Source organism: Orcinus orca, chromosome 13 (assembly GCF_937001465.1).
Source record: "Orcinus orca chromosome 13, mOrcOrc1.1, whole genome shotgun sequence".
In the NCBI taxonomy this organism is placed as follows: Eukaryota; Metazoa; Chordata; class Mammalia; order Artiodactyla; family Delphinidae; genus Orcinus; species Orcinus orca.
The window spans coordinates 73,009,015-73,297,372 of NC_064571.1; the positions used below are offsets into that span (position 1 = coordinate 73,009,015).

At 40.3% G+C, this 288,358-nt stretch overlaps 8 protein-coding genes and 2 pseudogenes across 28 annotated transcripts in view; 6 read left to right on the forward strand and 4 right to left on the reverse strand.

Annotated features, from left to right (window-relative positions):
• Positions 1 to 3,899: 3,899 nt before the first annotated feature.
• ITSN2 (intersectin 2) lies at positions 3,900 to 165,913 on the forward strand. Of its 14 annotated transcripts, none has more exons than XM_033425280.2 (40): positions 3,900 to 4,039; positions 30,998 to 31,061; positions 51,885 to 51,977; positions 54,071 to 54,134; positions 55,319 to 55,482; positions 56,829 to 57,035; positions 57,168 to 57,264; positions 58,091 to 58,230; positions 63,061 to 63,124; positions 63,665 to 63,802; positions 64,264 to 64,349; positions 65,045 to 65,307; positions 66,397 to 66,546; positions 68,694 to 68,834; positions 69,270 to 69,357; positions 75,058 to 75,197; positions 76,481 to 76,561; positions 86,998 to 87,134; positions 91,044 to 91,180; positions 92,228 to 92,325; positions 100,193 to 100,362; positions 100,669 to 100,813; positions 103,393 to 103,598; positions 105,784 to 105,848; positions 108,086 to 108,252; positions 121,906 to 121,951; positions 122,032 to 122,153; positions 123,873 to 123,969; positions 124,399 to 124,590; positions 143,331 to 143,452; positions 146,165 to 146,271; positions 147,544 to 147,727; positions 157,149 to 157,247; positions 158,881 to 159,048; positions 159,452 to 159,667; positions 160,251 to 160,372; positions 161,110 to 161,192; positions 163,794 to 163,877; positions 164,321 to 164,494; positions 165,007 to 165,913. In XM_033425280.2, exons 2-40 carry the CDS (start codon positions 31,031 to 31,033, stop codon positions 165,162 to 165,164), a joined length of 5,046 nt encoding a protein of 1,681 aa, XP_033281171.1. In that variant the 5' UTR covers positions 3,900 to 4,039; positions 30,998 to 31,030; the 3' UTR covers positions 165,165 to 165,913. The 14 variants fall into 14 exon arrangements, 13 of the variants coding, with proteins under 13 accessions (XP_033281171.1, XP_033281169.1, XP_033281176.1 ...); XM_033425278.2 differs by lacking the exon at positions 3,900 to 4,039 and adding an exon at positions 4,321 to 4,459; XM_049695685.1 differs by lacking the exon at positions 3,900 to 4,039 and adding an exon at positions 4,557 to 4,574.
• On the forward strand, positions 147,734 to 154,560 carry LOC125960752 (importin subunit alpha-1-like; annotated as a pseudogene).
• Positions 165,914 to 167,781: 1,868 nt separating the features above from the next.
• Positions 167,782 to 180,791, reverse strand: FAM228A (family with sequence similarity 228 member A). The gene is given in 13 exon segments (XM_004268219.3): positions 167,782 to 167,987; positions 169,614 to 169,638; positions 169,640 to 169,761; positions 172,782 to 172,910; positions 172,912 to 172,934; positions 173,052 to 173,139; positions 174,475 to 174,535; positions 174,537 to 174,553; positions 176,507 to 176,552; positions 176,554 to 176,650; positions 176,653 to 176,692; positions 178,247 to 178,315; positions 180,041 to 180,791. Coding segments are annotated over 13 exon segments (939 nt in total). The 5' UTR covers positions 180,131 to 180,791; the 3' UTR covers positions 167,782 to 167,855.
• Positions 180,792 to 186,957: 6,166 nt separating this feature from the next.
• FAM228B (family with sequence similarity 228 member B) lies at positions 186,958 to 215,528 on the reverse strand. Of its 2 annotated transcripts, none has more exons than XM_004268086.3 (8): positions 215,321 to 215,525; positions 214,983 to 215,110; positions 201,783 to 201,851; positions 200,088 to 200,279; positions 199,336 to 199,416; positions 196,071 to 196,158; positions 195,820 to 195,976; positions 186,958 to 187,069 (listed from the first exon to the last, which is right to left on the reverse strand). In XM_004268086.3, the coding sequence occupies exons 1-8, from the start codon at positions 215,406 to 215,408 to the stop codon at positions 186,958 to 186,960; spliced, it is 915 nt and encodes a 304-aa protein (XP_004268134.3). In that variant the 5' UTR covers positions 215,409 to 215,525. The 2 variants fall into 2 exon arrangements, with proteins under 2 accessions (XP_004268134.3, XP_049551648.1); XM_049695691.1 differs by lacking the exon at positions 186,958 to 187,069 and adding an exon at positions 195,263 to 195,341 and having other exon boundaries at positions 215,321 to 215,528.
• A 517-nt stretch (positions 215,529 to 216,045) lies between these two features.
• PFN4 (profilin family member 4) lies at positions 216,046 to 221,505 on the forward strand. 5 transcript variants are annotated; one of them, XM_049695692.1, is made up of 5 exons: positions 216,046 to 216,287; positions 216,878 to 217,006; positions 217,298 to 217,435; positions 218,243 to 218,348; positions 221,299 to 221,505. In XM_049695692.1, the coding sequence occupies exons 2-5, from the start codon at positions 216,890 to 216,892 to the stop codon at positions 221,325 to 221,327; spliced, it is 390 nt and encodes a 129-aa protein (XP_049551649.1). In that variant the 5' UTR covers positions 216,046 to 216,287; positions 216,878 to 216,889; the 3' UTR covers positions 221,328 to 221,505. The 5 variants fall into 5 exon arrangements, with proteins under 5 accessions (XP_049551649.1, XP_049551650.1, XP_049551652.1 ...); XM_049695693.1 differs by having other exon boundaries at positions 216,046 to 216,247; XM_049695694.1 differs by lacking the exon at positions 216,046 to 216,287 and adding an exon at positions 216,381 to 216,437.
• A 1,704-nt stretch (positions 221,506 to 223,209) lies between these two features.
• Positions 223,210 to 228,090, reverse strand: LOC125960753 (chromobox protein homolog 1-like; annotated as a pseudogene).
• Positions 228,091 to 231,975: 3,885 nt separating this feature from the next.
• On the forward strand, positions 231,976 to 249,637 carry TP53I3 (tumor protein p53 inducible protein 3). Its single transcript, XM_049695812.1, is given in 6 exon segments — positions 231,976 to 231,997; positions 243,477 to 243,619; positions 245,737 to 245,998; positions 247,175 to 247,387; positions 248,293 to 248,489; positions 249,276 to 249,637. Coding segments are annotated over 6 exon segments (1,020 nt in total). The 3' UTR covers positions 249,459 to 249,637.
• Positions 249,638 to 250,011: 374 nt separating this feature from the next.
• Positions 250,012 to 258,116, forward strand: SF3B6 (splicing factor 3b subunit 6). The gene is made up of 4 exons (XM_004268084.3): positions 250,012 to 250,310; positions 252,892 to 253,010; positions 257,532 to 257,670; positions 257,845 to 258,116. Exons 1-4 carry the CDS (start codon positions 250,281 to 250,283, stop codon positions 257,932 to 257,934), a joined length of 378 nt encoding a protein of 125 aa, XP_004268132.1. The 5' UTR covers positions 250,012 to 250,280; the 3' UTR covers positions 257,935 to 258,116.
• Positions 258,117 to 261,620: 3,504 nt separating this feature from the next.
• FKBP1B (FKBP prolyl isomerase 1B) lies at positions 261,621 to 272,873 on the reverse strand. 2 transcript variants are annotated; one of them, XM_004268083.3, is made up of 4 exons: positions 272,699 to 272,873; positions 269,097 to 269,144; positions 263,288 to 263,400; positions 261,621 to 262,274 (listed from the first exon to the last, which is right to left on the reverse strand). In XM_004268083.3, the coding sequence occupies exons 1-4, from the start codon at positions 272,733 to 272,735 to the stop codon at positions 262,230 to 262,232; spliced, it is 243 nt and encodes an 80-aa protein (XP_004268131.1). In that variant the 5' UTR covers positions 272,736 to 272,873; the 3' UTR covers positions 261,621 to 262,229. The 2 variants fall into 2 exon arrangements, with proteins under 2 accessions (XP_004268131.1, XP_004268130.1); XM_004268082.3 differs by having other exon boundaries at positions 261,621 to 262,229; positions 272,699 to 272,867.
• Positions 272,874 to 274,434: 1,561 nt separating this feature from the next.
• Positions 274,435 to 288,358, forward strand: part of WDCP (WD repeat and coiled coil containing) — a 17,768-nt gene continuing 3,844 nt past the window's right edge. Inside the window, exons 1-2 of one of the 2 annotated variants that reach the window (XM_004268217.3) lie at positions 274,435 to 274,539; positions 281,818 to 283,630. In XM_004268217.3, the coding sequence (XP_004268265.1) occupies positions 281,837 to 283,630 (1,794 nt within the window). In that variant the 5' untranslated portion in view covers positions 274,435 to 274,539; positions 281,818 to 281,836. The remainder of the gene's footprint in view (positions 274,540 to 281,817; positions 283,631 to 288,358) is intronic. The other variant, XM_033425044.2, reaches the window with a different exon arrangement.

A 288,358-nucleotide genomic window follows, 5' to 3' on the forward strand; every position in this document is an offset into this window, starting at 1 on the left:
CATTACACTGTAGTATATTAAGTGTGCAATAGCATTATGCCTTAAAAAGTACATACCTTAAGTAAAAAATACTTCATTGCTAAAAATCCTAACCATCATCCAAGTCTTTAGCAAGTTGTAGCAGTAACATCGAAGATCATGATCACAGATCACCACAATAAATAATAATGAGGTTTGAAATATTGTGAGAATTACTAAAATGTGACACAGAGACACAAAATGAGCAAATACTTTTGAAAAAACAGCTCCGATAGACTTGTTTGATATGCAGGGTTGCCACAAAACTTCAATTTGTAAAATGGCAGTATCTGTGAAGCACAATAAAGTGCAATAAAACGAGGTACATCTGTAGGTGTCAAATGAAGCCCAAGGCCTTTTCCTGGACGCTGACCTCCCCTATTCCTGGCCTGCTTTCATCTGTTTTTATATTCAGAAACTAGGGCAGCCTCAGCTTGGTTTCCCAGGTTAACTTTGACTTTAGTTCTTTATGCAAAGGACCAGTCAGCACATCTATTCTTTCGTGTGAGCTTTAAGAGGAAAAAGAAACTAAAAAAGGGACAAACCTTACTTTCCATCTATTTCTCAGAAGGGATAGAATCAATGTGACAGTATATAAGTATGTGTGTGTGTGTGTGTGTGTGTGTGTGTGTGTGTGTGTGTTTGGTAGTGGCACGGAAAGACTGTGAGGTTGTGTTATTTTCTACAGGAGAACAGAAGAGACCCCCTAGCTGGAAAGTACAGTTGCTAACAGTAGAGGCAGATTAACTCCTACCAAAGACAGAAGGTAGAGGGGGCACAGCTTTAGAATCATACTGCCCACCACTTCTATCTCCAGATGCCCTGAGGATCAGGAGGGTAGAGCCAGGTTTTTCTGGTGTTCAGTGTGGAACACTGCTCCACTGCTAAAGCACATTTTACATGAACCCCAGATGGTATCAAATAGTCAAATATACATGTAACTGGAATGCCAGAAGGAGATGAGAGAGAATGGGGCAGAAAAAAAGTATTTTAAAAAATAAAGGCTAAGATTTTTCTTAATTTGATGAAAGACAGAAACTTGCAGATACAAGATTACAAATGAACACCATGCAGAATAAACACAAAAAAGTTCACACTGATGTACACCAGAGTCAAATTATTGAAAGCCAAAGCCAAAGAGCAACTCTTGAAAGCAGCAAGAGAAAATAACATATTACACAGAGAAAAAAAATGATCTGCTCAACAGCCAACAGTCATCTGAAACCATGGAGGTCAGAGAGAATGGAAAAACATCATTAAAATGCTGAAACTAAAAAACCCCCCTGGGCTTCCCTGGTGGCGCAGTGGTTAAGAATAAACCTGCCGATGCAGGAGACACGGGTTCAAGCCCTGGTCCAGGAAGATCCCACATGCCACGGAGCAACTAATCCTGTGTGCCATAACTACTAAGCCTGTGCTCTAGAGCCCACAAACCACAACTACTGAGCCTGTGTGCCATAACTACTGAAGCCTGCGTGCCTAGAGCCCGTGCTCTGTAACAAGAGGAGCCACCGCAATGAGAAGCCTGTGCACTGCAACGAAGAGTAGCCCCCACTCCTGGCAACTAGAGAAAGCCTGTGCATAGCAATGAAGACCCAACGCAGCCAAAAATAAATAAATAATTTTTAAATAAATAAATAAATAACTCCCCTGTCAATCCAGAACTCTATATTCAGGGCATATATCATTCAAGAATGAAAGCAAAATAAAAATATTTTCAGATAAAATAAAACTAAAAGGATTTGTAGCCAACACACCTGCACTATAAAAAACACTAAAAGAACTTCTTCAGTTAAAGAGAAATATTATCAGATGGAAACTTGGATCATCAGGAAAGAATGAAGCACATCAAAAATAAGTTTCTGAGTAAATTTAAAAACTATTTTTTGCCCCTTTTCTCTTAATTTCTTTATAAATTGTTTACACCACTGTCTTGGGAGATTTATTACTAGTAGAGGTATTACATATGAGCTCCAAGTTCTTCCTACTCTATATTGATCTTATGAGATGCTTAGAGTCTGGAATTGCTTCTGTACTCTACTCTAGCCTCTTTCCATTACTATGAATTTTTATGTGGGTTGACTGGGTAGGAATGGGGTGAAGGACAGAATCTTTGAAAACTAACAGAAACAGAGATTGCTAGAACATAGGATATATATGGTTGGGAGGGAGGATCAGTGCAGGGAAGGAAAACAGATTGAGATTAAATGCTCCCATGGTAAAAGCTAGGTTACCAGCAACACGCCTTGAATCTATCCTAAATTGTGGCAGAACTTGGGGAAGAGAAATGCAACATACCTAGCCCCCTACCTAACTTCTCACCCTACAATAATTCCTAAACTTCTTTAGACTTGGCCGGTACATCTATATGCCTTAGGTACTACTTAGTTCCTCCAGGTATCTGATTTCCAGTTGGTGCTGGAGATGAAAAAAAGAGATGGTGGGATTTGGGAAATATTAAGGAGAGAAATTATAGATACAGTTCCAAGGTGTGCCCTATGGAGAGAAGAGGAAGTCAAAGAACTGGGATGGTGGAGGTACCACCTAGTGAATCATCAATGCTGAAGGGTAGGATAGGATGGACAAACTGGCCTCAGAGCTCTGAATGGAACCCTGGGATATAATTGTTTTAGTGTTTGGGGTACTATAGGCTCCCAATTGTATTCAGGACCTCAATTTCCATCAGAGGTTCTTAGCTTTTTGGTCTATTTTACGAAGACTTTTAAAATGTTTTTTACTTCTTTATAACCATTCCTTTCTATAAAGTTCATTTCTGTCTTGCCAAGGATTTGGCTCCTCCTTCAGAAAGAAAGAGGACTCAGGGTGAATTGTATCAGGTCCGGTCCAGAACCCAGAAACACAAATGACATTGATCAAATGATGGGAGGGAAATGGAGACTGGCTAACAATCTGCCTATCGGGAATTAAAAACAGGTTTCGGGCTTCCCTGGTGGCACAGTGGTTGAGAGTCCGCCTGCCGACGCAGGGGACACGGGTTCGTGCCCCGGTCCGGGAAGATCCCACATGCCGCAGAGCGGCTGGGCCCGTGAGCCATGGCCTCTGAGCCTATGCGTCCGGAGCCTGTGCTCCGCAACGGGAGAGGCCCCAACAGTGAGAGGCCCGCATACCGCAAAAAACCAAACAAACAGGTTTCACCTTACAAGCCAACTCTCTGGAGCACTATGTTGAGAAGGATTCAGAGGCCTGGACTGAAGTAGGGGCTCTGAAAGGAATCACAATTAACTGGTGATGTCTGTCAAGGGAATGAGACCATGTGCTCAAGAGTGCTACCTCTAGCTTGGGTGGTTTGTTTGCAGACTGATTAGCCCCCAGCAGATACGGGTTAGACTGACTGGTCTCTAGTAGATAAAGGACTTCCTAGGCTAATGCAAAGGAGTCAGGTCTCTCTGTGTCACTGAAGCTCAGGACCTGTCAGGTCTTGGTCAGGTCCAAACCCAAGAGTTAGGAAAAACACTGAGTGTGAGAGCAGGAAAAGCCTGTTTATCATCACTGATGTGTGCTAAGTTCCTCACATGACTTGGTTGACTAGTTCAGATAGGCCTGGGCTTTGGAGTCATGCCTCTCAAGCCAGCCTTGCTACCTTCACATGCCCCAACAGGTAGAATGAAAGCAAGCCACGGGATCATCTGATCTGCACAGATTTCTCCGTTTCCAACAAGTCATGGGGATATGAGTTTTGCACATGGGACCAGCCCCGCCCCTGCCTCTGAAAGCCAACAGAGCTCTTGGGTCTCGTACCCCCACTCTTGTTATGCCCAGAGGAACCACCGACTCCTCTAACCCCAACTAACAAAAAGGCTTTCTCTTGTAGGAGCGCTGTGTCACGGGCAAAACCTCCATAAATGGCGGTGACTTGTGTTATCTAGTCTTTTGCGAAGAAACTAGGAGCTGAAAGGGGAGAAAAAAGAGACACAATTTGAGCTTCACCTGTCAGGCAGCTATCAGGCGGGGAAGAACGTCCAGCATCCGCAGACCCTCAGGTGGTGGAGTTCACGGAGAGGTGACTAATTTCTTACTGCTCGGCCAGAGTATACGGGGCAGTTGCTCTGAGCGTGGATGAGGGTTGGAAGGCCCCTCTCTTGCCCTTTTTTGTTTGTGATGGAGGAGGGTGAGGAACGCTGCATGGACGACCGTTGGGTACAGTGAGTCCTTCTGCGCTACCTGAGGGAAAGGCCTGTAACACACCCATGAGCAAGGGTGGGAACAACCTCCTCCCGCCCCACCCCCCATTCCAGGGGAATCGAGCTCCCAGGTCGGCGAAGATACTGTAGTGAGTTAGAAGGCTCCAGGGAGAGCGCCACGGGAGGTGCAGCAGGCACGCACCATACACCGTTTGCCCCTTTTCCAAAACTGTGGGGTCTGCGGTGGCGGGAAAAGCACCACCCAGCCTCAACATGTCACCTCGCGGAGGAGGAGCCAGGTGGGTAGGCGCCCCTCCAGGAAGGGCTGCCGCGTCCGGGCTTCGGGGCTTCCCCGAGGGGAGAGCGGAACACTAGGACCAGGCCCGCGGGGTCCGCTGCCCTGGGGCTCTGGGGGTGAGAAGCCGCGCCCGGGCCAATTTCGGGTTCCCGAGGGTGGGGGAGTCGGTGCCCGGCAGCGGGCGGGCAGTGAGCCGCCCGGACCGTCGCCTCCCACCCCGCCCCCCGGCTTCCTGCGGAGGCCGCGGCCGCCATGTTGTTGTGGGGCTGAGGCGGCGCCGCGGAGCCCGAGCGGCCGTGACAGGCTGCGCAACAGGTTCGTTGGCGGCAGCCTGACTACGAAGCGGCCGCGGCGGCGGCGGCTGCTGGGCAGGGTCTCCCGGCGTCCGCCCGCGCCCGCGCCGCTGGTGCCGAGGGGCGCGGGACCGCGCTGTGACGTGCGGGAGGCGCGGTGGCGCGCCAGGTGGGTGAAGCTGCTGCCGGGCCTGCCGCAGGGCGCGGGGCAGGTGCGGACGCCGCCGCGTCCGCCGCGGGGAGGCTCGCGGGCCGGGCTGGGCGCCCCGCACGACGCGGACGGGCCCTCGGGAGCCCGGGCGGCCCCCGAGCTAGGCCCCTGGCGGGCTTGGCGGCGCCGGGCGGAAACCTCCGGCGCCGGGTTCCTGCCCCCGCGGCGGGGCCAGGGCGGACGACGAGGGGCCGGGGCCGGGCTGCCTCTTCTCCACGGCCGAGCTCCGGCCCCCGGCCGCGGCCTCTTCTGGCAGGTGCGGACGCCGCGGCGGGCCGAGGGCGGCGTAGCCCCCTCGCTTTCGGGGTGCGGGCAGAAGAGAGACAGCCCTGAGGGGCACCCGCATGCTTCCTCGGAGCCCCATTTTATTTTCACGGAGTTGGTTTTCCTTCCTGGTAAGGGTTGGTGCGGAATGTCAGGTGAGCCGCATCCTGGTGCGTCAAAGTAGCCCGAGTCACGAGAGGCCAGTGGGCGGATGCTCGGCGTCCACCGCTCACCTTAAACCAAAGTTGGGAAATGTTACAATTTGACTTTAGTGTTATTGACTTCCCAGGGTGTACAGGAAGCACGGAGAGATGTAATCTCTTGGACCAGAGTAAAGTTTATTGCTTTTATAATTTTTTTTAAAAGACGCCTGCATATGCATAGTGAATGGGTAAACCGAGGCTGAAACTGCAGATGGCCTTGCATTTTGTAGAAAGATGCTGTATTGGGATTTATTAATCCTGTGCTTTATCGTCGAATGATTGCTGAGGGCAAGTATGCTTCATTTGAAACTTGTATTGTTTAGGAATTAGGAATATTTTTGATGGAGCCAACCGCTTTGTGATAGGAATTAAGGTTAACACAAAAATGTTTGCTTTACTAAATGCTCTAGTTTTTTACTAGTGTTTACTTGCTTAACCAGAAATAGGCAAGGTGTGCCTTGAAATTTTATGTTGTCCCAGTCAGCTTAATTTAGGTAGCCTAGACTCTGTAGGTTAAGCCTCTTAAGCCTCTTAAGAAAATTAATTGCCTCTCTCCCTGTGCTTGTTTGCTATGTTGTTAATCAGTGGTAAAACCTAAACGCAATCTAGAAACATAAAGTAGAACCTTTACATAAATTAATAATGACGTCCCTCAAAATTTAAAGATAGTAGCAGTTCTGATGTGCTAAGTTTCTTTGGCTGTGCCTACGATTTTCTTGTCATTTCTTTATTTCCCCCAGCTTTACTGAGATATGATTGACATATATCCTTTATTATTTCAAAAGTATGTAAGGTGCAAGTTGTTTTTAAAAGCTTCGTTTAAGGACAAACAGAATTTTGTGTTTTTTTTAGAGGACATGGAAAAAATGTGCATGGCTGCTGTTTTAGTGTAGTATTAATGAGCCTCAGAAGAGGTTGCATTTTATACTTTAATGCATGTAATTGTTCCTTTTGTTTACCTTTATAACGAAAGGTAGAATTGTCTGAGAAAACTTGACCTGTACTGAATTATTGAGCAGGGAGGTACTATTGTTAGTTCAGCACATCTCAAGGATAAAATCCTGATCTCTCCTGAATATGAGGAAATGTGTTAGGCATGTGCTGGGATTGGAATTATGGTTTTAAAAATTTTTGTATTTTCACAGAATCAGAATAGTAAAAGGAACCTCTATACATCCGTCACCCAAACTCAGTAGCTTTCAAGATCTTCTTTACCCATTTCTTTCTTTCTTCCTTATCTTTATTTTTTAGTTTTTTCACTCTATATACTTATCATATCTCTTTTTTAAAATGGAAATTTTCTTACATAACCCTAAGATTTTTATTTTATTGTATCTTTAATACAGTTTCACAAATTTCTTTCTAGTAAGACAAAAAGACCATTATTGGTCATCTCCCTTTTCAGCTTCTTTCCTCAGTATTAAAATGTATTTACCATTCTTGTCATTTATTGAGTACTTACTGCCTGCCAGGCCCTGTGCTGTGCCCTATGAGTAGTTCTTTCCCTCCCATCAAATAGATAAATGAAATGTTAACCTGAAGGTTAACTGACTACTCTAGGTTAACTGAGCTGCTCTAGGTCACTGAGCTAGTAAGTACAGGAGCCAGGTTGCAAACCAGGATCCTTCTAACTTCAGCACCTGTTCCCTTATCTGGTACACTCATCTTGGTTCAGAAATTAAAACAAAAACAAAAGGTTATTTGGGCATTCAATAAATATTTGTTGAATAGATGAATGAAAGTACATATTATTCCATCGATAAGTAACTAGCATTTTTATATACTATATTTACTTGTAAAGCATTTATATTAACAAGTTCCAGGAATGATTCAAAATAAACTAATTACATTTCTCAAAATGGGGTATTTTATTACCATACAACAGTGCATTTTCTTGTTTTTCTTTTTTATATTCTGATCTTTTCAATACCTTATTTATGGAAAAATGTATGGAATAACTATTTATGAAGAAAAGCTTAAAAACAGATTTTTTTGTGTGTTAATTGTTAAAGGTGGATTCCAAGTATGAAGTAGAAAAATCATGTTTAGGATTAGTTCTGTAAAAGAATAGTTCTAAAGATGAAGATGCATCAGAAACGCTGTATCTTTTACTTGAGTTCATTCCTGACTTTTTGTCATCCTTTAACTACAGAGCACAGCGACTAATGTTAGAGTCCTATTGAGTAAGAGTGTGCATATAGGTATTGCTGAGAAGGAGGAACTGAACGGGCCTTAAAGGATCTGAAGGCAGAGAGGAAGTGGGGGAGGGGGGAGGAAACAGCAGAAAAAGAAGTAGGGCAGTGAATACATCAAGAGATAATGTATTTTTACAACTCTAAGAGGGCAGCATATTTCATTTGCAAATGTATTATTTTGAGAGATTCACTTAAAAATTAATTTCACAGCTATATCAGGACACTGAATGATTTATTTATTTGTGAAGCTGTTTAGCAGTGATTATGGTAGACATTTAGGGATCTAATACCAGATGGCAGACATTTAACTTGTTTTACTTAAGCAACAGTTTCATGTTTTCTAGATCCTTTTCTTCACTAATACATATTCATGTTATGTGTTTCAATGAAAATTTTATTTATTTTTATCTTAACTGTGGTAGATAAGAGTACAGGCTTTCAAGTTAAGCCTCCTGCTCCCAGCTCCAACACTAAATAGCAACCTTGAGCAACTTATTTTAATTTTCTAAGCTTCTGTTTCCTTATCTGTAAAATGGGGGAAGTAACATTACCAACTCATAGTGCTGTTGTATATAATATAAAGTGCTTACTTAGCACAGTGACTTCTGCTCAGTATGAGTGCTTAATAAATGTTACCTGTTATTATTCCAACTTATGTCGATGAGAAATTTCAAAACTAAACTTAGTCTCCTTTTTATTTTTTATTTATTAAAAAATTTTTTTAACCTAGTAACTGGAAAAGAAATTAGCCTTTTAGGCCTTAATTTTTTTTTTAACATCTTTATTGGAGTATAATTGCTTTACAATGGTGTGTTAGTTTCTGCTTTATAACAAAGTGAATCAGCTATACATATACATATATCCCCATATCTCCTCCCTCTTGCGTCTCCCTCCCACCCTCCCTATCCTAACCCCCTAGGTGGTCACAAAGCACTGAGCTGATCTCCCTGTGCTATGTGGCTGCTTCCCACTAGCTATCTATTTTACATTTGGTAGTGTATATAGTGTATATATGTCCATGCCACTCTCTCACTTTGTCCCAGCTTCCCCTTCCCCTTCCCCTTCCCCGTGTCCTCAAGTCCATTCTCTATGTCTGCATCTTTATTCCTGTTCTGCCCCTAGGTTCTTCAGAACCATTTTTTTGTTTGTTTGTTTGTTTGTTTTTAGATTCCATATATTTGTGTTAGCATAGGGTATTTGTTTTTCTCTTTCTGACTTACTTCACTCTGTATGACAGACTTTAGGTCCATCCACCTCATTACAAATAGCTCAATTTCATTTCTTTTTATGGCTGAGTAATATTCCATTGTATATATGTGCCACATCTTTATCCATTCATCTGTGGATGGACACTTAGGTTGCTTCCATGTCCTGGCTATTGTAAATAGAGCTGCAGTGAACATTGTGGTACATGACTCTTTTTGAATTATGGTTTTCTCAGGGTACATGCCCAGTAGTGGGATTGCTGGGTCGTATGGTAGTTCTATTTTTAGTCTTTTAAGGAATCTCCATACTGTTCTCCATAGTGGCTGTATCAATTTACATTCCCACCAACAGTGCAAGATGGTTCCCTTTTCTCCACACCCTCTCCAGTATTTATTGTTTGTAGATTTTTTGATGATGATTAGCCCTTAATTTATTTATTTATTTTTTTTTTTTGTGGTATACGGGCCTCTCACTGTTGTGGCCTCTCCCGTTGCGGAGCACAGGCTCTGGACGCGCAGGCTCAGCGGCCATGGCTCACGGGCCCAGCCGCTCCGCGGCATGTGGGATCTTCCCAGACCGGGGCACAAACCCATGTCCCCTGCATCGGCAGGCAGACTCTCAACCATTGCGCCACCAGGGAAGCCCTAGCCCTTAATTTTTAATCTTACCATTCCTAAAAGAAGGCTGGAAAATAGAGTAGAATTTAGCCACAATCCCATCTCCCAACAAAGAATCTGCCCTTTTAGTCCCCTTAATTTGGGGCAGTGGGGAGATGGGGAAACATAGCCTGAAAGAAGAAAATGTTGTATATCTGCAAAAGAAACAACAGCTTTGGATTATTACTTCAAAGTCTTTGAATCCATATGCTTAAATAACTTCTACTTTTCAGTGTGAGGAGTGCTTGGCTAGTGTGAGGTTGCTAATGGGAAAGAATGATCAAGGACGGTGGCAGTGTGAAACTGCAGAGCCCATACAGATAAGGACCCAGCAGGGTTTGCTCCGACAGTTAGGAGGACACTGATAACTGTTGCTTTATCGTTTTATTTTTGCTTAAAATATGTATTTGGACACTTTCTTCACCCCCTCACCCCTCCTCCTTCACACTTAAGAATGACTGCTTTTTATAAAGCAGAAACTAACACACCATTGTAAAGCAATTATACCCCAATAAAGATGTTAAAAAAAAAAGAATGACTGCTTAAATATAAGAATTAAGTAGGTCAAGTTAATAATTTCTCAATTTATGTAACATTAGGTGACTTTAATTTTAGTAAGTATGAGATACTTTTTGGTGAATATAAGTGAGAACTTCAGGATTAGTGAAGTTTGCTGAGAATGATGCAGGCTGGGAACACTTGTGTAGCATTCATTCTCTGACTTTGTGGTAAGCCCTAAAAACCGGAATTGTAGAGGAGAAGCCATGGTTAAGACTTGAGATTTAATTTCCCTTACTCTATTCACCTCACGAGAAACATTTTAGGCTTTCCCTCTGCTAAAGTTGCAGTGAAATGCTTAGACAACCTGTATTGGAAGGCTTTCCCTCACCACCTCTCCTTTCTTTTGGTGTCTGGTCTTCATTCCATGATTCTAATTGGAGTTTTTGCCACCTTCTTCCAGCATACTAGCTCCTACCTCCAGGATCCGGGGTTGCACTGGGTCCTAGAAAGCTAAGTCACTTGGATGATGGAGATGGAAAGAGCCATTTAGGTTAGAGACAGATAACCCAAAACTTTCTGAACACTACTTTCCAATACGTGGGTTTTATAGTCTTCATAACCTGGTGGTAATCCCATTTTGAAAAAGTACATGCAGCAGCTCTCTCTTAAATCCATCTTTGCTATTGCTTTCCTCATTAAGTTGACTTTACCCCATCTTTGTCTTTCCAGGGGCTTCAATGAAAAAAAAAATCCCCTCTTCCCACCTTTTCTGCCACCTGCTTTAACTTTCTTTTCTTTTTTCTCAAACACTGTCTTTCCTCTTTAAAAAGTTAAACCCAATAGAAATCACTTGTAATTCTTGGTATTGAATTAATTCTTTTAGCAAATAATGAGTGTCTACGTGCCAGGAACTGGCCCAACCACTGAGAATATAAACAGTGAAAAAAATACACAAAAACCTTGGCCCTTGTGCTACTTTTATTCAAGAAGGGGGAGCAGGGCTTCCCTGGTGACGCAGTCGTTGAGAGTCCGCCTGCCGATGCAGGGGACACAGGTTCGTGCCCCGGTCCGGGAAGATCCCACATGCCACGGAGCGGCTGGGCCCGAGAGCCATAGCCGCTGAGCCTGTGCGTCCGGAGCCTGTGCTCCACAACGGGAGAGGCCACAACAGTGAGAGGCCCGCGTACCGCAAAAAAAAAAAAAGGGGGGGAGCAGAGACAAAATGTCTAGGAGTTAGAATTTGTTAAGTGCCATGGAGAAAAGTAAGGTAGGAAATGAGGCTAGGGAATGTGTGGGTAGGTGGGTGAGGGAAATCGAGAGAAGTAAATTGGCCTCATTCAAAATTATTAAGGAATTCAAGATTGGGGAAGGATTATTGTACACATTTTATGAGTAAATTTAATAGTATTTCAGGTCATTGTATTTAACAGAAATGTTTATCATTTACTGTTTGGTTTGGACCCAGCAGATCTCTTAATATTTCTATTTTCTAGTAACTTAAGCCAGAAAACAAAAAACAAAAAAACCTCAGGCACAACATGAGCCTAGAGCAGAGATTTATCAAATAGTTTAGAATAGATACCTTAATTTGGTTTTTTCTAAAAGTGCTATGTTGTGTTTGTTTTAAAATTCTATAGACTTTTTGTTTGTACCATTTTTATTGTGATGAGTAATATCATGTTCCTTGTGTAAAACTGGAAAGCTACAGGGAAGTTGAAAGAAGAAAATAATAGTCCGTAATTCATATTACCCGGAGAAATGTTCAGTGTTAATATTTTAGTAGATCTCCTTCTAGAAATTTTTCTTTGGGAAAAATGGAATTATATACTCTGCTTATATAATCTGCTTTTTAGCTTACTAGCATTTATCAAAAACCATGGTTCTACTTTATTATATATTTATCTACAATATAATTTTTATTGGCTTGCTACTACGGTATGTTAATAATGTCTAGTATTTATTGTGCATTTACTATATCCTGGTTATCAATACTTTTGAGACACTTTACATATTTTTGCTCATCTAGTCTTCAGACTCTCTATAAGACCTGTTCTTTTATTACTTACTTTACAGCTGAGAAAATTGAGCAAGGACAGGTTTAGTAATTTTCCCAAGATCCCATAGCCAATAAGTGGCAGCCATAGGTTATGAACTTAGTCTGACTGTATATACTGTGCTCATATCATTGTCTCATATTGGTTCTCTAACATTAAGGTAGTTTATAGTTTTTTTGTTGTTGTTATTTTAAATTGTGCCACAGTTAACATCCTTGTAACCATATCTGTGTTTATGTCTATGATTATTTCCTTAGAATAAATTTCTAGTAGTTGCAGTGGTATTGGATCAAAAGGTATGGACACTTCCTAAGGCCCATGTAAATGTATTGCCAAGTTGTCTTCTAGAAGAACTTGTCAGTACCAAAGTGTTCTCTTACCAGATGTAATCAGTCCTATTCCCCACATCCTCAGAAACACTGGCTTTTTTTTCTTTAATCTAATAATTTGATAAAAACCCTTGTTTTAATTTTTCTTTCTCTGAATATTAATAATATTATACTTAAATTTTTTTTTCTTTGAGAAATATTTGTCTTTTTCTCACTTCATTGGCATGTTCATCTCTTGGTTATTTCTAAGAATTCTTTATATATTAAGAATATTAACTCTTGCTTATAGGTGTAAATTTTTTTCCAAGTTTGTTTCTTAGTTTTGTAAATTGATTCTTATCAATGATAATGATAATAGCTAACATTTATGTTGTAATCCCCATGTGTAGCACTATTCTAATTCGTTATATTTATTAACTCATTTAATTTTTACGACACCCCTGTGATGTAGGTGCTATTATTAGCTCCATTTACAAACCTCTGACATTATGTTTTAAATTTTCAGACAGTTTTTTCTTCTGTGTCCTTGACCATTTCTGTTCCCAGTTCCTAAAAATCTGTTTTCCTAGCCTACTGCGTGATACCTATTGTTTAGTTCTTCATTACTCAATTTAGGATTCATTTCCTCTGGGATTACTCATCTAACAACTTTCTAGTCTTAAGGCAAAGTTAGGTGCCCATCTTCTGTCTTTTCTTTATACCTATAGCACTTACATGCAATACTCAGTTTTCGTCTTATTCCTCTTGTGTATTCCCTGCGCTTACACATTTTATACAGGTGCTATACCTCTGATGACTCCGTAAAGATTTGTTGATTTGAATTAAAGGTGCTCATGATGATGTTGGTGATATCAAGAAGGAAATCAACCTTCCCAATATGTAAAATAGAGAAACTTACACTGAGGAAGTAACCTTGGAACTGCGCTTTGAAGGCCCGTGGGGAAGGAGGGAGAGAGGGAGGGCCCAGAGACTAAAACCGAGTGAAAACAGATGTGGAAATTCCCCATTCGGGGAACCGCAAGTTATTTAGAGTGATTTTGAGGATTATCAACCTTGCCTCTGGGAAAGCCTGATGAAATAAGTTCTTCTTTCACCCAGCATACCTGGTCTAGTGTTCAGAATAGTTAAATCTTCCTTCTAGATTTCTTCTGCTGTGAAAGTGTTCAGTTTCTCTTCTGACTTCCCCCGTTTTTCAGTGTGAGGGGACAGGGGAAGTTGGAGGGTCCTGGTGTAAACTTGGTAAGATCTTGAAATGCCCAGGGAAGTTTGGTGACTTGGTGGGGTAGGCCCACTGGCAGCCTTTGCCTGAAGTAGAAGCCTTGGGCTTGGGAAGAGAAGGAACCATGCAGCTTTTGTCCGTGGAGACTTGGGTTCCTGCACACCTTTCCCTGGCTGTCAGCACACTGGATAAGATCTCAACTCCTTTTTTCTCCAGGGTTCATTACGTTTCTGTTCTTCTAGCTTTGATAAGAGACTAAGGGACATTCTGTTGTTCCACTAGCCTAATCTTGAGGTATACTGACTGCTGATCTAGAAGAATAAAAAGTGAGCACTTTATATATTAACAACGTAATTTATTTGTCATTTAATTTGATATTTTTTCAAATTCCTTTCCTCTTTACGTCTCATCATGTAACTGAAACTATTTTTCATTATGAAAATAATGCATGCTGATTGAAGAAACTTTGTAAAATAGAGGGAGAAAAAGTAGGAGAAAAAAGTTATTCCAAGTCCAACAACCAATGACAACCATATTTTGGTGTCTCCCATCCACCCTCTCTTTTCTCTTTGTTTTTGCATATATATTTTTGTACATGTTTTACAATACAACACTGTAGTTAGGAACATGGCTTGTGCTGTCTGGGGTTTTAGTTCCAACTTAGCCTTTCATTAGCTTTGTGAGTGTAACAGTCTCACTAAGCCTCAGTTTTCTTTTCTTTAAAAAGTGGAGATTTCCTAATAATATTTTTTTTTTTTTTTTTTTTTTTTTTTTGCGGTATGCGGGCCTCTCACTGTTGTGGCCTCTCCCGTTGCAGAGCACAGGCTCCGGACACGCAGCCTCAGCGGCCATGGCTCACAAGCCCAGCCGCTCCGCGGCATGTGGGATCCTCCCGGACTGGGGCACGAACCCATGTCCCCTGCATCGGCAGGCGGACTCTCAACCACTGCGCCACCAGGGAAGCCCCCTAATAATATTTATCCCTAGAGTTGTTATGAGGATGAAGAGATAATGTATGTTTAGTGTGACCATCTCATAATGACTTTTCAATAAATGTAACAATAATAATCGGACCTGTCTTTTGGTTAGGTCAGCTGGGGCTGCTCTGGGCTGTGGTTGCAGGGAGGGGGGTGAGTCAGGGGTACTGTACCTTTCTTTTCTGAAATAATTAAATTTTAACTTCAAACTATTTTTTTTAATATTCTCAAGGGGCCTATGAAAATGTTTACACTGAGACCTCCTTTAAAGTGTGATTTATCTTGGGCTAGCCTCACAGTGGGTGAGTGGTCCTGGGCCTCAGACTTCTAGGATGGCCCTGATAATGAGGATATCAGTGATAATGAGATAACAGTGACAACAAGTAAAGACCTGAGTGTCAGGCTTGGTATTTGGTAAGTATTCAGTGATCGTTAGCCGCTGTTATTTTTAATAATGATAAATACACATTTATAGTATATCATAGGTTATAAGAGCATAACCAGTTTCCAGGTTATTATATGGTCTAGCTGAAATTGTTTATTAAAAAGTAGGTTATTGAGATATAATTTACATATCATTATGAATTTAAGTGGCACCATAATACTTGGCTCAGTGTGTCCTCCTATTATTGGATGCTTATATTATTTCCAATTTTTTTGTGTAGTAACTAATAATAACTGCAGTGAATATCATTGTAAGTAAAGTCTTTCCCACATTTATTATTATTTGCTTATGACAGATTTCCAGAAATGAAATTATTGACTTACAGGATAAGAACGTTGTTAGGATTCTTGCTGTATATTTTCACACTGCCTTCTGAAGAGCTCTACCAGTTTGCACCCCCATGAGTATGTCTGTAGTACTCATCTCTTCTCATGTTTGCTAGCCCTGACTACTGTCTAGTGTCTGTTGTTGTGGGGTTTTTTTAATAAGTTTATAAGGAGAAACAAAAGAGAACTTCATTTGTATTTTCTTGATTATTAGTGATGTTAACATTTATTAGCCAGTTTTATTTCCTCTTTGGAAAATTGTCTATTTGTTTTCATTATTTTAGTAGTTCTCTGTATATTAAAAATAATGGCTGTCATATTTGTTGTGATTTTTTTCCAATTGTATATCTTTTAATTTTTTTTCAACAGAAGTTTAAAATACTTATATAAATGAATTTTTACTATTTCCTTTGTGTTTTCTTGCATGGCTTCAAAACTTAGAAAGTTATCTTTATTTCAGAGAGGTGATATTTTACTTGAAGGTGAAGAATCTACCTGAATTTTTTCCCTCTGTACTTCTCATTCAAGTAAATAATTTTGCTTTAATATTTAGTCCTGATAGAAGAGAATAGACCAAATAACCAGCACCCCCAGCCCTCCCCTTACAGCAATGCAGGCTGAGTCACAAGCTATTCTTAGATGTTTTTTCCCCCTTCGTGTGGGTGAATTGTCTTGTTCAGTGTTGTTGACTAATTCTTCTAAAATTGGTTTAATTTAAATCTTTGATATTATTGGAGCGCTAGCTACTTCAGTATTAGTTTACCATTCCAGTTCTTTTTTTGCCCCGTTTATTGGTTGATTCTTCGTGGGCTAAACTTAACATTTATAAAAGTCCAAACTTACAATTTATATTCAGACATCTTAAACTGAAGATGCTAGGTTGAAGAACTAGAACTAAGAACTAAGTTTGTATAGAACAATTCTCTTTTTGAAGTTTTTGAGTCTCAACATGCTTTGTGTATTTGGGGCCCTAAGCCTCTCGGTAGAAATAGTGGTCACCTTTTATTCAAATATAATCAATATTTGTAAGAAAAACATGTCCTTTTTATTAGTAATTGGTACAACTGTGGTTTGTTATACCAGTTCAGCGAAATCAAGCCAACTACAGTAGATCCCCCACATACGAATGAACTCCGTTCTGAGAGCGTGTTCGTAAGTCCAATATGTTCCTAAGTCCAACAAAATTAGCCTAGGTACCAAACTAACACATTGGCTATATAGTACTGTACTGTAATAGGTTTATAATACTTTTCACACAAACAATACATAAAAAACAAACAAAATAAAGAAACATGTTTAATATTACAGTACAGTACCTTGACAAATACAGTAATACAATACAACAGCTGGCATACAGGGGCTGGCATCAAGTGAACAGGCAACGAGAGTTACTGACTGGAGGAGGGAGAGGAGGTGGGAGATGGTAGAGCTGAAGGATCATCAGCAATAGGAGAGGGAGGGCAAGTTGCAATTTCACCCATGCCTGAAGTTGATGGCACAGGTTCTGGTTCCTTGCTGGATTCAGTTCTGTCTACCCTCGTGAAAAAAACGATCCAGTGATGTTTGGGTAGTAGCTCTTTTTTTCTCGTCATAGATGACACGGTAGCACTGGATCGCATTCTGAACTGCTGCTGCAACCTTCATGTATGATTCTACGTTCAGGTCCTGTGCATCAAAAACTAACTGCCTCCTCAAATAAAGAAAATCCCCTTGCCACTTCCTGTGTCATGAATCTCTTCGGTTCTTCAGTCACTACTTCTTCCTCTTGTCGCTCCACTCTCTCAATTGTTTTCACTTCTGTTTCCATCGGTATCGCTTGGCGCTTCTTAGCAGTACCAGCTACGTCAGTGCTGCTTTTACGCTTTCTTCCGGACATGCTGGGCTTGAAATAAAGATACTGTACTAGTGAACTCTATACAGTACTGTACAGTAGAGTACACAAAAGCACAACCACTTGTAGAGGATGCACGCACGTGACAGTGTACACCCGGCATGTGAACTAACGTGATTGGACATGCGAACACATGTTCATATCTGAAAGTTTGCAACTTGAAGGTTCATATGTAGGGGACTGACTGTATTATAGTTGAAAATCATGTTGAAATAATAGTAGTAATAGCCATCATTTAAGATCGCCTTGTGTGTGCCAGTTGCTTTACAGACGTGATAGCTGAGCCTTAAAAAAGCCTGGCATTATCCACATTTATAGGTTAGGAAATTGAAGCTATGTCATGTGGAAGTCTACTAAACTAAGAAGTAACTGCCCTGGGATTAGAGCTCAATTGGTTGATCTGCTTTCAAAGTTCAAGTTCCAGACTGTCAACTTGCTTGTCCTCAGTGCAGTTGAAAGGATGCTAATCTCTGAGTCAAAGCATTTGTGTTTATTAAAGGATATTTTAGTACCTACCATGTGGCTGACTGCTGAGCACTAGGTATATGAAGATGAAGAGACATTCACAGGAACTCACAGTCTAATAGAGGTGGGCAGGAATGAAAACAAAGGTTACATTACTAGTTGGTATGTAGTTTAATGGAGAGATATACAGGATAAAATGAGAATGTGGCAAAGAAAGCTTTTGTAGGTAGAAGTGTCACTGAGAAGGTAGGTAGTTACACAGATTCAGAGAGAGAGGGAATAGGAATAAGATGGGGCAGAGGTGGAAGGGGAAGGTATTCCAAGAGTGGAAAAGTAGGCAGAAGATAAACCCTAAAACACCTTGTATGCCATGTGAAGATTAGATTTTTAAAAAAAAAAAAATCAGATTTATTGAGATACAATTCATAAACCATAAAATTCACCCTTTTTAAGTTTACAGCTCTATGGTTTTTATTAGAGTCACAGAATTGCACAAGCATCATCACAAATTTTAGAACATTTTCATCATCTAAAAGAACCCCCTGTACCTATTAGCAGCCTCTCTCCATTTCCCTCCAATACTCCAAGCTCTAGGGAACCACTAATCTACTTTCTGTCTCTATGAATTTGCCTATTCTGGACACCTCATATAAATGAGAAAATAGAATACGTGGTCTTTTGTGACTAGCTTCTTTCACTTACCATAGTGTTTTTAAAGTGCATCCATGTTGTAGCACGTGTCAGTAATTAGTTCCTTTTTATGGCCAAAGGTTCCATTGTGTGGGTATACCACATCTGTTTATCCATTCATCAGTTGATGGACATTTGGGTTGTTTCCACTTTTAGCTATTATAAATAATGCTGCTGTGAGCATTCGTGTACAAGTTTTTGTATGGACATAGGTTTATGTTTTTATTTCTCCTGAGTTCATACCTAGGGGTGGAATTGCTGAGTTTTATGGTAACCTATGTTTAACATTTTGAGGAACTGCCAAATTGTTTTTGAAAGCAGCTAAATCATTTTACATTCTCACCAGCAAGGTATGAGGGATCCAATTTAGTAGGAGATTAGATTTTATACTATTGGTGAGCAGAATCACAGAATCACAGTGGTTGAAAATTATTGGATTCTGTTGCTGCTTCCCAGATATGCAGCAACATATGCTAGGTCGGAAGGCCTTTTTCTGATGAATGAAAGTAAAATGCAAGTCATTTCCTCAATTCTTGGGGGCTGTTGTTATTCCGTTTACATAGTCTTCGATTTTTATGTATTCCTATGGGCTACTTATAATCTGAGTTATTAAGGATTACTGAAATTTAGTGTTCATAAACTAAAACTAGCCAATTTCTAGAGCTTCCTGAGGTTTCTTAGTTTTCTTCTAAGAAATCTGTTAACTCTACAAAACTTTGGCAGCACTGAATTGAATTGAAAAATTCCTACTATGCACGCCCACACTGATGGATACTATTTTCATTGCATCATTGGATTGTCTTGAGTTTGATTTGATTCCCATTTCTGCTACTCTTGAATTAACTGTAATTAAAGACTTATGTTAGATTTATTTTTGTTGACCATTTTGCTCTTGTGTAACTGTTTCATTGCTATAATTTCTTCATCATGGAGTTATTTTTCTACTGGAAAATAGGAGCAAGTGGCTAGGTTGGATCTCTTGTTCCACTTAGGTGGGCCATGGTTAGAATAGTTTGAGAATGAATGGACTACATAATTGGACAGATTCTTTTTCACTCTATCCCACTCTAATAATTTTTTTAAATGGGTATTAGTGTACATTTAATTAAGGGTCTTAACTATGGACTACATGAATCTCTGAAAGTCCACAGATTGGCTTTGGAAGCCTGAAACCTTTGAAATTGTATGCCACATTTTGTGCATTTGTGTTTTTTTCCAAGAGAAACTGGGTTTGCCGAATTTCTTTAAAAAAAAAAAAAAAAGTCCATGACCCCTCAAAATTAAAGAATTCAGATGGGTGAAGAGAATTTGTAAATTTGTGATTTGAAGTATTTGGGGAAAGTGAGACCTTACTTTGGTTAGGTGTTGCTGTTCAGTGATAGATGTTTTCTGGATACACTTTTTTTTAAAGTGTGACTCATTCCATGTTAGAATATCTCTATTTTATTCTTCCCTGGTAATTTTTGTCCCTGTCAGAACTTGGAGTTTGCCTTTAAAGTCCTCATTGCATATTTATTCATATTCACTTTCTTGAATGATTGGGATGTTCTATTTAAGAGTGTTATTTTTGCTGCAGTGATTGCATGCTTAACTTGAAATGTATTGATATTTTAAAAAAAGAGTTAATTGGCTTGCCAGAGTAAGAAAATGGATGAATGCTTTTGTATCCATTGGCCACTAGTTTTTCTTTCCTTTACTCTCTTGTTCTGTTTGTGTTTTGGTGGAGATTGGAATTTACCAGTAACCAGTAGGAGCTCTCCCATGTGGGCCCTGCTCTGGTGTGGCATCAGTTTGGATTCAGTCTCTTTAGGCCTCTGCAGTATGGTGTGTGTGGAGTATACTTTTCCTGTTTTAGCACTGGATGTAGCATGGTTGGATTTGAGATGAGGTTGGTAATTTCAGATAAATGCTTTTGGTAAAACAGACTTGTTACTTAATATTGTTTAAAATAGACTAAGAAATTGACGAGGGAGAGGCTCTGGGTGATTGATATTGGCTATAGGGTTAAAAGATGATGTAGTGTAGGGCTTCCCTGGTGGTGCAGTGGTTGAAGGTCCACCTGTCGGTGCGGCGGACATGGGTTTGTGCCCCGGTCCGGGAGGATCCCACGTGCCGCAGAGCGGCTGCACCCGTGGGCCATGGCCGCTGAGCCTGCGCGTCCGGAGCCTGTGCTCCACAGCGGGAGAGGCCGCGGCGGTGAGAGGCCCACGTACCGCAAAAAAAAAAAAAGATGATGTAGTGTAATACCAATATATTTGGTCATTGTCCCTGATTCCTGGCACAGAGCTACTAAAACCTTTGGAATTCCCTGAGTGATAGGAAATCTGCTTTCCATCATACATGAGCTTATGTTAATGAGGTGACTGAGAGGGGCACCCCTAGATAGCCTCAGCATAAGGCTGACCAACCAGAGAGACCTAGAGGATTAGAGAGTGGGAATTTTCAGCCCCACTCACCAACCTCCAGGAAGAGGAGGTAGGTGCTAGAGTTTGAACTGTTTATACACACGCACACACACCCATATGTAATTTTTACGTAGTTGTAATCATAGTGTAGATTTTTGTCTACACGTTACATGGAAGAATTTTTTTTATGTGTTGTTTCATAATTTTCATAAGTTTTAATGGTTGTGATGTTTTTATCTAGTAGTAGGCTACGATTTATTAACCATACTCCTGTTCTCAGATGTTTAGGTTGTTTCAAGTTTTTTGCTATTATAAATAAAATTGTTATGAATATTATTATTTAGTGAATGTATAATAAACGTTTATTATACATTTCCCTCAAGAGGTTTTCTTCTAATCCTTGACATGTGCTAACAATTTTGAATATTTGTATCCTATTCTAGAATTTTGTATTTTTTAGAAACACATTGTATCATAAACGTTAGCTATCTACTGTGGCCTTGAAATTATCATTTGTAAATAGACGTATATTATTCTAAGTTAATATAACTTTATTTTCTTGTTCCTTTCTCTGTTAGATAAATTACCTTATTTGTATTTTTTTTTCTACTGTTGATGACACTGTGATATGCATCTTTGCATTCTATTTTCCTCCTTTGGATTATTTTCTTAAGATAAGTTCTTACAAATGGGCCAAGTGGGGTATTTTGTTTTGGATGACTGTTGCCAAAGTTAAAGGCACATATTTTACCTTAAACCTTCTACTTCTGTGGTATTTGCCTTCTTTAAAAAATGGATACACTTTTCTTTTTGGACAGTTTAAAATTTATAGGAAAAATTGAGCAGATAGTACAGAGTTTCCCATATACCCTTTACTCATTATTGGTAAATTAGTACAATACATTTGTTACAATTAATGAACCAATGTTGGTACATTATTATTAACTAAAGTCCATGCTTTATTTACTTTTCCTTAGTTTTTACCTAATGTCCTTTTTGTGTTCCAGGATCCCATACCATAGTACATTTAATTGTCATGGCTCCTTAGGCTCCTCTTGGCTGTGAATGTTACTCAAACTTTACTTGTTTCTGATGACTTTGACAGTTTAGAGGGGTACTGGTTAGGTATATTGTAGTATGCTCTCCTATTGGAATTTGGCTGATGTTTTTGTCATGAGACAAACAACCATGGACCAAGCAGGCAAATGAACCAGACGTATTCATTGCAATATAAATTTACCAAAATGAATATGTTTCTTGTATACCAAAAATATATAAAGTTAGTATGTCATTTTTACTATAACCATAAAGTACCTAGAAATAAAGGAGATAAGAGGCGGGATCTACTGAAGGATGCAAAAATACGCATCTGAGAATAGCCTCAAAAATTATGAAAAAATAGGATAGTGAGTAGAGAGGGATTTGCATATTCGAACACTATGGTAATTAGAACCCTGAGATAGGAGTACACAGGAAGACCCTCAGAACAGAAATATAGGCTGTGAGTAAACTTAGTGTATAAGAAAAGAGATGCATTTTAGATCAATTAGGAAAAGCAAATTATTTCATAAATGGTCTCAGAAAAAGTGACAGACATCACTAGTGCAAGAGTGGAGAAAATAATTTAGACTCATATTTGTCTTTCCACTCTAAAATAAAAATCCAGATAGATCAAATATATAAATTTGGAAAAATATACAGGTACTAGAAGAAAATTTGGGCAATTTTCTGATGTGAGACAGGCCTTTCTTAGCATGATAGCATACTCAGTAGTCATAAAGGAAAAGATTGACAAAAAAGGTATAACAAAGTTGGTACAACAACAAACTGGATGAAAAGTATTTGTAACATGTTACAAGTCTGGGAGACTGAAAGAGCAAAGTGTGAAATAGTCATCTAAGCAAGTGGGAAAGCAAATGGACTAGGGAAATGTGGACTTGTCAGGCAGGACATAGGGTCCACTTGAGTTAGTGCTCAGGAATCTAAAGTGAGACCAGTCAGCAACTTCATTTATATAGTCATGGAATAACTAGAGAGTTGGATTTAGAAAAGACTGAGATTTTGCCAGATCTGTAGTATGTAGGGAGAGAGGAGAGTGAAGTTGAGGGTGTATACAACTAACTCCTTATAATGGTGGACTGTGATATTTAATTTGGGTAAGGAGGGACATTAGGACATCAGGAAGGGTGTGAGGATATAAGGAAGATTGAGGGACAGTGAAAAGTTGATAAGACCAATAGTTTGTAGGTCCAGGTAGGGTTAAAGAATTGTTGGAGTTAGGGAACTGGAGAGATGGGGCTGTTGAGATGGTGCTGGTGAAAGGGGCATGGCAGAATTGAAATGGATTACAGAAGAGTACAGTTACTGGTAATAACAGGCCTAGGTTGTGAGCTGGGAGTAGATGGCTAAGATAAGATGGAGGGTAAGATTTTTGGAACAAAGGAGGTCAAAGACTTAAAGGCCAAGATATGGGCAGGATCATCTGTGTGAATATTGACATCACCAAGAATTTTTTGGGAATAATGCTGGAGAGTAGATAGTGAGCTAGGTGTTAAAGCAGTCAGGGAATTACTCTGGTGAATGTAGGGGACAGCAGTGAAGGAGGAGAGCCAGTGGTCAAGTCAGATACATGAAGGTCAAAAGCTAGTTTTCTTTTTCAACTTTTATTATGAAAAATGTCAAACATATGCAAAAGTGTGAAGTACAGTGATCATTTATTTTCTATATTACTTCATTTAGTAATCTACTTTTTACTTAAATGTGTTTTGTATTTTTGTGGGGGCTTTAATTCTTTTTGTAATAAGGCAGCCTATAAATGTGTTTCCAAATTCCTTTCCAGAAAGGTTGTGCTGATTTACATTTGTTTTAGCTAGGCATTAAGACTATACTTTCAGGCATCATTTCTGTAGTTCGTATTAGCTAAGTATTGATGCAATACTTATTTTTACAGCTGTTCTTACAGTTCCTTGCATTGTTGTTAGCTCTTCAGTGTTTCATATGAATAAGCTGCTGCCTATTTTCCCAGACCACACTCTTCCCTCTGCTTTTGCATGTAGTATTTTACCTCTGCCTAGAAATTTTTTCCCCATATTCATTCATTTAACAAATGTTTTGATGTATAACGCATGAGCTAAGTTGAAATGCACATGTCTGGTTGATTCATGGGAACTGATTTGCATGTGACCCTCTCTTTTTTTAGGCTGTAGAGAAGAGAAATTTGTGTTTAGGCACCTGGGCCCCTGGGACTATTGTCCCTTTGAACTCTTGTCTGAGCCCAAAGAAAAGAGAGAAAGAAGGGTTGCAAAGAAAAGCTTTACTTTCTCATTTTCTCAGCTTCCTTTTCCTCTGTTTCCAAACTTATGTATATTCATCTTTACCACTTTTCCTGTATTTTATTCTGTCCCAGAGTCTAACTTTATACTCTAGAGCTGTCAACTTCAACTTTCTCTGGACCCAGACTTCTTTCTGTTAGGTAACCTCCTTTCCTTTTCCCTTTTCAAAATTAAATCTCTCCCTCTTCCTCTAAAAGTAGTTTTGTTCTCCCATCTAAAAAGTAAACCCTTATAATCTTTCCTCTTTCCTAAAGCCTCTTATCTCTCCCCCCACCCGTTTTTCCCCTTCCCTTAGCAACATACTTCTTGAGTCACTACATTTCACCTCCCGTTTATTGCCTAATCTACTTCAACTTGACTTTTACAGCCAGCTCACCATACTGGAACTGTACTCACAACAGATTGCCAAAACTAATGGCTTAGTCATGACTTCTGTGACTGTTCATGTTTGATGAATAGATATGTGGATGAAAGAAAAAATGAATGGATAGATGGGGAACAGGTATGGAGAATATATGTACTCTGTAAGTTTCATATTACTGCAAGGACTATAAAGAAGTAGGTATTTTGCTTTAATCATTCTCTCGTGGAACTGACCTTGATCTCCTTGGGAATCAGATGGGGAAAGAACATTTTTCCAAACTAATCAGCAAGTTTGGAGAGTTGCCTTTTATGTGTGTAGCACATGAAGTGGAGGAGGCACTGGAGCAAGTTTTATAAGATATGCCTTCAGGAACTTGATTATCTTGCATTTGAATGTCAGATCTTAAGTCAAATTATTTACACTAATCAGCATTCAACCAACATAATTCAAAGTATAATTGAAAAACCCAAGCCTTTCTCCTCATCCCAATAAAAAGCCTTTAGAATTCAATGGGAAATAAACCTTTATCTCTAAAAGTGTACTTACAAGAAAAAAAATAAACAAGTTACAGAAGGCCCATGTTGCAAGGAACAATTTGGTTTAAAATCCACAGCTCTGATGCCTGCAGGGTTTCAAGGAAGTAGTTTGGAGCCTGCTCTGCTTTCTTACCAGTTCCTTTTCTACATACGTATTCAGTTCAGTACTACCTTTCTCCATGCCTCCCTCGCTTTCTTTTTTTTTTCCCCCATATCTCAACCATCTTATTCATTTACCCAGTTCATTTGTTTAGCAAGTAGATCTGGTTTAGGCACTAGGCATAGAGGTAAATAAAAATGGTCCGTGTCCAGAACAAGTGAAACAGGCAAACACGTGAAATTGGGATACAGTATAAGTGAAGTTATTGTGGGATGAACAGTGTTATGGGCATACCTAGGAGATAGTGACTAACTACCTGAGAGGACATAAGTCTTCCAAAGGAGAGGTGACATTTGAGTTAGGAGTTGAAGAATGAGAAGAAAGTATGGTGAACGTGACAGAGGGGACAGCTCTTTACAAAGGAATAGAGGAGTGAAAAAAGCCTCTCTGTTTCAAGGAGAAAGGTTGGTGTACTTAGGACATCTGAATCTAGGGGAAGTGTCTAGAGATGCGTGTGGTAAAGTAGATTGGGGTGGGATTTTGAAGGGTGCCATATTTCATACTAAGAAGTTTGGGCTTTAACTTGTAATCAGTGGGGGAATTTAAGTAGAAGGGCATCAGTGGATGTTGTGGAAAAAACTAGCTCTGTGGAAGGCAGGAAGACCATTTTAGGAGGTTCATGCCCTAATTAATGTAATGACCCATTTACTGAGTCACAAGCTCCCGGTGATGGGCCTGGGAATCTGTAGAACTAGAAAATGTCCCAGGTGATATAATCAGGCAAGTTGGGAAACTTAAAAACAAAGCATTGGACATAAGAAATGTGGTTTCTAGGACCAGTTTTGCTACTGACTAGCTATATGAGCTCATAGAAGTCTTTTAGTTTTCCCATCTTGAAAATTGAGGGTTTTAGACTAAATAATTACTGTAATTGTTTCCTTATAATTCTGTGCTTCTAAACAAATCCAACCTTAATTGAACTACTTTTTATTTATAATGGCTACAATTTTTTTTCCTTCTGGGTCTTACTGACCCTTTGTAGAAGAAGGATTTCCTACTCCTATTCAAGCATTTCTACTTTTCTCTGCCTTAGTATGAATATATTTACCACATTCTCCAAATTGCATTTGGATTATATTAAATTGAAGCAGTGGTCTTTGCCTTATGCCTGCTATCTACCACACATATTTTCTTGGTTTCTAAAAAGGTAACAATGTCAGTTCTCCCCTTATGAGCAGGAAAATCTCCACATAAATATTCTAAAACCATTGATAATTAGCACAGTGTTCAAATTATATGATAACTGCAAACTGCCAAGATTGCCAATCATTACATGTTACCCCCTTTAAGGAGTAGAGAGAGGTGTTTATTGGATGCTGACTTCAATCACACATGCCTGAAACAGACATCAGCCCTGTAACTGGGGAGATGCTGATTATCCTTTTCCTCCTGTCAGAGGGTTATACCAAGAGGTAAGAAATAATTAGCACTCCCTAATTTATGTATGTGATTGCTTGTAGACCTAAGTGTTGGAGGGCGTCTCTGGCTTGTGTTTCTTTTCCATTAGAAATGTAGCAAGAGTAAGTTGATCTGTTGCTTGCAGGAACCTGTGACCCACTCAGCATTAATTATTATCCCCATTTAAGAGAGGAAAAGGCAGATAAAGTCCATGGGAAGTTCATGGGCTTTAGAATTAGACAGGTTTAGGATTGCATCCTGGCTTCATCACTTACTAAATTTTGGCAAGTAATTTAATCGTTCAGTTTCTTCAAGTGTGAAATGAGTACAGTATCTCCGTCCTCCAGGGGTATTGTGAGGATTATTAGTATTATCAAAGGTACCTAGCATTGTCTGGCACCTGTTAGACTAGTCTACAAGCTCCTGTGTGTGAAGCTCCTTGTACAGAACCTGAAATATTTTAGATTCTCAATGACTATTGAACAAGACAGATAATGAAGTGTACTGCATTGACAGTAAGCACTTAGTAAATAGTAACTTTTATGATTACATAATGTAAAAATGTTGATTTTTTTTAAAAACATCAAATGTATCTGTTGTATTTTTCAAAATTTCAATTGATATTATTTCTCTGCAAATATAGATTAGAATTGTTAAGCGTGAAGTAATTATTCTACAATAGGCCAGAGAGAATTGATATAAACATAACAGATATGAAATGGTAGGATTTAAAAGCTTAATGGTCCTACGGATGGACCAAGAGAATATCATACTAAATGAAGTAAGTCAGGCAGAGAAAGACAAATATTATATCACTTATATGTGGAATCTAAAAAAATAATACAAATGAATCTATATACTAAACAGAAACAGACTCACAGACAGAAAACAAACTTATGGCTACCAAAGGGGAAAGGGAGTGGGGAGGGATAAATTAGGAGTATGGGATTAACAGATACAAACTACTATACATAAAATAGATAAGCAACAAGGATTTACTATATAATACAGGGAACTATATTCAATATCTTGTAATAACCTATAATGGAAAATAATCTGATATATATATACACATGCAAACATATATATAAATAAATTTTTTAAAAGTCATCTGAACAATCCAGATATAGTTGGGCAAAGATAATGTAATATTTTGCATTAAAAATTCCTAAATAAATCATATATAAAAGTTTTAAAAAGAAGCTTATTGATTCCAACAAATTATGCTACCATATTCAGATGTTACCACAGTCAATCAGATGTAACCTACGTACATACATGTTATAATGTAGTACCTGCATGCATGGGTGGCTAAATCCCATGTACCAGGTGAAGAATATTCTGTAATACCAGTACCTTCAGCTTCCCTAAGGGGATTTGCCCTCCCTGCCCCTCACATTATTTGATTTATTTTTTTGGTTTTATTTCAGGATTATACCTGTGATTATTGAGCATTTGTTATGTGGCATTCTGTTGTATTCACAGAGTACATGATGACTAGCTAGAGCTTCTAGATAGATGATCTGTAAGTTTTGGACTTAGATCTAACTGATAAAGGCTTTGTGACTGTGGGATCCTATTCCTTATTTGTCTTTTGTAAGCCTGTGCTTTTTCTTTAAGCTATCTTTGGAAATGCACATGCTTTTATGCAGTTATAAAATGCATTGTAGGTAATGCTTTTGGAGGATTTCTCCCACATTTAAAAAAATCTCAGGAGAGGGGTGTGGGATGAATTGGGAGATTGGGATTGACATATATACACTGTTTATACTATGTATATACTATGTATAAAATAGGTAACTAATGAGAACCTACTGTATAGCTCAGGGAACTCTATTCAGTGCTCTGTGGTGACCTAAATGGGAAGGAAATCCAAAAAAGAGGGGACATATGTATACGTATAGCTGATTCACTTTGCTGTACAGTAGAAACTAGCACAACATTGTAAAGCAACTGTACTCCAATAACATTAATTTTTAAAAAGTGGATGCAGTAAACATATTAGAGTGCAAAGTAAATAGTTTGCAATTACAGATTAATCAAGCAGAATGAAGGTTAGAACAAAAAGGAGTCAAGGAAATCTTTTTTTAAAGTTATGGTAGAAATTATTGTTAACTGTATTTTCAGATATATTAAAGTATATTTTGCCTAAAAAAAAAATTAAATCTTGGGGAAAAAAATTCTCTCCTAATAAAATAGGGGTCCTAGCTACTGCATATCTTAAGTCAGTAGTTTCTTTGCAAGATTTGGCTTATTTTGGTTTAACATTACTTGTAATAATTTAAAATTGGGGAGGTAAAAGTGTTATACTTGTTTGTAGAATTTATTTATTTTTTAAAATTTATTTAATTTATTTATTTTTGGCTGCATTGGGTCTTCGTTGCTGTGCGCGGGCTTCTCATTGTGGTGGCTTCTCTTGTTGCGGAGCATGGGCTCTAGAGCGTAGGCTCAGTAGTCATGGCGCACGGGCTTAGTTGCTCCGCAGCATGTGGGATCTTCGCGGACCAGGGATCGAACCCGTGTCCCCTGCATTGGCAGGCGGATTCTTAACCACTGCACCACCAGGGAAGCCCCTGTTTGTAGAATTTCTATATTTGAGGAAGTTGTAATCAAAACTTGATTTATGAAATTTCCTTCTGTGTTCACTTTATTTAGCTGGTGACACCACGCTTCACCCAGTCTCACAGAGTATCATTTTGGGAGTCGTCTCTTTGCTTCCTTTTTCTCCATGATCTCTTATGTCTAAAGAGTCCCTGAGTTCTACCTGCTTTAAACACTTCATTGCTTCTCCAGTTCATCCCTTCTCCTCTCTTCCTGAGGCCACTGTTCTAGATCAGGTGCCAGATAGCATTCTTATCTGTGCCAGATATTCTAACTGATCTCCCCGATGCAGGCTTGGCCTTTTCTTCACAATTGACTGTCTTATTTTAAGTGAAATATGACTGTGTCCCTCCTTAAAACCTTTTAAAACTTGTCAGCCACAGGTTCAAGTACAAGGTTCTTAACATTATAGCTTTAACTAATTCTTACTCACCTGTTGAAGCTCTACACAGTACCTCCTCTAGGAGTTCTTGACCACCCCACCATAGTTTAGGTATTATTTTTCTGTATAGTAAGCAACTCCAAACCTGGAGTTAACATTACCTTTTGAGAAAGAAGTGAAGAAAACTAACTGGTACATGGGTAAAATTTCCTCCTACCTAAGAAGAGTGTAGTGACAGGTGAAGTCTAAGTGTTGTAAAAGGTTTAAAGTTCCATTGCAGTAAAACTTAAAAAAAGAATATGCACTTTGAGAGGGAGGGTGGTTTATCATGGTAACGTACAGAAAAGCTGGGAGTCGGAAGACTGAAACTGGCAGTGCTATTCCAAGCATTATTGGGGGTTTGCTCATCCCTACTGCCCAGTCCTTGCTTATCCCTGTTGTGTAGGTAGATGTGTCAGACTGCTGATGCCTGATACCGTTAAACATTTTAATCACAGTTAAATCCCTTTGCTCACCACACAATGATCTGGCCAAAATTTAGTAGATGATCGTTTGCTTTATAGGAAGAAAAGCTGCTGTTTGTTCTCTTAGCCATTAAATTTATAAATGAACAAACTGGATTTATATACCAGTTTTTTCGTGACTTACACTGCAGTCACTATGATATGGTGCCTTGTAACACTTCTTGGCAGCTACTCAGCCAGCTTCTCTGGTGACACCTTCCACCACGACATGCAACTCTTTATGCCTTCCTTCTTTGTTCAGATGGCTTGTGCAAACATTTTTCCTCAGGCTTCTAAAAATGTTAATATTTAAATGAGAAGCCCGCGCACCGCGGCATGTGGGATCTTCCCAGACCAGGGCTCGAACCCATGTCCCCTGCACTGGTAGGCGGATTCTTAACCACTGCACCACCAGGGAAGCCCAACATACATGTTTTAATAGTTACTTTTAGTCCATTTTTATAAACCTGTAGAACTTAATTACAGCTATGCTACATTTATTTTGGATATTTTTCTTGTTTGGGGAATTTTTTTTGAAGAAAAGTATTGTGGATTTCCATGTTATTGTACAATTAATTTATAAAGTTGATTTCTTTGAAATAAATTCTCGCCTAGCTGTAACAACCCTCCTCTTTCCCAAATTAATTTCTACAAAATTGGTTCATGCCAAAGGTTTCTCTATTAAGTATTTGCTATTAAATATGACTGTTTTTCTTTTAAATAGTTTTATTTTAAAGGCAGTACCATTACTCAACAAAATCTCCTACCCTTCCCCAAATGTAAATTGTTTGTTCGGCTGCTGCCGAAGCCCTGCATTGTTTTTTGTTGGAAGTGTGAGCTGAAGGGGACAGACATTCCTACTCCTTAGCGGAAGCACTAAGCTGCAATCTGCCCTTGTTGTGTTATTAATGGCACAATGTTTTCATGTTGTAGATGGCTGAGTGCTAGCAAGGAAAATTCAGGACCATGATGGCTCAGTTTCCCACAGCTATGAATGGTAAGTGGCTTCATGCTTGTGGCAAGAGAAAGAGGTTATGAGATATTTTTTCTTTGGTAGAGGTTATAAAATTTCCATTTAGATATTTTTCTTAAACTTATAAATGAAAACCTTAAAGTATTCTTGTTGAAAGTATTTAGATAGTTTATTTCAGAACACTGCATGTATCTTCTATTAGAATATTATGCAGTAAATCCCACGGCTCAGTATAAGCATGTTCTGTAGTATCATCTGGAATGTGGTGCTTGCCTTTGAGCAGTTAAAAATAACCTAAACAAACATTGTGTTTAATGCGTAAAACTGGAGGACAAAAAGCTTAGTGCCATAAGTGGAGAATATTAAAGGTGTTTTTGATAGCATGAGATGATTGTAAACTGATTAAACCAGTAAATATTCAACTACTAATATACATATAAAATTGGTTCATTTTCCCTTTTATAAAGGATTATGTATGCCTATACCCAGTTGTTTAATAGGAAACATATTAGAGGAAAATGTTTAGGTAATTTCAATAATAAAAAGTTTTTAAAGTTTTTTTTCCTGATTCTAGCTTTATTTCCCAGATACACATTAATTACCCTTAATAGGTCGTCTTACTGTGTATGTTATTTATAATTGAGAAAATGCATCATTATTATTATTTTTTTGCGGTGCACGGGCCTCTCACTGTTGTGGCCTCTCCCGTTGCGGAGCACAGGCTCCGGACGCGCAGGCTCAACAGCCATGGCTCATGGGCCCAGCTGCTCCGCGGCATGTGGGATCTTCCCGGACCGGGACACGAACCCGTGTCCCCTGCATTGGCAGGCGGACTCTCAACCACTGTGCCACCAGGGAAGCCCGAGAAAATGCATTATATTTTTTAAATCACTAAACAAATCAAAGATGCTGAGTTCTTAATTTTGAGGTAAATTTTATTAGCTAATTAAAAATATAAAGAAATAGAGGGTCCAGTCAATAATTCTTTAACACTTGAATTGAAAACCATAATAGAAAAGAACACTAGAAAGAAAAAAAGAGGAAAAAATCACCAATAATTCCACCACCTTCACAAAGGGATTGTGTTAATGTTACCATCTAGTATTTGATCAATTACATTAAAAAAAAAAATGTTCTCACTCATAGGGCAAGATCAGTACATTGTTTTTTTGTTGCTGTTTTTTAAAATAAATTAATTAATTTGTTTTTGCCATTGCTGGGTCTTCGTTGCGGTGCACAGGAGTCACATTGTGGTGGCTTTTCTTGTTGCGGAGTACGGGCTTTAGGCGAGCAGGCTTCAGTAGTTGTGGCATGTGGGCTCAGTAGTTGTAGCTCGTGGGCTCTAGAACACAGGCTCAGTAGTGTGGCGCACGGGCTTAGTTGCTCTGCAGCATGTGGGATCTTCCTGGACTAGGGCTCGAACCCGTGTCCCCTGCATTGGCAGGCGGATTCGGTTTTTTATTTATTTATTTATCTATTTTTTACATCTTTATTGGAGTATAATTGCTTTACAATGGTGTGTTAGTTTCTGCTTTATAACAAAGTGAATCAGTTATACATATGTTCCCATATCTCTTCCCTCTTGTGTCTCCCTCCCTCCCACCCTCCCTATCCGACCCCTCCAGGCGGTCACAAAGCACCGAGCTGATCTCCCTGTGCTATGCTGCTGCTTCACACTAGCTATCTACCTTACGTTTGGTAGTGTATATATGTCCATGTCTCTCTCGCTTTGTCACAGCTTACCCTTCCCCCTCCCCATATCCTCAAGTCCATTTTCTAGTAGGTCTGTGTCTTTATTCCTGTCTTACCCCTAGGTTCTTCATGACATTTTTTTCCCTTAAATTCCATATATATGTGTTAGCATACGGTATTTGTCTTTCTCTTTCTGACTTACTTCACTCTCTAAGACAGATTCTAGGTCTATCCACCTCATTACAAATAGCTCAATTTCGTTTCTTTTTATGGCTGAGTAATATTCCATTGTATATATGTGCCACATCTTCATTATCCATTCATCTGATGATGGACGCTTAGGTTGTTTCCATCTCCGGGCTATTGTAAATAGAGCTGCAATGAACATTTTGGTACATGACTCTTTTTGAATTATGGTTTTCTCAGGGTATATGCCCAGTAGTGGGATTGCTGGGTCATATGGTAGTTCTATTTGTAGTTTTTTAAGGAACCTCCATACTGTTCTCCATAGTGGCTGTACCAATTCACATTCCCACCAACAGTGCAAGAGTGTTCCCTTTTCTCCACACCCTCTCCAGCATTTATTGTTTCTAGATTTTTGATGATGGCCATTCTGACTGGTGTGAGATGATATCGCATGGTAGTTTTGATTTCCATTTCCCTAATGATTAATGATGTTGAGCATTCTTTCATGTGTTTGTTGGCAGTCTGTATATCTTCTTTGGAGAAATGTCTATTTAGGTCTTCTGCCCATTTTTGGATTGGGTTGTTTGTTTTTTTGTTATTAAGCTGCATGAGCTGCTTGTAAATTTTGGAGATTAATCCTTTGTCAGTTGCTTCATTTGCAAATATTTTCTCCCATTCTGAGGGTTGTCTTTTGGTCTTGTTTATGGTTTCCTTTGCTGTGCAGAAGCTTTGCAGTTTCATTAGGTCCCATTTGTTTATTTTTGTTTTTATTTCCATTTCTCTAGGAGATGGGTCAAAAAGGATCTTGCTGTGATTTATGTCATAGAGAGCTCTGCCTATGTTTTCCTCTAAGAGTTTGATAGTTTCTGGCCTTACATTTAGATCTTTAATCCATTTTGAGCTTATTTTTGTGTATGGTGTTAGGGAGTGATCTAATCTCATACTTTTACATGTAGCTGTCCAGTTTTCCCAGCACCACTTATTGAAGAGGCTGTCCTTTCTCCACTGTACATTCCTGCCTCCTTTATCAAAGATAAGGTGACCATATGTGCGTGGGTTTATCTCTGGGCTTTCTATCCTGTTGCATTGATCTATATTTCTGTTTTTGTGCCAGTATCATACTGTCTTGATTACTGTAGCTTTGTAGTATAGTCTGAAGTCAGGGAGCCTGATTCCTCCAGCTCTGTTTTTCATTCTCAAGATTGCTTTGGCTATTCAGGGTCTTTGGTGTTTCCATACAAATTGTGAAATTTTTTGTTCTGTTTCTGTAAAAAATGCCATTGGAAATTTGATATGGATTGCATTGAATCTGTAGATTGCTTTGGGTAGTATAGTCATTTTCACAATATTGATTCTTATAATCCAAGAACATGGTATATCTCTCCATCTATTTGTATAATCTTTAATTTCTTTCCTCAGTGTCTTATAGTTTTCTGCATACAGGTCTTTTGTCTCCCTAGGTAGGTTTATTCCTAGGTATTTTATTCTTTTTTGTTGCAGTGATAAATGGGAGTGTTTCCTTAATTTCTCTTTCAGATTTTTCATCGTTAGTATATAGGAATGCAGGAGATTTCTGTGCATTAATTTTGTATCCTGTTACTTTACCAAATTCATTGATTAGCTCTAGTAGTTTTCTGGTAGCATCTTTAGGATTCTCTTTGTATAGTGTCATGTCCTCTGCAAACAGTGACAGTTTTACTTCTTCTTTTCCAATTTGTATTCCTTTTATTTCTTTTTCTTCTCTGATTGCTGTGGCTAGGACTTCCAAAACTGTTGAATAATAGTGGCAAGAGTGGACATCCTTGGCTTGTTCCTGATCTTAGAGGAAATGCTTTCAGTTTTTCACCATTAAGAATGATGTTTGCTGTGGGTTTGTCATATATGGCCTTTATTATGTTGAGGTAGGTTCCCTCTATGTCTACTTTCTGGAGAGTTTTTATCATAAATGGGTGTTGAATTTTGTCGGAAGCTTTTTCTGCATCTATTGAGATGATCATAAGGTTTTTCTTCTTCAGTTTGTTAATATGGTGTATCACATTGATTGATTTGTGTATATTGAAGCATCCTTGCATCCCTGGGATAAATCCCACTTTATCGTGGTGTATGATCTTTTTATTGTATTGTTGGATTCTGTTTACTAGTATTTTGTTGAGGATTTTTGCAACTATATTCATGAGTGATCTTGGTCTGTAATTTTCTTTTTTTGTAGTATCTTTATCTGGTTTTGTTATCAGGGTGATGGTGGCCTCACATAATGAGTTTGGGAGTGTTCCTTCCTCCGCAGTTTTTGGAAGAGTTTGAGAAGGACGGGTGTTAGCTCTTCTCTAAATGTTTAATAGAATTCACCTGTGAAGCCATCTGGTCCTGGACTTTTGTTTGTTGGAAGATTTTCAATCACAGTTTCAATTTCATTACATGTGATTGGTCTGTTCATATTTTCTATTTCTTCCTGGTTCAGTCTTGGAAGGTTAGACCTTTCTAAGAATTTGTCTGTTTCTTCCAGGTTGTCCATTTTATTGGCATAGAGTTGCTTGTAGTAGTCTCTTAGGATGCTTTGTATTTCTGCAGTGTCTGTTGTAACTTCTCCTTTTTCATTTCTAATTTTATTGATTTGAGTCCTCTCCCTCTTTTTCTTGATGAGTCTGGCTAATGGTTTATCAATTTTGTTTATCTTCTCAAAGAACCAGCTTTTAGTTTTATTGATCTTTGCTATTTTCTTTGTTTCTATTTCATTTATTTCTGCTCTGATCTTTATGATTTCTTTTCTTCTACTAACTTTGGGTTTTGTTTCTTCTTCTTTCTCTAGTTTGTTTAGGTGTAAGGTTAGATTGTTTATTTGAGATTTTTCTTGTTTCTTGAGGTAGGCTTGTATCGCTTTAAACTTCCCTCTTAGAACTACTTTTGCTGCATCTCATAGGTTTTGGATGGCCATGTTTTCGTTGTAATTTGTCTCTAGGTATTTTTTGATTTCCTCTTTGATTTCTTCAGTGATCTCTTGGTTATTTAGTAACGTATTGTTTAGCCTCCATGTGTTTGTGTTTTTTACGTTTTTTCCTCTGTAATTGATTTCTAATCTCATAGCGTTGTGGTCAGAAAAGATGCTTGATATGATTTCAATTTTCTTAAATTTACTGAGGCTTGAGTTGTGACCCAAGATGTGATCTGTCCTGGAGAATGTTCCATGCGCACTTGAGAAGAGACTGTAATCTGCTGTTTTTGGATGGAATGTCCTATAAATATCAATTACATCTATCTGGTCTATTGTGTCATTTAAAGCTTGTGTTCCCTTATTAATTTTCTGTTTGGATGATCTGTCCATTGGTGTAAGTGAGGTGTTGAAGTCTCCCACTATTGCTGTGTTAACTGTTGATTTCCTCTTTTATAGCTGTTAGCAGTTGCCTTATGTATTGAGGTGCTCCTATGTTGGGTGCATATATATTTATAATTGTTATATCTTCTTCTTGGGTTGATCCCTTCATCATTATGTAGTGTCCTTCCTTGTCTCTTGTAACATTCTTTATTTTAAAGTCTATTTTATCTGATATGAGTATTGCTACTCCAGCTTTCTTTTGATTTCCATTTCCATGGAATATCTTTTTCCATCCCCTCACTTTCAGTCTGTATGTGTCCCTAGGTCTGAAGTGGGTCTCTTGTAGACATCATGTATATGGGTCTTGTTTTTGTATCCATTCAGGAAGCCTGTGTCTTTTGGTTGGAGCATTTAGTCCATTCATGTTTAAGGTAATTATCGATATGTATATTCCTATTACCATTTTCTTAATTGTTACGGATTTGTTTTTGTAGGTCCTTTTCTTCTCTTGTGTTTGCCACTTAGAGCAGCTCCTTTATCATTTGTTGTATAGCTGGTTTGGTGTTGATTTCTCTTAGCTTTTGCTTGTCTGTAAAGCTTTTGATTTCTCTGTTGAATCTGAATGAGATCTTTGCCGCGTAGAGTAATCTTGGTTGTAGTTTCTTCCCTTTCATCACTTTAAATATATTATGTCACTCCCTTCTGGCTTGTAGAGTTTCTGCTGAGAAATCAGCTGTTAACCTTATGGGAGTTCCCTTGTATGTTGTTGTTTTTCCCTTGTTGCTTTCAATAATTTTTTTTTGTCTTTAATTTTTGTCAGTTTGATTACTCTGTCTCTCAGCATGTTTCTCCTTGGGTTTATCCTGCCTGTGACTCTCTGCACTTCCTCGACTTGGGTGGCTATTTCCTTTCCCATGTTAGGGAAGTTTTCGACTCTACTCTCTTCAAGTATTTTGTTGGGTCCTTTCTCTCTCTCTTCTCCTTCTGGGACCCCTATAATGCAAATGTTGTTGCATTTAATGTTGTGCCAGAGGTCTCTTAAGCTGTCTTCATTTCTTTTCATTCTTTTTTCTTTATTTTGTTCTGCAGCAGTGAATTCCAGTATTCTGTCTTCCAGGTCACTTATCTGTTCTTCTGCCTCAGTTTTGCTGCTATTGATTCCTTCTGGTGTATTTTTCATTTCAGTTATTGTATTGTTCATCTCTGTTTGTTTTTCTTTAATTCTTCTAGGCGTTCATTAATTCTTCTAGGTCTTTGTTAAACGTTTCTTGCATCTTCTCGATCTTTGCCTCCATTCTTTTTCCGAGGTCCTGGATCATCTTCACTATCATTATTCTGAAATCTTTTTCTGGAAGGTTGCCTATCTCCACTTCATTTATTTGTTTTTCTGGGGTTTTGTCTTGTTCCTTCATCTGGTACAAAGTCCTCTGCCTTTTCATCTTGTCTATCTTTCTGTGAATGTGGTTTTCCTTCCACAGGCTGCAGAATTGTCAGTTTTTTTAAACTTCTGAAGAATTGACAGCTAATGCAGACTGTAGTACTTAGGAGGTACTTATCCTCCTACTTAGTTTATAAAATAGCTGAAGATTGAAGATAATCTTGTATATATCTAATTTAAGTCCAATTCAAGGTTTAAGATCTTATTGAAATAAGCATCCATGTATAGCACTGAGCCTTCAAAAGCAGTGTTTGCTCCTTTAGTAAATTCTTAGTTATTGATTGGGTTAAAATTTTTTCATGCCCAATACCATTGGAACTTGTCTCTAAGTGCCCTCCCTACACCAGGCTGTTTGTCTAAATACTTCTGACATAGTCTTCAAATTTTGCCATGTCTACTTTATCATCCTGAGACGAACCACAGACATTTTAGACTTTTTTGGTTCTTAGAGCTGTGTTGTCTAATATAGTAGCCATTAGCTACATGTGACTATTTAAATTTATATTTACATTAATAAAAATTAAATTTAAATTAATAAAAGTTAAGTAAAGTAAAAAATTCAGTTGCTCAGTCACACAGCCACATTTCAAGTGCTCAAAACCATGTTTGGCTAGTGACTACTGTGTTGGACAATGCACATACATCTCAGAAAGCTCTGTTGAACAGATATTCTTTTCTTAGTCTGTTTGCTTCACCTCCCATCTCCTTAACAAAACTAAAAAAGATCATTGCATTGTATTTTTAACCATTTGTGATTTTTACTTCTGACGTCTTCTGCACCAGCAGAATCATCCTTGCCAAAGCCTTCCTTAATCATGGTAGGTTTGCTTTCTGCTTTTCAAAAATTTAATGAAATTTTAAATACACAGGGCATGATATATGAGCCATAAGGTGATAGGCAAGAGGCCACTTCAGATACATGCTGCTACCATTTCATATTGTAGTGTGATGTGGGTTGTTTCAGCCTCAAAATTGTGGAGGTACTAAAGACTGGTTATGTGAGTATGAAGTGCTGAAGCCCATGACAGTGGCTCTGTCTAAAATGTGGAAGAGAGAAGGGAGAAGGAGAGAAAAGCAACAGCTAATGGCTTTAGGAGGAAAAAAATACCATTTTTAATTTTAGAGCTTTATTACCTTTTTAGAATTTTAGAGCTTGTTACTGTTTTCAACTGTGTAATTAAGAAATTTTTGTTAAGCATTGGACCTGTAGAATCAGCTGTAGTGTTGTACTGCACATATAACAACCCAAGCATTTATTACTCAGGTCCCTACAGTTGAGACTTCCGTTCTATCTAGACCAGTATTCCAGTTGTGTTTTAGAGATTTAAGTTAGTACTGGGTCAATATATATCATTTGACTCTTACTTTGAATTGGAGAAATGTACCAATGAAGACTATTTCTGATATCATTTAATTTTTATAGCATACAAGTGGGATATAACCTTTCTGAATCATGTATGTTCAGAACTATGTGTTAGAATACTGCTGTGTCACTACCCAGCTATGCAGCTTAACCATGTGGAACTTATTTGTGTGTGTATGAACATATGCATATGTATGTATATCTATATATGTAAAACAGGGATGACACTACTTATTGCATGGGATCTAGCATACTGTGGATGTTCTGTAAACCTGTATTTTTCCTGCTACATAGACAATAAGAACATATTTGACAGAGCCAGTAGATGAGACTAAGCAACAGAAATCTTTATGAAAATACCACATTCTCAATTTAGTGATGAATTGGGGGGCAGTGGATAGAATTGTAATAGATTTCTAAGGTGATCATCAGACAATGTAAAAGATTTTAGATTTTTAAGGAAATATTGAAAACATCAACCCCAAGACTTAGGTTTTCCTGCCTTTCTATAAGACTTATGAATAAATGTAGATTAACCTTAGGATATATTTTACTTGAAGTTCAAAATAATAGACTGTTGGCTCTTTAAAAGGTTCTGTTAGTATATATTCTAAATAAGAAAGCTAGAATTGGATCAACTATTTTAAAATTGGCTTTGAATTACAAATATTTCATAGTTTTCTTATTTCTATATGACTTTTCCTTTCTGTAAAATTCTAGTGCGTTAATAACATGTTTTAATATGGTCATCTTTGGGGAAGTGTTCAGAATTGAAGATTATTTGAATACTACTTAAAAATTATTCTCATATGACTTAGGACATTTTTATTCTGTTAGTAACATTAATCATGATAATATTTAATCATGATTGTTGTGTGTGACTCTCTTGGCTGGTGGTGTCCCTTAAATATTAGAAAGTCTCTGAGCTCATTTAAGGGGGTCGTTTTATTTTTGTACCACTCGTCCTTACACACATTGGTGCCCTATAAATGTTTGTTGAATGAATGTACAATATATGAAGGTGTCAAGGTTGCTGGTTGGAGTCACGAAGAACTAAGCAGTAAGCATTATCAGATAGGGTGAGCTGGCCACTGCAAAAATAGGTACCCAAAGAAAGGTGAGGAGATAGTAGTATATAAGAAAGTGTTATAATGTGATAAGGATTGACACAGATTCCCTTCTGCTGAAACAGACTTCTCTGTAGTCTTAGGATAGCAGTCTGTCACTGCCTGGGGATGATGTATGTTAGAGCAGCTCAAGCTTCCCCAACCAGACTGTTCAGACTTAAAATAGTCGTAAGGTTTCTGACTAAAAGGCCTCACTTTCAGTATTTTCTGGCAAGAGTACCTTTATCACAAGAAAAGCCTGAGAAAGATTTTAGTGCTCTGCCTTCTCCTTAATTATGTTGTTCCCTGGGATTGGGTTGAGTAAGGAAACTGATTTATTTAGCACTCTCCATGTGACAGGCATGTGTTAGATGCTTTACATTTTTGTTTTAAGTTGGGTTTATTGAGATATAATTCACCCCTTTTTAATACAGTTTGATGAGTTTTGACAAATGTATATAGCCATGTAGATTGGGATATGGAACATTTCCATCACCTAAAATTTTCCTTTGTCCCTTCACCTTACCCTTAGCTACTGGCAACCACTGATCAGATTTCTGTCTCTATAGTTTTGTCTTTCCAGAATATTATATAAATGAAATACACAATAGGTAGCCTTTTGTATCTTTGTGGCTTCTTTCACTTAACAGAATACTTTTGTGATTCATCCATGGCATTGCATATATTTCTCTTTCTTGCCAAGTAGTATTCCATTGTATAAATGTATACCACAATTTGTTTACCCATTCATCTGCAAAAGGCATTTGGGTTACTTCCAGGTTTTAGAACTTTAGACATAATGTCTAAACCTGCTATAACCATCAAATGACAGATTTTTATCTGGAAATAGGTCTTTATTTCTCTTGAGTAAATCCCCAAGGGTTATTGTTGGGGTGTTATTATGGTAAATGTATATTTAACTTCATAAGAAGTTGCCAGACTTTTCCAAATTATCTCTTTGCCTTCCCACCAGCAATGTGTGAGAGTTTTGGTTGCCCAGCATCTTTGCCAGCATTTTTTTTTTTTAATTCCAGACATTCTAATAGGCATGTAGTGATATCTTATTGTGGTTTTTGTATTCACTTCCCTGATGATCAGTGTCATTGAACATCTTGTCATATGCTTATTTGCCATCTGTGTATCGTTTGATGTGTCTATTCAGATCTTTTGCGCATTTTTGAAAGCAGGGATTGTCTTCTTATTGAGTCGAATCTGTAGTTCTTTAGATATGCTGTATATGTGTCCTTTATCACATATGTTTTGCAGATATTTCCTCCTAGTCTGTAGCTTGTCTTTTCATTTTCTTAACACTGTCTTTATGAGAGCAGAGGTTTTAGATTTTGATGAAGTTCAATTTATCGAAAAATTTTTAATGGTTTGTGCCATTTGTGTCCTAAAAAGTCTTGCCTTAACCAAAGTCACAGAGAGTTTCTTCTTTGCTTTCTTCAGGAAGTTTCATAATTTAGCCCTTACATATACATTAGATATGATCCATTTAGAGTTAATTTTTGTGTATGGTACAAGTTTGAGATTCTTTTTTTTTTTTTTAAATGGATGTCCAGTTCTTTAAGCACAATTTGTTGAAAAGACTATTCTTTCCCCAGTGAATTATCTTGATATTTTTGTTGAAATCAACTGACAACATTTCCGTAGGTCTATTTCTTTTTAATTATCATCAAGGTGCAGATTAAGACCCTTAATTAAGCCTGCATGGATTCTAATCCCGCCTTTAACATTTGCCGACTTTGTTACCTTGGACAAATTATTTAATCTCGCCATGCCTCTGTTTTCTCCTCTGAAAAACAGTGATAGTGATAATAGTTACCTCATAGAATTCTTGTGAGACTTAATAGAAACAATACATGTAAAACTCTTAAGAAAAGTACCTGACACATGGTAAGTTTTGTTAAATGTTAGCTATTGTTATTTTGTCAGTCTAATAGATAAAAAATGATATTTAGTGTTTTTTAGTGTGGATATGTTACATATTACGTGTAGTATTTACAACAACCCTGAGGAGTTAGGTAATACTCTTGTTTATAGAGGTGGCAATCAAGGTACAGAGAATGTGAGCATCTTATCTATGTACACTGGGAGACAGTGTAGTGTAGAGAGTTCAGGCTACCTAGGTTCTAATCTCAGTTCTGCCACTTGTTAGTTGTGTGACCTTGAGCAAGTTCCTTTACCACGATGAGTTTTGGTTTCCTCATCTGTAAAATGCGGGTAATAGTGTAGTACCTTATATATAAGGTAGTGGTGGCAGTCGGTGAGTTACTGTATTTGAAGTCCCTGACCGATAGGGCTCAATAAAGGTGAGTTGCTTCCATCTTTGTAATCCTTTTTGTTGTGGTCATTATTTTTTTATCATCAGCATCATTTTTCCAAAGTCATACAGTATTAAATCAGTTCTGTAGCCACACTACTTGCCTTCCTAGTCACAGGATTCATGATTGGTTAATTTATTTCATGATAAACTAATAAAGTAGGGGTTTCTTTACCATGTGTATGGTATTTATTTTAAAAGTGTGTAGGTTTAGCTATTTTAGGTCTTTAGTTCTTCAGTACATCTGTTCTTTCCTTCCTCCCCCCCCCCCACTAACCCCACCCCCAATGCAAGGCTTATGGGGATCTTAGTTCCTGGACCAGGGACTAAACCAGGGCCACCGCAGTGAAAGCACCAAGTCCTAACCACTGGACTGCGAGGAAATTCCCTGTTTCTTTATTTTTAACTCTAATCTTAAATCTTGTCTTTAAGAGAGGATGTTTATAGATTTTTTTAAAAAATCCACTCATTTAAGGCTTAGAAATATTAAATCCATCTAGTGTTTAAAATTATAGTGGGCAGGGCTTCCCTGGTGGCGCAGTGGTTGAGAGTCCGCCTGCCGATGCAGGGGACATGGGTCCGTGCCCCGGTCCGGGAAGATCCCACATGCCGTGGAGCGGCTGGATCCGTGAGCCATGGCCGGTGAGCCTGCGCGTCCGGAGCCTGTGCTCCGCAACGGGAGAGGCCACAACAGTGAGAGGCCCACGTAGCACCAAAAAAAAACAAAAAAAATTATAGTGGGCACCTATATTTCAGTGATATGCATTCCTGTAAACAACTTTGTAAGGCAAATTTTTATGGACTATAGTCAGCAAATATGTTTGAGTTTACATACCTAAACATACTTGGTTTCTTGTTGGTAGAAGCTGAGTAAACTGAAAAGGTAATCAGAAATGAAGTATAGGTGATTATTAGCCATGTTGAATATATAGCTTTAAAGACCTCCACAGAAAGCTGATATAACTATATGTGAAGGATGGACAACAGAAAGATTTGTAAATGACTCTTGTCTTTCCCCAAGTCCTGATCTTACCTCTCTGCTTTTTCTCTACTCCAATTTTTCCAGACATTTTTAAGTGTTTGTGCTGGGTACTCTGCCAGTTCTGAGCATAGAAAGATAAACACACAAAGCTCTTGTCCTCCAAGGGCTCATAGTCTGGTAGAACAGATGGATAGCAAACAATTACAGAACCTTTTTAAGTGCTCTATAGAAGCATGGAGAAGTCTCTTGAGAATCTAGGGGAGGAAGCAATTAATTTGACCTGCAGGTGTCAGGGACCTCCTGGAGAAAGTGACACCTGTCCTGGACCTTGAAAGAGAAAGTTTGAAATGGAAGACGCTGATATGAATGGCAGTCCAAGTAAAGGGAACATATGTCATGGGATGAGAAAGAGGATGTTATGTATATGGCGTTTGTAAGAATTTACTTTTCTGAGATAGGGATACACTACCAGCATTCTTGTTGTTCTTGGTTTTTGTTTTGTATAGATTTCTTTCTTGTTAAATAGTAAATAATAGTATCACGATTAACATTTTTCTACATATTTTTTATATAATCAGTGTTCAAAAATTTTTTTATTTTTGGCCATGCTGTGCAGCTTGCAGGATCTTAGTTCCCCCACCAGGGATCAAACCTGGGCCCTCTGTGCTAGAAGCATGGAGTCCTAACCACTGGACCACCAGGGAATTCCCCCCCCCCCCCAATGTTTTAAGATACATTATTCCAAGGGAAAATTTGGTTACTCTGACATGTAAAAGAGACACATATTTTTATATTCAAATGTCAATTTATATGTATCTCCTTTACATTTTGTTGCTGGTCTTTTTTATTTATTTATTTATTTTTTTGCGGTACGCGGACCTTTCACTGTTGTGGCCTCTCCTGTTGCGGAGCACAGGCTCCAGACGCGCAGGCTCAGCAGCCATGGCTCACGGGCCCAGCCGCTCCACGGCATGTGGGATCTTCCTGGACCGGGGCACGAACCCGTGTCCCCTGCATCGGCAGGCGGACTCTCAACCACTGCGCCACCAGGGAAGCCCCTGCTGGTCATTTTTAAATTACAAAAATAATACTGCTAAAGTAAAATAAATATCAAAGTAGTCAGGGAGGCAATGTGGTGTAATAGTTAAGAGCAGAAACTTTGGACTTATACTCTAAAGTACAGGAAGATTCTAGCTAAAAATTGAATCAGCTATATGGTGTTAGGCCAGTTATTTAACTTCCCTAGCTTTGTTTTTTTCGTCTGTAACTTCTGTAAACCTTGTTCACGGAACTGTTGTAAAAATTAAACGTAATATTAATATGCTTAGCATGGTTGCTGGTATAAAGTAATAGTAAATAGTAGTTGCTTCTTCTACTAAGTACTACTATTACTCTGCTAATGTTGTTGGACTTTAAAAGCAAATGATAAGAGAGGGAAGGTTGTTTCTCTGAGATAGTCAAGAGTTGAGAGAACAGTAGCGTAAAGGGGATTAAAAAAAGATCTGCGTATATCTCTATGAGAAAAAGTAAGAAGAGATTAACTCATCTTTTAACAGGATAGAATTGCAAGATGCCTGTGGCATCCTTAGGAGAAAGAGACCACATAATTCACTTTGACAGCCACCAGTTGTTGCCTTTGGACAGCATTATTTGCTAGTTGTCCTGAGTTGGCTGGAAGGGTAGAGGTGGAGCAGAATATTCTGCGGAGTGATAGAAGAGGAGGCAAGGTGCAAACCTGGTTTGTATAGGACAGTGTTTCCCCACCCTGGCTGCACAAAAGAATCACCTGGAGAGCTTTTTAAAAATTGTGAAGCTTGTGCCTCATTCCCCAGAGATTCTGCTTTACTTGGTCTGCTGGAATAGGTTTTGTCTCCTAAAGCTCCCCAGGTGATTCAGCCAGGGGTTGCATATCTCTGGTGTAGGACATTGGCTAGTCAAGTATTGCCTGCTACATACTTTATACTTTTGAAATCACCTTTACATACACCATTCTTACAACAAGTCCTAGGTAAGGAAACAAAGGGTGAGGAAGTTTAAAGGCCTGCTCAAGTCACAAAACTGGTTAGCACACAGGAGCAGAATCTCCACTGTGTTCCTTTATGCTCCACTGCTGCCATTTAGCTATGAAAGGAAGAGGGTGGAGATGTATTTGGGGGTAGTGAGTTGAGACTGGGTCTCATGTTCAGAGCAAATGGAAAGGATCATAAAATCATTGTTTGTTTTTCATGGCTTAAGAGACCCTCAGACATTTTCAGATTTAGTAGACCATTGTCTGTTTTAACACCTCTGGTAACAAAAGAGTAATTTCTGGTGGGGTTGGTTCCCTCTTCATACAGTCCTAACTTTCTTCAAAATGGTGGTTCTTTTCCTAATTCATGTATGGAAGGCAAATAACCACTTCGTATTCTGCATAACAACTTGTAGAAACACTTAGAGTTGCTACCATGTCTTCTTTAATCTTTTTTTTAAACTGAAGTATAGTTGATTTACAATGTTGTGATAGTTTCTGGTGTACAACAAAGTGATTCAGTTATACATATATATATACATATTCTTTTTCATTATGGTTTATTACAGAATATTGAATATAGTTCCCTGTGCTATACAGTAGGACCTTGTTGTTTATTTTATATACAGTAGTTTGTATCTGCTAATCCCAAACTCTTAGTTTATCTCTCTCCCACCCTCTTTCCCCTTTGGTAACCATAAGTTTGTTTCCTGTTTCTGTTTCGTAAATAAGTTCATTTGTGTCATATTTTAGATTCCACATATAAGTGATATCATATGGTATTTGTCTTTCTCTTTCTGACTTACTTCACTTAGTATGATCATCTCTAGGTCCATCCATGTTGCTGCAAATGGCATTATTTCATTCTTTTTAATGGCTGAGTAGTATTCCGCTGTGTATACATACCACATCTTCTTTATCCATTCATCTCTCAGTGGACCTTTAGGTTGCTTCCATGTCTTGGCTGTTGTAAGTAGTGCTGCTATGAACATTGGGGTGCGAGTATCTTTTCGAATTATAGTTTTATCTGGATATATGCCCAGGAGTGGGATTGCTGGATCATATGGCAACTCTATTTTCAATTTTTTAAGGACCCTCCATATTGTTTTCCATAGTGGCTGCACTAATTTACATTCCTATCAAGAGTGTAGAAGGGTTCCCTTTTCTCCACATCCTCTCCAGCATTTATTTGTAGACTTTTTAATGATGGCCATTCTGACCAGTGTGAGGTGGTACCTCATTGTAGGTTTTTGATTTGCATTTCTCTAATAGTTAGCAATGTTGAGCATCTTTTCATGTGCCTATTGGCCATCTGTATGTCTTCTTTGGAGAAATGCCTATTTAGGTCTTCTGACCATTTTTTGATTGGGTTATTTTTTATTACTGTATTGTATAAGCTGTTTGTATACTTTGGAAATGAAGCCCTTGTCATTTGTATCATTTGCAAATATTTTCTCCCAGTCCATAGGTTGTCTTTTCATTTTGTTTATGGTTTCCTTTGCTGTGCAAAAGCTTGTAAGTTTGACGAACTTATGGTTACCAGGGGGGATTGGTGGGAGGGAGGGATGGTTAGGGAGTTTGGGATTGACATGTACACACTACTATATTTAAAATGGGTAACCAACAAGGACCTACTGTATAGCACAGGAAACTCTGCTCAATATTACGTAACAACCTAAATGAGAAAAGAATTTGCAGAAGAATAGATACATGTATTTGTATAACTGAATCTCTGTACTGTACACCTGAAACTAACACAACATTGTTAATCAACTATACTCCAATATAAAATAAAGAGTTTTTAAAAAGCTTATAAGTTTGATTAGGTCCCATTTGTTTATTTTTGCTTTTACTTATATTGCCTTGGGAGACTGACCTAAGAAAATACTGGTACAATTTATTTCAGAAGATGTTTTGCCTATGTTCTCTTCTAGGATTTTTATGGTGTCATCTTATATTTAAGTATTTAAGCAATTTGGAGTTTATTTTTGTGTGTGGTGTGAGGGTGTGTTCTAACTTCATTGATTTACATGCGGCTGTCCAGCTTTCCCAGCACCACTTGCTGGGAAGTGGTGCCTCCTTTGTCGAAGATTAATTGACCATAGGTGTGTGTCTATTTCTGGGCTGTCTATTCTGTTCTGTTGATCCATGTGTCTGTTTTTGTGCCAATACCACACTGTTTTGATTACTGTAGCTTTGTAGTATTGTCTAAAGTCTGGGAGGGTTATGCCTCCAGCTTTGTTCTTTTTCCTCCGGATTGCTTTGGCAATTCTTGGTATTTTATGGTTCCATATAAATTTTAGGATTATTTGTTCTAGTTCTGTGGAAAATATCATGGGTAATTTGATCCCTGTCACCTTAAATCTGTAGATTGCTTTGGGTAGTATGGCCATTTTAACAATGTTAATTCTTCCAATCTAAGAGCATGGCATATCTTTCCATTTCTTTGAATCATCTTCAGTTTCCTTTATCAGTGTTTTAGTTCTCAGCATATAAGTCTTTCACCTCCTTCGTCAGGTTTATCCATAAGTATTTTTGTATTTTAGTGTGATTTTTAAAAGGGATATATATATATATTTTTTTACTTTTTCTTCCTTAACCTTTGATTGATTATTCAGGCTTAATATCTTTAGTTCCTTAATTGCTTCATAGAATATTTCTAGGCCTCTCATACCACCTTCTTCTCTGGAGCTGCTTTGTTGTTCCTATTGAAATATGCACTCATAACTAAGTCTTGTTTCAAGATAGTGATTTAATTCTATGTTATTGGCCTTTCTCTTCCTGGATCCTATTTAAATTATCAAAGAGAACATAAAAAAAAAAATCCAAGGTAGCTTTAGGAAATCACGTCACCGTCGGTGTACCAAAAACTTTGAAAGTTTCTAGAAATTATGAAGCAGATTAGATTGGATTCAACATAGGCATAGGAGAGTCATGTTTGATAAATAAATGGACTGATGTTTTCAGTAGAGCTGTTGAGTAAAGGGGGCTGGAATGCAGGGTGGAACATGGGACTGATGGCAAATTGAAGGATTTCTATGACTCCAATGAAGTTGGAGCAGTTCTCCACAGAATTTAACCTCAAACTTTATGGATGCAAACAGTACTCTAAGTAGGGCATTTGTTACAGAAATAAGATAAAATTTCAATGAACTACCGAAAGACAAGTGAGGGCCAGCATGTTGGTCTGGAATGACTGGGGGCTATAGACACAATGGGAGTTTATACTTAAAAGCTGGTTCCTCTGGGCATTAACTGGGTGCTCATGAGAAAGATGGAGGCTGTGCAAGAGACCAGAAAGAGCCCCCACCTCAGTTGCAGGCAGCTGTAGGCAGACAAACATGAAATACCATGCATTTCCTTGCATCTTTTTTTCCTATTAAGTAAAAACCTTAAGCCACTGAGAGTGGGTCAGTTAAAGACTCACCCCAAAGACACAGGCAGAGACACATTGCTGCTGGGGTAAGAGTAGAAGAAAAACCTGTCTACCCCTGAGCGTGGGGGAAGGAAACCTTGTGTCTAAGATTCTATACCAATACCAAGCAGAGGTATTACTCCTACTACTGGTGGTGGACCAGCAGGAAAGTGCTTCCCAAGACTAATCACAGATACAAGGAGAAGTTTGGATGCCCCAGGGTGGAGGGGCAGGAACAGAGAAATCCATACCCCTGGGACTCAGGTGCACATGGCCTGCCTAAGACTGAGAGTGGATGAGGATCAGATGGTAGTGAAAGCCATCTGGTTGGGGATGGCAGACTCAGAGTCACATAAATTTTAAGGTGCTTCCAGCAGTTTAGGAGAGCCACACCAGCGCATTGTCTTTAGGGAAGAAGGCTCCAGGGCCAGTTCTGAAAGAGAAAAGGTCATGCTTCTCCCACTCCCATACCTCTTGGGGTCTAAGGTATGTCTCTTCAGATGCCTGCTCGTTGCTCTCCACTGCCAAAAGATCTCGGTGTTCCATTTAGCTATAACTTCACTATCTTCTAGTGATCTAGAAGTGTTAGGTGCAAGAGGGACAGGGACATTTTTGTAAACCCTAACCAGAATTAACTTTGACTCCCCTAGGTCCCTTATTAGCTGAGCTGCCACCTGGAGGATGCACCAACCAGCTAAGAGGCGATGATGATCCCTTTCTTAGGGACAGCACATTCAGTGGCCAAACTGTCTTGAGTTTAAGGAGTAAGGTGAACCAGGAGGAGGTTATGGAAGCAGAGTCAGACATCATCAGTGCATTGTTGAACAGCTTTTCTGATAAATGATTCATTAGCGTCAGTGCAAATAGTCTAGAAAGCTAAAAACATGACACAGATTACTTTCAAGGGCCGCAATAGTATGGACATGAGGGGCCGATTGGTAACCTGAAAAAGTGTCGGCAGCTTGAGGAACCACCAGTAGCCCTAGGGGGAGATCAAAAGTTTGATGTAGTCCATCTGCCAAGAGCCAAAAAAGGGCAGTGCCCTGTGCAGTGAGACCTCCCAGACAGGAATCATTAAGTCTGGCATGCAGTGGTATCCTCTGCATCAGAAACACAGGGTCAGACTTAATCAGAAGCTTGATTTCAGTCTAAATTAGAGAATGGACTCTTGCCATGGGTAGCTACATTAAGTGACCCAGACCATTCAATTAGCAATTAAAATTTGTTTTCAGTTTGCAGCCCCAAAGAGGCTACCTTTAATCTGTCAGTTGTAATTTTCCAAGTGGCAAACCAAACAGCTGGGCCACTGGCAACAGCCCAAGAATCTGAGTTCTGCCCACTGAAGAGAATGCTGTGTCTCCTTTTGGTTCTGCATAGCTCTGAGGCTGAACAGTCATGGCAGCCCAGTGGACACTGTCAGCTTCAGCTTCTATAAACCATTAGTGAACCAGGCTGAGGCATTTCAGGGAACCTCATTGATCCAGTAGCTTTGCTTCAGACAGTGGAGTAGGAATAAAGTTTCCCCTCAGAGGATTGCCTGCCACTTTTTCATATAAAGCCAAAATGCTGTTGGGGCAAGGCTGTCCTGTATTCTTGAATATACCATTTCCATTTGGCAAGCAAGGCTTTTGGGGGTCCTTCTCACCTTGTTAGTTGTGGAATTTAAGTTTGACCCACCCCCAAATGGGACTATCAGGCCAGAGAGTCACTAGGCCTGCCTAGATCAAGCAGACCCATCTGGAGGCTGTTTCCCTTTGCCAAAGGCTCCACTTGGCAGAATCCTCAGTAACAAAGATTTGTGCTGTTTCCAGTACCCAGAGTCTAATTGTGTTGGGGTTCACCAGCTAGTCCTGCTGGTGGAGGTATTTAGTTTAGCCAGTAGTAGTATATCAGTGTTAATTTATGTGTTTTGACAAATGTGCTGTGGTTATGTAAATTGTTAACATAGTGGATATTGGATGAAGGATATACAGAAACTCCATACTATCTTTGCAACTTTCCTGTAAATCTAAAAGTATTTCAAATTGAAAAATTACTTTAAAAAGTACCAGATGGGGCTTCCCTGGTGGCGCAGTGGTTGAGAGTCCGCCTGCCAATGCAAGGGACACGAGTTCGTGCCCCGGTCCGGGAAGATCCCACATGCCGCAGAGTGGCTGGGCCCGTGAGCCATGGCCGCTGAGCCTGTGCTCCGCAACGGGAGAGGCCACAACAGTGAGAGGCCCGCGTACTGCAAACTTTCCCACACTCACGTGGTGCTTTAGCTATTAGTCTACTCAGTGCAGTTGCAGTGTCTTGAACATGCCTTGACTTCCCATGCTATGCCCTTTTTATATGAAATGCCCTTATCCCACCTCTTCACATGGCAAAATTAAAGCCAAGCTTCAAGGCTGTGCCTTGGTCTTACCTTTCCTGTTAGCTCATCATTGATGCTTCTGACTCAGTACTAGCACAGCTTTTTTTTTTTTCGGTACACGGGCCTCTCACTGCTGTGGCCTCTCCCGTTGCGGAGCACAGGCTCAGCGGCCATGGCTCACAGGCCCATCCGCTCCGCGGCACGTGGGATTCTCCCAGACCGGGGCACAAACCCGTGTCCCCTGCATTGGCACGCGGACTCTCAACCACTGCGCCACCAGGGAAGCCCTAGCACAGCTTTTTGTATGTATTTCTGCTTAGGATGCTTCACAGGTTAACATTGTAAATGCTAGTAGTCATCTTCTAGAGTAAGAGTTGCTTGAGGATGGGAATAATACTTTATTCATCTTTTCATTTCCAGTATTTAGCTTGTTGCCCACTTCCAGTGAGTTGTACACAGTAATTGTTCAAGTAGATGTTAACTGGGTGAGTGAGTGAAAAGCCTTAGGGCCATGCTATGTATGGTTATGATAGAGCTTTCCTCTTTGTGTCACTTCAGTATTAAGTACTGTCATTAAATGGATATTTGTGATTCTTGTTTACATTTTGGAATTGTATTTAAGTATTCTCGTGTATACATTATAAAATCTTTTTCTTTCATTTATGTTTTAGGAGGGCCAAACATGTGGGCTATTACCTCTGAAGAACGGACTAAGCATGACAAGCAGTTTGATAACCTCAAACCCTCAGGAGGTTACATAACAGGTTTGTGTTTATATTTTATTTGTAAATTATGCTCCTTTTCATGTAGTATCTTATAATTAGTTTTAATTTGACTGCCCTCAATTTGTATTATTTAATGATAAAATTCATATCAATCCGAATTCTAGAATTTTTTTAAAATGTGACTTTCTTATTTTACCCGGAACCATCTTAATTTGTTCTCTTTGGATTTGGCATAATAGAAGATCTTTTCCTGATCCTAAACTTTAATTGTCCAGTTTCACATTTTAACCTTATATCTGGAAAGTTTTCCATTTATTTCTCAAGGTAGTTGAGACTTTTTTCCCTAAGCAAATTTATTAATGTGTTCTTAATATGTTGTGCCAGATACTAGTATAATGATCAGTATTACTAAAACCTAGTAGAAATACATATATCAGATCAGTTTTCTTGAAAATAATCTAGAATTTTTTTTTCTGGAATCTGTTTTCCTAACATTTAGCCCTCTGTCTTTAGGAGGCTTTATAAGCATTGATTGTTGATGCTATAGCCCTTGTTTTGCAAGAAGTCCCCCAGAACCAAAAGAGGATTAATTTAGGTGTGTCTTTCAAATTTTTTTCTATAAGTGAAACTTTCTTTTCTATGCTAAAGCACCTTAGGGCTTTATTTACAGTAGTAGTAAATATAATGACTAATATTTACCAAATTTGTACTGTATTTCAGATACTATACTAAATGTACTATCTCCTTTAACCTTCACAACAAGCCGGTGACGTTGCCCTGTCGTTGTCTGTATTTAAAGATGATAGAACTGAGACTTTGAGGTGTTCTGTAACTTGCCAAGAGATGGTTAGTGGTGATCTGGGCTTGGAAACCTTTCAGTCTGACTTTGGAGTCCATCCTCTTAAACATTATAGTTTAATGTTATTTGCACTTCAGTAATAAAAACTACCTTACCTGGTATCTGGGTTGGGATTTGATTACCCTACTTACAAGGTAATAATTTGGTCTGTTACTGTCTCATGGATGCTGGCAGAAGACCCAGAATTCCTGAGTCAGAGACCAAGGACACTCTTTCTAATGGCACAGCTGGTAGCATGAGCACCGGCATATTTCTGTCCATTTCCCTCGTCCCCTGAGTCACATAGGGGCCAGGCAGAGGGGCCAGAAGGATGCTGCACAAGTGGTGGTTGTGTTATAGAAGAGGAACACTGGGCTTCAGGGAACCCACCATTTTTCAGCAAGCAGTAAGCAAGCTTATTCTTTGTCCCAGAGGGAAACATTACCTCATCCTTCAAGACAGCTCACTGTAAACCCAACTCTGAGACATGATCCAGGTAAAGAGCAGTTAGGATCTTACGTTCTTGGCATACACAGCAGGACATATCAGACACCCATGAGGAGTATCTTTCCCAAACCTTGTATTTTTTTTAATTAGAGCTCTTCTAGGGAATAGTGTTTTTAACTATAAATTTTATTAGATAGGTGTATTATCAAATAAGACCCTAATTATGAGGAAAAACTAAGATGAATAATGTAATCTTTCATCACTGATTAATGCATATATAACTTCAGTTGTGACATTTTTGTTTTAAAACCTCTAAGTCTTATTAAAGTAATATAAATAATTTTTCTTTAATAATTGTAATTAGGGACTTCCTTGGTGGCACAGTGGTTAAGAATCCTCCTGCCAATGCAGGGGATACGGGTTCCAGCCCTGGTCTGGGAAGATCCCCCATGCCACGGAGCAACTAAGCCCGGGCATCACAACTACTGAGCCTCCACTCTAGAGCCCATGCTCTAGAGCCCGCGAGCCACAGTTTCTGAGCCTGTGTGCCACAATTACTGAAGCCCGCACGCCTAGAGCCCGTGTTCCGCAGTAAGAGAAGCCACCGCAATGAGAAGCCCACGCGCCACAAAGAAGAGTAGCCCCTGCTTGCTGCAACTACAGAAAGCCCACGTGCAGCAAAGAAGACCAATGCAGCTAATCAATCAATCAACAATCAATTTATAAAAAATAATAATTGTAATTAAAATAAATAACATTGTTATTATTGGCCATTATTGTTATTCAGAGGCATCAAAGTAATTCCACTTACTAATACGCTGTTTGATTTTTTTTTTATTGTCTTCAGGTGATCAAGCACGTACCTTTTTCTTACAGTCAGGCCTGCCAGCTCCTGTTTTAGCTGAAATATGGTAAAATGTTTTCTTTTGTAGATGAGCTTAACTTTCTGGTAGTCTGACTTTGTTCTGTTTTTAATACTTAGTGTTAACATAAAGTTGTTTTTACTTGTAGTCTGTTGTTAATAAGAGTATTTCTGGGCTTCCCTGGTGGCGCAGTGGTTGAGGGTCCGCCTGCCGATGCAGGGGACACAGGTTCGTGCCCCGGTCTGGGAGGATCCCACGTGCCGCGGAGTGGCTGGGCCCGTGAGCCATGGCTGCTGGGCCTGCACGTCCGGAGCCTGTGCTCCGCAGCAGGAGAGGCCACAACAGTGAGAGGCCCACGTACCGCAAAAAATTAAAATAAGAGTATTTCTTCAGCTTTTTAGAAAATAAATTTTATTGAGTAAATGACTAAAAATCAATTGGGGTTTTGTTCTATAGGATAAATTTCTAATTTCCTTAGAATTTCTAAGGAAAGGAAATTTCTAAGTGCTTTTCTATTAAAAAAAACACTTCTTTACAATTTGGCAAGAGTCTTGATCTTCATTCTGTTATTTTGTAGTTGTTTCATTTATTTCATCATCTATAAACCCCACATTAGCCCTCCCTTCCCTTATTCCTGCCTTAAAGAAATTGTTCTTTATAATATCTAAGGTTTTGGGTTTTTAATGTATTTACAATAAACATCAACCCCTACTCCATCCTTCTTTCCATTCAGAATATCCCCATGCCTGGCAGAGTGCCAGGCACATAGCAAGCATTCAGTAAATACTTGAACAAATGAATAAATTGTTTACAGTGGTTATACTCTTGTATAATTTCTTTCCATCTGCACTGGTGGAATTCATCCCAAAGGTATCTAGATACTATATAGACTGATAGTATTTTATTAGATACTATCTTTGGTCAGTGTATATTAATGTACAGGTTTTAGTGTTTTGTTATACACATACACATATTTAATTAAGTGATGATCTACATGTAAATGCTATGTCGTTGTTTCCATTTTATCATCCTCCTCAAAAGTAATGTTGACCCTGAATAACAATCTGTCACCCTCCAAACTAAGTAGCAGATGCATTAGTTTGATCTGCTGTCAGGTTCTGTGAGGAGGGCCCTGTTCCATCCTGAATAAAAGAGTGACTTTGAGCTCTTAAAATCAGGGGAGCTCAATACATCAAAACAAAACAAATCTACCGCCCTCATTGTCCTTTTAGGGCTTTGTCAGACCTGAACAAGGATGGGAAGATGGATCAGCAAGAGTTCTCCATAGCTATGAAACTCATCAAACTAAAGCTTCAAGGCCAACAGTTGCCCGTGGTTCTTCCCCCTATTATGAAACAACCTCCTATGTTCTCTCCATTAATTTCTGCTCGTTTTGGTATGTGTTTATTAATTTAATTAGATGCATTTGATAGTTAAACTTGATTCCTAGGCATAATATTTGAGAATCAGAAAAGGATTTGTTGGCATAAAATGACAGTCCCCAGACTCCAAGTTAACTTTCATGTCTGAGACTAGAAATGTTAAGTTCGCTGTCATAGCTAGGGAGTCCATGTGTCCCAGTTTTCCAGGGACAGTTGTGATTATGCCTGTTGTCCTGGCATCTAGTCTGGTTAGTGTTCCCTTTCATAATTCCCAGTTGGATGATAAATTATATGATCCTGCTAGTTATAGCTGAGCCTAAATACTATTCTTAATTAGTTTCCTCTATACTCTGTATGCATAACAAAACTGTGAACAATTTAAACTCGAAATGGTTTCATTTGGGGGGTAATTTAAAGTTATACATAAGTAGAAATTTCTTTAATTTAAAGGTTAATTAGCCAGCTAAATTTAGGGCTAAAAGTTGGAGACTTCGTGCTATTTAATTTGCATATTCATCAGAGGTAACTAGTTTTCCATTAATTTTGATTAGCCATTTTCCTATTATTTGTGAGAAGCACTCATTGGAACAGAACATTCAATTAGATATCTCTGTGTATCAGAAACATGTTCTTCCACTCTAGATGTTAGACCTTAAAATACTAAATTCTTTCACTATTGCAGTGAATTCTAGAGATAACATCAAATCCTTGTGTAACCATATTTATGTAGTGTACTTCATATTCTGCAGTTAGTAAACAAATGAGTCATCACTTTGTTCCTTTTAAAGAATTGTCCTTGAATCCATATGTATTGTGTTACATATAAGAAAAGTGAAACGTGGCATGCTTCCTTCTTGCACATAGTGTGTGTGCATAAATGGTTCTCTTAAAGTATGCAGTATTTAGAACATCCTTTACAGGGGAGGGGAGAGTTTGGGGAGTGAGTGTGTGTGTGTGTGTGTGTGTGTGTGTGTGTGTGTGTGTGTGAACTCAACAGCACTGTATTTATTATCCCTACACAAAACCCCACATTTGATCAGGTAATACATTCTCTCATTGAGGATACTAATATTTAGTTGGAAAAGGCTCTTTAGTTTTATTCATGATACTAGAAGAGAATTTTTAACTCCTTAGTAGGCATTCGCTTAGTTCACACAGGTCAGAATATTGATATTAAAAGCAGTAGCTTACCTCCTGCACTGCACTGGGTCCAAGCTGCTTTAGTGAACTTTTTAAAACTAGTTTGCCAACAGTGTTTCTGTAACGTAGCAGTTGCTCACTGTACTGTGAACTTGTTTTCTGTCATGTGTTTTATAATTGGTTTAGCAGCACTGGGGAATGTGTTCTGTTTTGTCCTTAGGAATGGGAAGCATGCCCAATCTGTCCCTTCCTCAGTCATTGCCTCCGGTCGCACACATAGCAACTCCCTTGTCCTCTGCGACTTCAGGGACCACCCGTCCTCCCCTAATGATGCCTGCTCCCCTAGTGCCTTCTGTTAGCACTTCATCATTACCAAATGGAACCGCCAGTCTCATTCAGCCTTTATCCATTCCTTATTCTTCTTCAAGTAAGTGCTTTGTTTCTGATGACTCGGTATTTTATTATGAAGAAACTTACATTTGCATCCCAATAGATAGATTTCCTTCATACTTTGTGAAATTGTTTGGTATGAACCTTTTTCTGTTCTCGTTTTTTTTAGCATTGCCTCATACGTCGTCTTACAGTCTGATGATGGGAGGATTTGGTGGTGCTAGTATACAGAAAGCCCAGTCTCTGATTGATTTAGGATCCAGTAGGTATGAATACTTAAAACTTCCAACTTTTTAGGCTTTCAATAAGGAGTATTTAACAAAAGACTTTTTTTTTTTTAAAGCTCTGAGCTTATCCAGGTTTTACTTTATAGTGGCCAAATGTAAACACTTGGTAAATTTACTATTTGTAATTCACATAAAATAATTTTATTTAAGAATTATTAACTGTCTGTGGTATTTTACTTTTGAAAAATATATCTTATGTAAACTAAAAATATTCTGTATTTTTAATCAATCAATTTTTTGCACAAAGCTACATTTTTCTTTCAAAAATATTTCTCAAAACATCTCATAATCATTGTACATTATTATTTCTCGAGCAAAAGCTGCTGATTGAGTATCTTTAAAATTTCAGAAAGCACAAAAGCATCAATGTTCATTCATCACCACTCGTATAAATCACAATAATACTCTTTAAAGCAATGACCCAGAAGAACAATGTCTGCATCCTTGTTTAAACACTCACTGATTGTGTGACCTTGTTTTTCTCAACATCACTGAGCCATAGTTTGTCCATCTTAAGGATGGAGACAGTAATACTTTTTAAGTTTGTCATGAGGATTAGAAATAATATTTGTGAAAACCCTAGCACAATGTGGGGCCTGGCACATAGTAGGTTCTTGGTATATGGTAGTTTTGTACTTCATATGGTATTTGCTTTCCTAAGAATAACGATAATTGATTAAATTTTTTCAGTATCAAGTATAAAAGTAGTTACTGTTATATTATAGAAGGTATGATTCTTATTGTCTCTGACTTAACTAAACGTATTTTATTTAGTAACAAAAATTTTAAATAAATTTTGTTACAGCTCAACTTCCTCAACTGCTTCCCTCTCAGGGAACTCACCCAAGACTGGGACCTCAGAGTGGGCAGTTCCTCAGCCTTCAAGATTAAAATATCGGCAAAAATTTAATAGTCTTGACAAAAGCATGAGTGGATACCTCTCAGGTAAGTGGCATACGGTGCTTAAGAATGTGAGAGAGTTATGATTTTATATGGACTTTTATTAAAGAAATTTTATTTGAAGTTGTATTTTGTAGCTCATTTAAAATTTTAACATCCAAAAAATTTAGCAGGCATTTGATAAATACAAATAATGTTTAAGTTGTGTAAGAGTTCAAAGTTCTTATAATCAAGTTGAGCACACCCAGCTTTTTGGAAAGAAGACCTCTCCCTTGAGAAGGTCAAACCTCATCCTCCAATGCAGTGAATGGAGAACTTCATGTGATAAGAGAGTATAGCACTAAGCTTCAGCTCAGTTTCCCTGAGAGTCTCCTTCCTCATTGGTTCTTTCTCTGCTTGTCCTTCCGAACACCTCATGTGAGCATTGTTCCCCTTTAAAGCTCCAACCCAAATGTAGCCATAAAACCTGACCTGAGGTCCCCATAGAACATTTGAGTCCATGCTAGAACAAACATCCAAACTTCACTAATTGAGGATAGTGAAGGGGGACATAAACAGAGGGTAATAGGTAAGTAGAATTCCCATCTTCTAACTTTTGCCTCTCTTCACTTAACAACGAATTATAGTTTAGACAGAGTAAAATGAGTGTTTAAAAATAATAGAGCTTTAAAGTGCTAGGGAACATAGAATAGGAGATATTAATACTGAAGAAATAAGATAAAACATCTTTTAGGAAGGGAGCATTGAAGCCCTATCATGAAAGAAAAAAGTTAGGATTCAGATAGAGATTGAAGGTGAGGGCATTTGAGGGTGACAAGGAAGAAATCCTAAGAGCAAAAAGTACACGACATGTTTGGAGGATGAAAAGCAGTATATGAAATAGGAGTATGGGGTCTCTAGTTGTGCACTGGGGCAAGGGAGCAATAAAACTTTTGGAATTGATTGGAAAAGCTAATACGCAATATGCAATATTTTCTTTAAAGATACATATCTATGTGGTAAAATCTTTAAAAAAAACGAGAATTATACACAAAAAAATCAGTATAGTAGTTGCCTTTTCTGTGGGAGGCATGGAGATAAAATCAGGGAACACAGATAGCTTCAAAGAATTTAGTAATGATCTAGTTCTTAAGTTGTATAGTAGTTTAATGGGTGACTTTTATTAGTATACTTCATAACTTACAACTATACTATATATGTATCAAATATTATATAAGAACTATAAATTTCTGTAACTTTGTTAAATTATGTGGAACTATACTATATTTTTAAGTAATCTTTTTTTTTTTTTTTTTGGGGATTTTAACATCTCTGAAATTGGGATGTGTATTATCATCAGTGGTATCTTAGCATTGTGTTAAGGTTTTTTTTTTTTTGGCAGTGATTTTTCCTTCTTAGTGTTACTTAAAATAATGGGGTATCTTATAATCAATGGCATCTTAGATTCTGTGAAATTATATTCAAACTATAGTATTTAAGATTAACATAAAGTAAAAAAAAAAGATTAACATAAAGTCAGACAATTCTCATATTTGAAAAAATGAACTTCTTTGGGCCCTGCATTTTGCATTGAAGAAGTTTCTTTTTTCAGATTAACAGAAGTGGACTAAAAAGACATGTACAGAAGTGTTCATGGCAGCTTCATTCACAACATCCAAAAAATAAGTAGCCTAAATGTCCATCGACAGGAGATTGGATACATAAATTGTGGTGTATTTCTTTAGCAGAATACCTTGCAGCAATAAAAATGAATGAACTGCTGATACATGCAACAACTTGGATCATTTCACAGATGTTGCATGAGTCAAAGAAGTCTGGCACAAAAGATCCATAATATTTAATCCATTTATATGAAGTTGAAGAACAGGAAGCTGAATTGATGGTGATAAAAATCAGAATAGTGTAGTTACTCTGTTGGACAAGGGACCATGTTAGAACCTTCCGGGGTGCTGGAAACATTCTGTATCTTGAGGTGGGTGTTAGTTGCATGTGTGCATACTCATGTAAAAATCCACTGATCAGTACACCTAAAATTAGTACCCTTTGTGTATGTACTGCAAACATAGAGTATAAACAAAAGTGGGTTTGTGTTGCAGTATGAAGGGCAGTGGGGAGCCAACTGTGAGGAAATGTTCCCTTAATGTTACTTTATTTGTATGTGACACATTGCATGAAGGGCGTGTATTGTGTTTTCAGAAAATGTTATTATTCTTAGACTTACAAGAGTAAAGCTATATATCGGTAGTTAAGGGAAGGATTGATTTTCTTTGAAAGAAGAAGTTGTCTCTGGTGTCTTGAAACTGAGCATGAGCCCCACGTATATGAGGACAGGGCTAACCTAGACTTATGTGGTATGCTTTGTTCAGTGAATGTAGCAGTTAGTGGTCTCATTTTTCCCTCTTGTTCTTCCTCCTCTCTTCCCCATAAACCCTCAGTCATGATTTATTTAGATTGATTCATTGACTCAAATATTTCCTGAGTCACATATCTTCTGGGCACTCAGTATGACACTGGAATGCAGACAAGAAGACATGTCCCATGTCTTTAAAGAGCCCATAGTATAGGTCACATAATCTCAGCGAATAGTGGTTTAAAAGTGCTGTGATTAATACGGATGAGAAAGTGACTAATGCTGAGGATGTAAGAGAGCGTTTCACAGGAGAGGTGTCATTTGAGCTGTATCTTAGAGGATAAATAGACTGCCTGGTAGAGAGTCGGGGGACTAGCATTTTAGGCGCAGGAAATAGGATATCCAAAGTATTGGCAGACCAGTAGTGTGCATGCTCGAGTGAGCTTCCTTATTGCAGCTTCCTCTGCTGCCTCTCTTTGGCCTATTACTCACATGGCCTGCACACATTTAAGCCTTCCGCCAGTGCACTTTTAACCATTGCATTCCTTCCCTTCCTCCTGTTGTTTGCTCTGTTGCCTAGTGCGAGGGGTCTGCTTTGTTATCTTTGTCCAAGAGCTGAAACTTTAGTTATAGAACCTTTCTTGGTTTGAAATAGCCTGCCATTTCTTTATTGGAAGAATCCTCTTTTTAACATAAAAACCTCCTCAAATCTTACTTTTTATATGAAATCTATTGAGAAGTATTAATTGAGTGAGGCTGTGAGCTATTTCCAGTGTGTTTCCTTTATGTGATTTCTATTAAGTGGCCAGATAAAAAAAAGAATGGAAAAGATTTTAAAATTATATAATATAAACATTTGATTGCTTGTTATAATATGTGGTATATTTGAGGTTGTTCCATATAGAATATGTAGCTTTGGTTATCCAGATCTCTGTGTTCAAAGCTCAGTGAAGCAGTGGGTTTAACGGCATCGGTGCTGGCTTTGTAGTGCAAGTTGTTGCTGAGGAAGAGCTGGCAGTTGTATCTCTTCTGTGCAGAGTTGTTTCGAGAGTCCTTGACTCAGGCTAAATGCAGGGTAGGGCTGACTCTTCTGGCACTTGTGGCTTAGGCATCTGAGAGTGGGAGGTGTAGCTCCTGCTTTATTGACTAGGTGACCTTCCCTAGAGAAGCCTCAGGCTTCATCATGGTCAGAAAGCCACAGACAAGCTCACCAGGAGTGAACGCTCCTCTGAAGCAGAGAGGGATTTTCTGTTCTGGAATATATTCATTGAAGATTAGGAGCCTGTTACAGAGACATATTTTCGTTTTCTCACACTGAGGGAGAAAAAGAAGTTGAACAGTTTACCATACATAGTAAGCATTCAATGAGTGTTAGCTATTGTTATTATCAGTTGCTATCACATAAGTAAGCCCCCATTGCACCTTAGATAGAGGATAATTTTGGATTACAATTTTCTTCATTACTTTAGCAAATATTTATTAAGCATCTATTTACTAGGTGTGGGGTATATGTTAGTGGATAAAACAGTCAAGGCTTTTGTCTTCATAGAACTTAGCATAATAAGGGAAATAGACAAACAGGTAAACAAGCAAATGTTACATTACAAATTGTGATATGAGATATAAAGGATAAAAGCAGGAAATGTATTGAGTGGTAGGGTGGACAGAGAAGGCCTTTCTGAGAAGGTGACATTAGATTTCGACTTCACAGGTGAGAAGGACCTAGACATGCAATGATGTAGAACTGTAGGACTTGATGTTGGATATGGGTGTACAGGAGAGGGAGGGCTCAGGGGGGACTTTTTGATTTCTGGCTTGAGCCACTGGATGGATTGTGATACCATTCATAGAGAAGGGAGGACTGAGGAAGAATGATTTGGGTGAAGATTAGGAAGAGGGGCCTGGATGGGGATTGAAAGAGTAGTTTTATATGTATTTGGTTTGATATGCTTATAAAATACATACATTGATTTTTCAGTTGGATATAGAAGTCTAAACTTAGAGGAGAGGTTTGGGCTGTGGATGTACATTTGGGAATCCTCAGCCTCTAGGTGCTGCTTAAAGTAATAGAAATGGATATGAATGCACAGAGAGAAAAGAGTGCCCAGGATAGATCCGTGAAGAATGCCAGCATTTACAGGTCATTTAGAAGAGGAAGAGTAGAGACTAAGGAATGATCAGAGAGATAAGAGAATATCTGAAAATGCTTAAGGAAGCTGTGCTTTGAGAGCTTGGCCTCTAATGCTTTGTGTCGCTGGCTTAGTCCTTCGTGTCAGTCACTTGTGTGTACCATTATCTTCTGAAAGGACACGGGAGCACTTGATTCTACTAACTGTAGACTTCAAACTCCTTGGTCCAGGGAATGTGTTTGTTTTGATGACTACCGAATGCTCAGTGTCTGGTGCATGGTAAAAGCCGATGCTATCCCAGGGTAGCAGCAGTGTTATTTCAAGGGTACAGCTATTTAAGTTTGCATGACTTTAAGAGGCTAAAGAATTTTTTTATGCTTTTTCTCACACAATCAGGTTTTCAAGCTAGAAATGCCCTTCTTCAGTCAAACCTTTCTCAAACTCAGCTAGCTACTATTTGGTGAGTTTGCCCGTTGATTATGATTTTTAACTGTACATTTTCTGTTATACTGTTTCTGTAAAAGTTTGTGACTCAGAAGCATTCCATAAAAGCGGCCATGTGAAAATTAATGCAAACCTGTAAGCAAATAAAATTGCTTTGTAAAATGTTATCCTCAAGAATTTGGCATTTAATTATTTTACAAGTAAAACTTGTTTGCTTTTATATAATGCCTTCTATGGAGAATTAGAGAATATCTCATTTTTAATGTGGAGCTAAATGTGATTTGATGGGTGAATTAACCATGTACCAAGACAAGCCACCTTTTCAGAAGGAATATTTCCCTTTCCATTTCAACGTTTCTTCCCTCTCTTTTGTGATATGAAAATTAAGGGTAAAAATTAGCTCGCTTTTCTGTGTGTATTTACTTTTCACTAAAATGTGTTAACCCAGCTGTTCTACTGTCATTATTCTTGTTTTAAAAATAAAAAATTGAACTCTTCTGAAAATATTTTACTCTAAATAGACTTTCTTAGTTGTGAATTTTCATATTTTCTCTAGGACTCTGGCTGACATTGATGGTGATGGGCAGCTAAAAGCTGAGGAGTTTATCCTTGCAATGCACCTCACTGATATGGCCAAAGCTGGACAGCCATTGCCACTGACTTTACCTCCAGAGCTTGTCCCTCCGTCTTTTAGGTGAGTGCCTCTGTAGATGAAGGGGTGTTGTTTCGATCATGTTTGGCAGACATGATTATTACTTTGGGATTTCCTGAGGCCTCTGCTCTAGTTTCATGGAAAATCGAACATTTACATTGCCATTTGATTTTGGTATTTAATGAGTTACACTGAGAAGAGAGTAGATATTAGAAGTAGGTGTGTATTTTCACCACATCATAGATAAGGAAACTGATGCGTAAAGAGATTAATAAATTTACCCAAGAATAGCAATTGGCTGAACCATGATTTGAATCCACATCTCTCTGGCTTGATAATCCATATACTGCTGTACAGTGTAACTATAGACCACACTATATTTTAAATACCTTTAATTATATTCTAAATATTAAATTGCTCTAGTCAGTGGTAGTCTATATAGTCTGGTCTAAAAATTCTCAGATCTCATGATGCTAAATTTATTTGTTGTTTGCTTTTCTTAGAGGAGGAAAGCAAATTGATTCCATTAATGGAACTCTGCCTTCATATCAGAAAATACAAGAAGAGGAACCTCAGAAAAAATTACCAGGTAGCATCGAGTGTCCAAGTTGTATATTTATTGTGAATTCTCTTAAATTTTACCATGAAATATAAATGAATATTTAGAATTTTTAAATTCTTAATATTTTATATGCTGTATGAGACACTATTTGATGAATGGGTTGGATTTCAACATCAGTAAAATTAAGATAGTCAAAACTGAGAGGAAGAGACAGGTATGTATATTTGGCAAGAGTGTATGTATTAGGTGTCCTAGTTAAAGTGTTTCTCCCACTTTTGGAAAAATCATTATAGCAAGCTTTGTAACGAAATCTTGAGCTTTAAAAAAAGTTTAAATACTGGTTGAAAAAGTACATGTGTAGGTATTTTAAAATATTAAAAAGTTAATGACATATACCAAATATACCAAATATATAGCCATACAACTTTGGTTATCCTTGAAGAAAATGCTGAGAAAAAAATTGAAAAGCATTTTCATTGACAGGAATAGTAAAATTATTTTTCTCTTGGATGGACTCAAACTTAGAGATTTGTTTTCCAAAAATGAATATTCTTATAAGAAAGTAAATATTTTACTATTTACATTTGAGTTAAAATTATCCTTCGGAGAAGTATCCACAGAGAAATAGCAGTCACGTGATCACGAGGCATGAGGACGTTGAAACTAGATTACAGGTTCATTAGGCTTGATGTTGAAGAATGCTTACAATATACCTTATCTAGTTACATTCGAGGACAAGCGGAAAGCCAACTATGAGCGGGGGAACATGGAACTGGAGAAGCGACGCCAGGCCATGATGGAGCAGCAGCAGAGGGAGGCAGAGCGCAAAGCCCAGAAGGAAAAGGAAGAGTGGGAACGGAAACAGAGAGAGTTACAAGAGCAAGAATGGAAGAAGCAACTGGAATTAGAAAAACGCTTGGAGAAGCAGAGGGAATTGGAGAGACAACGGGAGGAAGAAAGGAGAAAAGAGATAGAAAGACGAGAGGTTATTTTTTTAAGTTACTTTATTTCCCAGGAAAATCATTTCATTTAGTAAGTGGCTACATTTCATTTGATAAAAAATGGTAATTTTTGTTGTGCTTTTTCTCAGCATCATTCGTTCATTCTTACCCTGTACGAATCTGAATCTTCCTTCTCCTGTGGAGAGATAGAGGGTCCTTGCTTGTGAGGGGTTTCAGGGCTGGCAGCTGGTAGAGAAAGCATGTCTGCAGGTGATACCTCAATCAGTGCAAGACTGGTTGCAAAGCTGAGTTGAGTGAGGAGCCAGAGGAAGAAGTCAGTGTGATCAGGTCCTTAAACGAAAGTAAGCTTAGGATCCAGCGTGAAAGGCCAAGTAATTGGAGAGGCAGAAAGAAGAGAGTGGGGAGTTGAAGGCCATGAGAGGGATCACGAGGGTGGGCTTGCACAGGTCTTTGGGAAAACTGGTGCTGTGTGGGGTCCCTGGGAGGCCTGGTTGTGTTTTCAAGGGCTTTGCGTGGACCACAGTAAATTACAGTGGCACTGAAATAAGGTAAATAAAATATTTTTCTTCCCTGATGACAGAATAAAGGTACAGTTATTCCTACTAACATTTGCATTTATGAAGTCATCCTTTTTTTTTTTTTTTTTTTTTTTTGCGGTACGCGGGCCTCTCACTGTTGTGGCCTCTCCCGTTGCGGAGCACAGGCTTCGGACGCACAGGCTCAGCAGCCATGGCTCACAGGCCCAGCTGCTCCGCGGTATGTGGGATCTTCCCGGACCGGGGCACGAACCCGTGTCCCCTGCATCGGCAGGCAGACTCTCAACCACTGCGCCACCAGGGAAGCCCTGAAGTCATCCTTTTGTTTATTAAGGGAAAAGTAACTACAGCAAGAGGATGGCCCTATGAAGCAATCAGAAAATCTGGTGGATGAATTTGCTTTTGTGGAAGTCTTTAGATTAGGCCCATTGATAAAACTAGGTTTGCCCAGTTACCCTTAGAAACTCAAGCCCACTCAGTGCTAAATGCTGCCTGATCTTTACTTTGTCATTCCATCAGTTTTTGAATGAGGCAAAATTGTTAATTTAAAAATTAACTTTAATTCATTATTTTCAGGCAGCAAAACAAGAACTTGAAAGACAACGTCGTTTAGAATGGGAGAGAATTCGTAGACAGGAGCTTCTCAATCGAAGGAATAGAGAACAGGAAGAAATTGTCAGGTTAAACTCTAAAAAGAAAAGCCTTCATCTCGAGTTGGAAGCACTGGTATGGCTATAGGTTTAAGTGAAATTTATCTGAACGATGCTTAGAGTTACCTGTTGAAAAATATTATTGTTTTTTTAATCTACCTCATGAACGTGTTATGTTTTAATGTAATTAAATAGTCATATTTTCATATGTGCTTTTTAACAGTTTAGACAGTATAGTTTACTAAAAAAGGATAGTGACTCGAAATGCTGAGAATTATGTTGTGGTCTTAGTTCAGATGTGGATAAACAGGGTACTCTTGGGCATGGTCTCTGGAAGGTGGTCTATAGAGGAATAACCAGAAGGGGGAGAGGAGAGCCTAGGCGCTAGGACAGCGTCTCCTCTCCCCACTTCTTCGTCCCACATTTCACAACAGAGAATCGCCACATTTATCTGCTGTACTTTTATTGGAGTTTTATCTAAAATTTGCTTGGAAAAAGGGATTCTACTGCTAAAAAGAAAAAATGACTGGAGACTGCTGACCTAAATGATCTCTTAGGATTCCTTTCAGTTCTAAAAGACTATGGTTGTTAACAAATATTGGCCATTATGCTTCTCAGTTTTTACACATCAGATGTCAGAGTATCTGTTAAAAGACTTTGCTTGAAATGCAAAGTGAGAAGATAGAAAGGTTTGAGTAAGGCATACTATTCTACTACGACCCTGTAATCCCATAAGCCTGACCTGATTATACAGTAAGGTTTTGCAAAAAATGCATGTGTAGCTATGTAGTAGAACCATATTTACATCTTGTTTAATTGTAGTCTAATGTTTTATTTGGTTGATGACTTGAATTACATTTTTTTAAAAAATCACAGTATCTTTCATCAGAAAGGTACTATTTTATGCCTTCAAATGAATAGGAAAGCATACCACAGTTGTTAATCATGCCATAGTACTACAAAACAGTCCTAAAAACTTTAACTGCTTTGTGTAGCTACTTGGGTATCTGTCTGAACCGTTATCTTGACTGTGTGTTTTTCCTTAAAAATACAATGGGAGGAAACCTTTTGATTGTTTTCCCCCCAAGAACTGGGGTAACACACCAAGCAGTAGCATAGATTAATGTGTAGAGTCTGGAAAGGTCCAGGGCCTATACTTATATTTGCTGAAGATAATAACATGATATCCAGGGTGGACACAGCATATTCCCTTCAGCGTGTATTTCTCAAATATGAAACATACTTTTCAGTAAAAACTTTCATTATTGGTGATTTTTAACCAGGAGCCTCATTTTTCCTCACCCCACTTTATTTGCTAAGGCTGCCATAACAAAATACCACAGACCAGGTGGCAATTTTTATCACAGTTCTGGAGGCTGGAAGTCCAAGATCAAGGTGTCAGCATGTTCGATTTCTTCTGAGGCTTCTCTCCTTGGCTTGCTGATGGCTGCCTTTTGCCGTGTCCTCATGTGGTCTTTTCTCTGCCTGTGCATCTCTGCTGTCTCTATTGTGTCTAAATGTTCTCTTCTTATAAGGACACCAGTCAGATTGGAGTAGGGCCCACCCATAAGACTTCATTTAATCTTAATTACCTCTTTAAACGTCCTATCTCCAAATGCAGTCATATTCTGAGGTTACTGAGGGTTAGGACTTCAACATATAAATTGTGGAGGACACAGTTCAGCTCATAACACCTCACCCTTCTTATTAGCTTCCATTGAGAATCCTGCTGTTTTTTGTTCTGTTTTTTTTTTTTTTTCTCAGAACAAGGGGAAAGGAATATCGGTATAGGAGAAGAGTAGTGTGGCCCCAAAAGGCCCTCCTGTACACTGTTTAATTAGAAGAATTAGATGGCAGCATTGAGGATAGAAATAGAAGTTCAGAGAATGTAATGCTAATTGTCATATGCACACACTTATTCCTCCTTATTATTCTAAGAGATTGTTTATATTTTAATATTATGAATTAGTGCCTAAATGCTGAGTTCAGAAAAAAATTCAGTGTGTTATGTTTGTGCTTTCTCATCTTAACATAATAGGCTCTTACACTCACAGTGGTACATTTCCTGCTAATAACTCTCTTGAGTTAACTTGGTTTTAGACATTTATCTTAGACTGAGTATAAATGATAAATGACATTTAAAATTTAAATAAAAATATTGTTCTCTTGATAAGAACATTTCCTATTAGCATTTTATGTTACCATATGTTTCTCTTCCTATAGAATGGCAAACATCAGCAGATCTCAAGCAGACTTCAAGACGTCCGACTCAGGAAGCAAACTCAAAAGACTGAGCTGGAAGTTCTGGATAAGCAGTGTGACCTGGAAATTATGGAAATCAGGCAGCTTCAACAGGAACTTCAGGTAAGTCCTTTGCTGCTGAATTGTCCTTAAACATGAGCAGTTATTAATAATTCTTCCTAATAAAGTGTTTTTCACTTTTGGGGTCATGAACCCCTTTGAGCCTCTGATAGACATCCTTCCTAAAGGCATGTAGATATACACAATCTTGTATAATATCAGGAATCTCATGGACTCCCTAAAACTGTGCTTAACATCTGGTTAAATTCTGCTTAATATTTATACAATATCTGGGCATTTACCACTTTGAGTTTTAAGTCTTTAATAAATAAATAAATACATCATTTAATTCCATTTTAGTTTATCCATAAGTTGTAAGCAATTTACATATTATTCTATGTATTATTCCTATACTAAGTTTCAAGAGTGATTAAATCATGTTTTAACATTTTCAGAAAATTCTTAGACAACATTACAGTTTCTTTTTCTTTTTATAAGGAATATCAAAATAAGCTTATCTATTTGGTGCCAGAGAAGCAATTATTAAATGAAAGAATTAAAAATATGCAGCTCAGTAACACACCTGGTAAGTCTCTAAGGTTTGTTTTTCCTCTTTTATTCTTTTCTGAATGTATTAGTTATATTCTGTTACGTTTTAAAATAGTATTATTCTGTTATAAATAACATTTTTTGTCTGTAGTTAAAAATTTTTAATGTGAAAAATATTACCTCATGTTGGAGCATTTTTAGCAATAAAATGTAAATAGAAATAAAATAACAATTGTGGTTTGACTTCCTGCCTTGATACCATTTTTATTTATATATTTCAAATACCAATCAAATAAAATGTTACATTACAGTTAAACAAGACCTCAGTTTGGCTTGAACACGAGGCTATATGTGCATTTTGGCAAAATCCTGTACTAATTGTAAAGAACTGTTCGTGAGGAGACTTTTCTATGGAGCCAAACCTGTTGGATTCTAGGGTGATAGTGTACAGCAGTGATAGGCCTAAGCAGACTGGTATGCTCTTCCCAGACCTTTTATATAATCTAACTTTGTGATTCATGTAAGGAATTTTACCACCTTGGCCCTCTGACACCTGTGGAACAAAATATTCCAGTGTAATTTATGAGAATATAACATTTCTCTTGATTCAAGTCTCAACCAGGAAACTGAAGAAAAAAAAAATCTCTACATTGGATAGCATGCCAATAACAATGTAGCAGAAGAAAGATTTATTTAAAGAAAAGTAACTCTGCAAATGTGTTAGAACTAGCTAAAGTATCCTAAATGTCTCCCACTGAGTATCTGTCAGTTTTTTCATTCTAGGGCTCTTTATTACACTTTTGTTTTTTTAGGCAGGCCAATAAATAGGTTCATCCCTCTTCTTTGCCCAAATTCTGAACAAATTAAGAAATAAGGCAAAGGAGCAAGACATGAGAGACCAGAATATCACCTCATTATTAATAAAACTGATGTTAGACAGCATGGCTTATCTGTGAGCAGTGCAGCTGCCCCTGTAAGACACTGGGTGCATGAACAAAAAAGAATGCAGATTCCTGTAGGCAGTTCAACCTCAAGAAAGCAAGGGATAGGAAAGGTATAGGGCTGTGTACACCCGGGTCCTTATCTTGATCTCATCAAGTATTTAAGAGTTAGAAAGAAGCTGGGACTGTTGTTCTAGTAAAGATCCCTTTACATCGAAGGAATACCAGGAATAGAAAATTTGATCTTGTGAACTACTCTTATTATGTCTCCCACCTTCCACTGATGTCTCGTCTCAGACAATCTTCCTTGCACAGGGTGCTTTTCTTGGCCGTTCGAAGTGTATCAGCTCCTACCTTACCCCTCACAGGCATTCCAGAAGCAGGATAAGGCAGCACTCCTGATCTGTGCAGGGTAGAAAGTATATTGTCATCTTCATTGTTAGTATTTGGATTGTGAAGAGAATGTAGGATATGTCTTATTAGGGGCCTGGTAGAGCTACTCTTTCTCTGTGGAATGTGATCCAGTTTAGCTTTTATAAATTTATTAATCTTTGCTGTAGTCCAGTTTAGAATAGGAAGCTTTTATTTGGAGGTTGCAAAGTACCCAGTATCCCTTAGATTCCTCTGTCCATAATAGTAACCATTTAAGATTTTCAGCCCTGTGCTGAGCACCATGCTAGGCAGTTTTCATGCATTATTTCCCTTCATCTTTACAACAACCCTGTAAAGTAGTCGTTGTTATTTCCATTGTGCAGCTTGGAAAAACTGAGGTTCACAGAGAATAAGTAATTACCCAAGATCACGTAATAGTAGGTCTCAAATTCTTGTGTGTCTGACTCCTAAAGCCCACCACACTACCATGTTGCCTCTTTCAGTTACCTAACACAGTGCTCGTAGATGTGATATGATCACATTCAATATGAAAGCATCCATTATTACTGATGGTCATTTTGAATACTAAGAATGAATATTCTTTTACTGTTATTTTTCCCATTGCTTGTCTCCCACCTTGACTAGAATAGGACCCATGCCTTATCCTTCACTTTTACCTACCATTGACAAAGTGCAAGGCCTTGCATATAGCAGATTTGTAATTTAATGATTAAATATTTATTGAAATACTGGAAAACTGTTAGAATTATAAGACAATTTAACAAGGTGCCTGGATACAAAATCAGCATATAAAAATCAGCAACTTTACTGTATATCAAAAGTATTTATTTAGAAAATAAGGGGGAAAAAGGTCTCATTCACATCAGCATTCTCATTGTTAAATGAACAAAGAAGAAATGCACAGCCATAAAACTTTACTGATTGACATAAAAGATTCCTGGATAAGTAGATACATATTATATTCCTGAATGAACTTGCTCAGTATTTTAAAGATGTTATTTAGTTCTCTACTAATTCATCCATATATTCAGTTTTATTCAGGTTTCCTTAAATGAAAATTGACAGATAATTCACAAATTAACCTAGAAGAGAAAATACACAACATGAGCCAAGACTTAAAAAGAAAAAACATTGGTGGGGGGAGGAGTCTAGCCCTATCATATACCGAAACATGAGTTATGAAAAGGTATAGTACCTAAAATAATGGATTATTGATCCAAAATAGAAACAGAACACTGGAACTAAATAGAGAGTCTAGAAACAAGCATATATATATATATATATATATATATATATATATATATATGTATGTATGTATGTATATGGCAATTTAGGATTAGATAAAGTTGGCATTTAACATCAGTGGGGAAGGGATGGGCTTTCGATAGTTACTATCTCTTCATTAAGTGATTTGAGGGATAGTTGAAAGGGGGGTGAAGAAGCTTTTTACCTCACTCTATGCAGATATAAATTCTAGGTAAAGTGGGAGGCTAAACATAAAATATAACTCTAGAAAAAAATGTTACAGAGGAAAACATTTTTATAATTTTGGTGTCAGAAAAGTCTCTTCAAACAATACATAGAGCTATGAAGGAAAATAGTTTTTGATGAAATAAAAATGAAAAACTTTTTCATGATGAAAGATGTCATAAACAGTAAAAAAAAAAAAATTGAAATATGTATGATACAACAAGAATTTAGAGCTACAAATCAGAAACTAAGACAAGCCAATAGGAGGAAAAAGCCAGCAAAGGTTGAGACGAGACAATTCAAGATGATGGCTGATAAATGTAAGTAGATGGCCATATAAATAGATGTTTATCTAATTTCAGTAGTTGTCAAGAAAATACAAATTAAAGTGACAATAAGAATTTTTTTGCCAGTTAGCAAAAATGAAAAATGAGTGATACAATCTCCAAAATTTACAAGCAGCTCCTGCAGCTCAATATCAAAAAACAAACAACCCAATCCAAAAATGGGCAGAAGACCTAAATAGACATTTCTCCAAAGAAGACATACAGATTGCCAACAAATACATGAAAAGATGCTCAACATCACTAATATTAGAGAAATGCAAATCAAAACTACAGTGAGGTATCACCTCACGCTGGTCAGAATGGCCATCATCAAAACATCTACAAACAATAAATGTTGGAGAGGGTGTGGAGAAAAGGGAACCCTCTTGCACTGTTGGTGGGAATGTAAATTGATACAGCCACTATGGAGAACAGTATGGAGGTTCCTTAAAAAACTAAAAATAAAATTACCATACGACCCAGCAATCCCACTACTGGGCATATACCCTGAGAAAACCATAATTCAAAAAGAATCATGTACCACAATGTTTACTGCAGCTCTATTTACAATAGCCAGGACATGGAAGCAACCTAGGTGTCCATCAACAGATGAATGGATAAAGAAGATGTGGCACATATATACAATGGAATATTACTCAGCCATAAAAAGAAATGAAATTGAGTTATTTGTAGTGAGGTGGGTGGACCCGGAGTCTCATACAGAGTGAAGTAAGTCAGAAAGAGAAAAACAAATACTGTATGCTAACACATATATATGTGGAATCTAAAAAAAAATGGTTCTGAAGAACCTAGGGGCAGGACAGGAATAAAGACGCAGATGTAGAGAATGGACTTGAGGACACGGGGAGGGGGAAGGGTAAGCTGGGATGAAGTGAGAGAGTGGCATGGACATATATACACTACCAAATGTAAAATAGATAGCTAGTGGGAAGCAGCCGCATGGCACAGGGAGATCTGCTTGGTGCTTTGTGTCCACCAAGAGGGGTGTGATAGGGAGGGTGGGAGGAAGACGCAAGACGGAGGAGAAATGGGGATATACATATAGCTGATTCACTTTGTTATACAGCAGAAACTAACACCATTGTAAAGCAATTATACTCCAGTAAAGATGTTTAAAAAAAAAGAAAGAAAAATGAGTGATAGTATCTGGTGATAGGGATATGCAGAAACAGGTAATTTGGTGTCATTGTTACTGGTACAGCTTTTTGGAAGGGCAGTTTGGCAGTTTCTGTCCAAATTTAAAGTGTGCACATCCTTTTACATAGCAATTCTTTCACCTCCTAGCCTTTTAAAATACCTCCTTGTGTGTGTTAAAATGTACATACAAGTATGTTTATGGCAGCATTTTTATTTAATAGTAGAAAATCAGAAACAACCTAAATGGCAATCAAAAAGGGAATAGTTACATAAATTACGGAATACCCATAATGTGGACTACCAGGGAGCAATTTTAAAGAATGAACTAGATCTAGATGTCTCTAATGGTGAGATGTGTTATTAAATTTAAAACAAGTTGCCAAGCAGTGTAGACGGCGTGATCCCATTAAAGCCCCATGGAAATGCTGAATATGCACATATCAAGTACCTAAGAGGGGGTAGGAGTTGAGATGAAGAGAGACTTTTTACTTTTTACTCTATATGCTTCATTTTATTTGAATTTTGTACTACTGTACTTTAAAAAATACAATAAAGTTTTAAAATATGTACAGTTGACCATTGAACAACGTGGGTTTGAACTGCACAGGTCCACTTCTGTGCAGATTTTTTTCAATAAGTAAATACTACAGTACTACACAGATCCGTGGTTGTTGAATCCAAGGACTTAGAACTGGGGATATGGAGGAACTGCACCCACGTATGTTGAGGGCCAACTGCAAGTTATACTTAGATTTTCAACAGAGCAGAGGGCCACCCTCCAATTGTTGTTCAAGGGTCAGCTGTATTTAAATAGATGGTAAGATTGCTATCTTAATTTATTGAAATGTAATCTGTATCATATATTTCCATCCAGTTTTTTCATCCTTGCCTAAATGTGTAAGAAAAGGTCATATAAAATGAAGCTCTCTGTTCCTACCTCCTAAAATAATACCACTGAATGATCCAGTTAGTAATATTTATTGAGTCCTTGTAGTGAATATTCCCCTATTCTTGGTAGCACTGAGAATAAATAGAAAGCTACTTTAACAATAGGTGCTATTAATTGAGTATTTACTATAGGCCAGACTCTGTACTAATGGCTTTATATCATCACCTCATATATGAGGTGGGTGATATAATGCCCATTGAATAGGAGAGCCTACGGATCAGATTGGTGAAGCAACTTACCCAAAATGGAGCGTCACTTCAAGTTCTAGTACTTTTGAGTACAGAACCAATGCTTATAACATTTCCGTATGAGGATCTTCCAAGATATGATCCGAAAAAGGGAAATGACTGCTGATTGTTTTTTCCCTTGAGTTGATCCACCTTATGTGTGTATAGCCTTTGGCTCTCTAGTTATACCAATTTGACCAGACAGTAAATGTTAATTACTGGTATTGACAGGAACTTCTACCAAATGTAAACTGTATGATGTTTGTATTTCAGATTTAGGAGTCGGTTTACTTCATAAAAAATCATTAGAAAAGGAAGAATTATGCCAAAGACTTAAAGAACAATTAGATGCTCTTGAAAAAGAAACTGCATCTAAGCTATCAGAAATGGATTCATTTAACAATCAGCTAAAGGTATTTATCTTCTATTATATTCATTTTTAGTTAGCTGCCTTTTACCTTCCTTATTTTGATTTAATTGAATAAATAACTGAAGCTATTATTGTTATATGTATTATATTTCATAATTTATTTTATAATTTGAGCTATACCAGAATTGCAGGATTGTTTTTAATGTTCTCTGTGTATTATAAACATTGAGTCTTGTAAATAAACTTATAATTTACCATAGTTTCCAGTTTTTGATGACTGTTTTTATTGGCATCTATACATTTTCTTTTTTTTTTTTTTTTTGCGGTACGCGGGCCTCTCACTGTTGTGGCCTCTCCCGTTGCGGAGCACAGGCTCCGGACACGCAGGCTCAGCGGCCATGGCTCACAGGCCCAGCCGCTCCGCAGCATGTGGGATCTTCCCGGACCGGGGCACAAACCCGTGTCCCCTGCATCAGCAGGCAGACTCTCAACCACTGCGCCACCAGGGAAGCCTGCATCTATACATTTAAAAAATAATTACCTTTGTCAGAATTAGGATTAGATTAGATTAGATTTGTCAGTATTAGATCTCAACCAGAATGATCTTAGGCAAATTTGAAAATGGGAAATATGGAAAATTTTAAATAGTCCAGGTTGTAGAGGCTCTTTTAACACACTAAATTCTTTTTTTTTTTTTTTTACAATTTAATTAACCTTTGTGAAATAATGCCATAACCAATGAAATCCAAAGCATAATTTGGCACTAAAAATTTTGCATGAAAAGTAGATTCATGATCCATTATTTGCTGCAGTGGCAGAACAGATGTCCAAAACGTATACCATATGCTTATCATTCTGTTCAGTGTTAGTTGTATACTGAAGCCATGCCCGTGAAAGAAAATATTAAAAGCTAGCAACCAGAGTAATGGCATATGATTAAAATTTGGGACTAGTTTCAGTTACTCCCTTGCTAATGAAGCATGAAGTTTTTAGAGCATAATGTATTACAGAGCTTTTCAGGCAGCTCTCTGTCTCTTCATGTGACTTTCATTTTGCTGACTTATTTAGAGTAATGTTACACCAACCATAGAGTAAACAGAATGGTAAAAGAAACCATGGTGGCTTCAGTTAAGAAAGGGAAGTTTGAGGTGAATAATGTAAATAATACATTCTACCCAAGCATATATTCTGTAGAAAAAAAATTTAAAGAAAACCAAATAATTTGTCGTTGATGGACAGACAAACCAGCCAAGTTATCTTCCCTACATTATTTTTTTTTAAATCTGTACATAGTTTAATTGGCTTTTTATCTGCCTTATCTTACAGTGTGGGAATATGGATGACTCTGTTCTTCAGTGCCTTTTGTCTCTGCTAAGCTGTCTCAACAACCTCTTCCTCTTACTTAAGGTTATTTTCTAATATCTAGTTCCTTTTCTTTGAGTTACTTTACTGTTTTCTTTTTTAAAAAACTAGACTATTCTTTGCATTTATCTATATATCCTTGTTTGAAATAACATATGCAGTATAGACATTTTTCTTTCTGCTTGCTTAAATATCCTTCTGCTGTCTCACTGCCTGTTTGAGTCTAATGCTAGGAATCACTAGGGTTGCCCAGAGTAACCTTTCTCCTGAGGAGCCCAGGACACTGAGAAATATTTCCTGGTTCCCGTACAACATCCCTGTGAGTTGGGCTAACTGATGGGATGATTACTCATTCAATTAAAAGGGAAACTAAGGGAATGTGAGATTAAATTATTTACCCATATCACTGAAATTATTGTTTAAAATAAAACTTATACCTTCTGAAATCTAGTGCAAGGTTTTGTCACGTATATATCAGGCTGCTTCTTAATACTGCTGTAAGATTTTTCTTTAAGAAAAATCTTAAAGAACCAATAATGCAGGTGCAGCTTTAGTTTTGTCTAGTTATCAGGCCTCATATTTAGATACCCTTGCACCACAGATAAAAATGTTTAAATCATATTTATAAACAAGTAGTTCACTTTGTCATGTATAGATAGCACAAAGAATATTTAAAACATTCAATGAATTCCTATTTTAATTTAGTTTAAAGAAAGTTGCTTTATATTTACCACTTGCTGACCCTAGTAGATTTTTGACTGTATTCTACTCAGTACTAAAATGGATGGCAATGGGGCAATTACATATACATACACAGTGAAGACGAGAACATAAGTAGAGCTCATTTGTTACCTAAGCAAAGGTAGGGCAGTTGGAAAGATGGTATCATCCTTTCCTTTATGGTTATAGCATGAATGGCCAGATTATCTGGTCTTAGAACTTTTGCTGCAGATCACACAGAAATGTAAACCTAAGTGTTTCTTCACGTATACAGTGCAGTTTGATGATATTTGTGGACTGTACTCACACACAGAAGTCTGATTCTTCGAGTTAGCATTTGATTCTCCACAGGCTAGCAGATTATTCTTGTCTCTTGTTTTCCTTTCTTCCTTCTGCTTCCTGCCTTCCAACCTTTCACTGCTTGTTGAGGTTTCATCAGAGGCAATTTAGGAATGTAAAAGGGAATGAAACCTATATTGTCAGAGTGGTCAGGAGACCGACTGTTGTTACAGAAAGCAAGAAAAGAGGCTTTCTGTAGTCATTGGAAATGATACAGAGCAGTCAGTTAACTTAGTACTGAAAAGTATCCATTGAATTGTCAACAAGGAGACCTTTGAAGACCTTTCTGAAAGTGCCATCTCAGTTGAGTGACCAGCAGAGGCTGGATTGCGGCAGATCAGGAATGAATGGGAGCTGAGGAGGGGTGGAGTGCGTGTAAACAACTCTTTAGGAGAGTGAAAAGAGAGCATGAGGAAAACTTTGTTTAAGAAAGATGACAAAGGATACAAAGTTTCAGTTATGTAAGATGGATAAGTTGTGAAACCCACTGCACAGCATGGTGACTATAATTAGAAAATTTCAACTATACAATACAGTATTGTTAAGAGTATATATCTTAAACATTCTCCCACAGAAAGAGAGAGAGGAAGGGAGGGAGGGAGGGAGGGAGAGAGGGAGAGGGAAAGAGAGAGGAAGGGAGGGAGGGAGGAAAGAAAGGAAAGAAAGAGGGGGAGAGAAGAAGAGAAGGAGGGGGGGGAAGGAGGGAATGGTAACTATATGAGGAAATGAATATGTTAATTAGCTTGATTATGGTGATCATTTCACAGTGTATATGTGTATTGAAGCAGCAAATTGTATACCTTAAATATATACAGTTTTTATTTACCAATTATACTTTAATAAATTTGAAAAATAAAAGAATAATTAGGACCACCCTTGAAAGTGGTATCACCTTTTTGTGCAGCTTATGGATACATGAGGAATGGATAGTTTCTGTTAGGACCGGAGAATGGAAATGGAGAAAATTAAGCTTTTTAGGTAACTAACCTTATCCATCTCAGTGTCTTAAAGATGATTGCCAGGCTCAAGCCAAATATTTCGTTGCTGAATTCCCAGCACCTAGAACAGTGCATGGAACATCATGTATGGCAATACACACTTGTTGAATGAATGAATGGTTTTGAATGTTCTCAGTCAGAAAATATACAGCATTTAGAGTTAGTATTGGTATATAGAGTTTATGAGAAAAAAGTAGAAAGAAATTAGTCAAAAAACAGCAGAAAACCATGTATCACAGGTTTTAGGAAAACTTCTGATTCCATGTAATTTATTCTTTTAAGTAAAGGCTATTTTTTAAATTCAAAAAAAGGAAGAAAGAAAAGAAAGACAAGACTTAAAGTAGAAGAGAGAGGAAGGGAAGGAGGAGGAAAATGAGAGATTGAGATTGACCGTATAAAGTAGTGATAATTGATGGAGCAAAGTCCCAAGCAAGCAGACTAAGATATAATCTGGAGCATAGATTGAAGGACAAGAGAAAAAGAATACTTCCAGTGTAACATATGGGGATAAGATAGGTGTGAAGTCGGCTAAATTTGTTGGTAGAGAGTAGGAAGTTGATAGCTTCAAAACCTAAAATCAGAAGCAAGTTAGATCATTACAAAGAGTCTTCATGGGTGGTTGAGGACATGGAATAACTCAAACTAGACTAGAAGGAGATGGATGCAGATGCAGGAAGTTTTATTGCTTTTGAGATGGAAAGATGAGGGAATTCCAGTCTGGCTTAATGAGGCAAGATTATTGGCTGGTAGTGAAAAGAATGAATGGAAGATTGGGAAATTTCAGGAGTGAAAAGTAGGCATGAAATACACATCTTAGTGGGGGTGAGGAGTGCAAGCTTAGTAGAAAACAGTAGGTGTCCTGAGCAATGTTGAATGCCTATTTGAAGTTGGAGTTCATGAATTTAAATTGAAAACAGCAGGCCTAATTGTGTCTTTTTTTTTCCCCACCAAAGTTCAGCTATTTATGTGTAAGCATGGAAAAGGATGATGACATAGGTTAATAGATTCATACGGGTTTGAGGTTTTAATAGACATGGGCAGAGAGGGAGGAACAAGGGAGCTACAGATCTTAACACAGTAACTGTGATAAACATGAACTCTGAAATAGGTACTGGACATGAAGGGATATGAAGAGAGGAAGGGGTGCTGATGAAAGAAGAGAGGATGATGGGGTCAACAGAATGGAGGTCTCAGTGAGGTTGGAAACCTGTTGAAATGGATGTACCATATATAAGAAAAGCTTGAAGGATAAGAACTTATGTTTGGAAAATGGGATACTGATCAGTGGTAGTTCTCTTTGTGATGATGACAAGATTCAGGGTATAATAATGCAAATGAGGGATTAAATGGAGTAAAAAACATCATTGTTGAGGAGATCAGTTGTTTTGTTTTTACTTTTTTTAGTTAAAATGAGAAGTTTTATTTTCGATGGATTTTATTTTATTTATTTATTTATTTTTTAACATCTTTATTGGAGTATAATTGCTTTACAATGGTGTGTTAGTTTCTGCTTTACAACAAAATGAATCAATTATATATATACATATGTTCCCATATCTCTTCCCTCTTGCATCTCCCTCCCTCCCACCCTCCCTATCCCACCCCTCCAGGCGGTCACAAAGCACCGAGCTGATCTCCCTGTGCTATGCGGCTGCTTCCCACTAGCTATCTACCTTACGTTTGGTAGTGTATATATGTCCATGTCCATGCCACTCTCTCGCTTTGTCACAGCTTACCCTTCCTCCTCCCCATATCCTCAGGTCCATTCTCTAGTAGGTCTGTGTCTTTATTCTTGTTTTACCCCTAGCTTCTTCATGACATTTTTTTTTCTTAAATTCCATATATATGTGTTAGCATACGGTGTTTGTCTCTCTCTTTCTGACTTACTTCACTCTGTATGACAGACTCTAGGTCTATCCACCTCATTACAAATAGCTCAATTTCGTTTCTTTTTATGGCTGAGTAATATTCCATTGTATATATGTGCCACATCTTCTTTATCCATTCATCTGATGATGGACACTTAGGTTGTTTCCATCTCCGGGCTATTGTAAATAGAGCTGCAGTGAACATTATGGTACATGACTCTTTTTGAATTATGGTTTTCTCAGGGTATATGCCCAGTAGTGGGATTGCTGGGTCATATGGTAGTTCTATTTGTAGATTTTTAAGGAACCTCCATACTGTTCTCCACAGTGGCTGTATCAATTTACATTCCCACCAACAGTGCAAGAGGGTTCCCTTTTCTCCACACCCTCTCCAGCATTTGTTTGTAGATTTTTTGATGATGGCCATTCTGACTGGTGTGAGATGATATCTCATTGTAGTTTTGATTTGCATTTCTCTAATGATTAGTGATGTTGAGCATTCTTTCATGTGTTTGTCGATGGATTTTATCACAATAAAAAGTTATAATCCTCCTACTGTGATGCTCTTAAACTTTATAACCTTCTTAAACCATATACACTTTTTTTTTTTTTTTTTTTTTTTTTTTTGTGGTACGCGGGCCTCTCACCGCTGTGGCCTCTCCCGTCGCGGAGCACAGGCTCCGGACGCGCAGGCTCAGCGGCCATGGCTCACAGGCGCAGCCGCTCCGCGGCATGTGGGATCCTCCCGGACCGGGACACGAACCCGCGTCCCCTGCATTGGCAGGCGGACTCTCAACCACTGCGCCACCAGGGAAGCCCTACACTTTTTTATAATTATGTTTTATAAAACTATCTATACAGAAGATCTGTTGTCAAATACTTACATTTGCATAAATCCTATTTGTGTTTTTCAGTATTTTTTTCAGTAATTCTGAGGCAGGAAAGGAACAGTGCCAAGGGATAATTAAGCCTTCTTATCTGTATAATATTCACTTGGAAAATTTTCCTCCAGTGTGCTGAAATACATATGTTTAGCCCCAAGAATGAACATTGAGAATGCTTTTGAATTCGTAGTTTCTGGTCACTTAGAATGACTTAGCAGAGCTGCCCAAGTTCTATCAGCACCCTGGACACCAGTTCTTACAGTTTTCAACTCAGCATCAGATAAACCACATGCTCTTAGTTGTTACTTGACTGACATTTCCCAGGTTACTATTTCAATCCCTACCTTTTTTTTTTTTTTTAACATCTTTATTGGAGTATAATTGCTTTACAATGATGTGTTAGTTTCTGCTGTATAACAACATGAATCAGCTATACATATATCCCCGTTTCTTCTCCGTCTTGCGTCTCCCTCCCACCCTCCCTATCCCACCCCTCTTGGTGGACACAAAGCACCAAGCGGATCTCCCTGTGCCATGCGGCTGCTTCCCACTAGCTATCTGTTTTACATTTGGTAGTGTATATATGTCCATGCCACTCTCTCACTTCGTCCAGGCTTACACTTCCCCCTCCCCGTGTTTGAGGAGATCAGTCTGAGTTGAGGTTTTGATGGGGTCATCTACATTGATGTCAAAGACTGGAAGAATAATGAAAATGAATGAATGAGGATCAGTGACCAGGTGATCCATAGATGACAATAAAGAGGAATGGCAGGGTGGTACTGCTGGATGTTATTCTGAGCCTCAGAAAAAGATGGAGTTTGTAAGAGTAAGAAGAAATAATCATCTAGAAATGGCAATGAAGAGCAAAGAAAATACTCAGTCCAGAAACTGGTAAACCATCCTCAACCAAGCAGTCAAATTTAACATTACCCAAATGGCAGAAGCTGACATTATGTGTCTCCTGATATGCGCTGAAAAAGACACATCACTTCTTTTTTTTTTTTTTTAAGACACATCACTTCTATACTATTTTTGCCAAAAATATTTCATCTGTGTAAGTGTAAGGAAATAATTAGACAAACTCAAATTGTGGTTTGGTCTGTAAAATAGCTGACTAACCCACACTCTAAAAATGTGAATCTCATAAAAGATGGAGGAAATCTTCTTACAATGATGAAATGAAGTGTATGGTCCTTGATTGGATTATGGAGCCAAAAAAAGGCTGCTATTAAGGACAATATTTACACTATTGGGAGGGAACATCTTTTGAATATGAATTCTGTATTAAGATTATTACGTCACTATTAAATTTCTTTAGTTTGGTACTGACATTGACACCGTAGTTACATAGAATAATGATAAAGTTCTAGGGGTAAAAGCATCAGCGTCTTCAACTTAGTCAAATTTTTTGTAGATCTGAAAGTTTTCAAAATAAAAACTTGGAGAAAAATTACGTTGCAAAATGTTGTCAAATGTTTATGAAAATGAAATAGTGGAATAAGTATATTTTTAAATTATAACAAACACTGGAAGATGGAGAGGAGATGGGGGATAGTGTAAATGAGCAGATTCCCCATATTCCATATCAGGAGTCAATAACTATTTTCTAATTCATAAGATATACTAATAATAGGATTTATTAAAGGCTTTATCTGTGACTGGCACTGTTCTAAATGTTTTACTTATATTAATTTATTTAATCCTTAATATTAACCCGTTGAGGTAGGTCCTATTATTTGTTCACATTTCACATAGGAGTAAATTAAGTTGCACAGAGGTAGCAAGCAGAAATTCAACCCAGAGAGTCAGGATTTGACCATTTTAAATGGTTATATTTTTGTTAAAAAGATGAAAATTTATAAGCTAAGTGTTCAACTTAAGAAGCTAGAAAAAGACTAGCGTAATAAAGGGAAAAAAGTAGAAGGAAATTAGTGAAACAGAACACAGATATTTAATACAGAGAATCAAGAAAGCCAAAATTTGACTCTCTTTATAGATTAATAAAATTATCAAACCTTTGGCAAGACTTAATTTAAAGACAAAATAAAAATAAAGGAGTGAAAAAGAGCTATAACTAAATACATTGCAAACAATAAAAGAGAAGGGACTATTATGAAAAATTTTGCACATAAATATGAAAACGTAGGTGAAATGAACAAATCAGAATTTGCTGAAACTGGCTCAAGAAAAATAAAATATTTAGGTAGCTCTATTGTCACAAAATATTTTAATTCCATAGTTTAAAATCTTCCCTAAAAGAGAATCCAGACCCAGAATTTTACTGAAGGAATAAATAACTCCAGTCTTATACATCTGTTTCAAAATGTAGAAGAGGGAATATTCCCAACTTATTGTATGAAACTATCATAAACCTCAAAATTTGATAAGAATAGTATGAGAAAGGATCATTATAGACCAATTTAGCATAGAGGCAAAAATTCTAAAGAATATTGAAAAGTTGAATGTGGAAATTTATAAGAAGGATACTCCATTATGACCAAGTTGGATTTATCTTAGCCATGCAAAGATGATTTGACATGTAAAACTGTTGACTGTAATTTGCCATATAAACAGATTAAAGGAGAAAAACAGTATGCTCATCTCACTAAATGCAGAAAAGGTATTTGATAAAATTTAACATCTATTCATGATGAAAAAATGAAAAAGTTATTAGCATATTAGGAATGGAAGAGAACTTCCTTAACCTGAAAAGAATGATCTGTTATTCCATTAAGATGGAGTACAATTCTTTTCGTTAAGTGCAGATTGTTTACTTCTTTTCAGTTAACTGATAGTGTTTTTTTTAATTGAAGTATAGTTGATTTACAGTGTTGTGTTAATTTCTGCTGTACAGCAAAGTGATAGTTAACTGATAGATTTAACCAGGACCTCCTGGAAGCGTGACTTAACTCAGAGGAGTGACTCTAATGATAAGAATTTCTAGGATCATTGTAAGGCAGAGGAAATGTTTTTGAGAAGCCCTGTGGTGCTCTTCAAATCGTATTAATATGCATAGACTATGGTTTATGTATTTTCATTCATCCAGTAAATACTAATTAAATAACTACACTGTACCAGGCTCTCTCTCGGGTGGGGATACCTTGATGAAAGACAGTCCTGTTGTCAAGAAACTCACTCCAGTGGAGACAGTCATACAGTCAGAAGACGCTGCCTGTGATAGGGGAATGCACAGAACGTCTTGGGGAGGACAAGGAAGCTCGTTAATTCACACACTGGAGGAATGGGCTAATGAAGGAAGACTTGGAACAGTATTTTAAAGGACGAGTTAGAGGGCTAACCTTAGAGCCATATTAAGATCAGACATTAATTTGACTCCTCTTCACTCTCCTTTTAAACTTATAATTCTATTTATGACTTCAGCCAATAATATAGCTAATATTTACTGAGGACTTACTATGTGCCCTGCCCTATTGTAAGCAGTTTATGTGTATTAACCCATTCAGTCCTCATAGCAGTGTTATGAGGCATGTACTATAATTAACCCCATTTTACGATGAGGAGACTGTTAAGTAACTTTCCTAAGATTACTCAGGTAGTCACAGATAGAGCCTGATTCAGACCTTGGTGTTCTTATTCCAGACCAGTGCTCCATGTGCCCTTATCACTAAACCACACTGCTTCTCCACAGATTGTAACCATTGTAGCCTTCCGCTTTTCAATAGAGTTGTTTGGTTTTTTTTTAAACGATTTTTTTGATGTGGACCATTTTTAAAGTCTTTATTGATTTGTTACAATATTGCTTCTGTTTTATGTTTTGGTTTTTTGGCCGCGAGGCATGTGGGATCTTAGCTCCCTGACCAGGGATCGAACCTGCACCCCCTGCATTGGAAGGCGAAGTCTTAACCACTGGACCGCCAGGAAGTCCCATCAATAGAGTTTAGAGAAAGGTGCAACAAAGAGAACTACAGAAGCTGAGATGTGTGAAAACTTTGCTATGAATGTAGTATTTGTATTCCTGTTGTCTTAAGCTGCAAGTCTTGATCTTAGACATTTTGGGCATAGTCTCTGGATACCACATTTTCTCAGATTAGATCTACCATTTCAATCAAGTTAAAAGGGTTCACCTATAAAATATTAAGAAGTAGAGCTTAGGTTGTTTTCATTTGTTTGTGGTTTGGAGTTTTGTTTTGTGTGTAGATAGATGCCCCAAGACATCTTTTACCAAAAAATTCTATCTAAATGTTGTTGAAGCTCCCACCTTTGCCATGAAGTCTCTTTTGTTTACTTTAGGTGTTTGTGGGAGTGTTTTGGGTTTTTTCCCTCTTCCTTATCCCAGGCTTTTTCTGCTCCCTTGTTTAGGATTCTATAGATTCCAAGTAAAAGAAATTCAGTTCAAAATAGTTAAGCTGAAAAGAGTGGTTATTGCAAGAGTACTAAGACCATTGACTGAATCAGTAGACGGGGCAGTTCCTAGACACAGGAATGAAGTTGGAGATTTGGTTCCCCCAGCACTCCCTCTCTCTCCAACTCTATCTCTAATCTTTGCTTCTCTCTTTCCTGTTTTGACTTCATTCCTACCCCTGATGGCCTCACTAGGAAGTGGGGCAGCTCCATGTTTACCTTATCCCATTTTAATGAGTTTAGTGAAGGAAAGACTTCTTTCTCCCCTCTTCAATATATCTGAATCCCGGGAAGGGCTTGTGGCCCAGCCTGGATCATGTGCACATCCTTTGAACCAGTCATTCTTGCCAGGGAGGTGAGGTGCTGTGATTGTTTTAGATCCAGTGACCACACTTGGGTGGGAGTTAGGAGCACTGAATCTGACAGACTCATCAAAACCACATAGAAGGGTGGGATTGGGGGGTAAAGCAGCTTCCCAAAAGGAGGAAGGGTGCAGTTAGCAGAAGAGGGAAAGGAAATGCTGAACAGATAGTCACAAGTTTCTGTGAAGACACTTACCTATATCCCAGATTTTAGCACTTTACTTTGAGACTGAACTCTTTGAAGACAAGAACTATGGACTTGGGAGTCAAGACGGCCTTGGATTGGATCGCTGTGAATCTTTATAGCACTTTGCACAGAGCTAGATGCTCAATAAACAATTGTTTATTTTAATCCCTGTTTAGAATATTTTTCATTATTTTGGCCCATTCTAGTCATGGTTTTAGGTAGACATTATCTTTTCCATTTTTAGTTATTAAATTATTTAATATATTATTATTTAAATTAAATAAATATTGAATAATTATTAAATTATTGAATAATTGCTTATGTGTTTAGTTCACTATTTTACTGGGTAAAAGTTATGGGTAACTTGGTTAAACTACATGTGTCAAAAATATGACTGAGCAAAATTCCTCTTCAAATGTTAGAATAAGAAAATTGTTTCCCTGTATTTTTAATAGATTGCTTTTTATTGAAAAGGAAGTACCAAATCAAAGAATTAGCTTGTGAAAGATTCTGTGTTCCTTAGAAATGAATTAATATAAAAGCAGATGATTTTAACATGCATTTGTCCTCATTGGCCACATACCTTAAATACTTACTGTTTTCAAGAATTTTTCAATCATCTGGATTTTTTAAGACTTTTAATCTTTTTACTTTAGTTAAACTTGCTTTATGATTTTTATCTTTTAATGCAGTTGCCACATTTTTTCATAAGACAAAAGTATTTAAATCAATGCCACGTTAACTTCTTATTTTCTCCTTAGGAACTGAGAGAAAGCTACAATACACAGCAGTTAGCCCTTGAACAACTTTATAAGATCAAATGTGACAAGCTGAGGGAAATTGAAAGAAAAAGATTAGAGCTAATACAGAAAAAGAAACTAGAAGACGAGGCTATAAGGTAATATAGTTGATAAATTTATTATACTATATTGCTATTAGAATTCTAATTTTGTTGCCCATATTTTTAGTTTGACTATGAAAAATTAAGGGGAATAAAATGATTATCCTAAGATGCTAATTAGATTCTAAATTTTGGAAGTTCAGTCCTTCTTTTGTGGACTGAGTTTACAGTAACCAATTTTATGTTCCATTAGTGAAAAATACAGACTTTTGAGTCAGACCTGATTTAGAATTCTTGATCTACCACTTACTATCTGGATGATCTTGGTTAAGTCACTTTACCTTTTGGAACCTGTTTTTCCATCTGAAAAATAGAAACATTAATGCATACCTCATAAGTAACTCAGAATTAAATAAAACTAAAGAACCAAGTATAATGTTTTGCAGGTAATAAGCACTCATTATTTCTCTCTCTCAATAATAAATCCATGACCATTTCCTGAAAAATCATAAAAACCAAGTACTTAATTTTATAGAGTGTAATACTGAGTGTAGAAATGCCATGTTGATGCAGGCTTCTTTGTATATATCTGAGCTATATCAACTGCCTACATTTATAGCAAGGAAAAGTGAGACAGTTGTGGTATCTGAAGCTTAGAACCATTCATTTAGAGACTTTGCATGATTTTTTTTTTCTATCAGTAAGATTCTGTTTCTAATATGTTCCTATGTTTCTCCGAAGTTCTCTAGTGTCAGAAATTATTATAATTAGTGAACAAATATCAATAAACCAACATTTCTTTGCCCTGGAGAAGAGTAGACAATAATGTCTATGAAAGAGCTAATAGTTACTGGGAAGGCAAGAAAGACACATTACCATAAAGCAGGCCTCTTTTCTTAATGGCTTTAGAATAACCACTTAAACACATTTTTACTGAGTGGTCACTGTTGACTGCGATGCAGGTAGTCTCTGGGTTACTCCTTGCCCCTAGATTTCTCATAATTCTAGTAGGAGAGTCAGACAGCTAAACAAATAGCTATAATATTCTTTATTCTAAGACCCCTACTTTTGTGATTCCCTAACAAGAGATCCCAGAATAATATAGACGTGGAGACAGTAAAGTTCAAATTAAGGCTTTTATTTGCCACCTAACTTGTGCCACTTAGCATTGCACAAGGGAACTGTGCAGTGCAGTCCCTGTGTTAGAATTTTCTTTTTTTTTTTTTTCTATTTGAATTAATTCATTTTGGGCTCTCCCTTAGATATAATAAGTCCATTTCTAAAAAGTAAAATGAGTAGTTGTCAAAGAAATTGAGACATCAAAATAAATCATCAAAATAAATCAAAATAAATTAGTCACATTCAGAATGTTCCACAAATATTATTTTAAGTCTTCTGAAGAGCATCCTCAAATAAAACAACTTTTATTCATTCATTCATTAGTAGTAAATAATCTCTTGATTGACAGAGATGGAGACTGTCATGTGCTAGTAAGAATTTTCTGTTTACACATGCAAGTATCTTGATATCTCTCCATCATTGCTCACAAGTCCTTTCAGGCCAACAGACTGTATTAGTAATACACATTTTCATTTTATTCATTGTCCTTGCACATTATCCTGCTTTAGTAGAGGGAAGAAATCAGAACATGTAGAATTGGTCCAGAGCTGGGTCTTAGTACTACATCTTGATTTCTTGGCCATTTGCTCAGGTATGTTGCCTTCTCGTCCCAAGCTATTGGTAATAGGTTTTCACATTGTAGATGTGGCCTCTTTGTCCAACTTCTGAAGCATCTTCTGGCCGTGGACCAGTTTCTCATCCACAAACACGCACATAGAAACTTTACCAAAATTTAATTTTTTATTCTCTTAACTCTCTAGTCTTTATCCCAGTAAATATGTGGCAGGTACTCTGATAGTGGTGTTTATAATGCTATGGGAATTTAAATAAAGGTAGGTTGGGTCATCCTAGGCATGGGAGAGTGTCAGGGAAAGTTACTGAGAACTGGGAAAGGGAATATTGGTCGGAATTGCTTAAGGACTGCAAGAGAAGCATGCCTCTCAAAGGAGAGCTGGATGTCAGTTACAGAAAGTGCTAGAGAAAGCACTCTGCAAAGTGATAGAGGGTGTAGGAGGATTTGCAAAGGGTTGAGAGGAAGTTAGTTGTGGGATAATGAACCAGGAGTATGAAGTATAAGACATTTGGGGGATGAGGAGGAAGGGTTCATGACTGAGTGGGTGTACAGTTTTTGGAATTATCTAGGATTTCCAGATTCCTCCAGGAATTATAGGAATAGAGATATGGAATTAAGCCAAGACTTTCACCTTGGTGGGGCATAAATGCCCCCAAATCCTAGGGATGCATCCAGTCACAATCTTCATAGCCCCTGATAATGTGTGCTGAGACTTGAAGAAGGTGCTAATTAGTGGTGACTGCTCTGCCTCCAGTAAGATCATAAAAAGTATATGCAAGAAGAACTCCAGTGAGCATTAATTCTAATACTAAAACAACTAAGCTGATCTTAGACCATCTTGACCAGCTAGAAACCAAGCTGCAGCTATATCAAATGTCATAGAAACGTACAGAAGTATGGACCTATAGAGGAAAAATGCTCTATTATCTAAAATCTAACAAATGAAAAAGACTTTTAAGTGATAATATAAGAAGTAGATAATCTGTCCAGCAGCATTTCCTATTTTCACAGCAATGACTCAATCCATATATATATATAAATATATATAAATTTATATATATATAAATTCAAATAGAAAAAAAAAAGAAAATTCTAACACAGGGACTGCACTGCACAGTTCCCTTGTGCAATGTTAAGTGGCACAAGTTAGGTGGCAAATAAAAGCCTTAATTTGAGCTTTACTGTCTCCACGTCTGTATTATTCTGGGATCTCTTGTTAGGGAATCACAAAAGTAGGGGTCTTAGAATAAAGAATATTATAGCTATTTGTTTAGCTGTCTGACTCTCCTACTAGAATTATGAGAAATCTAGGGGCAAGGAGTAACCCAGAGACTACCTGCATCGCAGAAAACAGGGATTAGCTAGGATAGTGGGAATAAGAGTTTGACAGCAGTCCTTGTGAAGAATCTGGAGACAAGGGAAGGAAATTTAGATATAATGTTTAGATTCGTTTTCTGAACAGTTCCATTACAGTTTTTTTCCACTTTTTTTCTTGGGTTTGGGAGGTTGGCTGGCAGGAAGAAATTTGAGAGTGTGAGAAATTGTTAGTCATACTCCCTAGCTCATCTACTTGTGCTTAGTTTCTCTCTTGATTAATTGATTGATTAATTGGTTTTCCCCTTCAGCCCTGACCCCCATGGTTTCTCCACACCCCCTACTAATATGTCTTTGCTATATATAATAAATATGTAACTATATAAGATTGTATTTTTTTTAAAATTTTGTTATTTTTGGCTGTGTTGGGTCTTCATTGCTGCACGCGGGCTTTCTCTAGTTGCGGCGAGCAGGGGCTACTCTTTGTTGCGGTGTGCGGGCTTCTCATTGCCATGACTTCTCTTGTTGCGGAGCACAGGCTGTAGGCGCACGGGCTTCAGTAGTTGCAGCACACGGGCTCAGTAGTTGCAACATGTGGGCCCTAGAGCATGCAGGTTTCAGTAGTTGTGGTGCATGGGCTCAGTAGTTGTGACGCACAGGCTCTAGGGTGCACGGCTTCAGTAGTTGTGACCCATGGGCTCAGTAGTTGTGGCGCACGGGCTTAGTTGCTCCGCTGCATGTGGGATCTTCCTGGCCCAGGGCTCAAACCTGTGTCCCCTGCATTGGCAGGCAGATTCTCAGCCACTGCGCCACCAGAGAAGTCCCTAAGATTATATTTAAACATATAAGAAATGTGTAATTTTTCTTTAGTTTGTCAGGAACAAGATCTTCTATTACATTTTTATTTTGCATAAAAAAAATTTAGGACGTTATGCAAACTCTTTTTCTTTCATGTAAAGGAAAGCAAAACAAGGAAAAGAAAACTTATGGAAAGAAAATCTTAGAAAGGAGGAAGAAGAAAAACAAAAGCGACTCCAAGAAGAAAAAACACAAGAAAAAGTTCAAGAAGTGGAGTGGAAAGCTGAGGAGAAACAAAGTAAGGATAAGGATGAAAATAATTGATTTGATTTTTCTGAAACAGAGCAACAAAAGCGAAAAGAAAAAAGTAGACTCTGATGAGGTTCAAAAAAAGAAGAAAATTAAAATGAATGCTAATCCTTAGAGTCAGAAAAGACCTTTTCCTAAATTAAACTTGGATGAGAAGTTCGTGGGTTTATTAAAACAAACTGAGGAAAGAAAAAAAAAACAGACTGAGGGTAGAAATCTTAAAGCGACACAAAGAAGAGAAGATAGGCGTCACTAACAGTGCATAAACCCTGACACAGTTTTCATAATTGAAGTAAATAGTTTAAAATATTTTATTCCACCAGTGTAACTAAACTGTTTATTTTAATGAAGCAACAGTAAAGTTTTAAGTCTTTGCACACTGAGATTTTCTCAGAAGATATACATTGTTTTTGATACACCCCAGAGTGCATTTCTAAAATACTTTAAATATTATTGTATTTCTTCTGAATGCACAAACCTTTGAATCCTTATTAATGATACAATGTGTTGAAATTTTTCTAAGTTAAAGCATTTATTCTACAAATGAGCAAAGTAAAATATTTTTCATCTATTGTCAAGTACACTTGTGAACTCTTGTACTGTTTTTTTTTTTAAGAACCGTACTGATACATCTGTAGTCAACCCTGTTTACTGACTAACCTTCTGTCTGTGACCTCCCTTTTGTGCTCTTCTTCCCTGTGATATTCTGACCTTCGCAGATCAAATTAAGCCTCTTGGAACTTAGTCTCCCTCCACTTGACAATTACCACCCCACCTTCCTTCATCCATGCGCGTGGCACACCCTGCAAGCCATCTCTTTGTTTTACTGACTCCTACTTAAGACGAATATCCTTGTTTGTTTTTATATTGATTCTGTGACTATTGAAAATATTTAAATTCTAACAAGCCTATATTAAATGGATTTTCATGATACTGTTTGATGCTCAGTTTTTTTTCTTTTCAAGCTCTTTATTGAGTCATAGCAAAGATGTGTATATATGAAAGAAGCAGATAATGACAATTATCTTCTCTTTAGGTGAGCCAGCCGGTGCTTTGGTAAATTACAGAGCATTATATTGCTTTGAAGCAAGGAACCATGACGAAATGAGTTTTAATTCTGGGGATATAATACAGGTAGGAAACAAAATCTTTTTTTCTCATGAATAAGCTGAATGCAATGTACTATATTACTTTCTATAATATATTGAGTATACTATTATATAGTGATTTACCATTTTAAAAATATACCTTAAGCATTACCTCATTTGGTTCTTATGACATACCACAGAGCTGCATAGGACAGTTGTTATTACTGCCATATTCTAGGTAGGAAGACTTAACACAAGTTGTAACTGTCAGCAGCACATTGCCAATGTGGAGTGCAAGTACATGTCTTTTGATTTCCAAATCCAGTGTTCTTTCCACTCTGCCATACTGCTTTATGTCATAAAAGGTGATATTTTGTTATTTTAATAAATTACCAATGAAATTTGGGGTAGCTGGTTATTTTCTGGCAACCATTAAAAGAGTTGAAGGAGTTAAGTTCTGTAGCTCTAATTAGATGCAGACCCTTGTTCCTTGGAACAGAAAGATTTTTATTGTATAATCACAAATGATGTAAAATGAATGAATAAGAGAAGATGCAGGGAATAGCATTTGACAGAGCTATGTGATTTACTGGAAAGAATACAGGCTTTAGAAGCATACCGACTTCGATTTTAATCCTGGCTTCAGTTTTCTTCTTAGTACATAAAGGCAGTATTACTTAGAATACCTAGCCAGTGTCTGTTTTCTTTTTTAACCTGCACTGTCACCAGTTTGGTGTATTTTATCACTTAGGTAGCAAATGTTTAATGATACTTGGAATAGGGTTTACCAGAACCATCTATTCAAATGCTCAAGACAATCCCCAGCTACACATTCCTTCTGTTGCCATTGCCACACGGACAGTGCCATAGCTGCTCCTCAGCTGAGGAGCTTGAGTCCGTAGTCTTCTGGCCCTGCCATTCCTCCTCTTCTACTTGGTGATGATGAGGTAGTGTCCAAGAGTGAAGCAATGTAGCCTAGCTCTGTTTGGTCAAGAGCTTACTTATATTTTTGGTTATATCTTTTATTTGTTTCAGCAAATACTTGCTGGGAGCTATGATAGGCTAGGGATATAGTGAACAAGACAGTCTCTGCGCTTAGTGAGTTTATGGTTTAATGAGAAAGACACATCCTAAAGAAGTAGAGGAAGAAAGGGTGTAGACTGCTTCCAGCTTTAGAGCAGACATCTCCCACAGTCAGAAAGCCAGTCTGGTGGTAGTGACAGCAGGAACATAATGTTAGCTGGAGTTTCTTGAGCGCTTGTATTCTCTGCCGAATCTTTGACGTAAAGAATGAGTCGTGAGTTACTACCAGATACCTGATTTGGACAGCTTGGTTGATAATGGTGTTCATTCATTAAGACAGAAAGATTAGAAGGAGGAAATTTAAGTGGGAATTATAATGAGTTCAGTTTGGGATGAGTTTCAGATTTCTAGGCAGCAGTTGGATATCCAGAGATATCTAGAGGCCAGTTTGGATGTCATCGTGTGTTGTGATGGTTATTGAAGACGACTGTGGCAGAGCTCATCCAAGAGTGTAATAAAGAAGGGGGAAGATGACTGAGGATGCAGTCCCTGAAAAGCACGGACATGGAAGGGATTGTTAGAGGAGGGGGAGCCATAAAAGAATGACTAGAGGTAGGAACAAAACAGAGTTTAGTGTCAGGGACAATTGAGACGAGTGGTCCACATGTAAAATACGACAGTACTAAAAAAATAACCATTAGATTAACAACAGCACAGTTATTGTTAACCTTGAGGAGAAGAGTATTAGTTGAGTGGAGTGGTGGAGGAAGAAGCCAGATTTCAGTGAGTTGAGGAACGGTTGGAAGGGAGGAAGAGGAGACAGTGAATATATGAAACTCTCTGAAGGAGCTTGACTTTTGAAAGAGGGGAGGGAGCAAAGGTGGTAAATAATGAGGAATGTGGGTTGAGAGAAGTTGTTCTTGTTTTTTGTTTTTTAACTTGGCAGAAGCTTGAGCAAGTTTAAATAATAGAAAGGATCTGCAGAGGAAAAGGGTTAATGATACCAGAAAGAATAAATCACCAATGGAGGGAGGTGTTTTTTCTAATTAAAATGTAATTTACATTGAGTGAAGTACACAACCATAAGTGTACAGCTCAAATAATTTGTACATGTATATAGATCTTTGAAACCACCACTCAATTCAACATACAGAACACAGAGCACTCAGGAAGGCACCTCATGCCTCACTGTCAGACCTCTCTGTTCTGACCAATGGATGGAGACGAGGAAGATTCATGATAATCTTGAGGGCTTGGGGTCTATAGCACAGGAAGAGGGAGAGGTGGAAGGGCTAGATACATTTTCCTTTGTGATTGGAGGGCTGGATGAAGGGATGGATGGGATCATAACTTGTGCTGAGGTAGAGGTGAGGTCAAATCTGAGGGCTTCTGTATTGTTGGTAAGATAGGAGGCAACATCTGGTCAACTTAATGAATGAAGGTGGCTGAGGAGGTTTGAGTGAAAGTGAAAAAGATGATAAATTCCACTGAACCATGGCAACATTTTTCATGACAACCTATTTTTCTATCCTTATCTGTTAATGATATTTTTGAAGTAATAGTTTCCCTAGGCCTGTGAGAATTTATGTAAATTTTTCTAGTTTAACTCTCTATGTAAATTGACAACTAGAAATCAATTAGAATTATAAACGACAGGTATGAAATTGGTTAAAATTGACCCCTTACAGAGCCAACCTGGTCTAACTCTGAATAATAAATGATTGAGCCTTTTCTTCTTCAGAAGGTTGAAAACATTAGGAAATAGTATTAAAGAAATTATGCTTTTAAAAGTTTGTAAGAAAAGGAGGAAGTGAGTGTTTGAATGCCAATACTCATACCTTTCAATGATTCCTTGCCTTTAGACCAAATATTTAAATCAGGTTTAGGTTGCATATTCCTCAGGGTTTTATGTTCTTGCCTTCATTTTTAGTGCTCTGGATTAGCTATTTTAAACTAGTCTTAACTAGATCTACAGGATAATATTTTATCAATGGTTCCTTTGTTCTATTTCAGAACAGCATTTTATGGTAATTAGATAGTTATGATACTATCTGTGTAATTAACCAAAGCAGCTTAGATTGAGGGATTTTTTAAATATCTCATTCATGATGTAATAAATAGCCAGACATATGGCATTAAAATGAGAATTATTTACCATAAACACAAATGAAGTTGCCTGATAATAAATCCATTTGTTATTAATTAAACTTTGAATCTGTTGTTTATCTAATTTAGAATAGTCTATTCAAGTTAACATTTGTTGAGTTTCTAGCCATGTGCCTACTGGGGATATATAAAAATGAATAAGGAAGGCAAAGTTTAGGAAGAAAAAAGAAATATGTATAATTGTACAAAATATAATGTGATATGTTTAGATTAACCATTTAAGGAAATAAAGTGCTATAGGAACCCAATAGCATTGGGGACATTTTCCCCAAGGATAGGATGGAGAAAGGGCTCAAAGTATTATGCTTTATACTTGTTTAGAGCTTTACAGTTTACTAAGCGCTTTTATAAATATTCTTAATTTAATCCTCAGAATAACCTGGAGGAAGGTAGGGCAGGTATTTTCCCCCCAAATTTATGGATGAACAAACTGAGGCTTTAGATGATATTCATTACCTTACAGCAGATTACCAGCCAGGTGGCATGGCTAGGACTGAAACATGGTTCACTTAACTCCAAAGTCTGTGTTCTTTCCCCTAAACCCGACAAAATTCTGGCAGGAGGAATATCTTGAACAAAAACACTGAGCCTGGTGTGTTTAAAGAATGTCACATAACCACTTACCTAGAATATGGGACAAATATTAGGAGATGAAGCTAGAAAGGTAAGTTGGTACTTGACAAAGAAACCACAATTTCAGAGGCCTTGAATTCTACACTAAGAAGTTTGAACTTTGAAGAGCTTAAAACTAGAGAGATGGGATCTTCTAGGATAAAAATCGTGATGGATCTGCAGTGACTCAGCATAGAATAAAAGACATCAAGATTGGAAATGGAGAAGTAAGATTTAATTTGCAGAAGACATGATTGTGTAGAAAATCCCATAGAATCTTAAAAAGAAAAAAAAAGCTACTAGAAGTAATAAGTGAGTTTAGCAAAGTTGCAGGAAACAAGATCAATATACAGAGATTAGTTGTATTTCTACATACAAGCAATGGATATTCAGAAATTGAAATTAAAAATAACATTTACAGTAACATACAAAATATGAAATGCTTAGATATAAAACTGACAAAAGATGTACAGGACCTGTTTATTGAAAATTACAAAGTATTGTTGAGAAAAATGGAAGACGTAAATAAATGGAAAGCTATACCATGTTTATGGATTGGAAGACTCTGTATTGATAAGAAAGCAATTCTCCTCAAATTGTTCTATAGATTCAAGGTAGTTTCAATCAAACGCCCACCAGGCTTTTTTTTTTTTAAGAATATAAGCTATGCAGTTTAATTGTATACATTGGTGTTAAGATTTTTGGTCTTATTACTTGCATATGTGATCTGTTTAACACTCTTTAAAACAGAAAATCATTGAGTAGCAATCAGATTTCAAAAAGTCTTCCAAGTACAGCCAGACAGTTGTCTATGTGATATGCTACATATGACAGCATAGAATGTACAATTATATTAGCACAGACTTCTTTTCCAAGGGGTATTTTCATACGTCTAATAGGTCTCGTGCACAAGATAACAGAAACAGCAATATCGGCGTCTCTCAATCACATTAAGTTCATCAGACATATTAAAAGGGTAGCCCTTTTTAATAGAGAATTTTATACATATTGTATATATTTTTTTAACTTTTTTTTTTCTAAATTATCTCTGTTTTAGATAAATACAGAGCTTAGGAAATAATACTTAAATGAGAACAGTTTGGGCAAATCCTCAGGCTCTATCCTACAAGTGTTCCATTCAGGAAGATCTCAGTACTTCTTTTCCACTTTTTTGTAAAAATTTACAAGCTGATTCATAACCAAACCACTTTGGAAAAAGAAGAACAAAGTTGGAGATCTTATGCTACCTGATTATAAGGCTTATTATAAAAGTTATAGCAATAAGAATGGTGTAGTATTAGTATCTAGATTGGAAAATAGACAAGTGGAACAGAATAACTGGATCTACAACTGCATATTTATATAACTGATTTTTTATAAAGGTGCAAAGGCAACTCAGTGGAGAAAGGATAGTCTTTTTTTATATATAAATTTATTGATTTATTTATTTTTGGCTGCATTGGGTCTTTGTTGCTGCGCAGACTTTCTCTAGTTGCGGCGAGCGGGGGCTACTCTTTGTTGAGGTGTGCGGGCTTCTCATTGCGGCGGCTTCTCTTGTTGCGGAATGCAGGCTCTAGGGCGCATGGGCTTCAGTAGTTGTGGCTCGTGGGCTCTAGGGCGCATGGGCTTCAGTAGTTGTGGCTCGTGGGCTCTAGAGCGCAGGCTCAGCAGTTGTGGTGCATAGGCTTAGTTGCTCTGCGGCATGTGAGATCTTCCTGGACCAGAGCTCGAACCCATGTCCCCTGCATTGGCAGGTGGATTCTTACCCACTGCACCACCAGGGAAGTCCTAGTCTTTTCAAAAAAGCATATGACATTGGAACATTTGGATATCCATATGCACAAAAATGAATTTTGATTTATTCCTTACAACATATATGAAAGTTAACTCAAAATAGATCAGAGGTAAATCCTGAAATGTAAAACCTAGAACTGTAGAACTTCTAGAAAAAGACATTGGAGAAAATCCTTACAGCTTTGGGCTGCTCAAGGGTTTCTTAGACTGTTAGATACAACATAGTACAAGGTTTCTTTTTAATAGAGAAGGTTCTATAATTGATTGTGATAATGGTTGCATAAGTGAATATACTAAAATCCATTGATTTGTGTACTTTAAATGGGAGGATTGTATGGTGAATTATATCTCAATAAAGTCATTATTATCAGTAAAATAAGTTAAGCATGCATCTACCATATGAGCCAGCCCTGTCACTCCTAGATCTTTACTCGAGAGAATTGAAAGCATATGTCCATACAAAGACAAATGTTTATGGCAGCTTTATTTGTAATAGCCAGAAACTGGAAACAATTCAATCTTCCATCAGTAGGTAAACAGACAAATTGTGGTACATCATACAATGTAATATTACTCAACAATAAAATGAAATGAACTATTCACATTCACTACAACATGGATGGATCTCAAAATAATAATAAATAATAGGCCGAGTAAAAGTCAGACCCCCCAGAAAGGGATGTATATTGTGTGATTTTATTTATATAAAGTTCTAGAGCATGCAGACTAATTTATAATGACAAAAAGCAGACCAGTGTCTTCCTGGAGATGGGGTGTGGGTCAAGTGGAGGAGTGGGAGGGAGTGCTTTCAGTAGAGCAAAAGGAGACATTTTGGGTTGATAGATATGTTTATTATCTTGGTTGTGTGATTTTTCACAACTGTATACGTATGTCAAAACTTATCACATTTAATACCATAAATGTGAAATTTATAATATGCTAATTACACCTAAAAAAAGTGTTTTTAAAGATCTTAATGGATATGGAATCACATACAAATTCTACATGATTTTGATAGGTAAAACACTGTCAAATCTATTTAGAAAGGTTATCTAAAAAGTGTAGAAAATGGAGTGGAGAACAGAGACATAGTTGGCATATTTATTCAATGAATTAAGCAAATATGTATTATGCTGGGCAATGGGTATCAATTAAAAGGCTCACAGACAAATGGAAGAGATACATGTAAATAAAGAATCACACAGTATGATGATGCATGCTATCTCATGACAGTGTGTATGAGATAACTCTGACCTAGTTTGGGGGCAGTTAACAGAATCTTGAAGGATGAGTAAAGATTACAGTAATCTAGGTGTGAAATGAAAAAGGCCTGAAGTAGGTTAGGAGGGTAGGGTTGAAAAAAAAAAATTCAAAAGAGCTTTTAGAAGCAAAATCAACACAGTTTGGATATGGAAGTGTAAGAGAGGTAAGAGCCAAAGGTTTTTTTTTTTTACATCTTTATTGGAGTATAATTGCTTTACAATGGTGTGTTAGTTTCTGCTTTTATAACAAAGTGAATCAGTTATACATATACATATGTCCCCATATCTCTTCCCTCTTGCATCTCCCTCCCTCCCACCCTCCCTATCCAAAGATTTTTTATTTAGAATGACTAAGTCTTTGATGGTAAGAATAACAGAGATACAGGAATTTAGGAGAAGGAGTAGACTGGGGAAGAAAACAAGTTCAATCTTAGGCTTGAGTTGGAAGTTCTTGTGGCTCATCCAGTTGAAGATATCTGGGAAGTAGTTGAAAGTACAGACTTATCCCATTAGAAAAAAGAAGTCAGTTCTGCAAATATATCGTATAAAGAACTGATCACTATAGAAGTGAGTGGGCCTCTTCCAGAAGTGTATAGTATGAAGTAAGAGAGCCAGTGATAAAACTTGAGGTATCATCAGTGTTTAAAGGACAAAGGACCAAGAAGCGGAAGAAGGGGTGCTGTGAGGACAGAGGATGCCAGACTGTAGGAGGGAAATGTCTGGGAGAAGAAATGAAACTATAAATCACCTCTGTGTTTTACCAGCTGGAAAATAGTATTCAGAAAAAGTTTTCTGTTTCTCCTAGAGAGTTGAAAAAGACTCTGATAGGAATGTAAACTATTTTTATGTATTAACTTGGATAAAATTAAAATTTTAAATTTAAAAAGGCACCTTGTCCATCATTAGAGATAATAATCTACTGTAGAAAGTGCTTTAGCTGTTTAGTTAGACGGACTTAATTCTGAAAATTAGGCTGCTGGACAGTGGTCTGCATCTCTTTCCTTTGTAAATAAGTGGCTTTCTAACCACTGTTAACCCTACTTTTTGTTTCCATAGGTTGATGAAAAAACGGTAGGAGAACCTGGTTGGCTTTATGGTAGTTTTCAAGGAAATTTTGGCTGGTTTCCGTGCAACTATGTAGAAAAAATAACGTCTGAAAAATCTGTGTCGCCTAAGAAGGCCTTACTTCCTCCTACAGTGTCTTTATCTGCTACCTCAACTTCTGAGTAAGTTTTTAGCTAATAATGGAGTTTACACGTCTCTGCAAATGTGTGAACACCTAATATGTATTTGTGTCCACCTGCTACTTAATCATATTGTAATCTGCACTGGACTCTCTAAGAGTACCTTTTGTTCCAAATTTAATTCTGAAGTTTAGTAAATAAAAACATAGGTCAGTAGTTCATAGATTTTTTTTTTTGCCCAAGTTGTGTTTCAACACAATGTATATTATATACAAATAGATAAATTGGTAGTACTTCATAAGATTCTGAACAATTAAGTATACTTTTGTCATATTGTTATATTTATAGATCACTTTCTTCAAATCAACCAGCATCAGTGACTGATTATCAAAACGTATCGTTTTCAAGCCTAACTGTTAACACATCATGGCAGAAAAAATCAGCTTTTACTCGCACTGTGTCCCCTGTATCTACATCACCTATTCACGGACAGGTATGTATCTTTAATTTTCTTGTGTTTTATTCTTTGACATTGCTCCTGGTTCACATAAAATAGAATGAAGATTTTTGTACAAGGCCATCATTTACTCATCTAACCAAAGTTTGTATCATTTAGTTTCTTTTCTTACCATTCATATGTGATACGAGGTTGAAGAAATTATTATTAGAGGTTTCCCAACAATTTATTCTCATAGTAGCAAGTTGCTACCAGCTAAGGTTTCTGAGCTCAAAATATCATTTTTACAAATCTGATTATAGTCTTAATTTGTAGTTATTGTAAGAAGAGCTTGGGCTTGGGGTTTTTTTATTTGTGTTCTCCTTAAGTAAGTCATTTGTGTGAGAACTGTGTTATATATATGTTTAGCCTCTGGTTTGGATGTAACCGAGATGCCAGCATTGTTACATTAACATTATTAAAAAGAAATTGCAGACTTCATCAGAATAGAGTCCTTCACTCAAAAAATGTTTATTGTGTGACCACAGGTTCCAGGCATTTATTATGTGCTAGAAATTTAATGGAAAAAAAAAAAACCTCTGCCATTAAGAAGTCAATCTAATGAAGACAAACATATAAATAAATAACTGTATGAGAAGTGTTGTAATAAAGATATTTTATGAAATCTTGAGGGGTATAGGAGAGAGCATTTCAATTCAATCTGTGGGAATTGGAGCAGGCTTCACAATAGGTAAGGCATTTCAGTCGAACCTTCAAAAATGAGCAAGCTTTCACCAAACAAAGAAGGAAAGTTATTCCTGTGAAAGAACAATTTGGGAAAAGTCACTGAGGCATGTTAACAAGAGGAGTTTATAGGAAACAAGTATTGTTTATAGTGTGGCTAGAGTACAGGATTCATGAAGAAAGGGTTAAGCAAAGTTGGAGAGGTTGAGGTTTATTTGTGAAGCATTTAATACCATGCTAAGCAACTGGCAGTGGAAAGCCCATGAAGGTTTTTAAGAGGAGAGTTGAAGTGTATATTTTAGAAGGATAACTCTGGCAGTAGTATAGAGGCCAGACTGTGGAAGGAAGCAAAGGGAGGAGACCAACAAAGGGAGGATATTACAATAGCTAAGTAACAGATGATGTGAACCAGTAATGAAAATATATAGAAGAGGAGATGGACTTAAAAGAGTGTTAGGAGTCAGCATAAAATTGGCAATTCATTGAATGTGAAGAGTGAGGAAGAAGTTGGAGTTAAACATACCTCTTCAGGGTCTTTAGCTTGAGTAACTGAGAGGATGGCAGTACCGGCAGTACCGGAGGAGTGGGTTTTGTGGGTTCTAAAAGTGATTACATTTCAGACGTGCAACTTAGGTATTTGTAGGAGGGACAACCTGCTGGGAAGGCCCAGCAGGCAGCTTGATTTACAAGTCTGGAGCTCAAAAGATAAAGTTATAATTAAGATACAGATTTGAGAAATCATAGGCATAAATAAGATTAGGGAAATCATGTAAAACAGGAAGGGAAGGAGACTGGACCAAAGAGGAGCCATCAATCACCAGAGAGTGAACTTCACGAACTGCAGGGGTTTTAGTGATGTCAGCACTGTTCAGAGATCAGAGAAGGTAAGGGTTTGCAAGAAGCTTTTGGCTCTGATGTTATCAATGATCTTGTCAAGAGATTCAGTATTGTGATGGTTACAGAAGCTAAATTAGAATGGACTGAGGGGTGAAATTGGAAAGCAAGTTTAAGACTGTTCTTTCTTTAAGGAAGTTAGAAGTAGAAGTAAGGGGACTTCCCTGGTGGTCCGGTGGTTAAGACTCCACACTCCCAATGCAGAGGGCCCAGGTTCAATCCCTGGTCAGGGAACTAGATCCCAAATGCCACAACCTAAGATCCCACATGCAGCAACTAAGATCCCAGTACAGCCAAATAAATAAATAAATATTTTTTAAGAATTAAAAAAAAGAAGTAGAAGTAAATAGAGAAGTGGAAAGTTAAAGATTCAAGAGAGAATTCACAGTGTTACAAAATATTGTTAGAAGGTGGGAGGACATGATAGAAAGTTTAGAGCACAGGTAAAGAGGCTAGCCCTATCAACAAAATGAAAACACTACTTCCTCTGAGAGAAGAAGGAAAGAAAGAAGGATGAATAAGAATACGAAGACGTTATGAAACAGAAAACAGAAAAGTGGAGGGAGGCCCGTCACAACTGCATCTCCATTCCTAGTGGAATAAACAGAATCCGCTGCAGTGAGGAGACTTTGGAAACTGGAGGAGAGAAAGGGTTCCCCTTTTCATTTGTTCTGTGATACATACTTGATGGATCTATGAGTACACTTCTTGCATACCCAGGGTTTACCTTCCATACCTGTGATACTTAGTGCCAAGATGTTTCCTTGAATGGTAGCTGTCGGGTCTTTAACTTCACAGAAGGCTATTCAGGTGGTTGTCTGTCATATATAATTTTAAGTTGGTTAGTAGATTAAGTCACCATTGACATTAAGTCACCACCATACCAAACTGGTCTGCTGTTTGAAAAGTAAGTATGTTATATACTAGAAAACAAAAATCATGGTTACCATTGTGTTTTTTGTTTGTTTGTTTTTAATTTTGTGGTTTTGATTTCACAGGGACAGGTTGTAGAAAACCTAAAAGCACAGGCCCTTTGTTCCTGGACTGCAAAGAAAGATAACCACTTGAACTTCTCAAAACATGATATCATTACTGTCTTGGAGCAGCAAGAAAATTGGTGGTTTGGGGAGGTTCATGGAGGAAGAGGATGGTTTCCAAAATCTTACGTCAAAATCATCCCTGGGAGTGAAGTCAGGCGGGAAGAGTAAGCATTTTTTTTTTTTTTTTTTTGGCGGTACGCAGGCCTCTCACTGCTGTGGCTTCTCCCGTTGCGGAGCACAGGCTCCAGACGCGCAGGCTCAGCGGCCATGGCTCACGGGCCCAGCCGCTCCGCAGCATGTGGGATCCTCCCGGACCGGGGCACAAACCCGTGTCCCCTGCATCAGCAGGCGGACTCTCAACCACTGTGCCACCAGGGAAGCCCAAGAGTAAGCATTTTTGTGTGTTTACATGAGGCGTGGATGTTGGTATTTTCACTGATGAGTCAGCCACAGTACAGTTGGCTGTGCAGGAAAATTAAAAGTTTATGCTTGAGTTTGATATCAGAAGGGTGATTCCTAGAGTGAAAAAAATCATACCTCAGATGATTTGTTCCAATTTTTGAACATCTTTTATTCTAGTTATTTCAGATTCCTAAAGTTTTCAAAGTGCTTAAGATTTTAGATCTGTTGCTTTCTTTGTACTAACATCAGGTCAGTTAGAGAAGTTATTTTTCGTTTCCTTTGGAGGTTTCTCCCTTATTATTTACTGTAAATTGTCAATATTTAGACAAATCAATACCGAGGGCCTCGCCTTTGCCAGAGTGAGGCGTTCCCATCTCTGGGCCTCCAGAGTTCCCTGAACATCACGTTTCTTACGGCTCATGACACACTGTGTTGTAGTTATTTACTTTCTTACCTATATCCCTTATTAGGTCATAAACTCCAGAGGGTGGGATTCACGTCTTTTTTGTTCATTTTTCAGTTTTTCCATACCTAGTGTGATCTTAATGCATAGTAGCTGCTCAATCATATTTACTTAGTAAGTGAGGAGAGAAGCGAATGAAAGGACAGTCAAATGAATGAACTTTTGCATGAACAAAACACAAAACCAGATAAGGTCTCTGGCCTTTGTTTCCCAGTCTGTAAGGGAGTCAGGTCATCAAACTTCTTTAATACAAACAAATAAGTACTCTAATATAGCTGTGGGTAATTATCATTTGTGTTTTATATGGAAATTGATCTAAATAGAAAAGCAAAATGGTTTATTGAAAAGGAATGGGGTCTTTGGAAATCAAGAGCCTTGAGTTCTGATTCTATTTTTGCCAGACTGTATGGGGTAACCTGCTTGGTCTCTAGTTTTTTAATTGGTTGAATGAAAATAATAAACTAAAAAATCTTTAAAAATCCTTTCAGTGCTAAGGTTCTATACATCAATTTTCAGTTCAAATGCAGAACTTTACTTTTCAGACTGACATGGAATTTTAGATTTAGAGTGTGTAATAACAGGAACAACAATAATACATAGCTGATGTGTATGCTGGCACTGTGCTAGACCCTCTATAGTAATTATCTTATTTAAACTCCATGACATTTTACAGAGAAGGAAAACTTAAACACAAAGGGATTAAGTTTAAATGCCTTAAAGGGCATTTCTTCTAACTTTTCATTCAATTACTGATCTTTTCTAACAGATAAGGCATGCAACTCGAAATGCTGCGGTAATGGAGAATTCAGCAAGGCAGTCCATTCAGTGTGCCCATGAGTTGTAGTAAGGGTCCCCTCTGTTAACCTATAAACTGCTTCACTATACAATTTACTCACAGGTCCTGGGGAGCCCTGATGTATTCTACAGATGTCGTTCTTAAAATGCCACAGTTTTCCAGATTTTTGAAAACAGTTTCCTGGGTTAAGTTGGAAATAAAAGCTATGTATGTTCCAAAATGTAAAAATAAAGTTCTGTTATTTTTACATATTTTTAAATGTACTGTGCTCTAAACAAGTAGTAAAATTTATATACTGCCCTTATTTTTCTCTAAACCAAGCCAAGTCCCATGTGTGCTTTACCAAATAACTGCCCATTTACCAATGCCTCATGTCTTTTAAGTTACTTTAGAAAGGCAAAATATCTCACATTTGAAAAACTATTTATAAATCATATTGAAATTACCTCAATAGATTTAAAAAATTAAGTCGTTTGTAAGTAGGCAGTTCTTAATCCACTAGGATTTTGCATATGAGGGTATTTCTAGCCTGTGTACTGAGACAATATTTCAATTAATTTTAGCCCTTAAAAAGAATGCACTGCTAAAACCTCCTGTTTTCATCAAATCACCTTTTTTATTTACTTGTTGATGTCTTTTTTTGTTATTTTATTATTTTTTTTAATCTGCTTGTGTGTATATTTGGCAGACCAGAAGCTTTGTATGCAGCTGTAAACAAGAAACCTACCTCTGCAGCCTCTACAGTGGGAGAAGGTGAGCTTTTGGCGATTTATAAATTAGATGGAAGTCAAATTAGCTACTGACTTCCCACAGTTGTTACTCTCCTTACTTCTGTGTCTTCAGTGTTAAAGTGAGGTTAGGAAAACCTGCTCCCGCTCTATTTCACATGAATATTGAGGATATAGAAAATATATAGCTGAAAATACTTGACGCTTTTAGAAAATCAGTACTATAAAAATTCAGCATAGACTGCCTCAATAAATAAGATCATAGATAAGTGTTGCAATGAGATAGCATGAAGTCTTTTGTTTTCCTTTTATTATATATCTAGATTATAGATGTTTAGAATATAAGGAAATTTCAGTACATTTAGTTGTTTATGAATTGCACTTGTTTGTTTGTTTGTTTTGGGCCTTACTGCGCGGCTTGTGGGATTTTTAGTTCCCTGACCAGGGATTGAACCCGGGCCCTCAGCAGTGAGAGTGTGGAGTCCTAACCACTGGACCGCCAGGGAATTCCCTGAATTCCATTTTCTTTTCTTTTCTTTTTTTTGCGATACGCGGGCCTCTCACTGTTGTGGCCTCTCCCGTTGCGGAGCACAGTCTCCAGACGCACAGGCCCAGCGGCCATGGCTCATGGGCCCAGCCGCTCCGCCGCATGTGGGACCCTCCTGGACCAGGGCACAAACCCGTGTCCCCCGCATCGGCAGGTGGACTCCCAACCACTGCACCACCAGGGAAGCCCCCTGAATTGCATTTTAATTACAGTGTACCATATAAATCATTAAGTAGGATTTGAAATCAAGATACACTTTAATCATAAATATTACAAAGAATTTTTTTATTGCCCTTTGGGTTGTTTGAGTATCTTAATTTTGATATTGTGCTGAAAAATGTCCACCCTTATTTCAGACAGTATTTTTATTTAATAGTTGTATAGGTTTATAAATGAATTATATATTCACTGTAAAATTAGTTGAACAGTTTAAGTACATTTTGTTTATATTGCTCAAGAAAATCAGCTTAATGGTAAATTAAACAGTTTATTCAGTATCTACTACATTAGAGATTGTATGCTAGAGCCTGAAATATACACGGATGAATAAAATAGTTTCCCAAGTGCTCACAGTAAAATGGGAAGGCTAGGCATATAATTGTAATAAATTCTATAATGAATGAACAAAAACATAATTTTGAGTAGGACCTGTGAATCCACAGAGGTGGCCATGTCGAATCATCTTAAACAATGAGTAAGTTCTTGCTTAGTGACGAAGAGAACGCTTGGTGGACAGAGGGAAAGGTGTGAGCCAGGGCTCAGCTGTGAAAGGTTAGGGAACTCGAGTCACCAGCAAGGCTGCAACCAGAGGTTTACTGTGGAATAACTGCAGTGGAATGATCCTAGGAAAGTGGTGAGGAGCATTTTGGAAAGGACCTGGCTTGTTGCAACATACCTTAATCTTGTAAGCATTTTTCATCTTCTTAAGTCAGCTAAATTGAATAATATGGGAATGTGGATAGTAAATAGTTTCCGGATACTGGTTCTGGCCATCTCCAGTTTATGATCTACAGAGCAAATTTCATGTCAACAAATACAAATAGTACTAGAAGAAAGAAAAAGAGACTTCTAAAACCTGGTCATTGACTGTTTCTTCTAAGTACTAGTAATCATCTGAACAAAAAAACAAAGCCAGTATAAAAACTTAGACATTTCCCATAAGGTTATTCATGAACAAATATTTATTGAGCATCTATTCTGTGCCAAGCACTGTGCTAGGAGCTGGGCCATTGTGATGGAAATTGGCCTCTAGTACTGATGTCAGCTGAATAGTGGGCATTTCCATAACTGTATGTAAAAGAATTAAAGAGAAAAGAATTTAGCAGATTAAACTATATATAAGAAGGTTAAAAAGAACTTTTCATGTCTTGACTCTCTGTAAAGATACTGATATCTATTTGTAGTTTTGGGGTTATTCTCTGTGACATGATGATGATGATGGTGACGATCATGGTGATGACGATACGGTTGGGGAAAAAAGAAACCCTGTGATAAAGTTTTATGTTCAGTCAAAGACGTAATCTTTTTCTAAGAAATTATTAAATAATTACTTCATTCCATTTTCTACCTTAACATCTCTTTACATTAAGTTTCCTTAAGTCACAAGGGCTTTTACAGTAAAATTACTCAAGATCTTGGAGATCAACAGTTTTTTTTTTTTTTACTTCTGTAATCTTGCAACCAAAACTAGTTTCTTTTTGCTTTGTTTCCTACAGAGTATATTGCACTTTATCCGTATTCAAGTGCAGAACCTGGAGATTTGACTTTCACTGAAGGTGAAGAAATATTGGTGACCCAGAAAGATGGAGAATGGTGGACAGGAAGTATCGGAGATAGAACTGGAATTTTTCCATCAAATTATGTCAAACCAAAAGATCACGAGGTAGAGTTATTTTGATATAGAAACAGAAGCATTCCGTTCCTGTTGATCAGGGTTCATATTTAAAACAGATGCATGTATATGGTTTTGGTCAGGCTGCTTTGGTTACAAGGAAGCCACTTAAGGTAGCTTCAGTAAAATGTAGCTTATTATAGGGATCCTGTTAGAGAGATAAGGGCAAAACTATTTCTATGAAATTCCAAGGACAAGAGCCATAGATAGGGCTGGGCCTTCATGATAACTGAAGTTAGGGAATGGTCTGGATTCATGGAGGCTTACAAGGGACCGCCTTGAAGAAGTCTGTAAATCTTTAAGGCTCTGACATTAATGTGACCCAGCCCACACTCTGAGTTCCTGCTGCGTTTCATCCTACCACTAGTATGATATAGTGTAGCAGTTCTCAGACTTTTTGGTTTCAGGAACTTTTTACATTCTTAAAAATTATTAGGGACTCCAAAGTTTCTGAAAATATATGGATTATATCTAGCAATACTTTCCATATTAGAAATTAAAACAGAAATTTTAAAAATATTTATTAATTCATTTTGAAATAACAAAATTAAACCCATTATATGATAACATAAATAACTTGCTTTTTAAAATTTTTTTATTTTATTTTTTTCTGTTTTTTTAAAATTTATATTCTCTTGCACATAAAAGTCATAAGCACATATGTATAAATATATTTTTTTCCTCATTTTAAGAACCTATCCCACTTTATTTTATTTTTTATTTATTTTTTTGCATGTGTCCAATGAACGTTTATTATTGCTATTATTATCATTACTGTTACCACTACTTCTCCCCTTTTAGGAATACAGGGAGAGAGGAAGTGTGCATGTAGGTAGAATTTTTCTCCACCTGTACTTCCGACAGACAATTTGAGATTTAGAAGCCTCTGGAGCAGTAGTTCTTAAACTTTTCTAACTCAGAGAGGCTGGTGAAAATTACAACCTCTCCTTGAATAAATTCACCTACACACAAAATATTGTACACAGTTTTGCGAGTGGGATAAGGACCCTTAGAAGGGATAAGCCCTTTTAGCATAAACTCTAGACTTCCCAGGGTGGTGGGACAAGGAGCCAGATGCAGTTCTATAGACAGTATTTACAAGCACTACATTACGTGTGGAGAGAGAACGCAGACACATTTAAAAGAGACTTTAAAATAGCCACTGAACTCATGTAGCCAACATTCAACAGAGTAATAATTAACATGTGTCCAAGCCTCTGTTGAACATTCTGGAAAATGCAAAGATCTATAAGACTCTAGACGTCAGGGTCTCAGATTCTTGTGGTGGAGAAGTACTAGACCAGAGTCATGTTTAAGGTCCAGGGGCATGGAGCCAGGAGCCAGCTTGCTGGAAGTGGCGACTGAGTGGCTACACTCATTACTGTAAAGCTAATGATGAATTAAAAACATTTACTGAGCTGCTGCAGTCGATAAAAGCCCCAATTAAAGCACCATTAAGGGACTTAACCGCATAATGGTGGGGAAGCATTCCTGAAAAGGTTTAATGATCTCAGATCCTGACATAGCCGGGAAGTCATTAGTCATTAATGCCACGTCTAGATCTTGATTATGAAGTTCTCTATAAGAAAACACTTGGCATATAATAGCACACAAGATTATACCTGATTTGTTACAGAGAGCAAGATATACCTTTTCAAACGTATTTTTAAATCTCTATGTGTTCAGGTAAGAAAAGTGGCCAATTATGAGCAGAAACTGCCTAGTGAAAATCCATAGCATGATCGCATGCCAATTAGATAAGCAATACCACTCAAGTAATAATAGTAATAATATAGTAGTAATATTTCCATTATAATAATAATGGAAATACAAAATGGAACATGGTATTGTACTAATTAATAAGACTGTGACCATGCCTATAAAGTAATTCGATTAATTCCCATTGTAATGTGTGGAAACTCCTTTAACATAAAGCTACATTGAATCTAGAGAAAATTAAGCAGGTAGAGTCTCTCTGCCTTCTTAAGTATTCATGCACTTACTCGTTCACTGAGAGCATCTGTGTAAGGCTTGGTCGGGGGCATTGGGAAACAGGTGAACAAAGCAGTCAAGGTACTCATGAAAGGTACAGTCCAAATAAATGATGATCGACTGTGATAAGTACAGTGAAGGAACAAACATGGTGCAGGTAACAACAGACTGAAGATCTTTTAAGATGAGGTGGTCAAGGGAAGGCCTCTGAGGAGCTGGTTCAACAAAGACCTGAACTGTAAGGAGGCCAGTCTTGAAAAGGCAAAGCAGGGGAAGAAGCGAGGGGTGGAACTTCTTGGCTATTTAGCATCTGAATTCCTTTCCTGAATTCCTTCCCACGGTGTGAGTCTTGGTAAGGGGCAGGCTTCTCCAAAGCCCACCTACTCACTTTCCTTGCCTTCCTTGCAGTTAGAGTTTGGGAACATGACCCAGGCTTGGTCAGAGTCATCTGTCCAAGGCAGTGAATCAGGAACTAGTGATACCAAAAAGCATAGCTGAGAATTTCTTTTGGTGGCAATGAGTGTGGTAGCAACATTCAGTTTTTGAAGCAGTGATTCCAGGATATCCTTGTCTAAGGGAGCATTGCATTCAGAGGCAAAGGCAACAGAGCCCTCTTCAGGCTGGTTCTGGGTGTGATTTTGCCTGAAGTTCTGTTTGTCCAGCTTTGCTTTGTCTCTTCCTAATCTCCAGACCTCGTATTGCAGCCTTTCTGGAAATTCTGTGAGCCACCCAATACACTCCATTTCTCTTAGGCTTAAATCAGCCAGAGTCGGTTTCTGATGATTCCATCTAAAAATCCTGATAGACTGGAGTACACTGCAGGTAGATGCATATGCAATAGCCCTAAGGTGGGAGGAGAGGGAGAGAGAGCTTGGAGGAACTGAGAAAAACCCTGAGTGGCAGCATTAGAGAAAAGGTAGCAAGTGAATAAGACGGCTGCAGCCGGCGAGCCAGGCAAGAGGCAGAGCAAGCAGGTGTGCGTAGCAGAAGCCGGAAATGTGCTGGGCCTAGCCTTTTCTCAGGGACACTCAACTAGCTCCCGTGTCCTGATGGGATGTGTCTCTACTGGTCTCTGAGGGCTCTGAGGCAGCGCTGAAGGGTTCTGGTTGGGTGGTTGCCACTCTGCTGTGCCAAGGAATTCCAGACTGTTCTCTACTGAGAAGGCTAAGACTGAACTTGCAATTTCCAGCTCTGTGAGATCGCTCTCTCTTTCTCTCCTTTAAGTACCAAGATATGTATCTCTAAAGGCATTTATAGCATTAATTTGGTTATATGTTTTTGAGTGTCATATCCATCATCAGACACTAGCTAACTCCCTGGGGTCACAGTGGGGAGGTGGGATGATTGCATGCCTTGGATTAAGACAGATATGGATTTTATCTCAGACAAGTTGCTTCACTTCTCTGAACCACAGTTTTCTCATTTGAAAAATGAGGATAGTAGTACCCCATTGAGGATTACATGCCCTGTAAGTTACTATACAGTGCCTACCACGTAGTAGGCACTCTGTTATACTAGTCCTTTGTTCCTTAGTATTTCATGGAATTGAATAGAATCTTCTGCAGCTAGGAAAACAATGTAAAATCCTTGCTTTTGTGCTTACCTTATTGTAAAGTGCTAATTTAGAATAAAGTACCTTACACTGCTTTCTTAGTTCAGAATTTGATCATGAAAATGTCCTTTTTCTTAAAAATTCCCTAAAGAGTTATTGCCATTTATTCAGCTCACTCCAGCAAAATTACTACCCCCCCCCAAAAAAAGACCATTTTTCCCCTTCTAACATCCTTATATTAATGATGTAGACTATAATTAAAACACTGCATCCAAAACCAGAAGGTAGATTTTGTTATTCTTGAGAAACAGAGGAAGATATTACTCAAGTCCTGATTGTCTTAGCCAAAATATTCCCTTATGTAATATTGGGCTTGAGTCTTTTTCATTTTAATAACTTGAAATCATAGATGTTCTATAGGTTTGTAATTGATTGACCAAATACGTAACTCAGCTCTGAAGATATTAAAAACTTTAAAACATCACAAAACAAAAATCCTAGAGCCTCCCAAACCCCTTGCTTACTGACTTGAACACCTTAATTTAATCTAATGAATTGACAGTCTTAGAATCCTTTTCTTTCCTCCTTGGCTGCTGGTCTTTTTTTTTTTTGAATTTTATTTATTTTTTTAATAAATAAATATAAATAATAAGCAGGTTCTTATTAGTTATCCATTTTATACATATTAGTGTACACATGTCAATCCCAATCTCCCAATTCATCATACCACCACCACTTTCCCCCCTTGTTGTCCATACATTTGTTCTCTACATCTGTGTCTCTGTTTCTGCCCTGCACACTGGTTCATCTGTACCATTTTTCTATGTTCCACATATATGCATTAATATATGATATTTGTTTTTCTCTTTCTGACTTACTTCACTCTGTTTGACAGTCTCTACATCCATCCATGTCTCAACAAATAACCCAATTTCGTTCCTTTTTATGGCTGAGTAATATTCCATTGTATATATGTACCACATCTTCTTTATCCATTCATCTGTTGATGGGCATTTAGGTTGCTTCCATGACCTGGGTATTGTAAATAGAGCAGCAATGAACATTGGGGTGCATGTGTCTTTTTGAATTATGGTTTTCTCACGGTATATGCCCAGTAGTGGGATTGCTGGATCATATGGTAATTCTGTTTTTAGTTGCTTAAGGAACCTCCATACTGTTCTCCATAGTGGCTGTATCAGTTTACATTCCCACCAACAGTGCAAGAGGGTTCCCTTTTCTCCACACCCTCTCCAGCATTTGCTGTTTGTAGATTTTCTGATGATGCCCATTCTAACTGGTGTGAGGTATTACCTCATTGTAGTTTTGATTTGCATTTCTCTAATAATCAGTGAGGTTGAGCAGCTTTTCACATGCCTCTTGGCCATCTGTATGTCTTCTTTGGAGAAATGTCTATTTAGGTCTTCTGGCCATTTTTGGATTGGGTTGTTGCTTTTTTAGTATTGAGCTGCGTGAGCTGTTTATATATTTTGGAGGTTAATCCTTTGTCTGTTGATTCGTTTGCAAATATTTTCTCCCATTCTAAGGGTTGTCTTTTCATCTTGTTTATGGTTTCCTTTGCTGTGCAAAAACTTTGAAGTTTCATTAGGTCCCATTTGTTTATTTTTGTTTTTATTTCCATTACTCTAGGAGGTGGATCAAAAAAGATCTTGCTATGATTGATGTCAAAGAGTGTTCTTCCTATGTTTTCCTCTAAGAGTTTTATAATGTCCAGTCTTACATTTAGGTCTCTAATCCATTTTGAGTTTATTTTTGTGTGTGATGTTAGGGAGTGTTCTAATTTCATTCATTTACATGTAGCTGTCCAGTTTTCCCAGTACCACTTATTGAAGAGACTGTCTTTTCTCCATTGTATATCCTTGCCTCCTTTGTCATAGATTAGTTGACCATACATGCGTGGGTTTGTCTCTGGGCTTTCTATCCTGCTCCATTGATCTATATTTCTGTTTTATGCCAGTACCATATTGTCTTGATTACTATAGCTTTGTAGTATAGTCTGAAGTCAGGGAGTCTGATTCCTCCAGCTCTGCTTTTTTCCCTCAAGACTGCTTTGGCTTTTCAGGGTCTTTGTGTCTCCATACAAATTTTAAGATTTTTTGTTCTAGTTCTGTAAAAAATGCCATTGGTAATTTGATAGGGATTGCATTGAATCTGTAGATTGCTTTGGGTAGTATAGTCATTTTCACAATATTGATTCTTACAATCCAAGAACATGGTATATCTCTCCATCTGTTTGTATCATCTTTAATTTCTTTCATCAGTGTCTTACAGTTTTCTGCATACAGGTCTTTTGTCTCCCTAGGTAGGTTTATTCCTGGGTATTTTATTCTTTTTGTTGCAGTGGTAAATGGGAGTGTTTCCTTAATTTCTCTTTCAGATTTTTCATCATTAGTATATAGGAATGCAAGAGATTTCTATTCATTAATTGTGTATCCTGCAACTTTACCAGATTCATTGATTAGCTCTAGTAGTTTTCTGGTGGCATCTTTAGGATTCTCTATGTGTAGTATCATATCATCTGCAAACAGTGACAGTTTTACATCTTCTTTTCCAATTTGTATTCCCTTTATTTCTTTTTCTTCTCTGATTGCCGTGTCCAAAACTGTGTTGAATAATAGTGGTGAGAGTGGACATCCTTGTCTTGTTCCTGATCTTAGAGGAAATGCTTTCAGTTTTTCACCATTAAGAATGATGTTTGCTGTGGGTTTGTCATATATGGCCTTTATTATGTTGAGGTAGGTTCCCTTTATGCCCACTTTCTGGAGAGTTTTCTATCATAAATGGGTGTTGAATTTTGTCAGAAGCTTTTTCTGCATCTATTGAGATGATCATATGGTTTTTCTTCTTCAGTTTGTTAATATGGTGTATCACATTGATTGATTTGCATATATTGAAGAATCCTTGCATCCCTGGGATAAATCCCACTTGATCATGGTGTATGATCCTTTTAATGTGTTGTTGGATTCTGTTTACTAGTATTTTGTGGAGGATTTTTGCATCTATATTCATGAGTGATCTTGGTCTGTAATTTTCTTTTTTTGTAGTATTTTTGTCTGGTTTTTGTATCAGGGTGATGGTGGCCTCGTAGAATGAGTTTGGGAGTGTTCCTTTCTCTGCAGTTTTTTGGAAGAGTTTGAGAAGGTTGGGTGTTAGCTCTTCTCTAAATGTTTGATAGAATTAACTTGTAAAGCCATCTGGTCCTGGACTTCTGTTTGTTGGAAGATTTTTAATCACAGTTTCAATTTTGTTACTTGTGATTGGTCTGTTCATATTTTCTATTTCTTCCTGGTTCAGTCTTGAAAGGTTGTACCTTTCTAAGAATTTGTCCATTTCTTCCAGGTTATCCATTTTATTGGCATACTTTGTATTTCTGCAGTGTCTGTTGTAACTTCTCCTTTTTCATTTCTAATTTTATTGATTTGAGTCCTCTCCCTCTTTTACTGATGGGTCTGGCTAATGGTTTATCAATTTAGTTTATCTTCTCAAAGAACCAGCTTTTAGTTTTATTGATCTTTGCTATTGTTTTCTTTGTTTCTATTTCATTTATTTCTGCCCTGATCTTTATGATTTCTTTCCTTCTGCTAACTTTGGGTTTTGTTTCTTCTTCTTTCTCTAGTTCCTTTAGGTGTAAGGTTAGATTGTTTATTTGAGATTTTTCTTGTTTCTTGAGGTAGGATTGTATAGTTATAAACTTCCCTGTTAGAACTGCTTTTTTTTTTTCTTTTTGCTGTACGCGGGCCTCTCACTGTTGTGGCCTCTCCCGTTATGGAGCACAGGCTCCGGACGCGCAGGCCCAGCGGCCATAGCCCACGGGCCCAGCCGCTCCGCGGCACGTGGGATCCTCCCGGACCGGGGCACGAACCCGCGTCCCCTGCATCGGCAGGCATACTCTCAACCACTGCGCCACCAGGGAAGCCCTAGAACTGCTTTTGCTGCATGCCATAGGTTTTGTTTTTTGTGGTTTTTTTACATCTTTATTGGAGTATAATTGCTTTACAATGGTGTGTTAGTTTCTGCTTTATAACAAAGTGAATCAGTTATGCATATACATATGTTCTCATATCTCTTCCCTCTTGCGTCTCCCTCCCTCCCACCCTCCCTATCCCACCCCTCCAGGCAGTCACAAAGCACCGAGCTGATCTCCCTGTGCTATGCGGCTGCCATCCCATAGGTTTTGGATCATCGTGTTTTCGTTGTCATTTGTTTCTAGGTATATTTTGATTTCCTCTTTGATTTCTTCAGTGATCTCTTGGTTATTTAGTAACGTATTGTTTAGCCTCCATGTGTTTGTGTTTTTTACGTTTTTTTCCCTGTAATTGATTTCTAATCTCATAGCATTGTGGTCAGAAAAGATGCTTGATATGATTTCAATTTTCTTAAATTTACTGAGGCTTGATTTGTGACCCAAGATGTGATCTGTCCTGGAGAATGTTCTATGCGCACTTGAGAAGAAAGTATAATCTGCTGTTTTTGGATGGAATGTCCTGTAAATATCAATTAAATCTATCTGGTCTATTGTGTCATTTAAAGCTTGTGTTCCCTTATTAATTTTCTGTTTGGATGATCTGTCCATTGGTGTAAGTGAGGTGTTGAAGTCCCCCACTATTGCTGTGTTACTGTCGATTTCCTCTTTTATAGCTGTTAGCAGTTGCCTTATGTATTGAGGTGCTCCTATGTTGGGTGCATATATATTTATAATTGTTATATCTTCTCCTTGGATTGATCCCTTCATCATTATGTAGTGTCCTTCCTTGTCTCTTGTAACATTCTTTATTTTAAAGTCTATTTTACCTGATAGGAGGATTGCTACTCCAGCTTAATTGATTTCCATTTGCATGCAATATCTTTTTCCATCCCCTCACTTTCAGTCTGTATGTGTCCCTAGGTCTGAAGTGGGTCTCTTGTAGACAACATATATGGGTCTTGTTTTTGTATCCATTCAGCAAGCCTGTGGCTTTAGGTTGGAGCATTTGATCCGTTCACATTTAAGGTAATTATTGATATGTATGTTCCTGTTACCATTTTCTTAATAGTTTTGGGCTTGTTTTCGTAGGTCCTTTTCTTCTGTTGTGTTTCCCACTTAGAGAAGTTCCTTTAGCATTTGTTGTAGAGCTGGTTGGTGGTGCTGAATTCTCTTAGCTTTTGCTTGTCTGTAAAGCTTTTGATTTCTCCATCAAATCTGAATGAGATCCTTGCCAGGTAGAGTAATCTTGGTTGTAGGTTCTTCCCTTTCATCACTTTAAGTATATCATGCCACTCCCTTCTAGCTTGTAGAGTTTCTGCTGAGAAATCAGCTGTTAACCTTATGGGAGTTCCCTTGTATATTATTTGTCGTTTTTCCCTTGCTGCTTTCAATAATTTTTCTTTGTCTTTAATTTTTGCCAATTTGATTACTATGTGTCTCGGAGTGTTTCTCCTTGGGTTTATCCTGTATGGGACTCTCTGTGCTTCCTGGACTTGGGTGGCTATTTCCTTTCCCATCCCATGTTAGGGAAGTTTTCGACTATAATCTCTTGAAATGTTTTCTCGGGTCCTTTCTCTCTCTCTTCTCCTTCTGGGCCCCGTATAATGCGAATGTTGTTGCATTTAGTGTTGTCTCAGAGGTCTCTTAGGCTGTTTTCAGTTCTTTTCATTCTTTTTTCTTTATTCTGTTCAGCAGCAGTGAATTCCAACATTCTGTGTTCCAGGTCACTTACCCGTTCTTCTGCCTCAGTTATTCTGCTGTTGATTCCTTCTAGTGTAGTTGTCTTTTCAGTTATTGTATTCATCTCTGTTTGTTTGTTCTTTAATTCTTCTAGGTCTTTGTTAAACATTTCTTGCATCTTCTCGATCTTTGCCTCCATTCTTTTTCTGAGGTCCTGGATCATCTTCACTATCATTATTCTGAATTCTTTTTCTGGAAAGTTGCCTATCTCCACTTCATTTAGTTGTTTTTCTAGGGTTTTATCTTGCTCCTTCATCTGGTATATAGCCCTCTGCGTTTTCATCTTGTCTATCTTTCTGTGAATGTGGTTTTTTGTTCCACAGGCTGCAGGATTGTCTTTATTTTATTTATTTATTTATTTTTGGCTGTGTTGGGTCTTCGTTGCTGCACGTGGGCTTTCTCTAGTTGCGGTGAGTGGGGGCTACTCTTCATTTGCGGTGTGTGGTCTTCTCATTGTGGTGGCTTCTCTTGTTGCAGAGCACAGGCTCTAGGCACACGGACTTCAGTAGTTGTGGCTCATGGGCTCTTGAGTGCAGGCTCAATAGTTGTGCACGGGCTTAGTTGCTCCGAGGCATGTGGGATCTTCCTGGACTAGAGATCAAACCCACGTCCCCTGCATTGGCAGGCAGATTCTTATCCACTGCACCATCAGGGAAGCCCCAAGTAACATGCTTTTAATGAAAAACAACTATGTATTCCTCCCTCACCAAAAAAGTTTAGTGAGAAGAATGGTATATTCTTTTGGTTGAAGTATATGAAGAAAATTCACCCTCACGCATATATGAGAGGAAACAGAAATGTGTTAATAACATTTGCAGATACTCTTCTTTGATATTACTACATCAAAACTTGAGAAGTGCTAAATTGTTGTAGGTTGGTTGTAGGTTGGTTGTTGCAACATGGAATCTGAAGCCATATCAGTGAACATTTCTTACTGTAACATTAAATTCACCAGTCTGTTTTGCACACTGAATATGGTAACACCATTCATTGGTCATTTGGGAAATATTGAATCACTGAATTATGCAAATATTCCCCATATTGCTACATTTCATCATATAATATTAAGAAAATCACATTTGTGGCTTAAAGACTGAAACATAAGACATGACACCATAAAACTCCTTGAAGAGATCACAGGCAAAACATTCTCTGACATTAATCATACCAGTGTTTTCTTAGGTCAGTCTCCCAAAGCAATAAAGATAAAAACAAAAATAAACAAATGGGACCTAATCCACCTTACAGACTTTTGCACAGCAAGGGAAACCATAAACAAAATGAAAAGACAACCTACAGAATGGCAGAAAATATTTGCAAACAATTCAACAGAAAAGGGCTTAATTTCCAATATATACAAACAGCTCATACAACTCAACAACAACAAAAAACAAACAATCAAAAAATGAGGAGAAGACTTAAATAGACATTTCTCCAAAGAAGAAATACAGATGGCCAATACGCACATGAAAACATGCTCAGCATTGCTAATTATTAAAGAATTGCAAATCAAAACTGCAATGAAGTACCACTTTACACTGGTCAGAATGGCCATCATTAAAAAGTCTACAGGTAACAAATTCTGAAGATGGTGTGGAGAAAATGGAGCCCTCCTACACTGTTGGTGGGAATGTAAATTGATTCAGCCACTATGGAGAACAGTATGGGGAGGTTCCTCAGAAAACTAAAAATCGAATTACCGTATGATCCTGCAACCCCACTCCTGGGCATATATCCAGACAAAACTATAATTCAAAAAGATACATGCAGGGGGAGGGATAAATTGGGAGATTGGGATTGACATATACACACTACTATATATAAAATAGACAACTAATAAGGACCTCCTGGGAACAGGGGACTCTACTCAATACTCTGTAATGACCTATATGGGAAAAGAATGTAAAAAAAAAAAGATGTATGTATATGTATAACTGATTCACTTTGCTGTACAGCAGAAACTAACACAACATTGTAAATCAACTATACTCCAATAAAAATTAAAAGAAAAAAGGTACATGCACCCTTGTGTTCATAGCAGCACTGTTCACAATGGGTAAGACATGGCAGCAACCTAAATGTCCATCAGCAGATGAATGGATAAAAATATGTGGCATATATACATATATATATATATGTATGTATGTATGTATGGAATGGAATTCTACTCAGTCATAAAAAAGAATGGAATAATGCCATTTGCAGCAACATGGATGCAACTAGAGATTATCATACTAAGTGAAGTAAGTCAGAAAAAGAAAGATAAATACCATATGGTATCATTTATATGTGGAATCTAAAATATAACACAAATGAACCTATCTATGAAACAAACAGACTCACAGACATAGAGAACAGACTTGTGGTTGCCAAAGGGGAGGGGGTTGCAGGAGGGATGGAGTTAGGAGGTTGGGGTTAGCAGATGTAAGCCACTGTATATAGAGTGGATACATAACAAGGTCCTACTGTATAGCACAGGGAACTGTATTCAATATCCTATGATAGGGACTTCCCTGGTGGCACAGTGGTTAAGAATCCACCTGCCAATGCAGGGGACACGGGTTCGAGCCCTGGTCCGGGAAGATCCCACATGCCACGGAGCAACTAAGCCCGTGCACCACAACTACTAAGCCTGTGCTCTAGAGCCTGAGAGCCACAACTACTGAAGCCCGCGCGCCTAGACAAAGAGTAGCCCCACTTGCCGCCACTAGAGAAAGCCTGCGCACAGCAAGGAAGACCCAACGCAGCCAAATAAATAAATAAAATTAATTTTTAAAAAATCCTATGATAAACCATAATGGAAAAAATGTTAAAAAAAGAATCTATATGTATAACTGAATCACTTTGCTGTACAACAGGAATCAACACAACATTGTAAATCAACCGTACTTCACTAAAAAGTAAATCACATGTGTTAACATAGGAACGTCCTTAAGTACTTTGAAGCGGTCAAGCTCATGGTGGTAGATACCAGTTTTCCCTTGAAAGCTTGAGTTTTATTGTTGGCAGAAATCCTGTCAGCTCTTTAACTTGAAGAGACAGGTTTACTTCATCCATCTTTGAGCAAATGTCTGCTAAATCTCAAGTCTGAATAATTTGTCATTAGTCATTTTTTCACATAAAAACGCTGTTCCATGAAAAATCTAGTTGACACAATTTAATCACCTAAGGCTTTTCCGTGAGACAACCCTTGTACTTCAGTGTGCAGCAGAAGTGCTTTGGGCACACTTCATTTCGTCACCCAGACTCTTGAAAAGATGTGTGTCTGAGGATTAGGATTTAGTAAACTTTTTACTGCTTGATCAAGGACATGCTTAAGTGAAACTGGCCTTGTTTTCCTGTGAGCATGTGGCTGTGAAGAGTATTACGACTACTAGTATTATTTGGCACCACTGCTGTGATTTGTGCGAAGACATCAGCAATTTTACCCACCAGTGTAAATGTCAGTACAGCAAAAGAGGCAAATAATAATGTCCTAGTACTGTTATGAAAGTAGTTTTTATCTTCCAGACCCCTGAAAGGGGCCGAAAGGACTGCCCCCAGGGATCCACAAACCACACGTTGAGAACCACTGAGACTGCTTAGGTTGGCTTCTGGCTCTGCCACTTAGAGGCTAGGTGACCTTGGATAAGTTACTTCATTCACCTTTCTGTGTTTCACTTTCCTTCTCTGTAACATGGGGATAATCATAATTACTTAATAGTGTTATTACAAAAATCAACTAAGTGAATATATGTAAAATTCTTGCAACACTACCTGTTACATAGTAAGTACTCAAAAAATGTTAGCTGTTGACTACCATCAACTCTGCTTGGGTGCTTTTACTACAGTTGTGTTCACTAAGAGAAAAGGAAATTTAACTGCTTCCCTCATCTTGCTCATCCTATAAAGTCAAACAGGTCAGAGTTGCTGGGGTATCATGCATTTTTTGTTCTTAGGTCAAGTTCAGGAGGAACATAGCAAAAAATTTAAAATATCATTACCTTGTATGCAGCAGGAGCTAAACTCACATATGCCTTAACATACCCAGAGCACATTTGTTTTATGTGGTAGACACTGATTCTAACCACATTGATAAATGAAATGTATTTGTGTTTATGTTTAATATTCAGGAAAGATTCAGAATATGAGCTATTCCTGTTGAGTCAGTGGATGCCAACATCAGCTACTTGTATATAATGTATTCTGTCAGAACCAGATCTCCCCATAAGTGTTGGGTTCTTAATTTATTTGATTAATGTAAGGTTAATCATTATTTTGCTCTTACTTGAAAGAAACAAGGACCCTGGGAATTAGAAATCTCTAGTTCCTAATAGCCTTTGTACTTTTACATCTAGATTGTTGGAAAATGATAAAACAGTATATCTTTTCCTTACAGGATTTTGGGAGTGCTAGCAAATCTGGAACATCAAACAAGAAACCTGGTATGTATAATAATGAAGCTGAAAAACTACTAAAGTGTTTAGTAGTCTTGAATTCAGTTTCTTATTTTTCTTCTTTTCAGAGATTGCTCAAGTAACTTCAGCATATGTGGCTTCTGGTTCTGAACAGCTTAGCCTTGCACCAGGACAGTTAATATTAATTCTAAAGAAAAATACAAGTGGCTGGTGGCAAGGAGAGTTACAGGTAATAACCTTTAAATAACGTTTATTAATTTTATTATAAAAGTAATGCATGCTCATTAGAAAAATAAGGTTAATAAAAATTTTAGATCACCTATAATCATACCACTTGGAGGTAGTCATTATTACCATTTTAGTATCTTATGTTTCTCTCTTTTGCCTGTTTATTTTTAGCACAGTTGATGTTACAAGTAACAATATGAAGGGTAATTTCCCTAAAGACATAATTGTTTTCCAATAATAGCTGTTTTAATAAACCACAGGACACCTTCTTAAAGGAAAGCTTAGCATCATCTTTGCCTGGGATAACCCCAGGCTTGCGGCATAACTTCCAGACTGAGCGCTAAGAAAATACTATCCACTGGACAGTCCCCCCCGCCCCCACAGTCTTACGTTTTTGAAACAGCAGTGCAAGGAAAGGAGCTGCAGGAGTGAATGAGCCTGGTTTTTTCATAAAATGTTAACAGAGATAGTAATTGCATGTTTTGATACAGAAAGAGGAGTTCTTTTCTCACTCCTAAAATTTCCTTACTAGTTAAAACTAAAAAGCATTTTAGGATTACAAGATGATGACAGGTGTAAGAGCTGGATTTTTACGTGAAATTGATACATGATTGTAATATGGAGGATTAACTTAGCGTCATTCTTGCAAATCAGGGTCTTACAGTTTCTAAAGAAAAGTGGAGGTTGAAAATTCAGTATCTTCTTGACTAACCCCCTGAAATTTCACCTTCTGATTTGCTTTGAAGATTGACCCAACTAAGTGGGAGATGTGGCTTTCCACAAATTTTGTTCATGATCTCCTGATTAATTATTAGCAAAGCCCCAAGAGGTATTTACTGTGAGCTATGTCATTAAGTGTTGACTTGAACTTATTAGGAGAACATTAGAAAGGTTTTTTTAGTTTATAAATATTATTTGTGTGAAATATGCAGAGAAATTTGAGCCTGAAAGGTCTCCAAATAGACTTCTACAAATAGTGTTGAGATGCATATTGAATCTTCCAGCTGTTTAATACTGACGTGGAAGGCCAGTGCAGAATTCAGGTGTTCACAAGACACCCTCACTTCTAACATCAGTCATAAGTTTGGAGGTCCCCAAGACCACTCCCGAGTTCAGTAATTCTCCATGAGGGCTCACAGAAGGCTATTATACTCATGGTTATGGATTATTACAGCAAAAGGATTTAGATTAAAATCAGCCAAGGGAAGAGATGTATGGGGCAGAGTTCAGGCGGATTCCAAACACAGAGCTTGCAGTTGTCCTCTGCCCATGGAGTCGTGGACATCATTAAATCCTCCTGGCAACAATAGCCATGGAGTATTGCCAAGCAAAGCAGCTCACTTGAGCCTTGGTTTCTAGAGTGTTTACTGGGGCTCCATCACGTAGACACAGTTGACTGCCCACATGGCTGAACTCAGTCCCCAGTCCCTCCAGAGGTTGAGTTCATACTATGACCCGGAGGGCCCACCGTAAATCACATCGTTAGGCTATCTGGCTTGGTTAAGGCCCCCACGTAAAGTGAGACACTCTTAACAGTCAAGACCTTCCAGAGGTTTAGAGATTACCTCATTACCTTCCAGGAGCCAAAGGCAAAGACCAGACCTCTCTTTGGGCAAGTTTAAATTCTTTACTACACAGCCAGGGTTTTTCTTATTTTTAGTTTATGTCTCAATAATTGTCTTTAGTCTCATCTTTTATATTCTTTTTGCTAATTTTATAGGCCAGAGGAAAAAAGCGACAGAAGGGATGGTTCCCTGCCAGCCATGTTAAACTTTTGGGTCCAAGCAGTGAAAGAACTACACCTGCCTTTCATCCTGGTATGGAAATGGGTTAACTTGTATTTCATCTTAGAGAAGTTTTGTTACAACTTAGCACTTCTTAGATTAGCTGATTCTTTGAAAAATATTTTAAAATTTGTTCTTTCCTTACCTCTGCCTAAAAGTAATATTGCAATGAGAACGTCCTTTCTAAAAAGTTCTGTGTAGAAACAGCCAGCTGTTCGGTGATACTTGAACTACCTCACTCATTGACATATTTTAATTGCTATACCATCATACTTTAAAGCAAACCAGCTGCTTGGATTTCTAACTGCATTTGGGAAATTCTTGTTTTTGTAAAACAAGGAATGAGGGAAGGAGGGTGGGAGAAAACAGCTAAAGGGAAATTTTAGCTGAATTTTAACATATGATCCTTGTAGGAATAATTATTTTGTTTAATTTGTTACTTCCTTGTTCTTTTTCTGGTAGTGTGTCAGGTGATCGCCATGTATGACTATATAGCAAATAATGAGGATGAGCTAAATTTCTCCAAGGGGCAACTTATTAATGTTTTGAACAAAGATGATCCTGACTGGTGGCAAGGAGAAATCAATGGGGTGACTGGTCTCTTTCCTTCAAATTATGTTAAGATGACAACAGACACGGATCCAAGTCAGCAGTGTGAGTAATATCAAATTATTTACTTCTTAACTAGTGCATAAGCTTTAATGTGCAAGATGGCATTCATTACTGCTCTGAATCAGATCTTAAACTTAGCACTCTTAGCAAATGTTATATTAACGTTTAAAGTAAGAAAATATAACAGGAAACTTTCACAAGTTAAGAAGTTATACTGCTTTTTTTCAAATACTTTCTTCCTAGCTTCAGACCCTACTATTAGATTTTATCTGAAAAAAGTTCTAATTCCCTCATGGGTTCTTTGGTATGATAACAGTCTATACTGCAACTTCCCTTTACACCAGCCTTTTTCAGCTTAACAAAGAGTAGCTGGCAATTACCCTATTCACCTATTCAAAATGACCCTTTTAGTGTACAGGTGCTATTAATTTTGCAACCTTCTCATTTATTTCCTACCTTTTTACATATCATCCAGCTTAGAAAATTTAAAAGAAAATTATAAAATTTATTTTATAAATAAAGTGCTTGCAAAACTCATTAGGTGATTTTTTTAGGTAGATAACTCATACTGCAAGAGATATATGAATTAAGATGTATTTCACTACTTTTACAGCAAGCGTCCAGATCTCAATGTATGAGATTCGGTATTACATAAAATTATCTCTTGGTAGTTACCTAGCCCTTCTTATATTTGAGAATAAACATAGCATTAATAATTAGAGAATAAACAGTACTTGGAAATATTTTTTACTTTTATAAAATAGATGTCACTTTTCCCCACCCTTTTGATTTTTTTGTCTTCTTAAATAAAATATATCATGATTTATATTTTTATCATTCTTGTGAAATTATCTAAAAGCTTTAGCCTTTCGTTTTAACTTAGCTTCTAAGAACATGTAAATGGTAAAAAGCTGAGATGTGTTTATGATTCAGCGCAAGTATTGTGAATTTACTTTGTACTATATCTATAATTTTAAAATATTAGTGCATTATTTTCGCTTCAGAGCTTATAAGATCGTTCTGATTTTGGGAGAAGACTTTTCTTTAGATAAAGCAACTGAATTTCCCAATTTGGAGGTGGAGTCCAGTTTTTTATGGTTTGAATATTCCTAAAAGTATCTCAGGGTTTCAGGAGAGGTAGTAAAGAAAATTATAACAACTTGGATTACCTAAATGAATGACCATTTTTAAACTCTGCTGATGGTTTGGCAGTTTTCAGTGCTTGCCAGTTTATCTGATTAATTAGAAATACCTGAGGTGTCTTTCCTGGACCTGAGAGAGGAAGGTACTTTTCAAACCTACTGGGTCTGGAAGATCTTTGACTAAGTGATCCCTGGAGGCATTCTGGTTTGTCAGTACATTTGGCTTTTATAGTGTCTACAATGTAAAGTGATAGTTTTCCAAAGGTTTTGTTGTTGTTTATCTTGTTTTTCAGTGGCGGAACTTTTTTCCAATTAAGTCGTATATAATAAGGAATACAAAGAACAGATAGAAGCTGTTCTAAAGGAAGAACAGCCAGGAGTGTATGAGTCAGTGAAAACTGGTTAAGTTTTAGACTATCATTTGTGTTTCTGTAGCCCTTATAAATATCACTTGCATTTTATTATGTAGTTAGGATATTTTCTAAAGGTTGAGAATTTTAATAGTTCAAATTTGTTGATGTTGCGTGTAATCGGTAGAATTTTTTCTCACCCACTTGATTTGCTTTATGTTCATTTTATTCCTCATTTTTCTTTTTATAGGACCCAATGTTGTCTTCCAGTGTGAAAGCACCCCAGAGACCCACTATCCAAGTTTGACTCTAGCGTGGAGGCAGGGCAGGCAGCCCTGATCAAATATCTCCTACACAATTCGTTAACTTCGTTCGAATGTTAGAGCCACTTGTGATTATTTCTTCGTGTTTCTAATTTACAGTTAAAATTTACTTGTAACAAGTTAAAGGATAGTGGGTCTTTGTGTGGCTTTCCCTGCTGTTCACTCTGGCATCCTTGAGCATTTTTCTTCTTTTTTAATTTGGTAATTGTAGGTCATTAGCATGCATGTTGAGTTTGCCCTTACATGGTGGGAGTTCAAACACACAAAGACCCACTATTTGCACAGACTTTTCTCGCTGGTTTGGAATGGGCTGCCATGCTTTTCTAATGTTATTGCAACATGTATATTCATTACAGAATTCAGAATTGCTTATGTTTTGCTATTATATTTGATCTAATCCTAATCACAGTGAGCTCTTAATTGGTTCAATATGTGATTTGTCCCTTAATGTGCACTGTTTATTACTTTCTAATATGCCACTATGAGTACCAATATTTAAATTTGTTTAAAGGCCAAGAAGTGGAAATATCCTTTTCTCTATTTTCTGTGTATTTTGGGGTGGGAGCAATAACACTTTGAGGGAGCTTTTATTATCTCACAGAAGAGGAAAGTGGCCTGCCCCAGACATATGTGCAGAGCAGGGTATGTTTTATCTGTTCCGGCTGCCCAAGAATGAGTCCTGTGCATGGGAGTTCCCTTGGGATCTCTGTGGTCTGGGCTCATGAAGAAGCTTCATGTGCTGCAGCGGTCAGTTGTTACTTCTTTACTAATGAGCTAAAAATGGATTATTTTTGAGGAATGAAAGGCTCCCTTCATTGACCATGAGATATGAAACCTTCCCTTCCTTAGAGCATTTATATCTGTACATTGTGAAGTCAGAATTCATGTTATCTATTTTAATTAGGTGACTGCTTGTCCCAGGTCACAAAGGGACACTGGTTGACACTCTTCTTAATGTATTTAGTAAAGAACATAAGGAATCCTTGAAGAATTTAAATGCCCATGAAGCAGGCAGACAGTCTCTGTCTAGTTGAGAATGAATTCAGTGAAGGAAACGTGTGAGAGCTGGCATTCCTCTATGTCCATGAAGCTGTTTTGTGGCTAGAGGGTTGATTTTACCATTCAGAATTCTCTGGCTACTATCTATTATTCAACCACATTGGCTACTTTGGCATAGGATTTTACTTCTTTTCCTTGAATGGAAAACTTTAAAGATAATAAACATTATTATAAACTAATAAACGTGAGAGTGCTTAGCTGAAACAAAAGGGAGTTTTAGTGGACAGTATTAAACTATATTTGAAAATCAATGAGAAGTTTATGCAATTTAAAATGTTTACAAACTGCAGTGCAATCTACTGTTTATGAATGTCCAAGTATTATCAGGAAAAGTGTACATACAATCACAGAGTCTTATTTCCTCACACAGTTCTTTAAGAAGAGTGAAATATGTTTTTATATATCTGAGTTTTAAGTTAGAGGCATATTTTGTGCAATATTTGTGTAAATGAGCCTATTCATTATAAATGAATGATTTTAGTCATACATTGCCTAAATCATAACTTCGCAACACTTGAGAAAGAATCAACAGTTTAGTTAGAACGTCACAAGGTTCAAATGTCTGTGTTCCAAAATACTTCACATCATTGGGATGTATGGTGATATGTGTGTGTGCTCCCTGAGGCAGGGATTTCTAGCTATTAGACCACCTCAACTTTTAGCATTTGGCATCATCATGATACTTTGTTTTTTTGTTTTTTTTTGCGGTACGCGGGCCTCTCACTGTTGTGGCCTCTCCCGTTGCGGAGCACAGGCTCCGGACGCGCAGGCTCAGCGGCCATGGCTCACGGGCCCAGCCGCCCCGCGGCATGTGGGATCTTCCCGGACCAGGGCACGAACCCGTGTTCCCTGAATCGGCAGGCAGACTCTCAACCACTGCGCCACCAGGGAAGCCCTACCATGATACTTTTATAAAACATGACATATAGGAAAGCAATAATACCATTTTACAGGTGGCATAACAGATTTGCCTGCAGTCACTGAAGGGTAGAGTGTAAAGACTGAGTCCTTGTGAATTCAACTGATCTTCTAAATTGTACAGTTTACTTGGTCTTGCCTTTTATTTTCTGAACTTTTTGCTTTTGCAACCGTTATTTGGGTTCAAATTAAGGGCAGTTACTTTAAATCCATTTTAAACCCTGAGGTTAGAAATTAGACCACTTAATTAGTCACATGATTTGGTGTAACATTTTCTCCTTATAATTTTGAATTTGGGTTTATTTAATACACTGATAAATTATTTCAAAAGTATTTTTGTAGCTCAAATTGCTTCACTTTTACACTGATAAATATAGTTTATTAAGAATGACATTCAGTAGAGCTTAGTGTCTGTAAATCAGTTTGCAAGTAATATATTCATCAGGTACCTATGGACTAAATCACATAATGGCATATTTAAGCTAAGTGTCTGGGAAATAAATTTACTGTATTTACAAAAATACCCCTCTTTGTTTAGGTATTTTGTCATATATTTGAGAAGAAACTAAAAGTAAAGGAAATGGTATGACATATAATAATAACTTGTCCTTAAAAGAGCATGCAGTCCTTTGCAATACCTCGTATTCAGCCACGTATTTGTTCTCATTCAGTATAAGAGGCAGCTTTCCATTTACTTAGAAAGCAACATAGAAAGCAACATTGGAAGGAGTTTATCAGGAACATAAAATTTTAGAATGAACAAATCTGAACCCTGTAGGAGGTAAAGAATGAAAATTTATTTAAAAATTGCAATATGTGCTGATCATTTTTAAGGTATATGATTAAACCTGATAGGTTTTTCAGCAATGAAAAAATCAGTTCTAAGACCAAAGCTGATTTTTTTAGAACACTTGAAAATCTAAATCCACCCTACCTGTTGTATAGTTTCCTCTAAAACTTTATCCTAAGGAATCACTTTAAAATAATACAACTATTAAAACAATGTAACTGCTATTTTAGTGTTTTAAAATATAATATGAATACTGATAGTTTAAAATAAAGGAACTGGGGGGAGGAAAAGTAGAGAAAGAAATGCCAATTTCAGTCCAAAGCTTTATTTGCCAAATTTTCTTAGGATGAATTTTACCAGGTTATAAACTCTTGTAAATAGAATCTATAATGGAAATACTGAGAGACTTTTGCGTGAAGTGGCATTATTGGATGCTGCTGTGATGCTACTGTAATGTAATAAATTATTAAATTGTTGCAAAGTGCTGTTTTTTTGCCTTAAATTTTTATTTTGTGCGTCTTGAAAATTATAGTATTAAAGGTCTTGAGATTTGTGCAAATGCTGGAAACGCTTGGCATGAGGTCATCCGTTTTTATTTTTACAAAATTGTAATATAACTATGCAAGTGTGTTTATTAAAAGGACACAAACTACATTACTTGTATTGTGTATTTCTTTTGAAGCATCCTTTAAAACTAATTGTTTATATATAGTCCTGGTTGAATTTCTTTGGAATGTCTCTTTTTCCGTAACATAGTCTCTGGGTCCAGACCAGCAAATTGTTTTATAGTAGGGGGACAAAAGAAAATTTTAAGTGGTAAAGATTGAGATAGTTTGATCCAAGATAAGCATATGTATCTCAAAAGCAAAAGAAATTTTGATTTGAAAGTAAAAGAAAATATAATCTAGGATAATAATAGACTACTATGTTATTTATAATTTTTATTCTGACTTTTTCTCCAAAAAGATTGGAAGGAATTTACAATACTCACTGCAAACGTAGACTAAGATATTTATACTACAAAGTAAGAGTCTGTATGCAGTGAAAGAAACTGAAGTGGTTGCTTGGGGGGTACCAGAGTTAAGCAGAGTTTTACAGTTAAATAATCATGTTGTTGGTTTCACCTTGAGTGAAAAAAAACATGGATCAAAATCCAACCCATCCATCAATGTCTGACATCAACAGTCTCTTTCCAAAATCTTTCCTCATCTCTGGAAAGTCATTCAACTAACATATGTTGAGTATTTGCATAAGCAAATGCAGAGTACTAGGTGCTGAGAATATGAAAATGAGTGCCAGGTGGTCCTGGCCTCAGGTAGTGCCTAACTCTGTGAGGGAATCAGGCACGTACGCAGATAAGTATAAAACAGCCTGCTGAGCACACTGATAGATATTACTGGGCACCAAGAGAGTACAGAGGAGGAATACCTAACTCAACCGTAGATTGGTGAATTAGAGAGGACTTCCTGGAGGAGGCAACTGCCAGAGTCATAAGATAAGTAGGAGTAAGCCAGATTGGAGGGTGGGATGGTGGAGAGTGTGATGGAGACAAGCAGCAGCCAGGCGGAGGAGGAGAGGTGCGTTTATAAGAAGTTCATTATTGCTGGAGTGGAAGTGGAAAGCCAGCGACACTGAATGCTGACGCTTGAGAGCAGACGGAGGGCTAAACCAGAGATTCCTAGCTTGGCTGCTCATTGGAATCACCTGGGGACCTTTAACAAGCTATTGATGCCTGAGTCCCGATTTAAATGGCCTGTGGTGGGGCCTGGGTGTGGGGAGTTTTAAGAACTCCTCAGGTGATTCTGATATGAAGCCAAGGTGGAGAAAAAGTCATGAAACTGAGTTAAGGCTTGTTTCTGAGGGAACCTTGGCAGGAGTTGGGGGTTGATGGGATGCGTGGTCAGGTGGAAGGTCAGTTTGACTTCCAAGTTTGTATCTTGGTGACAGGGCGGAATCATGGTGCCACCAGCTACAGTAAAGAATCGGAGTTGGGGGAAGATGAGTTTAGTTTTGACTGCACAGTACCTGTGGGACATCCAGATAGAATTGTCCAGCTGGTAGTGAGATATAATTAAGATATACAGCATCGGATATACATCAGCTGGTGGCATGAATGCCTATTGATAGTTTTTGAGCCACTGAAAGTAAATGAGATGATTCAGGGAGAAAATAAGACCTTTGAGGGTATCAGCAGTTAAGGGTTGGGTAGTGAAAGGAACCCATGAAGACAAAACAAAGGTTCTGGGAAAATAAAGAGATTGTTGTGCTAATATTGCTACCATTTTTATAAAATAATGAAGTTCTAGCTATATAACCGTTGCCCATACCAGTAAAAAGTAAAGAGGAAAAGTGCTCTTTATTTTTTTTAAGATTTATTTTTTGTTTATTTATTTAATTTATTTTTGGCTGTGTCAGGCCTTAGCTGCGGCATGCAGAATATTCGTTGAGGCATGCGGGACCTTTCGTTGTGGCGTGCAGGCTTCTCTCTAGTTGTGGGGTGCAGGTTTTTTTTCTCTCTAGTTGTGGTGTGCAGGCTCCAGGACGCGTGGGCTCCAGAGCACAATGGCTCTGTAGTTTGCGGTACACAGGCTCTCTAGTTGAGGTGCATGAGCTCAGTAGTTGCGGCGCGTGGGCTTAGGTGCCCCGTGGCATGTGAGATCTTAGTTCCCTGATCAGGGGCTGAACCCTCATCCCCTGCATTGTAAGGCGGATTCTTTACCACTGGACCACCAGGGAAGTCCCAGTGCTCTTTATTGAGTACTTATTAGTCTAGGCACCTTTCTAAGGCCTCAAATGTATTACCTCATTACTATTTTCTTTTTACAGGCATGGAAATGAAAACACAGAGAAGTTAAGTAACTTGTTCAAGGTTACACAGATTGTCAGTGGTAGAGCTGGGTTCAAACCCAAGTGGTCCGACTCCAGAGTCCTTGCTCTTAACCTCTACACTAGGGTGCTAATATTGCCACCATTTTCATAATAAGGAAGTTCCTGCAGTACAACCACCACTTGAGCCAATGAAAAGGCAAGAAGAAAAATCAGAAGAGATGAGGAGGCAAGGACTGAAATTAACAAACAAGGATAAGAATCTCTAAGAATAACATCTAGAAGGATAAAGCTGAACATAATCACTTTTTTGGTAACAGCTCTATTGAGATATAATTTACATTCCATACAGTTCCCCCAACTATACCAATTCAGTGGTATATTCACAGAGTTATGCAACCATTACCACAATCAATTATAGGACATTTTCATCACCTCAAAAGGAAACCCAGAACCCATTAGTTATCACCCTCGCATCTTCCTGTGTACCCTGCCTGCCCTGCAGCCACAGCTAATCTGTGTTCTGGCTCCATATATTTGCCTACTCTGGACACATATAAATGGAACCATAAAGTGTGTGGGGTTTTTGTGATTGGCTTATTTCACTTAGCATAATCTTTTCAAGGTACATAATGCTGTAGCACATAGCGGTACTGCATTGCTTTTTGTGGCCAAATAATATTCCATTGTTTAGATATACCACATTTTATTTATCCATGTTAATTGATGGGCATTTGGGTTTTTACTTTTTGGCTATTATGAATAGTGCTGCTGTGTACATTTGCATACAAGTTTTTGCATGGACATACATCATCATCTTTCTTGGGTATATACCTAGGAGTGAAATTGCTGGGTCAAATGGTTTGACTTTTGGGGGAACTGCCAGACTGTTTTCCAAAGTGGCTGTACCATTTTATATTCCCACCAGCAGTGTACAAGGGTTTCTGTTTCTCCACATTTTCACTGACGCTTGTTATTATTTGGCGTTTTATTAAAGCCTTCCTTGTAGGTATGAAGTGACATCTCATGGTTTTGAATTGCACCTCCTCAATGACTAATGATGTTGAGCATCTTTTCATGTGCTCGTTGGCCATGAGTGTGTCTTCTTTGGAGAAATGTGTGTTCAGATGCTTTGCCCATTATTTATTTATCTATCTATCTATCTATTTATTTATTTTTGGCTGCATTGAGTCTTCGTTGCCGTGCACGGGCTTTCTCTAGTTGCGGCGAGTGGGGGCTACTCGTTGCAGTGTGCAGGCTTCTCATTGTGGTGGCTTCTCTTGTTGCAGAGAATGCGCTCTCGGCGTGCGGGCTTTAGTAGTTGTGGCTCGTGGGCTCTAGAGCGCAGGCTCAGTAGTTGTGGCGCGTGGGCTTAGTTGCTCCATGGCATGTGGGATCTTCCCGGACCAGGGCTCGAGCCCGTGTCCCCTGCATTGGCAGGTGGATTCTTAACCACTGCACCACCAGGGAAGTCCCCTTTGCCCATTTTTAAATTGAATAAATTATCTTCATAATCGCTTTTAAAACTTTATTTTAAACGAGAACAACAAATTATGAAAGATGTGCTTAAGAGAAATGTCTTAATGCTGTTGTCAAAGGCAGAATCACTTAGAGTGATAAAATCAAAGAGTGATAAAATGAGTGGAATGGGGAGTGTAGTGGGAGGGCTGCTTTGGATTGTGACTCTATGAGCTCACCTCTAGGAGCCTCAGCCTCACCTGTATAATGAGGATAGTAATACCTGTATTACAGATGAGACTTAAGGGATTTATGAAACACCAGTTCAGTGTCTAACACATAGCTACTAGAAATTACAGTTAACATTTACCAAGCATTTGCTGTGTCCTAAGTGATGGACTAAACATTTTGGGTGTATGTCTGGGTTAGTAAGTGATGGAGTTAAAACCTGAGTCAGCATCTGACTCCAAAGCTGGTGCTCTTAGCCACTTCTCACTAACTTGGAGTTGCTGTTACTTCAGATCACAAAGTTAGAACAATCATCATTAAATTCCAAGATATAGGTGAGAAGAGAGTAAAGAGAATTAACTAATTCATTCTTTAAATGAATCCAGGCTGGTCAAGTTACATTTCAAGGTACTGGGAGGACCTGCTACTGGGATCCCTGTGTCCAGTGGTCATCTGTTAACCACCACGAAATCAGAGTCAGGCAGTGCTATAGAATTAGTGTGTCCTAGACTCAGCAGTTTGGGCATAGTATTATGTAGTCATAAACAAGTTGGAAAATATGGGTTGTATAATCATACCATTGGGTAAAGTAGAGGTGTAGCAGTCTGCTTAGTAATACCAAGAAAAAAACATATGTGCATATGAAACCCTTGTTGCCCCAGGTCAGTACTGTGGTAATGGGTGTACTGATACAGAGCACTGAAGGGTACAGTCTATTTGAAATTAGCTGTTAGATACAAGTTGTTAATTGCATATGCGACCAAGTAGAAGGGTATGTAAAGGGACCAATTATGTTACATAGACACAAAAAAGAGTTAAAGGCGAATAAGGGCCCTGTTGGTTTTCAGTGCTTTGGGCTCTTTGGCATTCCAAGTATTTATACTAAAACTTTTTTTCCTCTAGAATTCAGTTCAACAAGCATAAGACCAGGTTAGGTTTGTACACGCTGTTGTCAGAGTTTCACCTCAAATAGGATTGCAGTGTAAGCGTCATTTAAAGTGGCCTGGCATTTCAAAGTGTAAGACTTGAATCAAGAGACCTAGATTTAGGTATTTAGTAGCTCTGAATTCTACAGTAAGTTACTTAACCACCAAAGCCTCAGATTCTCCATGTATTTATACAGTAGGAGTCAAAGTTATATTTGTTAGAGAATTGATCAGAGGTTGCAAATTGTGACACACATGTTGTTTATTAGTATTGTTAAAACGAAGTTCTGTGCGGGGTAAACATGAAGAAACTACTGTTTCATGACATCTCTTCGTAATATTCTATATTCTGAATAGCACATTAATAGTTGAGTCAGTGAATCAGGGTCAAGTCTGGCAGACTAGAAGGTGATGCAAAAATCAGCTTGAACTAATTGCTTTCTGAGGCCAAAATCTGCACTTTTGTCTTCTGTTGGGGGGGGTCTTTGCTGTCTTTAGGCTTACAACATTTTACTGTAGATTCAAAAATAAAAATAAAAAATTGTGTTTTTTTGATAAATGCAAATCCACTTGCATTTATCAACAGAGCTGCTTTTGTAAGTTCTAGAATGTGTCTTTTCTGATAGTCAAATATTTTGCTTTCTGATGGTCTGCGGCATTAGAATCACACAAACAGGCCAATTTTATAACACAAATAGCCCTTTTTGTTCTTAAACAAGCAACCTAACACCTGATGACATAGAACTTAACAGGCATCAAAAAAGACACAAAAACTTGTTCAAGAATTATTTAAATTTCCAAAAACGAAACCACAAATATGTATGGCTTCATGGTGCCACCTGGTACACAGTTTGCACTCAGTAAATATTTGCCAAGCGGATAAAAGGCTATTCTCTTACGAAACAAGATACCCAGTAATTGCCAGCGCCCTGATAAGACTTGAGTATTAAAGGCAGCCTTCAGAAAATGCATGCAGTTGAGTTGTCTGGATTTACTGTTAAAATCTCATCTTTTCACTGAGCTTAAACACAGTGAGACTGAAAACCATTATGTGATACTCTGGCTCTTAATTTTGGGCACACAGAGAATAGCATTGTTCAGAGGCGTTGGTCTCCTCAGAATGGGCAAGGACTATTCTGGGACTTTATGACATAATCTGAACAAGCCCTCTTTGTAGCAGTCATCACAAATTGCCTTTTGTCCTTCACTTTTTGGAATCTTCGCAGATCTTTCTCCTCCTTTCTAAGCTCTCTTGTTTGCTTGCTTGCACTGTAATTTAGAACGGTGGTTCCCAGCTGTAGTGGGACACAGTTTTCATAACCATTATTCATTATGTATGTTTTGTCTCTCAGTCTCCACATCCTAAACACAAATGTCGGGGGTCTTGTGGCCCAGTCTACTGCTAATTATTCCTCTGGGAACTTTGACCTGGTAGTAGCCATGATCTCTCATTTTTCCTACCTTCCCATTCTTCCTGTCTGCCAGAAAGAACTTCCCAGGAAGTTTTCATCATTCTCTCTGACTGCTTATAGTTAATATCAATGTACTATCTCAGAGTGTATCTTCATATCACATTCGGTAAATACTTGTTGAAAACCTATTATGTGTCAGGCACAGGGGACATAAAAGATTATAAAATGGACAAAAATTCCTGCCCTCTTGGAGCTGACATTTGAGTAGGGTAAGACAGAAAACAAACAAAACAAATAAGTGTGTAGTATCTTAGAAAAATAAAGCAGGTTAGGGAAAGGGAGTACTGGGTGGGGAGAGGTGGATCCAGAGGGATTTCAATTTTAAACAGGTTACTCAGATAAAGGTTCTCTGAAATGGTGACATGTGAGCCAAGACTTGAAAGATGTGATGACTATCTGGAGGAAGCCATGTGGTTACCTGGAAGATCATTCTAGGCAGAGGGAACAGCACATGCAAAGAGCATGCCCGTAATGCTTGAGGAACAGCACAGAGGCCGGTGTGGCTGGAACGAGGGAGGAGCAAGAGGACGAGGAAATGAGGACAGAGAGGTATCTGTGGAGATGGGGGAGGCCGTTTACGTTCTTGTGGGCTGATTGTAAGAAATTTGGCTTTTGCTCAGAGTGAGAAGGACCCATTGAAGGGTTTTGATCAAAGGAGTGACATGATCTGCTGTGTTTTAATAGGATAGCTCTGGCTTGCTAGATTAATCTGGAGGTTGGGGGGCAGGGGTCAGAGCAAAGAGACCTGTTAGGAGGTTCGTTCAGCAATCCAGGCAAAAGATGGCAGTGGCTTGGATCAGAATGACAGTGGTGGGTGAGGTAAGAAGTGGTCAGATTATGGACCACTATTATCTGTTTTGAAGATAGAGCCACAGGTGGTTGAATGTGAGGCGTAAGAAGAAGGAAAGTGTCAATCCACCTGTTGTGTTAGCTTCAGGTGTACAGTAAAGTGAATCAGTTATACATATACATATATCCACTTTTTCTTAAAATTCTTTTCTCATATAGGCCATTACAGAGTATTGAGTAGAGTTCCCTGTGCTATACAGCAGGTTCTTATTGTTATCTATTTTATATATAGTAGCGTGTGTATGTCAATCCCAATCTCTCAATTTATCAGGGAGGTAAGTCTATCAGTTTTTCATTTCACACTTTGAGGCTCTCCCATTAGTTGCAAATAAGAGTTATTATATTTCCATGAGGTTTTGTGATGTCATCTTATACAGATCCTTGGAAGCCTAGTTTGTCTGTTGCTAATGAATCCTCCCCCACTGCTCTTTTATATTTTGCAGTCGTATAGTTTTTTTGCAGCCCTTTACTTTTTTTCTTTTAGGTCTTTATTTATTTATTTATTTGGCTGCGTTGGGTCTTAGTTGAGGCACATGGGATCTTTGTTGCAGCACGCGGGATCTTTTTTTTTTGTTGCAGCATGTGGGCTCTTCACTGCGGTGCATGGGCTTCTTCCTAGTCGTGGTGTGGGGGCCCCAGAGCACGCGGGCTCAGTACTTGCGCTTCACGGGCTTTCTAGTTGTGGAATGCAGGCTCCAGAGTGCACAGGCTCAGGAGTTGCAGCACGTGGGCTCTCTAGTTGTGGCACTCAGGCTCTAGAGCGCACAGGCTTAGTTCCCCTATGACATGTGGGATCTCAGTTCCCTGACCAGGGATTGAACCCGCATCCCCTGCATTGGAAGATGGACTCTTAAGCACTGAATCACCAGGGAAGTCCGCAGCCCTTTACTTCTAACATTTCTGTAACTTTACGTTTCTGGTGTCTTGTAAATAGCATCTAGCTGAATTCTTTTGTCCAATCTAGAGTCTCTCTTTTAACTGACAGATTTAGCCACTTATATTTATTAGAACTATTTTATACTTTTATTTATATCTATCTTATTTGACATTTTATATTTACCATGCATTTTCTTTGCTTCTTTTTAAAAAATTAACATTGAATTTATCCCACCAACTTATTTATTATTATTATTGTTATTTTTACTGTCAGTAATTTTTTTTCACATAATTACTGGTATTTTTGCTCACCATTCCTTTTTCTTACATTTTTCTACCACTCCTTACATCTCTGTTTTTCCTTTTCAAAGTACATTTTTTTTAATGGTTCCTTTAGTCAAATCTGCTAGTGGTAAATGCTGTCAAACTTTGCCTGAAAATGCCTTTATTTCTCCCTCTTCCATGAACAATAGTGTAATTAGAATTCTAGTTTGACAGTTATTTTTTCTCAACACTCCCTATTGTTGGGTTGAGTTGTGTGCAGCCAGTCTGGATTGCTGTTCCTGTATAGTTATTCTGCTCTTTCTTTCTTACTATTTCAACAAATTTTTTCTTCCTTGGTGTTTTACAGTCTAGGTATGGGTTTATTTTTATTTTTTTCCCTAATCAGGAATCATTTTTCCTCCTGAATCTGTGGAGTTATATCTTTCATCAACTCTAGAAAATTCTCAGCCATTATAATCTCAGTTATTACCCCTTCCCTTTCTTTCTGTTCTCCCCTCCTAGACTCCCATTAGATGTATGTTGGGCCTTGTCATTCCATCCTCTGTATCTTTTAGCTTTCATTTTATGTTTTCCATCTTTTTGTCTTTCTGAGCTGCATTCTAAGTAATTTCTTCAGCTCTGTTTTCAGATTTACTAATTGTTTCCTCCAGTGTGTTTGATCTGCTGCCTCATCTATTAATTTATTATTTCCTTGATAATATTTACCTTTTTATTTGTTTCTGTTTCAAATCTTCCTGTTGGGTTTTTTAGACTCTATTTAGGGTTTCAAATCCTTCATATATGTCTCAAGCTATTTTAAACATATATATTTTACATCTCCTTTTGCTCTAATCCTCAGTTTTTTATGAATGGTGGATTGTTCCTTGTTTTTTGTAATTTTTACTTTGAACTCATCTTTAGCGAGACTTAGTTTTTGTCTGTAAATCCTGTGGAACCAAGGTTGTGAGAGTGACCCTCCAGACCAGTTGTACATTTTCTTTGGGCAAGCACCCTGAAGTTATCACCAGGGACCAATTTTTGTGTTAATTCATCAGTTGCGGAATTCTTGAACTCCAAATTTATGTGAGATGCAGCCCCAGCATTTCTGTTCTTTACCCAGCAGGGACTAAATGCTTTCTTGGCATCTCACCATTCTGGCAGGAGGACTCTTTCCCTAGTCCACCCTGCAGTCTTCAGTCTCCTCTCATTAGCCAAGCCCAGGCAGAAGTCAACTAAGAAAAGAGCTTACAAAAGTAGCCTTAGAGGTTGGCCTCCTTGCAGTATGGAGCAGAGCAGGGGAAAGGTGAGAAATGGGTCTGGGGACAACACAATAGTCTACTCAACAAATATTTCCTGACCTTGGTGGTCAAAACATTGCCAAGTGTGGTATTATGGACTGTGTTAGACACAGTCCCTAACCCCCACTGGGAGAGAAGGACATAGTAACTATATACAGAAGAACTACAATACACATTACATTGTGGGAAGTATTTAAAATATAGATGCAAGCCAGTACCATGAAAACACGAAGGAGAGGCAGTCTGGGGACGGGGATGGAAAAGGTTTCCCCGGAGTAGGATCATGTGAGCTGCACCCTGAAGGGGTAGTGAGATGGCTTCTGTGCAGAGAAGGGCCATGGACAGAGGCAACAACAGGAGTGGAAACAGCCAGGCCGTGGACAGTTAGTACAGCACATCATGAGGACCGAGCCCAGGCCAGGGTGGGTAGAAGGTGGACTGCATGGTCAGAGGCAGGCTGCTGCTGCATTACGGAGACTCTGGAGCCCTGTGCTCCCCCCGAGCTAGGACTTCATTCTGCAAAAAACAGAAGTCATTGAACATTCTGTCAGGAAAAGAACATGATAAAAAATGTAGAGGCTGGCTTGAGCTGTTCAATATAAATATAATGTAAGTCACAAATACAAGCCCATATGTAATTTAAAATTTTCCAGCAGCTACATTTTAAAAAGTAAAAAGAAACAGATGGAATTAATTTTAATAATTATTTTTACTTAACCCAGCCTCATCTAAAATATTATCATTTCAAGGTGTAATCGGTATAATAATTTTTGTACTGATGCATTATTTTACATTCTAGGATGTTTCTACTGGGTCTTTGAAATCCGGTGTATATTTTACACTTGCAGCTCTTCTCTGTTTGGACTGGCCGTGGTTCAGGTGCTCAGTAGTCACATGTCGCTAATGGCTGCTGTATTGGACAGTGCAGGTGTGGAGGATGGCAGAGGGGTGTATTCTATCCACAAACCCTAATTCCTCAGTTCGCAAAAGATTCACTCTCCTCTCAAAACAGAGGGTTCTATGGTCAAATAAGTGTTGGGAACTCTGGGTTCACTCAAATTAAATGTTTCTTTAGAGCAGGGTTGCTCAGAGCATAGTATGCGGATGTGCCTTGTGACCCTGGCAGAGAAATGCAAAGCCAGATTCGTTCGACCTTGCAGGTCAGGAATGCCAGGAACACATTATAGTATTTGCTGGATTGGGGGGACCAGAGGGCCTGGAGGCAGGCAGAGGCAGAAATGCAGAAGGAAACACCAGGAAGAAGAGAGTGACAGAGGCTGAGGGAGAGACTCGAGTGTTGGAAGCAGCAGCTCATCACAGGTGTCAGGGCTCTGGGCAGGTGCAGGAGGATGCCAGCTCCCAAGGGGGTCTCTGCATTTGGCGATGCTCAAGGTCATCGTTACCTTCACAAGAGCAGTGTCAGTGGAGTGGTGGGAGAGAAACCAGAGTATCTTAAGTTGGAGAAGTGACAGAGAGAGCTGTGGGCGGGGGGAATGAGTGTCAGACCCCTCTACTGTCAGACATTTGGCAGTGAGACTAGAGACAGGTGTTTGTGGAGGGAGCAGGGTTGCAGGAAGGGTGCTTGTTTGTTTTACATATTGTGGTAGGAGGGACACATAACCATGTTCATGGACTAGAGGGACCAGTGAACACTGAAGATGGAAGTGTGAAGGGCAGGGAAGTGTCCTGCAGGAGGGGGCGGGTTAGGGATGCTGGCTTTAGAAGAAGTAGGATCCCCTCACCCCCTGACACGGGAAGGAAGTACAGGGATGAGTGAGCAGGAAGATGGGGCTGGAAGTAGAAGGGGCATCATGCCTTTTTTTTTTTTCCCCTGATGTCAGAGGTGAGAGCATCTGAAAGTGGGGATAGGGGTCAGGTTGGAAACTTGGAGAATAAAAATTTAAGAACCATTGTAATGAAATGCAGAGGTGTCAGCTAGGGTTGGAGTACAAGGATTGTCCCACATTCATCCTGATGAAGCTAATGTCGTGTACGTCCCAGCCTCAGAAACGATAAACTACCTGAGACTTTTCCTATTATCCCAAGATACTGAATAGATAGGCCAATACTTGTGAGTTTTAACATCAATCATCGATTCCCAAAGTGTGATATCCCGGTGGTGCACAACACAATGGCCCACAAAATAGTGCCCAGGAGGACTCGAATTATTTTAATAGTTATATGTTTATGGTAGTTACTATTAGAAGAAACATAACCATCACATCAAACCCATGATTTCATAGACATTTAGCTCAAACATGAAAAAAAATACTACATAAATAATAGTAGAGATACTATGTGGATGTGGCCGAATGTGAAGGACCGAGATTTGTAAACCACTAGCAAAGAGCTAGGGCAACCTTAGAGACTGCTGCGATTGCCCCACCAGCGTCAGCTGGATGGCCACGTGGTCAGCGACATTCCCCATCAGGCGTCGGCCTCGGCATCCAGCCGCCTGGCTGCACACAGCCGGGTCAGGCAGGGGCCTGTGTTAGCCTTGCTCATCCCTAGCTCTCGCTCATTCCTGCAGGTCTCCTTGGCAGAACAGGACGGAACACAGTCCCCAGAAAAGCTGGATAAGTCTGAACATGAGTGGCACTGCGATTTCATCTTGGTAGCACCAAACGCGACTTTTGCCTTATTCAATTTTTGTTTGACTGTGGGAGTAATTTTTTTTAAAGCTGTCGGCAGCATGTGCAGAAAATAGAACAGTTGTCTGTCTTCGTGAGGACTCTCTGAAAGCCCAAATCTATACAAAATACATAAAAAATCAAAAACAGTCACGAAGAGAAGCCCCCACTTAAAAGGCCAGTCTGATCCTGGCGTTTTCCGCCTCTGTGGCTCTGCGCCTTTGTCCCCGTGCAGGGCGTCTGCCTCGGTCCGAACACTGCGGGCTGCGGAGGCCCCGCAGGGCCGGCCCTGCTCCTGTGTCCTCTGCTCCCCAGACCTTCGTGTTGCCTCCCCATCGCTCCCGCTTCGGACGTGCACTGCTACCGCCTCATGTTGTCCCTTGCTGGGCACCTACCTGCTTTTTCTTTTTGCCTGAGGAAGGGCTTTCTGAGGCGTTTCCCCTCCCACTGGGCCTTCGGCAGGCCCTCAGCTTCTTATTGAATGACTCTGGGTTAACGTCACTTCCCAGTGTGACAGTGAGCTCAGCTCCCATGTGCCTGTACATTGATCCGAAGTGACTATGGTACTTCTCACTCTGATGCCATGCGAGATGGCTGGGGGCTGCCCTCAAAGCCCCCGTGGCTGCAGTGTACCCCAAACCACCAGTTCTTTGTTCCAGTGGGTTAAGACAGTGCTCTTGCTGGGAACTGCTGGGCCCTGGAGACTTCAGGTTTCCTAACTGAGCACTTAACTTTGAGAAATCTAGAGAAGTGTTTCTCAAACATTTTTTAAACAGTGGCTCACAGTAAGGAATACATTTTACATCCTCAAATACATACCTAACTAAAAATTTTCACAGTACAATACTGACAGATCCTGTGTACGTGGTATTTATTTTGTTTTGTTTTTGTTTTAAAAAATCGATAGAATGGCCCACCAATAGCTCATGACCTGCAGTTTGGAAAACACTGGTCTCCAGCATTTGAGTCACTTAATCGTTACAGTGCTTTGAAAATGTCTCAGGATGGTGAGAATAGCACAGATTCTTCACAGGGCTCCCTCCGCACAGTTCTGGTTTCTTTGAGGCCATTTCTGAAAATCCTTCATTCTGTCATTACTTATTTGGAAAAGAAATTGGGACCATACCGAGCATTGCAGGCGTTGCAACCAGTTACAGGTGTTGCTAATTTGCGGCTCTGGCGCTCTGGAGTGGCTGGTGGTTAATCCCGCTTCCGCAGGTGTGCGCTGTTCGCCCAAGTCCCAGGGCCCTTTGGCAGGCCACGTGGTTCTTTCCCGGCAACATTTGTAAACCCCGTGTATCTGACGGTTCATGTCTGTTTTCTCCGAAGAAGATTAAAATAATATTTTGAAACTCTAGCCTGCTTTTCCACAGGGTGTGCAGATCTCCAAACCCTGGACACCATGCAGCCAGTGGAGAGGAAAAGGCAGGGCTACATCCATGAGCTGATGGAGACTGAGGAGCGGTACGTGGATGACCTTCAGCTCGTCGTGGAGGTGAGGGCGCCGCGGGCGCCGCCGGTTGCTCAGGGGGTGGGGCCTCGTAGCGAGGTATCACCTTTGACGAGTGAATTCTCAGGCAGTGACGGGAGTGCTCACACCCTCAGAATGCTTCCTCTGACCCTTGGAGAGGCCCTGAAGATCTCAAGTCGGCTCTTTCTCCAGATTAGGTAATTCAGAGTGAAGAGAGAGAAAAGGCACTCAGTGCCTCAGTCGGATGTGGCAGAGGCCCCATCAGGAAAGACCAGGGCACGGAGTCGGTGGGAAGGCTCTCCAGCAAATGTATCTGCCTCAGATTTTTCTCTGACGATGTCTGCACCGCTCTTCTGGCACCTGATGCTTTCATAAAGTTTAATGATTTCCAGAGGAATTGTGAGGCAGTGGGGGTGTTCACCTAACCTTTATGTCAGTTTGGAAAACCAAACAGTGTACTGTAAAATAGCTCCCAAATCTCATATATTTACTGTGTTGTGACTATTAATATTGCCAGCGACCCCGAAGCAGACAACGGCCGTTAGAGTGGCACTTTTAAATGGTTCGCGTTTGAGCAAAGTAAGATTTTATACTTTTATTATGCTTTTGTTTCCATGGCTTTCAGTTCCCACAAAAATTTGTCAAGGCCCTCAGATGAAACCAGTTTAAAAAAACTTAAAGAGAACAGGTGTCCCCACTCAGGCCCAACAGGTGCACTGTTTACGTGGTCGTGACCTGGAGAAGACACGGTGCAGAAGCTGAGTCCTGCATCTGCCCCAGCAAGGCCTTTCCCCGATTCATTCTCTCCCCTGAATTCGGGCTGGGATCTCAGACATGGCACACTTGCTCCTCTCAGACGTTCACTGTCCTGCACTTCTCGGTTGATAACGTCTATCTTCCCCCAGGCTGTGAGCTCCTGAGGGCAGAGACTGTGTGTCCTTCGTCCTACACCCCAAACGTAGCCTGGCCCTTTACAGGCCTTCCCAACAGGACTGGATTTATGTGTGGCTAGGTGTGTTTATGTCTGTCTGCACTTCTCTCACCAGGATGGATGGCCTGTAAGAAAAGCCCATCTTTTTGATTAACCCCTACAAGTGTCAGCCCTGCTGCCGGTCAGATTCCAGTCCTAAGTGGTTGTAAATGGGTGTGGAGAACCGCTCTGACTAGCACAGAAGGTGAACGGGGGCCAGGTGCTTTCCCCATCTCAGGCCAGCCTCTTAACCACGTGGGCTTGGTTATTCTCACTCAGCGCACCTCACAAGACACTCTGAGGGGTGAGGCATCATGTTGGGGTCAGGGGGTTAGGGGAAAAAGCACTGCCCACAGGCAAGGGCTTCTCATTACCGTTGCCGTGGAGGGCCCCAGAGGACCCAGCCATCTCATGCTCTGCTTACCTCACTGAGGCTGGCACAAAGCAGGCAGATAGAGCGAATAAACAGTAACCTAAATTAATCAGCGAGTGAAAGAACCGACATCAGACGCTTTCCCTGTCCTCCAGGAGCAGCCTCAGAGCAGGTCGACCTTGTTTCCAGGGCTCTCTCTCACAGGGGTGTCCAGACATCTTCAGTCTGATTCTGGAACCGTAGAGGTTTAGAGACGTTAGTTCATAGCACTTTTATCTGAGTTCTCTGAATCCAGGTTCAATTCAGTGCAGTAAGTAAACATTAATTTAGAACAGTTTCAGCGGAGGGTAATGTCATGTGTATTTTGGAGAGATTTCACATGAGAAGAGTTGTCTCAGATGACTTCACCATTTCCTTAAGGCTTTTAAAGTCATTCCCTAGTTGTTTAGTGGAAACTTGAACTTAGAATCAAAAAGTTGTTTTAGTTCTGGCTCCTCCACGTTCTAGCTTTGTGACCTTGAGCAAATTACTGTCTCAGCTTTTATTTCTTCGTGGGTCAATTGGGAATAACAGTACCTGACTCAGCATGACCTACATCATCTATGAAGTTAATTGAGAAACCCACGCACACACGTGTGCATGTACGCACACACAGGCATATGCATGTATGTGCATATCAGAACTTTGTGAAACCTTAAGTGCTACGGATTACCAAAGTTTTATCATTTAACCCCTGAAATCCACATGTGCTTGGTGGCCAGTCTTGAGGATAGGATAAGGCATCACTCTTTCTTCTGGTGCACTTCTCACAAACTGCTTCCAGACCCCTGAGGTGCTCAGCCTGACAACGGTCATGCTCCCTCAGTTCTGCAGCCTCTTCCAGTGTGTGGGTGCTTTATGCCCATGGTTTATTTAACCTGTGTAACACCCTGAGGAGGTAGGTATGAGAATCTCCTCTCCTTGATGAGACTGCTGGATTCAGTCCTTAAAATCAGCCCTGATAGGAGACGAAATAGCAAAAAGTAGGGAAATTTTGCAATTTAACAGTCACAATATGTTTATTTAAAAGTGCCATGATCTTCCTAGTTTAGTGTATGAAGATAATGTTTTGTTTTGTTTTTTGCGGTACGCGGGCCTCTCACTGCTGTGGCCTCTCCCGTTGCGGAGCACAGGTTCCGGACGCGCAGGCTCAGCGGCCATGGCTCACGGGCCCAGCCGCTCCGCGGCATGTGGGATCTTCCCGGACCGGGGCACGAACCCCTGTCCCCTGCATCGGCAGGCAGACTCTCAACCACTGGGCCACCAGGGCAGCCCGAAGATAATGTGTTATTTAGACCACACAGCCTGTGTACTGCACTTGAGCTGACTTCTTTCCCTTGTGTTCTGAATTTAGGTTTTTCAGAAACGAATGGCAGAACCAGGTTTTCTCACTGAAGGAGAAACGGCCTTGATCTTTGTTAACTGGAAGGAGCTCATCATGTCGAACACGAAGCTGCTGAAGTGAGTCGTGAGCATCACCTGTCGTTGCAGCAGACGCCCCCAGCCGCAGGGCTGAGACTCATACCTAACTCTCTGCAGCCAGGGCTGCTTAGCAAAGAACTTTCACTGTTTTCTATTCCCTCGGGCTTTTTTTAAAAAATATAAATTTATTTATTTTATTTTTGGCTGCGTTGGGTCTTGGTTGCTGCGCACGGGCTTTCTCTAGTTGCGGTGAGCAGGGGCTGCTCTTCATTGCGGTGCACGGGCTTCTCACTGCAGTGGCTTCTCCTGCTGCAGAGCCTGGGCTCTAGGCGCGCGGGCTTCAGTAGTTGCGGTGCACGGGCTTAATAGTTGTGGCTCGCGGGCTCTAGAGCACAGGCTCAGTAGTTGTGGCGCGCGGGCTTAGTTGCTCCGTGGCATGTGGGATCTTCCCGGACCAGGGCTCAAACCCATGTCCCCTGCATTGGCAGGTGGATTCTTAACCACGTCACCACCAGGGAAGTCCCTCCCTCAGGCTTTTAATTTTATCATCATTTTATGAAATGCTCTCTAACTCTGAAATGCATAATTATTGAAGTAAAGAAATATAACAAAGAAAATATTTGATTAAGCAAAGGAAAAATTAAATCATTAAACAAACAATATATCAACATATGGTTCCAAAATATACTTGACTCTGCATCAGATAGAGTCAGGAGAGAAGCTGCAGCTCATGGCCTAGACGTAACTGGCTGGTCTGGCACTCTCCTAAGTCCAGTGTGAAATTACGTTGCCTGTGGTGATTTTCTGTCCCTTACGCCTGTGAGGACAGGCTCCTGTGGGTAGGCATGAGCAGTCCCAGCGCTTGCTGCCTCTCTGCCCTCCTTGGGGCTCAGCAGCTTTCTGGGAACGATGCCGCCTCCACACGTGGCCTCTGTGGGCTCCTGCTCCCTTTTTTCCCTTACAGAGGGTGGAAATTTCTTTCTTCTTGGTTCAACTGAAAACAAGTTAAAAATTTTTCAAAAGGAACTTTGCTAAGATACTAAGCTGAATCCAAAACAATTCCAAAGACCTAGGAACACCCAAGTGCACACACTTCATTTTCTTCTTCTTTCTAGCAGCTCACCCAGGTTGGCTGGGCGGGCAGGGCTTTAAGCCCTCGCTGCCTCCTCCTCCTGACTTTTCCCTCACGATGCCAGAGCTTTTTAGGTAACTCACTGGTTGTCATTACCGTTAGTCTCGCAAGGTATTCATCCTTCATTTGCGAAGCACATTCAGTTAGAAATGGGAAGTGAGAGTGTGTGTTGGTTGCAGGGCCTTGCGAGTACGGAAGAAGACCGGGGGTGAGAAGATGCCCGTGCAGATGATTGGGGACATCCTGGCAGCTGAGCTGTCCCACATGCAGGCTTACATCCGGTTCTGCAGCTGTCAGCTGAATGGAGCAGCTCTTTTACAGCAGAAGACAGATGAACACGCAGACTTCAAAGAATTTTTAAAGGTAACTCCATTCTGGGAATGTAGGCAGGTCAGCCTTGTTCTGAGCCAGGAGGCAGGGGTGTATGGCGGCATGGTGGGGAATCTCAGCAGTGGAGAAGGCCACCTCCATCACCTTCCAAAGGAAAGACAGATATGGCAAAGAATTTTCTGACTGCTTTGAGTTGCCTTTCATGTTGAATTGATTTTTCTTGGCACTGGGACCATGATTTTGCCCATCTTTAATAGCAGAGTGTTTTTTTAAGCCTACTTACATAAATCAGCTACTTTATACTCCAGAAAAGTCCAGAATGTCACTTTCTTAATTTTGTAAATTGTATTTATTTTATACCCATCTTATTCCAGAAGGAATATAAACTAGCTTACTTAAACGTATAAAATGCAACAAGATAAAATAAAATTTAAAATAAGTGGATGGGGAGTTCCCTGGTGGTCCAGTGGTTAGGATTTGGTGCTTTCACTGCCGTGGCCCGGGTTCAATCCCTGATCGGGGAACAGAGATCCCACAAGCTGCATGGTGTGGCCAAAAAAAAAGTGTATGAATAAAATGGGACAAAAGGAAATGAGAGTAGGAAAGAAAATGGTGACACCAGGAATTAGGATAATAAATAAAAAGCGCATCTGTGATCCTATATATATACAAGAAGTGTACGCAGCTGTCTTAAAACCTCCCAGAAACCAATGAGAAGACAGAAAACAATTGGTTCCATGATGCCATGGTCATAAATTAAAAACAAGCAGCTGGTAAGGAGAAGTAATGCTAGAACTGTACTCAGAAAGTACACTATGTGTATATTCACTGTATATAACATAATGAGTCGGCAACAACCTTACAGTGATACATCAGTGAGCTTCATATGTCCGGTTATATCATAATAGAAAATCACATTTTGATAAGTCATTTTTATTGATGTTGTTCAGTAATAGAAATATTACTAAACATGTTAAAATGGTGAGGGAAATGAAAGAAAAATCTGTTTTCTTGGTTTTTTTGCATTTTTTGTTGTTGTGAAGTACTTTATATTGGGATATATTATACAGCCACAGTAGTACTTTATGGGAAAGTGCATAATTTTAATATTTTTATTATCAGAAAAGAATGGAAAAATCAGCATAAAATATAAGATACATAGGCAGAGGATAAAATTCTAAGAGGAAAATAGAGGAAGTAATAAAGATAAAAGCACAAATGATATCAATATGTCTGCAAACAAGTACAGTGAAAAGAACTGATAAAATATAACTCCACTAAATCTAATAGAAAAAGAGGGAAAAAACACAAGTAAAAACAAGAATAGATACAAAGTTATTTCTTAAAAGTGTATGCAATTCAAAATATATGCTAATAAATATGAAAACATTAACAAAACTTGTAGTTTTCTATTAAAGTTTGAAAACTGATTCAATAAGAGTAGAACATCTAGAGAGAGTCAGGCTTGTGCCATCTTGCCCCCACCGTCTGTGCCCAGCCACCCTTTCCCTTTAGACACTCTCAGCCCCCCACCCGCCCCTTTCCAAGCATGTCCCGGGCCACCGCCGCCAAAACCGCACCATCTCTACCCGCACATTCTCTATGCAGGACGTGCAGCCAGGTCTACAAGTATTCTTAGAGCAGAGATGAGCTATCTGGAATAAAGCCAGCAAGTGACCTGTCCATTTAAGCCATAGATGAATAATACTGCAGCCAGCCCAATGTCTACTGCCACTTCAAGTAGTGGAAGAAGTACAGGGAAGTCTATAAGCTTTGCAGCAGAATTGGAGAGTATGATGTTTTTGCTTACAGATTAAAAACTTGAACATAGACCTGAAACCGTAAAACTCCTATAAGAAAAAAAAAAAAAACTCCTTTAAGAAAACATAGGTGGTTTTCTCTAGGTGATTCTAGGAGGCCTCTTCATGAAATGGCAGTTTTGGTAGAAGATGTAGTACACACTCAGTTAATTTACATCCAGTGTGGCTGACAGGGTCTTGGTGCTCTGGCCTGGTGTCAGGCCTGAGCCTCCAAGGTGGGAGAGCCGAGTTCAGGACATTGTACCACCAAAGACCTCTCAGCCCCATGTAATATCAATTGGTGAGAGCTCTCCCAGAGATCTTCGTCTCAACACTAAGACCCAGCTCCACTTAACAGCCAGCAAGCTCCAGTGCTGGACGCTTCATGCCAAACAACTAGCAAGACAGGAACACAGCCCCACCCATTAGCAGAGAGGCTGCCTAAAGTCATTCTAAGTTCACAGACACCGCAAAACACACTGCCACATGCAGCCCCATCCACCAGAAAGACAAGATTCAGCCCCACCCACCAGAACACAGGCACCAGTCCCCTCCATCAGGAAGCCTACACAAGCCACTGACCCAACCTCACCCACTGGGGGCAGACACCAAAAACAACAGGAACAACGAACCTGCAGCCTGTGAAAAGGAGACCCCAAACACAGTAAGTTAAGCAAAATGAGAAGACAGAGAAATATGCAGCAGACGAAGTAGCAAAGTAAAAGTCCACCAGACGAAACAAATGAAGAGGAAATAGGAAGTCTACCTGAAAAAGAATTCAGAGTAATGATAGTAAAGATGATCCAAAATCTTGGAAACAGAGAAAATACAAGAAACGTTTAACAAGGACCTAGGAGAACTAAAGAGCAAACAAACAATGATGAACAATACAATAAGTGAAATTAAAAATTCTCTAGAAGGAATCAGTAGCTGAATAACTGAGGCTGTAGAACGGATAAGGGACCTGGAAGATAAAATAGTGGAAATAACTACCGCAGAGCAGAATAAAGAAAAAAGAATGAAAAGAATTGAGGACAGTCTCAGAGACCTCTGGGACAACATTAAACGCACCAACATTCAAATTATAGGGGTCCCAGAAGAAGAAGAGAAAAAGGGTCTGAGAAAATATTTGAAGAGATTATAGTTGAAAACTTCCCTAACATGGGAAAGGAAATAGTCAAGTCCGGGAAGTGCAGAGTCCCATACAGGATAAATCCAAGGAGAAACATGCCATGACACATATTAATCAAACTATCAAAACTTGAATACAAAGAAAAAATATTAAAAGCAGCAAGGGAAAAGCAACAAATAACTAACAAGGGAATCCCCATAAGGTTAACAACTGATCTTTCAGCAGAAACTCTGCAAGCCAGAAGGGAGTGACAGGACATATTTAAAGTGATGAAAGGGAAAAACCTACAACCAAGATTACTCTACCCAGCAAGGATCTCATTCAGATTCGACGGAGAAATTAAAACCTTTACAGACAAGCAAAAGCTAAGAGAATTCAGCACCACCAAACCAGATTTACAACAAATGCTAAAGGAACTTCTCTAGGGAGGGAACACAAGAGAAGGAAAAAACCTACAAAAACAAACCCAAAACAATTAAGAAAATGGTAATAGGAACATACATATCGATAATGATGTTAAATGTAAATGGATTAAATGCTCCAACCAAAAGACATAGACTGGCTGAATGGATACAAAAACAAGACCCATATATATGCTGTCTACAAGAGACCCACTTCAGACCTAGGGACGCATACAGACTGAAAGTCTGGGATGGAAAAAGATATTCCATGCAAATGGAAATCAAAAGAAAGCTGGAGTAGCAGTTCTCATATCAGATAAAATAGACTTTAAAATAAAAACTATTACAAGAGACAAAGAAGGACACTACATAATGATCAAGGGATCAATCCAAGAAGAAGATACAATTGTACATATTTATGCACCCAACATAGGAGCACCTCAATACATAAGGCAAATGCTAAAAGCCATAAAAGGGGAAATCGACAGTAACACAATAATAGTAGGGGATTTAACACCCCACTTTCACCAATGGACAGATCATCCAAAATGAAAATAAATAAGGAAACACAAACTTTAAATGACACATTAGACAAGATGGACTCAATTGATATTTATTGGACATTCCCTCCAAAAACAACAGAATACACTTTCTTCTCAAGTGCTCATGGAACATTCTCCAGGATAGATCATATCTTGGGTCACAAATCAAGCCTTGGTAAATTTAAGAAAATTGCAATTGTATCAAGTATCTTTTCCAACCACAACGCTATGAGACTAGATATCAATTACAGGAAAAAAAAACTGTAAAAAATACAAATACATGGAGGCTAAACAATACGCTACTAAATAACCAAGAGATCACTGAAGAAATCAAAAACTACCTAGAAACACCGTCCTCAGGCTGACCATGGTGGACATTTTGAGGGCAGCTGATCCGCAACCTGTGTGCCCCGCACCACTTCCTGTGGAAGCTTGAGCCAGCCGTGTAGCTTTCTCCCTTTGTCTCATAACCATGTCCACCAATGAGAATTCTAATTCACCAGCTGCCCGCCTTAACAGATTCAAGAACAAGGGGAAAGACAGTACAGAAATGAGGCAGCACTGAATAGAGGTTAATGTGGAGTTCCGGAAAGCTAAGAAGTATGACCAGATGCTGAAAAGGAGAAACGTCAGCTCTTTTCCAGATGATGCTGCTTCTCCACTGCAGGAAAACCACAACAACCAGGGCACTGTAAATTGGTCTGTTGATGACATTGTCAAAGGCATAAATAGCAACAATTTGGAAAGCCAGCTCCAAGCTACTCAAGCTGCTAGGAAACTGCTTTCTAGGGAAAAACAGCCCCCCACAGACAGCATAATCTGGGCTGGTTTGATTCCAAAATTGTGTCCTTCTTGGGCAGAACTGATTGCAGTCCCATTCAGTTTGAATCTGCTTGGGCCTCACTAACATTGCTTCCAGGACATCAGAACAGACCAAGGCTGTGGTAGATGGAGGTGCTATCCCAGCATTCATTTCTCTGTTGGCATCTCCCCATGCTTACTTCAGTGAACAAGCTGTATGGGCTCTAGGAAACATTGCAGGTGATGGCTCAGTTTTCCGAGACTTGGTTATCAAGTATGGTGCAGTTGACCCACTGTTGGCACTTTTGGCGGTTCCTGATACGTCATTTTTAGCATGTGGTTACTTACATAATCTTACCTGGACACTTTCAAATCTTTGTCACAACAAGAATCCTGCACACCCCCTTAGATGCTGTTGAGCAAATTCTTCCTACTTTAGTTCATCTCCTGCATCACGATGATCCAGAAGTTTTAGCTGATACCTGCTGGGCTATTTCCTACCTTACCAATGGTCCAAATGAATGGATTGAAATGGTTGTGAAAACTGGGGTTGTACCCCCACTTGTGAAGCTTTTAGGAGCTACTGAATTGCCAATTGTGATTCCCACGCTAAGAGCCATAGGGAATATTGTCACTGGGACAGATGAACAGACTCAGGTTGTAATGGATGCAGGAGCACTTGCCATCTTTCCCAGCCTGCTAACAAACTCCAAAACTAATATTCAGAAGGAAGCTATGTGGACAATATCAAACATCACGGCTGGCTGCCAGGACAAGATATAACGAGTTGTAAATCATGGATTAGTCCCATTCCTTGTTGGCATTCTTTCTAAGGCAGACTTTAAGACACAAAAGGAAGCTGTATGGGCTGTGACCAACTATACAAGTGGCGGAACAGTTGAGCAGATTGTATACCTTGTTCATTGTGGCATAATAGAACCATTGATGAACCTCCTAACTGCAAAAGGCAACAGAATTATTCTGGTTATCCTGGATGCCATTTCAAATATCTTTCAGGCTGCTGAGAAACTAGGTGAAACTGAGAAACTTAATATAATGATTGAAGAATGTGGAGGTTTGGACAAAATTGAAGCTCTACAAAACCATGAAAATGAGTCTGTGTACAAAGCTTCATTAAATTTGATTGAGAAGTATTTCTCTGTGGAAGAAGAGGAAGATCAAAATTGTGCCAGAAACTACCTCTGAAGGGTATACATTCCAAGTTCAGGATGGCACTGCTGGGACCTTCAGCTTTTAGATTGTACCTCTGAGGCATAAAGTTGTTCGTTGTGTACTATGTTTGGTAGAAGTTTCTCTTACTGTTTCTCTACTAAGAACTCTTTTTACATGTGGTTTGTTATTGTAGCACTTTTTACAAAGAAACTATGCTTGAACAGTTCCAAGCTGTACATACTGTATGAAGCTTCTCCTCTCAATGGGTTTCTTATTTCTATGTGGGATTTCATATCTTGCAGTGTCCTGTAAATAAAGATTAAATTCCACCCTTTTCTTTACTTCAAAAAAAAAATTACCTAGAAACAAATGACAGTGAAAACTCGATGACCCAAAACCTATGGGATGCAGCAAAAGCAGTTCTAAGAGGGAAGTTTATAGCAATACAATCCTACCTCAAGAAAAAAGAAAAATCTCAAATGAACAACCTAACCTTACACCTAAGAAGAACAACAAAAAAATCCCAAAGTTAGCAGAAGGAAAGAAATCATAAAGCTCAGATCAGAAATCAATGAAAAAGAAATGAAGGAAACAGTAGCAAAGATCAATAAAACTAAAAGCTGGTTCTTTGGGAAGATAAACATAATTGATAAACCATTAGCCAGACTCATCAAGAAAAAAAGGGAGAAGACTCAAATCAACAGAATTAGAAATGAAAAAGGGGCTTCCCTGGTGGCGCAGTGGTTGAGAGTCCGCCTGCCGATGCAGGAGACACAGGTTCGTGCCCCGGTCCGGGAAGATCCCACATACCACGGAGCAGCTGGGCCCAGGAGCCATGGCCGCTGAGCCTGTGCGTCTGGAGCCTGTGCTCCGCAGCGGGAGAGGCCACAACTGTAAGAGGCCCGTGTACCGCAACAAAAAAAAAAAATGAAATTGAGCTATTTTGTGGTGAGATGGATGGACCTAGAGCCTGTCATACAGAGTGAAGTAAGTCAGAAAAACAAATACTGTATGCTAACACATAATATGGAATCTAAAAAAACAAAAATGGTTCTGACAAACCTAGGGGCAGGACAGGAATAAAGACACAGACGTAGATAATGGACTTGAGCACGTGGGAAGGGGAAGGGGAAGGGGAAGCTGGGACAAAGTGAGAGAGTGGCATGGACATATATACACTACCAAATGTAAAATAGATAGCTAGTGGGACGCAGCTGCATAGCACAGGGAGATCAGCTCTGTGCTTTATGACCACCTAGAGGGGTGGGATATGGAGGGTGGGAGGGAGACACAAGAGGGAGGAGACATGGGGATATATGTATACATATAGCTGATTCACTTTGTTATACAGCAGAAACTAACACAACATTGTAAAGTTAACTATACTCCAATAAAGATGTTAAAAAAAAAAAAAAGAAAATCTGAAGATAATATTAAACAAGCGAAAAAACTGAGTAACCTATCCCAAAAAAGGAGATAGTTTCACTTGATGGATTTAATGGTGAATTCTTTACAACAATAAAGGAATAGATTATTTTATTTTATATAAACTGTTAACAGATCCCAGAAAAAAATAGAAAGCCTACCTAATTCATTATATAAGACAAAAGTGACTCTAATGCCAAGGCCCATTTTTGTATTTGTGTTTAATTACAAAAATGAAAAAAAAAGTTATAACCCAATACCTTTTATAAATATAGTTGTTAAAATCTTAATTAAAATAACAGTGAATAAAATTAAGCATTACATGAAAAGAAGAGTCTGTCATAACCAAATAGGATCAATTCCAAGAGGCAACACAGTTTCATGCTCAGAACAAGACAGCCTTCAGAACTGGACTGCTCGGGCTGAAATTCCAGCCCCATCATGGTCCACTGTGTGACCAGGGCAAGTTTCTTAACATTTGGTGCCTTAAGTCCCCTCATCTCTCACCTGGAGATAATCAGATAATACTTTTAAAGTACTTTAGCACAGAGACCAGCACATAGTAAGCATTCAATAAATGCTAATTTTATTTATTTAGCTTATGATGATCTCAGGGATGTAAAAATGGTTCAGTATAAGGCACTGAGGACAGAACCCTTCAGTTGGTGGGAGGCAAGGTGTTGCCTAGAAATGAACTAGAAGAAACATAGAAAGAAACCAAGGTCACAGAAACAAACATTAATCAGAATAATTACATAAATGTGGAATTATGAGTATATGTGAACATTTTAAAATAATAGTAGAATTAAATATAGGACATTTACCTTCTAAAGCATAGTAAAAGATTTAAAATTTTTTCAAATAGTGATAAAAATAGGAATTAAAAAAATAGGATGTAAATAGGATGACAGTGTCACCACAATTGTAACAATAGCAAAAATAAATAAAAAGTGTTTAGTCTCATAATGAAAGGCGTGGTGTTGATTACATTAAAAAGCAGATCTAACAAGCTGTGTTCTAAAATGTTACTTTTTAAAAAGACTCAAAATATAGAAATAAATACCATGAAGATGCTTATCTTAGAAACATATATATATATATATCCAAAAACAAAAGGAGGGGGTAATTTTAATATCCCATAGTGGGAAATGATTAGGTAAATTATAGTAAATGTATTATTTTTCAGTCCTTAAAATGATCATACTAGAGTACTAGCTACTCTGTTAGGTCCTGTACTAGTCCTAGGAGTAGAAGCAAATAAATGTGGTCCTTGGCATCCTGGAGTTAACAGTCTGGGTGGGAGTTATAGAGACACCCTCCTATGTGATGCCTCTACCTGTGTTACCCAGTCCAGATGTGGCATGATGATAAAGGAAGCCTCGGGGGCTTGAGAAGGATCACTGAAAAGGAGGGGAGGCATGAAGAAGGGGAGAGCCTGGACTGGAGGAGGCTAATCTGAGTCTTCAGAGATGAATATGAATTAGCCAAGTGAAGGAAGAGCAGAAAGGACATTGTGAGCCTGGCTCATAGCAGGTGCTCAGTAAATGTATTGTTATGAATGAAGCAGGGTGATGAGCAGGCAGAGATGGGGGAGATCAAGAGCTACTTAGAAGACAGACTGGCATCAGTGGTAACTCCTAGGTATGTGCGGGGGAAGGTGAGTGGGTGAAGAATGGTGCTACCAACTCTGATAGGAATAGGGGTAGAAGAGGATGCTTTTATGAGGGAAGACGAGGACTTCACTTGCGGGTATGCTGAGGTATTGAGGTGCCTTTGGGACATCCAGGTGAGATGGAGAGTAATTTGGCAAGTGTAGAGCTCCACAGCTGGTCTGGTCACACTGTGGGGCTCAGTCGTGTGGGATCTTGGGCAGAGGAGAGGAAAGGAGTGAGGAAGACTGAGAGGGTCAGTGGGCTGGGAAGACAGTCTGGTTCCGGAAGCAATGGGAGGGAGGGATCGCACAGGCTGTCAGACGCACCTAAGAAAGAACTGAAAGCATCCACTGGCTTTGGCGCATGAAGTGGGATATTCCTGCTGTTAACCTGATACGTATCATTTTGGATCCTGAGTTTTTAAAAGAAGTTAGAAATCTAAAAGGTGGTCAAAGTCAGGAGAATAGCCAATGTTTCCTTGTTTTCCTCAGGCTATGATTTCCTCACAAGCCTCTCAATTATTTTGCAGAGGCTGGCATCTGACCCTCGATGTAAAGGAATGCCCCTTTCCAGCTTCCTGCTGAAGCCCATGCAGAGGATCACCCGCTACCCCCTCCTCATCAGAAGTGTAAGTGCCCAGCTGGGAAAAGCAGGACCCTTTGAGGTTCACAGAGGCTGATAGGGAGCCTCCAGATACACCAGCCACCCACCACGTGGTCCGACTATACTGTCTGGTGGACCAGGCACCGTGTGTGTGTGCGCGCGCACACGCCCATGGACACACATGCAGTCTGAAAGGATAAATCCTTGAAGTGGGCAAATAAAAGAGGTATCCATGGTCATTTGGGTTACCTGTCCTCCCCCTTCCCAGGAAGCTCCCTGGCCTCTCGGGGTCATGAGTGTATTTTGTCTAGGCAGGGCAACGCCCTCTAGGTCTCCAGCTGTGGAAAGAGTCCACAGTTAGTATGACCTTGGGGTCCAGTCTTCCAGCTGAGATCTGAATTCATCTACCAACTGAATGTGTAACCTAGACATCCCAGCAGTCTCCAACTCAGTGTCCTAGACAGCTCATCATCGTCCCCTGGCTGTATCCTACCTCAGCTGGCTGACTACACAGTCCCTCTAAAATTCCATTCATCTTTTTGACACAAACAATGTTGGCCTCTCGAGCTGATACGCCTTCTAAGGAGAAGGCAGACTTTCAAAGGATTATTCCACAGGTAATCATTGAGGTAATTTTAATCATCTTACAAAGAAAAACAGTAGAAATAATATAAGACTGTTGCTTTTATTATGCCTTGATCTCTGGTTTGTAAGCCATGTTAACTCAATATAGACCTTATGTTACAGAATTAATGTCACAGTTCTGATACCAAATGGACCCGTTAATATACATTAATCCACAGTCCCTTACCTGAAATATTTGGGGCCAGATGTGTTTCAGAATTCAGAATGTAATTCAAATGCTGTATATTACATGACACCCCAACAAGCCTGGGCAGCACCGATAAGCAACACATTAATAGTCCTACAGAGAAATTCATGAATAATCACTATAAGTAGACATAAAAAGTTCATCTCTTCAGTTTAGGTCAAGTTTTGCCACTAAATGAGTAATGAAAACAGCTTTAGGCTTCCAGAGCTTTTTCGTATCTTGGAACTATAAATGAAGCACAGGAGTCGTCTACTGATGGGCCTGCTAATTTCCAGAGGGACCACACAAATTTGCATTCTCTATCCCTTTACCTTTGGAACATTAGCGTGAAGTCACTTCTCAGTGAAATGAATGCATTTTCCTACATGCTGACAACATGGTTTTATTGTGTTTTTTCCGTGGCAGGGGATTCATTGCTTTCAGCAGATTTCTCAGAAGGATCAGTGACCCCCAAAATATAATGAAATGTTGCTATTCAGCAAGTTAACATACTTACCAAAGGCGCAGGCAGTTTATACTGGAGGGTTCACCCTAAAGGCACATGGCTTGTTACTGGGGGAAGTAGGGACGCACCCTTACACATACAGCCTATCCCCAGACCCAGCTAGAGGGCCACCAGAGACCCACAGGGCACTTGGTCCATGTAGCGCTTGGCCCACCCTCTTGTCACTGAGTCACCTGTCTCCCCGAGTACTCGGGGGCCCTGAGCCTCTCAAGGGTAAATGACTGTCTTGCCCACTATTGTATTTCCAGCGCCCAGCACCCGGATGGCAGGGCAGGTGGAAGACGTAAGACATCCCACATGACACAGCCCCCTCTCTTCCAGATTCTGGAGAACACCCCAGAAAATCACGTAGACCACTCCTCTCTGAAGCTGGCCCTCGAGCGGGCAGAGGAGCTCTGCTCGCAAGTTAATGAAGGAGTTCGGGAGAAGGAAAATTCAGACCGACTGGAGTGGATCCAGACTCACGTGCAGTGTGAAGGTCTCGCGGAGGTGAGGCCTGTGGGGCTGAGCTGGGTGCCGCCAGGCAGGCTCTGGGTGGGGAGCCAGGTTCGTGCCTTCCCCTAGTGTAGACAGTGTGTGCCTCAGCTCAGCCCATGCAGACTCACCCTCCTGCCCATTCTTGGGTTGTCATCTTCCTTTCTCATAAAGAGAGATGTTTTGAGTTCTTTGAATTCAGCCGGGAGAATCAGTATTCTGTGGTTTTGTAAGTAATTATTTTCACTATGCCAGTTTGAACTTTGAAGAGAAATAAATGTAAGGATCTTCTGTGCAAAAGTGAATGATTACAGCCACACTCCCACCTAGAAGGTCTACCGCACCTCCCTCAGGTCCAGGGCGCTGGCCTCGCCAGGGGTGCTGGGAGTTACAAAGTGACAGTTTCTTTCTCTTTAAGCAACTTGTTTTCAACTCCCTCACCAACTGCCTGGGACCCCGCAAGCTCCTGCACAGCGGAAAGCTGTACAAGACCAAGAGCAACAAGGAGCTGCACGGGTTCCTCTTCAATGACTTCCTGCTTCTCACCTACATGGTCAAGCAGTTTGCTGTTTCCTCGGGCTCCGAGAAACTTTTCAGCTCTAAGTCCAACGCTCAATTCAAAATGTATAAAATGGTAAGTGTCACATTCCTGGCAGTAGCATCAAGAGCACAACGAGGTGTTTGCTTTACTTTAAGGACCTCCTTCCCAGCCTGAGCCTTTCCTGTCCTCATGGGACTCTCTCCACCTGCCTCCAGACGGCTCACGCTTCCTTTGTCACTTCCCAGGGAAGAAGCCTAGTGTGGCTGGGCCTTCACTGCCCTCTGACAGCCACCAGCTGGATTCCAGCTATGGATTCCAGCTTCCTTCGCAGCAAACACGATGTGTGATCCCACCTCCGTCCACATTCAGCATCAGGTCTCTCCGTAAAACCAAGGCTGACGGGAAGGGTCAAGTGTCAGTGCCTGGAGGAGAGACCCTGTCACGTGAGCTGTCAAAGACACTCGGTGCTCCTGTCCCCACTTTAGTAACATCTGATCTACCCTAGATATTTACTTTCATGACACAGAGGCAGTTTCTTTTCTCCTAAGTAAAGGACTCTGGAAGCTAGACCCCTCTACTTCTCAACAAGGCTCTTCAGAACAGACAATTCTGGACGTAGGAGGGTGGAGTGTTCTGACCCATTTCACAGCCTGTGTTTTGGCCCTAATTCTTTCAGCCCATTTTCCTGAATGAAGCCTTGGTGAAACTGCCCACAGACCCTTCCAGCGATGAGCCTGTCTTCCACATTTCTCACATTGACCGGGTCTACACCCTCCGAACAGACAACATTAATGAGAGGTCAGTCCTGACCACGTGTGACCTGCCTTGAGGCCTAGGAGAAAGCCTGACCTCTCCCTCCGCCATAAACCCACCTCCAGCCCGTGCTCACACCCTACTAATTCCTCCTCCACCACAGTCCCACTGGCAGGCCTTGGTTTAGATGTGCCAGGTTACCGCAAACGCCTCTAACACACTTTCCTGCTTCCAGCCTCTCCTTGGGATCTTCCGAAGTGGGAGAGCCAACACCTCACTTCCTACTGCAGTCCCTCAGGGACAGTCTGTGCTCCTTCGCCTGCTCTCTGAGGCTGTCCCGTGCCTCTGGGTCTCAGTCCCATCCCTGCACTCCCGCCGGATTGTCTGCCCTCCCCCACTGCCCTCCCCCACTGCCCTCTGCATGGGTGCCTTCTTCCCTCCCTGCCTGGCCAGCTACACGTCCTGTCCTCTGGGTGTAGCTCCTCCTCCGCTGCGTGCACAGCTCTCTGCAATAGAACCTGTCATTTGTCGTGCTGAGCTGCCATTGCATCTTCCATCTCTGTGCGCCCAGCACCTGACAAGTGCTTGGTGCCGTCAAGAACTTTCTAGAAATTCTCAGCTTGATCCTCAATTAGCAAACAAGTCCTTCAGTTGAATTACTGTGAAGTCTATGATTGGGAACTTCTCAAAGCCAAGGTTAGCAAGCACAGAGCTCTGGGGCTCCTGGTGGACCTGTGAGCCGTGTGCGAAGTCTGCCCGATGGCACTCTGCTTCTCCTCCAGGACGGCCTGGGTCCAGAAGATCAAGGCGGCATCTGAGCAGTACATCGACACCGAAAAGAAGAAACGGGAGAAGGCTTATCAAGGTAGTTGGGGGGGGGGGGGGGCGGTGCCTGAGAGGGTTGGAACCAGCCACCAGGGGACCCTGGGCACTGGGCGGGGTCCCAGCTTCAGGGCACAGGCTGCTGCTCCTGCAGTGAGGGGATAAACAGGGACAGCCTGAAAGACCAGACTTGCCGCGGGCAAGCTCGGCAGAGCCCGCTCGGCCTCCCACAGCCGTTTCAAACCTCCTGGGGGCCTCCCTGAGCCCCCCCCCCCCACTGTCCCCTACATAGACGGGGGTCATCCAGTGCGAGCCCTGGGACCTCCCTTCTCTCTGTGGCAAGGTCTCTGTCCCTCCTCCCCACACACACTCTTCACTCTTGTTTCCAGGAAGAGGGGTCTGTCCTTTGCATAACCAGCCCTGCCTCTGCTTGGTCCATTTTGCTCCATCAAACTTCACTTCTACAGCCCGTTTCCCCTCTGCTCCTCCCCCACCCAGCCTCTACCCCACCCCTCCTCCAGGTCCAGCCAGCCTCCTCCCAGCACTGGGTTCGGGACCCTACACTCAGAGCCTTTCACTCCGCTTGCTGTCCCATCAATCTGTGCAAATGGCTTGCTCACACGACGTCAGTGACCACCCCCAACAACTTGGCTCGCTTTCCCCAACAGCAGGAAATTGAGGCCCCTCCCTCCCCCGGACCTCATGACACCCCTGAGGGTCCTTGTACCATCAGATCTTCTTTCATCATCTCCTTCCTAGCTCTGCTTCCTCCCACCCTACCCCAAGAGTTCTGAGCCTCCCTCCCTCGTGTCACCCCAGCTTCAGTGGTCACGGCTGGCCTGCTGTCCCTGCAGCCCCTGCTCTCCAGAAACACCTGCACCACTCCTCCTGTTGGATTAACCTCCTTCCAGAAGTAGCTCCTCCCGATAATCTCAGTGGCCGGTAGTATTGTCCTTGGGCGCACACTGGAAATGTGCTCTCTGACCATCCCCATCCCCCTGCATCTCTAGACAGTTGCAGAGTCCCGCATAGATTCTCTCCGTGGTTCTCTTCCCCATTTGCATAGCCCTGTCCTCTCCTGGTGGCACAGCCCTATTAAGACCCTCCAGTCTCCCACCAGGCTCTGGCACAAGGCCCCTCCCTAAGTCCTCCCACTTAGGTTCCTGGCTGCTGGAGTTGCAGCTCTTTATGTTTTTTTATTCAGGTTTCCCTTATTTTGTTATATACTCCTGAAAGGTATACGTAAATTGGCTTTTGCTAATTGAATCTTATTTTAATGGTACTTTAAAGGCATGTTATTGAAAAATCAATGATTGAATCTTTTCAGAAAGCATATAATGATCTCTTAATTGGTCGAAGATAAATCGAAGTTTTTCTTTACACCATTATCTGTACATATTGTTATGCACTTTCCACGTGTTCCATTCTTTAGACCTTTATTACTTAACTCTGTGCCAGGCCCTGTGCTAGGCTTAACTGGGCCTACAAAATGAATATGGCCCAGCCCTGCCTTCAAGGGGAACTGAATGCCAGTGCCTGCTGGGCGGGTGGGCACATAGGAGGGGTGGGCCACTTCTCACAGAGAAGGTTCTACTTGCCCTGAGCTTTGAAAAGTCAGTAGCTCACCAAGCAGCTTTTGTTAGTTTTTAAACCCCTAAGGGCAAACCCTGCTTAACTAACTTTATAGTTACCAAGATAATCTGAGTTCACTAACTCATTTCTCTCCATATTAAAAGTGTTTCTGAGTACCTCCTAAAATAAGGTCTTAAGTAAAAGTTTATAAGCTAAAGTGTTTACATGTAATTGGAATTATGGTGAGTGGTTAAGAAAGTAGACTTTGAGGACTTCCCTGGTGGTCCAGTCCACTTGCACTGCAGGGGGCACGGGTTCAATCCCTGGTTGGGGAACTAAGATCCCACATGCCACGCAGCACAGCCAAAAAAAATAATAATTAAAAATAAATTCTAAAAAAAGAAAGTGGACTTTGGTATCTGATGTGTTTTTGACCTTGCCGTTTTAGAAGCTCTGTGACATAAGCACGTTATAGTCATTTCTAAGACTCAGTTTTCTCATATATGACAATGGCAGTTATAAAGAGCTACGTTGTAAATGTGCAGTTTAAGTATTATAACTTATGTAAAAGTCGATCACATGCCTAACACAAAGTAAGTATCCAATAAATGTTAGCTGCTTTTAAGTGCTGAATGAATATAATGTGTGGTGATGTTATTACTATTACTACTTGCTAGGCAGTTGAGGGGTTAACACAAGGATGAATAAACAGTCTGTGCTCTGCCATGGCCCCTCCTGACAGAGGGGATGGACTGACACAGAAGTTCAGACCCAGCAGGCTGTGGGATGCACAGAGGAGGGAAGGGATCCAGGAGGTGAGATTGGACCTGCATGTTGAAGGATGTGTAGGATGCTGATGGGCAGAGATGGTGGCGAGGTACCCTAGCAGGCGACACAGCCTGGGCAAAGTCACAGAGCAGCCAGATGCTGCCAGGCCCAGTTCAGTGGCACGTGAGGCTGGGGAGTGCTGGGGTTGGTCAGAAAGACAAGACTATCTACAGCTTAGCATCATCACTCAGCTGTCTGCATTCTCAGAGAAGAAATTAACATCACTACTCTTCCTCTTTTGTAGCTCGCTCTCAAAAGTCTTCAGGCATCGGGCGTCTGATGGTGCATGTCATTGAAGCTACAGAACTAAAAGCCTGTAAACCAAATGGTAAATGCTTCTTTCATTCAACTGGTGTGGTAACTACCCTGCTCTTTGCTGGTAACTCTTCTGAACATTGAATAACGGGACACTTTTTAAAAGTCAGTATTTCCAGTGCCACTAAAATGGTTATTGGACCAAAATTATTATCACTCTAGTTTCCCAATAAATACCGATGCCTCCTTCCTCAGTGCTTCTGAGTAGAGAAGGCAGGAAGCAAGCTGCACTGACACATGCTCATGGGGAGCAGCCCTGGCATTCGCGCCCACAGTCCCTCCCCAGGTTTATGATGCTGTCAGCACTGGGAACAGAGACCACAAGGCAGATGCAGACCCTCAGGCAGTGACCCCTGCGGCCATGGTCTATAGAGAAACATCTGTGTAGATCCTGCTTCTGCTCGAAGAAGGCCCTCTTGTCACATGCCACATGTATACTGGTTTGTTTTTGTTCAGGAAAGAGCAATCCATACTGTGAAATCAGCATGGGCTCCCAGAGCTACACCACCAGAACCCTTCAGGACACACTAAATCCCAAGTGGAATTTTAACTGCCAGTTCTTTATTAAGGATCTTTATCAGGATGTGCTGTGTCTTACCATGTTCGACAGAGACCAGTTTTCACCAGATGGTAAAGTATAACTCCGGGGGGTGGGGGCGGGGATATGAAGTTTCCCCCATACTCTAGGATCTGGGGTCTGGAAGCCGGGTGCTCAGCCTTGTTTTTACCCCAAGACACCTAAGGGCAGTGACACAGGCCATGGTCCTCAGCAGCTCTCAGTGGCTGCAGGTGGGATACCTTCTCAGGGGAAAGGGGGGGGTGGCCTCAGGTGTGTTTCAGGTCTTTGACCCCAGTCACCCCTGCTTACCTAATGGAAACGCTGTGCTCCTGGCACCTACTGAATGGGTGAGCCATTCCCTGACCAAAGAGGCTTGGATTTCCAGCAGTTTGAGTTTCCCTCACACAAATCCCTTGTTCTGCATGCATCCATCCATTCACAGTATCCAACGGCCATTAACCAAAAGAAGTTACTTGTTTTGAATTTGAAAGTTTTATGAATCCTGTTTCAGACACTCCTTCTGTGATAGTTTTTTAACAGTTTTTTAAAGAAGACTTTTGACTCTCACTTGTCTATTCACCAGATTTCCTGGGTCGCACTGAAGTTCCAGTGGCAAAAATTCGAACAGAACAGGAAAGCAAAGGCCCTACAACCCGCCGACTGCTGCTGCATGAGGTCCCCACTGGGGAGGTCTGGGTGCGCTTTGACCTGCAGCTTTTTGAGCAAAAAACTCTCCTGTAGGGGCCTTAGGGATCTGCCCACTAGGCTGGGGCTGGAGAAGATAGCCGGTGCTGCCCCTGAGCTGGCGGAGCGTCGCGCCGCTTCATCCATCACAAGGCCACGCATGCTGGGGCCTCTATTTTATCGCACACTAAATCGCTAGCAATCTATGCAAACATGACCTTCCCTATAAATAAACCAAACCCCATAGCACAGTGCCTTGTATTAGTGTTAACATGTTCGGCTGTGTTTAGATGCCAGGATTTCCATTTTCAGGGCTATAAAAAGTATTATGTGGAAATGAGGCATCAGACCACCAGACGTTACCACTTGGTTGAATGTGTCCACTGTGGGTGGTTTGGGTGACGCTGTAACCATTTCACACCACGTGACCTCCGCTGGGTCACAGCCACTCAGGAGGTGAAGGACTGGGAAGAAATGCAGCCTCAGCGTGGGAACAGCCTGATTACGGAAATAGTGTCCACTTGTGCACTGAATAAAAACAGAAACTTGATCATTTTATTCCTGATTAGATTTTATCATTCTCTGCTGAGACAATATAGTTTGAAATCTAAGGGGGAAAGCTTGATTTACTTTAAATACTGTGAACTCTAATGATGCAGAAAATATTTTTCAACGTTAATTTTCTGAAGTATAAATTATTTATGTAAATTCCTTGTTTTTGCATATGTCATAGGACATGCATCTTTAAGCTTTATCATTGCCAATATGTACAGAAAGAGAATAAAAATATAAGTTTATGAATGTAACTTCAAAGCCTGACTGATTTACTTTCTATGTGAAAGGCTTTTAAAAGGTAATTTCAGGGGCTGCTTGTAATGAATCAGGACAGAATGTGGCGGGGGAGTAGTCAGTCAGGAGACCCCAGAGCCTCGTCTTGACTGCCATTGACTTGCTCTGTGACTCTGGTCACTTTACCTACTGTTTCTGGGGCTTGGTTTCTTTGATGGCTAGAATGGATGATCTCTGTGGGAGCTAGAGCGTTCCCTTTTGAGTGCCTCTGTTTGCCTAGCTGAGTAAACCCTCAGGGGTAACTTAGCCATGAAGAAAATGCACAAGTATTAAAAATCATCAGCAGGTCCCTCAGCCCCTCCAGCTCCAGAAGCACCTGTCTCCCTCCCCCTGCCCCCATGCTGTCAGAGACACATCCACACCTGTCAGAGCTGTTTACTCAGCCTCTGGATTTTGAAATGTGAACTCTGTCTTGAACACTGATAAAAATAAGGTCTTTCTTACACACTAAATCCCTGGGTTAATGAGTACAACTGGGAAAAGATCTGCCTTTTGGAAGGAATCACACAGGCTACAGAAGCCCTGATTTCTCAGGGAGCAGGTGTTCTCTAGCAGCTATAAGGAAGGATTCAAATGTCCCCACACCATAGCCCCTGTTTCTGCCTAAACATAATCACTGGACAAAGAAAAACTGGAAAACAATTCAGAATATTCAAGGAAAAAAAATCCATCATTCCAGGTATTGATCCTGGGCACTGATGGGCTAAAACACAGACCTAAAAGGAATACGCCCCAGTGTCAAAGGAAGAGACGCTCAATATCTGAACCCAGACAATTAAGAATGTTGCTCAATTTAGGGAAAGTCTGGCTGCTCAGGCTCAGCCGCACTGAGCAAAGCAAACTGCTGATCTTCTACAGGGTTCTGAGACTCGAGCTGTGTTGGTTATGGAGGCAGGTGTGGGCTGATGTTCACAAGTCTGCCTCTGACCAGCTGACTTTCAAAGCATACAGCTGCCACTGATGTCAGGCAGGCTTAAAACCAGTCCTGGGGTTACCTGTGACCATAGCTATAGGATAATCCTTTCCTGGGACTGTGGGACTTCCTCACTGGGATGAACTGTGGCTAGTGCCATGTCTCCATGTCTAGATATGTTAGCACTCTTGTGGGACTCAGGACAGAGGAGCCTGCAAGAGGTGAGTCAGACAACTATGAAGTTACAGAGGATAGTTAATGGCAGTACTTCCAGCAACTCCAGTCACCCCCTTTGATGGAGGAACATGGCACTGCTCCTTAAGAAGTCACATCCTCTCCTGACAAAAACGGTAGCCTGATTTTCTGAAGGGCGAGGAAGGGACTACCTTACACTACCTACCCCTCCAGGGGAAAGACTGAGTGGCTGGAGGAGAGCCCAGCAAGCCCCTCCCGTGCTCTTCAGGATCAGGGTGCCCAGGCGGGCACGCCGGACAGCTCCACGCTCTGAAAGGGGACCCAAATTCTGAGCAGTCTAACATCACAAAGTCAGAGTGGCTTCGAGGAGATCGAGTACCCCGGTGAATGACCATGTGCTTTGGCACCAGAGGGACTGGACGTGGGATAGAGAACACCGCCACTTTCAAACCGTGCAGCTGACCTGGAGCGAGTTAGCAAACCTCTGAGCTTTGTGTAATGGAAGGTGATAATACTACCTTGCTGGGAAATTTTTTAAATGAATACACAGTACCTCACGCAGTTCCCGATTCACAAGGAGAGCTCAATAAACAGTAACTTATTATTCGGATATTCCTCAATTTAGGGAAAGTCTGGCTGGTCAGGCTGAGCTGCATTGAGCAAAGCAAACTGATCTTCTATTTCTTTCTTCTGTTTTTCCATTTCTGGAGAGAAAAAATGTTGGTAATGTTTTAACTGTTGTAGAGACACTGCAAAGTAAAGGTCAGCAAAGCTTTGTTACAAATGGCCCCTTATGGGGCACAGTTCCGGGGGCCCAGGACCTCTGCTGTCATCACTCTTCTTTCCACGGGCTGTGACCTCTGCCTCTGCTGGCCTTCCCCACCTACCCAGGATCTGGGTCTGTGCCGTCTGGTTCCTAAAACCTATTGACAGAAGAGCTGAGTGTAGGGTGGGGAAGAGGGGCTCACGAGACAGGGAGGAACTTCCCGGCTGATTCCAACTGACACTCATCTTCCGGGCAGCTTCCCAGCCAGCCCTCCCCTCACCTTACCCTCACTCTATCTGGGGTCTGCACCTCTCAGACAGGGCTTCCCGTGTCTCTGGACTCCACACAGCACTAACTTTCTGTGGTGTGGCAGAGATGACCAGCTCTCCATGAGACGCCAGCTCTCCCTGCCACTGTGCTCTGAGCAGCAGGGACTACTCTTCCCAGCACCCCCTGCCCCCTGCAGTTAGGGGCCGCCTTGTGACTTGGTCCTGGGGGCCCCCCTACACCCCCAGGCCAGACGTCCTCCATGACCTCTTCCCTTTTCAGTTTGACAGGAATGAATTCCTGGGGCAAGCTTAGCAGCCAGGTGCTGGAGATGAGAAATGTTCCTACAGCCAGGCGCCCTAAAGACTGCATGAAAGAGGGACGGCCTGCCAACCTGCTGACCCACCGGCTCCGGTACAGGAGCAAAAAATAAACTTCCAGTGTACGTAACCCACGCTCCACTTTTTGATCTCTTGGGAGCAACAGTTAGGCTGCCCTACCGTAAGGGCCTGGCTGACCACAGTCACGTTCAAACCTGACTGAGGGGCTGGCTCCCCGTGCTCTCAGACAGAAATACGCTCAGAGGTAACTTACCACATGAGAGGCATCCGTTTCTCTCTGGACAGACAGGAGAACAACGGGATTGGGTAGGAGTTGGGTCACAAAATACCTATCTAACAAGGTTTTTAAGCTAGAGAAAAGGACAGCCCCTCGCGCTTTGTGTGTGGTGGAGGGAAGGAGCCAGGCTGGTGAGTGAAAGAAGAGATGCAAAAATCTACAGTTCGCTCAGAACGGCAGGAAGCTACTACCTACCAAGTGCCCGAAGCCCTCCCTAGAAGCGTCCTAACCCTCAGGCTTCAGGGTACAGGTTGTGGGAGTGAGGATGGAAGGGGAAATAGACCGTGAGCTGTCAGCTGCACCAACCAGGGTGTGAGCTCTGGGTAGGAAATCTGTGCATGGAAATTTCCTGCATGTAAAGGCCCTTCACATAAACTATCATTTTGCCCTAATTTTTTTTTTAGTATAAATTTCATTTCAAAAGATTCCCACCTGTTGTGACCAAACTATGGAGAACAAAATTTTTGGTCTGGTTTGGATGTAATAAGCAGTAAATGGTAGGAAAATGGCAGGAGAGCAAAAACTCAGAAAAAAAGAGCTGAGGATATCCTAGAGGGAAGATCCCCTCTGGCCAGGTTTTCTCTCACCTTATGAAGGGCACAATCTGTCCCCCAGAAGTGGGGTCCGGGGTCCCACAATCTCCTTTCTGAGCGTCTTCACCCAAAGCTCTCCTGCCAAAGGGTGCCCAGAAGAGACCCCACCACTTCTTCTGCATGAAATAAATCCTCCTTCTGCCTCCTCTTTCTCACTCCCTTCTTTGGCTACTACTGCCTGTTCTGCCCTCAGAGTCTGTCTGAGAGGAAGGGATTTGTCAATGGATTCTGGACTCTGTTTGCTATCTGTCGGATGTTACACAACTCTGCCATCCGAGCCCTGTTCCCCCCAGATCTCTGCTCACCAGACTCTTCTTTTCATGCTTTTTACTCCTGGCCAAGCTTCGAGGAATAAAACTGCCTTTCAGAAACAGTCTGACTTAGGTCACTAGTCGTTTTCTCTTTATCAGGCAGATATTTCTCTTCTGCACAGACAAGCTTTTCAGGACTGCAAAGAAAAGTAGAAAAAATTTACCTTAATTCAGTATAAACAGAATTGTACCATTCAATAACTGTCTGAAAATTAAGTTAAGGAACTCAATACTCACTTGATGAAAAAGAGAGACTGAGAAAACATCACTTTGTGGCCGTCAGTCTGCGCCACCCACACCTCTGCTACTGCCACTCTTAGGCAGTAAGTCACGTGACCTTCTCAGGCTGTGGCAGAGGCTCCTGACCCAGAGCCTCAGGCCCTAGAGCTGTAATTGGGACAGAGGGGCTCCAGGCAGCTTTAGAGGGCTCAGACCAGAAAGGCAGGACCAGGGCATCCATTTTCCAGGACATGCACAAGAAAGCAGAGAAAGAGAAAGGAAGCAGTTCACAAAGAGAAGCTATGACGAATGCCACACAGTCCCAAAGAGGAAAGGACTGGCCTCGTGGTCTCTCAAGTGGCCTGGCTATCTTCCTGACTGCTATGGTCTGAATGTTTGTGTCCCCCCAAAATTCAGATGTTGAAACACAACCCCCAATGTGATGTTATTAGGAGGTGAGGCGTTTGGGAGGTGATTAGGTCATGAGGGCAGAGACCTCATAAATGGGATTAGTGACCTTATAAAACAGGCCTAAGAGAGTTCCCTCACCCCTTCCACAGTGTCAACCAGAAAGCAGGTCCTTACCAGACACTGAATCTGCTGGCACCTTGATCTTGGACTTCCCTGCCTCCACAACTGAGAGAAATGTATTTCTGTCATTTATAAGCCACCCAGTCTCGTATCCTGTTATAGCAGCCTGAACAGACAGAGACACTGACTGTGGCTTCCATGACAGACTGATGCTTTCTAACATACCCAGGCCCCCTTGCCTTTTTTTTTTTAACTTTAACTCTGCTTTTTGTAATCAAACTGTCTCTAACATAGCCACCTTGCTCTTAAGTCCTTTTCTTACTTTATTGAACAGCCACCTGAGGCACCTCCAGGAGTGTCCTCTCAGAATGTTTCCCAGGGCTGTCTCCACTCCTGCCCTGGGAAGCCCAGGCCTATCTAGAGAAATCACCGCCTCCTTCATTCCTCCATTCCTGCCTTCCTTCCTTTACTCATCATACAATGTTCCAGCTAAGCATTTACTCATCAATGTTCCCAGAAGCATTTACTCATCATACAATGTTCCAGCTAAGTGCTGGGAGCACCAAGATAAGTTAGCAGCCCCTGCCCTCAAGGGGCTTGCTGTAGAGGTAAGAGGCAAATGGGGGAGTAGAGGTACTTCATCGTGTGATAATCCTCTCAAGTGCTGACTTGACCCAGATATTTCTGTGCTTTAGTATATTTCTTTTCTTTAGGGAGTGGGGATTTTTTAGAAGAAGCCAGAAAAGGTGGCAGGATTCAGAGGGCACCTTATGTGCTATGTTGAGTCTGGACATTATTGGAAGGGTTGTGGGAAGCTACTGAAGGGTTTTCTGTTGGGGAGGGTTGATCACTTCAAAAAGATGGAAAGGTAGAGAGTCCATCAGAAGAGACAGACCCAAGCGCAGAATACCAGTTAAGGAGCTATGACCGTCTATAAAGGCTGAGGAGCCAGAGAAGGGAGAGGAGGAAATAAAGCAATATAAAGTCTTTGTCTTGCTAGGGGATGGGGAGTTATATAATTATTGACATTTAAATAAAAATATTTGTTAAAACTGATAAAGAAACCATGAAACCAGAAATAGAACATAAAACTTCCAAATCACAAGAAAACAAAGTAGTGTTGTTCATTCCAGCAAAACTCAGGATGGGGGATAAAAAGGAAACACCAAGAAAACACAACAGGGCTTTTTCTTTTTTTTCTTTCTCTCTCTCTTTCTTCCTCTCTTTCTTTCTCTCTTTTATAATTTTTTTTTTGTAGAATTTATAAGTCTGCACAGACTGACACTCCTGCTGCAAAAACTAGAGAAAAATAAAAAGAATTCACCTCCTTCCGGCCCCACAAAATTCATACTTTAAAGTCTTTGGACAGCAGTGTAAACAATTCCAGAGAAGAAAGAGCCCTTCCAGAATGAGCTGGCAATCTCTGGCTACTTTGTCCCCTGGGAGCTTTGGCCAACATCAGGTAGCAGGGACTGACTCCTCCATGCCCCCGGCGTACCTCTGGTGGATCTTTCCTCCCAGGCCTGGTGCTGTCCTTGAAAGTGAGTAGTCAACCTTGTTCTGAACACCACCCCACCCTGCGGAGGGGGGATCAAACCAGGGCACTTGAAAGAGGTCCCCTCAGGCCCTGAATATAGACAGCCTTCCCCAAAACCCATCTGAAAAAGAACCAAATAAAATGCTAGAACTATAAAAATAAAACAATTGAAAATACGAACTCAGTGGGTGGGTTTAACAACATATTATTAGACACAATTGAAGAGATAATTAGTAAAAATACCTAGTATCAAATATGGGGCAACAAAAAGGATGGGAAATACACAAGAAAGGGTAAGAGACAGGGAGTACAATGAAAAAATCTAAAATATGTTTAACTGGAGTACCAGAAAGAAAGTAGAGAATATGGCAGAGGTAACCATCAAAGAGAAAATGAATGAGAACTTCCCAGAACTGACTAAAGATATCACTTTACAGATACAAAAAGACCCATGAATCCTGAGTAGGATAAATAAAAAGAAATCCGCATCTAGAAACATCATGGAAAACTACTAAAATCAAAGACAACAAGAAAATCTTAAAGGCATCCAGAAAAAAAAATAATTATCTTCAAAGGAACAACGGTAGGATGGGCAATTGAAAGAGCAAAAGACAGGGGGATATAATATTTGTTGAAAGAAAATATCTGCCAACCTAACATTCTTAATCCTGTGAGAACAGCCTTTAAGAATGAAAGTAAAAAAAAAATAAATAAAAAATAAATAAAAATAAAAATTAAAAAAAAGTAATAATAAAAAATAAAAAAAAAAAAGAATGAAAGTAAAGTATTGAAATGGCTACATACTGTGTGATTCCAACTATATGACATTCTGTAAAAGGCAAAACTATAGACACAGCAAAAAGACCTTTCCTGCATTTGCTACGAGTTTTGCTTCCCACAGGCCTTGCAGAAGCTGTGGGCTGCTCTCTTGGAACCACTCTGTGGAGACTGAAAGTCAGCTGGGGCAATCTGGCATACTGCCTGGCCTTCTCTAGTTCTTTAAAATTCTTTTAAGGTACATCGTTTTCCTACAGGAAGATAAAAATCTAAATCAACACTCTTAAAGTCAACTCCAGTCACTCTTGGGGTAGGAAATCACTTGACAATTGAAGTCTCTAAAGACAAAGCCCCATGATCACAAGTGCCCATCTTATACTGAAAAATAGCCCTCCGCTCTTCATCCAACTCTTGCTGTCTTCTAAACAGAGGATCACAGAACGGTGGGACCGTAACCTGCGAGAACATGACTCTTTGAGGACGCAAGTACAGTTTGTATTAAGCATTTTAAATCTGTCTGAAGCATTCGAGTGTGGCCTTACTCTATACCAACTCGGCTGAGAATAAGGACCCAGGAATAATGTCATACAGAGCAAGGCAAGCGTAAATGCCACCTGCCTCGCACTAGGATATTTCACTGAGCCTTAAGTGGCTGAATGGAGCAAGGGCCACCCAAAGAGAAGACACATACTCCTGTTCAGAGTTCTACAGTATCACTGCATCAGTCAACAAATATCTGCTAATGCGACTGCGTGCTGCAACCCAGCAAGGTCCTGTCCTTGGGGATCTCTCAGTCTAGAACAGACAAGTCATAGACAACGACCACCTTGTCATGAGAGGCGTCAGCTCGGGTGCTTTAGGAGCACAAGGCAGAGCCCTAAGCCGGCTTGGGAGGAAGAGCGCCCCCTTGGGGGCTGACCACTGGTCTCTAAGGGCCCATGAGAACCGCGGGGCAGGAGAACATCAGTGTGCTGAGGGTCAGGGACCAGCTACAGAGGTCGTGGAGGAAGGTGATTTTCTCCTCCCCCATCCTAAGTATAGGCTTTAGACAGAGGGACTATTTCCCCTTGTTTACTTCCCCACACACCTGACCTTGACCCTTGCAAATTTGCAAGGACAACATCCACTGAATGAGGAGACAGCATAATGACTGCCCAACACAATACAGTGAGTCCCCCAGAGCCAAAAGAACCTTCCTATCTTCACAACCATGATCTGCCTTGGTTTTTGGGAGAAGCAAAAGAAACCACTTTTCTCTTCAGAGCCACACACGTTTTTTTAATGAATAGTATTATCAGATGGTCACTTTTGTTACACAGGAGTAAAAAACCTGAAACCTACATCTCAAAATTTTAAAGCCTATATTGTTGGTTTAAAATGTGAAGACTCATTACAAGTTCAACTACTGGCTCCCTGGGCGGCCTTTCTTGCATCCCTCCTTTCACCTCCCCTAGAAAGGAGCTCTCCCGGCGCTGGTTCTGTGACACTCTCATCACACTCACTGTCCACTTATCTTCCCCTACCTCCTGGGCTTCGAGTTTGCTGAATGTGAGTGGGTGGATGAATGAATGAATGGACGAATTATCACACACATGCAAGTGCCTTTTTCACAATGTCAATTCCCAAGCAGTCGAAATTACTTTGGGTTCCTAATCTAAAACTCAGAGGAAATGCTTTTGTGAATTTTTTTTTAATGAATGCAGAATAACTATGAGACTTCTAAAGTGACCAGGTTTTCCCCAACCCCAGAGCTTCTAAGAATAAATAGGTAAACGTAAGAAACTTACTTACCTTTCCATAATTTGAGTCCTTTTTTCTCATATAAAAAGGATTGTATACTTCAGGATCATAAGTCTCCAAATATAATTTCCTTTAAAAAAAAATAAGTACACTTAAGAGCAAAGCATTACATTTAAACGTGCTTTAGTATATTTCTTGTTTTTGCAAGATTCAAAAAAGCCAAATACTTTATTCCATTTCTTATATAAAATCATAGATTCAAAGGGTTGGAAGAAATCTCAGAAGTAATTGAGATTGCAGTGAGAGTCCACCACCTTCTGGGAGAAGTAATCATCCAGCTTTAGTCTCATGTCATCCACTAGCCTTGTTTGAGAACCTTCTGCTCCATTCTTGGTCATTCTAACCACCAGAAAGCTTGTCCTTAAGACAGAGCTGAAGTCTGCCTTGTCACTGCCAGTTCTCCCCGTGAAGCAACACAAAACACAACTACTCTTCATCCACATGTCAGCCTTTTACAATATGTACTTATAGGTTTCATTTCCTCTTGTATCGTCTCTGCCTTGGGCTAAATATGCTGTATTTCTTTCCACTTTTCCTCCTGTGAAGTGTTGTCCAGCTCCACCCTCTTCTAAAGGTTCTGTAACTGGTGACTATCCCCAGGTGGACAGGTTGGGCCTGATGCTTCCCACTCGAAGCACCGCCTCTCAATACAGCCTAAGAACTCAGATGGTTTCTTGGAAGCCAGCTCACACGGCTGACTCACACTGAATTTACTGTCATTTTAAATCACTTAGACTTCAACACATGGCTTTTCTAAGGCATGGCTTCCCCATCCTACACTTGTGTGATCACATTTCTGGGCATACTTGTAAGATGTTGCACTTTGGTTTCAAAGTGACCTGGATTCAACCTTGAGCTCTGTCTCTTAGGGCATTTAGGAAGAAGTAGTTAACATACACGTCCAGAAATTTTGCTCAGTAAATATACCTAAATACTCTAACATTCCAGTCAAACTACTCTAGATCTCTGCTAAATACCTGGAAATTTAGGTGGGCCTTAATGTCAAAAGAGGGTCCTGATCTCAAAGTTAAAATAGAAAACTCTTCCATAGAAGAAGCCAAAATTTTGTTCTTGTTTTGTAAAACCAAACTGAATAACAGAGGGTATAAACTGGTGATCCCTTCACCTCATGGTTGACTAACTCAACAGCCATGGAAACCGCTTCTCCTTTGCCCACAACCTATTAGAGAGATTGGAAAGGCACACACTCTTTCCTGGCTCTGCTTTTAGCTAGGACTTGGCATGTGACCCAGTTATGGCCAATGAGACCTGAGGGGAAATCTGCTAGGAGCTTCTGGGGACTCTTTTTGCTTCCTGATCACAAAGGATGAGATGAGGTGTAAGAAAAGGACCCCCTGGCATCATTTCTCACCCTTTCTTCCTGCCTTGAACACAGACCTAATACCTGGAGCTGTAAGCAACCAAATGTGCTTTCAAATGTGAGGGTGACGGGCAGAAACTGAAAATATTCAGGATAGCAGAATAGAACAACAGGAAAAAACCTGGATAATTAATGACATTGTTATGCCGCCAGAACCCACCATGAGACCACCTATCCCTCTATTTCTTATTAACCAATAAATGTTCTTATGGTTTAAGCCACTGTTATTCTATTAACATTTACCTAAAAGCATTCCTGATAAATCTAGTTCCAAATCAACACTTCTATTCCCTCTACCTGGAATTTCAGGTTTAAAAATGCAGTAGGTTGTATCACAGTTCCATGAATTCATCTTAAATACAAAAATAAATTTGAGACTCTTTGCATAAATAAAAATGCTGACCCAACTTTTCAAATAATGCTTCATTAAAAAAAAAACTCTCATGGGATTTCCCTGGTGGTCCAGTGGTGAAGACTCCGTGCTTCCACTGCAGGGGGCACGGGTTCCATCCCTAGCTGGGAAACTAAGATCCCACATACTACATGTCTTGTGGCATGGCCAAAATAAATAAAATAAATAAAAATAAAAACCCCATGCTCCAGTGATTCTAAAGCTGCCAAAAAAAAAAAAAATTCTCATACCGTTTTATTTGTGTGCTTTAAAAAATATTCAGAATTCTCTTGTTTTTTCCAACCCTTTATATGAAATTACTTTTTCCATAATTCTCTGCTGAAGAGGCTTTGCAACATTTTCAGTCCATTTTTTATGTAACAACTCTTTCTTCTTTCCTTAAAAACATCCAGATGCTGAAAATACGTATCCAATCTCTAAGGAAGTAATACAAACAAGGAAAACAAATTATTAAGAAGTTTTCCAGGCTTCCCTGGTGGCGCAGTGGTTGAGAGTCCGCCTGTCGATGCAGGGGACGTGGGTCTGTGCCCCGGTCCGGGAAGATCCCACATGCCGCGGAGCGGCTGCGCCCGTGAGCCATGGCTGCTGAGCCTGCGCGTCCGGAGCCTGGTGCTCCGCAACGGGAGAGACCACAACTGTGAGAGGCCCACGTATCGCAAAAAAAAAAACAAAAAAAAAAAAACTGAATTTTGGGCTTCCCTGTGGTGCAGTGGTTTAGAGTCCGCCTGCCGATGCAGGGGATACGGGTTCAAGCCCTGGTCTGGGAGGATCCCACATGCCGCGGAGCAACTGGGCCCGTGAGCCACAACTGCTGAGCCCACATGCCACAACTACTGAGCCCGTGTGCCACAACTACTCAAGCCCACGTGCCCAGAGCCCGTGCTCAGCAACAAGAGAAGCCGCCGCAATGAGAAGCCCACGCGCCGCGATGAAGAGTAGGCCCCGCTCGCCACAACTAGAGAAAGCCCGCGTGCAGCAACAGAGACCCAGCTCAGCCAAAAAAATAAATTAAATAAATAAATTTATTTTTTAAAAAAGAAGTTTTCCATTTATTTTCATTTGAATAAGCGGGGCGGGGGGTGGGGGGAGAACACTTGTTCCCACTCCTCAGCTCTCAGCACATTCAGGCTGCAAAGTCATAGAATAAGATATTTGAAGAACAGTATAAATTTCAGAAAGAGAACCTGAGAGCACAGAGCAGAAAGAACCCATGAACAGTTCTACACCACAACTGTGCCTCCAGATTAAACCACATCCAAACCACTCCTAACTCAGAAAACTCCTGCTTCTTTTTAAGAATTCAAAGCATTCCCTGGTCACCATTCCATGTCTCCAGCCTTCATTATCAGTAAAGACTGTGATAAAAGTGGTAGAAGAAAAAGAGCCTAGACTTGCATCAGCACCTCTCTCTCTTTTATAAAGGAGGGTAAACCCACCTACCTCTTTTGATGCTCAAATGAGAATATATATAAACTTCCTTTATAAATTATAAGCCACAGTACAAATATTAACGTATTATACACCAAATTTCAATCCCTCTCATTGAGATGAAAACGTCCTTAAATTTATTAATTCCATAGTGACGATCAGTACTGATTGGTCATTATCCTTAAATACTAATTCATCTCTTGTGGCTTTACATATTCCCACTGTGATGTAGGAACATATGAGAGAGAGGTAGATTTTAGGAAAGAATTTCTATTCAGTAACAGGACAAAGACGGGGAGCAGTTAGAACAATCTCTCAGATCCCTTAAGGATAGATCTGGGACTCCCAACCTCCTAGTGATTCTGCAAGGAGATGGCACAATCTCAGATCTATGTAGTATGAATGGGTGATTCAGAGGAGGTTCGTTCTCCCAGAAAAATGAATCTCTCTGACATGGTAACATCCTCTTGGCCACACTGCTCTGTATCACTCTTGCTTACCTAGAACACACTTGGAATCCACTCTCTGTAGCCAACTCTTACCTTTGCAACATAATTTTCTCTAAATAATATCACGTATACAGCTTCATCAATGTCTTCTCTAGCCAATGCCTAAAATTACAGAATTAAATATTAGCATTTAGATCCTGAAGAAACAAACCAGTGACAAAATACAGTGTATTTTACCAATAGTTTGAGTGTAAATCTAACATCTGTACCTCAAAACATATTTTGTAACTTTTTATTATGGAAATTTTCAAACACAATTCTCCACGAACCCATCACCCAGGTTCAACAATGATCAATTCAGAGTCGATCTTATTTCATCCAAATCCCTACTCACTCCCCTGCCCCCCACCCAGATTATTTTGAATCAAATCCCTTACATCACACCATTATTTTTAAAGTACCAAGAAAGCTTACTAATTAAAGGGATCCTCTATAAAAGGAAGCCTCTTTATAGGCAGTCTGTAGGTGTGTTTTAAAAGCCCTTGAAGTTTCCTGACTTCTGCTAGGTCTCTTTATAAGTTAAAACCTATTTATAAGTCAAAACTACAGAAGTTTGATTTAGTTCAAAGGGTCCAGAGCCAATTAGCTGGGAACTCCTGGCTGAGGACCAAGATGGTCTTACATCTAGGGACTTGCTGTTTCCATTATGAGCTTGGGTAAAGCTGATGCACTTAAATCCTTACTTTAGGGCTTTTCATTTGGATCACTATGAACTGATCTTCCAGCTTTTACTCTTACAGAACTAAGTAAGGACAAGTGGAAAGGCAATAAAAATTCAGCATCTGGAAGAGAAATTCTGTTACCCAATAGAATTATCTAGTGTAAAGTGATACAGGTTCTTAAAACTATGTTATTCAATCTCTGGCTCATCTTTCAGTTCTGCCACAACGAGTGCATCAAAATAAACTAAACCTCAAACTCAAATACCAAATCTGTGAATAAGAGAAATCTCAAAACGGACAGTTGTATTTTTACCGGTATATTTAACAGCTTCACATGAAATCTAAAATGATATTCAGACAGCTAACTAGGGTCTTCTCCAAAATACAACCCTCTTGATAATATAAACAGACTCTTGCTTTAAAATAAAGCCTTCTTACACTTATTTTAAGACGGAAATTGAAAAATCATGTAAAACAATTAAATGTTTTCCCCTAATACAACACAAATTTAGAATAAATCAATTTATCTGAAGTAGAAACATACACCGACAATCATCTTGAGAAATCACATTTTTTTAGCCATCCTATTAACATTATTAGCAAATGTTATACACACTATTGGGTGTATGTCAGATTTTTGAACCACTTTTTCTTCGTTTAAGGAAATAGTTTTTGATAGCTCCTTCTTGGTGATTGTGCGCGCGCACACACGCACACGCACACACACTCTCTCGCCACTCTTACTGCCACCACAGTAAAAGGGGTAAAACAGAAGAAATATCCTAGAGCTTCTCTCTATAAAATAATGAAACTTTATGAGAAAATCATTGCTTTACCAGACCCTGGAGTATCAAGAATTCACTGGCAAGCCCAGACCTGGCTTTCACCGCCTCTCCCGCAGGGCAGCTCAGGGACTGCTGTTTACCCACAGCCCGCCCTGTTGCTGTCCTGATGCTGCGGTGACCACGGGAAACACTACAACCACCCTGGGCCAAATGCGATCCCTGGCCATTCCCATTTGGCGAATTCTTTGAGAGCCAAGTTTATGCCAGGCGCTGTTCTAGTTCTGGGGAAAACAACTGTGATTAAGACACAACAGATCCTAATTTCAAGGGATTTATGTCCCACCACCCAAAGGTGGCCCCCAAATGCCACATTATTTTACCTCCATCAAAGCAACTGACTCGGGTTCTGGCCACTTTAATTGTTCTGGCCCAAAATGTTTATCATAGTTGGACATTTTCGTGGCAGCCATAAATAACAGAATCCCCGAAGGAAGAAAGAGTAAATTGAGGAGATAGGTGATTACAGTTGAAAAAGTGAGGTCTTTCAAATTCAGAAAGCAGTGTATCCTTGCTCTGCCACTTAATAGACTCGGTAAGTAAAACAAACAAAAAATAAATCCTCGGGTCCCCTAAACCTGTTTCAAAAAGGGGGTGATTAGGCTCCCCGACCCGTGGCCTTAAGGACCCAATCAGGCAACGCCTCAGGGTCTGCCCGGGGCTGGGCCCCCCGGGCCACACCGCCGAGGGGCCACCGTGGGTGGTCACAGGCCTGGGCTGCCTTCTGCTCCCCACCTCGGGCTCTGCGCTCGGGGCGCTCTGGGGCCGGTGGCACGGCGACTCACTGTTCTGGGAGGGGAAGGGGAGCTCCTCTAAAAACAAATTAAAGCACTACGCTTAGACCCCAGCCCCTCTTCCCGCAAGCCCCCTACACCTCTCTCCACAGGGGGCGCAGAAAGGAAGGAGCCGCCCCCACCACCACCACCCCCCGCCACCGCTCGGGCTCGCCGCCACCCCGGCCTCTCCGTGCGACGTCCGCCAGGCCTTCAACCGTCCAATACGACACCACCCCAGGTTTTAGTTTAAAATATACATATATATAAATTTAGGTCATGTAAATTAATCCTAAAGAGAACTTACCATTTATCTGTATGATCCAGGGCAACAAGAAGCAGCGAGGATTGATTTTTAGTGCCCCTTTTGCCTAAGGAAAACAAAAGTCTCTCCTCCTATGCTCCAGGTCCTAAGTCTTCTGTGACTAGGAGTCAAACTCAACATGAGCCAGAGGGGTAATCAAAATGAATTTTTATAACTTTGCAGACTCAGAATCAGCACGTGGGTAATCAAAATGAATTTTTAAATTTTCTAAAGACTGCTGGAGAAACCTGGGGAGAATATGTGGGTGTGGATTTTAAGGGTGCCTGACAATTTAGGGAAAGAGCAAGTGAACTGAGATGGGTGCTAAGTAAGGTAGCTATTAGTATTTTTATTGTATCTTTCAGGCAACATTTCTTAACTCCTGGGGAAATACATTTGCAGTAACTGTCAATATACAGTACTGTCATTTCTTAATGATCATACAGACACTGGACTCAAAGATGAAGTTTATTGCAGATGCTCTTCTTAGACACAGAACAATTCTTGAGCGCCTTTCTTGCTCCTCATCCTGAATGATTCCTGCTGGCAGATGGCTTCCTTTGAAGCAGCCTTCTTTTGTGTCCTCTTTTACCAGCCAAGGCTCAGGGTGTGTGCTCCTTGGTTGCTAAAATCTTTTGAAAATGACAGAAAAGTGTAATTGATACAGGGATGAGGGGCTTACAAGAGCAGAAAGAATTCCTCTGCTTTAGCTGAGCTGATCTCCCTGAAACCTAGCCCTCCTGTTGGCGCTAAGTGACTTGGAGGCAGGGTCCCCACCTAAAGCTCCTGACTCAGCCTCTCCTCACTCTATCTGGATTCAGAAACAAGGAGCTTCCGGGACAGAGCCAACCCTATTATAGGTGGGGTAGAGCACTGATGTGTGATATGATTTGAGGGACCCCTATGGTCCTGCTTTCTGATGTCAATATGCCTGGAGTGCTAATTTACACTAGGATTATTGTGATTTATAAAATACTAGGTTCCCTTCTTCCCTTTTCAAACCTCTGAATCTCTGTCCGCCTTCACTATCAGCTGACGGATGACATTCTGACTTATGTGAGGAAACAAATTAAACAGAAGTAAACAATCTTCCTTCACAAAATTCACCAAGCTGGTTTCATCTATGGCTATGCCCTCTGCCTTCCTTCCTCTTATAATGATGGATTGTCCTGACCTCAAGTCGTGGATCCTACCTCTCCACAGGTAAAGGAGGTGGGAGGGTGGAGGAATGGATGAGGTAGAGTATTTTAAGTAGAGAAGTCAGAGAAGGCTTCTCTGGAGAGATGATGTTTGTGCAGAAGTCTGAGTGACCTGAGAAAATGAGACATGGAGAGATCTGTGGAAGGAGTGTTCCAGGCAGATGGACTGGTAGAGGCAAAAGCCTGAGATGGGGGTGAGGTTGACGCGTTCACACAACAAGAAAAGGAACATACTGAGCGTGGAAAGAAAGGCAGGTGATACAGGTGGGGAGGAGGCAGGTGCCCAATCGTATAGGAGGTTAGAGGCCATGATAAGGAGTTAGAATAAAATTCAAAGTGTGAGGGGAGGCCATTAGAAGGTTTTGAGTAGGGGAGAATTCTGATCTAATTAACACTTTTAAAAGAATATGGTGCTGCATGGGGAACTGATTATACAGGGGCGAGAGCAGAAGCAGGAAAATGAGTTAGGAGGCTAATGCAATAGGCCAGGTAAGATCACAGAGGCTTGAACCAGTGGTAGTAGTGAAGAATTGAGACGTGAACGAGCTAACAGAGCTCATTACCTATAAGACATGCGAACTGAGTGAAAGCAAGAAATAAAAAATGACTCCTAGACTTTTATCCTAGGGGTCCTTTTTGGATTATAGTCCTATTCACTGAACTAAGAGAAATTTGGCAGGAAGAGGGGCAGAGTGCAAAATTAAGACTAATCCTTGGGACTTCCCTGGTGGTCCAGTGGTTAAGACTCCGTGCTTCCACTTCAGGGGCCACGGATTCAATCCCTGGTAGGGGAACTAAGATCCCACATGCCATGTGGTGTAGCCAAAAAAAAAAGAATAATCCTGTTTGGGGCTGGTTATATCAAGAGACCCATAACCAGTACAGTACATAAGAAGGGTGTGTAGGGTATGATTACAAAGCAACTTATTGTATTGTTTTTCCTCACTGTCCATTTAAACCTGTTTGGTTGGGTAGTTCTCCAGCAACTTCCTGTTTTATTTTCCTCATTGCAATTACTAGCTCAAGTGATATATATTTGCCTGTTTATTGTCTGTCTCCCATCAAAATGTGAGCTCCTTGAGATCAGAGATTTATCTGTCTTGTTTACCTCTAGTCTCCAGCCTTTCAAACACTGCCTGGTTCAGAGAAGGTTCTTGTTAAAATTTGAGGAAGAAAGCAAGCAAGCACATGGGAGGATACTAAAACATGACAGTAAAAGGAGTGAAACCACAAAATTAAATCTTAATACATTTACCGTGAGTTAAAAAAAAGTAGCCCCCTTATCTTTTAGGAGTGGGGAAACAGAGTCAGAAAAGAAGTATGATAGATTGACTGTAGACTCAGACAAACAAATCATTTCCCTATTGATTTCTAACTGGGAGATGGGGAGGATAGGCTGTGACTTCTCCTTCAAATCCACTCCTAACAGAAGCTACACTCCAGAGACTCGGGACACAGGGTGTAGAGAAGAGAACTGAAGGGAAGTGGCCCCTAGACCGGGAAGCAGTAGGCTAGCCTAGACAAGTCAAATGGCACCAAGTTTAACCAAAGTCACCTTAGGATGAGAAATCTGTGAACAACTACATTCCTATACATTTACATTTGGGGACTTTTACTTTTTAAACTTTACTACTTTAACTCAGTATATGGTCCTTTTGAAAATTTTTGCCTTTCTTGGCTAAATTAAGGGGAACAAAATTTGGGGCCTGGCTTGAGTGTGGTAACTGGTAAATGTGGTAGAGAGATGGTAGAGATGGTGGAGGGATGGAAGAAGGGCAAAATCAGGAGAGGGAGCTAGGGAAATCCTACAGTCCACCTTCTAGAGGACACCTCTATTGTGCAGCTGCCAGGGGCAACTCTCTTCATTCCCTCTGAACCAAGGAAACCTGCCTCAGTTTCTTCTACTCACTCCCTTTTGGCAGGGGGAGAGGGTAGGGAGGGTGGCCCACTGCTTCCTGTCTTCCGGGAAGACTGCCATACAGAGAAGTTGTTCCCAGCAGCTCAGATTTTGGTATCAGCAATTGCTGCCTTGTGTATTACAAGATGGAACTACACCGGCTCTCACCGCATCCTGGTCCTCATCCCTGTCTGCCTCCTAGCTCAAGAAAGTTCAAGGAAGAAAAGTGCCCTTTAGAGTTGGCCTCTTTGGGACTTGGATTCTACCCTTCCTGATAACATAGAGGTTCTTTTTCCAGAAAGGATGACCCTGTGTTTCCAGAGGGAGGAACCAGAAAGGAAAAAATTCTCCTATCAACTCAATTGTAGCATTTAATATTTTATTTAAATTTGAAGCTGATGAGTTCTATATGAATTTACACATTTTTATGAAAAATAAACCCAAATAAATAGCATTACCTTGCTCTAGTAATATTTTCATCTGAAATTTCATTGCTGCTTAATCAAATAGCTGAGTGAGGGTTCTCTGGCATATATGAGCCCCTCACAGAGGTGTCCACTGTGGCTTCCCTGGGAAGGTCTAACTCTACCAAAGACAAACATGCCTCTTCCACCTCGATGCTGTAATTGGTATGCTTCCCTAATTCATGGAAGAAAATATAATCTTCCTCCTTCCTCCAGGGGGAGCTCATGAATTTAAGCCTCTAGTTTAAGCCCCTAGGTACTCCAACAATGCAATATTCTCCTTCATATCTGAGTCACACTCTGCTATAAAAGACATTAAAGGACAAAACCTCTCCTTTTATACAATATATAAAAATTAAATAGGATTAAGATGTTTATTATCCTAAAACCTGACTCATACAAATATGTATGAGACCATGGCAGTTACAGATTGCAGAGGAACTTATTACTCTTTTGGAGCCTAACAGAAAAGAGTGATGCTAAAGCATTCCATCTTTTAAGGATTTCAGCTACCAAGTGAATAGGGCTTAATTTCAATACTTCCTATTATCCCTCAACTTCAGCTCCCATTCAAAAAAGCAGCAAAGTGTTAAACCACACCTCAAAAACACTGAGAAGTCCACAATGGCGAGCACCATCTCTAACAGTTATCTGTTTCTACTTTAAATCACTAAAAAGACCCTCATGAGGCAACCAGTTGTTCTCTCTGCTGGACATGTCAGAATCAAGCATCTCTAAGAGCCCTCTGGCTTCTGCCACGTTGTATTTATTCAACAAATTCTGAGTTTATTCAGAATGAGGAAAGGGAAACTACTGCAGCTTACTTTCAAGCTTTTTAGGAACAGAGAACTAACTGTAAGCCAACCTCCTAAACATCATGTAAGCTCACTTATCTTCTGCCTTGCTAGGTTCTTTTTTTTATTATTATCAAGTTTTACTACGATATAATTTATGCACCATAAAATTCACCCATTTTAAATGCACAAATCAATGATTTTTAGTGTATCTCCAGAGTTGTGTAACCACCACCATGATCTAGTTTTAGAACATTTCTATCAGTCCAAAACCTCATGCTCACTTACAGTCACTCTCCATTCCCAACTCCAGCCCCAGGCAACCAATAATCAACTTCCTGTCTCTATAGATTTGCTTTTGCTGAACATTACACTTAAATATAAATAGAATAAAAATTGTGATTGTATTCTTTCACTGAGTATAATAGTTTTGAAGTTCATCCGTGTTGTATAGCAAGTGTAAGTACTTCTTTTCCTCTTAATTTCCAAATAATATTCCATGTATGGATGCACCACATTTTGTTTATCCATTCACCACTTTATGAACATCTGGGTGGTTTCCACTTTTGGGCTATTATGAATAATGGTGCCATGTACACCCACTCATACACAAGCCTTTATGTGGCCATATATTTCCATTTCTCCTGGATAGAAACCTAGGAGTTAAATTGCTGGTCACTTGGTAATTTAATGTTTAACTTTTTGAGAAACTGACAAACTGTTTTCCAAAGTTGCTGCACCATTTTACATTCCCTTCAACAATGTCTGAGGGGCATACACCCAGAGAAAACCATAATTCAAAAGGACATATGCACCCCAATGTTCACTGAAACACTATTTATAATAGCCAGGTCATGGAATCAACCTAACTGCCCACTGACAGACGAATGGATAAAGAAGATGTGGTACATATATACAATGGAATATTACTCCGCCATAAAAAGGAACAAAATTGTGTCATTTGTAGAGACGTGGATGGACCTAGAGTCTGTCATACAGAGTGAAGTCAGAAAGAGAAAAACAAATATCGAATATTAACACATATATGTGGAATCTAGAAAAATGGTACAGATGAACCGGTTTGCAAGGCAGAAATTGAGACACAGATGTAGAGAACAAACATATGGACACCAAGGGGGGAAGTGTGTGCGTGGGGGGGGGGGATGAATTGGGAGATTGGGATTGACATATATACACTAATATGTATAAAATAGATAACTAATAAGAACCTGCTGTATAAAACAATAAAATAAAATTCAAAAAAAAAGAAGTAAAAAAACCCCAAGAAAACAATGTCTGATGGATCTCATTACTTTTAATGAGATACTTAACCAGTTATGTAACTATGTAGAGAAATCTCTTACTTTTAATTCCATTAACTAGTAAATTGAGATGATTCGCCATGTTACACACACAGTAGTATGTACCACTTTTCTGCTTATAACCTCTCTTCACTCTGGGTACAATATTGTAACAGCTACTACCCACCAGAACTAGTCCAAAATTCCATTTTTACCGCTCCAATTCAATTAAAAACCTCCTAACCTTTAACTTTAGTATGAGTTGTTAACAACTTTTTTCTATGTCTATGCTTGTTATTTCTGAATGTGTCAGCTGTTTGTTCTTTAAAACCAGAAAAAGCTGAGGAAAGTTCCCACCTTTCCCAGTGGTGGGAAATGCCTGATGTCCAGCCACAAGAGTCTGGTGTATTCCTTGGCACCGACCCCAGCAACTTAAAATGATGGCAGGGGATGAAAACACAGCCAAGCATGTTAAATGAAAGAAGAACAAAGCTATGGAATAATAGGCTTACTTGTAAACAACTGCTTTTTCTTCTTCCTGGGATTCCAGAAGATGAGGAGTTTTTGCAGAGGGTTTCAAGTCAAAACTACTTTCGTTAAAATTCACTTTTACTTTTAACCTTTAATAAGATAACAGGTGTGAGAGGATGTTCTGAAAACAATATTAGCTTGCATTTATACAGAAATCATTGTTATACATTGACTGCTACGTATATTGTCCAAAATATCATTACTTCAAACTGGTGTGCATTCTTGGGTGTTTCAGAATTGCTGAAACTATGATAGAGACTGGTTTACTATTTACTGAGACCCTAGAATCAGCTAGGCAAAGTTTAAAGTATTCCCTATATCCTACAGCTTATACTCTAAATGTAAAAAGAAGCTCCAGAGATTGTCATTTACAAGCATAAACGTAAAATACTTTTCCTAAGAAAGAATCCAAACAACCCATTTCCCAGTCTCCTTTGCCATAAGGTGGCAGGCAGGTGCCTTAGACCCCTCTAGTCTTGCCCCAGTCAAGAGATGGTTGGGGGACTTCCCTGGTAGTCCAGTGGTAAAGAATCCACCTTACAACTCAGGGGACGCGAGTTCGATCCCCGCTCACAGAACTAAGATCCCACATGCTGCTGGGCAACTAAGCCCACACGCTACAACTACTGAGCTGGCGCACCTCAACTAGAGCCCACGCGCTCTGGAAAACGCGCGCCACAACTACAGAGCCCACACGCCCTGGAGCCAGCGTGCCACAACTAGAGAAGAGAAAACCCACAGGCCACAGCTAGAGAGAAGCCCACGCACCACAACGAAGAGCTGGTGCGCCGCAAGGAAAGGTCCTGTGTGCCGCAACTAAGACCCAACGTAGCCAAAAATAAATTAAATAAATAAATAAATAATAAATAAATCTTAAAAAAAGAGTTGGTTGGAAGGGTGATACTGGCCCTGTGAGGAGCATCCATTTTGTTGGCACAGATTACAGCAGACCTGGTGGGGTTCTAAGCCAACCACTGGAGCAGCAGCTTCCTGATTCAGCAGTTTCCTGATCATAGTAGAAACAACACATCCCTTGGCCAGCCAATTCTACACTGTGATTTTGGGAGTTATTTCTGAAATTCAGCCCTGTTTCTTAAGACCTCCCAATGATTTCAAGAGCAGTGTTAAGTCCTCAATAAATGAATCCTTTTCTGGGGTGGCTTCAGTTGTCTGAAACCAAGAGCCATTATCGTAACTAACACACCCAGTACACCTAGCATGCAAATAGCCACACAAAGAATTAATGGAGGGCTTCCCTGGTGGCGCAGTGGTTGAGAGCCCGCCTGCCGATGCAGGGGACACGGGTTCATGCCCCGGTCCGGGAAGATCCCACATGCTGCGGAGCAGCTAGGCCCGTGAGCCATGGCCGCTGAGGCTCCGCAACGGGAGAGGCCACAACAGTGAGAGGCCCGCGTACCGCAAAAAAAAAAAAAAAAAAAAAGAATTAATGGAAAGGATCAGTCTGATCCTGATTTAGTCAGAATGAATATTCCTAGAGAATGTGGATTTTGAAATATGTTTTGAGTAAAAGAAATCGGTATGGCAAACATTTAGATTAGGGTATAAAGCACTACTAACAAGAGGGAAAAAAGGGTTTCCTGTGTTAATATATCTGAGAAGGACTAATGCAGTGGCCCATTTGTCTGCAGGAACATTCTTAGGCAAAGCTATCCTGGGGCAGAACCTTGAGATGAGAGTAAATACTAAGGGTACCAAACAATAATGAAAAGGTTGGATGAGAAGAGTATTATCGGATTAGACTTCTCAACTACCTCTCCTGCTCAGAGCAAACCAAAAGTAGGGACAGGAATGTCCTTAGTCAAGGAATCCAATGGCTTCCTCTCAGTTCTCTATATTTGGCATAGTGCCTGATCCTTCTTGTCACCCTTTCCTCTCCTGATATCTGTGGCAAATCACAGGCTGCTTCTTCTGTCTCCTTTTCTTCTTCCCACCTCCTAAACTTTATAGCACAACCTTTCATCTCAGTATTTTTCTTTTTCCCAGTATTCTCTCCTCAGCCTATCTAATCCATTCTTATGCTTTTACTCTCATTTCCAAAGTGAACAACTCTTTAATTTAGTTCTCCAACCTCAAATCCCCTTCTCTCTTGAGCTGTTGCCTCACTTTTCCAACAACCTGTAATACATCTTTACTTGAAAGGACTACCAGTATATAAAACTCAGTATGAACAAAACTGAACTCATCAATTGCATTTCTGAATCTGCTCCTCCTATGTTCCATCTTCTGCTGATAGCACCTCCAATCTTCCAGTGACCTAGATTTATATAGCAGGGTCTTTGGTCTCCCCCTCTCCCTGCTCATTACTTCATTAGTCCATGAAACAAGCACTTTATGCCACTCAATTACTATCCTCAAGGTAATTACAGTACATGTAAAGATATATATATATATATATATATATGTATATATATGAACAAAAAATATACTGTATATAGTAATGGCTGACTAGCAGCTCTGAGGCAGTGATCTTCAAGCAGTTTTGTTTATATACTCCTTAAAAGAGTTTTGAAAAACCACATAACCCCTTGAACATTTTAAAGGTGACACCTATAATTTTTCATTGCAAGTTTAAATAAGTTTGTATCTTAATAGATTTTTTAAAATATCAAATATTCATTAAGATAAAATGAGTATTGGCCTTACAAGCAATGAAAATTTTAGGATACTATGTGATAAAATATATTTTAACCACCATATTAAATAAAGCACACTAAATCTGAAAACAATCACAAAAAACTGTTATCAGAGGATTATAGCTATTATATTTTGAAATTCTGACAGTACCAGAAAACATTCCAGCTATATTTAAAAGAAGCATCAGGACTTCCCTGGTGGTGCAGTGGTTAAGAATCTGCCTGACGATGCAGGGGACACGGGTTCGAGCCCTGGTCTGGGAAGATCCCACATGCTGTAGAGCAACTAAGCCCGTGCGTCACAACTACTGAGCAACTAGAGAAAGCCTGCACGCAGCAATGAAGACCCAACGCAGCCAAAAATAAATATATATATATAAAATTTAAAAATAAATTAAATAAAAGAAGCATCACTAAATTATACAGCTTTAGCTACTCCAAATTCAAAGCAACCCAACACAGACCAAGTACCCTGATTCTGTAGCATGCCTTTAAATCAATCAATTAATCAGTTAATTAAAGTAAAATAAAATATATATGACAGGGAAATACAGAAAGACCTGTTGGTTAAGTTTTCTTGCTTCATCATTAAAGGAAGTCTCTCAAAAGCCAGTATTTTTATTTGTCCCTTTATTTGGTACCTTAAAATTTTTTATAACCAGGTTGAAAGATATGCCTCTCTTTTAAAAAGTGGGATAAGAAGTCATATGAATGCAGGCTTGTTCTCAGGCAGATCAACTTTTGGAAAGAGTACATACAGACTTCAGAATCTGGAAGTTGAGACCCTTAAGACTATCCATGCCTATGTACGCCTTGGTGTCTTTACAAGCTGTTACTGTATATTTTGAAATTCACAATTTGAAATTCACTGCTTTGAGGGAATCCATTTACTTCAAACAACTAGACCCTGGATAGAATGTACCCTTTGAGGTGTCACTAGTCTTACAAGAGAAGGAGGGGGTCTTTAAGAAAAAAACACACACACAAATGTAGTAGACGCTAGAGGTGTGGGAACTTACGGCCATAATGGTGGGCAGCAAGGGCAGGTGGAATAACAGATAATAATCCCTGAGGGCAGATGCCAATAACAGAGCTAACAGAATACTGAGCCCTGTCTATGCCAGCTGTAAGGTGGGGACACTACACTTGAGACTGCCACACTGAGCCTAGACATTTGAAGGGAGCTGGTTAGGCCCAGGTTGATGGCATCCCAGCTACTGGCAGAGGCAGAAACAGAAGCAAATCATCTGTGTAGATAGAAAAGTTTCCCCAATTTAGGCCAATAGTACACCCAAAGATAAATTGAACTCACAAATAAAATTCACTAAGCATACGAGAAAGCAAACCATTATAAATGAGAATCAGCAGAGAAAAACAAAAGATTTATTAGCATCCCCCCAAAATACAGAATTTGGAATGATCAAATATAGAATGTAGAATGGCAATATATAAAATGTTTAAAGAAATAAATTATCCAATCACCAAGACTAGAAAACAAGAAGAGCCTATCAGGAATGAAGAAGCATATGGGGTGGGTAAGGGGAGAAAATTTCAGAAATTAACATTTTAATATTCAACACAGTAAAAAAAGAATAGTAAACTGGAAAATATATCCAAAGAAATTACCAAAGGTGATGGAAAATATGAAAGAGATATTAAAAGTATTAATATATAAGATATTTACATATGATATATACAAAGACTAATATTTAGTACAAGGGCTCAGATAAGCCAGTCTTCCCCAAACATACTAGCCTCCACGAGAGTGGAGCAATGTGATACACAGAGAAAAATCCAGAAAATCATCCAAAGAAAACATTTTCCTTACCATATTAGTCATCTCCAGAACCTTCCTGAGGAGGAAAATAAATACTGCAATTGGAACCTACCATGTGCCCATTATTAGCTCACTATAAAATCAATATTCTCAATATCGTCACCTTCACATACAACCTGAGTTAAATCTGTCATGAACAGATTCCTGGTTTGGGTAGACCCTACCTAATTACTAGAGTTAGGCTTATGATTCTCAAAGACAATGAAAAAAAGTAGAAAGCCCATTCTTTCAGAATTCTGTCTTAAGGTTTATTTCTGGTTTATGTAACATTTACAGTGCCATTTATAGCAAATTTTTTTAAAAATAAGAAAATTATTAGAGTTCTGTTTCCATTTAAGGATGAATCAACACTGGTTCACAAAATGTAACAGATGTACCACACTAATGCAAGATGTTAATAGAGGAAACTAAAGTGGGGAATGGGGAGGACAGAATATACAGAAATTCTCTTTCTGCTTAAATTTTTGATAAACTTAAAACTGCTCTTAAAAATAAAGCCTAATAATTAAAAACAAAAGATATCAGCTAAAACTTTAATGAATGCTTAAAGGCCAAGTGTGGGCTAGCATGTCATTTTGGAATAGCTGGGGAGACCTCATACAAGAAGTGTTTACACTCATGAGCAAGCTCTTTTCCATGGGCCTGCACCAGGTGCTAACAAGAAAGACTGGGCACAGAGCAGAAAACCAGAGAAAACCCCCATCAGTGGCAAAGATATGCAGGAAGAGATTGACAGTGCTAGGTAAACAAGTGCCCTTCCCACTTTCCTGGATCCTTCCCCCTTACAAAGCAAAGCATTAAGCTGCTGGCGTAAGGGAAGCAAACTCTTTTTCCCGCAGGGTGATAAGCAAAGATCTAGGGCTTTTGGGAGAGGAGTAAAAGCAAACTCTATCTACCTCTGGAAGAGGGATGAGAAATCCTCTTATATCCAGGACAGACTTAAGGCTCTATTGTTACTAAGATAGGGATAGGAGTAAAAACCCTCTGTCCCAGGAGGAGGTGCAAGAAATTGCCTGTGCCCAGAATCCTATACTTAAACCCAGCAGAGGTATGCTACTATTGGAAGAGGGGCAGGAAACTACCATCCAAGAACAACCACAGACATAAGATAGTGTTTGGGTGCTACAGGGAGAAGAGAAAGGAACTCTAAGAAGACCCTACTCCTGAGGCTCAAGTATATAGGGCTTGCCTAAAACTGAGGCTAGGATAAAGAAAACAGAGAACATTCCTTTACCTCCCTCTTTGAGCCTACCAACAAGCAACAGCAGAATACTTCTGGCGGGGTCTCCCCTGGTGGTGCAGTGGTTAAGAATGCACCTGCCAATGCAGGGGACGCAGGTTCGAGCCCTGGTCTGGGAAGATCCCACATGCCGCGGAGCAACTAAGCCCGTGCGCCACAACCACTGAGCCTGTACTCTAGAGACCATGCTCCGCAACAAGAGAAGCCACCGTAACAAGAAGCCCATGCATCACGACAACAAGTAGCCCCCACTTGCTGCCAACTAGAGAAGGCCCGCGCGCAGCAACAAAGACTCAACACAGCCAAAAATAAATTAATTAATTAAAATAAATTTTAAAAAAAAAGAATACTTCTGGGATGAAGCAAGACCATGGAGACACCTCACTCCCTCCACCTCTGTGATGCAGCCTTGCAGGGATAGCCAAAAACTGAGGAGGGCACAGGAACACCTGAGAAAACCCCTCAGGTACCCCAGCCCCTACCCTAAGCACAAGGTAACAAAAGCCCACCACTAGAGGCATCTGAAGTCTGTGATGCATTGCAAGTAACAATAGCAATAATAATACCTAAACCCTGCTCAATTTCGGACTAGGTAAGCCCAATTCTCCACGCTAATGCCTGACAGAAGAAAAAGCATATTCATTTCTAGACATAAATATTCACTCTGTACTATTCTACCTCTAATGCCTAGCATTCAATTAAAACTTACAAGACATGCCAAAAAAAAGCAAGACAAAATATCCCACTGTCAAGAGATAAAGCAGTCAACAGAACCAGATTCAGAATGAACCTGAGCTGGAACTCTCAAATGAGGAACTTAAAATAACTATGATTAATATGTTAAAGAGTCTAGTGGAAAGATGAATAATATGAATGAGCAGATGGAGGATTTTAGGAAAAATTAAACCTATGTGAAAAAAATCAAATGGAAATACTAGAAATAAAAATCATCACATCTGAAATGGAGAATTCCTCTGATCGTCTCTTCAGTATGTAAGACAAAGCTGAGGAAAGGTTCATTTGATGGTGATCAATAGATGGGACACAGCTGAGGAGAGACTCAGTGAACTTAAAGATAGGTGGGTAGAAACTGTCCAACTGAAATACAAGAAGAAAAAATACATAAATAAATAAAAACAGAGTATCTAAGAAGTAAGGGACAATATCAAGTGGTCTAACATACATAGAACTGGAGCCTCAGAAAGGAAAAAAAAAAAAGAAGACTAGAACTAAAAATAGAACTACCATATGACCTAGCATTTCCACTCCTGGGTATCCGAAAAAAACAAAAGCATCCCAATGTTCACAGCAGCAGTATTTACAATAGCCAAAATATACAGTCAACCTAAGTGTCCATCAACAGATCAATGAGTAAAGAAGATGTGATACACACACACACACACACACACACACACACAAAACACACACAATGGAATACTACTCAGCCTTGAAAAAAGAATGAAAATTTGCCATTTGCAACAACATGCATGGATTTGGAGGGTATTATGCTTAGTGAAATAAGTCAGACAAAGAAAGACAAATATGGTATGATATCACTTACAGGTGGAATCTAAAAACTAAAACAGGGGCTTCCTTGGTGGCGCAGTGGTTAAGAATCCGCCTGCCAATGCAGGGGACACAGGTTCAGGCCCTGGTCCAAGAAGATCCCACATGCTGCGGAGCAACTAAGCCCATGCGCCACAACTATGGAGCCTGTACTCTAGAGCCCACGAGCCACAACTACTGAGCCCACGTGCCACAACTACTGAAGCCCGTGCACCTAGAGCCTGTGCTCTGCAACAAGAGAAGCCACTACAATGAGAAGCCCAAGCACCGCAACGAAGAGTAGCCCCCACTCGCCGCAACTAGAGAAAGCCTGCGTGCAGCAACGAAGACCTGACCCAACACAGCCAAAAATAAATAACTTAATTAAAAAATAAACCAAACTAGTAACTATAACAACAACAACAAAAAGAACAGACTCACAGATACAGAGAACAAACTAGTGGTTACCAGTGGGGAGAGGAAAGGGGAAGGGGCAAGTTAGGAGTAGGGGAGTAAGAGGTAAAAACTACTATGTTTAAAAAAAAAAAAAAAACTACTATGTAAAAATAAATAAGCTGTAAGGATATTTTTGTATAGCCAATATTTTATAATAACTATAAATGGAGTGTAACTTTTAAAAATTGTGAATCACTGCACTGTGCATCTGAAAAACTTATATAATATTGTACATCAACTATACTTAAGTTAAAAAAAACACGGGGGAGAGATAAACTGGGAGACTGGGATTGACATATACACACTGCTATATATAAAATAGATAACTAATAAGAACCTACTGTATAGCACAGGGAACTCTTCTCAATACTCTGTAATAACCTATATGAGTAAAGAATCTAAAAGAATAATGGATATATATATATGTATAACTGATTCACTTTGCTACACAGCAGAAACTAACTTTTTTTTTTTTTTTTTTTTTGCGGTACACGGGCCTCTCACTGCTGTGGCCTCTCCTGTTGCGGAGCACAGGCTCCGGACGCGCAGGCTCAGCGGCCATGGTTCATGGGCCCAGCTGCTCTGTGGCATGTGGGATCTTCCCGGACCAGGGCACGAACCCATGTCCCCTGCAACGGCAGGCGGACTCTCAACCACTGCGCCACCAGGGAATCCCTAACACAACATTTTAAATCAACTATACTCCAATAAATTTTTTTAAAAACCACACAGGAAGAATGAGGCATAAGAAATATCTGAAGTGATAACAGCCTAGAATTTCCCCCAAATAATGAAAGACATCAAACCACAGATATAAGAATCTCAGTGAACCCTAAGTAGGATCAAACAAAAAGAAAGGGGAAAAAACACCTACACACATCATAGACTAGCTAATGAAAACCAAAGACAAAGAGAAAATCTTGAAAGTACCCAAGAAAAAAGAAACATCACATACAGAGGAACAAAGACAAGAATTACAGTAGACTTCTCATTGAAAAATGAAATAGTTTTTAAAAATCATAATTATGACAAAATATATATCATTGTCTCAAGAAACAGTTTTCAAATTCGAAGAGGTTCCATAATTTCTATCATACTAACCATTACCTGCTCCTTTTACAAAATTCACTCTCTATGTAGTTTGTAGGCAGTTTAAGCCACTCATTTGGAGTCATAAAGTGCCTTGAATTAGAAATTCCTGGAAATCTGGAATGCAGTTTGGCCTTCTCAACCTCTTTAAATTCTTTCATTGTAAATATTCTGCCTGTAGGAAGATGAGCAACCTAAATTAGCATCCTTAAATGCAACTCCCATTGCTCTTGGGTTATGAAACCACATAACAATTAGAAACTAAGTACCAGTCTCACACTGAAGAAGAATTCTTTTTCCATTGTCTTTGTCATATTGTGCCTTTTTCAAAGGGTCACGAAATGGTGGGATGGTAACCTACAAGAAAAACACTTCTTTGAGGACTGGGTTCCAGCTCTTTTTCAGTCTATTCTAAGCATCCATGCCAAGCTCTTATGCCAGAATAACCAAGATTACAGCATCTACAAACTAACAGCAATCTAATTATTATATATATTTAACAAATTACAAAGAGATGGCAGCACTCCAATACATCTCCTAACAAGGCCCTTCAGCCAAAGAAGCATGGTTAGCTCTTGTTTTAATAGCCTTTTCAGATCACTGTGGATTTCTTTTTAGATATCAATACTATACCCAAACTCAACAAGTGGCAGCTTCTTAAAGATCAGTTATGATGTAGAATCTGAAACCATATCAATGAATTATTCAAACTCTGCTACATTAAAATCCATTGGTCCATCTTGAACTTGAACTCTGAATGAATCTTTTATCCATATCATGAATTGGTTGTTTAGAGAAAATTAGATCACTGAGTTATGTGAGGTCTTCCAAATGTTAATACATTTCATTATACAATAATCACATTCATTAATATCATCACCAGTCTCATCAGTAAAGTCTTTGAGTATTTGAACACTGTCACACATGATGGTCAGTATGATATTTCAAAAATTCAAATTTTTGTTTGAAAGTTCACATTTTATCACTGGCAACAAATATTGTCAGCTGTTTTTCTTGAAGTGACAGACTCACTTCATTAATTTTCCAGAAAATGTCTACCAAACACCCAAGACTTAATAAACATAGTCTGTAAGTCATTCTTTCAAGTAAAAATGATGTTCCATGAAAAAAAATCAGCCAGTTCAGCTCACAATTCAAACAATCATACTGTATTTCAGTATGCAGAAATGTTCTTTGCATACCTCCCATTTCATCACAGAATATTAAAAAGATGTGTAGAAAAGTCCAAGACTTGGAGGGGAGGAATGAATTAGGAGTTTGGAATTAGCAGATACAAACTACTGCATAGAGTAAAACAGATAAACAACAAGGTCCTATTGTATAGCACAGAAAATTATAGTCAATATCTTGTAATAAACTATAATGGAAAAGAATCTGAAAAACTAAAAACCCAAATCACCTTGCTGAACACTAGGAACTAACACTGTAAATCAACTATACTTCAATTAAAAAAGGGGGAAGTAAGACTTAATAAAATTAATAATTTTTTTACTGTTTGATCAAGGACATTAAGTGAAATTGAATTTTTTTTTTTTTTACTGTGAGTGCATGACAGTGAAGAATATGAGTACAGTACCAGTATAATTTGGTAACCCTGACTTAAGTAGCTCTAAGGTACTAGCAGTTTTACCCAACACTGCTTTTGTACCATCAGTGCAAATGTCAACACAATGAAAAAGGCAAATAAAATTTGGCACTATTATGAAAAGTTTTGGCCTAATGGACCCCCTAGAAGGGTTTTGGGGCTGTCAAAGGTCTATGTACCTCACTTTGAGAACTGCTGCTATAACCTCAAAGTGCTCAGCTTACCTTAAGAGGTCACCTATCAGCTTCATTTAGAGCGGCAACATGGTGAAAGAACAGAATGGAATTCTGGTACCCAAAAGATCTGGTTTCAGGCTTCCCTAGTGGTGTAGTGGTTGAGAATCCGCCTGCCAATGCAGGGGACACAGGTTCGAACCCTGGTCCGGGAAGATCCCACATGCCGCAGAGCAACTAAGCCCATGTGCCACAACTACTGAGCCTGCACTCTGGAGCCCGCGAGCCACAACTACTGAAGCCCGCATGCCTAGAGCCCGTGCTTCGCGACAAGAGAAGCCACTGCAATGAGAAGCCCGCGCACCACGCCGAAGAGTAGCCCCTGCCGCAGCAAGAGAAAGCCCGCGCACAGCAACGAAGACCCAACACAGCCAAAAATTAAATAAATAAATAAATAAATTTTTAAAAAAAGATCTGATTTCAAATCCCAATTCTAACCCTTACCAGGTATGCTACTAGTTAGTATGTCTAAGGATATAACTCTAAACTCTCAGTTTAACTCTGACCTATAAAAATAGGGACAATAGCACATACACACACCCTAATTTGGGGAAAAACTTAAAAGACCTGCTTTGCCCTGCAACTACCAGCAGTTTAAAATGTCTATGATTCAAGGTAGGTTTTCTGTTTTATTTTCTTTAATAATATCCACTATTAGCAAAAGTGTGGAAAAAATAGATTCTCGGGAGGAGGTACAAATTTATATAACCATTCTGAAGGACAATTATGTGATATGAATTAAAATCATGCATAATTTTTAACCCAGCAGTTCTACTTCTAGCAACTTACCCAACGGAAAAAATTAAGAAATAAATAGTTACAGGGATGTTCATCATAATGTCATTTATAACAACAATAGGTCAAAAACAATCTAGAGGTTCAAAATAAGGAATATGTTAAAAAAAAAAAAAAAAGATGGTATAGCAAGATAGTATATGTGTTTAGAAACGTACCCGTACTCTGCTATTTACAGCTGTGTAACCTTGGACAAGTAACTTAACCCACCCGTGCCTCACTTGCCTTATTTGTAAATTAGCAGTGAATGCTCAAATAAAGTGAAAAGAAATCTTAACATTTGGTTAAGCTCTCAATGCAAGTTAGCTATTAATAACAGAATACCATGTATTGATTACAATTGTATATTTACATTTACTGACAAAGAAAGAAAGCAAATCATAAACTACTGAGAAAAAAAAGATTTTAAAACCTAATGTGTGGTATGGTCCCATTCTTGTTAAATAAAAATGTGTACATATACCTACCCATAGAAAGAAGTCTTTTTTTTTAATTGAAGTATAGTTGGTTTATAATTAGAAAGAAATCTTGAAGAATATACAGAAAAATGTTCATGAGTTCATTCTGGGTAATGGAATTGTGAGTGGTCTCTTATTATTTATTTTAAAATTGATTTTCTCATTTACATATCATAAAAATACATTACTTTTGTAACAAATTTAAAAGTCTGAAATTTTTTAACGTTATCTATCACCCAATTATTATACAATATTTTCAAATTTTACAGAGGTTTAATTTACTTTGGACTTTGGCTTTTTTGTTCCTTTCTAAGATATGGAGATGGGACATGATTCTTAAGATTTTACTGCATTCATTGGAAATCTCTAAAGGACTACTTATATATTAGGACTGCTCAAAAAAACAAACCACATAATACCAAAGTTAAAATTAGAAATCTACCTTCAGAAAATTCGGGTCCTCTTTTTTCATGTAAAAAGGATCATATTCTTTTGGATCATAATGCTCTATAAATGCATTTCCCTATAGGAAGGAAATAAAACCACACATAAGAACAAGCAGTCCATAATTAATTTTGAGCATAACAGGACTCAAGAGTCAAACACACAGTTCCACTCTTATGCTTTGAAATGGCATCAATGACAGATGCAAAAGGGAAGGGAAGACCAAATTGGAAATTAAATTTAATGTATTTAAGTAAGAAATATTATAGTGATAGAAGGAATCTACTTAAAATTTGCAAGATTTTAATAAAGGATGTTGGAACACTAAAAGATACAGGAATTTGTTTTTAGGTACTTAATATTCAAACATCTCAGATCTCTTAAAAATGCCAGGAGAACAGAAATATTTTATAGCTTTATAAATAATCAAGTTCCAGAATAAAAAACAAAAAATTCAAAAAAACATATATCTTGAACCTAGAGTCCAATTTTTTTAAATTGGTATATAAAATTAACAATTACATAGGAGAAAGAAAGAAAAATTATACTAATGTACACATTTAAATTCAGACCTAACCCTTTCCCTCCATCCTTTCCACATGCCCTGGATTTAAGAATAGTATGTGCTATAACGGAGTACAGATTACACATATACAGAATTGGGAAGGGCAGGCTGTTTGGATGATTATAAATAAAGATAACTGTAGCTTTTAAAGCAACTGAAAAAAGTAATAAATGATCTCTTAGTACCTTTTTATTTACGTATTTTAAAAAAGCATCTAATTCCTCTTGTCTCCTTTTTATAATCTTCTTATGTGAAGCAACATTTTCTATAATTTTCTTCTGGAGAGGATCTGCCACATGATCAACCCATCTTTTATATAATATCTCTTTTTTTCTTGCATTTAAGAAGTCATGATGCTTTAAATATTTACCTAGTTCCTAGTAAACAGTGATAGGAAAGACAAATATATTATCTTAAAGTTTTCTTGTTCCAAATTTTAAACTTAATTTATATTCATAAGAATAACCCACAAAATCATCCATTAATTAAATCATTTGGTTGGCTTCTGTGTGACACACACAATACTGGAAACAAAGAATACATGAATAAATTAGACAACATGCCTGCTCTCCCTGGAAGACAGACAACAAAACAAATCTACAAAACAACAGGAGGAGGGACCATGTAGCAAGAGATATATGGGGTTCAAACAGATACTAGTATACCAGTGTTCACTGCATCATTACTCACAATAGCCAAAAGGTGGAAACAACTCCAGTGTTCATCAACAGATGAAGGTATAAACAAAATGTGGTATATACGCATAATGGAATATTATACAATCATAAAAAGGAGTGAAGTTCTGACACATGCTACAACATGGATGAACCTTAAAAGCAATATGCTAAGTGAAATATGACAGACACAAAAGGATAAATATTGTAGGATTCCACTTATATGAAATGTCTAGAATAGGCAAATTCATAGAGACAGAAAATAAATTAGATGTTACCAGAGGTTTGCGGAAGGAGAGCTGGGAAGTTACTACTTAATGACTACAAAGTTTTGGTTGGGGTGATGAAAAAGGTTTAGAAATACATAGTGGTTATGGTTGCTCAACAGATAAATGTAATTAATGTCACTGAATTGTACACTCAAAAATGGTTAAAAAGCAAATTTTATGTTATATATATTTTACAACAGAAAAATTAAATTTTTTAAAAGATTTCCAAATTGGTAGACATTTGGGATGGGCCTTAAAGAACAGAGTTATCTAGGAAGAGAAGGAACGACACAGAATGAGGAAGAAGAATATTCTATGGAGGGAATTCCCTGGCGGTCCAGTCATTAGGACTCCACACCTTCACTGCCGAGGGGCCGAGTTCAATCCCTGGTCAGGGAACTAAGATCCCACAAGCCGCACAGCACAGCCAGAAAAAAAAATAAGAATACCTAGTGACTCCACAGAAGCCCCACTAACACGAAGGAACAAGTGAGTAGGAGGAAACTCTTATAAGGTATCTATAAAAGAGTCCTCACAAAGTATAGGAAGAGAGGAACTAAATTAAAGCAATCTCAGAGCTCTTTTAAGTTCAATCCTAAAGGCTAATGAGTGTTTTAATTGTTTTCTATATTTTCTAAATTTTTTTTTTTTTTTTTGGCGGTACGCAGGCCTCTCACTGTTGTGGCCTCTCCCGTTGCGGAGCATAGGCTCCAGACGCGCAGGCACAGTGGCCATGGCTCACGGGCCTAGCCGCTCCGCGGAATGTGGGATCCTCCCGGACCGGGGCACGAACCTGTGTCCCCTGCATCGGCAGGCAGACTTTCAACCACTGCGCCACCAGGGAAGCCCCCTAAAATTTTTATAATGACAATGTACTACATCTGAAATGGAAAAACAAAATTTAATTTTTGAGACACATTCTGCAGCCAATTCTTACCTTAATTATATAATTTTCTCTGTATAATATTGATTGAATAGCTGCATCAATATCTTCTTTAGCTAATGCCTAAAATGACAGAATGACATTTTGAAAATCAAATATTTGAAAATTAAATTATTAATACTACCTAGACTCATAATATTTTATGTGACATACATATCCCTGGGAAGTTCTCTATAAATCCAATTTTTCTACTTCAAATCATATCATCAGTACTTTTTAAAGAGGATTTGAATCTTTCTGCTCTCAGCTACAGTTCACTCTCGGGAAAAAATAACTCAGATCACAGACATTTTGAGTCCCAATATGGTCAAATGACTTCGCCCAGACACACATGGTAGGTAAAACCCATCTTTTTTCACATCCTATAAAGTGATACAATCAGGCCTCTATTTGAATTCATTTACTCTGAATGAATTCTATTTGAATTCATTTAGTCATTATAGCTATCAAATATTAATACTTTTTATGAACAAGCCACATTTTCAGTATTTTAAAGCAACACAATCTTCAGGAAATAGCTCATAAAATTAAATTTTTCCATTTTCATAACAAATTTTCCACAATTAAACATGTCAGAAAATGCAAGAGGTTGATTTCTAGCATACATGTGAATGTAATTAACATCACTGACTTACACACTTAAAAATAGTTAAAAAGAGTAAATTTTATGATATAATTTTTCCACAATGGAAAAAATGATTAATAATAAAAGAGTCCCAAAGTGGGCATTTGGGATGGGCCTTTGAAATCCTCTCATAATTACACAAAAATAAAATATTCTCAAATTAACTGTCATTGGAATTAGTTGTCTTCACTTCCACTACCCTTGTTTTCCAGAATAGATGAGTAAAATCTCAAAATCTAAGAACTAACCTTCCCCATTAACACACAAGGAAATTAAGGCTCAAGGGAGTTAAGCAACAACCAGAAGCCTAGAAAATCCTGCACTGAGCCCAGAATTCAAACTCAAATGTATCTAACTCTAAATTCATTTTCTTTGTCTTTCTGCCTCAGAGTTGCTATTCCTAGCAAATCTACTGCTGTCAAAACCAAGATGAGTACTGAAATATTAAAACCACCACCTGAAAACACTGGAGACTGACCCAGAGCAGGAAGAAACTAAAGGGTAGTCAACACTTGGAAAAAGAGAACAGCACTGGAAAAGTTTTCAGTTCTTTATGGACTTTTGTCTAACAGCAGGCCTGTCATAGCTAAACAAGGTAGCTCAAATGCAGACAGAAATACACAGTTTTACAGATTCAATAATTAGAAGACAGAGTTCAGGGCAACCATAGCAGCAGAAAAATGAAGAGGAGAAATACCTGAAAGGAGTAAGCCATAGACAGAATGCCACAAATTCTGCAGACCAAATCTCTGGCAGACCCTTGAACTACATAAGCACGAATCAGACTCCGTGGAGCCCAGCTAAAGCTAAAAAAGACTAAACAGTGATTTCACCTGCTGCCAACTGCAGGAGAGACAAAGTTCAGAGTTCGTGTTCAGCCAAGTTAACTGCCTGCTAAAACAAAAACTCAGTATTAATCACAGGAACATAACAGAATCCAGACCCTTTACAATGTATCTCTCATAACGTCCAAAATCACTAGACAAATAGGAAAACGTGACCCTTACACAGAAAGACAATCAACTGGAGACCAACTCTGAGATGGCCCATATGTTGGAATTAGCAGACAAGGATTCTAGGTCAACTATTATAGCTATGTTTAAGAAGTTATAGGAAAATATGCTCATAATGAATGAATAGAAAACCTCAGCAGAAAAATAGAGACTGAAAAATAACCAAGTGGAAAATACAGTTCTTAAATTTAAAAAACAAACAAACTTAAATGGGCTTAACAGCAGATTGAAGATGACATAAAAAGAGTCAGTGAACTTGAATTCAAATCATTAGAATTTATCCAATCTGGGAAACAGGAAGAAAAAAGACTGGAAAATGAATAGAGTTGTAGCAACTTATGAGACAATAGCAAAAGGTTCAACAAGTTGATAACTGGAGTCCTAGAAATGATAAATAAAAGAATGGAATAGGAGAAGAAAGAAAGTTAGGAAGGAAGATAGAATAAGAGGGAACAGATTTATCCTCCTACCTTAAAAAAAAAAAAGTTAAACAACAGTTCAAGACACTGGACATCAGGCTATGAAGGACAGTGGCCCCTGAGATACAGAACACAAGGTAAGCCTTAAAATAGCTCAATAGAGCCTGGAGAGAATTTCCAGACTGTGGCACAGAGAGGAGGAAATCAGGTGGAATCCACCTGTCTCCCTGAAATGAGCAGGGGAGCTGGGAGTCTGGGGAGGCCAGGGTAGCTACAGTTCATAGAGCACAGTACCAGAGGGAAGAAAGTCATACAGAGAAAGAGCTTTAGGGATCTGCAGAGAATTAGATCTGTAGAGGGTCCCCCTTGCGTCTTCAGGTGAATGCTGAACACTATATGCATGTGGAGAAACTACCCAAAGAAACACTGGGCAAAGAAGTACCTGAAAGGATTAGGGGAACAATCCCTAGAGGTCACACAACCCCAGGAGTTATTCCTCTTAACATCAGCCAGGGTGACAAACTTTATGGTGCATAAAACAGAGTTGAGTACTTAGAGGGGTTTTACAAAATAAGTACTAAAGCAAAATTGGCCATACACTAAATGATACTACAGTTCTGTCTAACAAAGCTTGGTGGCAAGACATGAAAAAAATCAGACTGTGTCCAAGTAACTTAACCGCATACCAGAACAAAGCTCAGCATATTTATTGGAAATCAAAGATATCCAGCACTCAACAAGGAAAAATTCACATCTGGCATCCAATTAAAAACATCACCAGGCATACAGGTCATGGAAGAAACCTAAATGTCCATCGACAGACGAATGGATAAAGAAGTTGTGGCACATATATACAATGGAATATTACTCAGCCATAAAAAGGAACAAAATTGAGTCATTTGCTGAGACGTGGATGGACTTAGAGACTGCCATACAGAGTGAAGTAAGTCAGAAAGAGAAAAACAAATATCGTATATTAACGCATGTATGTGGAACCTAGAAAAATGGTACAGATGAACCAGTTTGCAGGGCAGAGGTTGAGACACAGATGTAGAGAACAAACGTATGGACACCAAGGGGGGAAAACCGTGGTGGGGTGGGGATGGTGGTGTGCTGAATTGGACGATTGGGATTGACATGTATACACTGATGTGTATAAAACTGATGACTAATAAGAACCTGCAATATAAAAAAACAAACAAAAAAAAAACAACTAATACTAAACTTTCTTTGGGTTATTTGTATGGAAATATGTTTATATAAATGTTTCAGACATTACATGAAATTTCTAAAAATCTTATATGTTCTGGTATAATGTTATAAGTCATAATTCTAGTTATTACTTTAAAATGTATATCTCAGAAATTAAAAAAAAAAAAATCACCAGGCATATAAAGAAGCAGGAAAATTTGACTAATGAAAAGAATCAATCAAAACTACCCCAGAGGAGACTTCCTTGTGTTCCAGTGGCTAAGACTCCATGCTCCCAATGCAGGGGGCCTAAGTTTGATCCCTGCTCAGGGAACTAGATCCCACATGCCGCAACTAAGAGTTTGCAGGCCGCAACTAAAGATCCCACATGCTGCAACTAAGGATCCCACACCCAGCAACGAAGACCTGGTGCAGCCAAATAAATATTTTTTAAAAAAACTACCCCAGAAATGACACAGATGATATAATTATTAGACCAAGACATTAAAATAGTTCATAAGTGCAGGAAGCTAGACGAAACAGCAGACGTTTTGAGACACGGAAGATTTTTTAAAAGGCCCCCTAAAAACTTAAGGGATAAAAACCACAATGTCTGAAATGAAAAATACAACAGACAGGATTATCAACAGACTGGGTATTACAGAAGAAATGATTAGTAAAGTTAAAATCATAATAGAAGCTGTCCAAAATGAAATGCAGGGAGGAAAAGTATGAAAAAGTTTAACAGATAATCAGTGGGCTATGGGATAGCTTTAAGCAGGCGATTAAACATGTAATTTTATTTCCCAAAAGGAGAAGGGGTGGGGTAGAAAAAATATTTTAAGAAACGATGGCTGAAATTTTTCCAAATGTGTTGGGAACTATACGCTCACCAATACTAGAGGTTCAATGAACTCTAAGCAGTAGAGAAACTGGAACCTTCATACATTGCTGATGAGAATGTAAAATGGTACAGCCACTGTTGGAAACAGTAGGCAGCTCCTCAAAAAGTTAAACACAGAATTACCACATGACTTAGCAATTCCATTCCTAGGTTATATACCCAAGACAGCTGAAAACATATGTTCACACAAAAACTTGTATACAATGTTCACAGCAGCATTGTTCATAATAGTCAAAAACCAGAAAAAATCCAAATGCCCATCCACTGATGAATGGATAAATAAAATGTGGTATATCCATATACTGGAGTATCATTTGGCCATAAAAAAGAATGAAGTGCTGACACATGCTACAACATGGATGAACCATGAAAACAGTATGCTAAGTGGAAGAAGTCAGACACAAAGGACCACATACTACATGATTCCATTTGTATACAATGTCCAGAATAGACAAATCTAAGAGAAAGTAGATTAGCAGTTGCCAGAGAACAAGGGAGAAGGGAATGGACAAGGACTGCTAAACGGTATGAGTTTCCTTTTTGGGGTGATGAAAATGTTCTGGAATTAGAGAGGTGATGGTTATACAACCTTGTGGATATACTAAAAACGACTGAATTGTACACTTTAAGGTAGTGAATTTTAAATTAAAAAATGCACGGGCTTCCCTGGTGGCGCAGTGGTTGAGAGTCCACCTGCCAATGCAGGGGACACGGGTTCGTGCCCCGGTCCGGGAGGATTCCACATGCCACGGAGCGGCTGGGCCCAAGGGCCATGGCCGCTGAGCCTGCGCGTCCGGAGCCTGTGCTCCACAATGGGAGAGGCCACAACAGTGAGAGGCCCGAGTACCACAAAAAAAACAACGACAACAAAAAAAAAAACACACAATGAGGGACTTCCCTGATAGTCCAGTGGTAAAGAATCCGCCTTACAATGCAGGGGACGCAGGTTCGATCCCTAGTCGGGGAACTGGGATCCCACATGCCATAGGGCAACTAAGCTCGCGTGCCACAACTACTGAGCTTGCACACCTCAACTAGAGAGCCTGCGTGCCGCAAACTACAGAGCCCACGCACCCTGGAGCCTGCATGCCACAACTAGAGAAGAGAAAACTTGCATGCCACAACTAGAGAGAAGCCCGCGCACAACCACAAAGATCCCACATGCCTCAACAAAGATCCCACGAGCTGCAACTAGGACCCGACGCAGCCAAAAAATTTTTAATTTTTTTAAAACGCCACACAATGAAACGTGACTCTACATCTTTTGAAATGTGACTCTACATGTTTTAGAATGTCTCAAAAGACTACACCTACACACACACACACACACACACACACACACACACAGACTGTACCAAATGTTGGCTAGGATGTGAAACACTGGAACTCCCATACACTGCTAGTGGAAATATAAAATAATATAACTTTGGGCTTCCCTGGTGGCGCAGTGGTTGAGAGTCCGCCTGCCGATGCAGGAGACACGGGTTTGTGCCCCAGTCCAGGAAGATCCCACATGCCACAGAGCGGCTGGGTCCGTGAGCCATGGCCGCTGAGCCTGCGCATCCGGAGGCTGTGCTCCGCAACGGGAGAGGCCACAACAGTGAGAGGCCCACGCACCAGAAAAATAAATAAATAAATAAATAATATAATATAATATAACTTTGGAAAACAGTTGGCAGTTTCATAAAATATTAAATTCATTTACCATATGACCTAGGCATTCTACAACTAGATGTTTACCCAACAGTAATGAAAATATATACCCATATAAAGACATGTACATGAATGTTCCTAACAGCTTTATTTATAATAGCCAAAAACTGTAAACAACCCAAACGTCCAATGACAGAATAGACAAACTGGGGTATATAGCATTCAGCAAAAAAAAAAAAAAAAAAAAAAAAAAAGGAACTGAGTACTGAAACATGAAACAACATGGATGAATTGCAAATTATACTGACTGAAAGAAGCCTGACAAAAATAATACATAAGATTATATTTGTATAAAAAAATTTAAATGTAAAATAAACTATAGTGAGATTGGTTCAAGATCCGGAGTAGAAGGACGTGCTCTCACTCCCTCCTGAGAGAGCACCGGAATCACAACTGCTAAACAATCATCAACAGGAAGACACTGTAACTCACCAAAAAAGATACCCCACATCCAAAGACAAAGGAGAAGCCACAATGAGATGGTAGGAGGGGTGCAATCACAATAAAATCAAACCCCATATCTCCTGGGTGGGTGACTCACAAACTGGAGAACACTTATACCACAAGAGTCCACCCACTGAAGTGAAGGTTCTGAGCCCCACATCAGGCTTCCCAACCTGGGGATCCGGCAACAGAAGGAGGAATTCCTAAAGACTCAGACGTTGAAGGCTAGCGGGATTTGACTGCAGGACTTTGACAGGATTGGTGGAAACAGAGACTCCACTCTTGGAGGGCACACACAAAGTAGTGTGCACATCAAGACCCAGGGGAACGAGCAGTGACCCCATAGGAGACTGAACTAGAACTACCTGCTAGTGTTGGAGGGTCTCCTGCAGAGGCGGGGGTGGCTGTGTCTCACCGTGAGGACAAGGACAATGGCAGCAGAAGTTCTGGGAAGTACTCCTTGGCGTGAGCCCTCCCAGAGTCCATCATTAGCCCCACCAAAGAGCCCAGGTAGGCTCCAGTGTTGGGTTGCCTCAGGCCAAACAACCAATAGGGAGGGAACCCAGCCCCACCCATCAGCAGTCAGGTGGATTAAAGTTTTACTGAGCTCTGCCCACCAGAGCAACAGTCAGCTCTACCCACCACCAGTCCCTCCCATCAGGAAACTTGCACAAGCCTCTTAGATAACCTCATCCACCAGAGGGCAGACAGCAGAAGCAAGAACTACAATCCTGCAGCCTGTGGAACAAAAACCACATTCACAGAAAGACAGATAAGATGAAAAGGCAAAGGGCTATGTACCAGATGAAGGAACAAGACAAAACTCCAGAAAAACAACTAAATGAAGTGGAGATAGGCAACCTTCCAGAAAAAGAACTCAGAATAATGATAGTGAAGATGATCCAGGACCTCGGAAACAGAATGGAGGCAAAGATCGAGAAGATGCAAGAAATGTTTAACAAAGACCTAGAAGAATTAAAGAACAGAGAGAGATGAAAAATACAATAACTGAAATGAAAAATACATTAGAAGGAATCAATACCAGAATAACTGAGGCAGAAGAACGGATAAGTGACCTGGAAGACACAATGGTGGAATTCACTGCTGCAGAACAGAATACAGAAAAAAGAATGAAAAGAAATAAGGCCAGCCTAAGTGACCTCTGGGACAACATTAAAGGCAACAACATTCACATTATAGGGGTCCCAGAAGGAGAAGAGAGAGAGAAAGGACCTGAGAAAACATTTGAAGAGATTATAGTCGAAAACTTCCCAAACATGGGGAAGGAAATTGCCACCCAAGTCCAGAAAGCGTAGAGTCCCATACAGGATAAACCCAAGGAGAAACACACCGAGACACATAGCAATCAAATTGGCAAAAATTAAAGACAAAGAAAAATTATTGAAAGCAGCAAGGGAAAAACGACAAATAACATACAAGGGAACTCCCATAAGGTTAACAGCTGATTTCTCAGCAGAAACTCTACAAGCCAGAAGGGAGTGGCATGATATACTTAAAGTGATGAAAGGGAAGAAACTACAGCCAAGATTACTCTACCCGGCAAGATCTCATTTAGATTCGATGGAGAAATCAAAAGCTTTACAGACAAGCAAAAGTTAACAGGATTCAGCACCACCAAACCAGCTCTACAACAAATGCTAAAGGAACTTCTCTAAGTGGAAAACACAAGAGAAGAAAAGAACCTACAAAAACAAACCCAAAACAATTAAGAAAACAGTAAATAGGAACATACATATCAACAATTACCTTAAATGTGAATGAATTAAATGTTCCAACCAAAAGACACAGGCTTGCTGAATGGATACAAAAACAAGACCCATATATATGCTGTCTACAAGAGACCCACTTCAGACCTAGGGACACATACAGACTGAAAGTGAGGGGATGGAAAAAGATATTCCATGCAAATGGAAATCAAAAGAATGCTGGAGTAGCAATAGTTGTATCAGATAAAATAGACTTTAAAATAAAGAATGTTACAAGAGACAAGGAAGGACACTACACAATGATCAAGGGATCAATCCGAGAAGAAGATATAACAATTATAAATATATATGCACCCAACATAGGAGCACCTCAATATATAAGGCAACTGCTAACAGCTATAAAAGAGGAAATCGACAGTAACACAATAACAGTGGGGGACTTTAAAACCTCACACCAATGGACAGCTCATCCAAACAGAAAATTAATAAGGAAATACAAGCTTTAAATGACACAATAGGCCAGATAGATTTAATTGATATTTATAGGACATTCCATCCAAACACAGCAGATCACACTTTCTTCTCAAGTGCGCACAGAACATTCTCTAGGATAGATCACAACTTGGGTCACAAATCAAGCCCTAGTAAATTTAAGAAAATTGAAATCATATTAAGCATCTTTTCTGACCACAACGCTATGAGATTAGAAATCAATTACAGGAAAACAAATGTAAAAAACACAAACACAGGGAGGCTAAACAATACGTTACTAAATAACCAATAGATCACTGAAGAAATTAAAGGGGAAATCAAAAAATACCTAGAGACAAATGACAATGAAAACACAACGATCCAAAACCTATGGGATGCTGCAAAAGCAGTTCTAAGAGGGAAGTTTATAGCAATACAATCCTACCTCAAGAAACAACAAACATCTCAAATAAACCATCTAACCTTACACCTAAAGGAACTAGAGAAAGAAAAACAAATCCCAAGTTAGTAGAAGGAAAGAAATAATAAAGATCAGAGCTGAAATAAATGAAATAGAAACAAAGAAAACAATACCAAAGATCAATAAAACTAAAAGCTGGTTCTTTGAGAAGATAAACAAAATTGATAAACCATTAGCCAGACTCATCAAGAAAAAGAGGGAGAGGGCTTCCCTGGTGGCGCAGTGGTTGAGAGTCCGCCTGCCGATGCAGGGGACACGGTTCGTGCCCCGGTCTGGGAAGATCCCACATGCCACGGAGCGGCTAGGCCCGTGAGCCATGGCCACTGAGCCTACACGTCCGGAGCCTGTGCTCTGCAACGGGAGAGGCCACAACAGTGAGAGGCCTGTGTACCGCAAAAAAAAAAAGAAAAAGAAAAAGAGGGAGAGGACTCAAATCAATAAAATTAGAAATGAAAAAGGAGAAGTTACAACAGACACCGCAGAAATATAAACCATCCTAAGAGACTACTACAAGCAACTCTATGCCAATAAAATGGACAACCTGGAAAAAATGGACAAATTCTTAGAAAGGTATATCCTTCCAAGACAGAACCAGGAAGAAATAGAAAATATGAACAGACCAATCAGAAGTAATGAAATTGAAACCGTGATTAAAAATCTTCCAACAGGGCTTCCCTGGTGGCGCAGTGGTTGAGGGTCTGCCTGCCAACGCAGGGGACACGGGTTCGTGCCCCGGTCCAGGAGGATTCCCACGTGCCGCGGATTGGCTGGGCCCGTGAGCCATGGCCGCTGAGCCTGCGCGTCTGGAGCCTGTGCTCCACAACAGGAGAGGCCACGGCAGTGAGAGGCCCGTGTACAGCAAAAAAAAAAAAAAAATCTTCCAACAAACGAAAGTCCAGGACCAGATGGCTTCACAGGTGAATTCTATCAAACATTTAGAGAAGAGTTAACAGCCATCCTTCTCAAATTCTTCCAAAAAACTGCAAAGAAACACTCCCAAACTCATTCTATGAGGCCACCATCACCCTGATACCAAAACCAGACAAAAATACCACAAAAAAAGAAAATTACAGACCAATATCACTCATGAATATAGATGCAAAAACCCTCAACAAAGTATTAGCAAACAGAATTCAACAACACATTAAAAGGATCATACACCATGATCAAGTGGGATTTATCCCAGGGATGCAAGGATTCTTCAATATACGTGAATCAATCAATGTGATACACCATATTAACAAATTGAAGAATAAAAACCATATGATCATCTCAATAGATGCAGAAAAAGCTTTTGACAAAATTCAACACCTATTTACGATAAAAAACTCTCCAGAAAGTGGGCACAGAGGGAAACTACCTCAACATAATTAAGGCCATATACGACAAACCCACAGCAAACATCATTCTCAACGGTGAAAAACTGAAAGCATTTCCTCTAAGATCAGGACGAAGACAAGGATGTCCACTCTCATCACTATTATTCAACACAGTCTTGGAAGTCCTAGCCACAGCAATCAGAGAAGAAAAAGAAATAAAAGGAATACAAATTGGAAAAGAGGAAGTAAAACTGTCACTGTTTGCAGATGACATGATACTATATATAGAGAATCCTAAAGATGCCACCAGGAAACTACTAGAGCTAATCAACACCATGTGGTAAAGTTGCAGGATACACAATTAATGCACAGAAATCTCCTGCATTCCTATACACTAATGATGAAAAATCTGCAAGAGAAATTAAGGAAACACTCCCATTTACCATTGCAACAAAAAGAATAAAACACCGAAAAATAAACCTACCTAGGGAGACAAAAGACCTGTATGCAGAAAACTGTAAGACACTGATGAAAGAAATTAAAGATGATACAAACAGATGGAGCGATATACCATGTTCTTAGACTGGAAGAATCAATGTTGTGAAAATGACTATACTACCCAAAGCAATCTACAGATTCAATGCAATCCTTATCAAATTACCAATGGCATTTTTTACAGAACTAGAATAAAAAAATCTTAAAATTTGTATGGAGACACAAAAGACCCCGAATAGCCAAAGTGGTCTTGAGGGAAAAAAACAGAGCTGACTTCAGACTATACTACAAAGCTACACTAATCAAGACACTATGGTACTGGCACAAAAACAGAAATACAGATCAATGGAACAGGATAGAAAGCCCAGAGATAAACCCACACACCTATGGTCAACTAATCTATGACAAAGGAGGCAAGGATATACAATGGAGAAAAGACAGTCTCTTCAATAAGTGGTGCTGGAAAACTGGACAGCTACATGTAAAAGAATGAAATTAGAACACTCTGTAACACCATACACAAAAATAAACTCAAAATGGATTAGAGACCTAAATGTAAGACTGGACACTATAAAACTCTTAGAGGAAAACATAGGAAGAACACTCTTTGACAGAAATCGCAGCAAGATCTTTTTTGATCTAGCTCCTAGAATAATGGAAATAAAAACAAGAATAAACAAATGGGACCTAATGAAACTTAAAAGCTTTTCCACAGCAAAGGAAGATGAAAAGACAACACTCAGAATGCGAGAAAATATTTGCAAACAAATCAACGGACAAAGGATTAATCTCCAAAATACCTAAACAGCTCATGCAGCTCAATATTAAGAAAACAAACAACCCAGGGCTTCCCTGGTGGCACAGTGGTTGAGAGTCCGCCTGCTGATGCAGGGGACACAGGTTTGTGCCCCGGTCCTGGAGGATCCCACATGCCGCGGAGCAGCTAGGCTCGTGAGCCATGGCCGCTGAGCCTGCGCATCCGGAGCCTGTGCTCCGCAACGGAAGAGGCCACAACAGTGAGAGGCCCGCGTACAGCCAAAAAAAAAAAGAAAACAAACAACCCAATCCAAAAATGGGCAGAAGACCTAAATAGACATTTCTCTAAAGAAGACATACAGATGGCCAAGAAGCACATGAAAAGCTGCTCAACCTCACTAATTATTAGAGAAATGCAAATCAAAACTACAATGAGGTATCACCTCACACCAGTTAGAATGGGCATCATCAGAAAATCTACAAGCAACAAATGCTGGGAAGGGCGTGGAGAAAAGGGAACCCTCTTGCACTGTTGGTGGGAATGTAAATTGATAAAGCCACTATGGAGAACAGTATGGAGGTTCCTTAAAAAACTAAAAATAGAATTACCACATGACCCACCAATCCCACTACTGGGTATATACCCAAAGAAAACCATAATTCATAAAGACACATGCACCCCAATGGTCACTGCAGCACTATTTACAATAGCCAGGACATGGAAGCAACCTAAATGCCCAGAAACAGACGAATGGATAAAGAAGATGTGGTACATATATACAATGGAATATTACTCAGCCACAAAAAGGAACAAAATTGAGTCATTTGTAGAGACGTGGAGGGATCTAGAGACTGTCATACAGAGTGAAGTAAGTCAGAAAGAGACAAACAAATATCGTATATTAACACATATATGTGGAACCTAGAAAAACGGTACAGATGAACCGGTTTGCAGGTCAGAAATAGAGACACAGATGTAGAGAACAAACGTATGGACACCAAGGGGGGGAAAGTGTTGGGGGGTGATAGTGGTGGGATGAATTGGGAGATTGGGATTGACATGTATATGCTAATATGTATAAAATGGATAATTAATAACCTGCTGTATAAAAAAATTCAAAAAAAAATTAATAAAAATAAAATTTAAGAAAAATAAAATAAACTATAGTGATAGAAAGCAGGCAGGGAGGGGGCACTCACAAAGGGACACAATGAGGAAACTTTGGAGGTACTGAATATGTTCACTGTCTCAACTGTGGTGATGGTTTCATGTGTGAATACATAGCTAGGAATTTATCAAACTGTACACTTTCAATATATGCAGTTTATTGTATATCAAGTATACCTTAATAAAGCTGTGTAGAAAAAAAGAATCTAAAAAAACAAAACCACAACATATATAAATTTGGATGATGCAGTTAAAGCTTCAGAAGAAACTTCGTAACTCTGTTATACTAGAAAAGGTATATAACCCATGTTAAACTAGAAAATGGAGAGCAAAGTAAACACAAGGTTAATAGAAAGAAAGGGATAATAAAGAATAGAATAGAAAACACAGAGAATAATATATTTAGCACAGGCCACTTGTCAGTGCAACCACCCAAGTATAAACTTCAGAATGCCACTACTACTGTACCTCCATGAAGGAAAGTGGCTGGGGCTCCAGCCATTCGTTTGAGCTCTTGAGCCTGGTAAGTCTGTCAGTTATCACATCACTGTCTGAACTTTTCATTGTGTTCACAAATAACAGAGCCCCTAGAAAAACTAAAAAATCAGCTTACTTAGTAACGAGAATTCAGATTTATTCTCTTCTATTTGATTAATAATCACTATTCGTGGCCGTGAACGGACGTGGAACGGATTCTGAACTTTAGACACCCACACTTTCCCTAAGGAGAGGGGCCTTCACCCAGGATTCTGCTGGTGTCTTCCGAGCCAGCCTCCTTTAAGCAGGGGAGCTCTCTCCAGACCCACCCGCTGTCCCCTCGAATCCCAGGCTTCCCACAACGTGGCCCAATGGAGCCGGTGTGGCAATTCTCAGCCTGGCCTCTAGGAGTCGCATCTGCAGTTTTCGGAGTGGGCAGAGTTGCAGCCTTCTGACTCCTGAAGCACACCCAGGATGGGCTTCTCACAGAAGGAAGGAAGGGCTTTTGAACACAATTAGCTTGTCTTCAAGCTCTGAGAGTCCCAAACCGCCACCCCCAGCCCCGTCCAGCCCCGTCCAGCCCGTGCCTGAGGGAGAAGCACCCACGATCCCGCCCCTTCCCTCCTACCCCGCTGGCAAGGTGCGTGTGGCCTCCGCCCGGCCTGGAGGAAAAGCTGCAGGCCGCGACAGGTACCTCAGCTCCCCTCCCTCGACTGGCAGGGCCTTCGGTTCTCTGGCACCACGACAGGGCCGGGCCCGACAGCCCACGGCGCCTGAGTCGTCAGCTGCTGCGGGAGAGTGAGCCCGTCCCACCTGAAGTCCAGTCAGCTCGAGCCCGTCGCCTCGGTAGATTAAGAACTTTTCGTGTCCAGAGATTCGGTCGAGGCACCCCGCGACCCCTCCGCCGCGGCGGACAAGGAGTCCGCGCGCCGCCGAGGCGGCCGGTGGACTCCGAATGCCGCAGGACCGCCCGGTCCGGAGACTCGGCCGCTGCGTCCCTGAGTCCCGCGCAAATGCGCTACCGCAGACCAGCCTGGCTGAGAAGAAACCAGAAAAGTCGTAGCTCCGGCGCCCAACGGCTGGTCGTGGTCTGCGGTCGGGGCCGTAGCGCTTCTCGGTGACGGGCAGCTGCCGCAGCCAATAGCTGGGCTCGTCGCCCTCTCGCCCCGCCTCCCCCCGCGTCCGTTTCCATGCGCTTCAAGCCAGCTTTTGGTTGAGTGTTGGGCTCCTTCCCGAGAGCAAGGGGGCTTTTCCTGGTCAGGCCCGCCGCGATCCCCCAAACCCTCTGCCCCTCCTGTGCGTGTCCGCAGCCAACCAGACTGGACATTAACACACCCTCCCTCGACATTCCTTGGAATGACGAGTGTTTGTGGAGTTTGTCCCGATGAGGAGGGCCCAAGAAGACTTGGGAACCTGTGCGGAAAATGTCGCTTTAGGTTCCTTAAGGTGTTTTTAGTCCCCTGGGGTATTGATCAGTGTCCATAGTTGGTGCTGATGTTGGTCAGTGGGAAAGGAACGTGAGGACTCATGACCAGTATATCTCATTTAGTCTTGTTTACTTCAGTAGTTCTCCATTTCGTCAGGTTTTTAATTTTTTTAGTTTTAATCCTAGGTGATTCTGATGCAAACTATTGACACAGATAGAAAATTACGAGCTGTGATTTTCCAAACTCATAACCCTCTCTGTGAACTGATTTTCTATGATTCTGTTTTCCTCTTGAGTATTGGTGGGCACTGGATGATGGAACTCCATTTTCACCCTTCATCTTTTCAAAGTGCACATGCTGATATTAAAGCTGTCCAGGGTGTCTTAGGGACATTTGTATTCACAGGGCTTTTAAAAGCTAGCCAGAGCAGATGGTTTCAACTGCAGTTCCCTTTTTCAGGGCTGAGGGAGCATGAGCCATTTGCAGAACTTACTGTTAGATACACTCCTGGGAACGAAGCATGTAGACAGTGCAGCCCTCATCAAACTCCAGGAGCCGAGCCTATGTGTAGCATCACCTGGATTTAGTGTAAGAAAAAAACAGCCTTGGGCATAAGAGTTTAAATCTTTTTCTGTAAAGGCCATAGACTGTACATAAAAGAATGGAAGTGACTATGTTCCAATAAAACTTTATGAACACTGAAATTTGAATTTCATGTAATTTTTACATATCACAAAATATTATTATTTTGATTTTTTTTTCAACTACTTAAAAATGTAAAAACCATTCTTCATTTGCAGGCTTACAAAAACTGGTAGTGGTACAAATTTGGCCAGTCCACCATAGGTTGCCAACTTCTAGTCTATTTAACCTCTGCAGGTAATGCCCAGTGATGTCCGAACACTTGTGGATGGATTTGCCAAGAACCCTTTGAAAACCAGAAGAGAAGGATTGTATTTCAAGGAGAAGGACTACAAATGTGTCCGGGCAGATGACTATTCTCTTTATGCTAAGAGTGTGAGTGTTCAAGATTTGAAGACAACTTTGTAAAAACCTTAAGAAAAGAATTTGACTCCAGTTTTCAGTTCCTCTCCTGATACTATCTTTAAAACAGACTAAGCCTGTTACTGCAATGGCAATGTTTGAGATAGCAGTCTAGTGCCAGGAAGGCACATGTAAAAGAAAGTACTAACAGAGAGCCTAGTTCTGAGAAATGTTCATTCCAGAATTTATCAACTGAACCTTGCCTGAACTGTCTCTTTCCACTGTAATTATTCCTCATACTCTACATTCTCCTTCTTTAAAAAACAAAGTGATATTACTCTTGTGCTTAAAACGTCTGTTGGTTCACTGTTGCCTATAAGGAATTAAGGGGATGACAGTCATATTTCTGTATGCCCTATATGATGGGTTAGGCACACTTCACCCACATTATAAAATAAGTAGCCTCATTTACAGATGAGGAAACTGAGGCTTAACCAGGTTAAATAACTCTTCCATAGTCATACAGCAGAAAATGGAGGTGCTGGGATTCAAGCCCAGAGCTATCTAATTCCAAAATGTATTTCCTTTCCGTGACATCTGTTGTTCTCACTGGGATAGGGGTATATTACAATCAATTCAGGAGCTTTTTTCAGAATACACATGCTGTTATTACAACAGTCTAAAACTTTTTGACAACTAAATTAGTGAAAAAGAGTGGAGAGTCCAAAAAAAACATAATGAATATGGAAGTCAGGAAATGGTGAAAAATGTGGCTGGCGCGTAACTTCTTGTCCTGTAACTAGAACCAAGAGAAGGGCATTCTGTTTTATTTTTATCCAGGAAAATACTGGTGTGGTTGTTGTGAAGACCCGTCTGTATCTTCTGGTGGCAACTTACACTGAGGGCATGTATCCTAGTGTCTGTGTGGAAGCCACAGAGAAATTGGGTAAGTTTGCTCCCAATGCCTGTCTTTGTTCCCTGTGGTAGTCAAGTCTTCTGACTGCAAGTAACCCAATCAAACCAGCTAGGGTAGAAAGGAGGAATTTATTGGAAGGGTACCAGGGTTACTTATATAACCGGTGAAAGGACAGAGTGCAGCTGAGCCACAAGGAAAATGGATTCCAGGGACTGGAACACTGCTAGCACTCTACTCTAGTCTCTCCTCCTAAGAGGGTCAGCTTTGTTCCATCCCATTGCAGACTGCCTCCTTTCCTAGTGGTGTCATGGTCAAGCCTTGCATCCTATCTCTTAATTTCTTTTAGAACCCTGATCTGACAAGTCTTAGATCATATAATTTACCTTTATATCAGTCAGCTGGGGTTAGGAGGTGGGAAAGGCAGGGTTAAAAAGCAGAGATGTAGTTGCTGGGGGCCATCCTCTATACAAGGATTTTCTACAGAAAAATAAATTACTGTGAGCCAGGCTTATTGGTGTCTGCTGCATTCCCCTTCCATGTCTCTACATTTTAAAATAAAGATCTAATGTAGAACTAACTGGGAAATTATATCTATGAGAGTTGAGCTTAATAAACGATAAATTGTATCTGTGTTTAGATTTTTTAATCTAAATTTAAATTTCTTTTTTTTAGCAGTTTTAGTAGTCACTTTTAAAAAAAATATTTATTTATTTGGCTGTGCCAGGTCTTAGTTGCAGCAGGCAGGCTCCTTAGTTGTGGCATGCAAACTCTTAGTTGCAGAATGCATGTGGGATCTAGTTCCCTGACCAGGGATCGAACCCAGGCCCCCTGCATTGGGAGCACAGAGTCTTATCCACTGTGCCACCAGGGAAGTCACCTAAATTTAAATTTCTAAAAAAAAGTTTTTGTTGGAGTTGCTTGAACACTCCTTTGAGATAGGAGAATCCTCCATCTACTTCTGCTAGTGAGGAAAGCAGCCAACCTTTCATTCTTTCAACGAATTCTCAGTGATGACCTACATGTATGTGCACTGCACTATCCTAATAAACTAGGAAATCAAAGCTGGTTAAGATAGTCTCTGCTTTCCATGCCTCTATACGATACTGCTGCCCTAATCTGCCTGAAATATCTTCCCTTTCTGTCCCTGCCCTTTCACATCCAGTTGGCAAATTCCTAATTATCATTGAAAACCCAAATCAGATCTTGGGCTTCTCTCTACTGTGCTATGTATTTTATGCATACTTTATTATTACTGACATTAGAGTCCTTTGTTTACCTTGATTGTGAGCCCCTAGAAGGCAAAAATTTCGTCTTAATCCAGTCCCTAAAACAGTGTCTAATGATGAGTAGGAAATTAATGCATGTTTGATGAACAAATAAATGAATGACCTCTGCCTAGCAGAATCTGGGAGGGCTCCAGACAGCGGAATTTTTTTTTTTTTGATTAATTTTTATTGGAGTATAGTTGCTTTACAATGTTGTGTTGGTTTCTACTGTACAGCAAAGTGAATCAGCTATACGTATACATATATCCCATCTTTTTTGGATTTCCTTCCCATTTAGGTCACCACAGAGCATTAAGTAGAGTTCCCTGTGCCATACAGTAGGTTCTCATTAGTTATCTATTTTATACATAGTATCAATGGTGTATATATGTCAATCCCAATCTCCCAATTCCTCCCACCCGCTCCTTTCCCCCTTCGTATCCATAGTTTGTTCTCTACATCTGTGTCTCTATTTCTGCTTTGCAAATAAGATCATCTACACCATTTTTCAGACAGCTGAATCTTAAAGGATTAATTGAGAAATTAACTACCATCACAGAAACTACACACACACAAAATGTATATAAGTACAGACCTTCACAGTTGTCATAAATAGTTCCCTGGCATGGATTGTCATAAACCATGCTACATGGCTGGCAATGAGGTATTCTAGGAGCAAATAGGACTGAGTGTAGGCAAGACACAACTTAGGAAGCACCTAACAGGAGGGGTGATTTCCAGCATGGGAGGAACAGGCAATTACAACCACCGAGGATCTTTCCTGAGCAGGTGTCAGGATGTAAGGGAGGTTCAGTTTCAGTAGGGTAGGGCAGGAGCAGGAGGACAGAATGGAGACTTGTATATCTGGGCTAATTATCGAATTAAAGCTATCCAGAAAACGAAGCCAGGAAAATGAGCAATTAGGCTCTAAAGAGGCCAGACGCTATCCTATCAGCTGTGGCCCAGGGCTAATTCCCCAGGTATCCTGTGGAGAAGACCAGAGAAGTTGCCTGCCCACTGTAATGTAGATTCTGTGGCTGGCACCGAAGAGTGCTTAGGGCCACAAGAGACTCCAAAGAATGTGTGTTATTTAGAAGGACAGGGCTGACATCATTCCACTAAGATCTCACTACTCTGGGAAGGGATCGGCTATCCTGGAAGTGATTGAATGCTCATGAGGGATGGATGAGGCTGATATCCACTCAGGAGCCAGTTACTTATCTCATGTCTCAATTTTTTTTTTTTTTGGCTGCGCCCACATCGCTGGCGGGTTTTGCAACCAGGGATTGAACCTGGGCCACCGCAGTGAAAGCGCTGAGTCCTAATCACTGGACCTCCAGGGAATTCCCTCATATCTCATTACTTCTATTTCCTTGACTTGTTTTTCTTTTAATTATATTTTTCTCTTTCAAAAATTATGCATGACAATTATAGAAAATTTGGGAAATAAAGAACTATTACAATTTTTTATTATGAAAGATTCTAGGAGCATTGTGTGTGTGTATATATATAGATACACAAACATATATCTCCCCTAATAGACAATGAACTCCTTGAAGTCAGGGATTGGGTCTTAACTATCCAGTCATCCTTGTATCTCCAAGTACTTAGCACAGTGCCTAGCACGGGGTAGTTACGAACATTTATGGAATAAATGAATCATATTGTGATAATGTACTGTTCATAAGTAATAACTATATTCTGTTTTCTTTCAGGAGAATATCTAAGAAGAAAAGGAAATTAAGTCATCAGAGGACTATGAAAGACAGCTTTTATGATTTTAGAAGAAAAGTATAGATCCTAAAGAAAAAGTAATGCCTTATATTGTGGTTGAAAAATACTAGGCAGAAGATACTGAAAAGGAAGAATGAGTTAAGGAAGCAATTTTTCTTATTTCAAGAGATCCTCTTCTTTAATTGGAATTACTTAGTCCACTTTATTTGTTCCTTTTTTTTTTTTTTTTTAGTGTTGGTCATTGGCATGAATGTGAGGCATTTCACAGGGCATATGATAGTTTCACAGGGCATTTCTGTTGGGAGAGTCCTCCATGAGTCTCTGTATTCCCACACATCTTGCTGGGTATGCCAAGAATACAAGGCCCTAACCATTTCAGGGTTATGTTGCAGGAAGCAACCTTGAAAAATGAAGTGATGTCTCCCTTCAGAACCAAGGGCAAGCTTGCTTACTGCTTGCTCTGAAAGAGGTAGATTACCTGAATTCAGTGTTCCTGTCCTAGAGTGCAGCTCACTGCATGTGTGGCATCTATCTGGTCCACATCACCCCGGTGGGACCTGGGGAAAAGGGGAACCAATGTAAAGACCACCCAACAACAGGCCACTCGTCAAGGTATCTGAGGGACACTCCGCACTCCCCACCATCTGCAGGCATCTGATTTTGTTGAGCACTGGAAAGGTCTTCCCAAAAATCAACTCAAAAAGATTTCTGACTCCACCTCCCTCACTTCCTCCTAGTCCACACAACTTAGTGGGGTCAATGAATACAGCCTTCCCCAGAAAGGGTTCATCTCCTCTTGGTCACCTCCTGGGTGATGATCAGAATGATGAGGGTAGAGAGTATATATAAACCTATTTTGAAAATTCAGGATTCTACCCTGATCATTCCTGGCCATGGTGCATCTTTCTTTCTCCTAATAGCAACCCCAAGCCAGTCTGTTTGTACAGCCTCCAAGTGTCCCTAGGGAGGGAATACCATAGGCCACTGGCATTTCTTGACATTATCATGCAGTTTTCTGAATTCCAGAAGCATGCTATCTGAGGCAAAGTGTCTTTCGTTAATGTTTATAAAATTCTCCCACTTTCAGGTTTTGTATAACAGCCTTTCAAGGAGCTTACCTCCAATACAATTCCTTTTCTGAGCTTGGGTGCCAAGAACTACAGATTTGTTCTGGGTGGTCAAGCTGACCACTAGTCCGTTCATTCATTTATCTGTTCAGCTGCTTGATTCTTTTCTGAGTTAGAGGTAAAAGTACATTTAAAATTTACTTATTTAGCATTCGTTGAGTAGCCTACTGTGTGCTAGGTACTGCTGATACAAAAGTAAATAATATATACACCCCACCGCAGATAGGATTACAATTTAGTGAAGAAAATTTATAAATGAGTCACATTACCATGTGATAAACGCTGTAACAGACAGAAAAAAAGAACTGTAAAGCACAAAGCCTAAAGCAATCAACTGTGCATTCAGGAGCCTGAAAATGCATTTGAAGTGAATCTGGAAGAATAAGTAAGTACAGAAGAGAGCAAAAAGCATTCCAGGTCTAAGGAATAGCATATGCAAGTTCCTGTTGTGTGAAAAGAATGGTGAGAGGTTCAGTGTGGCTGGAAAATAGTATGTATGAGAGAATGATAAATGAAACTGGGAAGATGGATGGGACCAAAGGAGAAAAGGCTACTTTCTTCAGGGTAACTCAAAGGACATAAAGCAGTGCTGTGGTATAAACAGTACTTATATGAAACTTTTATAATTTTGATTGCAAAAGTAATATACACTCATAAAAACACTTGAGAAAATAAGTTACTCATAATTTCACATTAAATGAAAACAACTGTTGATAGTTTTTGTTATTTTCTTCCAGTCTTTTTTCAGTGCACATAATATATACATTTTTTTTATAAATATATAGTTTTATTGAGACAAAAACTGACAGTGTTGGTATGAAGTTTAACATTTAAACAAAAGTTTTCACAGAAACCTAACACATGCCTAAAAAGATTTTACAACAGAGTTCTAGATGCAGATCTAAATGATGTCAAGAACTGACGGATCTCATGATTCAAGACAGCATTTTGGGTTTTAGTTAATTCTTAGGATTAAAAAAATTTGTTTTGTTTTAAAGTGAACCACTGCCCCAGTATGAAAATTTAATCTCCTGAGACCAGGGCTTCAGAAATCATTCAACTCTTGAAGTGACTCTGAACTTGTGCTGTCAGTGACTGAACCCTGCCACCAATGGTCTCAAAGTTCAAAAAACAGAGGCTCCAAGAGTTTTCCACCCTAAGAGCACCGGCCCTTGTCTTTGCCTACTCTCCCATCTCCTATACCACCCTCTGCCCTTCCCCAAATACTTCAGCCAGTGGCTTGGATAGAGAAGCTGATATTTATAACTTCAAAATCGGAAAAGAAAGGGTCTTCTTGTCAATTTCAAGAATTAGCACCTCTAAGACAGAATGATCTGCCTGTGTATACACTCCAATAAGACTTTTCCTCCTCAACCAGTTTCCATCCCCCAAATGGCAGCTTTGGTAACTTCTTAACTGGGAAGTTAAGAAGTTACCAAAGCTTAATGCTTTTTGGGAACAGCATTAAGCTCAGGCAGGGAACACCTTGGCTTCTAAGTTTCAGGCATTCACAGCTTTTAAACAGTCTCTCACAGACCTCATTTAGGTTGCCAATGACATTTTTTGAAAGGATGAAATATTCTGGACACAGAACCAAATCATCATTAGTTGTTCTTTCCTTTGTTTCACCATTTTCCCCCAACAGGCCCCAAATTTTAACAAAAATGACTCTAACCCATCCCCCTTCTTTCCCACCCCATCCCTCCCACCCCAAATAATACACCAGAAATAGCCAAAAACTACATACATGCTACACTGTAAAAATGCAGAGTTAACACTATTGGGAAGAAGGTTGTGGGTTGTGGAGATGCTCTTTGAAGATCTACAGTATCTTTTGCTCTCCCACATCCCATTCTGCAAGTTTTGTCCTTCATAGAAGGCCCTTTGCTTTTCTCAGCAAAGTTCAGAATGGGTTGTCTTGAAACACTGACCCTCCTTCCCCTCCACTGGGATGGGTGTGCAAACTATACAGCATGTAACAGCTTTAAAGCACTTGGGCTGCTGTAGGGCACAAAACTATACTGGCTCTTCAAAGGACATCTTCTCAAGCCCCCTCTACGGTGTCAAGACAAGTAGAACTCCTTCTTTCCCCACTTGAAACCCACAGTCAGATGTGACAGGGGCTGGTACTCAGGAGAGTTAATTCTTGTCATCTTTTTTGTCATCATCCTCCGAGGGGTAGGAATGCTATGTCAGCCTTTCCTCATAGGAGGATATGACAACCTGTGGGCACTTGACATTGGCTTCCTTGGCAGGGACCAGGTGAGCCTCATCAGAGTTTTTCCATTTCATCAGGAACATGAGTTCTCCACTGGAGTCTGTAGCTCCAATAATCTGCTCCGATTCCAAACCCCCAGCAAAGCCTCGTGGCTTTTCTGACTCTTCTTTCTTCTTCTTTGGTTCGCTCGCCTCCCCCTTATCTTCCGCATCAGAATCAGCTTTGCGCTTGCCTCCCTCTGATTTATGTCTCGTGTGCTGTTTTCTGTGACTGCAGGAACTCGGCAATGAGGTCGGGGCAATCCAGGTTTTCTTCTGGCTCCCAAGTGTCATCCTCATCTGAGAACCCCTTCCACTTTAGGAGGTACTCCACTTTGCCCTTTACCACTCGACGGTCGAGAACTTTTTCCACCACATATTCTTCTTCCTCTTCTTCTAGCACCTCCTCCACTTTCTTCTTGTTTTGTTTTTTCCCCATAGTGCCCACCAGCTTTCTGGTATAAAGGGTGACGCTGCTCAGAGCAGCGCCCACGAGCCCGAGAGGAATCGGTGCCGTGCTACTGGCGCGTCTTGTCGGGCCGGCCAGGGGAGTGGCGACCATAATATATACAATATAACCTAACCTAAATCATCAACACAGATGGTTGACAACCCACCCTGTTCATATAGCATAATGTTATAAAATCTTGTATTTCATTTAAAATTGCCTAGAAAATTTTAATTGCTTAGAAAATATTTTAATCATTGCATATCACATGGTATTCCTCTTTGTTAGATATTTATGTTATATCCACTTTTTCACTTTGTAAATAACACTGCAGTTTACAACTTTTACATAATCTTTGTGTCTCTGATTATTTCCTTAGGTCTGGAAGTGGAGTTTCAGGGTCAGAGTATGAGCAACTTTACAGCTCTCTGTAGTTTTGTTGTTGTTGTTTTGTTTTGTTAACAGAGAAGTTTTACACCATGGTTAATAAGAGGCAGGGGTTTTTGTGGGGGTAGGTGGGCGGGGAGGGAGTTATTTGTAATTCAGCTGTTAACTCATCAGTTTCCTATGCTTGTGGGATTGGGTCTGAGGCAATCTTACCAAGTGCCTCAGTAAATGAGAAAGAGAGGAAATGCAGTCAATTGAACTGGCTGAGTCAGAGACCAGAGAGGCAGGTTACTATTTGAATCCAGACAGTGCTAAATCATGGTGACACTGGACAGTTGCTCCTGTATGATACAGAGATACTCATGAGGTTTGCAGGACAAGCCAGGAAACATTTGGGGACTTCTAGATACAACTCCAAAGGAGTCCAGGCATGCCAAGGCCCAGAGCTAAACAGAAGGCTGGGCTATCAATGCTTCAGGCTAAAGTCACACTCTATTATCAAAACAGAGTGGACTAGAGCAGAGATATGCAAAGAATAGCACTCAGACCCACAAGACTAGAACATCTGAACATGCTGATGTGTGTAGAAGGGAGATGTAACCATAAAAAGTGGAAGCTGGTCAGCCAGGGAAGCCTAGAAAAGGAGTCATGGGAGCAAAGGCTGGTTGGGCCATTCCAGGTGGGAGGATCTTTGAGCAAACAATTCAAGTTGTCTGGTATTTTCTAGCAGCAACTTTCTGACAGCAACTGGGTGTCCTAGAATTCAATCCCATTTTGAACTAACTACCTGGGGTTAGTGCAGACCCTACAGGTTAAGGGGCTCAGCCCTGTAAGACTGCCTTCACCTCAGAAGCCAGCCACAACTCCCAGGTCCTCAGGTTACCCACACTTCTGACTTGGCTACAAATTTGGGGGTTCCCTTGACCACCCACCCTTCAGGTTTGATAATTTCCTAGAATGACTCAAAGAACTTAAGTGCCATACTTATGATTACAGTTTTATTATAAAGGATACAACTCAGGAGCAGTCAAATGTAAGAAATACTTAGGGCATGGCACCGGAGGTGGGAATGGGCTCAGAGCTTCCATGCTCTGGTGCACCACTCTCTCAGTACATCATTGTGTTCACCAACTAGGTAGCTCTCCAAACCTCATTGTTCCAGGGTTTTTATATGGTGGTTTCATTAGTGGGCATGAATAATTAAGTCAGTGGCCACCTGATTGAACTTAGTCTCCAGTCCCTCTCCCCTCCCCAGAGATCAGGGGTTGAGGCTGAAAATTTCAACCCTCTAATCTAATTGACTAGTGACTAGCCCCCATTCTAAAGATATCCAGCCCCTCATTAGCATGAATAACAAAAGACACTCCTATCATTCACAAAATTCCAAGAGTTTCAGGAACTCTGTGCCAGGAACCAGGGACAAAGGCTAAATATATTTCATTATATCACTTCTGATCTTCATGGCAAGGTTGTACCAGGTATAGAGGTGGATATATCTTGCTGTCTTAGCCAGATTAAGTATTTAACATTCAATTCATCTCAATCATCCCACCTTGTCCAGAATCTTCGCTCACCATTTGGCTTTCCATGTAGATCTACCTATAGATTTTGGGGTCAGACCTCTTGCCAATGATTTCTCCTTTTAAATTAGCACATTGACATCTGAATGTTATAACTTAGTTATGTGGACTGTACACCTACTCTCCACATGCTGACAAGCTGGGGTTTTGAGCCTACAAGGCAGAAGGTCTGACCCTGGATCACAGTGATCTCTAAAATACTGAAGGCCATCATGAAGCCTCTTGGCTACTTACCAGCATTTCCCAGACGCACACACACTGCACTGTTGGGTGCCTAGTGGGAGCCCTTTTCATAAACCTCATCAAGGCAAATGCCTCATTGTCTGGAACCCTCCTACGTAAGGCGGTCCAGTTGCTTCCTACAATTCTCACTACAAAGTTCCAGTTGGGCTTAGCTATTCAGGGAGACCCACAAAAGGGACCCTTTGATGGTAGCTACACAGTACCTGTGGAAGTGCCCAGGGAGCAGGTGATCTTCTGAAACAGCGGTCTCCAAATCAGGGAAATGTATCCTGGTAGTTCACAAAGACTTTAAATGGCACATACAGGCATGAATGGACTTAAGGGGTTCATTTTTCCCAGATCTTTAACTTCCATATGTACTTTCCTAAAATTTATCTGTTGTGATTGAGCAGTAATGCCAGTTCTTCTCCTGCATCTCCCATCTCCAACCGCCTTTCTCCCAGTATACAAAAGAAAGGCCTACTCTCATCCAGTCCCAATCTTACTGTGATGCTTGGCTTGGAGGGTAAAAACTGCAGGGTGCCAAAGGAAAGGAAAATTCTCAATGTTTTTAAATTTAATGACCTCTTCTGTCCTCCAGTGTCAAAAATACATCATATGTGAAGAAGAGTCCCAAGAGAATATTGCAAAAAGAGCATCACTGAGAAATAGTGAAAATCTTTGTATCATAATTCATCTAGGAGAGAAAGACTCCTTGTCTTTATGTTTCTTAAAATTCAGAAGCAAGACAGTTATCATGAATTAATATGATTACTTGAGGGACTTCCCTGGTGGTCCAGTGGTTAAGACTTCGCCTTCTAATGCGGGGGGGTGCAGGTTCGATCCCTGGTTGAGGAGATAAGATCCCACACACCTTGTGGCCAAAAAAACAAAAAAAGATTACTTGAAAAATGAGAAATTTTTCTGATAGAAAGTAATTTGACTTGGCTGATTAGTTTAAAACAATGATGGCTGGCTTTGCCAATAAGAATGTCACAGCTGTTTTTCATAAATGGGTTAAGTCTACAACTCCAAAATATTAATAAAAATGTATTTAGTTTTTTAATTAATTTTTACTGGAGTATAGTGATTTACAATGTTGTGTTAGTTTCTGCTGTACAGCAAAGTGAATCAGTTATACATATACAGTTATCCACTCTTTTTTTAGATTCTATTCCCATATAGGTCATTACAGAGTACTAAGTAGAGTTCCCTGTGCTATACAATAGGTTCTTATTAGTTATCTATTTTATATATAGCAGTGTGTATATGTCAATCCCAATCTCCCAATTTACCCCTCCCCTCCCCTAATAAAAATATATTTAAAGCACATGATAAGGTAAAAGGATTTGGTCCAAAAATTGTCTTAGCAAAAGTGTATTGGAATTAACACTTTTACTTTCCATATCTTCCTGAGTATATCAATTTAAACAAGGTGCCTCGGGGCTTCCCTGGTGGTGCAGTGGTTAAGAATCCACCTGCCAATGCAGGGGACACGGGTTCGAGCCCTGGTCTGGGAAGATCCCACATGCCGCGGAGCAACAAATCCCAGGGGCCACAACTACTGAAGCCTGCGCGCCTAGAGTCCGTGCTCCACAACAAGAGAAGCCAACACAATGAGAAGCCCACCCACGGCAACAAAGAGTGGACCCGCTCGCTGCAACTACAGAAAGCCTGCACACAGCAACGAAGACACAACGCAGCCAAAAATAAATAAATAAAATAAATTTATAAAATAAATAAATAAAAATAAACAAAGTGCCTCTAAGTGAAAAAGTAGCAGAAATAATTAATAATCATTTGATAAATCTTTGCAAAGATTTGTTGGCATAATCCCAGAAGCTGAGAACCGGAATGACACTTATGACTGGGTAACTAATCCTTTACAGGTTGAGTGGTTTCCAAATCTTTGCTTTCAACAAAATTGAAGGAATACCTAATTAATTTGCCAGCTAATAGATCACTGAAAATAGTTTTTGATGATAGATCATTATATGGTTTTTATCATATAACTCAGAGGTATTCAAATAATTGGCTGACATTCCTATGATGAAATTTCTTTCCCATCTAATTTATGCAAATTAGGTTTCTCAGAGCTTGTCCAAAAAAAACAGGAAGAAATTAACGTTGAGCCCAGTCTCATTCTAGCAATAATTAATATTCATCCACAGATATAATAATTATTTAGAAAAATTCAGCTTCACCAACAGTCCAATAAAATTTTACTTTTTATGTTCAATAATTACTAATATTTAAAATAATACTTTTATTTTTGGCCGCACCACGTGGCTTATGGGATTTTAGTTCCCCAACCAGGGATTGAACCCAGGCCCTTGGCAGTGAGAGCAGAGTCCTAACCACTGGACTGCCAGGAAATTCCCCTGGAATAATACTTTAAATAACATAAAAATAATTAAAAATAATGTTGTTTTGATCAGCTGTGCACTAATAATACTGTAATGATAATTAAATCCAGAAGAAATTTAACACTTATAGCCCTATGGTCACAGTAAATAAAATATATGTCGGATTACATATATTTTGTTGCAGATAAGAATGATCAATAAAGCATAAAATATAGCAGATGTAATTCTTATGTAGAATGAAAATGTAAATATTGGAAGAAAAATAAAATTTTAAAACTTTTAACTGTTTAAAGAAGAACTTGTTTGGGTACTTTTTAGTGGATGATTATAGTATCAAATTGCTCTGAAATCTTAATTCCACTTGACACATTTAAAAGCCTGATATAAGAGTTTTAAATTCAATATTTATGACCAGAAATCATATCTTTTGCACTACTTAAATTTAAGATGAAATATTTTAGATCTCAACTTAAAAATGTGAGAGGGGACACATAGTTTTTGAAAAGGCTTTTTGTCTACTTGCAAATAAAGTGTGAAAACCACTGCCTGGAGTAAGAAATGTCTTGAGCCCTGAGCGATATGGATGCCCTAGGCCCATAGGCCCAGGAAGATGGCAGGGGCAGGTAACCAAACAGGCAACTCCACCAAGCGGACTCCAAGCCTTTTCCTCTCCTAGAGCCTTCCTGAATCCCTGCTCCTGGGATTCGCCCTGCCACCCTAAGGATGGAGTACCCATGGAGAGAGGGGAGGAAGAGCCCAGAGAGTCATGCAGGGACAGAAGCTGGCACAGTACCCAGAGCTGAACTGCCCCAGCTTCTCTAGGGAAAGGTCAGCCCTTAGCTGTTCCAGAACCATGAGTCACCACTGAGCTGCTGGGCTGCCCTAGCTTGGGCTTGGTTACCACAGAAACTGCTGTGTTAAGGTGACTCAGCAGAACTGCGCAGAACCCTTCAAAGGACATCTGGGAGAGATTATAGCCCCACCCCCATTTACCTTTCAGGATAAGCGGCGGCAGCTGTACCCTCACATCAGTTGGGTTTCTGGGACACATGCTTCCACCTCATTACTACCCAGAAGATCTTTCTTGTTCTGCTAAAACATGAACCTTTGGGGAGTCCCTTTAGAGGCCAGAGATGTAGAGGACTGTGGAATACTGCCACTGCAACCAGTTCATCTGAAAATTACCACCCAATCCCAAAATTTATATTTTGAAAAAAAGGGGTTGGAGCAGGGGATGTTTTGTTTTAAGAAAATCAACATTGGGACTTTCCTGGTGGTGCAGGGGTTAAGAATCCACCTGCCAATGCAGGGGACACGGGTTCAATCCCTGGTCAGGGAAGATCCCACATGCCACGGAGCAACAAAGCCCATGCGCCACAATTACTGAGCCTGCCCTCTAGAGCCCGCAAATCACAACTACTGAGCCTGAGAGCCACAACTACTGACCCCGTGTGCCACAACAAGAGAAAGCCCACACGCAGCAATGAAGACCCAACGCAGCCAAAAATAAATAAATAAATAAATATATACATATAAAATACATTTAAAAAAAAAGAAAATCATGGGCTTCCCTGGTGGCGCAGTGGTTGAGAGTCCGCCTGTCGATGCAGGGGAAACGGGTTCATGCCCTGGTCCAGGAGGATCCCACATGCCGCGGAGCGGCTAGGCCCGTGAGCCATGGCCGCTGAGCCTGCGCGTCTGGAGCCTGTGCTCCGCAACAGGAGAGGCCACAACAGTGAGAGGCCCGCGTACCGCAAAAAAAAAAAAACTTTTCTGGGGTTTGCAGCAGAGCTCTGTGCTGACCCTTTGGGAGGATAGTGCACTCAGAGATGGAGAAAGTCTGTGTAGCACCAAGGGAAACCTCATAAACTCCCCTACAACTTCGTAGCAATACCTCCTTCTCTCTCCTGTGAGGCCCAGCTATTTCTACAGTGTCCTTCCTTCTCTCTATTTGTTGCCCTTTATTCCTCCTCTTTCAATGGAAGCCTTTAGGTGAGAGTGTTGCTAAGACAGCCTAACTCAGGAGTCCTGAGTTCAAGCGGCTGCTCTGCATTGACTAGCTCTGAGGTCCTAGAAGGCATTTAGCTCTGAATCTCAGTTTCTCCATCTGGACCTCATAACCTGCCTGCCTTTTTAGGGTGTTGTGAGCCTCCAGTGAGCACAGCCACATCCATGACTTGTGACCTGTCCCCCAGCCTTCTTCATCCTCCATCCACAGTCTGTACTGCCTCTTCTCTGCCCACTGCAGGGCTAGCACAGGACTGGACAAAAGATGGTCACCCCTTCTTCCAAAGGTAGGTTATCTACCCTTTAGGGCAGCAGCCAGAAGGGAAAGCTGCAGTCCTTCCACCCTGTCATCTGATGCTGACTGCTGACCCCAACTCAGGCCTCAAACTGCCCTCACCCTCAACTCTGAGCCCCTCACTGATGCCGCGACACACCCTGACCTCTAATCCCAGTGCCGGGACCTGTCTCCCATGGGGACAACTATGGACAGTTTTTATGACCAATGTGAGACAGAACTAAGGTTCTCAGCCTGATTAACTCCGAAACAGAGCTGAAGACACACATATCAAACCAACTTCTTGACATTTTCCACTCAAATGTCTCAAAGGTACTTCTTTTTTTTTTGGCCGTGCTGCCCAGCTTGTGGGATCTTAGTTCTCCAACCAGGGATGGAACCTGGGCCTCAGCAGTGAAAGCGCTGGGTCCCAACCACTGGACCGCCAGGAAATTCCCTAACTTCTACTTTAATATGTTCAAAATTTAACACATAATCATCACCCAACATCTGCTCCTCTCCCAGGGCTTCCTATCTCTGAGAATAGTGCTTCCATTCATCCAGTGCAGAATCCAGAAATCTCGGGGTCGTGCTTGATACCATTTTTATAACTCCATATCCGAAAGAACACTAAGTAGTCAATTTTATTTTCTAAATACTTTCACTTTTCCCTTTCTCTCTGTTGTGCTGCCATCTCCCCTAGTCCAAGCCACCATCACCTTTCACCTGGGCTACTGCAATACTTTCTAAAAGATTTCTCTACACTCACTCATCTTTTCTAACCCACACACTATGCTGCAATAAAAGTGAGCTCTTCAAATGCAGATTTAATCATGTCACAGCCCTGCTTAATACACTTCAGTAGTCTTCCATTCCTTCTAGAGTAATAATAAAAAGCTTACAGGGCCAACAAGTCTGCATAGACTGACCCATGCCTGTCTCTGCAGCCTCATCTCCCACCCTGCTCCTCCTCCAGCCACAGGGCCTTCAAACATATCTCCTCTATCTCAGATCTCTCTACCACCATCCAAATATCCATCAGGAGGGGACTTGTTGAATAAACTTTTGTATATTCACACAATGGATGTAGCTATAAAAAGGAACATAAACTGCTATAGAGTAATCTCCAAAATATGTTGTTCAGCAGAAAAAAGCAAAATACAGAACAATATATTTGGTATGCTACATTTTTATCTTAGAAAAGGAAAATATGTGAACATATCTATACAAATTTGCTTATTGTTTAAAAATAGAATAATAAAACAAGGGACTTCCCTGGTGGTCCAGTGGCTAGGGCTCCACGCTCCCAGTGAAGGGGGCCTGGGTTCAATCCCTGGTCAGGGAGCTGGATGCCACATGCCACAACTAAGAGTCCACACACCACAACGAGGATCCCACGTGCCACAGCTAGGACCCCAAATGCCAAAACTAGGACCCAGTGCAGCCAAATAAATAAATAAATATTAAAAAAGAAAAAAAGAATAAAACAAAAACTAAGGTAAACCAATGTTTACCTTAGGGAGTAGGAGGAAACAGGGTGTAAGGGACAGGTATAGAAGCTAGATTTCTCTGAATGTACCCTGTTTTGAAGATTTAATTTGGATACCATGTAAATGTTTTACATAATTTCAAGACAAACTTAAAAATGTAAAAAAAAAAAATCTCTAAAATTCAAAATTAAAGAAATAACCTTAATTGTGTTTCCAGTTGATAGGTTAGCCACACAGAAAGGAATAATTTCAAGTGACGCTAAATTAAAAACACAATAATTTGAGTGATATGTCCTTATTTGGGGATATATCCCAGGAACAAAAAGAACAGCAATGACAAGCCTCTTAGATAGCCTCATCCACCAGAGGGCAGACAGCAGAAGCAAGAAGAACTACAATCCTGCAGCCTGTGGAACAAAAACCACATTCACAGAAAGATGGACAAGATGAAAAGGCAGAAGGCTATGTACCAGATGAAGGAACAAGATAAAACCCCAGAAAAACAACTAAATGGAGATAGGCAACCTTCCAGAAAAAGAGTTCAGAATAATGATAGTGAAGATGATCCAGGACCTCGGAAAAAGAATGGATGCAAGAAATGTTTAACAAAGACCTAGAAGAATTAAAGAACAAACAGAGATGAACAATACAATAACTGAAATGAAAAATACATTAGAAGGAATCAATACCAGAATAACTGAGGCAGAAGAACGGATAAGTGACCTGGAAGACACAATGGTGGAATTCACTGCTGCGGAACAGAATTAAAAAAAAAAAGAATGAAAAGAAATGTAGACAGCCTAAGAGACCTCTGGGACAACATTAAACGCAACAACATTCGCATTATAGGGGTCCCAGAAGGAGAAGAGAGAGAGAAAGGACCAGAGAAAACATTTGAAGGGACTATAGTCGAAAACTTCCCTAACATGGGAAAGGAAGTAGCCACCCAAGTCCAGGAAGCGCAGAGTCCCATACAGGATAAACCCAAGGAGAAACACACTGAGACACATAGTAATCAAATTGGCAAAAATTAAAGACAAAGGAAAATTATTGAAAGCAGCAAGGGAAAAATGACAACATACAAGGGAACTCCCATAAGGTTAACAGCTGATTTCTCAGCAGAAACTCTACAAGCCAGAAGGGAGTGTCATGATATACTTAAAGTGATGAAAGGGAAGAACCTACAGCCAAGATTACTCTACCTGACAAGGATCTCATTCAGATTCGATGGAGAAATCAAAAGCTTTACAGACAAGCAAAAGCTAAGAGAATTCAGCACCACCAAACCAGCTCTACAACAAATGCTAAAGGCACTTCTCTAAATGGGAAATACAAGAGAAGAAAAGGACCTACAAAAACAAACCTAAAACAATTAAGAAAATGGTCATAGGAACATACATATTGATAATTACCTTAAACGTGAATGGATTAAATGTTCCAACCAAAAGACACAGGCTTGCTGAATGGATACAAAAACAAGACCCATATATATGCTGTCTACAAGAGACCCACTTCAGATCTAGGGATACATACAGACTGAAAGTGACTGGATGGAAAAAGATATTCCATGCAAATGGAAATCAAAAGAAAGCTGGAGTAGCAATCCTCATATCAGATAAAATAGACTTTAAAATAAAGAATGTTACAAGAGACAAGGAAGGACACTACATAGTGATCAAGGAATCAATCCGAGAAGAAGATATAACAATTATAAATATATATGCACCCAAAATAGAAGCACCTCAATACATAAGGCAACTGCTAACAGCTATAAAAGAGGAAATCGACAGTAACACAATAATAGTGGAGGACTTTAACACCTCACTTACACCAATGGACAGATCATCCAAAATGAAAATAAATACAGAAAAAAAAAAGAACAGCAATGAAATTTAAAACTGTTTTCAGTGATCATGTTACTATTAATAATAATTGTATTCTGAAACAATTATATGAATATAGCATAGATTAAATCAAATAAACAAGTATAGTAAGATCATTAGAAGCCATGATTTTCAGGGAAAATATATATAAACTCAAAGGAGTTACATTAAAACCCTATAATCCTAAATCTGACTTGGAAATATCAGTTGAAACTCTTCATGTCTCTTTTAAAAAAACAGCTATTTCCTAGCTCTGTCCACTAAGAAGGACTAGAAACAGGAGCCATAGCAATCAGGCATCCCTTGTGTACAGATTGTGGTCTCTAAATGTCATTTTCCAATAATAGGAACCAGGCTCTTTTGAGAAATGACTGAATCCAGATTTGAGCAGGAAATGTACAAGATGAGCCTGAAACATCTTGCCATACCAAAAAGCAAGGCCCCACTGGCCAAAAATGAGACAAGTTGAGCCTCAAAAAGAATGATAACTGTAATGGGTTGAAACTCCTCAGCTATGCTGAAGTCCATGGTTTATAATGTTACTTTTTAAATAAAAATCATAAGTCATCTTTGGAAGATGCCAGAAAATCAAATCATTATTCTGAAGCTTGGTAAATACCGTTTATCTTTTTTTTTTTTTTTTTTGGTACAAGCTATGGCTCACAGTAACCAAATATTAGTTACTGAAAGAAAGGAAAGCCCTAATGAAATAATCTAGGCCCTTGCTACTCCAAGTGTGATCCATGGACTATCAGCACTGGCTTCACCTGAAAGCATGTTAGAAATGCAGAGTTTCATGCCCCAATTCAGACCTACTGAATCAGAATACATAGTTTAACAACATCCCCAGGTGATACCTATGCACAATAAAGCTGGAGAAAACTGATCTACAGAATGATCATCAATGGCTACTGAGCGATCAGGTGAAAAACCTAATGGGGGGAACTTCATAATGAAGTGAGCCACCTGGCAATACCTGAATGCAGGATGTCTTACAACACGAAATGAGACTCAACCAGACATTATGTCTCTCCTGATGTGACACAATAAGACTGCCCAGGGGTTAACTGATGAAGTTGAATGACGGGCATACAGAGGTTCATTATATTATTCTCTATACTTTTATATGCTTTTTCCACTTTCCTATTTATTTATTCTTAATTGTGGTAAATAATACATAAAATTTACCATCTTAACCATTTTTAGTGTACAGTTCAGTGGCATTAAGTACATTCACATTTTTGAGCAAACATCACCTGCGTCCATTACCAGAACTCTTTTCATCTTGCAAAACTGAAACACTATACCCATTGAACACTAACTCCCCATTTCCCTCTTCCTCCAGCCCCTGGCAACCACCATTCTACTTTTTGTCTCTATGAATTTGACAACTCTAGGTACTTCATATAAGTGGACATATAAGTGTCCTTTTGTGACCAGTTATTTCATTTAGCATAATGTCTTCAAAGTAGAACCATGTTGGGACTTCCCTGGTGATCCAGTGGGTAAGCCTCCACACTCCCAATGCAGGGGCCCAGGTTCAATCCCTGGTTGGAGAACTAGATCCTGCATGTGTGCCGCAACTAAGAGTCTGCATGCCACTACTAAGAGTCCACATGCTGCAACTAAAGACCCCATGTGCTGCAACTAAGACCCGGTGCAGCCTAAATAAATAAATAAATATTTTTTTAAAAACCTGAGACTTAAAAAAAAGGTTTAACCATCTTGTACTATGTGTCAAAATGTTCTTCCTTTTTAATACTGAATAATATTCCATTGAACGTATGTACCACATTTTGTTTATTCATTCATCATTGATGGACATTTGGATTGTTTCCACTTTTTGGCTATTCTGAATAATGCTGCTACAAACATTGGTATACAAATAGCTATTTGAGTCCCTACTTTCAATTATTTGGGGTATATACCCAGAGGAGGAATTGCTGGATCATAGGGTAATTCCATTTTAAATATTTTGAGGAACTGTGATACTGTCTTCCATAATAGCTGCACCATTTTATATTCCCACCAGCAGTGCACAGGAGTTCCCCACATCCTTGCCAACACTTGTTATTTTCTGGGTTTTGATAATTGCCATCCTAATGAGTGTGAAGTGGTATCTCGTTGCAGTTTTGATTTGCATTTCTCTAATGATTAGTGATGTTGACCATCTTCCCATGTACTTATTGGCCATTTGTATATCTATCTTCTTTGGAGAAATGTCTATTCAAGTACTTTGCCCATTTTTCAATTGGGTTGTCTTGGGGGTTTTTTTGCTGTTGAGATGTAGGAGTTCTATATATGTTTTGGGTGTTAACCCCTTATCAGATGTATTATTTGCAGATATTTTCTCCCATTCCATGGGTTGCCTTTTAATTCTGTAGATGTGTTCTTTAATGCACAAAGTTTTAATATTGATGTAGTCCTGTTTACCTATTTTTTCTTTTGTTGCCTGTGCCTTTGTTTCATATCCAAGAAATCATTGCCAAATTGAAAGTCATGAGCTTTTCCTTTATGTTTCCTTCTAAGAGTTTTATAATTCTAGCTCTTACATTCGGTCTTTGATCCATTTTGAGTTAATTTTTTGTGTATACTGTAAGGTAAGGGTCCAACTTCATTCTTCTGCATTATATATGTTTGAATATTTCTATTTCAAAGTTTTAAAAAAAGGTTTCTTAAAGTTATTAAAAAGTGTTCTCTACTTATATTGCCCAACCTCCCATACCTCATCATTTTATCCCATCACCTTGCACAGTGTTTATCAAACAGTGGGCATTCAATTATTATCTGTGAATAAAATGGATGAATATTTAAAGTAAGAAAGGAAAGGAAGGGAGGGAGGGAGGCAGGGGGAAGGAGGAAGGGAGGGAGGGGGAGAAACAGATTGGAAATATTGTACATATTCTAGCCCATGCTAGTGGCCTAGTTCTCTGAGCAGGTCTACCCTGAAAACAGTTCCTTACCCACATAGTGCTCAGACCTGCAGAGGCCAGACTCCATCCTCAGCAGACTAAACATCACAAACTCCTTGAGATTCATTTTTGGTATCCTAAAGTAAATCATTCTTGGGTCAAAGTAAAAGGGCTGGGTGGAAAAGGGGCTGTTTTTTCGCCTCCCTGGCCTACAGAAAAGAGGGGGTAATTACAGCAGAGATGCAGTTGTCCCCACTTCTCCCATGGATTTTCTCTTCTTAAAATGCTGGCGCTTCCTTCCCTGGCCTCTTTCAATGGCTCAAACTCTTCGATATCCCAAATAAATCTGAAATCATTCATTCAGTCAACAAATCTCAATTGAACACTTAGGTGATAGGCACAGGGGATACTGAGATGACTAGGATACTCTAGAGATCCCCAGTCTGGTCGGGAAGAAAGTCTGACAATAGAGTGCTACAAGTGTTATTAAGAGATGTATTATGATAGAATAGAGGAGAGGAGGCCTCACTCTTCTTGAGGAGCCTTTTTGTATCCATTATCTATTGCTGCATAACAAACAACCCCCAAATATTAGTGGCTTAAAACAATAATCATTTTACTTGCAACCAATTTTGTAGGTCAATAATTTGGTCTGCGATTAGTCAGGAAGTTCCTCTGCTGATCTCAACGGTAGGTCATTCATGTAGGTTCAGTCAACTTGCAAATCATCTGGGGCTATTTGGTCCGGGAGAGCTCAGTTCAGACAGCTTGTCTCTGCTCCATGAAGTCTCATGCGCTGGTAGAGTAGCTCAAGAAGCTTCTTCACATGACAGTGAAAAAGTTCAGTAGCAAGAGCGGGCAAGTTCAACATATAAGCGCCTCCCCACCTTTTTTTTTTGGTCGCACTGCGTGGCTTGCAGGATCTTAGTTCCCCGACCGCTGGGGAATTCCCTATAAGCACTTTTCATTGTTCCATTGGCCAAAGCAAGTCACATGGTCAAACCCAAATCAGTGAGCGAGGGGACTACCCATAGGCTGTGATTACAGGGAAATATGGTTCAGTGGGACCATTCAATGTTCCTCAATTTTTTTTCTTAATTTTAAAGGCTTATTTAATTTCTTTTACATAGCTCTACATATAAAGTGCTTAAAAGTTATACACTTTTTTCTCTTTTCCTTTTTTATTGTTCCTTAACTCCCATGACATCACCCTCTTTCAGATAACCCCAAACAACTTACATATAAAGATAATGATATATATAAAAAGATTCCATATCTTTTTCCATGCTCATGTAACTCATATGTGTGTGTGTGTGTGTGTGTGTGTGTGTGTGTGTGTGTGTGTGTGTGTGTGTGTAGTCATGTATATGTGTATGGGGATGTTTTGTCATTATTTTAACACAATGTTTCTCTCATTAAACAAACGTTTCATGTAAATCACTCTGTGACAACTGCTATAACTCTTGGTCATTTTTCAAATGGATGCACAGTATTCGTCATTTATTCAGCCATTCCCCTAGTGTTGGGATCTATTTTGTTTCTAGATTTTTGGCACTGTGATCAATGCTGCAGTAAACATTTCTCTCTGTCTGTCCTTACATATTTGTGTTTTTTATTTCTATGGAACGCCTCAGAAGTAAGTACTATATTGTCATTTTATCATCATTACAATATTTTCTGACATCTGGTAATATGTCTTCCTTACTATTGTTTTTCATATTTTTCTTGGCCATTTGGGGGAATTTACTCTTCCACATACTCTAAGATTTTATACAATTTAAAAAGACCCGGGGGAATTCCCTGGTGGCCCAGTGGTTAGAATCTGCCTGCCAATGCAGGGGACACGGGTTCGAGCCCTGGTCTGGGAAGATCCCACATGCCACGGAGCAACTAAGCCCGTGTGCCACAACTACTGAGCCTGCGCTCTAGAGCCTGTGCTCCACAACGAGAAGCCACCGCAATGAGAAGCCCATGCACCGCAACAAAGAGTAGCCCCCGCTCACCGCAACTAGAGAAAGCCCATGCGCAGCAACGAAGACCCAATGGAGCCAAAAATAAATAAATGTATAAAAAGACCTGGGCTTCCCTGGTGGCGCAGTGGTTAAGAATATGCCTGCCGGGCTTCCCTGGTGGTGCAGTGGTTGAGAGTCCGCATGCTGATGCAAGGGACATGGGTTCGTGCCCCGGTCCTGGAAGATCCCACATGCCGCAGAGCGGCTGGGCCCGTGAGCATGGCCACTGAGCCTGCGCGTCCGGAGCCTGCGCTCCACAATGGGAGAGGCCACAACAGTGAGAGGCCCACATACCGCAAAAAAAAAAAAAAAAAAGAATCTGCCTGCCAATGCAAGAGACACGGGTTCAAGCCCTGCTCAGGGAAGACTCCGCATGCCACGGAGCAACTAAGCCCGTGAGCCACAACTACTGAGCCTGCGCTCTAGAGCCCGTGAGCCACAGATACTGAGCCCGTGAGCCACAACTACTGAAGCCCGGGCGCCTAGAGCCCGTGCTCTGCAACAAGAGAAGCCACCGCAATAAGAAGCCCGTGCACTGCAACAAAGAGTAGCCCCTGATTGCCGCAACTAGAGAAAAGCCCGCGTGCAGTAACAAAGACCCAAGGCAGCCAAAAATATAAATAAATAAATAATTTTTAAAAATAAAAAGACCCTGTTGGCATTATAACTAAATTAACAATAAATGTATATATTAATCTGGTAGATTTGACAATTTTATGTACTGTCTTCTTACCCCATAGCATGATTTTTTCCACTTGTTCAGATCTTGTTTTCTGTTCTCCAATACAGTTTTATAGTCTTCTATATATAATTCCTATGCCTTTCTTAAAGTTAAGTTCCTTAAATAAGTTAAACTTATTCCTAAGCCTTTTACAGCTTGTGCTATTGTAAAAGGGATATTTCTCCCATTTTTTCCCCTAAGTGCTTAGCTGGAGAATAAAGCTACTGATTTTGGTGTACGCATCTTGCATCCAGGCATCCTAACAAATTATCTCATTAATGTTAGTTTTGTTTTGTTTACTGGCATCCCTTAGGTTTTCTAGGTCTACGCTCATATCAACGGCAAAAAGAGATAGTCCTATCACTTTCCAATGTTTATATGTTACTTCCTTTTGTTTGTGTATGTATTAGTGCATTTACTAAAACTTCCCAAGTAATGTTAAATAATAATGTCAATAGTGGGCATCCCTATCTACTTCCTGATTTTAACTGCAATGGTTTTAGTGTTTTTCCATTTAGGATAGTACTTGCTGCGGGTTTTTGGTAAATAATACACAATTCCTTTTATTCTTCTTTTGCTCGGAGTTTTTGTAACAAATGGCTTCTAGGTTTAATCAATGTATTTTTAGCTTCTATTGATTGGCTCATAAGATGCTGTATCCTTTTTTTTTTTTTTTTAAAGATAAGTTATCAGGGGTTTCCCTGGTGGCGCAGTGGTTATGATCCGCCTGCCAAGGCAGGGGACACAGGTTCGAGCCCTGGTCCAGGAAGGTCCCACATGCCGCAGAGCAACTAAGCCCACTACTGAGCCCTCGTGACACAACTACTGAAGCCCACACGCCTAGAGCCCGTGCTCTGCAACAAGAAGCCACCGCAATGAGAAGCCCGTGCACCGCAACGAAGAGTAGCCCCCGCTCACCGCAACTAGAGAAAGGCCCTGCGCAGCAACGAAGAACCAACGCAGTCAAAAATAAATAAATAAACAAAAATTTATTTAAAAAAATAAAGATAAGTATCCGATTTTTTTTTTTTTTTTTTTGCCCTCCTGCCGTCCCCCAGCAGGGGAGGAAAAAAAAGCTACCTATCTTGGGCTTCCCTGGTGGCGCAGTGGTTGAGAGTCTGCGTGCCGATGCAGGAGACACGGGTTCGTGCCCCGGTCTGGGAGGATCCCACATGTCGCGGAGCAACTGGGCCCGTGAGCCATGGCCGCTGGGCCCGCGCGTCTGGTGCCTTTGCTCCGCAACGGGAGAGGCCACAACAGTGAGAGGCCTACATACCGCAAAAAAAAAAAAAAAAGAAAAAAAGCTACCTATCTTGTTTTTACACAGGCGCACATACGTGTGTATTCTTCCAACCCAGTGGTTTTTGACTAGAAGTAATTTTGCCCCCCAAGGGATATCTGGCAATGCCGATACATTTTTTTATTGTCACAACTAGATAGGGGTGTTGTTGGTATCTAGTGGGTGGAGACCAGGGATGCTGCTAAACATCCCAAGCTGCACAGGACAGTCTTTCACAACAAAAAAATTTAGTCCAAAATGTCAATTGCAACAAGGTTGAGAAACCCTGATGTAGCCTATTTATACAGCTTTTAACCAGGCTAAATTGCCTCACTGGGCAGCGTCTTCCAGAGGCCGCTCCCTCATCCCCTGGAAAGACTGGAGGAACCGCAGAAGTGACAAGAATCCCGGGACTGTTTTACCTTCCCTTTGCCCCTAATGCTCCTCTTTTTTCTCAGCAGCACCCTGCTTGCCCACCCTACTGGGACGCCTGCCCACAAGAAGGGCAGGAAGCCAGACTTAAAGCCCAAATGGGCTAAAAGCCTGGCCTGACTGAGAAATGGACCGATCGCCTGCCAAGAGTTCGCGTCTTGCTGCCTAGAGAGCGGAAAAGTTTTCTCAAAGTGAGGGCTGGAATAGCATTTCACGCCAAACCAAGAGAAAGACTAGATTCCAGAGGCTCAAAGTTAAAGAAAATCTGATTTGCCGCCACTAGCTTTGCATTTTAAAGGGAAAGGAGGCGAAGGAAGAAGGGGAGGGTCAGCCCCACCGTTTGCACTACCCAGAGTCCAGCCGTCCATTGTGGTGGTGGCCGAGGCAGCGCCACTGCTCCGAGGACTCGCAGGGGGCGCAGGACCACGCCGCGTCACCTGGAGCAGCAGAGGGGGCCACCCAGAGCAAGTAAATAACTTTCATGGGCCCCAGTGACCCTGGCGGGCGGGGGATTCCAACTCGGAGGGAATGAAACTTGCTTGACGCTCTTCAGTGTCTTCCTGCTCCGCCGCAGCCAACCCGCACGGCCATCCTCTCTGCACCTCGTCCCAGCCTGTGTCCTCCGCGTGGGGTCAGTCCGGAGGCTGCAGGGTCCCCGCGGGAAGGCGCTCAGGGGGTTGGGGCCGGACGGACTGAGGGAGGCCGCTGGCCGGCAGGGGTCGCTGCGCCCCTCAAAGAACCTCGGTCTACCCTGTGTCCTCAGAGAACCTGTTAGCTGTGCACTTTGATAAGCCCGGAGGACCAGAAAACCTTTACTTGAAGGAAGTGGCCAAGCCAAGCCCAGGGGAGGGTGAAGTCCTCCTGAAGGTGGCAGCCAGCGCCCTGAACCGGGCGGACTTACTCCAGGTACCCAGGGGTCTGGCAGCGGCTGGGACTGGGCGGGACTCCAGGTTCTTCAATAAACATTTACCAGGGGCTTCCCTGGTGGCGCAATGGCTGAGAGTCCGCCTGCCAATGCAGGGCACACGGGTTCGTGCCCCGGTCCGGGAAGATCCCACATGCCGCGGAGCGGCTACACCCGTGAGCCATGGCCGCTGAGCCTGCACGTCCGGAGCCTGTGCTCCACAACGGGAGAGGCCACAACAGTGAGAGGCCCGCTTACCGCAAAAATAAATAAATAAATAAATGAAAATAAATATTCACCGGATGAAGGAAAGACCTAAGGCACTACCATTAATGCTCATCATGCGTGCTGGGGGTTCTGAAACTAGAACCACTTAGCCTCCATTGTTTACACAAAATACAGGGGTGTTTGCACAGCAGAGTCCACCCTGCATCAAACCACTGTCTGCTCAGGTTTGCAGATAAGGAGACTGGACGTGCGTGCGTGCGTGTGTGTGTGTGTGTGTGTGCTCCCGTGCGCGAGTGTTAGACCTTGCTCTATCTCCTTTACTCCTCAGGCAGCCCTGTTCACCATTTGTATTCGACAGATAAAGAAACTGAGGGTCAGAGAGGTTCAGCAATGAGCCCAAGGCCACACACTAATTTATTTTTGGCTGCGTTGGGTCTTCGTTGCTGCGTTCAGGTTTTCTCTAGTTGTGGCCAGTGGGGGCTACTCTTAGTGGCGGTGGGCAGGCTTCTCATTGCGGTGGCTTCTCTTATTGTGGAGCACAGTCTCTAGGCACACGGGCTTCAGTAGTTGTGGCTCGCAGGCTTTAGAGAGCAGGCTCAGTAGTTGTGGCACACGAGCTTAGCTGCTCCGCGGCATGTGGGATCTTCCCGGACCAGGGCTCGAACCCATATCCCCTGCATTGGCAGGCAGATTCTTAACCACTGCGCCACCAGGGAAGCCCCCCCAAGGCCACACACTAGTAACCAGGGGAACTGTGACTCAAATTGAGGTCTTTGTCTTAAGGCTCCAAAGTCTGTATTCTTTCCATTCTGAGGGTCCCAGAGCTGGCAGGGGGCAGTACTCTAAGAATTTTCTTCTGACTTCTTTTTGAAGCAGTAAACTAGGCCAGCTGCATTTTTTGAATTAAGAAATGTACACCAGAATCACAGGAGGCACTTATTCAAAATAAATAGGACCAGGACCCAGGCATGTGTACTTTGAAAAGGCTCCTCAAATGGTTCAGATGCACACTCCTAGTTCAGTCCCTCTGGTCTCAAGCATCTGGTTGAAGGCTTCTGAAGACTGTGTTGAGCAAGTACAGAGCCTGGCACTTGATATATCAGAACTATCATTAAGGAGTACACAGTTTGGTTTGCAAGGCAGAAATAGAGACAGAGATGTAGAGAACAAATGTATGGACACCAAGGGGGGAAAGCTGCGGGGTGGGGGTGGGGGGTTGGGGGTGGTGGTGGGATGAATTGGGAGATTGGGGTTGACATGTATACACTAATATGTATAAAATAGATAACTAATAAGAATCTGCTGTATAAAAAAATTAATTTAATTAAATTGAAAAGAAAAGGAGTCCACAGTTTTATTCCCAGTCTTGCTATTAATTTGCTTTGCCACCTTGGACAAGGCATTTCCCTGCCCAGGTCTCAGTTTCTTCATTTGTAAAACAAGGGGTTTAGATGAGAGAAATAGCTAAGGACTCTACCAGTTAGACATCCACTGATTATGGGACCTACAGTCTCTTATTTGCATGAAACAAATCACCTCTGCTCTCTTTTTTCTTGAATTAAAAAACCTAACTTTAGGGCTTCCCTGGTGGCGCAGTGGTTGAGAGTCCACCTGCCGATGCAGGGGACACGGGTTCGTGCCCCAGTCCGGGAGGATCCCACATGCCGCGGAGCGGCTGGCCCCGTGGGCCTTGGCCACTGAGCCTGTGCGTCCGGAGCCTGTGCTGCGCAGCGGGAGAGGCCGCAACAGTGAGAGGCCCGTGTACCGCAAAAAAAAAAAAAAAAAACACCTTACTTTACCCTGAACTTTGTCTTGGAAAAAAAGAGGGCCAGGGACGGTGACACACAGAATTCTGATCACGTTTACTACTTAGTGCACCCTTTCTCTACAGAGACAAGGCCAGTATGCCCCACCCCCAGGAGCCAGCAACATTTGGGGACTCGAGGCATCTGGACACGTGGCAGAGCAGGGGCCTGGCTGCCAGGGACACTGAAAGATTGGGGACCCAGCCATAGTTCTGCTGCCTAGCGGGGGCCAGTATGTCACTGTCCCCGAAGGGCTCCTCATGCCCATCCCGGCAGGACTGACCATGCCCCAGGCTGCCGCCATCCCAGAGGCCTGGCTCACCGCCTCCCAGCTGTTACATCTCTTGGGTAAGGACCACCTCACCCTACCTCATGCTTACTCCATACAGCATGGTTCAATTGCTTCATGACTCAGCCACCTCAGAACCCAGCAGTCCTGCAGGGCAGCTTTGATCTGGCCACTGAGCCACACCCAACCCCAGCACCTCAGCCTACTGTACCATCAGTAGTATCAGGTCCTCATACTGTGCAGCAATATTGAGGCTGAAAATTATGGTTAGCACATAGAAAACCTGGAAAGCGCTGGATGAAAGGCCTGTGCACATCTTCACACAGTAAGCCCAGCAGTAGTCCCAGCTTCTCAGTCAGGCTAAGCTTCTCTCTGGGAGCCCTAGCACAGCAGAAGAAGCCATTCAATCAACTCTTTAATTCCTCCCCAATCCCACTGAGGCCAGCAAAGAGCTTACATGAGGGTCCCTGGCTTTGGGGAGACCAGTGTAACTGGCAAGACAACCACAGTGTTTGGAAGGGTGGCCCTGGCTCTAACTACAACAGAAGCTCAAGATGGGAAAAGTTGGTGTGGGCAAAGGGGGTCCGAGAAGGCTTTCTGGAACAGAAGGCCTTGAAGGGTGGTAGAGCTGTGATGGACAGATGGCATACCAAGGTGGCCTAAGAGGGTCAAGGTGAGATCAGCTGCTTCACTCAGAAGTGAAGGATGACAACTGTAATTTATGAAAGATGAGACTGCAACTAGATTGTGGTGGCCTTGAATGGCAGGCTATTTGGACTTGACACGAAAACCAATCAAGAACCACTTGACATTTTGAGGAGAAAGTGACATAATGAAAGCTCCATTTCAGGAGGAGCCTGGTGGTTGTGTGTGGGGCCTGGATTTGTGAGACCAGCTGGAGGCCAGTTTCAGACTGAAGAGGGGCTGCCTTCAGGTAGTGACAGCGGGAATGGTGGTTATTCTTACTCATTCAGGTATAGGTCAGAGATATGTTTTCATATTATTTCACAGGTAGAACAGAGATTATGGATGTGGCTGCTAGTAACTGTTTCCAAAAGTTGTTTCCCACTTTGACCAGAGGCAGTAAGACAAAAAGTCAATATGTGCTCTCAAAACAGCCAGAGATTTGACATTTGGTGGTCTCAGGGCCAGGTGATCATGGTAGAATAAGCCTATGTGGAGAATGTGTAGCAGTTGCAAAGCAAAGAAAATGGTTCCTGTACTTTCTGTCGCAGGAAATGTTCAGGCTGGAGACTCTGTGCTAATCCATGCAGGAGCAAGTGGTGTGGGCACAGCTGCCATCCAACTTACCCAGATGGCTGGAGCTGTTCCTCTGGTCACAGCTGGCTCCCAGCACAGGCTTCAAATGGCAGAAACGCTTGGAGCAGCTGCTGGATTCAATTACAAAGAAGAGGATTTTTCTGAAGCAACACTGAAATTCAGCAAAGGTAAATAAAGCTTCTGCAATTCAGCAGGAGTTTCAGAGATGATTAAATAAAATCCTCACCAGCCTCAGAGTTGCCTCTGGATCTGTCTCCCCTCTGCTAAAAGCACAACAACTGTCCAGGCCAAATTCTAGTACTCTGGTGTTTGACCACTGGAGACAGGCAGGCAGTATTTAGGACTAAGATGATTTTCCTGTGCATTCTTGTAAGTGATATGATTCATATGCTTTTTAGAAAGTGGACAATCACACAGAGTTGGCCTGGAATTATTCAGGACCTCTTTTTCCCAACCAGCCACTCTGCAGTGAATTAACAGGAGGCATGGAGCAGAAACCAGTTTGGAGCTGGTCAGAGTAGGCTTGGGTAGGTAGCTCCCTAAATGGGTGAGTAGATGTGTATGCCTCTATATTCTGAAACTGAACCTGCATATATTTGGCTCATCCCCTTCCATTGTTCCACATGAGTCAAAAAGGAGAGATGAAAACAAAGCTAGCAAAGCCATGATTCAGGCAACCCAGCTCAGACACTTGATAACTTAGATATGGACTAGCCTGTCCTGTAGCCTGGGGTGGATCTCCCCTATTCCCCTGGGTGCCAGTGGGTTCTCTACTTACGTGGAGGTCAGGGGAAATACCAGATCATGGTGCTGCCCCATTTCCCTCCTGCTGTGGCAGGGATCATAAAATATGATCATGTATAATATCACACATGTATAATAGAGTTCAGCCAACTAAACTCCATTTACAACCATGTTTCTATAAGCAATGTTCTGAGTTCCAACCTATAGATTTACTGCTTGCACTTGTATTTATTTATACCCATATTTCCACAAATATACCATGTAATCTTATTTCACACCAAGCTTTCTGTGTCTGACTAGCATCATATATCTGTGTTTCATGTGAAAGGCGCTGGAGTCAACCTTATTCTAGACTGCATAGGCGGCTCCTACTGGGAGAAAAATGTCAACTGCCTAGCTCTTGATGGTCGCTGGGTTCTCTATGGTCTGACGGGAGGTGCTGACATCAGTGGGCCTCTGGTTTCAAAGATACTCTTTAAAGGAGGAAGTCTGATCACCAGTCTGCTAAGATCTAGGGACAAAAAGGTGAGTGATGGGTGAAAAGAAAATGTGATTTAACTATTATCCATAAAAGTGTGATTCATTCACATAATCCTGAGAAAGTAAGATCATATATTAAGTTAGAGAGCCTATGTATTAATAGAAACCTGCCCCTCTGTGTATAAATAGGTAACCTAATTTCACAGAACTAATTAAAATTGGTTGATAAAGGCCTCAACATCTTGGAAAGAGGGTAATGTATTATGTAAACTTTATAACAATGAACAAAGCATTGACCATATTAGGAAATACTACTAATAGTTCCAAGACTTTGTTTTCAAAGGCAGAACTGTTCTCAGTGTGCTAAGAAAGCCTCTTAGGTAAGTAAGGTTAGTAAGCTTCTACCTTTAACAGATTATACATTCATGAAATCTTTTCTGTGTGGCATTCCAGCAGGTGCCAGCTTTGGGAGTTTTGTAACAAGGTTTCACAACTGCTGGGGGGATAGCAGAGGTTAAGCATCCCTTTTGAATTGAACCTATATTAAGTCCTCTCTGTGGCTGCCTCCTGCTTGAAGTCTTTATTTAAAAACAGCCCTTCAGCTTTCAGTGACACTAATATTTTCTCCAAGCTTCGGTCTTTATCTGGGACAGAATAGAGCTTACAAATCTAGGGACATGCACATACATGCTGGTAGTGAAGGGATTACATACCCTTGTGTGACTTTTCAGATGTGTACAAGTTTCAGAGAAAGCAGAAAGACTAAGCAGGGTGGGGAGTGGCAAGGTAAGGCCTCTGTCCAGGCTGATGGTCTCCTTTTCCTTATCTTAGCACAAACAGATGCTGGTGAAGGCTTTCACAGATCAAATTTTGCCCCACTTCTCCACGGGGAACCCTCAAAGTTTACTGCCGGTTCTGGACAGAGTCTACCCCATAACTGAAATCCAAGAAGCCCATGCGTACATGGAGACTAACAAGAATGTGGGCAAAATCGTCCTGGAGCTGCCCCAGTGAAGGAGGAGGGGCAGTACAGGACAAGGCTACCTCAGGTCTTCCAAGAGCAAACTTGGAGAAAATTCACAGTACTCAGGCGACCGGGTGCTACACCAGGCTCGCCTGTAATCCCCTGTTCCTCTCCGAGCCTCAAACGATCAGTGCAAAGCCGGTCTAAGGAAATAAAGAGTGGACTTGAAGAGTGGCGCGTGGACTGTGGCCGTCAGGGTGGGGGTGAGGTGGGAGTCGGGACTGGCATCGCCAAGGAGATTACAGAAGAGGCCCGGTCAGCTGATGCTGAACTTTGGGGGCTGAGCCAGCGCCAGGGGTTCTGGGTATGGAGTAGAGCGTCGGCCACGACCCAATCAGCCAGAACCCTGCAGGCTCGTCTTAGTGCACTGTCAGGGGCCCAGGCACACCCACGCATCCCCCGCACAGCAGCGCGCGCCCCGCAGGCCCGGACCCCACTGTAGTCCCCGCGCTCCCCGGCAACTCACCCAGGCGCAGACCCAGCTCTCACAGTTCTCCTCAGGCTCCACCCCCTTCTGCCAGCCTCCGCGACCGGAACACCGCCCCTTCTTAAGCCCAGGTCCCGCCTTTCAACCTTCCGGCCTCTTAAGTCTCTCAGCCCTGTTTTGCCCCGGAGTCTTTTCCTGAGGGGAGACTACGTCAGCACGTTTCGGCGTGAGACGGTGGTATTCCGGTGTGTTAGAACAGCTTCCGGCGGGGTCTGGACGTTGATGTCTTGCGTCTGACGCCTTGTTGCACTCGAAGCTGAGCGAGCTTCGGAGGAGTGTGGAGGAATTCACGTATTTGCTGCAGTAACCTCATCAGTCTGCCAAGATGGCGATGCAAGCGGCCAAAAGAGCGAACGTGAGTGTCTGGGACTTCTGTCGAGGAGGGGGAGCACTTCGCTGCTGGCCTTTCTCATTGGCGTAATCAGAGCATTCTTGGCCTTCCTCCATCCCCTAGGCGGGGAAGCCCAGAAGTTACTGACCTGTCAGGGGGGATTCCATCCTGGACCGGTCCTTAGGGATGTGCTCCTTGAGCCACACTTCCGCCCCTACCCCTTTTGAGAGTTCCTTTAAGTCTGTTATCCTAGTGTCAGTGATAGTGTTAACAGCCTGTGTTGCTTCACCTGCACCGAGGACCCGGCGTCAGGATCTTCTCCTCGGCTTAAAAGTCGGTAGCACAGATGAGTCCGCAATAAATAACTTATGCTTAACAGGCAGCTGGAACCTGGAAGTCTCCTCAGATCATGGAGCTTTTTGGATCCTTCATTAATGTTTTCAGTGATAATTTTGAGCACCTAGTATGTACCAGACTTGAGAGATAGGATACAATAAATCAGTCATATTTATTGAACACTTACTATGTGCCAGACACTAGTCTAGGTATCGGAGATACCTAGAATAAAACAGAAAGGCCTGCTGCTTACATTGTAATATTAGGGAGTCGGGGTGTTATGGAAACCTAAGAAAAATTATCTTAGGAGAAAGAGTAGTCAGATCTTAAGATGCTGAGAGGTACAGTAAGGTGAAGACAGTTAAATATAGTGAGATGAAGATTTTTGGTAACTTTGATGATAATCATTTCAGTGGATGAAATGTGGGATGTGGTGGGATGAAAAGAAGGTAGAAGTTGAGAAAATGGAGACAGCTCTTTCCACAAATTTTCTCGTAAATAGGGAGAAAAGAAATTGGATGATAGTTAACTTTTCTTAGGATGTGTGATACAAGGTGTATTTGTATGCCAATGGGAATGATCCAGTAGAGCCGGAGAAACTGATGATGTAGGAGAAAGGTGGGTTAAGTTCAGGAGTAGTTTGGGGTAGGTGAGGGGTTGGCATAGCAATGAGAGGGAAAGTGGCTGGATATGCATGAATGCATATTGAATATAAGGTACTTACCATTTGGTCGCATCTATTTTCTCCAATAAACAAGAGCCAAGGTTATCACCTGGGATGAGCAGGGAAGAGAGGATACAGCTCAACTCGGATGTTAGAGGGAGTGGTGATGGTAAGGTTTGAGGAAAGAAGGGAAAATGTGATATAGTCTCTTGCAGAGTGAGAAAGCAGATTTACTGGAGATGTATATTGTGATTGTCTGACAGTGTTTATCATCTATTTGAACTTAACCTTAAATCTTAAAGTCTAAAACTTTATTGTACTTATTTGTTTACCATTTGTCACCATGTGAGGGCAGGGAATAAGTATCTTATTCTTCCATTTATACAACACTTAGGTTAATGCCTGAAGTAGTTGCCAGTTTAATAGTTATTGAGCAAATTAATGTCTAGTATGTAATTAAGTATGTTAATAAGAAGCACAGGAGTGAAATCTGGACCAGAGATACATATTTGAGAGTCATCGACTCAGTGTGGAAAACGTGTATGGTTAAGAGAATGTAGAGTTAAGGGGAGTATACAGAGAGTCAAGAAGTCTAAAGGTGAAACTCTGTGGAAGAGCCTATTTTAATGACAAAGAAGACTGAGAACAACTAGCCAGAGAGTTAGGAGGAATCCAAGGAAAGAGTGTCAAGAAAGGTCAAAAACGTAATAGTCAACAGTGTCAGAAGCCTCAGAGAAATTAAGTTGATGAGAATTGAATACTGTACTCCAAAAAAAAATTTTTTTAATGCAAAAAAAAAAAGAACACTGCAAGTGAAAGGTCTTAGTGCATAAAAGCATTTTTCATCAGCGTGCTGGAGTAGGAGCTAGATTGTGGTAGGCTGATGAGTGTTATGAACTGAAGAAGCAGTGAGTATAACCTGCCTCTTTTCATATGCTTGACTGAGAGAAAAGAAAAAAGAGCAAGATAGGATAGCAAATAGAGGGCTGATAAATTCAGGAAAGGCAGAAAACTTGTCTTTTTTCCTTCACTCTGTAATCCTAATACCTTGCCTTGCCTGGTGTATTAACGAAGGCACTTATTAAATATTTGAGTGAATGAAGAGGGATCCAAATAAGTGTTTTGTTTTGTGTAACAGTTGGGAGTACATAAGCAGCTGCTCACGTGAGTAATAAAGGAAGCCAATGGTGAGGGAAAGGCTGTAAATTCAAAAGAAAGAGATCATTGATAGAACAAGTTCCTGAGAAGACCCGAGAATGGTTATCAGTGGGAGTTTTATTATCCAGCAAACAGGAACAGTTCCCTTGTTCTGTCCCACACATGTCTGTGGCATTGAGGACTTTTAAATGAGGTTGGAGATCTTTGTTTACCTGTAGTGACTGAAAACCTGGGTTTTGTAGTAGCCCCTTATTAGTTCCTACTAATAGTCCTCCCTAAAACCAATGCTTTTCCAAAGAGCGTGCCATTTTCAGTAATATCAGATTATAATTCTTGGCTTATAAAAATTATGCATCATCTTTATTAGAATTTATTATGAGAATTTTTTTTTAAATGATAGCACTCCTGCCTCTGATTATAGTGACAACACATTATTTTTCATTTTAGATTCGACTTCCACCTGAAGTAAATCGAATTTTGTATATAAGAAATTTGCCCTACAAAATCACGGCTGAAGAAATGTATGATATATTTGGGAAATATGGACCTATTCGTCAAATCAGAGTGTGAGTCTTACTGAGACATTTGAAATGTCATTTAAAAGAAAATGATTGTGTAATTTATAATCTCAGAATTATAGCTGACAGAGGGCCTAACCAAGAGCCTAGAGACCAACGGAAAAGTACCTACAGAGACCCTCATGATCCAGCTCAGTGAGAGCCAAGAATGGTAGTTGTGAAATTATAGAGAGCATGAAGTAGTAATGAGTGGTTTGAGGGGAATGGGTGGGAAGAGAAAGAACCAACATTTATTACATACCTACTGTTTGTTAAGAAGTACTCTACTGTGGTTTTTATATGCATTAACTCTAACTCTCTCAACACTCTTCACCATCTCCTTTACTGATTCCAGAATTTCTGAATAAGCTGTGCAAAGGGATATAAAAGTAACAGAAAAAGGCTTTTTTTTTTCAACTATAGCTTTCTATTGAAGATTTAAAAGTATAGAGCAAAATAATTATAACATAAACCCATGTTTTAATTTAAAGATTGGGGTTCATACCTTCAAATGATGTTTAACATCTGCTATATGCCAGTTGTAATAGGTGCTTTTGTTTGCATCACCAACACTACAGCCCTGTGTGGAGGTGAGAGCGTCTCTTTCACAGGTGAGACTAAGGCTTCGAGAGTAAAGTACCTTTCTAGCTTCACACAGCTATTTAGTGATAAAATCTTCTGATTCTAAATTGAATCTCTACACAGTACCACAGCTGCTGTCATTTTAACGAGTATACATAAGCCAATTTACCTGAGTCCATCTAAGAGGATTTCTAAGCTTTTTATTTTTAATTGGAATATCCCTTTCTTAATACATTTTCTTTCATGACTTGAGAGTTCCTCCGTGGCTTTTAGAACTCTGAGATCTTGAGGACTCTCCTTTACAATGATCACTATCCCTCCAAAAAGTAAACCAAGAGCTAGAAATATATCATCATTGCTACTCAAACAGGGATGAAAATGAAGTGTTATAGAGCAGCTGTCCTTTTTAGGAACTCTCTTTGCATATTTGATAAAAGCTTTTGACCCTTTCTACAGAATACACACAACGTTTTGCAAGTGATTTCAGTGGGTACATGGACTCTAGGTTGAGAACTCCTGTTCTAGACATACAAGAATAGTGTACAGAAGAATCCCTGACTTGGGGCTCAGGAGACGAGATTCTACTGCAGGCCCTTTTACTAGCCATGTGACCCTAGACAAGTTGCCCAGCTTTTTCCTCACATGTAGGATAATTGGTCACCTTAATTGGCATGTAGTAGACTCTCGGTGCTTTGATTTTGATTATTAAAGCCATGAGTAAGGTAGGACAGGTGATGGAGCCTGATGTCACTATTTGACACATGAAGCAGCTAAAGCTCAGAGAGGTTAAGTTACATGATTAGGTTTTCTTGTTTTCACTTTAAGCTTTTACCACCAATCAAGAAAATAATGTTGACTTAGTGCTTAACATATAGTAGGTAGCAAGTACATGTTTTTAATTAAAATTACAATATGGAGATCAAGATATTAGGTTGATAATTAGGGGCTGGGGCGCTTGAGATGGAGAGTTTTTTTTTACATCTTCATTGCAGTATAAATGCTTTACAATGTTGTGCTAGTTTCTGCTGTACAATAAAAGTGAATCAGCTATATGTATACATATATCCCCATATCCCCTCCCTCTTTTTTTTTTTTTTTTTTTTTTTTGTGGTACGCAGGCCTCTCCCTGCTGTGGCCTCTCCCGTTGCAGAGCACAGGCTCCGGACGCGCAGGCTCAGCAGCCATGGCTCACGGGCCCAGCCGCTCCGTGGTGTGCGGGATTCCCCCCGGACCGGGGCACAAACCCGTGTCCCGCACATTGGCAGGCAGACTCCCTACCACTGCGCCACCAGGGAAGCCCTCCCCTCCCTCTTGAGCCTCCTTTCCACCCTCCCTATTCCATCCCTCTAGGTCGTCACAGAGCACCGAGCTGATCTCCCTGTGCTACGCAGCAGCTTCCCACTAGCCATCCATTTTACATTTGGTAGTGTATATATATGTCCATGCTACTCTCTCACTTCGTCCCAGTTCCCCCCCACCCCGCCCAGCCCCGTGCCCTCAAGTCTGTTCTCTACGTCTGCATCTTTATTCCTGCCCTGCCACTAGGTTCATCGGTACCGCTTTTTTAAATTGAGATGGAGAGTCTTTAAAATGGAATTAGCGGGCTTCCCTAGTGGCGCAGTGGTTGAGAGTCCGCCTGCCGATGCAGGGGACATGGGTTCGTGCCCCGGTCCGGGAAGATCCCACGTGCCACGGAGCGGCTGGGCCCGTGAGCCATGGCTGCTGAGCCTGTGCGTCCGGAGCCTGTGCTCCACAACGGCAGAGGCCACAACAGTGAGAGGCCCGCGTACCGAAAAAAAAAAAAAAAAAATGGAATTAGCGCCTCTCCCTATTCTACTTCCTAAGAAGATGTAAGAGGAAAGAAGAGAGATGCTTTTGTTCTGTTTTGATTTGTTCTGTTAGCTTCCTGGAGAAAAGATGTGTGAGAGAACTAATAGGAGAAAGTAGATCTCCACCCTTCAAATGCTTATTAGCACTTGCTGAATGCATAGCACTGTGGGAGTAAAATAAAATATAAGGTCATGTTTGCCCTTAAGGAACTTAAATTGTTGTTGAGTTTTTTATGGTTTTATTCTGAAGGAAAAATTAGGTAGACTTTTTGGGAAAATCTTAGGGACAGTGTTTTTTTTCCTTTGGGTAGTCCCAATTTTCATACCTAAAGCATTTTAGAAAATGGTTAAAAGTCAAAAGTCCAAAAGTTGTTAGATTATTTGCAGAAAGTAAAGAATATTATAAAATTTTTCATCAGGCCCATGTAACCTGACAAAGTGAGAGTGTTTGATGACACTGGCACCCTCCAACCACCCGGCGCCCTATACCTATCCCATCCCCTTTTACAGGAAGCACAAGCTCTGACCAGCGCCCAAGACTGTAGTCTCATCCTAGATCAAATCTAGGCAGGTGCCTCCCCTTCCCATGGGGCCCACTGCCTTTCCTTGAACCTCTGCAGGGACTGTGGCAGTTAATAAACCTTATTCTGCAGTTGCATTGGGTGGATAGAACACAGATGGAGGAAAGGGGATCCATCTTTAGCTTACTGGAGCATAAGCTGAATGGGACCTCTGCCAGCTGTCCCCACTCACAAGCACATGGCCATCTGCCACCTGCAGTTTGTTGCTCCTCACACTTCCCTAGCTCCTCCCCTAACGGAAGCTGGTGAGGTGAGGAGAGGAGGTGGCAAGGAACACCTACACAAGAAGCAGCCCCATATCCATGAGTGAGATCCAGCTTCCGCTTTCCACTTCCAGCCACCTTCCAGCATTCTGCTCTGGCTCACAGGTAACCCCACCAACAAGCACACTTCAAACCCAATCCCTCCAGAGACCCAGCCCTTTTCTCCAGCTACACAGGGCTGTGTAATGCATAAAAGTGCAGATATTGTTAAAAATGAATGTGAAAGTTGGGAGTTGACGCTTGTTTTAAAAGGGCAGTGAATCTTGGGGGAATTCCCTGGTGGTCCAGTGATTAGGACTCCGAGCTTCCACTGCAGGGGACACAGGTTCAATTCCTGGTTGGGGAACTAAGATGCCGCATGCCACGTGGTGCAGCCAAATAAATACATAAGCAAGCAAGCAATGAATCTTCTAAGAAAAGTGTAAGAAACTACATTGGCTCTTTACATTGGAGGACATCCTTTCCTGGCCATAAAGGATGGTGGTTGCTGTTTTCCTGTGTATCATTTATAATTTTGCTATCTTCCTGGTAGGGGCTTCCTTCCAACCCCAGCTCCTTCTACAGACACAAAATGGTTTTATTTTTATGGATTTGGTAAATTTTAGTAAAATATTACCCAGAAACTTTTGTCCCCTACATTGATGGAGATTTTTTGTGGGTTTTTTTGTTTGTTGGGGGAGTGGTTTTGGCCGCACTGTGTGGTATGTGTCTTAGTTCCCTGACTAGGGATTGAACCCATGCCCTCTGCAGTGGAAGCTCGGAGTTTTAACCACTGGACCGCCAGGGAGATCCCGAGGTTGTCTTATTTTTAAGGACTGGAACTAAAATTAGAGTGAGGGAGAAAATCAGAATCTTTAGAAACAAGGGACTAGTGTGGTAAATAACTAAAGTATTGGTTCTGTTGCATAAATGCATAGTAAGAAAAACCCCATTCTAGACACTGCTGACTAATCACAACTATCATCCTAAGGTAGCATACTTTCCAGTGTAAAACTGAAAATTGATTCTTAGTATGAGAAGTAGGAAAGACTAGAGCAGTGAACATGAAAACTGAAAGTTTCAAGCTAGTTCTTTGCTGCTATTGCTTTAGTAGCCATATTAGTATTCTTGATATAACAGTAAGTTTAACCTGAGCTATTTTACTTAAAATAAAAACAAAAATTACATGTTTTGAGAAATTATAGGCTTATCCAGCATACCTGTCCATAGTATCTATTTCCTTTAATGGTTTTCAGGTAAATGTGTATTTTAATTAAGTCCGATTCAACTCGGTAGGGGGAACACACCTGAAACTAGAGGAACAGCTTATGTGGTCTATGAAGACATCTTTGATGCCAAGAATGCGTGTGATCACCTGTCAGGATTCAATGTTTGCAACAGATACCTCGTGGTTTTGTACTATAATGCCAACAGGGTAAGTATGGCCATGGTTCTCATCACGTGGGGACCCCATGTAAGAGTTAGTAGAGAGCTGTACCAGCACTAGGGGAGATGTGTACCCTGAGTTCTTTTCTAGCTACTGCTATTGGTGAAATTCATTTGACTGTAGATTGGTAACTGTTAACTTTGATGCTTACCACATTTTCAGGCATTTCAGAAGATGGACACAAAGAAGAAGGAAGAACAGTTGAAGCTTCTCAAGGAGAAATACGGCATCAACACAGATCCACCAAAGTAAACGTTTTCTGCATTTTCATTTTGGACTGTTTAAAACCCATGAATGACCACCACTACCCTTTTTTTTTTTTAACTAATAGTGAATGTTGTGATTTCTTATTTGAGATTCAAAAAGACCTCCTTGAAACTTTGATATATTTTAGAATATATTATGTTAATAAACTTGTAGCTTTTTGTAAAACATGTCAGTGTTTTCTCTTAAAATTTCTCCTCCTGTATTATACCAGAAAAAAAATAATAAAACAGCATTTGAACCGTATCAAGAATTGTTCAGTGGTAGGTGGTCCTAGAGACTGAGTTTCTTGAGGATGGGGACCTTTTGATATTCTTAATGCCTCCAGTGACCAGTACAGTGCTTAGCCATCAAAGGAACTTGTTAAGAGTATTGTTATTTATTGAATGTCTATTAATAATGAAATCTCCATAACAACTTAGTGAAGGTATAGGTATCTCCACTTCGCAGATCCAAAGTTTATCATGTTGAGTGAATGAATAAAATGCTTACATAAAAAGCTGCTTTTTACTTTTTTTTTTTTAAATACTTTTTTGGCCGCACCTCATGTGGGATCTTAGTTCCCCGACCAGAGATCGATCCCGAGCCCCTTGCATTGGAAGCGCCAAGTCTTAACCAGTGGACTGCCGAGGAAGTCCAAAAGCTGCTTTTTTACATCAACTAGTTACTAGCCTCATGAGTACACTTGAATACTTGCTTTACAGTTAACAACGTACCTTTGTCAGTATGGGTACCCTTGTCCTTACAGGTTTATTCTAGAAATCGTCGTTCAGATGACAGCACATGGTTAGAAATGTGAGAGCAAGCTGCTTGGGTAGTGCTATTTGTTGTTACACGTCTAAGATGTATTTATGTACTTTTCCCTTTAGTTAGTAAGTGTCTGTGTATATTTTGGACCTTAGCTCACAGTTTATCTTTGCCATAAATAAAATACTTAATGTTTATTCTTATAATCACAGACTCCCATGGCGTGGAAATAGTATGGTTATTACCACATTCATCATAGCTCAGCAGCTTGGAGGAGATAGCTATAATTTTCTTTTTATAGTTTAGGCATGGGCCAAATGGAAAAACATGGACTAATTGTTTTGTATATAACTATAACCCAGAATCAATTTGAAGGGTACAAGCACTGAATCATTTAAATGGACAAAAGCCTATTCTACTTTTAAATGCATTTAGCTTTCAAATCTAACATTACTGTAAGAAAATGGGCTATTTTATACTTTTTGTACTGTCTTCTCAAAGCCTACTATTGAAAATGAAGAAATAATTGTCTTATTTATTAATTATGTCTGAGTGCTTTTTGAAAGCACTGTTAAAGAGTAGAAAGAGTCATTTCTGTAAGGGCAGGAAGATGACAAAGGAGCCACAGCTGTAATTTTCTTGTGAATGTTTTTATGAGGTTCTTACTAATTTTTGTAACGCACAGTGTGCTTTTAGGTATTTACAAATATAAAAAGAATTTTCTAAAAGACTTTTGTAAGGGGACGACAAATTAGACTTATAGTGTGATTTGTCTAAATGGCAGACTGACTTGCCCCTAGTATAAGTTGTTTTAAATTAATAAAAGGGGAAATTCCTTCTACTGACAGTTACGGCAGGTCTGTCATTTTGATTAATATATCTGTTAGTTGAATTTCATGACCTGAAGTTAAGAGTTTAAAAAAATGCCCTCTAATTGTTTGGAAATTTTTTAGCCTGTTCCAGTTATGTTACAAGAACTTTAATTCAGTGGACAAATACTGAGCCTCTGCTCTGCCATGTCTGTGTGTAGTAAAATGCTGAGGACATAGTTACAATCAGTCCTCTGCACCAGGCATTGAAGGTGCAGTTTTAAGAGTGTCAGTAAAGCAGGGCCTGTGAAGCCTAGCATCATATCCTCTCCAGGTGCTAGCCAGTAGGTATTTGCTTCCCCCCCCCCACCCCGCCACCTCTTCTTAGTGCCTCCTGTTACCACGTTGGCTATAAATACTCTAGACTGAGATCTTTTATGTGACTCCATAATGGGCACCTGAAATGGTCCTTGGTGCTATTTTTAGTTATCCTATTGGTGTCACAGCAGAAAACGTGACTGTCTTTTATACAGGCTGAGTTCTGAGAAATTATAGACATTTGTATCATTGAGGAAAGCTAGGAACCAAGACATTCTGAAGGAAACCCCCCAGAAAGGAATGAGTGCAGCACCTTTTGACTGGTCTGGTCCCACTGCAGAGGTGAGCACAGGGACTGGTGATTAAAAGCAAAGCAGCCCCTTTCTCATTTCATTTTCTGCATCTTAAAGCACTGCATCTTCATTAACTCCTCAGTCCTCAGCAGGGGAATACAGCCAGGACTTCTTGGAGACAAAAGGGATACATAAAATAATCAAGATGTTGTGTCCCCATATCACATGTATCGTCATGTGACGTATTATCAATGAGTCTATGAAGGAAACTAACAGTACCTGTTACCTGCCCCTCCCTCAGTCTTGAAACAATTCCAAGACATCGCTGACAGAATAACTCTGACTATGGCCAAGAGCTTTTCTCACCCATGCCAACTAAAAGAAAAATCTCTTAGCTACATTGCCACAGGCTCCCCTGACATACACTAACGCATATCAATAAGCAGGCTGGTTGTAAAACCTAACTGGAAAGTCCTGTAAGTTATAATAAATGTAGATTAAAATAAGCAGCATATGTGGAAACAAGTTCAAAATCATACATTCTTCTCAGAAGTAATTCCCCACTGTAAAGTTAGAGCAAATCTACATGAAAATAAGCACACATTTATTTTCAAAAGTAACTTCCTAATGTGAGTTAGTGTGTGGCTCTGAGGCCTAACACACCCTCATTTCTTTAGGTGCACAAAATGCACTTTTCCAAGAAGGGAGCTCATCCTTCTTATTCTAAGTCCGAATGTAGATTTCATGATTGATCACCTAAAGTTTCAAATCCCACATTTGATTGCTAAACTGTGGGTTTTGAGCACAATGTATTCCTTTAGTTACTCAGAGGGGAATTCTGAGCCTGTGAGGTGAGTGGCAAGTGATAACCTACCTTGTGGGGCTGCTTAGAGGATTGGTGGTAATTTTATTTTAAAATTAGAAAAAATTAAAAATAGAACAAGGCCCAGCAAGTACAATAGGTACGTCGGAGCTACAAGTATCCGCTGCTTTTCGAAAGTTTGCTTCACGCTAATTCACTTTTAGGAAAGACCTACAGGAGTACCTGTTTTTGCTGCACGAAAGAAATCCAGAAAGGATTTTTGCTTTTATGAAAAAAGGAGAAAAGCAAAAATAGCATTCAGAGCCATTATAGAGGCAGTATGAACCCTGAGCAGTGAAAGTGACACCACCAAGCTCCTTCCCCAAGAACTATACTCAGCATCTCGGCATCAAGCTGTCATAGCTTTGAACTGTGTCTGTGAGTATCTGTGCTTTTATCTCGATTTATTTCATGCATCAGTAAGCAAGATGTGCCCTCAGGTAATTGCTTCTTCGCTTTATACCATTTCAGCTTACAAAAGGCTTCATAGGAATGCTCTATTTTCTACTTTCAGATAGTGGGGGAAACCTGTACTGTATTTATTATCACTCTCCTGGCTACTTCTCCTTTCCACTCTTTTCCCAAGGGCAACTGACTTACGTGGTCCTTAAAGCACTTTCTACCTTCAATAAGGATGGACAGGAATTTGTCAAGCACAGAGCCTTTATTTTTCATATCATTTCCAAAAAGGACATCGTTTAAGTCAGCAGAATTTCTGAGAGAGAAAGTGACAGCAAAGGCAACTGGCTCAAGTCCCTCTGTGTACACCATGTACATTTCATGTCTGAGCACCTTGTGTGTCTGGCTTAAGTAAAGGTAAGGCAGTGTAGATTGTGCGAACAAGAAATCTGTTCTGTGATCAGGAATGGCTACTACATGCATCACGCAAAATGCACAACCTGAAACATTTCAATCTGCAACTGAAGTTTCCTCAAGCAAAGATGCGCGTGAACAATGACGGAACACATACAGAGCAACTTGGGCAGAGAGAATGGATAATGCCTTGGGGCAGTGAGGTTAGCGCACTGATCAAGAGCCCCAAGCAGGAGGAGCCGTCCCAGTGGCAGAGCAGGCTAGGAGGGTGAGCAGCAGCCATCTCCAGCCACCTTCAGTTCCTTCCTGCCTTCACTCTAAGTTGAGCAGCTCCACGTCAAAGATGAGGGTGGCATTGGGAGGGATGACACCGGGGTGGCCCGTGGCTCCATACGCCACATCAGGGGTGCAGGTCAGCTTCGCCCTCTGCCCCAAGCTCATCTAGCAGGGATGGGGGCAGATGGGGAGAGGAGAAAGAGGACCCAGCTTGATTTAAAAGAAAAAGGTAAGATAACTATGGCATTTTCCCAAACCATCCTCATGGTAACTCTGAAGATCTGAGATGAGTTTTATACGTGGCACATTGAAGTGATGCTAAGAGTTGTAACAAATGCAGATTGTGCCTCAGACTAACAGAGACTTGACTGCGGGAAAATAACTTCTACAAAGTAGTCTCAAATTCATTCATCCAACAAACACTGCTGGTTATTCAATTAGTGTATGGCCCAACACTTCTATTTGTTCATAATTTTTCCTTCTTCCAGAGAAGCCTAAAGAGGTGTATAAAGAGCACATGTACATGTACATGCTCAAGTAGGTGATAGAAGCAGTTCATTAGAGAGATTTAGAGATTAGAGGCCACAGCAAGGAGCATCACATGACTTCACAGAGCAAAGAAGAAGAGTTTGAACCAGGGCTCATCACAGCAGTCCTCAAGAACTTGTCTGGCATTAGTGGGATAACTGGTGAAATTTGAATAATCGATTTTTAAATTTTGAATAACCAACTCAAAAATTTGAATAGATTGGTTAATAGTATTGTATCAATGTTAATGTCCTGGTTTTCATCACTGTACTATGGTTATGTAAAACATTAACATTTGGGGAAGCTGGGTAAAGAGTATATGGGAACTCTACCTGCAATGTTTTTGCAAGTCTGAAATTGGGTTTTTTTTTTTAAGTTTAAAAAAAAAATCACCTTGGCCTCCCCCACCCCAACTCTTCTGCTGCCTCAGTCCCAAACAGCTGGTAGCTCACAGGCTTGCTCAGAACTAGCTGGGGAGATGTGCTTGGGATGAGAGCCCCCAGTGACAGAAAGGAGTCATGCTGGCAACTAAAAGGGTGGGGACACAAAGCCACGACTGAAACTAGGTGGCATCACCATGCCTGACAGTGGAGTCAAAGCAGTAGTGGTCTGTGATAGGGTGAGGGTGGAGGGCAGAGTGCTGAGCCCAGAACCCCAGCTCCTCAAATCCCCCTTAACAAGGATCCTCATCCTACCTGGGCTGCGCCCTCTTCAAAACCCTTGATGACTTCCTGTTTGCCAATTCTGAACTTGAAAGGTTTGTTTCTGTCTCTGGATGAATCGAATTTCTTCCCATTTTGGAGCATTCCTGTGAAAGCAAGGATAGGGTGGAAAATAATTGTGGTCATGAGCTAACTTCCAGTTCAGGTTCAACATGTCTAAAATGGAATTCCTATTCTGTACAAACCTTCTGTCTTTCAGTCCTCCCCATCCGTCCTGTTGGCCAAGCAAGAAACCTGGATACTTCCACATACAGCCTATCACCAAGTCCTACATATCTTTGGAGTCCAGCTATTTTCTCCATTTCTATTACCACCACCCTGTGTCCTCATCAAGCCACCATCATATCTCACCTGTGTACAGGAACCAACTCTAACTGGCCTTTTTGCTCTGTTCTTACTCCTCCATTCCATTCTCCATACTGTACCCAGAATGATTTTTTTTTTTTAAACACATACCTGATCCTATTACTCCCTTGCTTAAAATACTTCAGTAACTCCCCAGAGGCAGAATCCAAATGCCTACATTGTATCCAGGCACTTTAAGATCTAGCTACTGTTTGCCTGATAACCTTCTCTCTGCCCTCCCTTCCTTCCCTTCCCTGCCCTATTCAGGTTATACCTTTCTCAAGTACTTCTGCACATTGCAACTTTTATCATGGAGCTGCCTCAACCTGAAGGTCTGTTTTCCCAGGCATTTCATCCTCAGGTTGAGTCCGCACCTGGTCTGCCCAAGTTTCCCCCAACATGCAAAACCCAAAGGTCATATCATCCTTTACTACAGTGAACTGTAACTGTAAAGTGACCCAGACAGGGACCTCCCTGGTGGTCCAATGGTCAAGAATCTACCTTCCAATGCAGGGGACACAGGTTCGATCCCTGGCTGGGGAACTAAGATCCCACATGCCGCGGGGCAACTAAGCCCATGCACCACAACAAGAGAGCCCGCGTGCCGCAACTACAGAGCCCGTGTGCTCTGGAGCCTGCGCGCCACAACTAGAGAGCCCATGAGCTGCAACTACTGAGCCTGTGCGCTCTAGAGCCTGTGCGCACCACAACTAGAGAGAAGCCTGTGCGCCGCAATGAAAGATCCCGCATGCCGCAACTAAGACCCGACACAACCAAAAATAAATAAGTAAATAAATTTTTTTTTAAAAAAGTGACCCAGCCAGTCAGTGGTGGCCTCCAGACCTCATACAAAAGAGATATGTGAACCCAGAACACCCCGAGTGTTGTCTTAGCAGTTTGGAGCACCCCTCAGCCTCCAGCTGCAAATACCTTGTCATCCCTGATGTACATGTGTTGTCTCAGTCCAGCTGCCTAAGACCCAAGAGCTGCTTTTTTATTTTCTGTTCTTACTGGTGTCTCTAGTTCAAAGATCAGACATTCTGTAAATGATGCTATTCCATGACTTCTTGTGGCCCCTGGACCACAACAGAAGGCAGTTTGGGACCAGAGAAAGGCCTAGCCTGTAAGTTCAGAGACTGGATTCTGACTTCACCCGGACACTAACTCATTGTGTGAAGTGAGGCAAATTACTTCCTCTCTCTTGGCCTCAGATTTGCCATGTTTAACATGAAAGGTCTGGGCCTGCTCAGTATCTGAGCATCTGTGATTCCACTTCCTAATTTCTACAACATAAATGTATACAAGAGACATTCTTATTTACCTATTTTCTGGGCAGAATAAATTGTGCTCTTGCCCTGGGTACTAAATCAGGCAAAGAAGAAAACCCTATCGCTACACAGAGATGCAAACAGATGGATCCTTCTGTATCAAATATAGGAGATCAAATACAAACTCATGCATACACACAGGCTGCTAAGATATTCAGAGATGCGCATGCATGCTCACATGCATATATGCATAGACCCTCAGAAGAAAACCCCGATGGCCAGATGCTAGGAAAATATTTAGATACACAGATATAATACATTCACACAGACACATACTTGTACAATACATATATGGATAGGTGCACACACACATTCACACACTCCATTTAAAGACTGATTTGCTCACTCCCCAATTTCTTCAGGTTTCATATGACTTAATCCACTTCAGACCATATACTGTTATCTACTGCTGCAGGTTCATCCAAAACCATGCAGTCCAGAAACAGACCCACAGATACATGGTGACCTGATTTGACAAAGGTGCCACTGAATGCAATGGATAAAGGATGATTTTTTTTTAATTAATGTTGCGTGATTGACTGTATATGCATATGGGGGAAAATGAAACATCAAAGTGAACCCCTATTTCACCCACACATAAAAATCAATTCCAGGGGCTTCCCTGGTGGCGCAGTGGTTGGGAGTCTGCCTGCTGATGCAGGGGACACGGGATCGTGCCCCGGTCCGGGAGGATCCCGCATGTCACGGAGCGGCTGGGTCCGTGGGCCATGGCCGCTGGGCCTGTGTGTCCAGAGCCTGTGCTCCGCAATGGGAGAGGCCGCAGCGGTGAGAGGCCCGCGTACCGCAAAAAAAAAAAAAAAAAAAATCAATTCCAGATGAGTCACAGACCTAAATATGAAAGATAAAATAATAAAGCTTCTATAAAATAATAAATAGAAGAACATCTTCATGACCTAGGGATAGACAAAGATTTCTGAACTGTACTAACTATAAAGGAAAGACTGATGATATGTAGGACTTCATTAAAATTAAGAATTCTGTTCAACAGTATGGAGGTTCCTTAAAAAGCTACAAATAGAACTACCATATGACCCAGCAATCCCACTACTGGGCATATACCCTGAGAAAACCATAATTCAAAAAGAGTCATGTACCAAAATGTTCATTGCAGCTCTATTTACAATAGCCCAGAGATGGAAACAACCTAAGTGTCCATCATCGGATGAATGGATAAAGAAGATGTGGCACATATATACAATGGAATATTACTCAGCCATAAAAAGAGACGAAATTGAGCTATTTGTAATGAGGTGGATAGACCTAGAGTCTGTCATACAGAGTGAAGTAAGTCAGAAAGAGAGAGACAAATACCGTATGCTAACACATATATATGGAATTAAAAAAAAAATGTCATGAAAAATCTAGGGGTGAAACAGGAATAAAGACACAGACTTACTAGAGAATGGACTCGAGGCTATGGGGAGGGGGAAGGGTAAACGGTGACAAAGCGATAAAGAGGCATGGACATATATACACTACCAAACGTAAGGTAGATAGCCAGTGGGAAGCAGCCGCATAGCACAGGGAGATCAGCTCGGTGCTTTGTGACCGCCTGGAGGGGTGGGATAGGGAGGGTGGGAGGGAGGGAGATGCAAGCGGGAAGAGATATGGGAATATATGTATATATATAACTGATTCATTTTGTTGTGAAGCTGAAACTAACATACTATTGTAAAGCAATTATACTCCAATAAAGATGTTAAAAAAAAAAAAAAGAAGAATTCTGTTCAAAAGATGCCAATAAAGGAGTAAAAAGGCAAGCCATAGCATGGGAGATGTCTGGAATAGGTGTAACCAACAAAGGACTCATATCCAGGATACAGATGGACTCCTACAAATCAATAAGAAAAAGAGAGACCACCAAATTTTTTTTTTAAGTGGACAAAATTTGGGCAAACTAAGAAGGATATCCAAATGGTCAGGAAGCACGTGAAAAGGTACTCAGCTTCATTAATCATCAGGGCTGTGCAAGTCAAAACCACCAGGACAGGCCAAAAACAAAACAAAAGCCTGACAACACCAAGTGTTGATGAGGATGTAGAACTGGAATGCTCAGACATTGCTCGTATCAGTGGAAACTGGCACAACTACTTTGGAAAGCTGTTCAGCAGGATCTGCTACATCTGAGCATAGGTATAACCCTGTGCCCCGGCAATTCCGCTTCTGCATATATATAGCCAAACAGAATGTCGACACGTGCACCAAAAAACATCACAATTCATAATAGCTAAAAACGAACAACAATCTAAATGTTCATCTACTGTAGAAACGATAAATTGCAATATATTCATACAATGACCTGTACAGGAATAAAAAAGAGCAAACTACTCTGGATAAATCTCACAGACATAAAAAGTGAAAAAAGTGACATAATGAATGAAATAAGCTAAACACAAAAGAGTACATACTCTACAATTCCATTTATATGAAGTTCAAAAACAGGTGAAATCAATCCACAGGGACAAAAAGTTAGAATGCTGTTTACCTTTAGGGAGGTGTAATGACTGTGAAGAGGCAAGAGGGAGAGTCCTGGGGGTGCTGGAAATGTCTGTTGATCTGGGGGGTGGTTACATAAGTGTGATCACTTTAGAAAAATTTCATCGAGCTGTTCATCTTAGAGTTATATTCTCTACTGTATTTATATATAATAAAAAAGTTTACCAAAAAGTCCCATACAGTCTCCTGCTGGGTTTGATGAGACAATCCCTCCCCAGACCAGAGCCACTCATGGCTGATGTTAGTATTTAATGCACATTGCCTCCTGTCTGTATGTATTGTGAAAAGTCTTTGCAAAAGGATGTTGTGGTTTGAGTAACTTGACAAGGACTGGTCTGTCTGCAACATGTCGAACAGATAAATCAATTACACAGGTCAGAGGCCCCAGAAGACTCATGGTAATTAGGCCACATCACCAGGAGATAAAACACAGCTCCAGCCCACTGACGTCAGCGACCGGCAACACAGCTGTTGAGAAATACCCACACTGTCTGCCTAGAATCAACCTGGCACTTCACACTGGCCCAGAGAACTGCTAAAAATGGCCCCATCTGACTATGTCCTAGGAATTAAACTGGCCTTGCTGTCTGCTAAGTGGCTGTCACCAAGTTTGCCACGTTGGGAAGCAGGTCACAAGGCAGAGCACTCAACCCCCAGAACAAACATCTGCTTGTAACCTTCCCGCCAGTGGTCCTCAGGATCTCAGCCCACCTGGCCTTCCAGTGCAGATCATCCAAGAGGGCTCAGCAGAGGTGGGGCCTGCTCTGGCCGCACAGCACCCTGACACAGCCACTGCCACCCGTGCCTCACACTGCGTCAGAGCCTCCAGTTGACTTCCTGCCCTCCCCCACCCCCACCCCCCAGCCCAATGAAGGTAGGGATCCTCTTGTTTCATTTTTGTGCCCCTACTGCTCAGCACAGCATCTCACACACAGTAGGTGATCAATAACAGTAGGCTGAATTGAATAGTCTGTTTCTGAAAAAAGAAAGGGAATTCTCAGGAAGCTGACCTCCTCTGCTCTAATAACACTGTAGGATGAAAAGGGAGTCTGCAGGGAGGGTCAGGGCTCTCAGAGCTGTAAGAGGAATTTCCAAGTATCGGACAGCACCAGGAGGGCCAGGGCTCCACCATGCCTGCAACAGACAGAAGGGGAATGGAGGTGGTATAAGAGGGCAGGGGTGGGCTTCCCTGGTGGTGCAGTGGTTGAGAGTCTGCCTGCCGATGCAGGGGACACGGGTTCGTGACCCGGTCCGGGAAGATCCCACATGCTGCGGAGCGGCTGGGCCCATGAGCCATGGCCGCTGAGCCTGCGCGTCCGGAGCCTGTGCTCCGCAACGGGAGAGGCCACAACAGTGAGAGGCCCGCGTACCGCGCAAAAAAAAAGAGGGCAGGGGTTAACCTTGCAAGCCCCCTTTCTCATTCCCTCAAGCCTGGCTGGGAGGAGTTGGGGATAGCTGGTCAGAGGGAGACTTGGCTGCCTTGGGCTCTGGGCCTGGTCTGGGGGAGCTGATACCTCTGGAGAGGAATATCAGAGGAGAGACCTGCCTGGGGAGGGGCAGGTCTGGATGAGGGCTCAGGGAGTGAAGCCTACCTGTGTAGTGCACCACACACGTCTGGCCCTTCTTGGGGAATGTCCTTCCTGCAAGGAGACATGAGAATAGATGAATGAACAGCACATTGGAGAAAGCCGCCTGGGACATTTCAGGTGTGATTGTGACCAAGAGCTCTGGCCCACATTCCCCTCCATACCATGGAGATGCCCATGGTTCCAGTTCTGGCTCTGTGCTTTGTACGAGCCAGATTAGTCACTTTACTTCTCTGGCCTTGATTTGACCTTTATTTCCTTGGGTTCCACAACTCCACTCTCTCCTGGTCCTTTTCCTTTCTTTGATTGCTCTTTTTACTTTCCTTTGTCCATTCCACGAACCTTTCTGACAGCCTGCTCTCTGCCAGGCCTGGACTAGATTCCAGAGACACAGAGCAATCTATGAACTCACAATGAGGTTAGGGAAACAGACACATAAATAATAGATTATAATGCAGGGTGATGACTGTGCACAAGGATGAATAAACACAATCATTCACAAATATTTACTGAATACCTGCTGTGTGCAAGGCCTGGGCCTGATCTCGGGATACACCAGTGAATTATACAGACAAGATCCCTACTCTTTTGGAGTTTACATTCTAATGGAGGGAGACAAACAATACTCAGATAAACAAGACAATATAGATTGTCATAAGTTCTCTAAATAAACACAATGATAAATTACAGAGAGATACAGTGGGACAGGCCATTTTAGAATGGGTGGTCCAGGACAGCCTTTCAGAGAAGATGACATTTCAGCTGAGACTTGAAGGATGAGCAATACGCTGGGAAAAGCACTGCAGGGAGAGGGAGCAGCAAGTACACAAACTGTGAGGCAGAAAAGGATCAGTGCATTTACAAAACAGTAAGGAGCCTAGATGACTGGAAAGAAGGGAAGGAGGTGGAGACAAGTGGGAAAGAGCCAGATCACACAGGGCCTTGCAGAGCCGGATTTAATTCTAAGTGCAGCAGGAAGGCACTGGAGGTTTTAAGCAAGAGAATGACATAATCTGAATTAAGATTTTATAAGATCATTCTGGCTGCTGTGTGTAGGATGGACAGTTAGGCGCCTGTTGCAATAATCCAGACAGAAAATCAATGATGGCTTGAATTAAAGTGGTTGGCAGCAGAGAAGAGAGTAAAATAGATTGGAAATATACTTTGGAATTGGAGATGACAGGGCATGCTAATGGCATGGAGATGGGGTCCAGGATGAGAGAGAAGGAGAAAACAACCACGATGCTTGGGTTTTAGGTTTGGAGGAGCTGATTTAGGATGGAGGAGCTGATTCCTGAGACGGGGAAGGCTGATGAGGAACAGATTTGTGCAGGTGGCAATCTTAAGATTCCTCTTAGACATGTGAATTTGTACTACAAGTAGACAGATGGAGAGTCTGCACTGGAGGTATAAATTTGAGTGGGATTTAAAGCCTTGTGAGGGCTAACAGCTGAGCCAACATTTAGATGGGGGCCCTTGGGAGGGAGCACCTGACTGACTGAGCAGCAGGGAAAGTATCAGAGAGGAGATAATGGTTAAACTGGGTCTTAAAAGATGAGTAGTTTACCAAGGAAGTAAGGGAGATAATTTGGGAAGAGTGAACCACATGTTCAAAGGCTTCAAATTGAGCAGTAGTGGGAGCCCGTCTGGTTCCCTGCTGTGTAATCCTAGGGTCTAGCACACAGTATATGCTCAATAAATATTTGCAGAATGACTGGTATATTTAACAACTGGCAGGCAGCTCGATAAAGCCGGAGGAAAAGTTGGTGGTGGGGGTAGGTACTGGTAGTAAGAGATGAGGCTCTAGCATGGAAGGTAACAGGAGGCTGTATCACTGTCTGCCTGGAGAAAAAGTAAGATTAATTAAAACGTTTTATGCCCAGGGAGGGGCATGGTCAAATATGCATTTTAAAGAGTGCTCAGGCTGTGGTGGGGAAAATGGTGGGGGTGGGGTGGGAGGCCAGATGGAAGGCCAGGAGGTGAGAATGGAGGTGGGGAGACCAGTTTAGAGACTGTGCAGAAATCCAGGTGAGAGAGGATGTTGGCCTGAACTAGGGCAGGGGCTGAGGAGATGGAGCCTTAGAGATATTCAGCAGAAGAACTTGGCAGGATGTGGTGTGGGCTCCACCAAGGCAGGCATCCCCAGCACTGCAGCGTAGTCATTGAAATATTAATTGGTACATTGCCCCCTCTGGGTTATAGCATGGTAGCTGGCCCTTTTGTGCTTTCTTGACTCAGGGGTTTAGATTGAGCTTAAAGCAGAAGGCCAAAGTTCCTCCAGGCTTTCCCTAAAAATCTGATCCCCCTTCAGGAGAAAATGCCCCTTGTCTAGCCAGGGAGGGAGGATAAGGAGAGAAAACTCTAAAGGCTTCTTTGAACCAGGGAAAGGAGAAGAGGCCTGGAGGCCACTGGCAGAACTCTATGGCAGTGCCCCGGGGGGTAAAAAGGCCTCAGGGAGATGCTTCCTGGGGCACAGCACCATGGTTCCCAGCATGGAAAAAGAAGCCTGCAGCCCATGGGTGATCCAAGGTTGTGGCTGGGACTTCTAGGGACCACTGCTTTTCAATAAGGAGGGTGGCCAAGAACCAAGAGTCCCTCCAATTTCCCGGGGGTGGGGGAGTGTCAATAATGTCTGACATGCAGTTTGCCTGTCAAATCCTGCAGAAATGAGGACTCCAGTCTGAATTAAGGTTGGTTTAAGAAATAAAGAAATAGCTACTCCTGGCACATCCAAACTCAATTACAGAAGGGTGATGCCTGTAATGTCTGGCTTGGGAAAGTGACTGGTGCCAATCCTGAGGCAGGAAACAAGGGAACACAGAGGAGTGCTAGGGAGTGGGGGAGACCAGGAGCATGAGTCCTGTTTTGTACTTGCTGACTTTGAGGGATCCGTGGGATGTGCAGATAGAGGCTGAGCAGCAGCTGGATAAATGGACCACCCGGAACTCAGATTGGAGGCCTGGGCTGGAGGCTTAAGTTTGGAGACCATCGGTTTGCAGCCCATAATGAAAGCCATGGGAGTGGACAGGATGGCCGGAGAGGCTGAGTGGGACAGGGAGGATAAAGCAAGATGCAGAAGCAGTGGAAGAAGCGCTCCATCATTCCCAGACTGGGTCGGTCCCTACAGCGTCTCAACGCCCAGATCGCAGGGGGCCGCCCAACCAGAGGCCGGGAGGCGGGCGCGTTAGAAGGGGGCTGCCCCGAGCAGAAGATACCCCAAAGCAGGTCCTTTCCCCTGTTTCCAGAGCTCAACCAGCAGGGCAGGGAAAGCGGAGCTAAAAAACGGCCCTAGGAAATCAGGAGTAGCGGATAATCGAGCGGTTCCAGTCGCGGGCAGCGGCAGCCCGAGGCCCCCGGGGCGGTGGCGGGCCGCAGACCCCAGCCTCCTAGCCGCCGCCTTCGTTCCTCTAGGTGAGCAGGCGCGTAAGGGGATGGCGAAGGATGTGTGCTAGACATCCAACAGTTCCATCTAGGGTCTTCTCCCGCCTCCCCCATCCTAGGCCAGCTCTCCCTGTTCAGCACCCTCCGCGCCACCTCGGAATCGGACCCCCGCCCGCCGGGCTCCGCCCCGAGACCCCTCCTCCTCCCCCGGCTCCGCCACCCGGTACCGTCTCCCGGGGAGATGGTCTCGATCTCCACGCCCATCGCGGTCCCACTGGCCCCGCCTCCGAGGGTCCCCGCTGTTTCCCCGACCCCGGCTCGGCTCCGGCCCTGGCCCGCTGGCGCTCCGGCTCGCCACCCCGCCGCCACTGCAGAGTCGGAGGAGGTGCGGCTGGAGTCGGGACCTGCGCGGGGAGGGGCCACCGGGAAGGGGGCGGCGGGGCGGAGCGGCGCGGAAAGGTGGGGTCGACCGGGGCGGGGCTCGGGGGAAGGGACCCTGACGCGGCTGCTCGGGAGCTTGACCAGGCTATTGCGGGAGGCATGCAGACACTCGTGCGCATCCACCCACCCATCTATCCATCCATTCATCCATCCATCCGTTCAACACATATTTATCTTGCACCTACTCTGTGTTAAGCTGGGGTGAGGGGGGCCGGTCAACTCGGTCTCACAGACTTGGGGGAGAAGACCGGCAACTAAACCAACACTTTCATTAACTGCGTTCACTGCCATAGCGTTCAGAGCGTCATGGAAGCACCAGAGAGGTACCCACCCCAGCTAGGCTGTCCGAATCTGCAGGGGCAAGCTGAGGGGTGGGGGCGGGGGGTGGAGGAGAAGTCAGTAATTACTGACTCTACCCCACCCCCCCTAAACCACTGTTCTCCATCCTGCGTAGTTCTGACGTACGCACAGGTGGACTCCCACCTTTCAAGGCAGAGAACTGTGCCCTGGGGATACCGGCTGAATTAAGACAGAATTGCTGTCCTAGAGGAACTGAATCTGTGATGGGCAGGGACACAAACAGTTACGGCGTGCAGTGATTTAAGTTGTGGGATAAATGAATGAATGAATGAGTTCTACCAGACCCTTCACCTCCACCCAAAGGAGACATAAGAATCTGGAAAGGTATTTTTTTGGAGAAGGTAACATTTGTTTGAAAAATGAATGGGACTTTCTCTCTCTTTTTCTCATTCTTCATGCACTGTTGCAAAAATTGATATGAAGGTATGATTCTTCCAGCTATGGTGCTGGAAGATAGGCATGGGGAGAAAAGCCTGAGCAAAGAAGAGTGGGCCCTAGAGGTGTTCTCCTTGTCTCCCAGATGGTCGGGGCAGAAACTTCAGGTTATCAGCATCGCTGAAGGAGGGTTGGCTGTGTGTTCAAGAAACATGATGCTCAACTGTACTGTGAGGGTCAGGATCTGAAATTCCCCATGGGCGGCCCCAAGGCGTGGCCCAGAGTCTCCCAGGGGTATAGCCGGTCTTAAGCCTAGTGAAGCACTAGCTTCTTGAACTGTGGCCATGGTCAGGCACTTTGGGGGTAAGTGTAGAATAACGGTTTGTAATTAGCACTGGTCCATGGAACGGCTTCAGTATTTTGTGTACGGAAAAGAACATTTTTCTGAGGAGATTTTATCTTATTTTAGAGGTCCTCGACTCCTTCCCCCAACAACCCCCGCACCCCTAAAAAGGTTAAGAAGCCGTGTTGACTTCAGGGCTCCCGGACTCCTTAGACTAAGAGAACCGATGAGAAGCGGGGGAAGGCGCTATACCTTTCAAGGGAGAAATTGTAGCACGCTTACCTTCGGTGGCGTTTCACGGGGAATACAACTCCCAGAGGTCCGTGCGGCAAAGCCCGAGCTTATTGGCCAATGGGAAAGACCGTCTGATAACGGGACACAAGCAATAGCCAATAGGCAAGGGTCATTGCCGAGCTTCCCAGCCACCGCTCACCTATCAGGGGCCTGGGAGCCGATGCTTCCGGTCCCCCCTCAGGGCTTCGGATCCGCGGTCTGTGAGCAGGTAGGGCCCAGGGGAGACTGATTTTCGGTGGGGCAGTGAGACCGAAGGTATTTTTGTCTCCACTGCTTCCCGGCCTGGCTGTTGTGGGGAGGCTGTAGGTGGGCGGGGAGAGAGGTGGAAGGACAGGCACTTTGGGGGAGGGGGGAGAAGAGGAAGTGTCACATGTGCGGAGAGGATGGAGAGAATGGTGGGGGGCCGCGTGCGAGGGCTGGCGGATGCGGACGAGCAGCGGGTGGGTTTAAACCAGAGAGTATATTCCCTGTGACTCACGAGTGAAACTTCTGGGAATATATCCTAAGGAAGCCATTCAAAATGAAAAACATGCTTTATGCATAAACACCTTTATCCCAGCGTTATTTATAAAAGGATAAAGTTGGCTCTAACCAGGTATCTCACCAGTAAGGAAAAATTATGGAACTTCCCCAACAGTAAGGAAAAGTGAATATTAAGTGGCTTCTAAAAATAATTTATAAAGTCTTTAAATAACATGGGGAAATCCTAATATATAATGTAAAGTGAAAAGATCGTGATATGTAATTGTACAGTATGATTGAAAAAGTTTAACCCAAACTGCATAGAAAAATATCTGGAGGGATGTAGTCATAATTTTCTTTGGATGAATGTTTTTTTGTGTGTGAATTTACCTTTTGACCTTTTTAAAAAATTTTTATTGGAGTGTACTTGATTTAAAATGTGTTAGTTTCTGCTGTACAGCAAAATGCATCAGTTATACACATAACATGTATCCGCTCTTTTTTTAGATTCTTTTCCCATATAGGTCATTACAGAGTACTGAGTAGAGTTCCCTGTGCTATACAGTAAATCCTTATTAGTTATCTATTTTATACATGGTAGTGTGTATATGTCAATCCCAATCTCCCAATTTATCCCTTCCCCTCCCCCCCCTTTCCTCCCTGGTAACCATGTTTGTTTTCTACATCTGTGACTCTATTTCTGTTTTGTAAATAAGTTCATTTGTACCATTTTTTAAGATCCAACATATAAGCGATATCATATGGGGATTTGTCTTTCTCTGTCTGACTTACTTCACTCAGTATGACAGTCTCTAGGTCCTTTTGACCTTTCTTGTATGTTAATTTAAAACAATAATAAGGGCTTCCCTGATGGCGCAGTGGTTAAGAATCCACCTGCCAATGCAGGGGACACGGGTTCGATCCCTGGTCCGGGAAGATCCCACATGCTGCGGAGCAACTAAGCCCGTGCACCACAACTACTGAGCCTGCGCTCTAGAGACTGCAAGCCACAACTACTGAAGCCCGTGCGCCTAGAGCCCGTGCTCCGCAACAGGAGAAGCTACCACAATGAGAAGCCTGCACATCACAACAAAGAGTAGCCCCTGCTAGCCGCAACTAAAGAAAGCCTGTGTACAGCAACGAATACACAATGCAGCCAAATAAATAAATAAATAAAACAAAAAAACATTAATAAGTGTAAAGAACTTGGAATTATTTTATAGTGAAAACACAATAAATTTAGAAAAACAAGTTGGGGAGTATGTAACTGTTTAAACCTACTGGAAGTGCTCCATTTCACTGGAGCCCCTTGATTCTCACTATAAGTTGTCTTTAAAGAAGGTTAAAAACAGAAGAATTAAATGGCCATAGACTGAGCACCAGATCCTCGTTCTGACCACCTCTCCCCTGAATTAATATAGTCAGATTTTCTCTTCCTAAAACAACCAGGGCTCCTGATTTGAGAAATCTTATAGTCTGAGGGTTGAGAGACCAACAGGTATACAGTTAGCTTCAGGCAAATTGTAAATATTTTAAAGCATACAAAATAATTGGGGAGCACCAGAAGGTCATTTCAGCCTTTGTCCTCTTGGTTCTCTGATCTTTTAACTACCAACTCTATAACAGTGACTCTCAAATCCTTACCTCTGACTGCCTGAGGTGCAGTGCTACCCTATAAACATCTTAAATGAAGCACATCTAATACTAAGCTTATCACACACTACACACTGTTCTTACCTTTGAAGCATTCTCTGTCTTCTTTATCTCTGATTAATGGTTCAGCAATTTCCCAAGCTAAAAATTTGCATGTTGTCTTTAATTCTCCTTTCTTCCTCACCACTTACCCTACTTGATATCAATTTTATCTGCCTTAGAAATATCGCTTGAATCTGGCCCTCTTTCTCTACTGAGGTAGCTACAAACTTGGCTCACTTTCTCATCCTGACATTCAAACTATTCCATGGTCCATTATTAAACTTGTCAGCTTCCTAGTTTCTCAGGTCCATTCTGCACATTGTTGCATGAATGTGTGCTGGTTCCTCTAAATTCCAAATTATTCAGCAGGGCTTTTATGATCAGGGAGATAAGGTTGGAAAGGTATAGCAATATAAAATAATTTAAGGCCTTCAGTGCTTTCCTTAAACATTTTGGAAGAACTTTTATATACACAGACTGTGGAGACTCATCAAAGGTATTTGAGCACAAATGCAAAATTACCAGAGCTGTGACTTTTCTCAAGATAATTCTACCCAACACACAGAGTCCAGGCTCTGTGGGAAAGAAGAGACTGAAATGAAGAGGACTTCTTGTCCTACCCTACTACAAAGGAAGAGGTGGTCAGGAACCTGACTAATAATGGGAGTAGAAGGGATTGGAAGAGATTTTTGTAATTATCATTGGGTTTTTGAGGAAATTTTTCATAATTTTTATTTTTAATTTAATTTTATTGAAGTATATTTGATTTACAATGTTGTGTTAGTTTCAGGTGTAGAGCACAGTGATTCAGTGTATATATATATATATATATATATAATATATATATTTTTTTCAGATTCTTTTCCTTTATAGGTTATTACAGAATATAGAGTATAGTTCCCTGTGCTACACAGTAGGTCCTTGTTGGTTATCTATTTTATTGGGTTGGCCAAAACGTTCGGGTTTTTCCATAACATCTTTTTTTTTTCTTGGCTGTGTAGGTTCTTCATTGCTGCGCGTGGGCTTTCTCTATTTGTGGCGAGTGGGGGCTACTCTTCGTTGCGGTGCGCGGGTTTCTCATTGTGGTGGCTTCTCTTGTTGCGGAGCACGGGCTCTAGGCGTGCGGGCTTAAGTAGTTGTGGCACGTGTTCTCAGGAGTTGTGGCTCGCGGGCTCTAGAGCGTAGGCTCAGTAGTTGTGGCGCACGGGCACAGTTGCTCCGCGGCATGTGGGACCTTCCCGGACCAGGGGTTGAACCCGTGTCCCCTGCATGGGCAGGTGGATTCTTAACCACTGCGCCACCAGGGAATCCCTTCCATAACATCTTACATCAATATATATAGTAGTATATATACGTTAATCCCAACCTCCTAATTTAAACCCCACACCCCACCCCACACCCCGTCCTTTCCCCTTTGGTAACCATAAGTTTCTGTATCTGTGGGTCTATTTCTGTTTTGTAGATAAATTCATTTCTATCTTTTTTTTTTTTAGATTCCACATATAAGTGATATCATATATTTGTCATTTTCTGTCTCACTTACCTTACTTAGTATGATAATCTCTAGGTCCATCCATATTGTTGCAGAGGCATTATTTCATTCTTTTTTATGGCTAATACTTCATTGTATATATGTACCACATCTTTATCCATTCATCTGTCGGGCATTTACGTTGCTTCCACATCTTGACTATTGTAAATAGTGCTGCAGTGAACATTGAGTTGCATGTATCCTTTTGAATTAGAGTTTTCTTTGGATATATGCCCAGGAGTGGGATTGCAGGATCATATGGTAACTCTATCTTTAGTTTTTTACCAAATTTCTTCTTGTTAGTAAAGATGAAAATATTAAAATTAATTCTTCTAAAACATCTCAGTAACTTTATTGTCAAGTTTTTTTTCCTTTATTTACAAATCCTTACGCTGTGCTAACCCTAGCCATACACATCCTCAATGACATTAGACTGACTTGGGTGGCCTAAAACATATCATATAAATTGCTTTTGATGTAACTGGCCCGTTAGGAATTTTCTCTTCCAGGAAAATGTATCATGCATTATTTATCAATAAAAGTCTTTTTTTTTAAAGTGCATAAGTAGGTATTAGGGAAAAGCATATATTATCTTATACAAGACCAGCGGGTTTGAGATGGCAGTTTTCTTCATTAGTAATGTCAGAAGACATATTTTTCCATTTAGCAAACCACTGTAGAACCACTTAACCTGACCTCATGTGTAAGAAGCATAACAGAAAAAAAAAAAGAAGAAGTATAACAGACCATTCCCTCTTAGTAAAAGATTCTAAGAGTAGGGATGAAGCTAGCAAAGAGGAATGAGAAAAAAATTGCAGGTAAGTTAAAAGCAAATCCTCCAGTTTGGTGAAGAATACATTTCTTTGGATTTAGGGTCTGAAGGCAGCTTCTCAAGTTCTGTCTTTGACATTTACTAAGTACAATAAAACAAGGTTGAAAAATGTCCATCGGATTCAGTGACGTGGATAGCACTGGTGGGTTGGTGAGAGTTGTTTTGGAGAAGAGTTGGGAATGGAGTCAATTTGGAGTGGGTTAAGAAGAGAATGAGTGGTGAAGAAATGGACACTGCAAGTTTAGACAATTCTTTGATAACTAATAAGATTAAACATCATTTAGAATATGTTTATTGATCATCATACTTGTTTTGTAAATTGCCTGTTGATATTCTTTGGCCACTTAAAATTTTGTCTTTTTTTTTTTTTTGCAAAATTTTGTCGTTTTAACTGGCTTAAAAGAACTTTTTACTTATTTATTTATTTATTTTTGGCTGTGTTGGGTCTTCATTGCTGTGCAGGGGCTTTCCCTAATTGCAGCGAGCAAGGGCTACTCCTTGTTGCTGTGCGTGGGCATCTCATTGTGGTGACTTCTCTTGTTGCAGAGCACAGGCTCTAGGCATGCAAGCTTCAGTAGTTGTGGCATGTGGTCTCAGTAATTGTGGCTTGCGGGCTCTAGAGCACAGGCTTAGTAGTTGTGAGGCACGGGCTTAGTTGCTCCCCAGCGTGTGGGATCTTCCCGGACCAGGGCTCGAACCCATGGCCCCTGTATTGGCAGGCAGATTCTTAACCACTTTGCCACCAGGGAAGTCCCAAGAACTTTTTGTAAATTAAGTATTTTGTACATTTGAATCTTTAGTTTGTTTTTTCAATTAGAAAAGGGCTATTTGAATATATACTTATTATAAAAACAGTCTTTCCAAAAAATACAGAAATAAGTAAAGAGGGTCCCACCTTCTCTCTTCTGTCACCTCACTCCATCTCAGTATGTACTGTGAACAGTTTGGTATGTGTTATTTCTGATCTTTTTCTGCATCTTTATGTAAATATATACAAACACATGTATATGGACATATAGAGGTGGATTTCTTTTTCATAAATAGTAGCTTACTAAACATGTTATCTTGTGAATTTCACTGCTTTTTTTGGGGAGGGATTTTTCCATATCACTACCCATGGAGCTTCCTTATTTTTTTATTTATTTCCATGTTGATGTACATTTAGGTTTTTCTGTTACAAAAAATGCTATAGTAAATCCTTATACACATACATATACATGTTTGAGTATTTCTATAGTAGTGTAAAAAGTCTTTCTTTTAAATCTCTTAATTTTTGTTTTGCACATTTGGATCTTTAATCTATCTGGAAGGTGTTTTGTTATATGAAGAGCAAGTTTCTTAACTTTTTAGAGCTTCAGATCTGTTGTCTCTCACCTAAGAATAACAGTGCTACCCTCACAGGACCGTTACAAGGGTTGTATTGGATTCTAGGTGACCAGCACCATGTGTGGCACATACGGGACATGTTTATTCCCTTCCTTTCCTTCTAATTTGCCCAGCAAATTCAGGTAGTATCTGGGTGTGTTTATAGAATATGGTCTGTTTTTTCATATTCAATAACAATGTCATCCTGATTTCCTCAGTTTTGACATGTCTCACATTTCACAGAAAGGCTAACCCCAAAATTTTACCATCGAAATTGATGGAAGTTAGTAAGGCTCTACCATATTTTAAACTGGTGACAAACGGGAGTTTAAGTGTTGCCTTTTGCTTTTCCTTCAGTGTTAGGAAGGAAATGAAATAAAGCATACTGACAAGAGTCAGATGTAAGCAATCTAAAAGAAAAATATACATGAAATAAAGTTATTTGAAAGCCTTAAAAATGAGGGTCTTTTAAAATATCTTGGATCCTTAATTGCAATAAAAATTATTACTCTTTCAAATAATATGATGCATTTTGTAATTAGGTTTTGACATTTAACTTTACAAGATTTTAATCTTTATGCACACTTATGATCTTATTATATATGTAATTGTTACATACTCTGTTTACAGAAGGACTAGAGGCAGCCATCTATAGTATTGATCAACTCCATGATGAGTTGACTCATTTCTGGCCTTATGTGCATCTTGCATATTTTATTGGCTCTTTCTAATTCATCATAGTATCATAGTGAGGCTACAGTAAAAAACTGTGATTATAGTAACTTACGGAGACACAGGGTTAGTAAGCCTTTTTTGTTTACCTGATTTCCTATGAGTGGCTCAGAATTTTTAACCAGAAACTGCTACCATAAGCGTTACTATTTTGCCTGTATTGCTGATTTTTAGTATCCCAGTTCTGTGATCAAGGAAGTTTGAACTAGAGGTGCCCCAAATATACATTTGGCTGCATAAATCACCAACTGTTAAAAACCAGTATGGCTTCCCTTGTGGCGCAGTGGTTGAGAATCCACCTGCCGATGCAGGGGACACAGGTTCGATCCCTCGTCCGGGAAGATCCCACATGCCACGGAGCAGCTAAGCGCATGTGCCACAACTACTGAACCTGTGCTCTAGAGCCCGCAAGCCACAACTACTGAGCCCACATGCCACAACTACTGAAGCCCATGCACCTAGAGCCCGTGCTCCACAGCAAGAGAAGCCACTGCAATGAGAAGAAGCCTGTGCACTGCAATGAGGGGCGGCCCCCGCTCGCCACAGCGCAGCAACAAAGACCCAATGCAGCCTAAATAAATAAAATGAATTTTAAAAACTTAACAAACCAGTATTCCACAGAGGCAGTCATAGAATGAACCTGTGGAACAATAACAAAATCTGAAATTTCATCCCCATTATTAAAATTTTACTAAAACATTTTATTCATTAGGTTTCAAAAGTTTGACCTTATTTTGCAGGAAAAATAATTTCTCAGCACTGCCAGGCAGTCTTTTAATCTGTCAAATTCCTCCCATCCTTTTATCCTCTCACAATAATGACCTGTGAAAGGGCTAAGCCAGTTGTCTTGTAGAATGTACTACATCCTGAATTTGTCTGACTATATTCTTACGGTATAACTTCCTAATTATTTCAGATAACCTTTATCAGAAAGGATGGAGTTGGGAAGAGGAAAACTTCTCAGGACTGGACTGAATGCGTTGTATCAAGCAATACACCCAATTCACGGCCTTGCCTGGACTGATGGGAATCAGGTAGTCCTGACCGATTTACACCTTCACGGTGGAGAGGCCAAGTTTGGGGACTCAGCGGTCATTGGACAATTTGAACATGTGTATCGGGTGTCCTGGGCCCCACCTGGTACAGCTGACACACCTGCTCTGCTCGCTGTCCAGCACAAGAAGCATGTCATTGTGTGGCAGCTGTGTCCTAGCACTACAGAGACAAGCAAATGGCTGATGTCTCAGACCTGTGAGATTAGACAGTCACTCCCTGTCCTTCCCCAGGGCTGTGTGTGGCACCCAAAAAGTGCTGTCCTGACTGTGTTGACTGCACAGGATGTCTCCGTTTTCCATAATGTTCACTGGGACAGTTCCCAGGTCAAAGTGGACATCAGCACCCAAGGCCTCATTCACTGTGCATGTTGGACCCCGGATGGCCAGAGGCTGGTGGTGGCAGTAGGCAGCAGCGTGCATTCTTATATTTGGGACAGTGCTCAGAAGACTCTTCACAGGTGCTCCTTCTGCCCAGTGTTTGATGTGGCCAGCTACGTGCGCTCAATCGGAGCCACTGTGGACTCACAGGTCGCTATAGCCACTGAGCTTCCACTAGATAAGATTTGTGGCTTAAATGCATCTGGAACCTTTGATGTTCCCCCTAGTAGTGAAGGCACTTGTCTGTATACTTTACCAGTTATTGACGAAGTTTCCTCTGAAACAAATTCTGAAACACCAGTTTCTCCCTTTTCTTCATCCTTTTCTGATCCTCTGGATCTAACTCATATACACTTTGATGGATCTAAATCTGAGGCTAGTTCTCTTATTTGTCTAAGAAAAAAGGACTACTTGACAGGAACTGGCCTGGATTCTTCACACTTGGTCCTCTTGACCTTTGAGAAGGAGGTTACCCAGAACAGAAAAGTCACCATCCCGGGCATTCTGGTTCCTGATCTAATGGCCTTTAATCTTAAAGCACAGGTAGTCGCAGTGGCTTCCAATACGTGTAATATAATTTTTATCTATTCTGTCGTTCCATCATTTATGCCAAACATCAAGCAAATTCAGTTAGAGAGTAATGAAAGACCAAAAGGCATATGTTTCTTGACAGATAAATTATTGTTAATTTTGATAGGAAAACAGAAATCCACTGATTCGGCATTTCTTCTTTCTTCAAAGTCTGATCAGTATATGATTCGTTTGATTGTTAGAGAAGTTATGTTGGAAGAAGACTCTCCAGTGACACCGAGTGAAAACCAGAGTGGTCACTCTGCTTTCAGTACTCTGTTAAATAAAGCAAATAGAAAAAAGCTAATTGAAAGTCTTTCCCCAGATTTTTGTCACCAAAACGGAGGGATCTTGTTAACAGCTAATAGCAGCAGTCAAAGTGGAAGGCCTGGAAGAACACTTATTCAAGAAATCAGAAGTCCTCCATCCAGTATCTGTGATGGCTCCACAGCCCTAGAAACTCTAGATGCCGGGCCTGTTAACCAGTCGGTAACACTGCCCGGACCCAGCGGCACACCAGACCACAACAGTACCGCGGGACCTCCTAACTTACAAGTGGAAAATGAAAATTATCAGCTATCTAAGATACTGGAAATTTTATCTAGGAACCTGATTGAAGTGCAGCAGCGTCTTTCTGAACTCACAGACTTTCTACATAATGGAAAGAAATCCTCTCCAGTGTATCCACTCTCTCAGAATGTGCCTTACGTTCACATCACTTGCCAGGTAACTTCTCCTTTGAGGAGCTACCACTGGCTCCTGCAGCCAGTAGGTACTGCAAGAGAAATTTATTGATGAGGAAGTATAGTATTCTAGTTGAACTTCACTGATCTGGACATGTTATATTCAGGCAAGTTGTTATACCTTTCCAGGTTGGTTGGATGGGCACACATACCAGTATACACCGTGATTTTATCATGTGCATGGTGTGGAAACATGAATGATTGCACTCATTGTGGCACGCTATGTTTAGAAAAAAATTTTAATTCATGCTGTTTCATTGCGAAAACCTTTTCCTTATGCAATCGCAGACACTCTTCTATTTATAAGAGAGCTTATAATAGCATAACAGCATAAGATTATAACAGCATCTTATAATATGCTGTTAAGAGAGGTTATAGTCATTAAAAATTTTTAATGCATCTGTTTATGCCTGTATACGCAAACATAAAATATTATATAGTGGGATCAGACTATATCTGTTTTTATCATGAACACTATCCTTTCCCGTCACACTTGGCCCTGCTCCTCCTCCCTGTAACCCACTTTAACTAGCAGCTTAATGTGGATCCTTTCATATTTTACTTCACGCTCATATAATCTTACACAGGTCTTTGTATACGTAGGTATATAGGTGCGGGGGGTGTTGGTGGTGACTTTGTCATTGTTTTACAAAAATGGGGTCGTATGGTGCATTCTTTACTTCATGTTGGGAGTGTGCTTGTTGATTCAGCCTTTCCCTTGCTGATGGACATTCACTTTGTTTTCAGTTCTTAGGCACTCCAAATGGTGCTGCAATAGTATTCTCATATGTATCTATTTGTATTCATACTTTTATTTCTGTTGGCTTGGTTCCCAGAAGTGGAAGTGCAAGTTTGAAGAGTATATATATACACACATATATATAGAGTGGACACATATATATAGAATGGACAGATTGCCTTTCAAAGATTTTTTACTAAACAGTGCATCATCACATGTCCATCAGCGACCAATGAGACTGTCCTTTTCCTCACTTCCTTACCAATCTGATGAGTGCAAAGTGGTATTTCACTTTTATTAATTTGTATTTCCTTTACTATTAGTGAATTTGAGTATGTTGTCATGTTTTTTGGCCAACTGAATGTGAATTGCGTTTTGCTCATTTTTTCCTATTATCAGTTTAAAAGAGCTTTTTTTATATTATAGAAATTGATATATATGTAATAGTCTAGATTTTCTTGAATTATTTTACTATATTGTTTTTACATTTTTTTTTTTTTTTTTTTGCGGTATACGGGCCTCTCACTGCTGTGGCCTCTCCCGTTGCAGAGCACAGGCTCCGGATGCACAGGCTCAGCGGCCATGGCTCACGGGCCTAGCCACTCCGCGGCATGTGGGATCTTCCCGGACCGGGGCACAAACCCGTGTCCCCTGCATCGGCAGGCGGACTCTCAACCACTGCGCCACCAGGGAAGCCCTAAAATTTTTTTAGTATAAAAAATTTCAAACACATAAAATATATTTTTAATTACGAAAAAATTGTAAACATATAGAAAGAATACCTAATGAAACCCTATCTATATCTATCACCTGGATTTAATGGTTGTTAACATTTTACCATAATTGCTTCTTTTTTTTGTTTCCTAAAATATTTTTCTAAGTAGAGGCATCATGGTGTTTCACCCATAAGTATTTTGGGATGTTGTTCTAAAGTGTAAGCACATTTTCTTTAATTATCACTGTACCATTACCATACTTGATAACATTAACAATAATTACTTAATATCATCTAATACCTACTTCTTATTCAAATTCCTAAATTGTCCCCCAAACCGGTTAAATCACAAATAAATCAGTTAAAAATCAGTTAAGTCACTGATATAAAAAATTTTTTTAATTAATTTCACAAGCACATTAGTGATCTTAGTTATATTACGTACCAAAGCTAATTGAAACAAATATTTATAAACATTTAACATCCCAATCCTAGATTTTTGAAGAGGATTTTTCCCACATTGTCTTCAGCCAAAATATTTAAATGGCTTTATTAACTACATGAAGTTTTCAGTGTATTTTTAATAAACAGATTTTTTATTTTTAAAAATTATAGTACTTTATAAGTGTGAAATCTAGTTTGGATTTTTTTTTCCTTCCATGACTTTTCAAATATTTTTTCTTTTTTCCCTTTTTATTTCTCTTTTTGAATAGGCAATTCATTTACTTGCTTTAAAAAACAAAACATTCTTGCAATAGAAAGGTATATACTGAGAAGTCTTAGTTTCACCCCATCTTGTTCAGCTTGTTCCCTTCACCTCATATAGGTAACCATTTTTATTTTTATTACTTTATTCAGATATTAGCAGATCTTACTATTTATTTTTATTTTTCCTTTTGTTACACAAAAGGTAAGGTACTATATACAATGTTCTTCATCTTTTTCCATTTAGTTTCATAGTCTCAAGAACTCTGTCAGCACACAGAGCTTTTTAAATTTTTTTAACAGATACACAGTATTTTTTTTTCCTAATTACAAAAGTAATGTATGCTCATTGAAGAAAAAATTTAACCAATATAAGCATATTTAAGTATATTTAATGTTTATTGGTTTTTTAATATAAGCATATTTAATGTAAGCATAAGCATATTTAATGTTTGTTTATTGGGTTTTTTGGCCATCCTGTGTGGCTTGTGGGATCTTAGTTCCCCAACCAGGGATCGAACCTGGGCTTTCAGCAGTGAAAGCGCAGAGTTCTAATCACTGGACCACAGGGAATTCCCAAGAATATTTGATGTTGAAAGTAAAAATTCTTCATAACCAAACCCGTAGAGAAAACCACAGGTATAGTTAGTAATGGAAGTATTTATTCCATTTTTTTCTATGCATTTACTAAAACCTTTGTCGATCTAAAAGATATAATGTCTAATTGTTTGATTTTATTTTTCTTTAAATAGATTATTTATTTATTTATTTTTGGCTGTGTTGGGTCTTCATTACTGCGCACAGGCTTTCTCTTTTTGCGGTGAGCAGGGGCTACTCTTTGTTGCGGTGCTCGGGCTTCTCATTGTGGCGGCTTCTCGTTGCAGAGCACGGGCTCTAGGTGCACAGGCTTCAGTAGTTGTGGCATGCGAGCTCAGTAGTTGTGGTGCACGGGCTTAGTTGCTCCGCGGCATGTGGGATCTTCTCGGACCAGGGCTCAAGCCCGTGTCGCCTGCATTGGCAGGTGGATTCTTAACTACTGCGCCACCAGGGAAGTACCTAAATAGATTATTTTATCAAACAATATATACTTTTTTACAAATATTTTTACAAATATTTATATTTGTAAATGCATTTTTTAAAGTAAAAAGAAATGTGTTTTTTGCCTTTCAATTCTTCCTTTTCTCAGTTTATAATGAGCTAGTTCAGCCAAGTTGTTATCAGTAAGTACTTCTGGAGGTAGAATTTTGGAGACTTTACTTTCTGCATTATAAGTTTCTGTTTTCTTTATGTTGAGCATATATTTCTTTTTTAATGAGAAAAGTAAAAGAAAAACAAAATAAAAGCAATGAAGAGTTTTTCCCCCTATAATATCAGAAGCGACATTTCATAAGAGTTAAGATGAATAATTAGTTGCTTATGGCCCTTACAGTTTATTCATGTGCTATCTTTTAAAATGTTATTACACAGTAGACATACATCTTTTGAGCTGTTCATCGTATCAAAAATGGAGTACAGTTTACCTTTTATCGTTGAAATTATTTTTCTTAGTAGTCAGAAAATGAGTAGTGATCACTTTAACAAGAAAATAAGTTAGACACATAACTTATAAAACTTTAAAAAAAAATTAAAAAAAAAACTTTAAGAAATGCTTACGTGAAGATATTGTCTCATAATATAGAATTAGAAGTTACATTTTTTATTCTATGTTCTATGAATATACCTTTGGACTCAATGTGTCTTAAAATAGAGCTATAATTGTTCTATATTTTCTTTCTGTATGGATATTTGCAAACATTTTCAAAGATGCATTAATTTTTAATATAACTTTTTAAAATTTAAAAATCACTGTTATTTGTACTTTTTCTAAGCTAAGTGAATTTTTACCACAGTTTGTTTATTTTACTTATGCAAATCCTCTGCTACTCCACGACTTAGGGCAGTCTTTCTTGGCATTTTTTTCCCCAATAAAGAAAACGTAAAACTTCTTAGTTATACAGGCATACCTAGTTTTATTGCACTTCAGAGAGATTGTGTTTTTTACAGATTGAAGGTTTGTGGCAACCCTACATTGTCAGATGATAGCATTTTTTAGCAATAAAGCATTTTTAAGTTAAGGTATGTACACTATTTTATTAGACATATGCATCTGCACACTTAAATGGACTATAGAATATGCATTAGGAAACCAAAAACTTTCATGTGGCTCACTTTATTGTGATACTAGCTTTATTGCAGTGGTCTGGAACCACACCTGCGGTATCTCCAAGGTATACCTGTTTCTACAACAGCCAAGCAGTTGTTCCTCACCATCAGATTTTATCTCTCAGGCTGCCATCCATCATCCTATAGTGTTATTAGTCACGTCCTAGGAAAGCCAGTTCCTAGCAATAAGGACATAACGCTGGGGAAGAACAGAGCAAAAGGAAATTAGGGGTTATGTTTTGTCTGATTCTTTAGTTGTGTTAAATGATGCAGCAAAAAGCTCCTTATTTTTAAAACTGAAGTTTAGTTGATAGCGGTAATAGATAGGAATTTTTAAAACTACACATTCT

Bases quoted from the DNA above. Each gene is read 5' to 3' on its own strand.
- ITSN2 (XM_033425280.2), top strand. From the start codon at position 31,031: ATGATGGCTCAGTTTCCCACAGCTATGAATG. The intron at 124,591-143,330 runs GTGAGTAATATC...GCTTTTCCACAG, and splicing joins CACGGATCCAAGTCAGCAGT to GGTGTGCAGATCTCCAAACC. The intron at 163,878-164,320 runs GTAAATGCTTCT...GTTTTTGTTCAG, and splicing joins AAAAGCCTGTAAACCAAATG to GAAAGAGCAATCCATACTGT.
- FAM228B (XM_004268086.3), bottom strand. From the start codon at position 215,408: ATGCGACTCCTAGAGGCCAGGCTGAGAATTGCCACACCGGCTCCATTG. The intron at 196,159-199,335 runs GTAGATTTCTAA...TTTTTCTTGTAG, and splicing joins AGGACCCGAATTTTCTGAAG to GTTACCATCCCACCATTTCG. The intron at 195,977-196,070 runs GTACTTAGTTTC...ATCTTCCTACAG, and splicing joins TCTTCTTCAGTGTGAGACTG to GCAGAATATTTACAATGAAA.
- PFN4 (XM_049695692.1), top strand. From the start codon at position 216,890: ATGAGCCATTTGCAGAACTTACTGTTAGATACACTCCTGGGAACGAAG. The intron at 217,007-217,297 runs GTAAGAAAAAAA...TAACCTCTGCAG, and splicing joins TAGCATCACCTGGATTTAGT to GTAATGCCCAGTGATGTCCG. The intron at 218,349-221,298 runs GTAAGTTTGCTC...GTTTTCTTTCAG, and splicing joins GGAAGCCACAGAGAAATTGG to GAGAATATCTAAGAAGAAAA.
- SF3B6 (XM_004268084.3), top strand. From the start codon at position 250,281: ATGGCGATGCAAGCGGCCAAAAGAGCGAAC. The intron at 253,011-257,531 runs GTGAGTCTTACT...TCAACTCGGTAG, and splicing joins CCTATTCGTCAAATCAGAGT to GGGGAACACACCTGAAACTA. The intron at 257,671-257,844 runs GTAAGTATGGCC...CCACATTTTCAG, and splicing joins TGTACTATAATGCCAACAGG to GCATTTCAGAAGATGGACAC.
- FKBP1B (XM_004268082.3), bottom strand. From the start codon at position 272,735: ATGGGCGTGGAGATCGAGACCATCTCCCCGGGAGACG. The intron at 269,145-272,698 runs GTACCGGGTGGC...GTCTCCTTGCAG, and splicing joins GACCATCTCCCCGGGAGACG to GAAGGACATTCCCCAAGAAG. The intron at 263,401-269,096 runs GTAGGCTTCACT...TTGCTTTCACAG, and splicing joins GTGTGTGGTGCACTACACAG to GAATGCTCCAAAATGGGAAG.